Below are 288,358 nucleotides of genomic sequence, written 5' to 3'. Positions count from 1 at the left end.
GCAAGTTTCAGTGATCCAGTCTAACCAGGTTTGCAGCAGAAAAGGATGATTTTGGCAACTGTGCTTTTATGACAGGGTTACAAGTGTGTTCACAGTGCCACGCTCTATGTTTTGCTAGAGCATGGCAAATGAGTGGTTTCTAGCCATTTGCACAGCCAACTGAGTAACAATGCAGCATTTTATCTTATCACACCTGGCAAAAAAAAAACCTTCCTGGCACAATACAGAAACCTTGTTTTGTTGTTTCTTTAGCTGTAGGATAAAATTAAAGAACTTGTGTTTGTGCTATAAGTTTCGTGCTGTGTTGTTTGCTAAAACAATATAGCCTTTTTGGCTAACGAAGAAGTGTTGACAAAATTTCACATGTGACATAAAATATTTCAACAAGAGCAAACTGTGTAACTTTGCAATGTTGACTCCATATGTGCATTTATCATGTGCCAAGATTACAATATGTGTCGGGCATCCTGTTTTTCCACCACATTTCTGCTGTAGCATCTGCAGCAGCTTGTATACAGTGTGTACACACTAAATGGCTGTGAACGCAGAAGAGGTGTGGACACCGGTCTTGTCTCCCCAACTCTTTTGAAAGTGACTCTGACAGTTTGGATAACAGTGCTACCCTGCTTTCCTCACTGCCCACACACATAAAGACACACACACCACCACCGCAGTCGCATTGCCTTCAGATGGCGGGCTTCACCGACACCGAGTGTTGGGGGCCAGCTTATAATTAACTTGCCTGCCAAGTGGTATTATATATCATCAAGGACTCGGCATTGGCCTAGAGGAAGTCCAAAAAAGTGGCAGCGCTATTGTTCACCACATAATAAGGTCAATGCTGTGGCATGGTAAATTACAGTTATTTGTAACATTTAGACAACAAATGAGGTCAGATGTCAACTCTTGCTTCTCACACAGAAGTTTTTTGGCTGGAGGAAAAATCATCAGAGTCCTATTTATAGGCCAGAGCCAGTGAGAGCAGTGGCGTGTCTAGAGAATTTTTGTTGGGGGGGCCAGGTAGGGGCACAGATTTGGAGAAGGGTGGCAGATGTAATTGGCAGATAATGTTAAAAACAATTCTACCAACCGTTAACCATAATTCAATAATCCTATAAACCTAATAACCGAATGCACTTTTAACTCTTATTAGAATGAGATTTTAACCACTACGGTGCAAAGTTTTTAGATACTGCGTTGATAAAGTACAAGAGATACAATCAGTGCTTTGTCAGTGTTTACTCAGCATTCAAGGACATCAATATTTGCATAGTATTTTTACTGACATGTAGTGCACATATGTTTTGGGCAAAAACATTTTTGAATATTAAAATACGAACATTTTTAACATACAATTGGCAAATTAGCCAATGCCTGTTAAAAAAAAGAAGATAATCTTCTCACAAACTGGTGTTTGATTTTGAAATAGGAAAAAAGTGGGGAAACAAATGAAAAGACTAACATTTGAATAAAACCTGAAAGCAAGTAAATACTTTATATGCTGCCTTATGATAAACTTTGGTAATATTGATGTATAAAGAACAACACTGGCTGATGATGAAATACAGTCAGCTGGCATGGTGACACTGCCAGTATTAACCTGCAGGACTGGACTGGGACAAAAAATTGGGCATTTTCACTACAGACCGACCCACCAGGTATTAAAGCCATAAAGCCTTTGAATGAAAACAAACGCTGTTGTGACAGTGATGTACACTGTCTTTTTGGTATATGTATGATTTCTATACATTTTACGTCAGATAAAAACTTTGTTCACAAGATTTAGATAATTATTTAATAAAAGCTAGATATTTTAAATGAGAATAAAAAAGAAAAGTATTTCTTTGTGCCCCCCTCTCCCTGTTAATGCCCTACCTGGCCCCCTGGAAACACTTTGCTAGACCCGCCCCTGCACAGTTACCAGCTGTCAGCTACTTAGAAAAGGATCCTGGTGTTATTTATCTCTCAGAAACAGCTCATAACTTCAACTCATTCATGTCACCTAAAAGGTAAACCTGTTTCTCCATCACAGCTCTGATGGTTCAGTAAGGACGTCTCCTGGTTTCATCCTCATGTTTCCCTCTCACCACATATACAAACCGACATCATGACCAGCAGCTTTACAGCTGTGGCTCCAGCAAACATCAGCTGATACTAGAAATTAATATTAAATAAATTCTAACAACAGCTGATCAAGCTTAAACGTGCTGCTGTTGTTTACCGCGACATCCGCTGGTTTCCTGTTTCTGGCGCAAAGTGGGCGATAAACAAACAAGAGAGAAAAGCCGATCAGCTGATCATTGATCAGTTTCATGATTGAAGTAGCAATAGAAGAGGCAGCTGTAAAGACAGAATAACTCCAGCTTTGTGTCTTTTTCCATCCTAGCTGAAGTACGGGACAAACTGCGTCTCTTCTCAGCTCAATACAAAACGCATAATATTTTCTCTGAATGAGGGACCATTCCATTTTTTAAGGAGCTGTTGGCAACTCTACTAACTAACCGTATGAATAAAATAAAGTTCACTATCAGTAACATCATAGCAACCGAACAGCTGTATAAACTGTCATGCTAGCTCACGCAGTATGAGGTATTGTAACTGACTGTAAAAAGTCAGCACAACGAAAATAAACTGCACCTAAACTTGGTTTATATCTGACCCAGATAGACTGCAGGTCATAACTTCTTACCTGAAGTTCAGTTCACCTGACACTCGGACCGGCGGCCGCCTCGGGTCTCTCCTCCTGCCTCACCTTCCCTCATCCACCTGTTGCCTCTGTGGAAGCTCCGCCATAGCCACCACCAGAGTTATTTTTACACATCGGCCAGCATCTGGCCAATCCACCACCTCTCATAAATAAGTCATCAGCCCACCGTGCAAATGTCCGATGGCTAGTCCAGCTATGTTAACTTGTTAATCTTTCGCCGAAAAAATGTTTTCTGCGGTGCCTTTCGTGCTTGGCTCTCCTACCTTTGCTAACATGATGCGCATAGTGCAGAAGCCGGTGCTGCATTCACTTACCCTCGGATATCTGAGCTTCACTGTGAAACCATAATCGTACATTTGATATTTCATTAAATTTTATTGTTTTAGCTTCGGGGTGGCACCTGGGGCGGCCAGTCTGGATGGGCACGCCATTGACTGAGAGCAGAGTGCAAAATAATGCTCTGTCATATATATATATATATATATATATATAATGGAATATAATGGAATAGTAGGAACTTTTGAACCAAATGATGGCGATTAATGTTGCTGTTTTTGAGCTTGAGCAACTATTTTGCTGGTAATACCTGAAATGAGTAAAGAAAATCAACAGCCTATTTATGCAAGATAGTTCATAATTTTATTGGAGACGTTATATTGGTTGGTCTGATTATTGGAGGGGGTCATAACCCCCCTGGAAATTACACCCCTGGTGGGAATACGAGTGGGGGGAGATATTAAACCAAATCTTTGCAGTTGTTGAAGTTCTACAGATAACACAGGGACACACACACATGCACACCATTGCTACAAAGCAGTAATTACACTGGCTAATACAGCTTCCAGAAAATCTGTACCGATAATAAGCAAGAATGTAATGTAGTTTATGTTTTTTTTTTAAAAAACAGGAAATAATACAAAATCTGTTCTGGAAGCAGAGGAAATTGTGACCTTGGAAGGTTGGCGGTGTTGCAAAATAGTATAAATGGTGTAAAATATGAGGCGAAACGATGTTATCATTGTGAGCGTTTTGTATTTTGATCCTTTTTCCAATACGATTGCATCAGATACTGAAAATCTCAAGTTTCAGGGAGGTCAAGTGCATCTTAATAAATGAAGGAATCTCTGTGTGTGAAGGGCTGCCCGTTGCTTTTCTTGACAGTGGTTCACCTTGTGCTACTTTTATTTTGTGAATTCTGTGCAGCACACTGTAAGTTTGGTTTAGAAAGGCTCTATAGAAAGAAAGTCTATTATTATCATCTACTTCAGACTTTTTTGTGGTGGCACCTCACAAATGATGTTGCACTCGTACGAGACCCCATAGCGTCAGCATTCCAGATATCGCAGTTTATGAATAAAACTCCGCTACCTTTGCTAACATGCCTGGGATACTGCACTAGAAAAACAGGAAACGATAGGCTCTGCACACAACAGTGCAGCTTTCAGGCGTCGGACCTCTAGGTCTCTAATGTGTGTTTGCGCTCTGTGTACCTGACTGCTTGTGTGAACTGCTACTCACTGCCGTATTGATAAAGAAAAAGTTAAATGTTTTGGGAAATAGGCTTATTTATTTTCTTGTAGAGTGTTAAATTAGAGAAAAAATGTCAGAGAACCAGTTACCAGGCAACCAGCAGAGAAGCCAGGAAGGTGCTAGTCATGGCCAATAAATAGCCTTTGTGCAAAATCGCCCCCTTTGCTCACTCATTCCCAAGTCCCTGTATTATAAGCGCTAAACCGTTTTGTCAACTGTGAGCAGTAAATTGGGATTTTGGACATCCAGTAATAATGTTGCATGGTTACTGACAGATACAAGGATGCTCAACGATAGGTTTGCATCCATAATGCATTGCATTGTGGGATTGTAGCAGTAAACTTTTTGGTACCATTTTGCATTAGGATTATTTACAGTGGACACATTTGATATATATCTGTAAAAATACTAAAAGCAGAAAATGTTGAATTAAATAAGTTAGAATATGATAACCAGTGGGCTTCAGAGGTGCTGCTATGCTTTAGATGTATATTTGAGTAAGGAGATTACTTTAAAAAAACGCTTCTCAGTTTTCAGATTATGATTTTTTTATGTTTATATTTTCTGTATCAGCTTGGGTGTCTGACATCCTGCTCACTCTCACTTACAGCAGTGATCATCAGTTCATCCTGCTGTTGCCGACTTAACAACTTTGTTACTAGATTTAGCAACTTCTTCTTTACTGTCTTTTTTTAAAAAACAAACAAAAACAAAAGGACACCTAAAATCTAAATGTATGGACAGCACTGCTCTTGACGTCTTGACCTCCCACCAGAGACACAGCTCTCTTTCTTTTTTTCGGCTGTGGAGCGAACAAAACAACCAGTCAAATTGCGGTGTAGATTCATATCAACTTTCTTTTAATATCGCAAAACAAGGAACTATCTGTTATGCTTTCCCTTAAAGGGCTCAATAGTAGGAAAATAGTTTAACGGGCCTTAATAAATTGATAAAAAAAAATATCACTACTTTACTGCCAGATTTTCCAGAACTACAACTCTCTGGCTGTGGATCAGGAGCAGGTCATTTATCAATCGTAAGGTTGGCGGTTCAACTTCTGGCTGCTCCAGTTTGCATTCCAGTATACATGGGCAAGATACTGAGCCCTAAGTTGATCCCAATGTGTTCATATGTGTGTGAATGACAGATAGAAAGCACTTAGGCCAAGAAAAAAGTGCTTGTGTAAATTTATGTGGATGTATAGTGCTTTGAGTGCTTAAGCAGAGTAGAAAAGCACTGCATAAGAACCCGTCTGTTTACCATAACTTGGCTAAGGACTCTCCAAACATGACATCATTTACTTTTTTTCACAGGGCAAAACTTCCAGGTATAAGTCTGGTAAATCTTCCTAACAGCACACCAACTGAGATTTCTGCAAGTAGGATCAAGACAAGCATGTTCACAGGTAAACTGATAATCTCGTCTAGGTTTAACAACGCCTGAGCTGTACTACTACACAGGGTAGAAGAACAATCTGCCAACGAGTGAAGAGGAGGAGAGTGAAGAGCAGTAGCACCCTAACCCACTTCTGGATACAGGTGAGTACACGTGATAGGCTGAGAAGAGAGTTATCATAGGAAGATTCACACCCAAACAGCCATTAAATTGCCCATTAAGAATTTGAAGTGCAAGCTATGGTGAATTCAAAGGGCCCGGTTTTATAGCATTGCACCGACGATTAGAAGTGGCACCAGATGTGTGGAGGAAATGAAAGACAATAAAGTGGATTTGTGTGATTGGCGTGTAGTTTATGGATTGTATTGGACCTTGTTTTGATATCAGGTGTGTCATTTCATCGTAAGCTGCAGGAAGCCGCAATGAGTTGACTGACAATAAATTTCAGAGATCCTAAGCTGTGCAAAGTTGGTCAGACGGAGACTACAGTTGTCCTCAGTGCCTCCCTTCTGTCTCTCCCCTTGTTCGGTTGGATGGTGTAATAGGGTTGAGGCGATTGATTGATTCCCAGAGACAGATGGCATGTACCCAAGATGGGCATTTCTGCCTCTATCCAATAATGTGGTGATTTTTCCTCCTCTATTGGATTATATTACAATGAGTGTGTTGCGCTTATTATAGCCGAAGTTTGTGTGCGTGTGCGTGTCACATATGAGAATGCTGCTGATACAAGTGCATATGTAGCTATGGGAACGTATGGACTTCAGCCTTTTTCAGCCTTCAGCCTCGATTCCTCGCGGACTCCTTAACTGTTCTGTAGTCGTTCAAAGAAGAACATTAAAGGTAATAGAGATCTAAATTACATCCATCCAATATTACCTTTGCCAATTACAATTACACACCATGGATTAAAATAATCATTTAAGTTGAGGCACTTCTTCAAGTTGAAAAAGTGCCTCAGCAGGTGTCATTCTCATAAAGTGCAGCATTGATTAAAATGGTATATTGTCTCCAGTAGGTCTATGGCCCCACTGCGCCCACATGCTCTCTTTTTTCTCCCTTCTTTTCTTTTTTGTGCAATGGATGGCTGCTTTGTGCTCAAGGGATACAGAATGTGCAACGATCTTTCTATATGTATGAGTTAAACTTTCAGCCTATTGGGAGAAACACGAGTGAATGAGATGCTGCAGATTCAAAGCTTTTCTTTTTCACTCAAATACCTTTGTCTCAGTCATTTTTCCTCCTCCTGTAGCTATTGCCTCACAATTACTCCGCTCTAGAATTACAATAAACTAATTCCTGCCTGGTTCGCATAGACTGTGAATAATGGGAGTGACAAAAAAAAAAAGGGTCGCTCAGAAGCAATAGTAATACAGGCTCTAAGCAATGTTTTGTTAGGCTTGACTAGCTTTTGCAATTATGTTTTCCCTGCATCCTCCCCTGACCATGCATGGCCCCAGAACTGCAGAATTCTGCTTTGCAATACAATCACGACCGAGTCTGATTTAAAGAGACCTTATTTCATTCCATATAGAGAATTTTTATGCAAGCGCAAACGGTTTATGTTTGTTTAAATGAATGTGACTCCACAGATTGCATTGCACAATAAAGCCTGTTAATTCAAGTGTTTGTGCAACGTAAGCCCACATGATGTTCCGTCAAAGGAAATTAGGATTTATGCTAAAGACTTCCAAAACAAAAGATTTTTTTGTCAAACAAAACATAATATTAACATTTGCATATACTGCACGATTCTTATCCTTGATTTCTAACATATTGAATTTCTTTTGATACTTCAAAAAATAAAATAAAATAAAATAAAATAAAGGAACTACATTAGAAATTCACACACTGGCCAACTACAGAGGCTGCTCCTTTCAGGCTAATCTGAGGGGGGACATTATTTGGCTGTAAACTAGCTATGCAACATGTTCTCAGAATAGCCCTTTCTTTTTTCCGCCTTGCTGTAATTACTGCTAATGGTTATTTGAAACGGTGGTACCTTCACAGCAAAAAAAAAAAAAAAAAAAAAAAAGTCACCAAATCTTACTAAACTTATCTCACAGGCACTAATTACCTCAGCTTAATGAGTTACAATCAACAGATCGTGCCTGCAATCTCCCAGTAGCATCCCAGAGCCCGTATGGTTCAGAGTTTGGAGGTGGGGGAGTGCTGTTCCTTAATGAAACCCAGCATGGAGCCCCCCAAAAAACAGAACACAGTGATTAGAAGCTTACACAAACACAGAAAAGGCTGCAAACAGTGATTAGGATGTAATTGTAATCCTGTAAACTAAAGGGGATCTCAAACAGTAGATTCAGTAGAGGAAGGGGTTAATTAAGAACAAGAAAACACAAAAAGGTTTCCCACTGGTCTTAAAAGCATGAGAAATATTTAATATTAATTAATACTCTTTTTAGTTGTTGAGAATAATTGGCATACTCAAATTATACAGATTGCTTTTTGAAAGGGACTCTGCCAAACAAATAACATTTTTTTTCTGTGTGCAATTGCTCAGCTAAGTGACTATTTGCAGGCACATCCTGAATATCAATACATATAAGGAAGAACAAACATCAGTATAAAGAATAGCCTGACCAAATAATGCCATTCGTGTTGCCTCTGATACTCCATCCTTTCCCATTCTATTTTTATAATCCACAGCCGTTCTGGGGTCAGCGGATTCTCTCTGCATGTGGTCACTCTGGTCATTACCAACAGGGCCAGCGCCGGGTTTCTTGACTTCTAATAGCAGAGCCACCCACACCGCAGCCTCACTGGGCAGAGCCCACCTCATCCCCTCTGTCTGTCGAATAGAAAGGCAGGGTCAAACGGGAAGCAGTCGAGCCAATTTTCCCCCCCGGGGCCTTCTAATGATGACAGGGGCTTCCTGCAAGGCTCATTACGAATATCATCTGTGGGAGACTCCGTTAAAAGCATATAAAATACACTGTGTGGATGTACAAGCAGCTGAAGCATGTTCTCACCGGGATTACTGGCCAATTTACAAAGTGTGAACTAGAGCATCTCGTGCATGCTCTGCCCGCTCCTCAACCTCGGTGCTTCGCACGCTTGTTTCAAAAGCTCTGAGCTTTAGAAAGACTGAATCCACTGACATAAGAAATAAATCTTTGCGTTGCATGCAAATCGAATGCTTGAGCGAAGCAGTAAAGTGCCGTGACTTTGGCGATCCTGTCAGCATAACAAGACTGCTGCCCCTGACCCCCAATGGGCCCGTTAGCTTCCCCCGTCCCTCACTGTCTTCCTCACGCACTCCCCCTCTCCTTCTGCTCTTGTCGGCTGAGAGTCAAAGTTCTCCCTTAATCAGCACAATGCTCTCGGTGGCAGGTGTTAGTGAGCTTTTTTTCTGGCATCTTGATCACCCCTCAGGGAGCGAGCTGGCCTGCGACGCTGGGCGCACAGCAGGAGATGTCATCGGGAGGGGAGCCACCCACGGCGGCGACAGAATCAGGCAAATTGCTCTCTCCGCAGCTAGAGGGAAAGGTTAGGGCCACAGGCTTAATCCAAGCGGCGTTTCGGCTCACAGAATTACAGTGGGAGGTTAGCGAGATACATGTAACTCAGCAACACCGGTGTGCATTAATGTGGCTAACAGAGATAACAGCGTGGCTCCGAACACGTGTGAGGAGGGTCAGTGAAGGGTCAGAAAAGCTGTATAGATTTATTCACCAATAAAAATAAAGCTGGTTTTGAATTAGCATTGTGCAATACTTAATATAATCTGTGCCAAATTCGGGATTTACTTATTAACTTGCATTTGATTAAATCCATATTCAAGTGGCTAAAAAGCTGCTACAGTGTTATCGTCAGTGTTACAACTCTTCCAGGAAGTTTAACGACATTCCTTCATTTTTCTCCCATTTGTCTTCCGATCCTGATGCATGCATTTACACGTTTGAATTTTGCTTCATCTTCCGCCTGAATTCAACTTAAGAAGTGCGCTACTAATTGGATGACTTCTTCATAAATATTGTATGTAATGAAAGCTTTAAGACTGTTTTCACCTGAGTAGGTTTGTTAATGACTATTTCCATAAATTAAAGTTGGAAAATTGCATTGCACAAGTGATGTTAATTCCTCAAATATATTCTTAAGTTTTAGCAGTTAATTTGGCCACGCTAGCCACCACTGATTAGAATGGCAGCGTCGGCAAGTTAAGCTCCTGCCAACTAATCAGCCTAACCTGAAAACTTTTTCATATCGGGTTCTTAAAGCATTGCAGTGGCCTACGGATCTAATATATGCTAGTTTATGACCACCTTATGCCAGGTTCAGACTACACAACATCAGCTCAAACCCAATGACATAAGGCTTGGCTTTGGGACAGGAATGAAAATGGGCGTTTTGGATGACAGACCATCGCTTTAACTCTCATAGTGTGTCATCATGGATGAAAACAACACTACATCAGGGGTGACTCATGACATCTTGCATATGTAGCAGATATGAGCTAGTTGACTGCACTGTATCAACAAACAGGAACAAGTTGCAAAGCTGAATTTATTATCTAGACGAAAAGACCAAACAGCAAAATCAGTGCACAAATGGCAGCGGGCCTCTCTTCCCTTCCCGTCTAATTCTTAATGTAAAAAAAAATTTACATAAAAAATTATTCAAGCATTTGAATGGTTTCCCACACTAGCCGTTTCAAACACAAAATGGAAAAGTGTGATAACATTCAAATAGATATGAAGAAATTACATTTGTAAGTTGCTAATTGCTTAAATTTAAATTTCCAAAAAGATAAATCACAGAAAATATATAGTCATAGAAATATATTAATGCATAAATACCAAACAGCATTTAAAAGTATATTTTTTGTGCTGTAAGTAATGAAAAACATTTTATGACCTTTACAATTAGAAATAAAAATGCCGCATTTACACTTATCAGTTTATGGCTTTAGGAGAGGACAGTTACAAAGGAACACGTCTTACCAGCACAGAGTCCATCTAACCCCCACACATGCAATCTGCCCATTTCTACTACTACAACAACACTCCTGATGAATCCTGATGTTACAAAGAATCCCAATATATTTATGAAGATGTTCACTGTTCTGAGCATTGCATTGCTGGGTAAAGGCGACTGGTTTCATATTAATAGATAGAATTTTGGAGTAAGTTAAGAAGTTAGGCAAAAGCACCCATTCTGAATTGAGTTTTTTCCAACAAACTCAAAAGTCACACAGAGATTTTTGCCACTGACTTGAGATGCAGACATTGATTCTGGCATACAGCATGACTCAGCTGCTCAGCTGACACCCTGGTTGGTCTCCCGGTATAGCACGGTGCCAATGCAGAGCCTAGAGCTGCCTAATGCTGCCTGAAATGTAAGAGGCAAAGGTTGGTGCATTTAGGATTTTATGATTCTGTGGTGCAGACTCTGCAGAATACGCATGCACAGTGCAGCAGTTCTGCTTGCAAGGTAAATTGTTGAGCTTTCAGAAGTGGTATAAGGAGAGAGAAGCTGATTTGGTGAGCTGCTCGACAGCGCGCTCTCTTTCCCACAGCTTCTGCTGGAGAGGGCCCCGTCACATTCAGCTATCAAAGTGTATGCGTCAGCAATCTCGGCTTGTCATGAGGGCTTTGGGGAGAGATTGGTTTCTAACGTCCTCTCCTGAAGTATTTCCAACAAGCCATGAGGCGGAAATGCGAGGTGATGCGCTCCTCTGCCCCTCAGAGTGAATGGCCCGCAGTTCTGTCAAAGGGCCTTTCAAAGGAGCCGTTCAGGCCCAGTGGGCAGATTTCTCTCAGGATGTTGTCAATTAAGACAGTGCTGCTGCTTCCATGAGTGTTTGTGTGCACTTTTTGGTCAACTCAAGCTCAGTGCTCATCAGAAGGTGTGCCCACACTAATGACCACACCTTCATGTGTAAGACCGTCCCCCCCCCCTGTCCCCGTCCCCCTGTCCCCGTCCCCCCGTCTCCCCCAGCAAACAATGTGCTGTGACAGAAAAAAGCATAACAAACTAATTTTACCTATGATTGCTCAATTTCATCACATAGCTCAAAAAGTCACAGGCAAAAACACAACAAAATGTCTGCAGTGACAACGACCCTACAACAGATTAATGGAAGATCCATTCCAAAGTTTCTATTTGTTGACGTGTTATTGTGAAACTTGTGGAATATGCGCATATGTGAAACCATTCTGTACACACTGGGGAGCTAATACCTCTGGTCCCCGTGACCGTCTGTGCAAACCTACGCAAGCAGATATGTGAAGGTTGTAATGCATTATAGAGGGTTTGTCCATCCTCCTTAGAACGGTAAATGGCCTGTATTTATATAGCGCTTTACTTGTCCCTAAGGACCCCAAAGCGCTTTACACAACCAGTCATCCACACACACACTGGTGATGGCAAGCTACATTGTAGCCACAGCTGTCCTGGGGCGCACAGACAGAGGCGAGGCTGCCGGACACTGGCGCCACCGGGCCCTCTGGAGTAGGCAACGGGTGAAGTGTCTTGCCCAAGCACACAAAGACCGAGACTGTCAGAGGCGAGGCTCGAACCGGCAACCTTCCGATTACAAGGCGAAGATCTGAAACATGTAAGTGTGGCAAAAATATAAAAAAGAAATCCAGAAGGAGCCATGTACTTTTACTGTTTTACATGCATTCGTTCCAAACTCATTATCCAAACATGCCAGTGTTTAGTAGCTTGAAGTTTGGAAGAGTATTAGCTACTAGTGCAAACGCCTTAAAAATAAACAAGATTGTACCAACATTGAAAAAGTGCAATTGTTCAATGCAACAGTCTAGCACTTTCTAGGAATCAATTCCACAGGTTTCCAACCCATACGGTAAAAAAATATATTTTAAAATACATTTTGAAATATATTTCAAAATATACAAAAAATGGCCAAAAAATATATGTGCTAAAATACATTTTAAAATATATTTATATATTTTAAATGTATTTTAGCACATATATTTTTTGGCCATTTTTTGTATATTTTGAAATGTATTTCAAAATGTATTTTAAAATACATTTTGAAATATGTTTATGTATTTTGAAATGTTTTTTAGCACATATATTTTTTGGCCATTTTTTGTATATTTTGAAATATATTAATAAAATATATTTCAAAATACAATTTAAATTTATTTAAAATCATTCAAAAAAATATAAATTTAACCCTTCATATATTTCTAAGAAAACACATTCACATGTAACATCTGAAAGAAATCTTTATTTGATGTTTAAAACATACATATAGCATATCAATCAAGCAAGGAATATTCATTTTATAAGTTTATTCTCATTACATACTCAAACATTCTAAAAGAAACACACACACATATACATATATGTGTGTGTGTGTGTATATATATATATATATATATACACACACACACACATATATGTGTGTATGTGTATATGTGTGTGTGATTGTATGAACATAAGTCAGCATACTTAAAATGTAATTTCTTTTCCTTTTCCAGCAGTCTCAGTTCCCCCAGCTTTCACGGCAATCCTCAAAGCCCTTCTGGACACGCTGGGAAACCCCTTCCTTACCGCCACTGTAACAAACAAAAGTCACAGTTCTATTACTTTTATCAGAGTTAAAATAAAAATGTGATTTATGTTAGCTGGCTTCATTTAGCAAACAGATATTTCTGTTTATATAGATACAGATATTAATACAGATATATTTTACGCATAATTTTACCTCTTTTTTTTCCTAGATGGGAAGTCTATCCAGTTCACATTACAGTAATGCTAACACCCCTTTTGGTCGTCTCTCCTTACCTTCCAGCATTCATAAATCTGTTGACCTTCTTTGTCTGAGGCCAACCACTACAATGCATCATCACCTATTTGTATTGGTAACTTACTTTACAACCTATTTTAATGGTTGCAAAGTAAGTTACTTGTGCTGTATGCAATTTTAGATACACAGAAAGTCTTCACTTACTATATATGGCTGTCATAGTGTCCTTATCAAGGGCAGTTCTTCACTCTGCACCGATGTCCGTTTTGCTCTGTCCTCCTATAAAAAGCATGAACATTTGAGTGTTTGACTAGTTTTAGATTTCCAAAAATTTGATATTTGTACAACTAAACATTTGAACTACAATATATGCTATTGAGCGATACTTTTATGGGTAATTTTTGGTAAAGAAACTGGTGACAGAGTTGTAGGCTTTTTAAAGTACTATTAGCTAACCATTTGAACTGACTTTCAAAGCTTTACCTTTTAAATTGCTGTGGATCAAAACCTCCAGTGGGAAGGCGGCCATTAGAAGAACACGCACCATTGAACCTGAAAATAACAAAAACAAACAAAAAACAGAACAATATATAAGAGTCCGGTAGGGTAATAAATCTCTTCTGAAGCAATATAGTTCATTTTGGGTGAAAAACAAAACATTCCTCTAAAATATATATACTGACATCAGCAATCAACATCATGATTGTAATTATTTCCTTTTTAGTACATCTACTGCTGTTTGCATGTGTCAAGCACTACGACTGTATCTATGCATATAAATTCACCATATATATCCAGCAAAAATGTTTTGTTATAGTCAAAAGGAAAACAAACAAAGGCATTCAATCAGAGGTGAGAAATTAATTGGGAATATGAATTATAGGTGAACTATTCTTTACCTACTAGCAATCAAGCTTCTTTAACCAAGAAGCTTGAAATATTTGAATGTAAAATAAAATAAATAAATAAATAAATAATAATAAAAATAACATGATGTAATTAAAATGCACAACTTACATTAAGGAAATCTGCATTTGTATCCACAGGCTAAAAGTAAAACAGTAAATGTGTTAGTGATAGTACAGGTATTTGTAAAAAAAAAAAAAAAAAGAGGCAGTAACTGTGACGCTTCTAGTGGGATGCTAAATGCAGAGATTTATATTTACAGTATAATACTGCATGTACGGGTAACTGTGTTGTGAACTGTAACTGAATATTAGAGAATCTCAGAGAAATTAAATGTATTTATTTTTTGAATTTATCAATCATAAAACCGTCTGTTTTGAAGGCCTGTTACGATAGCGACTTTTTGTTGGTCGGTATATTGCCCCATAAACAATTGCGACAAGTTATGTCATTGTCATTTTAAGACCATTTTATGTCTTTGAATGTATAATCATAATATAACACCATAATAATGCAAGATCTACACACTTTCAATTGACAAACCAACATCTAATTCTTAAAGTATTTAGATCATTGAAATTAGGAATCAAAATATTAGATACCTTAAAAACTTGAATAAATAGTAAATTTTCTAACAAATAGAAAACAATGTTATTTAATGTTATTGTTTTGTTATCATTATATTTTATTTTTGTAAATATAATGGCGGATAAATTACATCATCAACAATTATTGAGGTCATGTACATGTATTGTGTGTTAAGTCGATATATCGATTATTGTGATAGGCCTACTGTTTTGGTATCATAACGAGCTTGTCAAACATGCATGACCACTAAACAATGTCTAAGCAGTAGTATTGGTCTGAATGACAACAAACATAACTAGTGTTTTGGAAAATCTGTTAGAAAACAGTTATTTCAATAATTATGATTAGCATGTGACACAGACACCGCATAAAAAACTACAACAACAAATACTTACTTTAGGAGGATGGGGGAGGGCAGCATGAGGTTGAGACTTTGACATCTGTAAAAAACAAATTCATGTATTACAAACAAGTCACTTAAAAATACATTAATGTGGCAGACTGTTCCCTGTTCAGATGCAGTGTATAAGTACAATCAGGGCTGTCACAACAATGGGGTGGGGCCAAGTGGCTGCAACCCTAGGTACAATGTGCAGGTATATATAATTACATATAATATATGTGAATAAAGCAAGAATCTGTTTAGGTTAGTCACTGTGCTGACTGATGCTTGCTAGGTTTATATGATTGCAAACTGCACAAAAACAACAACAGCAACAACATTAATGACAATGACAAACAAAATTACTTACATTTATGTAAATCTCACATTAGGAAGATCTGCATTCGATTTCATGGGCTGAAATAAATAGGCAGAAACATTACTGCTAAAAAAATAAAAAACAAAAACTCTAAAAAGCCTAAAAATGACTTAAAAAGCAAGGAAATGTGGAACATTGTAATTAGCGAACATTAATAAAGCATAACTGTTCTTTGTTTCTAACCTTGGTAAGTACTCTGTAGCCAGAAGGAGAGGTAGGATTTCTGTGAAAGCCAAATTAAATGTGAATAGGCTTTGATAGTTATTGAGAAGGCAGAATAATAAGAAAAGGCAAAAGTACGTCACAATATAATTAATTAAGTTACATATTTTGATTAACAAATTATGGAAGCGTGGAGCTGCCACCCAGGCAAAAGAAAAATAGAGCTGTATCACGTTATGACGTGAAATGTTTATTGTTCTAACATTATGCTTTTCATGTTTGTATAATATAATATCACGTTATTATAATATACATAATTGTCACGTTCGCACAATATTGTACGGACGTGATAATTATGTACATTTTTCGTACAATGTTGTTCAAACATGTTGTTCAAACATGATAGTATATTGTTAGAACGATAAACTTTTCACGTTATAACGTGATATACTTATATTTCTCTTTTGCCTGGGTGGCAGCTCTACGCTTCCGTTCCAAATACACGAGAATAAAGTAATATTATATGGGAAAAGGCACCTGCTAGCTTGATGATGGAGGCTTCTTAGACTGGCCACCCGCCTTGGCTTCTTGTCGCCACTCCACGAAATAAAGGTCCGTTTCCTCCATGCCGGCTAATTATTCATCCTCATTAAAATCTCGTATATGTTCAGTTGGCAGAATTGAGAATTTTACATCTTCCAACCACTTAATTAACGCGAACATAATCGGCTTGTTTCTTCCCGTCTCCTGTATCCGGCCGTTCCTCTCGCTGTCAGATTTCGCGCCTCAGAGACGTCGTTATTTTTCAAAAAAAAAAAAAAAAGAAGAAAGAAAGAAAGAAACAGCAACAACTACTAAAGAGAGTTTTTGCACGTTCATTGCACATTTGTGGGAATGTTTAAATATTTAATTTTTATTAATTACTTTTCATTATATCTTTATTTTTTAAACCACCGTGGCAATGCGCATGCGCATACACTCCTGCACGCAAAGGGCTTTGGAGTTGACGTAATGTCGCAATGCATTGTGGGAGCGCAGCACCATCTTGGCAGGTCACGAATCAAAACAAGATTGCTACGAACCATTCTGAAACGTAGCTCAAAAGAAAATGACGGTATAGAGACAGATTCTGTCCAGATGCAAAGAGACGGTACTTGATTGTTGAAATGTGGACCCGTATGAAATATAGCCGTGGAGTAGAAACCCTGAAGACCAAACCGCTATTGACTTAGCATGATCTACTCTCATACCTTGTCTGTGGAGTCAGAGCATACACGGCGCACCAATTTTGCAATTATAAATCTCTGGAGGCGCACATCCAATTCACCAAGGACTGGGTACAAGATTTGGCTATTTTTAAGCCTCCACGTTGTGAGTACGCCGTCATTCAAGCAAAGGTAAGTCAGCTTGAGTACTGCGAGTAAAATGCGTTTGATTCCCCCCAGCATTCAAATTAGTGCTAGCAAAAATTCATTCGTGAGGGGGAAATTACAGTGAGAACATGTAGAGGCTCTGTTAGAGGGATAACATAGTGAGTTCAGTGCATTGATGTGACATTGTCCTGAAGGATTGAGTTATTCTTTATGGTTAAAGAAATTGCCCTAATTAATTCATATTTATTATAAATAATCCTAATTACACATCTTGCTTCCTTGTTTGTGTCCTGTGTCACTAAAAATACATTCTGTTTTAGTTTTATACATTGATTAATGACCTGCAGAATCTGCTTGTCATATTAGGTGTCCATAGTTGTCACTTAAAGTCGAACTTTATGTTTTCTCCCTCTTGAAAGTGATTACATCCTTGCATTACATACTTTAGGTTCATTTTTTGCTGATAGGTTTCTAAAAAGAAACATGCAGATTTAGAATATAACATGCAGCGTTCTATAGATGGATACATAAAAACACTTTATTTGTTACATTTATGATAAATGGATTTGAAAGTAAATAAAACACATTTGTGTCGGACTTGGCTTATTAAAGTTCTTGTCTTTAAATGAACTTTGTCTGTGTGTGTTTTAGGTCCTGCACTCTTAAAGACTGAATTGCAGCATTGCAGCCACAGGTCATTGTGAGCATCACAGGGAAGGTTGAAGCCGCCCACTGCAGCTGTATGGCTAGAGTCGTGGAGACTTGCAGCCATGTCACTGCTCTTCTGTTTAATGTAGAAGCAACAGTGAGGATCTGTGGCACAAGGACTGTTACAGATGAACCTGCATACTGGGTTTTGCTGGGTAATATGACCAAGATACAGCCAGAGGTTGGCCATAAGATAGACTTCTCCTCTTCAGCTGCCCAAAAAAAAGGTTCTTGATCAAAACATAAACAGACCATTCGTTGTGACAGGTAAAAGAAGCCATCCTCAAAAAAGAAAAGTTCCACCTGCTACTGTGGAGGAGTTGGATCAACTGATGGGACAATATTTTTCCAAGCATAGTTCTGTTCTGAATAACCCATAATGTTTTAATTTAGGGGGCCATGTAAATACTTTGCATTTACTGAATATGTACTTACTAAATACCACTGTTCAAAAGTTGAATAAAGAAACAAAGAAATGTTTGCCTATTTTTAATTAAAAGCACTTTGTCGAACATCACATCAGTTACAATGTAGAAAAAATGTTATGTATAGTTTACAAATGACAAAATGTTCACATAAAATCATGACAGCATTTGTATAATATCACCCACTACTAGCATTCTGTAATTTACTGTCTCTTTTGAAAACTTATCACTACATAAACAGCACAAGACTTAAAAGTATTTAACAAGAGCATTTTTCCCTGGTTTTACTACCACACTGGGGCACATGTTCACCAAAACGCAGCAAACCTTTGCCATCTTATCCAGGAAGGTCACCTTTTTACCCTCACATGGAAGAAGTAATCTGATTGGCATGGTGGTATGTAGCATGTAGTTTGAAGCAGGGATTTCGTAGTGCCCCATGTGTAGTGTTGGAACCCAGTCAGGATTTGTTTCATTCATTTCATAGGCTGGTTTGTTGCAATAATGCCAAATAATTAGCAACTCTATAAATAGAAGGTAGTTCTGCATGTTTGTTCTAAGTTTGTGCTATTGAAAATAAAATTAACAGGCTATAAATAATAATATGAACTTATTTAGAACTTACCTGAATGAAAATACTGGAGCACACCAACAGATATCTGTGGCTGGTAGAGAACTGAATATCAGCTCGTCTCGCAGCTGCTATCCAGGCTAGACGCCTTCTTTTGGTAACATCCAACACATAAGCTCCCTCATGATGTTTCCAGGTGAGGAAACAATGAAAAGAGAGCCTGTTTTCAAGCTTATTCCTTTGTCGGTAGTGCAATCTAACATTACAACCGACCACACAGCAAGCATTTGTTTGGCCTGCTAATATGGCGCCTTGACCAAAAATCCTGGCTACGCCCCATCCCGTAAGATCACGCTCCAGAGCCCTATTAACGTACGGATCTAGAAAGAAGACGCTGCATTTTTAACTCTGAGGGAGATGGAGAATGAGCCTATTTCCAAAACAGTGGAGTGTGTTCCTTTAAGTACTAAATTGTATATATTGTCAAAAACTAAAGTGTACATAGCAGTTGTTGTATCTTGTTTACTGTATCACTGACAGATAATTTCAAAGTCAATGAACGCTACATTATAGTGAGATATTGTGTAATGTGAAATACTGTAAGCAAATGAATAAACAACCTAATTCGTGATAGACCTTTGACTCTGTTTTGTTTGAATCCAACTGTTTTTTGCAGATGTGCATAAAACATGTTACTTTTAGTATTGTTATCATTATCATCATTATTGCACTAAATATATTTTAAATAAAGGATACTTTGATATACATTCTACTGTAAGGTTGGAAATGTATTTTCTTCACCCTAAAATATGTTTTGAAATGTATTTTGGTTTGAAAGAAATATATTTTCAATTTCAAAAATATATTTTTTTGGAGCATCACAAATACAAAATATATTTACCATATATTTGAAATATATTTTGGCCAGGAAAAATGTATTTTTTTACCGTATGGGAAATGGACGAGTGGCTAAGCTGGTCAGTCCCCCAGTCTCTGGCACTTCTGTTATCATCAAGCTAAATACATTTAAGTTCATGGAAACAACTTTTTACAGTGTCTGAAATCAACCCTTCATGATCTGCATCAGTCAAGCAAACACAGCTTGAAAGGATATTTAAGTTAACAGTATTATCGTTGTATCGACACAAGCTAGCATGCTTTCTCACATATAGCGTTAGCCTGTCTGAGGCCTGTTTGAGGTTGGATAAAGGATTTGGATGTGTAGCCTCTCATGTCCTGTTTTTAGGACCAACAAACACTATCACTCATTATTATTTAAAATATAACTCATGCTGCAGTGACATCAATAGCATCCACCCCCTTAGCATCTTTTTAGCATTTTAATTTTCAGAGAGGGCTTGACGGTGCCGGCTGTTTTGAGTTGAACTTGTGCCACAATTTTGGAAAGATAACATCAAAAACAGCAATCTATTTAGTGAATGCCTTAACCACTTATTTATGACAGACGAGGACCAGTCTATTTCCATTTTTTTCCTCATCTGTTGCCTTGTAGCTCTCAAGAAACCTCTGAGATGTAAGTGGTTTTAAAGAAAATGTGGGTCGTGTATTACTGGCCTGAAAAATCTGGAGCTCTATCTTGGGTCTTCCTCTCTCTGCCCTCACTCTTTCCCCTCATCTGCTCTCTCTTTCTAATTAGCTTCTACAGCAAGTGCAGACTGGACAGGGCCTATAATGGAGCCAGATGTTCGAGGAGATTTTACCCCGCAGGGGAATGTTTTGTTTACTACAGGATGAAAACAACTTTCTTGCCCTCACTTTCGTTTTGGGGTTGTTTATGTGCAAAACCCAAATTTCCCTTCTCGCTCTGGTTTACTTTCAGATGCCAAGAATCAGCCCAAACAGACATTTCATTTTGTAGGTTGTTATTTGGTTCATTGGAAAACCTGTCCGACTAAAGTGCTATTTTGTATGTCAAATGTCAAAAAAACGAATTTATCATATTCAGTTGCATTAGCAGCACACGGAGCATAATCCATACCACTGAAATCCATAGTGGTTGCATCAGGAGCAGTCATTCCTTACCTGTTCTGTTTTTCCCTCATCCAACATAGCATGACAGCCATTATCCAGCGCAACACTTATCACCAAAAAATTGACACGTAACCCATTTCTGGGATGATTAATTTAGCTTTGGCTCAGCCTGCCGGAGGATCGGTCTTAATCAGCAGATAGAAAGAAGTGAGAGTGCCTGAGTCTGTACATCAGCCACTGCAGAAAAACAAATGGAGACACTTAGAATCAACTCCATCTGCATGTCAGGCTGATACTTGGAACAGGATTAGGAGGCCGAGTCGATGAGCCCGTAGCAGAGTGTCAGAGCTGGATATGTGATTGGACAGTAATACCCCCACACTCGTCAGTGTCTTGAGATCCGCTGAGGTTGTAATTGGGTAGTGCTCCACAGTCGAACAGCTGATAAGGTTGATTAGTCCAATTGCAATGGAGGGTAGTGTGGAAATTTAGAGGGGAAAAACAGAGACGGGGATGAGGTGTGCAGGGGAAGAACCAAAGTTTATGAAATCCCGCAAAACGATGGCTTAAGTCAATCACTTTCATTCAGTATAACTTGAAACACAGAAATATATATATATATATATATATATATATATATATATATATTAGAGATGGACCGATCCGATATTACGTATCGGTATCGGTCCGATACTGACCTAAATGACTGGATCGGATATCGGAGAAAAATAAAAAATGTAATCCGATCCATTAAATATCACGAAAGCACCTCACAAAACTTGCAACACGCCGTAACTCACCTCAGAACGTTAGCAGTCGGAGCAGTATGCATCATGTGATAGAGCGGCTGTGGCATGCCGGACCTGTCGGTGGTCTGGATAGCATTTGGAGCTTCGCTAGCAACCTGGCATTTCATCTCCAACAAAGTTATCCCCGAGAGAAGTAAAGCAAGTGTGTAAGTCCATCTCTGAATGTTTGTAAAGCATTCCTGCGTTAAGCTTAACGAGCGACTGCCTCTCGCTCTCCGGCTGCTACTTCAATCGTGAAACTGCTTAAATGATCAGCTGATCGGCTTTTCTGTCGCGAGTCCGTCTTTGTTTTTGGCCCACTTTGCACCAGAAAGAGGAAACCAGCGGCTGAACAACAGCAGCACGTTTAAGCTTGATAAGCTGTTGTTAGAATTTATTTAATATTACTTTCTACACCAGGATCTTTTTCTACGTAGCTGACGCTGGTAACTGTGCAGGGGCGGATCTAGCAAAGTTTAGCCAGGGGGGCCGATAGGGCATTAACTGGGAAAAGGGGGCACAAAGACATACTTTTCTTTTTTATTCTCATTTAAAATGTCTAGCTTTTAATAAATAATTATCTGACACACAAAGTTTTAATTTGATGTAAAATGAATAGAAGTCAATTACTGTATATAGTGACTATTAAGTCTAATATATATACCCTAGTAAGCTATAGTACTTTTTCCTTTGGGAAGGTACCATCTGTGCAGTCTGCAATTTTGTTGAAGAAAGATGTTGAATCTATTTAATATTTCTTGAAAAATAATTGATTTCTGTGCATTTTTTTTCACACTGCATCAAATTAAGGTTGATTACGTCGATTAAGCATCATGAGGTGGCGCGTGAGGGGTGGTTCCCTATTTTTTATTTATTTATTTTTGTTGTTGCTGGGAGTTGGAACCCTATTAGTTAGGTTGCTTAATATTTACGCTAAGTACTCTTTAAAATACCAGAATAGGGAGGATGGTGTAGGTCTAAGTTTATTAGATTGATCAGTATTGCTGAACTATGAAATATTTTTTTTGTATACAGGTATAACAGAATAGCTTTAGTGTAGTTGTTGTTTTAAACTTGAGTATGAACTTGCAGACTTGCAAAATGCAGCAAGATATTTTAAAAAACAGTTTTGTTGATTAAAAAACACTATATCGGATTCATATCGGTATCGGCAGATATCCAAATTTATGATATCGGTATCGGTATCGGACATAAAAAAGTGGTATCGTGCCATCTCTAATATATATATATATATATATATATATATATATATATATATATATATATATATATATATATATATGAACACCTCAAAAGTAAGCAATTGGTAGGTCAGTTGACTGCCTCATATATAAAGCGAAAAATGAAAATGACTACCCATAAAGAGAAAAAAAAAGGCAAAAGCCTGGTTGGTTTGAAAAGTAGGTTGAACACATATGTCCTCTAGAAAACTCTCACCCACCTCATTCTGGTCTCCTTGCAAAGAAAGAGAGAGAGAGAGAGAGAGAGAGAGAGAGAGAGAGAGAGAGAGAGTACAATCACATTAGCATGAAGTCAAATCTGCCTTTTGTGAAATGCCAATCCCATTACCACGTTCTCGTTTAGCTCCATCTTCCTAAATAGAGGCTTTTGCATCTTTTACAAGGATGATGTGCAGTAAAAGGTACATTTAGTAAACAGTGAGCCCCTCTGGCTTTCCTCTGGGACTATTCAAGCTAGGTGGCTAATGAAACGGGTCCATAAAAACAGCAGGGAGCTGTGAGAGAGGCCACGTGGAACACAAGCTCACAGTGGCAAGGGGTCTCTCGGGAAGTAGGGAATGAAAGAAAGGACGATCCTTGTCTTGGGTAATAGGCTGTGTCTGAAAGGTCCAGCTGTATTGATTGTTGATGATTATGCTCTTGATTGATATTGAAAAGGTAAAGATCCAAAGCGTTCTTTTAACAGGAAGAAAAAACTGCAGATAAGCATGGGACTTTAAGATTTAACAGGATGAATGCAAACGCAGGTAGAAATGTGAGTTGAAATGCAAAATTCACTGCAGTGCTTTGGGGAAGATTCCAGCTGGAGGGAAGGTGGAAGCTGGAGGGAATTTTCTGCTTTACTTGGTGATTAGTCAGGAATATCTGAAGCCATTAATTTTTTTTCCATCTTGTTATAGTTTGCAATATCTTCTGTAGCACTACACTTGTAATTGGGAGAAAGACGTGTTCTCACCGATGTAACAGGTTAGCCAAGCAAAACTGTAAATGTATCTCGCGCTCCTATCATAGCGTAAAGTTAAAGTTTCCCAAGGTTTTGAAGGACTAACGAGTTCACTGAGTTTCACTAGTAACTTGTGGTTCTTCTTTAATTTGGCGAGTTCATTCTATTACTACAAGACACACACGATGAAACCAGAAATCTCTTCTAATTATTGGTAACACCACGGAAGAACGAGGGGTAACATGTTCAAATGTAATGCATTTGTGACGGCGCGTTTGGTGTGAACCCTCCCGTTAATGAGAAGCTTTACCGTGTCTGAGTCTCGCTAAAGGCTCCTGGTCATTTGTATTAAACTTTGAGGATTTCTTTTTTTTAACGGCAAAGTTTCTGGAGTGTATATCGCTGGGAGGAAACCCAGCAGACCTCAAATTATCCTCCTCCCTTTTCTGGGTCTTTTCATCATTTCAGCTCTCTTGCACACCATTCCTTTACTCTTGGACATTTTACCCACAGTTATATCTGTTCTCGCTTGCACATTATTTTCTTGCTTTCTTCTTCACTCCTCGCTCCGGTCCATGCTTCTGCCAATTTCATGCCAGGCCAGTCCTTGGAGAATCACCAAGGGCATTGGAAACAATCAGACAACTCTTCCCTATTCCCAAAAACAGACCTGAGTTGTTTTTTTGTTTTGTTTTTTCATAATCGACCATTTAGTTTCATCTCTGTCGCAATTAAGAAGCAATACATGGAAATTATTTTTAGACATGGCTCTCGTTTCCTATTTCGCATTTCACAGTTCAAGATTATTTATCTAAACACAGCTCTGTGCAAGTGTGCATTCTGTGGCCCGGAGCTATTTTCCACATGGGCAACCGTGAAGTCATATTGACACTAAGCATATGGTCGGCCCTGTTTTGAGATACACTTGCAGACTCCCAACGTTTCACTTGTCTTAATGAATAATACCACGGTGGATTCCGGCGTCTGGAATCAGTGGAATTTTTCAACAGCACCAACTATGCTTTCATGCATGAATTAACACTGGTGCATTTCCATTTCTACATGGTGCTGGGGAACACAACGGTTTGTAATTTCATTTGCAAAATTATTAGGGAGGGACTAAAGAAGAGACCCATTCTGCTTGTAATAAGTAGCCCATTTTATGTTGATTTCCATTCCAGCTCAGCTGAGCACATCCCTGCACAGTAAAAAGATTGAAGCATTTGAGCAAAATCAATGATATTTTACGGTACTAAACCGCCAATCCTTAGTGATATATCCCTTTGTTATTGAAATGCATTTCTTTCAGAGGACCCTGGCTTCGTATCAAGAGTAGAGCTATTCCTGTGTGCACTGAACGGAAGAAACCTAATACTAAGTGACAGGATGGGAAATGAAAATAATGAGATCTCATAAATATAGTTTGGAAGACAAACCATCCACCGCTGCTCAGACAAAAGGGGATATTTCTGTCCATAGGCCCCGTTTCGGTGACCTCTGTGGTGTAGTATAGCTGGAGGAAAGGGGGCGAGAGTATTAAACACAGAAGCCTATCTGTTTTCCTGTTTGTTTGCAAAGGTCGAATTGAGAAGCAAAGTGCCGTGATTGCTTTCATTCCAAGCGATGCCTTTGAAAAACAGCCTAATAGGAGATGCATAGGAAATATGACATGAGATCACAGCCCGTGTTTTCTGTTCGGGGACCATCAGAAATATTTGACTCTGCCACAACTGCTTGTCGCACAGCCGAGTGGGTCAGAAAACCTCACACTTTGTGGGGGTTTGGGTGGCTCTGCAACATTTTTTTTTCCAATTGCAAACATTTAAAATCCCAATAAACATTTAATTTTAAACCAGAATTCTTAGGAATAATCTCCTCGAAGACAGTTTATCTGAAATTCATACACTCCCCTTCCTGTTCCATGACATATATATATATATATATATATATATATATATATATAAAAACACACCCAGCACGCCCCTGCGGGCGGTTTATCCTTCAAGCTCGGGTCCTCTACCAGAGGCCTGGGAGCTTGAGGGTCCTGCGCAGTATCTTAGCTGTTCCCAGGACTGTGCTCTTCTGGACAGATATCTCCGATGTTATTCCCGGGATCTGCTGGAGCCACTCGCCTAGCTTGGGAGTCACCGCACCTAGTGCTCCGATTACCACGGGGACCACCGTTACCTTCACCCTCCACATCCTCTCGAGCTCTTCTCTGAGCCCTCGGTATTTCTCCAGCTTCTCGTGTTCCTTCTTCCTGATATTGCTGTCATTCGGAACCGCTACATCGATCACTACAGCCGTCTTCTTCTGTTTGTCTACCACTACTATGTCCGGTTGGTTAGCCACCACCATTTTGTCCGTCTGTATCTGGAAGTCCCACAGGATCTTAGCTCGGTCATTCTCCACCACCCTTGGGGGCATCTCCCATTTTGACCTCGGGACTTCCAGATTATACTCGGCACAGATGTTCCTGTACACTATGCCGGCCACTTGGTTATGGCGTTCCATGTATGCCTTGCCTGCTAGCATCTTGCACCCTGCTGTTATGTGCTGGATTGTCTCTGGGGCATCTTTACACAGCCTGCACCTGGGGTCTTGCCTGGTGTGATAGACCCCAGCCTCTATGGATCTTGTGCTCAGAGCTTGTTCTTGTGCTGCCATGATTAGTGCCTCTGTGCTGTCTTTCAGTCCAGCTTTGTCCAGCCACTGGTAGGATTTCTGGATATCAGCCACCTCCTCTATCTGCCGGTGGTACATACCGTGCAGGGGCCTGTCCTTCCATGATGGTTCCTCGTCTCCCTCCTCTTTCTTGGGTTTCTGCTGCCTGAGGTATTCACTGAGCACTCGGTCAGTTGGGGCCATCTTCCCAATGAATTCTTGGATGTTCGTTGTCTCATCCTGGACTGTGGTGCTGACACTCACCAGTCCCTGGCCCCCTTCCTTCCGCTTAGCGTACAGCCTCAGGGTGCTGGACTTGGGGTGAAACCCTCCATGCATGGTAAGGAGCTTTCTTGTCTTGATGTCAGTGGCTTCTATCTCCTCCTTTGGCCAGCCTATTATCCCAGCAGGGTACCTGATCACGGGCAGGGCGTACGTGTTGATGGCCCGGATCTTGTCCTTACCATTCAGCTGACTCCTCAGGACTTGCCTGACCCTCTGCAGGTACTTGGTGGTTGCAGCTTTTCTAGCGGCCTCTTCATGGTTCCCATTCGCCTGCGGGATCCCCAGGTACTTGTAACTGTCCTCTATGTCTGCAATGTTGCCTTCTGGTAGTTCAATCCCCTCAGTTCTGACTACCTTCCCTCTCTTTGTTACCATCCGACTACACTTCTCCAGTCCGAATGACATTCCAATGTCATTGCTGTATAGCCTGGTAGTGTGGATCAGTGAATCGATGTCTCGTTCACTCTTGGCATACAGCTTGATGTCATCCATGTACAGGAGGTGGCTGACAACTGCTTCGTTCCGTAGTCGGTATCCGTAGCCAGTCTTGTTAATGATCTCACTGAGGGGGTTCAGGCCTATGCAGAACAGCAGTGGGGACAGAGCATCTCCTTGGTAGATCCCGCACTTGATGGTGACTTGTGCTATGGGCTTGGAGTTGGCCTCTAGTGTTGTACGCCACATCCCCATTGAGTTCCTGATGAAGGCTCTTAGGGTCCCATTGATCTTGTACAATTCTAGGCATTCCAGTATCCAGCTGTGGGGCATTGAGTCATAGGCCTTCTTGTAATCAATCCAGGCAGTGCACAGGTTGGTCAGTCTGGTCTTGCAGTCTCGGCTGACTGTTCTGTCTACCAGTAGCTGGTGTTTTGCGCCTCTGGTATTCTTGCCAATCCCTTTCTGTGTCCCGCTCATGTATTGACCCATGTGCCTGTTCATCTTAGCCGATATGATGCCTGACAGGAGCTTCCATGTAGTACTGAGGCAGGTTATTGGTCGGTAGTTGGAGGGGACCGGTCCCTTCTTGGGGTCCTTGGGGATCAGGACCGTCCGACCTTCGGTTAGCCATTCCGGGTGTCTCTCGTTAACTAGCAGCTGGTTCATTTGTGCTGCCAGGCGCTCGTGGAGTGCAGTCAGCTTCTTCAGCCAGTAGGCGTGAACCATGTCGAGTCCTGGTGCTGTCCAACTCTTCATACTGGAGACCCTTTCTTGGATATCTGCCACTGTGATGGTTACTGGATATATATATATATATATATATATATATATATATCAGGGGTGCAACGATACACAAAATTCACGGTTCGGTTCGATACTTTGGTGTCATGGTTGGATATTTTTTCAATACAAAAATAAATGTTCATGCCTTTTTAATTTGTCATTGATTTAAATTATAAATATATATTTTAACTCAAAAGTACAGTTTTTAAATTTAATGTTGCTGAAACAACAAAGTAATAAAAATAAATCTATCTGATTGAGGAATCACTCATCTTTGGAAAAGAGAGTTTATTACAGAGAAATGGCTCTTTCCAAAATAAAAGCTATACTATACGCTTCTTCTGGGCTATATTCTCAGCAGCATATTAAACATATCAGGTCCCCATAAGGAGAATCGTGTGCTAACGGCTGTCTAAATGACTCGGGTAAAGTTTGTAGCATGCCTGCTTTGTTTTTGTCAGCTTCCACTTGTCTTTGCACTAGGATGATGTCGGAGTAAATGTGCAGTCATATTCGTTTTGTTCCCACTAGTGCTGTCAACGTAAATCTCGTTGAAATGACCTTAACGCCACAACACGGCAAATCTCCGTTAACGAGCTACCGCCGATCGCCCCGTGCGTGGGGCTGGACGGCCAACACATTAACGAGCTAACTGCGCTAACACACTAGCTCCCACCCATGTAATTGAGCATTGCGTGGCACATCCAACATACTGTTTTACTTTAGTCCATGACGCGCTTACCTTCAGGGTCATACGTCACATAGTTCCAAACGCCAGATCTGAATGAGGGTGGGGGAGGTTCAATTTGCCATGTTGCAAGGAGAGCTTAACTTTTGTCTCGCTAGCTTGCCCTGCGCTCAGTGAATCTGCGTTCGACTCCTCCGCCTAGGCTGCACTGTCGAGCGCAGATCCACTGAGCGCTCAACACAGACAGCATCGTCAGAAGGAAAGTTGATAAAATAAATTAAAAATTTTGTATTGTTTGATACATATGCGTACCGAACCGAAAGCACTGTATCGAACGGTTCAATATCGATATGAGTATTGTTGCACCCCTAATAAATATATATATATATATATATATATATATTGTCCGTAGTGCTGCATTAACATCATCTAGCAGACCTTCTGAAGGAACTTCACGTAATCTTGGTAACCGGCTACGGAGTCAGGACGCCTGACCTGGCGTCCTGACTCCTCCTTGCCGTAGCATTTGTGTTGTACCTCGTCAATCTCTAGCTGTGAGAGCAGTCCCTTCTTTCGAATGTTGGAACACTGAGCTACTAGTTGTTTCGCTGTCATTGTGGATGTTGGGTATCGAAGAATCCATAGGTCCCTCATCCTATTCATGTAGCCCCTTCCGCCGGGGTTACTTGCATAGTAGCATTCCAACAACGCCCTGTTTTCGTCTCTTGCCCACCGATGCCTTCTTGTTCCAGTAGCCCACTTTTCGTCAGGGTGCCCTGGTTCCTCAACACCTGACGCGGACCTTGTTGATCCGGGCGACGTCCGAGCCGGCATGCCTTCATATTTATCTGTCTCGCTCATGTCTGCGGTAGGCTTGCTTAGCATAGGGGGTCTAGCCTTAGGACCCTTACTGGATACAGACGCCCCAGGCAGGAATCGAACTTGCGATCCTCTGTTCCAAAGGCGTGTAGTCTAACCACTACGCTATCCAGTTCTCCACAGAACCAGCAAAGGTGTACTCTCAGTGGCAAGGGAACAATAAGAGAACAGCACCACCAAGGCTGGAGACGGAGCAATACTGGAAGAGCATATGGGAGAAGGATGCAACCCATAACGGCAATGCTCAGTGGCTAGAGGATCTGAGGGCTGACCACAGCGACCTCCCTGAACAGGGTCCAGTAACCATCACAGTGGCAGATATCCAAGAAAGGGTCTCCAGTATGAAGAGTTGGACAGCACCAGGGCCCGACATGGTTCACGCCTACTGGCTGAAGAAGCTGACTGCACTCCACGAGCGTCTGGCAGCACAAATGAACCAGCTGCTAGTTAACGAGAGACACCCGGAATGGCTAACTGAAGGCCGGACGGTCCTGATCCCCAAGGACCCCAAGAAGGGACCGGTCCCCTCCAACTACCGACCAATAACCTGCCTCAGTACTACATGGAAGCTCCTGTCAGGCATCATATCGGCTAAGATGAACAGGCACATGGGTCAATACATGAGCGGGACACAGAAAGGAATTGGCAAGAATACCAGAGGCGCAAAACACCAGCTACTGGTAGACAGAACAATCAGCCGAGACTGCAAGACCAGACTGACCAACCTGTGCACTGCCTGGATTGATTACAAGAAGGCCTATGACTCAATGCCCCACAGCTGGATACTGGAATGCCTAGAATTGTACAAGATCAATGGGACCCTAAGAGCCTTCATCAGGAACTCAATGGGGATGTGGCGTACAACACTAGAGGCCAACTCCAAGCCCATAGCACAAGTCACCATCAAGTGCGGGATCTACCAAGGAGATGCTCTGTCCCCACTGCTGTTCTGCATAGGCCTGAACCCCCTCAGTGAGATCATTAACAAGACTGGCTACGGATACCGACTACAGAACGGAGCAGTTGTCAGCCACCTCCTGTACATGGATGACATCAAGCTGTATGCCAAGAGTGAACGAGACATCGATTCACTGATCCACACTACCAGGCTATACAGCAATGACATTGGAATGTCGTTCGGACTGGAGAAGTGTAGTCGGATGGTAACAAAGAGAGGGAAGGTAGTCAGAACTGAGGGGATTGAACTACCAGAAGGCAACATTGCAGACATAGAGGACAGTTACAAGTACTTGGGGATCCCACAGGCGAATGGGAACCATGAAGAGGCCGCTAGAAAAGCTGCAACCACCAAGTACCTGCAGAGGGTCAGGCAAGTCCTGAGGAGTCAGCTGAATGGTAAGAACAAGATCCGGGCCATCAACACGTACGCCCTGCCCGTGATCAGGTACCCTGCTGGGGTAATAGGCTGGCCAAAGGAGGAGATAGAAGCCACTGACATAAAGACAAGAAAGCTCCTTACCATGCATGGAGGGTTTCACCCCAAATCCAGCACCCTGAGGCTGTACGCTAAGCGGAAGGAAGGGGGCCGGGGACTGGTGAGTGTCAGCACCACAGTCCAGGATGAGACAACGAACATCCAAGAATACATTAGGAAGATGGCCCCAACTGACCGAGTACTCAGTGAATACCTCAGGCAGCAGAAACCCAAGAAAGAGGAGGGAGACGAGGAACCATCATGGAAGGACAGGCCCCTGCACGGTATGTACCACCGGCAGATAGAGGAGGTGGCTGATATCCAGAAATCCTACCAGTGGCTGGACAAAGCTGGACTGAAAGACAGCACAGAGGCACTAATCATGGCAGCACAAGAACAAGCTCTGAGCACAAGATCCATAGAGGCTGGGGTCTATCACACCAGGCAAGACCCCAGGTGCAGGCTGTGTAAAGATGCCCCAGAGACAATCCAGCACATAACAGCAGGGTGCAAGATGCTAGCAGGCAAGGCATACATGGAACGCCATAACCAAGTGGCCGGCATAGTGTACAGGAACATCTGTGCCGAGTATAACCTGGAAGTCCCGAGGTCAAAATGGGAGATGCCCCCAAGGGTGGTGGAGAATGACCGAGCTAAGATCCTGTGGGACTTCCAGATACAGACGGACAAAATGGTGGTGGCTAACCAACCGGACATAGTGGTGGTAGACAAACAGAAGAAGATGGCCGTAGTGATCGATGTAGCGGTTCCGAATGACAGCAATATCAGGAAGAAGGAACACGAGAAGCTGGAGAAATACCAAGGGCTCAGAGAAGAGCTCGAGAGGATGTGGAGGGTGAAGGTAACGGTGGTCCCCGTGGTAATCGGAGCACTAGGTGCGGTGACTCCCAAGCTAGGCGAGTGGCTCCAGCAGATCCCAGGAACAACATCGGAGATCTCTGTCCAGAAGAGCGCAGTCCTGGGAACAGCTAAGATACTGCGCAGGACCCTCAAGCTCCCAGGCCTCTGGTAGAGGACCCGAGCTTGAAGGATAAACCGCCCGCAGGGGCGTGCTGGGTGTTTATATATATATATATATATTAGGGGTGCAACGATACACAAAATTCATGGTTCGGTTCGGTTCGATACTTTGGTGTCACAGTTCGATATTTTTTCGATACAAAAAAAATGTTCATGCCTTTTTAATTTGTCATTTATTAAAATTATAAATATATATTTTAACTCAAAAGTACAGTTTTTAAATTTAACCCTAACCCTTGTGCGTGTTTTTTATTTTGACAGCGAATGTGCACCTGCGGACCACTTATGTGCACCCCTGGTTATATAGCTCGTCATATTGCAGCCACAGAAATTCTTTTGTCCATGAAACCACAAAGCTGCACTTTCTTTTTGCCTTATAGTCTGATTTGTCATAACTTTTCTGTTTTGTGGTAAGCTTTTCTTTGGCTGTCACTTCTTCACCCTGACCTGTCTTATTTGGCTCAGCAGAGCTGAAATATAAATCCTGCTGCTTTTCCACACGCACTCACATAAGCTCAGCGATTCTCTGCGCGATCAACCTCTCACATGTTTAAGCTTGCTGCGTGAGATTTCACTTGTCATGTTTGCGTAGTAAGCTAACGATTGATAAGACGATGTCAGAGGAATTGGTGCACAAATTATCATCACTCACAGATCAGTGCTGTCGCTCTCTATACACAGTTCGCACGATTGCAAAGTGAAAGCAAAAAAACAAGCACAAATTCAAACGCGATTTCAATATGTCACATATTGACAGTGGCTCATCGATGCCAATGACATAATTACCAACGATATTCGAGTAAGGTAAGCGAGTCATGGACTAAAGTAAAACAGTATGTTGGATGTGCCGTGCAATGCTCAATTACATGGGTGGGAGCTAGTGTGTTAGCGCAGTTAGCTCGTTAACGTGTTGGCCGTCTAGCCCCATGCACGGGGCGATCGGCGGTAGCTCGTTAACGGAGATTTGCCGTGTTGTGGCGTTAAGGTCATTTCAACGAGATTAACCTGAAAGCACTAGTGGGAACACAACGAATATGACTGCACATTTACGCCGACATCATCCTAGTGCAAAGACAAAAAGAACTAACTAACTTTAGCCGAGTCATTTAGACAGCTGTTAGCACGTGATTCTCCTTATGCTGCTGAGAATATAGCCCAGAAGAAGCGGATAGTATAGCTTTTATTTTGGAAAGAGACATTTCTCTGTAATAAACTCTCTTTTCCAAAGATGAGTGATTCCTCAATCAGATACAGGGCTTGCAATATCGCTAGCCCGACGTCCTGGGGCTAGCGATTTTTTTCAGTCGGGCTACCAAAATCTATCTCTTCCCTGCCCGTCGGGCTATTGTAGGAAGGAAAAATATATGTCAATGCTTTTGCATTCTTTCAGAAATGTAGCTGGGTAATTATGTCATTGGCATCGGTGAGCCACTGTCAATATGTGACATATTGGAATCGCGTTTGAATTTGCGCTTGTTTTTTTGCTTTCACTTTGCAATCGCGCGAACTGTGTATAGAGAGCGACAGCACTGATCTGTGAGTGATGATAATTTGTGCACCAATTCCTCTGACATCGTCTTATTAATCGTTAGCTTACTATGCAAACATGACAAGTGAAATCTCCCGCAGCAAGCTTAAACATGTGAGAGGTTGATCGCGCAGAGAATCGCTGAGCTTATGTGAGTGCGTGTGTAAAAGCAGGAGGATATATATTTCATTTCTTCTGAGTCAAATAAGACAGGTCAGGGTGAAGAAGTGACAGCCAAAGAAAAGCTTACCACAAAACGGAGAAGTTATGACAAATCAGACTATAAGGCAAGAAGAAAGTGCAGCTTTATGGTTTATATGGACAAAAGAATTTCTGTGGCTGCAATATGATGAGCTGAATAACCAGGGCTGCACATAAGTGGTCCGCAGGTGCGCATTCGCTGTCAAAATAAAAAACGCGCACAAGGGTTAGGGTTAAATTTAAAAACTGTACTTTTGAGTTAAAATATATATTTATAATTTTAATAAATGACAGATTAAAAAGGCATGAACATTTTTTTTGTATCGAAAAAATATCGAACCGTGACACCAAAGTATCGAACCGAACCGAACCGTGAATTTTGTGTATCGTTGCACCCCTAATATATATATATATATATATATATATATATATATATATATATATATATATATATGTATATATGTATATATATATAAGAATGTTCATTCACATTATCGTGCCCCACGGTCCCCAAGTGACTTCTTCGGTCTTTACTTACCTGGAGGATTGAGCATGCATCAAGATGATACACATTGGACTGTTTATCTTACACTCACCACTGACGTAGCCCTTCAGTTCATTTTCTGCCCGAAACAAAGTGTTTCAGTCTCCTTCCCCTGTTTTTGCAGACAACTTTTTTTCTGATCAAAAACAGAAGTTTTCAATGGACACCTTTTTTCTTCTTTTTCCTTATCTTACCTTTTCCTCCTCTTTCCCATGTGTGCATGAATGCCAGGCAGTCCCACTCTTACCAGGTCCACCTGCAGGTTTCACCAGATCATGCAGTTTTTGTAGCAGTAACTCATCAGGGTGATTCTAATTGTACATGTTATTATTCGAGTGCTCAAATAGAGAAGAAAAGCACATACCTTTTACTCTTGTGTACTGTCGTCCCCTTTCCTCCTGTCTCCTCAGTGTGTCAGATTCTCATATTAAGCTTGTCACTGCTTGCTGCAGTTTCCCCCTGGAAGAAGCACCTGCCTGCTCACACTCCACTTCCTGGTCAACTGGGGACTGTCCCAAGGTTTTGCTCATTCATTCTTTCTGTAATAAAACTGTGCAAGCACTATATGTGGTTCCACCAGTATTAGAATTAGTTTGAAAGCTATTCTATATTACAATGTTAGGCTGAGCAAAAGATAGGATATTTGAGATATTGGTGTTCAAATTTTAAATACATTTTTGTAAGGAATCACTCATGTCTTATATGTTCCACTCCACATACTTACAGCCTGTTGCTTCTATCAGTTATGCTGTTAATTTTTCACCAAATTTGGGTAATACATTATAATAATTTAATCTGCCCTTTGTCATGACTTTCAATGTTTAATGACTGTTCTCAAAGTTTCTTTTAGCCAGCCCAGCCAGGGAAATTTGATGATGTCAGTGGATTGTGTTTTCCTTGAACTTGACGACTCATAACTCCAAAACCTGATTAAGGTTGATTAGCAGTTCGTTGAGCTCGTGCTTTTGTGTGCATTTCTGTCATGCATAAATCTTGACAAACGGCCTCTTGGCTCAACATAATATGCATGATGTAGTACACACACTGTTCACAGCTCTGTGGCCTCATAGCTAGCTGAATACCATGCTGCGTCTGACTTTGATCAAATTGAATGTCGAATGACCAGAAAAGCACAATTTGAAATTGCTAACTAACCCTAACACCAAGGAATTCCTCATTAGCTAAACCTATATACGACACATGAAAATAAAGTATCCCCAACACCAGAGACAAAAAAGTTTCCTCATATATTTCTTTTTATATGCATATTCACAAATGAGTGTAACTGCACACAGTGCAAAGGTCAAAGCAGCTGACATTTTCTATTTGATTTCACACACAAACTTCATTTATCAAGTAGGGGGGAAAGGTTTGGAAATGAATTGAACATTTTCTCTATACAACAGTAAATACCAAAGAAACTAATATCAACAGATAATAAGTTAAACAGAATAGCCTGAAATAAATCATATTTTAACTCATTTAATATATTTTTTAAAAAGTGCCTCCACAGTTATTTTGACCTGGGCCAAGGATTTCATCACAGTAAGTGTCTGTACCCTATTTTGAATCACAAATCTGTTTAAATGGCCTGCCTGACATTATTAAATGGATGAATAATTCTTCATTTATGCTTTTAGAGTGACGGAAGACTTTTGTCTATTTGTTTGCGTATATGTATTATAACACTCATTTTTGACGAAAAGCATCAACTATCACACAGTGTCATGTCTGTTTTTACTTACACATGAACGCATATCAGCTATAATATGTTTTATGTGAAAATGAAGAAGTGAAAATGGCAAGAAAATTCTGTAACTGCTGAGAATTATTATATAACCAATAAACCATTAGAATAGAATAGAATAGAATAGAATAGAATTCAACTTTATTGTCATTGCACATGCACAGGTACTGTCACAGATTAGTAGGCAGAGGACTCACTCGCAGGACTCTGAAGTTTAGAGAGAGGGTGAGGGTTTATTTGAAATGTGACACCAAGTGAGAATATATACATATATACAGTGGAACAGATAACACGGGGCTCCAGGGAGTAGGGCGGGGTCCGAAGGGAAGGTCCAAGACGGGGGTACACACACGCTCTTCTTCCACTCGATCCGTAACTCAAAAATGTCCACACTAAGAAGCTCACGCTCACTCACACACATCCACAGAAATCCAGACGGCAGGGAAGACGGGCAGGGAGTCTAGAAGGCCTGTACACAGAGGAAAAAACAAAGTCAGGAGGAAACTCTAGGGGATCAAAGGAACATTTTCATAGGTTACACTACACTGACACTTGGTAATGTGACGATCCAGCGAGGAAGCAGCCTCTCTTGCCATCTTAAGTAGTCTGCCAGGATCAGTGTGAATGAGCCACAGGTGTGTGTTCAGGGTGGGTTCAGAGGCGGGGAACCAAGGTCCAGTTCCGCCCTGGTGGGAGAGGTTAAGACAAACAATACACACACCACGACCTCTCCAGATCTTGAGAACCATGACAGGTACAGGGCAACGAAATGCATTAAATGCTTCATTCACTGCTGTATCGTAAATAAAATCCTCGTAACTACCATCTAAAACTTCAACATTTATTAACATTTAGAACAGAAATCATAAAAATGCCAGTTGTAAGCTTCCAAGTGTGGTACATGTGTTTCACACACTCACTGCAATGGCAGCTCAGGTGCTGTTATAATCTTACGACCCCTACAACCCCTTGTATAACCTCTGTTTTAATCTCAGTTAGCTCTGAGTTAATTTAATCTCAGTCTCAAAAAATGAATCTGATTTGTTTATTTTTAGATGATTTTGTTAATGCACAGGTGTGCATCTCTATCAAGGTGCCCTTTGACCTCTGATTCAAACCTCAGCCTGTCTCTGTGTCAATGTGGGCAAATGTGGCAGGAACACACCTGACAGTAAGGAACTATAATCAAATTTCAAGGTAAAAGATTGACATTTGGGAATTCTCGCCGCTGTCGTTAGTCAAAATGAGTTAAATTTGACCTGAACAGTGCATAAGGGTTCAGTTCTGGCACAAAATTAGAATGCAAAAGACATCAGATCGACTTCCTCTGTAAGTTAACTGCCCAAAGACTTCAGAATGACATCGGCATGCTCACCATATGGTTCTCAAAGGTTTCTGGTCAGTTGAACCTGGCACTGACACCAACGCCAACAATAAATCCATCTTACAATGTAGTTCGTGAAATGTACCTCTGCTAATTAAGAAAGAATGACAGAGCTGGTACGGTGAAGGTTCGAGGGACAAGGAGCAAACATAAAGGTGCAGGTTAAGTGACAGGCCAGATGGCCTGAGTTTCGAACCAAAGTCACTTTAGGTAGTTGCACTCTTTTCACCTTCTTCTGCCTATAATGTACTGCTACTGCTGAATTGGCAAACACAGCAAATTATGGTCAGTAAATTCAAAGCAGTACAATAACTTCACGAGGTCAGTTCTTGTTGGATTAAATGTCTTAAAACAATGAATCTTTATTAGGGTCAGCTATGTTTACAGAGGTTAAAGACACATTTTTCAAGGTGATATTTGGATAGTTGTAATTGATGCTTAGTTTAAAAGATGAGCTGCCTGAACGTATTTCCCATAAAGGACCTCTTATCTATTCATGATGAATGATTTTGAATAATAAAACAGCATACACTAATTTGTACTATATAAATTTGGGGACATTTTTAAAACTTAAAAACCTGAAAACCTCTGACAAGGTAGCAAAGTACAAATACCTCACAATTGCACTTAACTGCACTTCAGTAAATCAAGTGTTCTTTCTCAACTGCTCAGTAGGTCCTTTTTCACATTTGCAAGAAAGAGCTGTCACTTGCAGCTTACTCATTATTGCGATGCGTCACATGACAGGACCAATAACGTCCGTTTTAGAAGATACCGAGCTATTTTTCAGCATGTCTGTTCAATTAGCTAACATTTACTTGATTTGTCGAGTGTCACACATGAATATTAAGCTGATAATCAAACTTAACACCCTGCCAACACCGAAGCCACTGATTATGCCTCATGGTTACTTAGAGTTACTTAGACCAGCCCGGACTGCTTTGTTACATATTTTCCTTCCCTTTTGTTTCCTCTCCCCATGTGTTTTGATTGACAGCTCCAGACTCTCCAGCTCTCGTGAGAAGTAACTCTGACAAAGATGATCAAACACTCGACGTTTTCTCCAATTGATTAAACGAAAAACTTTTTTTCCCTTTTTACTGTTTAAAATTGAATAGCTTGTAGGCAGAGACACCTGTGAATGATAATGTAAGAAAGGTCAATCCAGGCATGTTTGCAAAAACCCCATAATAACACAGCCACTTAAAAAGCAGAAAATGAGGGTGCGCTGTCTTTGTTGTGTGTACTTCACTCTTTTTGAACAAGCCAAGTGCATGTTATTGACTGAAGTTTGCTTTTAAGATGAAATCATTCCAGTGCTCGGTGCAAGCGCTCCAATATTTGCTCGGTGAGAGTGATACATCGAACAAATTCACATATCCGCATGCACTCTCGCGCATGTGGGCCACAGTACAGATGGATATTGATGACAGTGCAATACCAATTGGTGTAATTAATGTCCAGGTTATATTGGAAGGACATGGACAGCGATGTGGGCCATTTATCACCAACGGGCTTGCTCATTCCTGCCCCATTGAGCCGTTGGAGTAGGGAGGCTGAGCAGAATCTTAATTGCAAGCTCAACCCTACACCCACACTCTCAATACCTGAAGACATGGGAACAAGATGGGAAAGTCAAACAGCGAGCCAAGCCTCTCTCCCCTCCTTATTTTTGTCTTCAGTCATCATCACTTCACCTCTGCTCAGTGTGCAACGGGGGAGAGGAGGAGAAGTAGAGAAGCACATGTGTGGCGGAGGGAAAAAGCGCACTTGCGCACACATACAGGCTGCCGGATAAGTGAGTGAAAATGAGGGAGTCTGTCACACACACGCAGCAAGACTCGGAGTAGATTACAGAACTCCTGGGGAAATATTTCTTAGCCCTCAAACTGACAGTGAAAGAGGATTGACCATTTCCAAGCCCCAAAACAAACATTTACACTTCCCCTGCAATACATAGCTTTATATAAAGAGATGGAAGCACAGAGCACATGGAGCCTGAACGCAGTCAAAAGAAAAAAAAAGAAGGAAAAAAGGAAAACAACTTTCTGCCAAATGGAAAATCGACAGGGAGCTCGTGGACTGCATTTACCCCAATTGGTGCGAATGTCAGAGTCATTTTGCAGAAGATGTGCCATTTAAAATGTGTTTCAGCAGGAGAGATCCACGCTGCTTTAAATGCACAGTATCAGCTGCCAGCATCACCTGGCTGTTTCTCAGTTTTTTTGGAAAAAGTCCCAGGAGGTGTTCTACTTAATGCATTTTTTTTCTCTTTTTTTTTGGATGCAGGGGTTAAGGCGGAGGGGCACAGGGCTCGTCGGTGGAGTGCCTAATTGAAAACATAAATGTCAGAGAAGAAGCGAGGCAGAGCATAGTAGGACGGTAGAGGAGCAAGCAAGCTGGGAATACCAACTAGCGCTCATTATCATCGCTGTGTTTTTCACTGTGTTGGGCGAGTGAAAGGAGAAAGGACCTGTGGGGAGGAGACGAGGCAGGAAGGAGAAATGAGGGGAAAGGAACGAGGAAGGAGGAGAGCTGACGCGTTAAAGACGGAAGACTGAAGAGAGTGATGGAAATGGAAAAAGCTGTAAATACAGAGAAGGAGCGCATGGGAAATGACATTAAGCAAAACCAGCTGACAGGTGAACACAGAGGGACCTGCACAGACAGCTATGTGCACAAATAGGTGTGCATGTGACAAAAAAAAAAAGGATCAGGCCAGTTCAGTCTCAGTGAAAGCAAGGAGAACAAATGTACTGATGCACACCCACATCCCTCCTCACTTCATTGTTTTTGCACATCATCACATCTCTCTCTGTTGTTTTATCATTACTTCCCGTCTCTAGTGACTAACTGTCTGCCCGGCCAGCACAGGGTGAAAAATGCAAATATTTCTGCTGCACTCCACTATGAGATGCATAGCAAATAACACACCAGCACACCCCTCTCCAAACCACTGGTGTCAATACAGGGGAGGAGAGAGATATAATGTAATATGATAGACTGCCGACCTTTCTCTGTGATCAGAGGTGTCAATGGGATGACAAATAAGCCACTAAGTTGGGCAGGAATGCTGATGGTGAGCAATTCAGAGGCCCCAGATTTTCCAATCTTCCCTCAATTACTCTAAAACATATTGAATGAAGTTGACTCAAAACACATACATCTACAGCAGCTGTAATGGGTTTACGTGCAGTGACACAGAGGGGAGATGGGGCATCTGCGTCAAACAAATGCACACAACTTCTCAGTTCTTCACACGTCACTGATTACCTTCAGTTTTGTTTTGGTTTTCTTTGATATTTTCACAATTAGTAAGAAGATTTCCTTTAAAAATGTTGCAAAAACCTCAAGAAATTATAGACTCTGTGTGTAACAAGACTCGCTAATCTTAGTGTTTTTGCCAAGAAATGTTTTCTTGAAACTGCAGCCCTTTCTCACCTCCCCAGTTGTCACATACTGACACATTGTGATGTGGTGGGTTGCCTGGTAGCGTTCAACAGGGATCCATCAACATCTGTGGGGGGAAAGTGCTGGTGTCATCGCTCTTGTAGGATGGATAACTATGGTAACCGAGGATGTGTAATCATAATGGTGATTGGTACCGTCACAAATACAGTGGGGCAAAAAAGTATTTAGTCAGCCACCGATTGTGCAAGTTCCCCCACTTAAAATGATGACAGAGGTCAGTAATTTGCACCAGAGGTACACTTCAACTGTGAGAGACAGAATGTGAAAAAAAAATCCATGAATCCACATGGTAGGATTTGTAAAGAATTTATTCGTAAATCAGGGTGGAAAATAAGTATTTGGTCAATAACAAAAATACAACTCAATACTTTGTAACATAACCTTTGTTGGCAATAACAGAGGTCAAACGTTTACTATAGGTCTTTACCAGGTTTGCACACACAGTAGCTGGTATTTTGGCCCATTCCTCCATGCAGATCTTCTCGAGAGCAGTGATGTTTTGGGGCTGTCGCCGAGCAGCACGGACTTTCAACTCCCGCCACAGATTTTCTATGGGGTTGAGGTCTGGAGACTGGCTAGGCCACTCCAGGACTTTCAAATGCTTCTTACGGAGCCACTCCTTTGTTGCCCGGGCGGTGTGTTTTGGATCATTGTCATGTTGGAAGACCCAGCCTCGTTTCATCTTCAAAGTTCTCACTGATGGAAGGAGGTTTTGGCTCAAAATCTCACGATACATGGCCCCATTCATTCTGTCCTTAACACGGATCAGTCGTCCTGTCCCCTTGGCAGAAAAACAGCCCCATAGCATGATGTTTCCACCCCCATGCTTCACAGTAGGTATGGTGTTCTTGGGATGCAACTCAGTATTCTTCTTCCTCCAAACACGACGAGTTGAGTTTATACCAAAAAGTTCTACTTTGGTTTCATCTGACCACATGACATTCTCCCAATCCTCTGCTGTATCATCCATGTGCTCTCTGGCAAACTTCAGACGGGCCTGGACATGCACTGGCTTCAGCAGCGGAACACGTCTGGCACTGCGGGATTTGATTCCCTGCCGTTGTAGTGTGTTACTGATGGTGACCTTTGTTACTTTGGTCCCAGCTCTCTGCAGGTCATTCACCAGGTCCCCCCGTGTGGTTCTGGGATCTTTGCTCACCGTTCTCATGATCATTTTGACCCCACGGGATGAGATCTTGCGTGGAGCCCCAGATCGAGGGAGATTATCAGTGGTCTTGTATGTCTTCCATTTTCTGATGATTGCTCCCACAGTTGATTTTTTCACACCAAGCTGCTTGCCTATTGTAGATTCACTCTTCCCAGTGTGGTGCAGGTCTACAATACTTTTCCTGGTGTCCTTCGAAAGCTCTTTGGTCTTGGCCATGGCGGAGTTTGGAGTCTGACTGTTTGAGGCTGTGGACAGGTGTCTTTTATACAGATGATGAGTTCAAACAGGTGCCATTCATACAGGTAACGAGTGGGGGACAGAAAAGCTTCTTACAGAAGACGTTACAGGTCTGTGAGAGCCAGAGATTTTCCTTGTTTGAGGTGACCAAATACTTATTTTCTACCCTAATTTACGAATAAATTCTTTACAAATCCTACCATGTGGATTCACGGATTTTTTTTTCACATTCTGTCTCTCACAGTTGAAGTGTACCTCTGGTGCAAATTACTGACCTCTGTCATCATTTTAAGTTGGGGAACTTGCACAATCGGTGGCTGACTAAATACTTTTTTGCCCCACTGTATGCTAGGAAATGAGGTTTGGGAAAAATTGGCATTTTAATATGAAAGGTGAAATTCAACCCAAACCATCATGTACCCTTAAATCTTAAACCGAAAAAAACAGCAGCAGAAAAATGAAAACACAAAATATTTTAGCTTTTACATAGGGTTTGTGAATTACTTCTCATTTTTAGAACAACTTTGGAGTTCTGGTTATGACTGATAATGGGTAAATGATACACAATAACAGTAAATGATACTGTTATTGACATATTGCCACTAGCTAGATGCCAATGGTGATATAGGTGTATTTTGGCCAGTGTGACTCTGTGGGCCAGATACTATGTGGTGCATATTTATGTGAGGCTGCAAATGTAAAAATGCATCTATAGGAGGGGAAGTTTTACTGGTGAGCCACAGAAGATATGCTAATGTACAAACAAAGGCATAGTCTATTTAATAAATCAATAATCTATAACAACCAGAATTCATTAAAATGTATGTTTTATGCAATTCAGATCAGTGAGATGCAGGAGAACAGTACTATGTTAGAATTTTTGTGATATTAATCTAACACACTTCACATCTGTCCCATTAATTCCTGCCTTTTGACAGATGTTTCAGTATGATCCAATACTAGAGAGAAGTAAAAAATAAAGACAGAAAGAAAGAAATATGCCACTATTATTAAGGAGATAGTTGAGACTATACTCTGAACATTTAGAGTGAGGACCGAAGAGCTAAAGGAGTCAGCTAAAGCTTTGGTACCGAATTTACAGCTTTACAGTAAAATTTAGTAAAATATAGACATTTCTGCAGGAGGCTTTTGTAAATCAGGTTTGGATGATTCCTTTTAAAAACTTACTGTGTCCCTTCAGTAAATTCTGACAATAGCTTCTTATTTTCAAATCAAGGTTTTGCAGTGGTGCAGATCATTTCCAAAGCATGGCAATTTCCAGAAAGCAGGTTGAAATGTGCAGACAGCAGGAGATGAGAGAAACGCAAAGTTTTCTGTTGCAGATAGACCTCTGTGGACCTCAGGTTTTCTTCACTGGACACTGTGGATTTATTATCATCTACAAAAAAAAAAAAAATTGTGTAGGCTACTTTCTTATTATCCGGCTGATGTGGACAGTAAGGCAGCTGTCTGGTTATCTGCCTCTGAAAGATTTCCTGTATCTTACTGTAGTTATTATTCAATACAATGGATGTGCATGACAATGGACTCCAACTGTAAGTTAAAGGATGCTCCAGACCTTATTGCAAATGTTTTACATCTAAGATAATGTGAATATGAATCAAGATAAGCTTGAAAAGACTAAGATACTGAAAATGCACTAAATGCAATTTAAAGTGGGTTTTATAGCTGCAATTCATGTTGAACTATGTTGATATATAAAACCATGTTGGCCATAATTATTCAGCCCTAGCATCAATTAAAATGTACCAAAGGGAAAGCGACCATTGTTTTCATCTCAAAACATTCTCACCTGCTTGCCTCTATCACTTATATTACTGACATCTAGTGGCTGCTTTCAGTTATTGACTCTGGACACAGGCTTAAGTCTGCTTGAGTTTCTGTTGATTGTCACGGGAGTGTCTGTGTCCCTTTAACAGCAGCCTGGTGAAGCTGTGAGGACAGCATCTTTTTTGGTTGGTTGTGCATGTGCGTTGTGGATAAACCTCTGATCTATTTACTGGAGAAGCTTCTGGCTCTGCTTTCACTGCTTTGAGATGAGTATGGTCTGTGCATTTGTCAAAACAGAGCTAGCATTAGCAAGCAAATGACCACTATTTATCAACTTACCAGATGAGCTTTCTCTTACTAATCAGCTTGGCCAGCGTGTGTAATGTAGAGTAGTTAGAGTGCAGTTTGAAAAGGTTTGTAATAGTACCTTTAAGCAAACCTGACTTAGTCCCTGCCTTTCTGTAAAGGTCACTGAACGTTACTGCGTTAAGTGTTAACTGTCATATTGAGAAAATAAATAATCTTGGTAAGAATATTTTAAATTTTATTTCATGAAAAGATACTGTACATACAGAGATTACCATCATCCAAATCAATAAAGCATGTAAACCTACAAGATGTATCAACAACATAGAAAAGTACACCGTCTACTGCAAACGATTATGAAATACGTATGTTGGAGGCAATGTTCATACTGCAGCTTGTTCACCATGTGTGGGCTGTTCCTATAGCCTAATAGTGCTCTGAATCAGTCATCTAAATTCTGCTCCACACACATCCTGACTGACGATGTGAAACAAGAGGGGAGGAAAAAAAATCAAACTTCTGCTTTTCTTACAGCACAGCAGATGGATAGAGGAGACATCTGCAATGTGCACTGTGTGTACAATACATCTCTCTAACTCCCTCGTTCCCCTTGTGTCTGTACCCCCCCCCCCCCCCCCCCCCCCTGCCCCGCCCCCCAACCCTCTGGCTAAACACGCTCCATTGTATTCCTCATGTTGACTCGCAAGAAAAACTGTCACCAGCACACCAGTCCTGTGCCATCATCTGGCTCTTCAGAGGGGAGTGGTGGTGCTGTGTGCGTCTGCGTGATGTTTGCATGTGTGTTTGTGGGTGGCCTGCCATCCCTCTGTCTCTGTTGAACTGATTGGCATGGCAGCAGAGAGAGCAGACACTAATCTCATGTGCCAGGTTGGAGGCATTGCATGGGCTGCTATCACTTTCACAGATAAACAAGTGTTGCAGAAGTAATGCTGCCACAGTACGTCAGTAGACTCAATAAATGACATCGACCGGGGGTAGACTGAGAGATTTATGCACTTCCTTTACACAGAGGAGGCAGTGGTCTGACAGTGAGGGTCACAAGTTCAATATCCAGAGAGTCACAAGTTCAACAAAAAGTGAAGGGGCCACTTTGTCTTGAGCAAAACTAGGACAAGTTATTGAACATTTCGGCACTCAGTGCCACTACATGACATGATGTGCCTCTTAAGGTGAAAGCCTGAATGCAGAGTTGCAGCAAAAACGAGTTAAACCTAGAGTTTCATTCATGAAAGCTGAAATATAACTGCTGCGTATGTGTACAGTTCTGTGCAAAAGTCTTGAGTGACTCATCATTTCACAAGAGTCAGTGAACTTCTAATGAGCTTGAAAGTCAACATCCTTTATTCTTCAACACAGCCCGAACTCTCTTAGTCAAGCTTTCTTATAATTTCTTTAAGTAGTCTTCAGGAATAGTTCTCTAGGCTTCTTGAAGGAAATTCAAAGCTCTTCTTTGGATATTGGCTGCCTTTTCGTTCTGTTCTCTGCAAAGGTCTCACACTGCTTCAATATTGTTGAAGTCTGAGCTCTGGGGAGGCCAATCCATGACTGATAGAAAAACGCACAATAAAAGACTATCTATAGATATACCTTCACTGCACCGGCAGTGTGTTTGGGATCACCGTGATGAGCTGTTGATGCTCTCCAGATGGTATTACACTGTGAATCAAAATCTTTTCTGTGTTTTTAATTCCATCAATTTTGATAAAGTCTCCAATACCACTGGCTGAAATGCAGCTCCAAGGAATGACAGAGCCTTTACAATTAGCTGTAGACACTGACTGTTAATAAGGGTTTAAACTATGCATTTCAAATCTGGATTTAAAAAAACTACCTGTTGCCACAGAGTTTCAGTCCAGTTCTTTTTTCATTTCCGGCTGCATCTCTCTGGTCCTGTCTCCTGTGTAGATTTTATCCCCTATTCCCTAAGCATATAAGCATATGACTTTCAAATAATGTGAATTTGCTCTACATCGTTTTTTAGCTCTGCCACTTCTATTGTCCCTCACTTATCCAGTTTCCTCAAGTTTTTTTAAGGTCACACTGCACACCATGCAGTTTTTCAGTTAATAGTTCCTCGGGAATCACTTCATTGATGCAAATATACTATTTTGTGCCTGTCAGACTGTATTATCTTTGGAAGAAATTGTGGATTCAGCTAAAGAAATGGGAAGAAATTTAAATGACTTAAGCCAGTGGCTAACCAACCAGTGTCCATTGAAAAATTCTAAAGAATTCAGAAAAAAGCCTGTAGACCTACAGTATTACTCGAGACTGCAAAAAATAGTAAAGTATGGCTCCTTGGAAGCAAAATATAAAGAAATAAGTGACTCAAGACTTTTGCACATTATTATTTAAAATGGTATTTGGTGTTAAAAATGTGCAGACCACAATTTTACCACCAAATACATGCAGTACTACAGCTTACTGCATGAGCAAAGAGGGCACGCTCAAGCAGAGCTGATGTATGAATTTAATATTTTTCAACCGTGGCACTTTAGGGCCAACAACTATATTCAGGAAGTGTAATCTCACTTACTGCATGTACAAGTGAGATTGTATTGCCACCCATGGCTACATCCCCAGTCATTTAGAAAGCATCTGAAGACACTTGTTATTTATCCAGGTGAGTTTAAAGAGTTATTCTGCAGCACAGCTATTGTCAGTTTGAGTCACGGCAGACACTTTGTCAAGCTGAGTCTTTTCCACTTGCAACAATCACACAGCAAAGGAAGTTAAAGGTGTTGCTCAAGGGCACACTGTCAGTAATTGTCGATGGAGAAGTAGATCCCGCTGCTATATAAACAAGCATTTGAAACAGATGATGAAACCTGACGGCATAAATTCTCAACATCCCAGCGGTGACACAGGTGGTTTTATCACACATTTTATCCCATGTGACTCAACAGCACAGAGATGGGAACATCAAATGAGAACAGAAATTGAAGCCCAAATAGTGGAACTGTGTGATTAATACAGAGGATAAGAGCGTGGCTGCTGACATTAGGATGGCATTGTGCACATAAACATCTGTTTTGTTTTGTCAAGACAGCCTGCTCCCAGGGGCTCCTGCTGCTTAGCATCATCAAATCCATGTAGATTTGGAGAGTGCACGTGTGTGTGTGTGTGTGTGTGCATTACTATGAATGTGAGAACAAGTTTGTATGTACATCGCCTATGTGTTTGTTGTGTAGTTAACACATGACACACGCACAAATACAATTTTCTTCTTAAGGAAAAAGGCAGCAAGCAGAGGTTTCACCAAAGGGTCCAGACACACAGCCTCAACGTGGGAAACGCACTGTAACTCCAATCCCCCCACCTCACGCCTCAAAATGCTCTCTTCATCATATTAGGTGTAGCAAAACAGAGAGAGGCAGCAAGTAAACAAAGTGGCTGTAGGGATGCTGCAGTTCACACTCGGGCCGTGGGTGTCTTCAAGTAAAAGACAGGAAGAAAAAAAAGAGGATGCACAATCAGTTTGAGGTGCTTTGCTTTTTTTACGTGACATTAAATTTTGCAGAAGGGTGAATTTAAGTTCACGTCGCATAAAATTAGCGTCTGCAGCGTCATATTTCAAATAATCTCTGGTCTCGCAACCCATACATCAATCAGAAAACAACAAACTGATCAGTAATTGTCACAAAGCAGCGTCTTTTGATACTAAGATTTTTTTTATACAGCGCTTCTGACCTAAATACATCAACAAAAAAGTTGCCTTGTTCTTAGCAATGTATTTATATAAATTTGTAGATGTATGCATGCATAAGTGCCTGAATGATTAGATTTTTTCCCCCCAGAACTTTGGAATTCTTTACCACAGTTATGCAAAAGCACCCATTATAAATGCATATGCAAGAAGCCATAAAAATAAGTTCCATCCTCTTCAAACATAAACTTTATACAGAACTCCAAGGGGTGCTCTAGTATTTCTTTAGGCCTTGGGTTTGAGGATGTTTTGCACCGTGAAGTGTCCCTCAGTTTTAAAGTGATGGTTGGTACTTTACAAAGTGATGTAGATTTTAAGTGTTGAAGGTTTTAAAACAGAGATGTCAGGACCACACCTCTTGAGTGTAGACATTGGGAGTGCCGAGACAGAGAGACACCATTCAGAAATGGGTAGAATGGTTCACAGCGCATGTGTGTCCACATCTCTTTGGGTGGGCTATGTCACAGAATAAGGGCCGGTGTACGGACAAGGTGTGCGGCTCCAAAAATAGAAAATCAATTTGTGTCAGACAAATGGATACATTCATTTATATATGGCCACTGCCACATATAAATGAATATATGAGAAACTGCCTCATAAATAAACTTGCCTCTCTCCAGTGTACTGAAGGTGCAGTGAAGCATTTTGCATAAAGATGACAAACTTGACCAACCACTGACCTCATGAGACACTCATGAGACAGAAAAACAAGACAAGACAAAAAAGAAAAAGAAAAAACAAACTTATTGTCTCCTGAGGCCTTTTGCTGGTAGAAAGACTCAAGGTTTAAGACCAAGAAGGGCTTTGCATTAAGTATTTTGTGTTTTGCTTGCTAGAGTTGAGTTGCAAGGATCCGTGAAAAGTGGAAGGAAGAGGCCACTCTCCCAGGACAATTGGCCCACGGATGTATATGCTTCTACACTCGACCCTCATTATGTGAATTGTATTAGTCTGCATGGGTAGCCAAATCCATTGATCTTGGCAGAAGCTGAAAGTAGCTAATTAATTAGTGCCGTCAGGGGGAAGGAGGAGGGGGTGAGCAGAGAGAATACTTAATGCAAAAATCTTCCACACGGCAAAGACCCATCCGAAAGTCACTCCCATACCACTGGTGGAGATTTCAGGTTGAGGCCTGGCTCTGTACCTTATGTAAATATACCTATAATGAATAATTCATGAGCAAGTGTCAGGGACAGTGTTACTTTGGTATGCAAAAGAGATATGTAAATAGATAGCAGCAGGTTGGACCAGCAGTAGGTTTAAGAGATCACTGAGGGATCAATAGTTGAATGGATTGGAGTGAATTCATTTGCTAATGTATGTACACATGTTCACGTCAAACACTGCATATGTGAGCAGGGATTCAGTGCACCGGTACGGACTGTTTGATGAAAAGAAAGGCAGGAGTTGAAAATGCACAGACTGGTATGAATCTATTTCTGATATGTTTCTAACAAAACCTAAAGGCCGACATCTTCGTAGTTGTAAAAGTTCTTTCTTTATTAATGAGCTAAGACACTTAAAAATAAATGATGCACAGAAACACTAGGTTGGCTTTTCAGAATTAAAGTTCCAAAAAGACCACATGCACAGATTTTCTTTTTAAGTACTGTCTCCTTTGCTGCTGCTGGTCCTTTTATGGATCACCACAGCAGATCATCTTACTCTATCTCATCCTATCTCTTCCATTCTCCTCTGTCGCATTAACCCTCTGTGGTCTTCCTCTTCTCCTAACTGTCCTCCGTCCGTCCTCCCCTCGCTCTCTCATTTTCTACATTCATCAGATCCTCACAGTACTCCTATCTTCTCAATGCTCTCTTCACTCTCCTGTTAGCAAATTTCCATCTATATCATTAATCACTCAAACCATCCCTTTGAGCTCGATCTCTCCTCCTAGTCAGTCCTTTTCCTCTGTGGGTAATGAAAACATCTGTACCTCAAATATATTTGGGTTTATCATCTTTATACCTGTTCAAGTTCATATCTGTACATCCGTGTGATTCATTATTACTAACTTCAGTTCATACCTAGCACATTATGTTCTGGCAGAACAGATCCTTTCCGTCAGAAAGCCTGAAGGAGACGAAAAGGTTGCACATTTTCAGCTGCTATTTGAACTAAAACTCAATACCAGCCAAAGTGTTACGTTTTCTCGTCATGCTGATGATGCAGTGATGAGCTGATTCTTCTCCTAATGCTATTTGTCAGCTAGACTTAGGATTTAATTCAGCATCGCACATACACGTGCTATGTTTACATGCACTGAGCACCGTCTATCCTGCAGATTCATTACAAACCTTACTGGCCTGCTTTAATTGGATGGTCTATTCTGTTGTCCATTATTCTTTTTCAGTGAAAGGCTTTATTTACAGTGTTATTCTTGGTCTGCTTCTGTTTTACTTAGAGAACTAAGTAGAATGAGGCAAACTGTTGACAAAAAAAATCATTCAGATCACTGAAAAGAAGTGTGGGAAGTTACTGTCTTTACTCTCAAGACTTATTTCCTCCATCTGTCCCCGAAGCCCAGACTGAAGAGGAAAAACAGGGATTTAAATACATTGCTTCCTCCACTTGGAATCAGGTGGAAAGTCAACTCAATATAATCGAAATGTGTATGGGAAAATAAGTGCGTATGCAGCCACTCCTCGTTCAGGTGCTGCTTGGACACTTTTTTAAAACTACCTCCTGATTGCATAAATAAATAACAGCTCCAACATATTCCATCAGTCACCATTCAGCAACACCCTGACAAACTCTCGTCACTAGGGAAGTTGCTAAAATGTGCATCTTCCACTTGATTAGATAGTTGCTGCAGGAGTTGCTGAAATTAGTCGCAAAGATACGTACAGTGCTGCACAAACCAGTGGTTGCCAGGAGGTTGCCAACCACTTTTTTATGCCTGTGTGACTGGATCCTATTCAAATTGACAACTCCACAACAGTTACTATAGTAAATGGCTCTAATGGGGAGAGTGATTTATGGTTCTTTTACTGGAAGGTTATTTGGTGTATTGTTGATGTTCACACACAGCTAACTAATAATAATAACAATAAAAGGCATACAGTGTGGTTTATGACTTTTACAAACAGCTCTCTTTCTATGCTTCGCATTTTGACAATCCTTTTACCTACCCAGTCATTTCTTTTAGTTTAACAGTAATGAGAAGTGCAGCAGAGTGACAGAGCTAGCAGGGCACAGTGGGATGGAAATGGCTTGGTGTCTATCAAAGTGTCAAAATGGAATATAGCTGTGCTGCACTCTGGCCTCGAGCCACAGGGTGAGTCAGGCATTCACACTCACATGCAGACAGACATACACACACCTACACTCATACTGTAAGGTCAATAAAATCACTCCTGAGTCAACCGCTATATTCGTGATTTGGCCTCAAAGGGTGACTAAGAGAGACAAAGGAGTTAAACAGACAGACAGACAGCAGAAACACTTAAGACTGGGTTCATTCTTGAGCTAGAAGGCTCTTTAGGCGCATAAGCAGGGCACTCTCACATGTGTGCGCTCTGGCCCTGCACATACAACTGCTCCATTATACATTTGTCCACATGGGAAATAATGAGATCACTAAGATCATTCTCTTAGAAAAAGAAATCCATTGCATTTTCATGGCTGGTGCCCTCTGCATGCTAACAGCACGAGGCAAGAAGAAAATCCAGCTCTCCATCCACGCGCCTCTCTCTTTTTTCCTCTTCCTTTTTCTTTCTCACTCATTCCTTCCCTCTGGCTTCTGTTAATGCAAAAACTAGAGCATGTGAAGGGAATACACAAGAAGCCTGCAGACAGGGAATTGGGGAAAAATAAAAGGAAGAAGAAGGGAAATCAAAACAAAAAGTTAAAGAACAAGAACAGCTGTGGATTTCATGTCACCGGTTTGACGGCAGGTTCAAGTGTTCATATCTTCCGGGGCGCTTTGCTTTTTTGTTAGACTTCAGCAGAGGCTAACTGCGGCGGCAGAAGTGAAGTGTTTTAATTTGAGAGTCTGCAACACTGTGTGCAATGGCAACGCGTAAAATTCTAGACAAGATATGATTCCTGCTGCCAAAGTGTAAGCAGTATGCGTTATCATCGAGGCTAATTTTGCATAATATCTCCCCATGATTCATATGTCAAAGATGATCCTCGTCACAAAGTCTGCCATAAATGAACATTTCTACATAGTGGCCTTTCCCCAGAGTGTGAGTATTGTATGTTTTCATTATTAATGCTCTTTGACTAAAGGTCGAACTCGTGTTCTGGTTTTTCATCCAAACGAAAGTATTTGCTGCCTTCCTGATTTCTTAAGTTTTTTGGGCAGAAGGTTGCATATTTGTTACACTCACATGTTTCAGATTGTGAAACAAATGTTAATATTAGAAAAAGATAACCTGAGTAATTACGAAAAGCTGTTCAATTATTATTATTATTTGATTTATTAAGGGGGGAAAAGCTATCCAAACCACAGATGTGATTTTTCTTTCTTTCTTACTGTTGAAGGTTCAAGGTTCTTTATTCGTCACATGCATAGATATACAAGTGTAACACGCAGTGAAATGAAACGTGACATGGTCCTTGACTTGTGGGGGGGAGAGAACATGGTTGGTTTAATAATAATAATAACAACAGTTATGTATACTTTATTGATCCCCGTGGGGAAATTCCTCTCTGCATTTAACTCATTTACTCAGTGAAGCTGTGGGGAACCACTGGGCACCCGGGAAGCAGTGTGCAGGGACAGTACCTTGCACAGTGGTATCTCAGTGTAGTCGTTTAGTGGATTCGAACCACCGACCTTCCGATCACAGAGTCACCACTCTACCTACTGAGCTATTCCTGTTGTTTGCTGCTTGAGGTTCACTTTGTAACCCTTTCAGGACTGATAGATATCAGTGACTTGTTTCTCAGCAGCTCTAGAGTTTCATTAGATGGTGGCATGATGTGCTGCTTCTAAAGATCTTCTAGTCTACTTTACTTGGTCAGACAGGTTCTATTCAACAGGTCTGCCAGTAAACGGGCCTGTGTGTGGCTGGTAAACTTGACCTTAGAATGACTTCAGAATATATATATATATATATATATATATATATATATCTATATATATATATATATATCTATATATATATAGATATATATATATTAAAAAGCAGTTGTTTTCAAAATCTCACCAACTTCCTATTAAGACTTTGGCTGCAATAAAAAAAACAACAACAAAAAAAACCAAAACGTGTTCATCTTATGTCAAGGCCTAATTTTTAGAGCATAAAGTCTGGATGGAGGGGTTCGGGTGTTGGATACTCAATCAACTAGTCATCTTTTTTTCTCAATCTTTTCCCCCCCATCTATACTTCCATCTATTTGTCATTTCTCTGCCTTCTCCAGCTCTGTCTCCCCGCTCACTTTCTGTTATGTAAGTAGTTCTCATTAATCACTGGGCAGCTCCAACTACTAAGACCTGTATGGATTTTTGTCAAATTGCTTCTGCCACATAAATCTAGCACATATAAATTTGTGTGCATTCAACTAACAACTGATGTGTGATTAATGAGTGTGAGTGCATGTGCCTGTTCCACTGCAGATTTTTATTTTTTTTATTTTTGGCCTCACAACGCGTTGCATCAATACCTCATATCCGTAGAGAGACTTCACATGAATGGCTTTCATGGCTGCAGGTCACTGTGCGGAATGTGTGACAGCAAAGGTCACAGGGAGTCTCGCGGATGATAACTGGAGACCTCAACACACTGGTAAGAACTGGTAGCTCCCCTTACGATAAGGGTTCAGATCGCGCGAACAGGTGTGAAATGTGTGTGTTTAGTTAGTTTGTTTGTTTGCTTGTTTTAATCAATTTAAAATCATGCTTTTTATTTGTTTTTGTTTCTAATGTCTCTGTAAAGCACTTTGAATCACCTTGTCGTTGAATTGTGCTATACAAATAAATTTGCCTTGCCTTGCCTGGTGTCTGTGAAGGTTCTCAGTCATCCAGGTCATCGTAGTCAAAGGAGCTTGCAAAGAAAAGCGTCTGGACTTGGTTTTGAGTTCCCTCCCCAGACGCCTTAACGCCCACTCACATCCTGGGCCATCTGACCTCAGGAATTCGCATGATAAGGTGGGGCCAGGTTTCACAATGCGCTCACCCAAAACCCTGGCTGATTGGGACCCACACCCAGTTTCACACCTTGGCTCAGGCAATCGAGGACCATCAGGGGTCCTTTTGTCCCCTTGTGGGGGGATACTCCCACTAGGTTTAAATCTGGGACTCTCCACCATTTGACCCTAGAACTGAAGAAGCTTCTCGGATGAGAGGTGAAACGTCTTCAAGCAACTTAAAGAAGTCCAGACGCTTTTCTTTGCAAGCTCCTTTGACTCCACACACTGGTATTATATCAGTCATACCTCCTCCCTGTCAGTGTACTTACTGTTTTGTTTTTTTCAATGCTCTGATATCCAGAGCTTCTGTTACCAGGTAACATTTTTCAAGAGCATCGTATATCAGCATCACACAAGAACTGCAGGTGTTATAGTTTATTGGGGATAGCAGTGGGCATACAAAACCCAGGATATGGACATTTGAGTCCAAGATTTAAAACACCACTTCTATTAGTGGTTAGGTTAAGATATTATTTCATAGAAAATGCAATCTTTACAGCATCTGTTTTTCTCCAAGTTTGCTGTTAATGTTTGAGGTAAAAGTGTTAAAGGAGTTTCCAAGATGCTGATAAAAATCAAAATAAGGTCATCTCACTCTGCACCTCTACAGTGCTTCAAGTTCTGCTGGTTTGTTGACATTGCTCCCTGGAAGTCCAGATCCAAACACTTACATGGACTTAAAACTTCTGCAGTAAGCAAATACACTTGTGTGCCAAACTGAGCCAGAGATCATGTTAAGGATCACCCACAGTGCCCAGATCTAAATACAGTGCATCAGGACTCACAGGAATGTGCATCTTGAAATCAAATGTCAACCTCTACTGTAGTTCAGCTACAGCTGAAAAAAAAAACAGTAAGTACACTGACAGGGAGGAGGTATGACTGATATAATACCAGTGTGCGGAGTCAAAGGAGCTTGCAAAGAAAAGCGTCTGGCACCTGAAAAAGGATCTTTCACGGAAGTGAATTGTGGCTTTACGTATTGTGGCACACACACACGGTCTCAGACTGCAGGCTTACTTGTGGTTCCTATAATATTTAAAAGTAGAATGGGAGGCAGAGCCTTCAGCTTTCAGGTCCCTCTTCTGTGGAACCAGCTCCCAGTTTGGGATTGGGAGGCAGACACTCTCTCTGGTTTTAAGATTAAGCTTAAAACTTACATTTTAAATAAAGCTTATAGTTACATCTGGATCAGGTGACCCTGAATCCTTCCTAGGTTACACTGCAATTGGCCAAGGATGCTAGAAACTTCCCATGATGCAATGAATGTTTCTTCTTCTCTCACCTCTTCATGCAGCACTCTGGATTTAATCATTAGTTATTATTAATCTCTGGCTGTCTTCCACAGTGTGTGTTTTGTCATGTCTGCCTCCCATCACCTCCAACTAGTCAGTTCTGACGGCCTCCCATCCCTGAGCATGGTTCTGCTGGAGGTTTCTTCCTGCTAAAGGAGTGTTTTTTCATCCCACTGTCACCAAGTGCTTGCTCAAAGGGTGTCATCTGACTGTTGGGATTGTTCTATGTATTATTGCAGGGTCTTTACCTTCAATATAAAGTGCCCAGAGGCAAATGTTGTGATGCGCTACATAAATAAAATTAAATTGAATTATGGCTTGAACAACATTTGAGGCAATACAAATAAGCCTACCATATTGCACTTTATAGAAATGTATGTGATTGGCCATAAATTTACTCATATTAATACATTTCTTTCAGATAACATTGACTTCAAGCAGATTAAGTGTGCTCACAGGCTGAAGCACTTACCGCGTGTGTGTCCATCTCTGCTGTGAATGCAACAAAATTAACTGTAATGACATCATCCTCAGGGATATGATCGCTAGCAAAATAAACAGCGATAGAATTTATGTGATCACAATTAAATCAAAGTTATTGCAGGAGTTTCCTTATGAACTTGTTTATTGTTCCATCCACAACACATAAAAAAAGTTTGCCCTCAATCCCTCTGCGCATTCATAAAATAAATATGAAACAGAAATCATTTTAACAAAGCCCTAACTGCTATTCCTTAGATGCCATTTCCCGTGGTTGCCCGGGAAAAATAAAATTTTAAGACAATAAAAAAGTCATAAATTGTGGATATCAAATAGCTTCCTCAAAGGTTTATGGTTGAATTCCCCTCGCTGATGTGATTTTAGGTCGTTAATTCACACCAGCGAGCATAAATGGGATTGAAATTTCTATTTAAATGGCATACCTCATGTTTGATGTTGGAGAAGTGATCAATGATTTCATTAATTAGCTTTACATATTTGAGTGTGGGGAATAGTGTCTTTTACCATATATTTTCTCTATTATTCTTTTGCCCTGCAGTATGCTAAGGACGTACCCTTTCTTATCCTCCGGTGCCTGTAGTTTTATCTGCCTGCTGGTTCCACACTATCTGTCCTCATAGGCTGGTTGAACACGACACCGCTGCAGTGTGGACCTTCAATTCAGGCGAATGCCCGATTACTATCGAGGCCTCACCTGCGGCTTGGTGAGGCCTTGTGCTCGCCCAGTGAAGCCTGTCGGAGGTCACTGTATTTCCAGACTTATTCGCAAATTTGTATGCATATGGATGTTTTGTTGTTGCAACGAAAAAATAATCAGGTGCTTGTGAAGCTATTGCAGTGCTCTGCTTTATAATATAATCACAAAGACAGCCTATACTGTACATCCCAATTAGAAAGACTGTAGATTTTTGTTTTGATGTGCTTTAGTTATATGAGCAATATTTTCAATCTTGTGTTTTGGCCTTGTCCTTGGCCCAGGGTAAAGACCCTACAATAATCCATGTGTCTTTGTACAACTTTACAGAAATACAAATATTAAATGCAGTCATCATGGGCATGAAAGTCATGGTATTTTTGATTTCTTGGTACTGTCCTATATCCAGGATATAAGGATTATACTGCAAACATCTTAATAAAACAAATGCAAAAGTTGGACTTTATTTCGGATTTTCTCTAATCTACACAGATTCCTGGCTTTTAAGCTTAGTCCACAGGATCATCAGCTCAAACAACATAAGTACACGTTTTTTGTGATGTGTCAACACTTTGCCAAGGTCTGGAAGAAGACTGAAATGGTCACCCTTAGATGAGAAGAAGTTAGTTAGCATATTCAGGAATCCCAGGATCCGAGAAGGCTCAAGGCCTGCCATGAACTGTAAACTGCTGGAACACCAGTATCATTGTGCACAGTGAAACCAGTTTTAATCGATTCTGGAGGCAGGTTTTATGGTTAGATGAGACAAAGATTGAGCTATTTGGCCACAATTACAAAAGTTATCTTCAGAAGAGTAAAGTTGGAGCTTTCAAGCCTAAGAACACTGTACCAACAGCAAAGCCCGATGGTGGTAGCGTCATGATCTGGGTTGTTTTGCTGCCTCTGATCCTGGTACATTGCACTAAGTGGATAGAATAATTAAATAGATTTACCTCCAATTTCTTGAATTTCACCTGAAATCAACAACTACCCAGCTGTGTCCAAAAATTTGGACACAACAGGACAGTGATCAATACATCCAAACTGGTTTTGGAATGGATGTATCAGACTAACATTAAGCTTCTGGAATGGCCATGAAAATTTATGAACTATGCTTAAAAGCTGGCTTTGTGCCTGGAAACCAATAAACTTAATTGAACTCTACCAATTCTGCCAAGAAGAGTAGTTAAATATCAAGCCAGAATTATGCCAGAATCTTGTTGATGGGCACCAAAAGTGTTGAGTGGCCCATGTACAACTTCCTATTGGATATTTAACCAAGTATTAGGGGGCCTGTACGTATACTTTTGACCCTGTGTGGATTAAGCAGAATAAAATGTCAATAAAAATGGAAGTTGTACAATATACACCCTGGAAAAGAATAGTTTAAACAAATCTTAAAGGCCCCAAATTACTGTAGCATAATGCTTAACATAATGTTTTGACACACTTCTATATTCTGTCCCCTGCTTTGTAGGGATCTGTCCACATGTCATCCATCTTTTCCATCATCTCTGCCATGTCATTTTTGAAATTTGTAAAATGAGCACAGCAAGTAAACAAACACTTGAAATTCACTTACCCCTTTAATATGCTTTGACAATGGAATGCAAGTACTAATTTCTGATTCAAGCAGTGAATGGAGGTAAATGGTAAACGGGCTGGTTCTTATGTAGTGCTTTTCAATTCCAGCTGAGCACTCAAAGCCCTTTATATAACTTGCCTCATTCACCCATTCATACAAGCATTTTCTCTAAGCTTTTCTACATAAGTGATTTCTGTCTAACATTCAAACTCAGATGAATGTATCAGAGAGCAACTTGGGTGGGGTCGGTATCTTAACCAAGGATATTTGGCAAGAAGACTGGAGCAGACAGGGATCAAACCACCACCCTTAAGATTAGTATGTGCCCTCCTGAGCCACAGCCAACCCAAATAATGGTCAGGTTAGGACCGATCTTTTTATGTCAGAATTTGGCTGCTGCTCTGTATTGGTCCATCATGGTGATTGCACCATTAGTTTCAAAGCTTTGCAAGTCAAGACTTTGATAGAACGATTTCAAAGGTAGCAGCTCTAGCGCATGACTTCAGCACTAAAAGTACTAAAAGTTGCAAATCTCAGTTTCTTGTGGATTTCTGATGTAAATTAAGTATCCATTTGGCACTGACACCCAGTAGTAATATTTCCAAGATTTTCATGTTCAAACTACCTACTGGTATCTGTTGGTGTACTGAAAGGCCATGCATATAGGTAGAAGTAAAATAGGACCCGAGGCATCTCTACGATAGATAGATAGATAGATAGATAGATAGATAGATATGCAAATTTAACACCAACGATGAGATAATCTGTTTCACATTTGACTGTATTGCTGCTGTCTCCTGCCATCCAGTGATGTCAGGCATTTTTGCACAATGTCTCTTGTTCTTATTTATAGTATTCATAATATTCAGTCACTGTTTTTATTCATTAAAAATAAATCTCAAAACAATTCATTGGTATGCATTGCCTAAACATTAATTACATTCAGTTTCATTCTAATTTGTATTAATTTCCCCCTGTCTCAACAGAAAAATTAATACTACCCGCTGTTCATCCCATGCAAGGCAATTCAAATTTTCATTTTTTTTTGTCAGAGAGAACAAGAAAATGAGTGAGACAATTTGCATATCAACATGACTGAATCCTAGTATTTCTTAGAAGTGGCATCTTTTGAAGACAAACATGGAGAAAAAGATAATTGTCGCACATAAACAAACATAAACAAACTCCTCGGCTTTGTGGAAGAACTATGTTTTTCTCCTGTCCAATATTTACGACACAACTCTACAGTCATGTTTTCATTGTATGTTCTCTTATGTCTCTATGACAGCTAAAGGGGGGGGGGGGACTTTCTCCATGTTATTGAACACTGCATTGTAGTTCTATATAAAGATGCCATTAGCAGTTTGAGTGTGTAGGAGAGGCTGCAGCAGGCTGTTAATCAGAGCGTAGGGAAAGGATTAGAATGGATCTCTAATTACCTAGACTGTAATCGCCTCATATATCAACCCAGACACAAAGGCAAGATTGGAAACCTATACTAAACTATATATGAATATAATACTATCCATAGTGATGACTAGTTCATGTTAATGAGATAACGTTATGTAATTGATTTCTAAAATATCAGTAATAGTAATCAGTTACAGCTACCGAGAAAAATTAAAATGTGAAACATTACAATAAAGATATATATACAATTATGTAAAATGAAACATTCATTGAATTGCTTTGAAACTGTTTGCACTGCAGACTTTGATTGCAGATTCTATTGTTAGACAAGGACAAAAATGTTTCTCATGGCTGGAAATTCAGCAATATTTTACCTGTGAAAAATGAAAAGGGACCTGACATTATTGTGCAGAAAAAATATCAATGTGAAAATGCTCAATTTCAAAGATGTGAAAAGATGTTAATTTTATCCTATTCAGTCACGTGAACTTTTAAAAGTTCTTTATAAAGCAAAGTATAATTAATTACGAATTGATCAAACATAGAAAGTGTAATTATAATAAGAAGAGTTGCAAAGCTTATTATATTTCCTTTTTTTAAATCGCATTTTTAATACCATATGGAAAAGAATAACAGACAAAGCTTCCAAACTCAATTTGACAAATTAATGTTATTCTTCTTTGGAGGATGCAAATTTACAAGATCGTGTTTAGAATATTTAATAGAGCAATCCTCAAAACTATTTTGTAATCCATTTAAAATGTTCTCATAAATTTAAGCTGCATGAATTTTGTTACAACTGGATCAAATGTGTAATGTAAGTGTTGCAAACAGAGTCAAACTAACAAAGAATCATTACCTTATTCTGCAATGAACTTGATCTCTGTGGAGTTAGTCATGTTAATGTTTTGGATGTCGTGTCGACTAATTTCATTTTTCAGCCACAATAAATACATAAATAAACATTTTGTTTTATATAAAGATAAGTTGTGATAAGTAATTTGCTTACCTCATGGTCAAGACTAAAAATGTAAGTTTAGAAAAGCAAAACAAAACTGTAAGATATTTAGTATAGACAGATTATTAGACACTGCCACTGTTATGTGCAACAGTTTGCTAACACATTAGCAATAGCTACCTTTACAAGGTTACAATTCATCTAGCATTGGACAAAAAATAGTAATTGTAGAATTAGCAATTAAATGATCAAAGTTTTGTAATTTTTTTAAACATACACATTAAAAAAAATGGAATTAAAAACTCTTCAAAGACAGGTGTTGTTTTACCATGTTATATTTTAATTTCTGCAGAGACAAAAATGACAAGCAATTTATTTACACAAACCTGTACAAAAGCAAATTAAATTATGTAAAATATCTCATAAATAGAAGTGGACTTGCGTTCAATACACTGCCATGTTCAGCTAAGCTGCGTGCATAGTGACTCATATTAAACGATGATAAATTTGTTCCTTGATTTCTATATCAACATCCAAGTCGCAGGACAAATAGTAATGGTTAATATTACAAATCTCATTACACATTGTGAATGCTATACGTATAGAACAGAGCACAGACTGAACACATACCTCAGGTAGCAACAAAGAGAATTTCAACATAAATCCCACCTGCTATTGTCCAGATTTTTGTACCACTACCCCAAATAAAAATAGTCTATCACCACTCAAAGATTATATGGTGTTGACTGTGCTTCTGCTTTCATTTCTGCTTCTTTTTCAGACACTTGCTCTACAGAGACTTTGTTTTCATTTTATCTGATCTCGAAATGCAAGGCATCACCTTGCAACACCATAGCGAACCCTGTACCGTGCTTAGTTGTAGGACAGGGTTTCATCATCTGCTGATATGCATACACTGTAAATCTTTCTGTACGAGTGTTGTGTTGCATGGCACATCCTGAGGTGTGTGTTCTGTCAGCCACTCTACCTTGCAGCTTTTTCCCTCCACACTTCCATTCCTAGTAAACCGTCACATTAGCATTTTTATCTCTAGGCTCCCTCAACTCTGAGCAGTCAAATGTCTCCAAGCATTTTTTTTAAATTTCTTTTTCCTGCTCTCTATCCTGCTAAGCTTCTAAAATCAGTCCTAGAGCTTGTTTCATGCACAAAGAAGGTTACTTGACCTCGGATGTCACACATGTACATGAGTGGAACACGACAAAAAAATCCATTATATCGTTATTATTTCTACCAACAAGCAACTTTTGAATGTACCCGCACTCATTCGGTAATGCACTAAGCTAGGAATGGATATTTCAACAAGGTAATTGAACCCAAAGAGCAATAGCCGTTTGACTATTAGACCTACAGGCTCACTGACATTTGACTGGTCGTCCTTCAACAAGCCTTTGACATCATGGGATTTCATCTAAGATATGCAAATGTATTTCAGTCCTTAAATGCCACCCCATCTATTTTTGTGTTGCATGTCAACGTAATTGTTTATGCACCATTCCAAACCAACATTTAATCATACCGATTGGTATAAAAAGGCACAATTGCATATTTGCATTCACTCTAGTTTTTTTTTTTTTTGTATGTTTCTTTTTTTTCCCTTTTTTTTCTTTTTTTTTCACTCTAAATATACAAAGTGGCACCAGGTAAAGAAAAAACACATAGTATACTGATGATCATTTTCACGGCTTTTGACTGTTATTGTGAAACAATATCTGTGAGTTTAAAAAAATCAAATAAAAAAGGAGTATTTTTTAAAAAAAGCAATCAAAAGCTTCAGGTAAAAAGTTGATGAAAAAGAAAACATATGAAAGATATGGGTTTTTGTTGTAGCACGAGGTGAAACAATAATGAAAATTAAGCATGAAAAATGCATGGAGGGGGTAAAATAAATCCACAGCATAGTCCAAATCGATGTACTAAGTTGTCCTACGTAACTCGTGTTTTTAGGTATAACAAAAGCAAAAACGATGAATTTCTGTGTTTACAGGGATAACATTTTTTTTGTACATTTTGTTTTACAGTTTTTTTTCTTCTTCCTTCTCAGTAAGTGAAGTAAGTTCCCATTAAACGTGCAGTAAAAAGTAAGTATTTATGTATACAGTTGATAAGTATAGGAGCACTTTCTTTCAAACAACGAGTAGTACTTACAGACTATAGATTACCGGAAATGCAAGAAAAAGCATCTCCGGTCAAACCAAAGGGGTTTTGCTAACATACAAAAAGTTCCATTGCATCTTTTGCTTTATTACAGTCATGAGATTTTGCACCTCTGTAGCTGCAAAGAAAAAAAAAAGTCACTGGAGACAGGGAGGCACAACATCTCAACATTGTTATGTGTCTGTTTAACTGGTCATAAAGCATCAGCTCTGTGGGTGTAATGGATGTTTTGTTGAGACATCACATTCTTATCGTTCAAACTCAAACCTTCATTTTTAAAAAAAAGAATAGTTCTTCGTGTACTTACAGCAAAGTTCTCTCTGTTTTGTGTCTGCGTGTTATAAAAGAAAAAGAAAAAAGGGAATGCTTCGTATTACTTACGAAGCTTTTGGTTTTAACTGTAACACCAAATTTTTCAGCCTGTAATCCAAAACCCTTCAGGAATCTGCTCATTCAGAAGTTGCGTTTTGATTGTTCTCCATTGAGCTGATTCTTACATTCATGCCCAAAGAGCCTTCGCTGTGTACTAAGGGAAGCGGCATGTACTACTGGTAGAACAGGTCTTAGACAGCCACTTGTGGGTTAATGTCACCTCGAAGGCTTGAGAAGAAGAGAAAGAGAAGTTGATGCTTGTTGGTCACATGTGCATTATGATATTTATTGCTCAGTCCTATCACACAACAACAACAACAACAACAAAAAAGAAAATAACAGTTTTTAGAAAAAGCTGTACTTGCAGCTGTTTTTAGGACCAACTAGGCCATGTGTATGCTTCCCCCCTCCCCCCAGCCTATTATTGGTGTACATCTACAGTGGCCTATACAAACACACTATATACTGCATATCTGGCCCGTACACACATACAGTTTCCATTGAACCTTGACAATTTTAATCTCATGCCACACACTGTGCTTACCCAGGATTTTCAATGAGTCAGTATAGCAGCGCCAGCGGCCTCAGTTAAATGAATCTGCCTTTTCTGTATGTGTGTGTCTGCATGTGTGTGTTTGAGAAAAACAGGGTAAGTATCACAACTTGGTATAAATACTAGCATCCCACTAAGGTGATCCGAAATGTACAATTGTGGACACACATGCTGCTCTAGCCAATGCGGTTGTAGACGATGGCTGTAAGATCTTGCATTTATTAGGAAGGTTCGGGTCTCAATCTCGCCAATCAAAGACAAAGAACGAGAGACTGAGGAAAGGTAGCGAGACAAAAGGGAATGAGAGCGGTTAGCGCTGTTGCTATGAGCTGATGTTTATGTACAACGAGTGACTCCTGTAGAGAGCGTGCACACTGGTAGTTTAGAGTCAGTCACTGAAAGTTTGTCAGTCTATCAGTAGGGTTGTAGTCAAACCATGGGGGTTACTGCAGCAAACTGCATTGGCTCCCATTTCCATCCACGAATTCCCACATCGGGAGAGGAACGAGTATTTAAAGCTTAGTCTTTCCCCTCCTTATAAGATTCGAAAGCGGTTGACTTTTGGTCTGCAACGTTTATCACAAACAGTAAAGATGACAGAATCCGTGGTCCGTGTTACACCATGAGACCATGAATTTGTCCAGTATATTACTTCAGCCACAAAACATCATGTCCAGACACTGTTCTTTGAAATTTAAAAAAAAAGGGCATATCCAGACACACTGTAAAGTCAAAATAGTTTACATGTACAGCTTTGTTTCTAGAAAAAACACAAACAGAAAAAAACGACGTGGGCTCTTTTGTATAGCGTCAACTTCAGGGAATGGGGCCCTTAATGAGAACAGGGGTTAATGCATGCATGCACTGTATATGTAAAATGAGCTGATTACTGTACAGACTGACTGTCAGGCAGCAGACTGTGTCCTAAGAGCCCGACTCGCCAGTAGAACAACCTCAGAGAGAGTTGAATCAGTGCCCTCAGCAGTTCTTCCTCCTCCTCCTTTCGTCCAGTTAATGGCCAGAATTAGCACTTTAAAAAAACGGTGACTATGTTTATATATCCACAGGGATTTTTCATTAAGAAGCTGTCGCAAAAAAGTCTTTGGAGAAAGTGTGGCTAAAAGCTTCTAAAGCTGTAATGGTGGTGGGTAAGCAGCTATGCTTATTGTTGTGTTTGAATGCCACACGTTGTGACACACGAGGAGCTCTTCCAGCTCACAGATACACCTCCCGTCGCGTCAGAGTACCACATGTTGTGGGCTTGTACTCCCCGGTAGGTGCAAGGGGGATCTCCTCGGTGGGGTGGCCCAGCACCTCCTCCCCGGCTCCTGGCGAGCCATAGGGAGGCGAGCCGAAGGCCTCATAGGAGGAGGAGGAGGAGGCCATCTTCTTGTTGAGCAGGTTGCGATTGCGGTCACCCATCATGTGAGCAGCGGTGGGGTCTCCGTTGGCCATGGCGGCCATGGCGAGGGTCTCTTGGCTGCCGGGCTGCTCGGCGCTGCTGCTGCCGCTGCCGTTGCCGCTCATGAAAGTAGAAAGCTTTGGTTGTTGGGGGGTGGTGGTTGACTTGGATGGCCGTCGCTCGGGCGACGTGCGCACAGGCATCCAGCAGGAGTCCGAGTGGCCATACTCGTCACATTCCCGCGTGCACTTGCCAGTCATGGCTACGTCAGGCAAGGGCCGGGAGTCTAGAAGAAGCAGAAGAGAAAACCAAAAGTAAGTGACGCTGCTTGTTTTGCTAAAGTGGGCTATTTAATGATAAAACTAACGATGGTAATGACACACTCTCCTACCACTAAGTGTTTGTTTGTGGTATGTGTTACATGATTGGGCTGTCATGAATTCCTTCATTCGATGCGTGAATCTGTAACTTTTCCCTAATGAGGTCATCAACGCATCTGAATGTTAATGAAGAAGGTAGAAAACAATAGAAACTGGTCACGATGGTTGCCAGGCACCCACTTCCACAGCTAATCTGAGTTCCAATTTTTCATCCCTAGTGAGTCCAATAAGGCTTTTACGGAGAGAGGTTGTTCTCGTTTTCATGCAGAACCCATACCACATGACAGAAAAAAGTAAAACCAAAAAAAAACAGAGAAGACTCCACTGGTACGACAACAGCCCCAAACAAAAAAAAAAAAAAAACTGTGGCGTGAATCAGAGTTGAAATAATGTCATGCTTCAAAACGCGCTTGTGCTGAGAGGGGAAGGGAGGAGAGGGGAAGGGAGGAGAGGGGACCAGTGATGAAGATAGAAGAGAAGAGGTCAGTTTACACTTTCGGTGTGTTTAAAGATACAAAATTAAGCCTGCTCTGTGTGGGAGTGTGCTTGGGTGTGTCTCTAATAATCGTGCGGCTGAGGATTTTTGGGAGAAGAGAGCACCGACAAGAGCCTGTTTTCTTATTTTGGTGATTGGCAGACGGCAATCATGCTCTGATCTAAGTAGCTTAATATCTTTGCGTGGCTCAAGCACTCTGATATCCTCTTAAATTCCGTAATAGGAGTCTTAACAAATTGCCTAGCAGGGCGCTGGCCTCAGATTAACCACGTCTACTGCATTATTGTAGAAAGCAAATTATGTGCTTACAGTGCTAAATCAGGACAACAGGTTGGACAGATATCCTTCTGTCAATAGCTACTGTCAGACTCTGTGAAGTATATTAACCCAAATGCAAAGCAGAGCTAATGAATTGGTTCAATATGAGACCAAAACCGTAAGGAAGGAAGAAAAGGAGGATCCCGAATGCTTAGACGCTACACAGTGCCAAAGGTAACACAAGTGCCGGTGTTATAGAGATGCTGTGTTAATGTCTTTTTATTCATGACCTGATGGAAAGTATGGAAACCCAAAAATCAAGCAAAAGCGTTGGTGAGTGCAAACCAAGCCAAGCATGCCTTTACCTTTAAGAAAAACAACAACAGAAATGAAAAATAAAAGAGTTTGGACCATGGCTTACTTTTAATGCTCTTTTTCTCCTGTAAAAGACAAAAAAAATTTGAAATCAATCGTTATGCCTTTATGTCACGCATTTTATATATATATATATATATTATATGTACTGCAAGAGAAACCTTGAGCAGCCTTCAAACTGTAACTAAAAGACACGCTGACAGCGGCACAAAAAAGTTTTATGCAGAGCAGACACATGACTGAGGACAGAATGCAGCCGAGACAAGGACAGCAAAGAAAGGGGAGACAGATAACACAGAAATGAGGGTCTTCTAAAGTCCTGCTGATTTGGTTTTTGCCTCATCAAACAAATCACTTGTTCCACTATGAAATTTGCCTCACAGCAAAGCATCTGATAGGACTTCAAGAGTGCCATTCCTACGCTCTCGGAAGCTTATCTTTGTTAAAGATCTGTTTGCGGTCTGTTTTCATGTCGGCGTCAACTGTGTAATGCTAGTCAATATATAGACAAAGCCTCAGGGGCGTAAGCACCGCTCGGCAATAAGAAACTCAAATAACCAAATAAAACAAATCTTTGGGTTATTTTTCCACGTCTGAGGGCTCACAATACAAGTATTCGCGCCTAATGACTTGTAAACAGCTAAAGAAATTAGAAGAATGGCGTGGAAAATAAGTGAAATAGATGCGAGCGCAATCACAGTTAATGGCGGCTGATGTGTGATGCAAATGATAACCTTTGCTTCAGATCGGCACCGTGTTTTCTTCCTCCCTCCCTTCCTTCCTTTTCCCTGCCTCACAGCTATCAAGGAGATAAGTGGACACCAAGTACTGATTGTCTCGCTCATTTACACATAGGATTGAGCCATTAAGCTACCCACAATGCACAGCAGCTCTCTCGGGGCCCGTTTCGTGGCCCTGCTCCTGAATGCTCATCCAACTGGATTCTCACCTCACTCACATTCAGGCAAACTACTCCACAAAAAAAACAAAAAAACAGCAGGGCAGGGAAGACCATTCGCTACCTCCAGCTCTCGTGGGTAAGCAGTCAACCTTCAGCAGCACCGTCTCTGCCGCCCTGCGCAGTGAGATGCTGAGGTAGTTAGCCAGTGCTCAGTGTGTTGTGCACACTGTAAGGAGGCTGATTTTCTAGCTATGGTCCATTGACTCTGCAGGCTTGCTAAAAATGAAGACATTTCCGACTGAGCTAATGAATTGGGCTGCTACATCAAAGCAAAAATACTTTTTTTCCCCTTCTTCTTCTCTCTTTCTCCCTTCACGAGCGTGACCTCCCCCAGAGGTTGGACCATCAATATGAAACCATTTAAATCCATCTGTCCTTTAGCTTTGGACAAATAAGTGCGCCGGAGCCGGGTTCAGCTGAGAGTAGTTCCTCCACCTGCTGGCTGAGGCCGTGCTAAATGAAATCTAGCATCACGTTGATTGTTTATCTTACCGAGAAGAGAAAGAAACATTATTCCTTCATTTTCCCACTTATGAGCCCACGCTGGGCCGCTCGATTCCTACTCACTCGAAATCTTAAGGATGTAAATCTGAACAATGAAAGCTGAAAAATAAAATAGTGTAATTATTGCCAGTTTGTTTCAATGGAGAGGACGCGCTGTGCTGCTTTCCATACACACACACGGGGCCCTTTCAAGAGCCAATTCAGAAATGAGGTCGTATAGAATATCTTCAAAGGAAAAGCCCTTGAGCCCACACAGCAGAGTCGCTGGCTTTTTGCTACAATATTCGCAAACGTCCTCCGCACCCACGCTTGCTGACCACCATACGACACAATGCAAGTGGGTCAGATCTGGCGTGTTAAAAAAGCCTACTGCGACACTGAGAGCCAAACAAGGAGGCCTCTCCATCCTGGGTCACATCCCTAGGGCTCAGACCTTTTATTTTATTGTTGTTGCTTTTTTATATGGGGATCCAGAGCTAGAAAACTAGTGTGGATGCCCACTCTCTACATGGCTGGAAGACAAGAACTTTCAGCCGAGTGGAGGCTGGTCTGCTAATAATGGCCACGACTTACATTCGCTCAAAAGGAGGCTTCTGAAGGATGAAGGGAGGAGTGCCGATAATGACTCGGGGATTGACAAGAGCCAGAAGAGGAACAAAAGTGCCGAGATGCCTCAGTACAAGCGACGCTCTGAGATGTCAGTGCCCCATGCTGCGCGCACATTTTTAAGGGGTATAAAAAGAAGACCTCCTTCAGCTGTGCAGGGAAAAAAGAAGCAGGCTGAAAGTGGGCCAGCGGCTGCACCAATCGTCGAGCTGCGGCTTTTCTTTAGTCAGCCACCCCTATCAGCTGACTAGCTTACACTTTGGGTATTTCAAAGAGCCTACGCTGCTTGGGTACAGTAGCGATTTGATGCGGTGTCTTTAGCGCTTGCTAAGATGTTGCAGTGGTAGTAAAAAAAAAAAGAAAAAAAGAGAAAAAAAACAGAGCGCCAGACTGTCCGGGCATTTGCACACACTTTACAGATTAAAATTTGTTCTGTTTTGTTTATGTCAGAGTAGCGTATTGCGTGTTTTCACTACAGCGTGTCAGCGAGTTCATGTGATGGTCACTTTTTTTTCTGCAACAATCTCTGAGGCTTTCTCATTTCTGGCCAGCAGATTCAACGCAAAAAGCCAAAGCAAGGGATGGAGGGAAAATGAGGAAATAAAATAGAGATGATGCGCCTGCACGCATTTTTTTCTTCTTTTTCTCTTTGTATGTGTGTCTACTCTGTGTCTTTGACAGACATTGCACTTGGCTGGATAGCAGATAGGGGTCGGAGCAGAAAAAGGAGGCGAAGGGCATGAGGGAGAAGACGCAGACAGGGATGATGTAGAGAGCGAAGGACAGGCAGAAAGAGAATAAAGGAGAGTGATAGAGAGTGTGTGTTTGTGTGTGTGCTGAGTATAGCAGGGTCGGGGCATGGGAGAAGGAAAAACAGCAGACTGACTGGAGAAGACAGCATGGCTGCCTCTGGGCCGTCACAGGCCAAACATACTGCCAAAGAGAGCAGTTCAGAGGAGAAGAGAGTAGGGGAGACAAGGGGGAGATGAGGAAGAATTGAGGACATTAGCAAAGACAGGAAAGGGGGGGAGATCGCAGGAGGATAAAGAAAGGCCAGAAGAATAAAACAGAATATGTGGTCTAGTGTAAATAGTTCCTGGTATGCCACTCCATGTCTGTTCTAGCAAGCGCACATTAACTCATCAATCCAAAGCCTTAATTTAGCCCGTTTCAAGCTTCGGATTATTCCTCTAAACAATGAGGTCCTGTGTGCAGCCAGATGCAAGGCGCCACTCACCTCTCTTCTAACTCAACCTAATGTGCTTCTGTCTCACTCTCCTTTATTAAGAAGGCAAAAAAGGAAGGCTATGACCTCCCAAATGCCATTTACGCCCGTCCACATGATTTCAATTTCTCGATTAAGACAAGAGATAAGAGAAAGATTTCAGGGCCTTGAAGAAGGTGTCTGTGTGTGAGAGCAGAGTCTAGCCTAGAAACGGACATGTGATTGCCCTGCAGCCCTGGTGAAAGGCCCTCCCTGTATCGACTTTTCTATTTTTGCAATCACGGCGCACAGTGACGACGTACGTTGCCGGGTGTCGTTGGAGCAGCTTTTGGAAACGCTCTGGTGTCTGTGAGGAAAAATGCAAAAAGAAGAAGGGGGGACAAGTGTGAAGGGGTACGAGGAGAGAAGAAAAAGTGGAACAAATGAGCCCGAGTTAGGGATCAAGCATTAAAAAAAACAACAACACCAAAGAGTGCTAGCGTTCCCCCCACAGTTGCTCAGCAGTCTTCTTTCTTGTTTCCCTCTTTCTACTCGTTCGCGCCTCTAATAGGGTCCCGTTTAATTAGCTGAAAACTTGCCGACTAATTATGGCACAGAGCGAGTCTCTCCGTGTTTGGCGGTCTCACTTTTTTTTTTGCAGGGCCCCTGTGGCACTGCCTTGAAGCTGAGAGGTCCTCAGCATCAAAGGCAGATGGGTAGACAGCCCTAGCTGCAGATATAATCCAACCAAAGGTGGGTTAGAGAAGGAGGTTAGGGGGTAAAAGAGAGGAAATGGAGAGCAAAAAAAGAAGGAAAGAAAAAAAGAAAGAGAAGAAAGAGGGAGAAGGGTCTAAAAGGAGAAAATAAGGTGAGGGAGGAAATGTTCCTGGGAGAGAGGCGCAGCGAGAAAAAGGAATAGGTGCTAAATTATTAACGCGGCGACGGCGAGTTCAGACAGAACAATATCCACAGGAAAAAGCGATATTTGTCTTTCTCTTGCTGAGATGTTTGCCAGACAATTAAGGAGGGATGGAAGATAAGCAGCGGCGCAGGGGAAAACGAGAACAAAAAGGGAAGTCCTGGGGAGTAATGACCTTTGAGAACCCGAGACGTGGTGTGCGCCGCCGGCGGCAGCGGCATTAATTGACCGCATTAACATCAACAGCGGATACTTCTTTTTGTTTTTTTTTCTCACCCCTCTCAGTGGCATCTAACCCCCCAGTTAAAATCCTGCAAGTGGGAGGCCGCTTGGATCGAAAGAGCATAAAATAACAAATTTCCCATCCTGTAATTACCATTCTACAAATGACTATTAGTGTTATTAGTAGTGTTATTAGTACTTTTATGCAAATCAGGCACTCTTCCTGAGCCTACTTGACCCACATGTGGCCTTTTTCTTCATAACCGACATCTTTCTGCCTTAGCCGTGCTGCTCGTAGGCCGGTTGGAGGAAAGCTGTTGAATGTGGCAGCAGGTGTATTCTGCAGCTCCCTGTGCCTCTTGAAGTATTTACTACCTGGGAAGAGCAACTAAAGGAATATTCTGGATCACCCTCTGCCTCACCACCACCAAAACCTTGCCTTGAGAGGTGCAAGACAAGCTGGAGGAAAACCTGACAGTAAGAGGGGAGAGAAAACATTCAGACATGAGCATAAAGCTCTGATCAGGTTTCGCAGTGAGCTGTGGCCTCCCTTTTCCTCATTTCCCTAGATACCTAACCTCTGCGGTTAACAGTGTCGTAAACATTTGAAAAGATATGCACACAAAGCCATCGAGAACTTATGGGAGGATCTTTTTTCTGGGTCACCGTATAGACAGGTAGAAGATATCACCGCTTTCATTTCCATTTCATGTTTGCAGCCTGCAGTCTATATGCTAACAAGCACTACAATAACGCCGCAAGTACACAGCAAAAATGCCAGTGTTGATTTTTCAGTGTTAGTAGATTTCAACAGAGTTCCGAGTTAGTTCAACACTTAATCGAGTTAAAATAACACATCGGGAGTTGATTCCTGAAAAGTGTAAGTGTAGATTTTAGTCGTTACTGCATTTTAACACTGTGGGTGTTAAATTAGACCACACCTTCATTTCCTGTGGAGCTTCGCAATCCAGAATCTTCGGTCGCCATTTTTTCTTGCTGATGCGGTAAGTTTTATTCGGTTAAATATTAAGTTTTAGATTGATGTTAGAACAAGTAACATGATAACTAGTAAAAGAAATAGTATTTATATCAAAATACATCATCTTTAAGTGTCATATTTGAATTTTAACTGTTTTTGTTAAGCTGGGCTACTGCTAGCTAGAACTCTGCAAAGTACCAGTTTCTTTCCTAATATTCATTTAGCATAATCTGGCTATTGGCAGACTGTAATGAATATTACATGTTAATATATTTCACAGTTTTTATTAAATGCCTTTTATTTATTTTCGAATTAAACTGCCAAAGCCTTAGGGTCAGTGGTCTCAAACTCGCGGCCCAGAGGCCACTCGTGGCCCAAAGGCCACTTGCGGCCCACGTCAGGTGAGGTGAAGAAGTATAATGCAATTTGGCCCTTAAAGTGATTTTTTTTTGTCATTAGCCAAAAATGATTTAATATAAAGGCAATGAGGGCAGAGTGTTACCGGCCCTCATGGGTAGTGTAGTCCGTGCTGCGGGGAGAACGTGTGGAACTGCCCCTCCCGTTGTGTGTTTGAGCGCGAGAGAGGGAGAAAGTAAGAGCTGTCACCGATGAGAAATGGAAGAAGAGAGCATGTAAATATAATAATAACCACTGCCGCCAAAATGAGTGCCTGGTTGTAAGAAAGCTGTTAAGATTCGACTGTACACTGTGTTCGCTGACAGTAAAGCTACAAGCCCGACAACCCAGCGTATTGGCCAGAGGTGTCATTACCACGGTTCAGAGCCGCGGACCTGGCCGAGGTAACAAGAGAGTACAAACATGTGGAGGGATTGGCTTTGTTAGTTCAGTGAGAGTCAAAAACTAATGTGTACACTTATTTCTGCATTTTTATTTTGTTAAATATGAATAAAATTACAGCAGAAGTGCTGCAAAGTGTCTGACCAGAAAGAGAGGATCATTGTGTTAATTTGGTAGTTCAATTAAAGGCATCGGTTAGTTAAGAGGGAGAGGGGGGGATGCGTTCATATTTGCAGTTTTGTCTTGTTATACAATATTTGAAATTTAAAAACGAACAAACCAAACGCTACATTGTCAGGAATATTTGTGGGGAGGGTTTTTATCGCTTAAAATATATAAAAAATAATAAAATAGAAATATGGTTCCTACTAACCCCTGTGATAGTTGAGAGAATACTGTATTGCAGTCATGTTACACAGCTTGTACTACTTAAAAAATGGATCAAGGATGTTTTTCTTAACAAAATTAATTTTAACTCAGTCTAAAGGGACTAGACATGCTAGATATTTTGCAAAGAAATGGTGTTATATGCTGGACCTTATTTTACTCTTGGCAGGTGGTGATATGCTGGTTCCCGAGAAGAGATGAACTAATCAAAGTCAGCTTTTCAAGACAGCCCCAAGACTCTTCGCAACTTGTGTTCAAATGTGAGGCCGTTGTCAGGTGATAAATGCAAGGAAGAGGCACTCAACTGACATGAAACATGTCAAAGACAACATGAAGGTGACATTTCAACATAGGCAAAAAGTGGTTCAAGAACCTGCCATAGCTTCTACTGTCCTGGACCTTTTCCCAAGATTTCTGGATACACCTGGCTTGGTAAGGCATAAAATAATTTAATGACTGCTTTGTGGTTCCTTTGTTTGTTTTCTTGTTAATGTGTTGTTTCTGTTGTTACACTTTGTGTTTAAGATTGACCAAGACTTCACAATGCTGTTTTTTGGGGAGGAAGTGTCTGGTAAGTTCCTTGCAAAGTGGCCAACATTCTTCAAGCCAAGGATCATCAAAGATTGCAAAAATCTGTCCCAGAGTACAGAATTGGATGAGCTGCTCATTTCTGCACAGCGTTACTCTAACGAGGCTGGTAAGTGTAAGTTAGAAATGGTAGATTTTGCATGCCTTTACAGCATTTGCTTAATTCCCACAACACAATATATCACTCATTTCTGTATGGTATGAAAACAAGCTTACAAACATGTTAAACCTGAAATGACATTTAATGTAGTTTGAACACAAAAAAAGTTACATAATCTTACTATTGTTATGACTCGATATCTACTTCACTTGGTGGCCAGAAGATTTTAAGTCTCTAGAAATGAATTTTTATACCAAGGCGCTGGAAAACTGCCTTATTAGAAAAATTATCAGGTGTCTAAAATGTCATCATGGTATTACATAACGTGGAAAAATGACTGCTGTGGTCCTTTAAATGACAGTAATTGTGATGATCATCACCATTGGGTACATTAGGTATGACAGTGACACTCTTGTTTCTATTGGTATACAATGTACTCACAATTCGAAGTTTTTAACTCCGGATCCGAGCTGGCCGAGTGAGATCTCGAGGGAGAACAAAGGGAAGCGGCGGCGGCCTAGAGGGAAGCGAGCCGGCGTCAGGAACAGGCTGAAAGCTCGTGCACACCGCACACCTCTGCCTAGCATCCTGCTCGCCAACGTCCAGTCACTGGAGAACAAGCTTGACGACCTCAGGGCCAGGATAAAGTTCCAGAGAGACATTCGGGACTGCAATCTCCTCTGCTTCACCGAGACATGGCTGAACCCAGCGGTGCCGGACCACGCCATCCAGCCGGCCGAGTTCTTCTCGGTTCACCGCATGGACAGGACACGGGACTCGGGGAAGTCAAGGGGAGGCGGCGTGTGTTTAATGGTGAACAACAACTGGTGCAACAGTGCGAACGTTGTTCCTCTCACACGCTCCTGCACACCAAATCTGGAACTACTGTCCATCATGTGTCGTCCTTTTTATCTACCTCGGGAATTTACATCGGTCATTGTAAGTGCCGTTTATATTCCACCACAAGCGGACACGGTCACCGCCTTATGCGAGCTGCATGAGGCACTCACACAGCACCAGACACAACACCGGGACGCTGCGCTTATTGTGACGGGGGACTTTAATAGCGCCAACCTCAAACGCGCAGCGCCGAACTTTTATCAACACATCACCTGCCCCACCAGGGGTGAAAGGACACTGGACCACTGCTACACTACGGTCAAGGACGGCTACAAGGCACAATCCCGCCCCCCGTTTGGCAAATCTGATCACGCCGCCATCTTCCTCATGCCAAAATACAAACAAAGGCTGAAACAGGAAGTTCCGGTTCAGAGGAAGGTCGCGCGCTGGACGGATCAATCGGTGGCCGCGTTACAGGACGCACTCGATGACGCAGACTGGGGCATGTTCAGAAACAGCTCCGACGATGACGTCAACGTGTTTACGGAAGCGGTTGTGGGATTCATCGGGAAACTAGCGGATGATACCGTGGAGACAAAGACTATCACAACGTTTCCCAACCAGAAGCCGTGGGTGGATAAAACCATCCGCGACGCTCTGAGATCCCGCACCGCTGCCTACAACACGGGACTCATGACGGGGGACATGGACCCGTACAAAGCCGCGTCATATAACGTGCGGAGGGCGGTGAAAGAGGCGAAGCAGCGCTACGGGAGGAAACTAGAGTCACAACTCCAACAGAGTGACTCTAGGAGCCTGTGGCGGGGACTAAGGACAATAACGGACTATAAAGCACCAACAACCGGTATGACGAACGCGGCCGTGACTCTGGCAGACGAGCTGAACACTTTCTATGCTCGCTTCGAGGCTGCAGCTAAGGTCTCCAACAATGCTAGTGTTAGCGGCGCTAACGGCTGCAGACAGGAAGATACTGCCAGCACCGGAAACGTGCTCGTCATCTCCGAGCATGAAGTAAGGAGAGCCTTCAAGAGAGTGAACACCAGGAAAGCAGCAGGACCAGACGGCATCCCAGGTCGTATCCTAAGAGACTGCGCATACCAGCTAGCTCCTGTGTTCACTGAGATATTCAACATCTCTTTATCTCAGTCGGTGATCCCCACATGCTTCAAAGAGTCCATCATTGTTCCTGTCCCGAAGAAACCCCACCCTGCTTCTCTCAATGACTATCGCCCTGTAGCCCTCACCTCAGTAGTGATGAAGTGCTTTGAACGCCTGGTCAGAGACTTCATCATTTCTTCACTACCAGACACACTGGACCCACTACAGTTCGCTTACCGTCCAAATCGTTCCACAGACGATGCCATCTCTCATCTCCTCCACACATCACTCACTCACTTGGACACTAGAAGGGGGAATTATGTTAAAATGCTCTTCATAGACTACAGCTCTGCATTTAACACCATAATTCCCTCCACACTCACCACCAAGCTGGAGCATCTGGGACTCAGCTCATCTATGTGTCAGTGGATCTCCAACTTCCTAACTGGCAGACCACAGGCAGTAAGGATGGGCGGACATGTCTCAGCCTCCACCACTCTCAGCACTGGAGCCCCCCAGGGGTGTGTTCTGAGCCCCCTGCTGTACTCTTTGTACACATATGACTGTGTGGCCACTACCAGCTCCACCACCATCATCAAGTTTGCTGACGACACCGTCGTGGTGGGCCTGATCTCTGATAACAACGAGACGGCCTACCTGAAGGAGATTAGGAATCTGGAGAACTGGTGCCAGAGGAACAACCTCCTTCTAAACGTCAGTAAGACAAAGGAGCTGATAGTGGACTTCAGCACTAAGCAGGAGAGGAACTACCAGACCCCCGTCATCAACGAGTGCCCAGTGGAGAGAGTGGGCAGCTTCAAATACCTCGGAGTTCACATCACGCAGGACCTGTCATGGTCCTGTCACATCAACACCGTGGTGAAAAAGGCCCGTCAGCGTCTCTACCACCTCAGACGCTTGAGAGACTTCCAACTGCCCTCCAAGGTGCTCAGGAACTTTTACTCGTGCACCATAGAGAGCATCCTGGCGGGAAACATCTTAACCTGGTTCGGGAACAGCACCATGCAGGACAGACGAGCTCTACAGAGGGTTGTGCGGTCAGCTGAGCGCACCATCCGCTCCGAGCTCCCTGACCTGCACTCAATCTACAGCAGGCGGTGCTGGACCAAGGCCAGGAAGATCGTGAAGGACCTCAGCCATCCCAACAACAGACTGTTCTCTCTGTTGAGGTCAGGAAAGCGATTCCGCTCCCTGAAGACCAACACAGAGAGACTGAGGAGGAGCTTCTTCCCGCAGGCGATACGGTCTCTCAATCACACCACCACACAGTACTGACCCACACATATGGTTCTTACACACACACTGGACTTTCTGGACTTTGTTTTTGCACAACACTGGTCACTATATTCTTCATTTCCGGTTAATACTTGTACAGCTGCTGTTATTGTGTATATATTTATTTATATTTAGATTTCTTCATACATTCTTATATAGTTCTATATTGTGTATTTTGTTGTACAGTTATTTTATTTTCAACTTTAATTTATATATTTATCTTTATCTTATTCTTCCCAGTTAAATTTACCCTTCATTCTAATTTGTGTTGTACAGTTATTTCATTTTTAACCTTAATTTATATTTTATTCCTTCCTAGTTAAATTTACCCTTTTTAATTTTTCATATTTATTTCCTATCTTATTCATAGCCTTTTCCTTTTTTGTTCTCTTTAGGTCACGAGCAGTTGTCTAAGCATTTCACTACATATCGTACTGTGTATGACTGTGTACGTGACAAATAAAATTTGAATTTGAATTTGATTTGATCTTAATTTCTATTCTGTAGTTTGGGACTGCGAGGCGGCTGCCATCTTTTGCTGCTTCACTTCACTCCAACATCTAAGGGAAGGACGTCTTCAAAGATTAGCACATCAGATGCTGCTCACCACCTAATGAAATTCATCAAGGTATGCTTTTTAGAATTGTATATTTCTCTTTTGATGAGAACAGATGCAAATTATCAACGGCTGATATTTTAAGATGGCAAGGTGATCCAACCTGCAGCAGATGTATCTATCCCAGACAAGCTTGGTGTTGCAGGACTGACATGTCATTGTTTCTATTAAAACTAAATGTACACATTGAAACAAAAATAATTGTGCGCGCGGAGTGAAACATTTTAATATTGTCATAATTTCAAACAGCAATGCCTCAACATCAGATTATCAATTTTGTTTAATGTGAATCACTTGGTTTCTTTCTCTCCCTCAGGTGGGAGGTAGCACAGAGGCTTTTCTTAAGGCTGGCCCCACTCAGCCATTCGTCCTGTGGGTTGGAGAAAGAAAGAACATCATCCAAAGTTTCTACCCAAAGTTTCTACATTGTCCTAGATCAAAAGGTCATTCCCTGTGTGACACAGATGGGAGATGCAGGTTTTGACAAGGCAAAACTTTTCAAGGCACATTTTTTAATTTGCCGTGTCCTTTGATAAGGCATTGGACAACTTCTACACATTCATCCAGACCATCAAGTGTATGGCATTGATGTTGGCAGCGTGAAGGACAGTCCTCGGGTCAATGAAACAAGAGGAAGTCTTCACTGTATGGTTTAAAGATATCCACTATTCAGCACTTTGACTGGAAATGTTCATCTGTTACATTTGCAAGATACACCACACAAGTTGCTCAGTGTTATTTAGACATTTGAAGTTCCAGCATGGTTTGTACCCAGGAAAGTTTTTACGTTTGACCTGTGGAGAGCCTGGATGTTCATTTATCTTTCACACGTACTCTGGTTACAAGCGGCACTTATTCCGAGCACATGGAGACTGCGTTCACTCTGAGGTCATCAACAATTTTGAGCCTGTACCTAACGATGGAACCTCTGTTTCACAGCCTGTAAATGTGGCTCATCCCATGACAATAACTACACCGGTTCCAGTTGAAAAAAGGCAAATACTGAACATGTGCAGCTCTGTTATTGCTCAAGTACAATCATCAGGAGTTCCTGAAATTACTGTACAGTGTTTAGTTGGTTCATTGGAGGAACTGGTTAATGACATCCATGCACATGCAAAACAATCTGTTGTCGACTGTTTGTCAACTGATACATCAAGAGAAACCTTAGAAAAAGTTGAGGATTGCTTTGATCAGCTTGAAAATCCATTTTCATGTCTTAACACAGAATCTAAAAGGATAAGATATTTTGAGCAAAAATGGAAAATAGTTGAACCCATAGAGCATGTTCTTGGTGTGCATTTTGATGTACGCAAAGATAGAACAACAGGGACATACAGGCAAGTTCCTGTCAATGATAAATTCATGTACGTTCCTATCATGGGATCCCTTTCATCTATGTTTCGAAACAGTGAACTTTGTAGCAGTTTCCAGAAAAAAAAACTAAACATGGAGGGATTGTACAGAGATTTAAATGACGGCTCCTACTTCAAAAATCACAGTTTATTCTCACAACAAGAACATGCTCTCCAGATCCAGCTCTACTATGACGATTTTGAAACTGCTAATCCTTTAGGCTCAAAAAAGGGGGTGCACAAACTTGGTTGTATTTATTTTGTTTTGAGAAATTTGCCACCAGAGTTAAATTCTGTGTTGATGAACATTCATCTTGTAGCCCTTTTTCATTCAGAAGACTTAAAAAAATATGGGTTTGATCCTATCCTAAAGCCACTTGTTGATGATCTAAAGATTTTAGAAACTGAAGGAATGCAAGTGCCCTTTTCAGCCACACCTGTGAGAGGTTCGCTTTTTCAGATTACAGGTGACAACTTGGCTTTACATAGCATTTTTGGTTTTGTTGAATCATTTAGTGCAAACTATTGTTGTAGATTTTGTTTAACTGATAAGACAGAGTTGCAGTCAGTTTTTAGTGAAGATCATGTAGGCTTAACACTGCGTTCCAAAGAACTTCATTACAAACACTGTGGTGCCATTCAACAAAATCCTGCTTTGGCCTCAACATTTGGTGTAAAAAGAAATTGTTTACTCAATTCACTTCGGCTGTTCCATATTTCAGACAACTATGCTGTAGACATAATGCATGATCTACTAGAGGGAGTGGTGCAGTATGAGTTAAAGCTTGTGTTTCAGTACTTGATTAAGACCTCTTTGATATCCTTGAATTCATTGTCACAGAGAATTATAAGCTTTAACTACGGATATGCACAGAGAAGGAACAGGCCAGGTGGGCTAAAACTGGATGACAACAGCAAAGATCTTGGGCTTAATGCTGTGCAGTCATGGTGTCTTTTGCGGAATAGCCCATTGATTTTTGGAGATATCGTTTGCAGAAATGATGGACATTGGAACTTGCTACTTTTGTTAGTTCAAATTGTGAACATTGTTTTTTCACCCATTATAACTCATGGCATGACTTGCTATTTGAAACATCTGATTGCCGATCATCACAAGGCTTTCAAATCTCTCTTTCCAGAACGGAATTTGATTCCAAAGCACCACCTAATGATCCATTACCCACGCTGCATTAGAAAAATTGGGCCACTCATACATATGTGGTGCATGAGATTTGAAGCAAAGCACAAGTTCTTCAAAAGATCTGTAAAGAACTTTAAAAATATCACAAAAACACTAGTAAAAAAACATCAGAATCAATTAGCCTTTCATTTTGAAAATTTTTATTTTAAAAGATTACAGTTCGGCCCCATTAATGAAGTCTTGGCCAGCAGCTTAAAAGGCAGTGAAGCACTGAATAAAATGTTTGATGTTTCTTCTATTGTTTCTACAACTTCCTGGGTCAAAAGTTATGGTACAGAATATCAAGTTGGGATGTATGTTTGTTCTGGTGTTGAAAATGAGATGCCTTTGTTCAGTAAGATTGTCAGTATAATTGTTAGCGATTTCAATGCTTATCTTCTAACTTGTAAGGTCTCAACAGTATATTTCAATGATCACTTAAATGCATTTGTTATTGAGGATGGATTAGATGTCTTTGCACTGATCTCTGTAGATGATCTGGTGTACTATAGACCTTATGATAGGCAATTTTCAAATGGCACTGTATCTGAATACAAAGTATTTTGGAACGTTAATGTCTTGTATTTCTTTGTAATGGGTGGATGTTGGGGGTTAATTGTAGCAGTAGAGATATCAGAGATTAATGGGAGTTTATTGTAATCTGGTGGTATTAATGATTTGACTGACACTAGTGTTAGTGTTAGAAAATTAACACTATTCAGAGTTGAATTTTTTAACACCAGGGCTAGTGTAAAGTACCACCAACACTATTCGGTGTTAATTTTTAACACTTAACACCAGTGTAGAATATTTTTGACACTGGTCAGTGTTACTCAGTGTTAATTTTTAACTCTGTGCAGTGTTAAAATAACACTAGCTCGTTGTTAAAAATATAACACTTTGAAAAGTGTTAATTTAACACTCAAAAGAGTGGACACATATAGACACTTTTCTAGTGTTAAATTTAACACTCACAGTGTCAATTTAACACTGGCGATTTTGCTGTGTAGGCATTATGGGTATGATATGGACTGCTTTTCTCTTTCAGCAGGGTCAATACTCTTTCCGCAATAATGAATGTACTGTGGCTTGCTCCTGAGGTAATTAATTCAGGAGAGATTAACTAACATAATTTCATTCTGGTGACGATCTCTCAGCCAATTATCAAATGCAGCCTCGCGCTCTCCCCCTACCCTCTGCACATGTTCTCCCTCCCTGGGTCTCTGCCTCTCTCGGCCCATTTGAACACTCAGCACTCAAAGCCAAAGACCCCCATAAATAAAGCGTCCCAGCCTGTCACGCTCCCTCATTCATCTTGCGATCATGCAGACTTGTGTGCAAGTGCGCATACGAGCGCAGGCTCTTTGTACAGCAGGTGGTTGTCATGTTTGGCTGGGAGCATATTCGCTCTCTCTCTCAGGTAAAAGCCACATACATAAATGTAGACACAACAAACTGTGTCATCTGTGCACTTCTGACCCAACTATCTATAAGGAGAGCGACTGCAAGATGATGTGGCGAGGAGAGGAGGCGAGTGACTCATCCACGCTCCTAATAAGACTGATGATGCTGGCTTCCTGCCATTTACACACACACACACACACACACACACACACACACACACACACACACTGAAGTCTACTGAAACAACTCAAAAACGCTTCCAAGCTACGCCCAGCACACCCAGAATCTTACAAGAAGGCGATTTTCTCATCGGGCTTCATATTAGCAGTGCAGCAGTTATAATCACCTTTACAAGCTGCTACTCAACACATTCTTATGCGCAGTTTGTTTCCGCTTGAAAAACACCCAATTACGATATATAATAAAGTATTACCACCATTTTGCCCAGCATGCTACTCTGAGCTCACACAGAACACTCTGGAAGCCCCGTGTGAGGATTAGAATTAGCCGCTCTGCTATGGTGAACACATGCAGCACATGCTAGCCACCGATAAAACAACAACTCGGCAGCGCGCTCACACAGGCGCTGGCGGTTTCTTTCCCGCCGTAGCAAACTTCACAGAAGCGTTTCGGGTTATACCTAAAATGAGAAGACTAGCGTGCTACGTCACCTAACAGGGCGGACACAAGAACGCACATCGGTGTACAAAATGGCAAGAGCTCACTAGGCAGCTGCGAGAGTGTTAGCGAGGGTTTAAATAAGTTAAAAATGTGTGTTTTCCTTCAGTTTTTTTTCCTTACTATTCCTATAAATTATCCCCCCTCTCTCTCTCTCTCTCACACACACTCCATCCCAGCCGCCCCTTCTCTCTCTCTCTCTCCAGTCTTTAGAAAAAGAAGTGTCATTGCTTCCCCTCCACTGTTACTCTTATCGCACACTCCCAGACACACTCACACAATAGCCTGTTTTACACCATTAAATGGTTATTTGTCAAAATACAATTTCAATTAAATCCTCCCTAAAATAAAAAAAAGAAGAAGAAAAAAGAAAACTCTATGATTTGTGCTTTTTTTTAGTGACTGTACTATTAAAAAAAACATCTAAGTCATAGGATTTCATGGACGTACTGTAGGTCCACATGGAGAAAGAGCTACACACTATAAGCAGGCTGTTGCTCAGAAGATGGGGACATTTGAGAAAAAAAAAATCTATATAGTTCTCTGATACGGTTTAAAAAGAACACATTTCATGTTCAGCGCACGTTCTTTAAGAGAAAGTACAATATCTTACCACGTGGCGAGGACGCGTGCACGTCAGAATTATTCATCCCGTTTGCTAGAAAGATTCCGTGTGACCCACATATCTCAGATTGTGTTCATGCATTGCGTCATCTTTATTTAAAAAAATAAACGACCCTATTTTAAATAACAAAAGACCGAAAGAAAAAAAAAAGCCCAGATAAGTAATCTCCGCACGAAATGTCTAAAACAAAGGCTCCACTTGTAATAAGTAGTTAGCAGCAGCAGGCGAGCTAGTTAGCTTGTTAGTCAGCCAAATAACACCTACTATCTGCCATTCTTGTCATCCTGTGTGTGGTAATTAGCTCTCAGCTGCTAGCACATTCTAGGCCAGAGTGAGCCGGGCATGGTGAGTCACCACCTTAATGGAAAGCTAGTGGTGGAAATGTGGAGGGTGTAATTATGCTGACCTAAAGGGACAGGCTTTCAGTTTTTCACCATGTAGGCTCATAAACAGGCAAAGTGAGCTCCACTCCGGGGCAGGAAAGGCAAATTATCTGGGGCCTGTGTTTCCCAGAGGGATTTGTTTTCGGTGTTTCAGCAGGTCCTGAAAACATGATGGACTTCTGTGTTCTACCTAAAAAACTCTGAAGGGAAACAGAGCTGACCAGGTTCTGCTGATTTAAGGAGGATTAAAAGTTGGCTTTCTTTCTTTTTTCCTTTTTTTGGAAAGCCGAGCCTATTAGCGAGTGCAATTCTGAGCGGGCGGTGAATACTGTGCACGTTAAACTAATAGCAGATTCAAAATCTACTTTATAACAAAGGTTAGAAAATGATGTGATAATGATCTGATTGGTTGGGACACCTGTTGCTGTGTCCCATGGGATCTCGTTGTATGTCGTTTTGGCTACTTATCCTTTCCCTCTAGTTCGACTTTTATTTTTAAGGATATGTGAATGTAGTAATGCTACAAGACATAGTCTTACACTTTAATGACCTGGGAAACCAAATAAGCGATCAGACAGATTTCGGAGAATTTCCCCCGCAGAACAGGCAGAATACCTACTGGGAAGGTTAAAAAACAAACTGCAACAAATGGCTGTGCAGAGTGCAGCCCCTGATGAAAGTGCTAAAAGGATGTGCCAGTCAGCAAATAGGTTCTCCAGCACCTCTTTAATGTATCCTTGAGTCTGACCAGGGTGCCTCTGCTGTGCAAAACCTCCCGCAGTGTTTGAGTGTTCAAGAATGAAAGCGAAAGCCTCAGTGACAGCATTAAGGCCTCATCCCAGACTATGGCAGACATCCAGTGAAAAGGTCCTAATAAGCCACTTCTGCATACTGCTTATATGTACAAAACATATCCAGATGTACCGTGCACTGACAAAAAGTCACTTATTTCAACAGAAGAGCTCAGTGGGAATGGAGAGCTTTGATTTCTTGAGTGCCTTAAACACTCTCCAGCTACTCTTGCTCGGGCTGAAGCTCACAGCGATACAGCCTGATAACGCCAAGGTGTCCTGGATTATAGACTATCTCGCAGATAGGCCACAGTTTGTTCCCTTCTGGAGCAATATATTGGATTTGCTTCTGCAGTGAGGCACCGTGCTGTCGCCTGCCTTATTCGCAATCTATCTTTTGACTCGAGACTCAACTGTGGGTCAAACCACCTCCAGATTTTCACTGATGATTCCTCCATTATGGAGTGCATCCAGAGAAGAGGAGAGATGGTGGGGTTGGTTGACAGTCTGTATCTGTTGCATGTGAATATCTGTATGATACAAGAGGCAAACAAAGAGTTTTGATCAGAGATGCCAAACATGGCCCGGAGGCCACAATTGGTCCAATAAAGACAGCAATCGAGCCCCATTGAACAGCATTATTGGAAATTTTGGACTTTTAACTGTATTCTTAAAATTTTTAACACCTTATCTTTACTGATAAAGACCTCCCACTTGCCCATTCATGCTACACCAGAGTAATTAGGTGATGCATTTAAAAATAAAATAACACTGTGTAACCACTGCACACTATGCATTGCACACATGGCTACACTTTTTTTGTAATTTTACAGGTTTATTTCTTACAATTTAGGAGTCGAGCTGACAGATTTCTTTCATTAAGTACAGCACATTTTGTTATCTTGTAGAAAACACTGAATCTGCACTACTTTTTCTTATATTAAGATATCTCAAGGATTCCATGTGTAACTAGACTTCTTTAGACGAACAGAGAAGGGGAGTTTCTGGCCCATTTTAGATCAAAGTGGGCTGTATGTGGCCCACGATGTAAAATGAGTTTGACATCACTGGTTAAGATGAATGAGGCACAGTGACACCTGTCGTCAGCACAGCATATGTCTGTGTGATATTTTTCTTTGTGACTTTTTTTCTCATTTGAAATGTAACATATATTACCCCACGCACAGCTGGAAAGCTGCGTGTGCAGTACCTGTGTCTTCTCCCTAGAGGTTTTGCATGTTGGAGCAAATTATTCAGGAGGAAGAAGCAAAGCGTCAATCCAGGCATTTCTATCCGGTGCTTCTGCGTCACCAGCTGAGGGGAGTGTCTGTAACAGTGGCACACCACGTTTTAAACTTTCATCACCACATGTCTTTTCAGCAATAAGTGCCACAGGGAGACAACAAGGTTCTTCTTAGTCATCGCTTAAAAGTTGCTTTCCGTCCCTGCATCTCCAAATCTAGACGTGAATGCATGTGACACGTTAACATTTGGACGCGTCACAGTGGTGAACAAGAAAAGGCTCAGAGCGGAAGTGAAACTTGCTCTGGATTTAAATTACTACCGATGCCCTGCCTTCAACTCGCAAAGCACACCCCTTTTAACTGGCCAGTTTAGCAATATAGAACATAGTGCCACAGCTGGAGCCATACATAGTGTATTATTTAAAGCACCAGGGGCCCAATTTGTCACTCTGGCGGGCTCATCACAGGCGAACATCCTTTATGAAATGCACTTTTCACGCTGCCTGTCAGAGGGATCAAAGCAGCCTTGGCTGTTTCTCCCTCTTCAGATTCTCTGCTCCGATTCCCACTGACAAAATGAGTCAATTTAAACCAAATGGATCCCCTATCAAAATAAAGAGAGTGCATGAGATAGAAAGATAGCAAGAAAGACAATCATTTCACAGGCAGATGAAGTACAGACAGGTGGGCAGCCACTAGTGAACATCTACTGTCTAAATTGTTGGATGTGGGATAGAAACGCTATCATTACAGAAGGACAAAGGCAGTTTTTTCAGCTGAACTGGGTAAATGGTCACATATATTGCACGATAGAAACAGTTTAGCCTCTCAGCTCTTTCTGTGGAAAGCCACATTGCATACACTTACATTAAAACCACTAAGGTAAATAATTAAAATTCAGCGTTCTGGCAGAAAGCCTTGTGAATGTTGAAGACCAGGCACAGCCTCTCTAGGACAACGTGATACACAAATACCAAGAACACACCAAAGGTGCTGGTGTTGACCTGCACTCCAAACTATCCAATCCAAGGCTCTTATCAAGTCAAGGATCGCGAGGTATTCAAATTTACACTGTGTGCAATTTAGATTTAGAATCACCAATTAACCTTACTCCATGTCTTTGGACTGTAGGAAAAAGCCGGAGTACTCAGACAGATACGGGGGGAACACAGAAAGGTCCCACCCTCTGAAACTGCATTTGAACCCAGTCTTCTTGACGTGTAGCATTAGTGCTAACCACCATGCTAACTAATAGCTTAGCAATATCTTAAAAATACATTCTAATATAATGCAACTCTAGCATAAGCTCAGGTAACTGCAGAAAACTTTGACGTTTGAATTCTGCCACTTTTATTAGGAAACAGTTGTAAGTGAGAATAGAATGAATGTTAAATGTAAATGTGAAGCTGACATTTAGTTAAGGACATGGAAAAACAGCCTTTTAGCTACTATTGATAGCATAGCTCATGTTGCTTAAACCAGCCATTTAAAGGGCTTTTACTTAACAGGTGTCCAACTGACAGTCTAAAGCGTCTCTTTCAAATGTTGCAAAGATAAGTGGCTAGTTCAGTGGGCATTTGGTCACGGAGAAAGGTGGGGAGCACTTCAGTGAATACACAGAGCCAGTTAGATTTGAAAGCCCCTAAAAAAAGCAGGAGCAGAGTACTAACTTGACACTGATATGCAATTATTGAGAACTCCTGTTGATACTTTGTGCAAATATTACTGATTGAACCTTAAAGAGCCACTTGAGAACCGCAAATTAATGCCAGAGAGTTCAAAAGCCCCGCGTTCACCTCAGCATTCTGTACTTTAATAGAGTATCATATGAGCCAAAAATAAAGTGACATTAAATGACAGAGTCCATAACATGACTTCACTATGCCTTTTCTCCTCTGCCTTTGAAGCACTGAAAACATGCTTCATTATTCACCCAGCCTGACAGGCCTCTTCTTTTCTTTTTTTTCCCCCTCAACCCCCTTTTCCCCAACCACCATGCCTCCCCACCCCCTTTTTAGCAAAGCTCTCGACCAATTGATTTTTCCTCTTTCCTCTGTCTGTCTTTTTTCCCCGTCCTTGATTCTAATGCTTCTGGGTTGTGGGAAATATTTATTCACATTGATCGACGACAGAGCTGATGGGTCTTTCATGAGCGTCAGAACTCAAACTGTTTTTGTCCCACCGATGTCTCCAAATATCAATCACCAGTGGGAGAAGTGCAGGCTGGACTGCAGATTAGGGCAATAAAGCCCCAGAGGCCAGACTCATTTTCCAACAACTGAATAGAGAACAGAAAAATATACACCAAAACACCAGCCGTCTGACGAGTGATGGAGCGTTTGTGGATTCTGCGATGATTCCTGTGAGCTGTCACTCGTCAGAGACAATGTTTTAGGGGACAAATAGAACTTCTCTAAGAATGATTGAAATACCCGAAGCAAATCCATACAAGTCTGTCCTGAAGGTGCAGAATTGTTTGGGTGCTATGCATGAGGTGGTACTGGGGGCCAGAGGGAGCATTCTGAAGATAATTCCTGCATCTGCGTGGTCTCCATTAAAAATGCAGCGCCAACAGGATATTTTCTGCATCAAATTTTCATACCATCAAGCAGTCTCGACAGCCCTGTCTCACACACACACACACTCTGCTAAAATGATGAAATTCTTAAAGCGTGTGACTCTCTCCCTCCCGCTCTTGATTTTCTTTGAGGGACACAGACCAAGTATTGTTTTATGGTTCATCGACCGTATGCCATGTATTCTTATTCTTACCTTTTCTTCAGCCATGCTTTACGTTGGTGTTTATCGTCTCTCTTGCATGTGCACATAAAAAACTTTGCAAATGTCTTGAGCTGCCCTTCATTTCCTTGTCTTTTGCTAGTAAAATCGGACAAAAGAGTGATTTATTGAAAAAAATACATACATGTAAAGACAATATATGAGGCAAAAACAGAGTCTGTGCTATTCTAACCAGCTTAAAAGTCAATATTTTTTCCACCATCTTTATTCTTCGATACATGCCATAAACAACATCTAAAGTGATGATGACTGTGATGATCCCTGTGTGATCAATAATGCTGAGGTCTTGGTTCTGGGGAGGCCAATGCACGACTGATAGTAGTTTTATGTTTTTCTATCCAGGTATGCTTTTACTGCTTTAGCAGTGTGTTTGGGATCAGTGTTGAAAAATGGTGCCATGGTTTTCGCCAATCAAATGCTTCATCTGTTCATAACCACATGTACCAAAATCTGATTGTATCCATGTTCATAATTCCAGCACAGCTTCTTTGACAGCCACGTGAGCCACATGTCACTGAGACCATTTCTGAGAAAGCTTTAGTAAATATTAGATGGATTAATGTAAGAGCCAGATGCATCTCTAAGCTCCTGTGTCTGGTCTTTCCTGTTTCTTAAGGACACAACTTTCAGATATGTTCATCTACTTTAGGTAGTTTTTTAGGTCTGCTATGCACTTGTCCAGTTGTCTCACATTTCTTAAGGACAGACTGCACACCATGCCAAAATATGCCAAGTTTTCAGCGAATATCTCTTTGGGAACCCCTTTGTCGGTACAAAAAGTACCATTTCATGTCTGTCAAACTGTATTATTCTTTGATTTCTTCACAGATTCAACTAAAGAAATGGGATGTTAGTAATAAGGTGCCTAAATACACAAATTAAAAGATACAATTTAAACCAGTCAGTTGTCTGCAGTCATATGTAGACACAACACTGCTTCATCCCTTGAGTTAAGTGCCCTTTTAAAGCTTGAATTATTCATAGGTTAGTGTGAGTTAGTTTAACAGACATTTTCTGAAAATGGTCACGTACACGGGACTTAAATTGAGTGAAAAAGCAGCCAATGTCTAAAGAGAAACTTTAAAAGACCAAAAAAACTATCGCTTGGGGCTACAAGACTACTACAAGCAACAATTGTAGGAAAGTCTGGCTCCTTGGAAACAAAGCAGAGAAATGAGATGAGGTTGCTCAAGACTTTTGCACATAGCGATAGTACACGCACTCTTCCCCAGTGAGGTTAAATTACTATTTTCACATCATTTGTCGAACCTGTACTAGTATTAAGTGACAGCTTCTAATTCATACGTAGGGAACAATATGTGTGCTACATGTGAAATGAGCCACATATATGTAAATGTAAATAGTCTTAAACCAGTCCAATGACATAATATACAGTAACATCAGCAGCCAAGCTAGTAAACACATTATGTCTAATCCTCATGAATATCACGACCCGTGCTGACTCAACTGCTCCTTTCGTATTTTCATATTCATATTCTGCTGTCACATCCGAGGTAAAAGCACATCATTTCAGCAAAATAAAACTCTGCGAATCCCCGTTTCACCAATTGCTGAACGCAAGGTCATATGTAAATAGGCTTCGCTTGCAGCAAGGTAGACAGAGGCATCACCATCCGTGTCAGCGTCATAAAAAATGGCAAAAGCCTTGTTTGATAAATATGCCTGGCGCACAGTCACACGCATTCCCTTGGCCTAAGCAAATAATATATAAGGAAATAGAGAGCTCTGGAAGTTTCAGCTCTGTGCACGGGCTATGAAGACGTATGTTCGCTTCATCCCCATTATAACCACAACAGATCACATGTTCTCCTGTCATGTGTTGAGACCAGATACGATTTGAGCTCTATTAAAAGCGTTATCATGGAGAATGCAGAAGAGAAAGAAGTTACAGTTGCAGTGGTTGTACCGCGATATTAAACTCATAGTACTCTGGAATTATCACTTTCCATACACATAGATAGATCAGAAAAGGAAGAAAAAAAACCCTTTTGATGACTCCTAACTTAATTCTCACAAAGCTGACAGAGAATTCGCTTTCTATCCAGTTCACTGGATGAAAGATTAGCATTGTCTTTGTCCTGCGATGAAAAGAATTCACTAAGACTAGGACAGAGCAGATGAGGCTGCACTATAGCATATACAATGAGGAAGCAAGTGAGTCATATGAGGTTCTGGAGCCACGAAAGGGCATGCTGTGTTAATACCTGATGAGCGAGGGGGAAAAAAAGTAATAATATGTATTTACTTCCTTTGTTTCCTCTTGAGAATGGAATAGGAGGGCGGCTGTTGAGTTACAGTGGAGTGTGCAGCCAAATTAAGAGACTGGTAGGGAAAGAGTGAGAGATGCAAGTGTGTATGCGAGAGTGAGAGACACACAGACAGAGCGAGAGAGAGAGACTGGTAATATGCTTGGGAATTTAATAAGGCTCAGCGCTCCTCAATAATATCACCCGCTTCACAGAGTCCTCTGGGAAACATGAAATGTGCCGATAAAGGATGATGCCTCCCTCTGACAAACGGGGTGTGCTAAAAGCGCCGTGGAAAAAAAAAAAAGAAAGAACGAAGGAAAAAAAAACTGCCACGTGTCGCCGCAACAGCTAGCGCAGTATGCTAATGCGCCCCAGGCTACACTTTAAAGAATTATTTACTCTCTACTCCTTACGCTGCGATTCTCCAAACTTCCCTTCTTTAAGGTCACACATGCTGCACACTTATTCTGACTCCAGCTGAATATAGTCAGCTTTGTTCACTGTTAGTGGACTTGAGCGGTGGATGCAAGAGAGACCCAACCCGCCCCATCCGCATTTCGAACCTTTCTGTGTAATACAGAGGAAAACTCTGATGTGTAATTTTAATTGTTAAGCTCTGCTTTTGTTTTGTTTAGCAACGCTCTTTTTTTTTGTTTCTTAAAAAGCCTCTAATGGTGGGTCATTCTGTTGATCACAAAAGATATTTTTCAAAAACACGATTAAATGAATACCAGCGCAACATTCATTTGGACTAATGCTGATAATTTATTCACTGTTAATTTCCTTCACTGGCAGTTTATGCCAAAAATGACCACAGCCATTCTGCAGTCAGAAATTCTACCCAAATGTTTGACCATTCTGATGACAAAGTATTTTAAAAAACAGACAAAACTGCCAGGGGGAAAAAGTGAAGCCAAAGCTAATGTGCCTTAAACGTGCAAACTATCAGATGGCGATAGCTGTGGCAATAGCCCTACAGGAAAAAACGTCTCTCTGTCTTGACCACTTTAAACATGGCTCCTACTCAGGCTCACTCGTTCATTTTGGGTGATAATGCATAAAAACTTCACGTCTATTTTCTAAATCTTGGTCATGCAATGTTTGAAAATTAATTATCTGCATAGTCTTTGGCTAATATTTCAGTCACAAGTTGTTAGCCAGTGATTGTACGGTTTCACAGGCACACCCCTTCTCATTATAGCCGTTATTTTTGCATGCAATATCGTGATGGCGGGAACTCTCATCTTGATGTTAAAAAACGGTATGACGTCCATGATTTATAATATGGAGGGAGGGGCTTAGGACAGAGAGGGAAGAGATGTTTTTTTCGTCTGAGTAACTCAGTATGTGAAAAGTGTCCATATACTTTTGACATTACAACGTGCATCTCCTACAGTCGTAGACTGAACAAAAGAAGTGGATACAACCACCATGATCTCACTCATTAGCTTATGGGCTAAATGGCATTTTACTAAATAATGGCCTTATTCTGAAAAAGATCCAAAGCACACTGACCAGGAAGACCGGCATCATCCTGACCTTAAGTGGTATTTCATGCTGGAAGTCCACCGTATGTTTACAGGCAAATAAGCACTGAACTGAGTGGTTTCATTGAGTATTTCAGAATTTCTGCTCAGTGTGACTTTCACAGACTTTCCTCGAGTCACATTTTAGGTGCGACCCTACTCAGGTATGTCAAACTCAGACTGTTCATGTTGACACCAGCACAGCTGAGAAATGTACCCCCACCCCTTCCATGACCTGTCATGTCCTGTCAAACGAACAGAGAAAGACAGCCTCTCGCTCTGTTGATTCCTGTGACATTTACATACCACACTGTCTAGTAGTGTAGGAATCACCCTAAGGCTATACCAGGCCTTAAATTTAGGACAGGCACTTCTTTTTCCCTTTTTTTTTTTTTTTTTTTGCAGTTGCCTTACCCAACCACCACCACCCCGTAGCCCCATCCGCTCTCTTGTCACTACCTCACTGGGACCTGCTCACGCTTGACAAGAAGAACCCCAAACATGTACCTTGCTCCACTGCCGCCAAAACGGCCTGCTGGCTTTCAGACAGGGGGACGCAAAGCGTGAAAGGGGAGAAAAAACATGCCCCATTTCTCTCTTCTTTCTCCCCCTTCCACCTTCCCTCCCTCTGCACAACTGAGCAGACGTTGATGTTCCCATTTTTTTTAAAGCATCTCTGTCTATCAAGGCTCACCTGCTCTTTTGTCTTCCCTAATCTGTTCTCTTACACTTGCTCAATTTCCCCTCCTTTTTTTCCCCTTCTTCCCTTCAATAACTTTCAATATTCCCTCGTTGTCGTCCCTGTAGTCACTCCCGCCCCCCGCCCCCACACCCAACCCTCATTTCTCTCATTATCTGCCTCTGTCTCCGCTCATCGGCCAACAACTCCCAATTGGCAAATTCATGAGATTGATCATTTTTCCATGGTTGGGTGGATTTACTAAAAGGGAACCCCTCTCCCCGCCAATCCTCACCCACCCTCTTCTCCCCACTTCCTGGATTCCTGGATACATGCGAGTTATGTGGCACCCACAAACCCAGCCGGTGAGGCTCTGAAGCCATATCACTTAACATGCACTGGGCTCAACTCCCAGGAGGAGAGCGAGAGAGAGGAGGAGAGTCGGAGAAGAAAGCGGAGTAGATTCTCAGCAGAATACTAATAAAGTGGAGCACTTGAGAAAAAGGAGCGGAGAAAAGACAGCGGCAGCATTCCGGTGCTACGAAATTACCACTTAATTTGATTCAATACTGTAGCATCTCGGATTTGTATTCTTCTTATGTTTACGCGTGCCAATGTGCGTGACCATTTGCGCGAATACCGTGTACGGGTGCATGTAAAAAGTGTGTCCACGGGCATGTGGAGATACGGAGTTATAGAACTCTCCACTTAAGATATTCATACGCCTTTGGGGACTCTGGGCGCTCCATTCTCTCTCTCTCTCTCTCTCTTTTCGCCTTTAATGTCTGCACGCATGCGAGTGTGTGTTCTCACAAATTTATGTGTGCCAGAGTTTGGTCGGCTTCTCTGATGGAGAGCGGGGTTGCATTAGCATGATTAAAAGGACAGTAACAAATGGCTGCTGTCTGAGAGAAGCCATGTGACTATCACAAGAGGATATAGGCCAAGTATATCAAGACACACACACAGATCCACACAGACACCCTGATGATTTGATGTTAGTTCTCGAAGAGATGGTGGGCTGGGAGTTCAGCACACACTCTGTCTCTCACACACACACAGAAATATTCAACAGCGTCTCACATTTTGATATTTTCCTTGATTGCATATGTTGTGTACAGTATTGTGAGACCCGGCGTGTGATGCCAGTGTGTTCAGATTGATCAAATATTAATGCACATGCGGTCTCTGGTGAAGCCTCATTATCACAATTTCTTTTAGGAGAAGAATACAGAATAGAGAGTTTCTTTCATTGCTACAACTGCTGAGTTGCAGGCAAAGGCGCTCTCTAAAAATAGCCCCAAGGTTTCATCACGTGCCGTAACCCACCCACCACCACCATCACCACTACCACCACCTACCCTTTCTATCCTATTTTTCTGGGTTGAAGTGCTGGTGATGGAAAAGTACATTTTCCATACTGGTTCCGCACATTATTATTCACTCGCGGTATTAGATGATTTTTCTTCTTTGCAACTTTTAATCACTTAGCTTGAGAATTATTTTCCTGCTGCCGGGAGGTTCATTTGTGCGGCTTTCAATATCCTTTCTCAAAGTCATCAATTCCTGCGTATCGCTCGGCTAATGCGAACCCGTGGCTCTGCAGCAAAGCCTCGCCGGCCAAGTGAGCTGGCTTCCAGTTCCACTCAGGGAGCTAAGGAAGAAGCTATCACCTTTTTTCATGTTAGCTTAGTGGAAAGAACGTGTTTCTGTCTTTTCCTGTGGCAGCATTCAGCTGGCTTTCATTAATATTGGAGGCAGAGGAAGCGAGGGAGTCAGAGAAAAAAGATTTTGCGGTACATTAGTGGCCAGATTTATTGACGTCTTTGCGCAGAGAATGTGGCAGGTGCTCTTTGGCTACTTTTCTGGGGTGGTTTTTGTGTTGGAGGAAGGGGTGGGGACATGCACACAGCGTTCTGTCAAGGTTGCCGAGACTGTTTTAGAGACTTTATGAATGTTCTCTGTCTTGTCAGGGCACAGTGTGCAGCCTCTCACTGACAGCAAGAACAAAATGATGGAGGATCTGTGCACACGGTTGCCAACAGTTGAAAATCACCTGCTGGACCTGTGGTCAGACCTTGAAAACAGATTAAGACCACTTTTGCGGCCGCTAAGTCCGATTTTAAATCCAGCGAATGCTCGTCTGCCAGCGGCCAGTTTTGGTGCAGAGAAGAAGGCTTCAGCATTGTGCCAGCTCAGCACTTTTACAAAGTTTGTTAAAAACATCACTTTATACAATTAATTTGCCTTTTTTTGAATGAATTCATTAAAAAAAAAGAGTGATGCTGAGATCTAGAACCGATCTCTTGAGAGGATAGTGTGCAAAATCTTTTTTAATCATTCACAAAGTGGTTTTTTTTGTTTTTTTCGCACAACACAACACCTTCTTCTCCTTCATCTTCTTTCAGCTGCTCCCTTTAGGGGTCGTCAAAGCAGATCAACTGCCTCCATCTCACTCTATTCCAAAGCATCCTCCTCAGTCACACCAACCCCCCACATGTCCTCCTTCACTACATCCATAAATCTCCTCTGCGGTCTTCCTCTTCTCCTCCTGCCTGGCAGCTCCACCTTCAGAATCCTTTGCCCAATATATCCACTGTCCCTCCTCTCCACATGTCCTCAGCCACAAGCCGCCCAACCTGAGTGGTCCGTCTGACTCATGCTCATTTCTGTCCATCAATCTTCTCCAACCTGGTCACTCCCAATGAAAATCTCCACATCTTTGCAACCTCGAGCTTGGCCTCCTGTTATTTTTTTTTAACTTACTATCCAAATAAATGGTAGTGGTTAGGTTAGCTAATATCTAACACAGCACTTTTCTACTCTAATTGAGCACTCAGAGCGTTTTACTTAGCATGCATCATTCACCCATTCACACCCATTCAAGCACTTTTTTTCTATGCTCTTTTTATCTAAGTGCTTTCTATCTAACAGTCGCTCTCTGATGGATGCATCGGAGAGCAACTTGGGGATCAGTGTGTTTTTTCAGGGATAGACACCTGCTCTACCTCCTGAGCTACAGCCACCCCAAGTCCAAATATGTCACTTTCTTTGCCTTTTATTCATACCCGCAAACCAGAATACTGCTCCGGCATGCAGCTTATATCTATTTACATTGTTTCACTAGTTAAGAGCAGACATGAAAAATACGAGTCCGTTTCCAGCAGATGAATGCACCATATTCCCTTTCTTTCTCAAGTTTCCTACTCCCTACTACATTTGTTTTGGCCACAGTCATAACCTTTTCACCCCAGATCACTTATCTCTCTCTCTCTCTCTCTCCCACTCAGGCCTGCAGCACACAGTGGGCTCCATCATTCACACGATGGGGACTTGATGTATGGCACGGCTCATCCGTCCAATACCGTTTTACTGTACTTTGCCTAAAGTCTGAGATTAGTCTTCAAATCTGAAGAAGCCGCACTGCTATGCAAGCGCCAGCTGTGGCGTATTAAATGAATGTGAAACCAACACAGTCTATAAAGTGTGAAGAAATAATGACCACTCCGGTTCGTTTCTGCAGGTCAGCCCGGCCGTTTCGGGGGCTGTGTAGGTGTAGTCCTTGAAGTGTCAAAGCTATTTGTCAGTAAATATTCCATGCAACTGCATACCTTGCTGGCCAAGCTCGGAGACAACCTCCCTACTATGATGCCTTTGAAAAAAAAAAAAAAAAGAATAGGGAAAAGGAGACTAAAACCACATTTTCATTGGATTTAGCAGCAAGAGAGCCTCAAAAGAATCAAAGGAATGAGCTTAGGCTATGAAATGCCATCTATTCTTGGATTCTATTTGTCCTATATTTTGGGGAGTTAGTGTGCAGCATAAATAAATATGCTATAGAGTGCTTTCAAATGTTTTTTATTTTTTGTGTCATGTGAAAAACCTCTGTCTATATGCGGGGAGGGGAAGAAAAGAGGCAATGTACACACTGCTACAGTTCATACAATACCAGCCTGGTTATCTCTTTCTTCATTTCCGTCTGTACGCTATAAAGAACACATTGTGTCATCCTTCAAATTGCCTTTTTTTTTTTTTTTTGCGCTGTTTGTGTGTTTGCGTGTGTGGGAGTGCAATGACATACAAATGTGGCAGCCCGATCTTCAACACTATGCAACTATGTACAGGTTTTGGAATTCAAACACAGACGCATCCCGGGTGCTAAATCTCTACCAATCGATTTGAGCTGCGCGTATCACAACACGGCAGGAAATCCGACCAAATATTTAATACACAACAAACATATCAGCCGCTAACAGCTGAGTATGGATTAGGCCATCTTCCTGTAAGTGAGCGCATATTTACTGACACAAACAAGCGAGGGAGCATATTACTGAGATGCGCACTGCTCAGTGCCAGTGTGTGAATGTTAAACTAAACAGTATGGAGGTTCAGAATTGCTGTGGCCTTTGAAAAAACATAAAAAAAAGGAGACATAAACAATTCTTCACGCTCTGCTAAAGATTGCCAGATGCAGAAGTTGTTCGATGGGCTGATCAGCTTTATTTGAACGCAACTGGCGATAAGTGACGTTTCGACTGCTGCGAGCAGACAAACTAGCGGCAGATTTATTCTTTAATGCCGATACATTTTTAAGACAAATATTGACTAGTTGAATACATTTGAATGCTAGTAGACATTAAAAGCTTTGCCATCTGTGCAACGTGCATTCACCAACAGCTGCTGAAGTAATGACACTTCTCTTTATAGTCATTTTTTTTCCCCCCTCAACCTCACACTTGCCGTTGGAAGGCGTTCCGATAGAGCGGCATCCATAAGTGATGAAAAGGAAAAACAAATGGGCCCCGAGTTCATGGATGTAGATGGCTGTTGTTTTTTTATTGATTACTGTCGGCCGAGGAGGCGGTGACATAGAGTCTCCGCTCATCAGGGCAGGTTATCGATTAGCTTTGGGGGGGGGCAGCAGGGTTGCTCGAAGGGTCAAGCGTGCGCGCGAAAAAGAGCTGGAATGTGGCCTGCTGGAAAGCATCGCGGCAAAACCCCTGACACCGGTAATTAATGTGGGAAATACGTCAATTTCTCTTTGGATGAAAATCCGAGAGTCAATGTTGACTTCTGCGCAGTACCAAAATGCAGCGTTGGCCTTCACAAACAAATAAAGCATTTACTATGCTTTGCTTCTTGACCAGTGCTAATACTACCATTAAATGCATTGCTACGCCGCTACACTTTAAATAGCCATCTCTATTTTGCAGAGGCCTTTACTTAGAGGACACCAGTACACTCAGAGGTAGGTGAGACAGATGACATTTTGAAACCCCGCAAGGACTGAATCATTACAAGCACCTCCCCACTGGAAGTGTGGTGGGATCAGCAATATTTCACACTGACAGAAGGACCTGACAGCAGGCGTCCGCGCACAAGCCCGACTCCTCTTCTCTCATTTATTTATATATTTATTTCCGTGCCTCTTTCTTTGCCCCCCACCACCAACCTTACCCCCATTTATTTGGGAGTTGCCAGATTGGATCAAAAGCACATCAAATTCAAAGGTACTCTTTTACTCTATCACAGACGTCTTCAGTTGAGGGGGGGTGGAAAAAAGAAGAAGCAGAGTGTGTGATTAGAAATCTCAGACTCCACAGCTTTTCCTGACATTCCTCTTTATGTTTCTAATCAGCAGCTGAATGTAAATGCATCTTTGGCTCCAGTTGGAACGATAGGAGCAGAATCAGTATGTGTCTGCTTAACACCAAAGTGTTTAAAATGCCCACTGAGTGCTCTGCTATCTTCCCCTCCTCCCCTTCCCTCCCGTCTCTACTCCTTTTTCTTTCCTCTGACTTTGTTGCTGTTGTATATGCAGAAGACACAACATCAGGTCTGTGGTTCAGCTGATCGAACCCATTTGCCGCAGACTCTTGCCTCTGTCCCCTCACCTGTTAGATAACATCTTATCGCACAACAATTCCCTCATTTACATCTTAGAGCGAAGATGAGCTCATTTGATGTGAATACTCCCGTTCTTAATGCATCTTGTTCCTCGTGCTATTTATTTCTATTTGGGCCAAAGCCTTTCTTCCCCCCGTCAGGACCCATGAATAGTGCATCATTCTTGGCTGTGAGCGTTTTAGCAAGAAACACAAGAGGCCTTGGAAGTCTGAGCTTGACTCCAGGGCAAGTCTCTTCTTCTGCACCCCGCCCTCCAACTATGTACGCCTGAGTCTCACCTCTTCCTCACAACACAGGAGTGAAACGAGTTGGAAATAACGGCTCTGTCTTTGGCAGAGCATCTGAACAATCTAGACGTATTAGCTTTGGAAACTACTGACATGGAACGATGTTTGCTGACAGAGACCGCACTAAATCACTTAGGAGGAGTTCTTCTTTTGTCTTGCGTCTTGCCAAGAAAAGGACACTTCAGCCTGGGTGGCCTACATTGCCCTTGGGAATTAAGGACAAGATGAGACCTTTCCAGTGCAGCTTTCTCGTTTGGTGATAGGACACTGAAGCTTGTATGTGTTACAGTGCTGAAATTTATCCAATATTTTACAGGTTAATTTTTTTTCCCTCATGAGCAAATCTTGGCGTAAGAACGGGCAAAAACTGGCAAGACTGCTAGGGAAATATCTGCCAAATGAATAAGTAAATAAACAATTTTTGTTGATTTCTGTTGGTATGAAAACATAAGATTTTTCCAACAATCTCATTTATTTTTTCCAGAGCTCCCACAAATTAAGCTCACCAAAAACTCTCCAAAAAATGATTCCACTATCAGCAACCACGAACAGTGACTAATACCATTTGTTGGGATCAATTAGACTGATTGGCTTAGGCTCTGTCTTGGCCAGCCCAGGGGGTTGGCAGTTGCAGACAAGTTGTCCAATTAAGTGAGCACAAGCACTTGCCAATAATGGGTGAATAATGGGCCTTAAGGGGAGTGTGATTCATCTCCAATGTTAGGCACCAGGGAGGCAGCCATTGAGTGTGTAAAAACCATAGATTTCTCTTTTCAGATTACAATCAATAGCACCCCCATGGCTTTGGCAATGGCCTCAGTGAAGGATTAGACTGTAAAGATGTTGGTATCCTGGGTTGATGCCAATAGTTATTTTCAAACCCACTTTCTCTGTGTACAGTGCACAAATGTCAACGTTTGCTCTTCAGAAAAAGTAGACACAATCATGTTAGTATTTGCATTAAACCCCACATTATGGATTATGGATAATAGATAATAGATCTATTATCTATTATCGACATTAACACATTAACACATATTGTTGAAGGTGTAGTCAGTTGTTTTGGGGTTTATTTAATAGCACAATGATATTACTATGATTAGCTCAAGAAATGCATTCTTATAAACTTAAACTTAATCCATTAAATTATACATAGGAGTGGTGCCGGTTTGTGGAAGTGTGTTTTGTATTTGTGGATAAAGACCAAACACATACATTTTTATCATTAGAGCAAAGGGCCTCTTTCACCAAAGGAGTGAAAATGTAAAGAAAAGAGAGAACGCATGAAATAAAACGTCCTCCTCTTCCCCCTAACGTCAAGCCTGAACTGAAGCCAGGGCTCTAACCCATGTATATGTGCATAAACAGGTTTATTTATTCCAAATATTGTGGCAGTTGCTTATTGTCAGCAGATTAGACATGCGACCCTTTTAGCAAGATAAATGACAATAGTAGCCGATTGTAAGATAACGTTATGCTAGCTCATATTAGGCTTGAAACAAAAGTCACACTTGGCCTTTGATTATATTATCACATTGTCTGAGTGTTTAATCACTTAATGTCTGAGTCCAATAATGTTAGATAAATTTCAAAAAAGTTTCATTAATGCTGGCTAACAGCAGCTAACGCATGCTAACAGCAGCTAACAGCAGCTAACACAGGCTAACGGTGGTTAAGGAAAGACTCAACAACTCAGTTCAGAATTAGTACCACTAGTATCAGACTCGTTTCAGAAAGTTTTGCAGTGCCCTCTAGAGTAAATGGATGTGGACAGCTGAATTAATCAGCGGGCTGACAGCCCACACTCACAAATGAATGGCAACCAGAGTTTTTTTGTCCAACACTGGAGACTGTAGCTAGGATTATGCACTTCAATTGGGAGGCATAATAAAACAGAACTCTGTTCACTGCAATCTGCAATCTATTAACATCTAGTGGTGAGATTTTACACACTGTACCTTTAAGTTGTTAAGTAATATAACTGACAAATAAACATAGCTGCAAATGTATTTATAGATAGAACAAGTGCTTCCCTAAGTGGATGGGAGAACAGTACAAAAGGTGGCAGTCAGCAACTACTTAAGCCACTATAACATTAGCACGCAGAGACTTCAAAGTTGCTGAGAGGAAAAATTACTTTCACTGAAGAGCTTGGAAGCAGTCACTGGTATTTTTTTTCCTATTCCTTTCCCTTTTTTTCCAGATCCATCTATAAGTCTTGAAGAACAGTCAATAAGTAGTTGAAAGGCTTTAATTTCTTCTGACATCACATCCAGTGCCTATCTCCCCTCCCCTCTCTTTCACTCTCTGTATCTCTTTTGTTGATGTGTCTAGCACTGGCAGGTTTCTTAATGTCACATGTAAGCAGCTGTGATTTAATGCATTGGGTGCAGCGTCTGACAGTTGCACGTTTAATCTCCCCCCCTGTCGAACGCTTGTTAGTACCACTACCTGATCATAGGCCCAGAGTGGGAGATGCCACCGCGTGTTACAAAAGGACCATTTGAAATGAGAGCGAAAGACAGAGACGAGCTATAGAAAGGCTGCCATCTTTGATTCCCTCTTTTATCTCCCTTGTTTCCATTTCCTGTATTATATGACTATCCACGATTGAACAACGCCACCTGAGGGAAAGAGCAAGGAGAGAGACAAAGAGAGTTTGCACTTTGCTGACGTAATCTCACCTTTATGGTGTTGCTTACTCACTCATTTCAAATGTAATTCTCCCCCCACCACCACCACCTCTCTCCCCTTCTCGTCTTTCTTTCCCTTCTATTGTATGTCTCTGTTCAACAGGAGAAAGCACACTTGTGATTGCGTGCATGCACACCTGTTCCCCCATGCAAGCGTTCCCTCGCTGATACCAAAGCTGTCAATCGTGATGGTCTGAGAAATATGTGCTTCAGTGCAGCAACAAGCTAGAAAATGTGCAGCTGTACACACTGCCTCTCACCACTGCCTCCATCCTGTCCGCCTGTACCTCCACTGGTCTTTCCTTCTTTGTGTACAACCTTTGTTGGCTGTTGACAGGTTAATTGTTTAGGAGACGCACAGTTAAGATGTCAAACTAACATGCGAATGGGCGACAGAGGTAAGCTGGTGAGATGTTTAGCAGGAGTCCAATTAGAGTGTGTTTGAACAGCATGGTTTTCGTGAGTTTTGGCTTATCAGTTTGTGGGCGGGGCATTATGGGTGCATTATGGGTGGAATGCAATTTATTGCTGCAAAACTCAACGGCCTGAAAAATCACGTCAATACGGCCAAGAGGGGTGAGGATGGTTGAGAAACCAGCACACGGAGCCTGGAGGTTTCACTTAAAGCTCGCTGTGGTGTTACAGAATAGGCTTGTTTTTGAAACGGCAGGTTTTTACTGAAACACCTGCACTGGTCAAATAAGTTGAACATAGAAAAAAAACCAACATCAAATTGGTTCTGATCCATTTCAGATGAATGTACAACATTGGCACCAAGAATGCAATGACTTGATTGCCTACAAACAACAACCAGTTAGCTTTGGGCTGTCAGCAAGGGCTGAGTTAAAACACCTGTCACACACCCCACTGCCAGCCCCTTCCTGGTAGGTAGCTGTGCTGCTCAAGCTGCTAATGATAATGACAGCAATCAAAACATTGGCACTAATGCTGTTAATAGCTATGATAGCACTAATGAGGACACTACCTGGGAGGCTGTTTGCTTAAGCTGTTTTCCTGCTTTGCCCTCTGGGACCAGAGAAGACGGCCTGATATCCTGTTGCAGTATACCCCCCGTGGCCTCCTTGATGTCCTGATACGCCTTCATCTGTGCCGGCTAGCCGCTAATACACGCCGCTAATTACAAACAGGGGAAATGAGGTAATGGCAAGAGAGCCTTGAGGGGTTGGGATGTGCACCCTGACTCTGTTGTCTCTCCCCGATTGCAACCTTTTGCTCCCTATCTTCCCCCTGGAGGTTTACAGCAACTTTCTAAACAGCTATTTTCTTAATCTCAACCTGTCGTGAGGCTTGGCTGAAAACACACAGGACCGCATGTCAGTAGGAAGGAAATAAGCAAGTTGTTATCCTCTCCAGTGCTCAGGGTCTCTGTGTAGCAATTAAAACCTGAAATATTAGTCTGCAAAATGTCGGCATTACTGATCGATGCGGCGGCGGCGGAATGGCAAAAGCACAGGAAAAGCTGGAAAAGAGCTCTTAAGCTTGTCTATGTTGATGAAAGCTATTTTTATACAGTGTTTTTCTGCTCCCTAATGAAAGTGTGAGGGAGGAAAGGGGGTGTGGGATTACAATGTTGAGGGACCACCTTTGTAATGCTAAATCCCATTCTAACTCTGCCAGTACTGATTAGCCATCACAAGCATCCATTTACAAAACAGAGGATTGTGGAGGAATCAGGAATTGGAGGGTTAGGAGGCGGACAAAAGCAACACAAGGCTCTCCCAAATGGCCGACACTGGATAAAACCAAAGCCAGCTTCGCAGAGCCTGCTCGGAAAGAAAAACAGAAAACCGAGGATAATGCTCCCCCTCTCATCTACTGCTTCCACTCGCCACAAGCACAAGGGAGAGAATAACCGCCAGAGCAAGACAGAGCTAAAAAGGAAAATAAATAAATAAATAAAAATGACGAAGAAGAAGAAGGGAAAAAGGGTAGAAATGAGCCCTCCTGCCTTCATTTGGCTCGGATATCTGGCAGTTGCCCTTTAAGAGCGAGAGTCTGCAGGGTCCAATCGGGGACAGGAGCCCAATCCCCTGTTCAGTCATTAAAAACAGTTTCTAGAATGGCATCCATCTGCTGCTCCCCTCATTACTGCTGTGAGTTATGGCGGTAAGGTTCCTAAATATGGTACTGACGAATTGTCATCGTGACCCTTGACTGGGGAAGTGGACACAAGCCGGCTAATGATGCCAGCATGTGGACAGAAGTGAGCCGTTGGGTTTCCAACTTGGAATCTATGCAGGTGGCGCGTCATTAAGCCTAAATGACTTGTCCTTTTAGGGATGGGACTGCCTTCCTGCCGCACCACACCACGGAGAGGCACGTCAGGTGCGATCACCTGCATTATAACCTGCATCAACAATTGAACGTCAATCAGCGTCGTCTGGCCCCCACCCCCCGGACCCGTTTCTTTTCTCCGCTGCCTTTAACACATGGAAAACTCGAGTGTGTGAAATGAGTAATAAAGCGTTACTAAAGAGCTAAGCTGTGACTCAGCAAACAGCACATTCACGAAGGATAAAAGCCTTTTTCCACAGCAGCCATTTTGATTTCACAACCTCGACGTGAAGTTGAGCCTGACGTTATTTTCCCCTCAACAGAGGGAAAATCTCTCTACAGCTCAAAATTTTTTATTTCTTTTTCCCCCCTTCCTGCTTTGCTCTAAAGTGGCCCCTCCCCTCTTCCCCTCTCCATAGCTGCAGTGTTCACTCCCATTAATTACCTGCTTACAGAGGCTTTGCATCCGGCCTGCCAAGGCACAAACAGAAATAGAGCTCGAGACAGAATGAGAGTCGCTCATGCTTCTTGGGTTTGCAAAGAACATCTTTACCACCCTGGACACACACACTCTCTCTCTCTCTCTCTCTCTCTCTCTCTCTCTCACACACACACACACACACACACACACATATATATATACATATATATATATATATGCAAACCGCTCCTCGTTGTTCCCTTCAGACAACTAAGAACACAAACACACACAAAAAAGAAAAAAAAACCATCAGCGCTGCTAACAAACAGCCTTGTATGCATGCTGATGTGAGTCTGAATATGCAAATCCATACAGTAGAACAATACGCGTGGACTTGTATGTTCACTCGCACCCGGCTGTTATTCATCGCTCCAAGAGGAATGAGACACCCTGGTGTTGCGTGTAATTACCTGGAAGAGAGAAATATACAGTACACTAAGGACTAATGAGCTCATTCTCTCATTCTCTCTACATACGCTCTCAAACCCCCCAACACTCCTCTGTTTTCACCAGTCGCCGTCTCTGTTGCTTCCCCATTTCAGATTCCTCTTTGTGCGTCTCACTTCTCCTCCTTCACTCCTAGTTCCTGTTTTCTGCTCTCCTCCTACTTCCATTTCCCTCTCTCTCCTCTCTCTATCCCTGAGGCATATCCCAAGGAGCCTCACTGATCCAGCGGCTGTTTGTTTGGAGAGCAGTTGATAGGGCACTTGGGCACCTTGGGGCACAAAGACGGGATACGGGAAGAGGCATGTGAGGTAACGGGAAAGCAGAGGAGAGCGACTGCGATGCTCGGTTATGTGTGCACACTTGAAGGGAGAATGCTGAAAATGTCGGGAGGTACGATGCATATGCGCGGGATAGGTGGTGGCTTTGTACCCAAAGTTCTGGTGTAGATAGAAACCTCCTGGATCCCTGGTTTTCCCCATGCTCTGCAGCAAAGTCTGCAAAGCCTTACAGTCAACATGATCTACTGTACACCTCTGGAAGTAACTGCTACCAAAGTACCGGCAGACAGAATGTAGGAAAGTGGGGAGGGACGTCATGTAAATCTTATTTTGCTTGATTTGTTATTGTAATTTGCACTATTGATTAAAAAAAAGTAGGCATGTAGTACGTTTTCAAGAAAATCGATTTGGAAAAATCTTACTGTGTAACCCAGCCATTGCCAGACACGTGAAATTGTACTTACATTGTACTTACCCATATCTATCTACATCCTGCTCATTGATTTGCAAAGTTACCAATGATGGGAATAAGAAAACCAACATTCCTCACAGTTGCAAAAATGTCAGTCTAGTGTCATCTGAGAACACCAGCCTGAAGGAAAAATGTGCGAACAGTGTTTATATTACTACTGTATATGTTCAGCCCTAATGTATAGCAATATTAAAAGGCCATTTAGATAGATGGAGGATTACGGTGACTGAGTTTCGTGGTTCTTTTTATTCTGAAACGGTATTTTCCTGCGAGATCAGAGGCTGGAAAAAAGGAAGTGCTGGCTCACAGTGTACTTGGATAGAAAACAGCTAACAGGCTCCATCTAAAAGCTTTTACTTTCACTAAAAGTAGCTCGCAGATGATTGACAAACAACAAAACTCCGTCGGACACGGCGATTTGTCACGTTGCTAAGGAAACGCGAACGCGTACGCACAAATGTGCACTTGTTCTACATGACAGGAGCACAATAAAAGGGACACTCTAATCCCATAAAAGGTGTCTTTGTGGTATATGAAGCCACCGCACTGCAGTCTGCTTCACTTTGCTGGTAATTATCACTGCCTGCCTGGGAGACAGAAGCAGTAATGCTTCATTACAAAGTGCTGGAGAGACACTGAGGACACTGAGAGGAAGAGAACAGACCAGAAGAAGGGAGGGGGGGTAAAAAAAAAAAAAGCAGTGAAGGAGTATCATTTTGTGCCCATTTGTGTCAAAACACAGAAAGGGGAATGGAGTAGAGTTTGAGGAACAGAAGGTGAGGGGGAGATTACTAAATGTTTGAGAAAGGAACTCTTCAGAAAAGAATCCAGTTCAGTCCCACGGCGTCTGCCGCCTGTCAGCGAGGACCAATTGGCAACCGCAAAATGAACCGAATCCAGTTCAGAGAAATGTGCAGTTGACTCTCCGATTCAATTTCATTATTCCACCTTTAATTACTTGCCCAATTTGAGGCTATAGCATGCCTTGATTAAAATGGACACTATTTAATAACCCCAGCCCCCTCTAAAAGGAACGCACCTTGAAGATGGAATAATTAAAGCACCGGTGAGATAAGATTCATATCACCTCTCTCTAACTCACTCCCAGCAAATTGGATGTGCTCTGAAGAGAGTAGAGGGAGCCGGCGAAGGGGGAGAGAGCATCAATGGGTGGTGGTGGAGGTGGAGGTGGAGGTGGTGATGGTCGGGGAGAGACAAGCTGAGCGAATGAGCGAGTGGTGGAAGGATTTGATGGACAAGTAGCAGGGTTGTGAGACAAGACGAGATGATACGTGAGGAGGTGGAGACATGTGGCATACAGATGGTTTTGTGGAAATGGAGAGCAGGTGCTGACTTTAGTGCAGGCCTGAGCGCCGTGAAGAATCAGACAGGCGATGTTTAACGCTGCTGATGCGCCCGTGTTGTGAAGGGTAAACGGGCTCCAGAATGTCGGCGGGGTAGCAAGGCTGACTTTGCATGTGTCCAGTGGTGCCCCCTCCACCCACCCAGGGGAGGGCTATTTAAAGAGCAGCCTCCCTCACTACCTCACCGAGAAATGAGGGGCGCGAGAAGTGGGGCAGGACATTTTCAGCGTCCTCCACGAAAAGCACACACATCCTCATCCCGAGTATGTTCATGCGGCCTCTGAGCCTCTAATTTTTATTGTATTTCTTTTTTTTTTTTTTTTTTTTTTGCACAAACGGAAACTGAACATGTTCCTACTTCACCTTAATCACACCCGGTGGGCCTGTAGGTTGTGGGAGTTTTTGCACTTCCTGTCAGTGCATTTTCAAATTTGTGAAGAGCTTTTCTGCAAAGGAATTCGCATCTAACAGGGAAACCTAGAATCTGAACCTGCTGACAAATGTATTTATGTATTTTTTTCCCCTGATGTAACAGGAATGTTATATCAGCCCACAGCATGTCTGCATGGGCAGAAAGCCTCAGTGCGTTTGTGCGAGGGAGGCTGTATCGCACGCATGTGTGTGAGCTTGCCTGCTACTCTAACAACTACTAACCTGCCTGCCCTCCTGGCCTCACCTAGTGAGAGTGCCATGCCTCGTTAAGCTGGCGAGGATGATAGGGCCTGACATCTATTTACCGTAGCCACGCAAAAACACACACAGACACACACAAATGGCCCATTCTGGCCGACAGCATCACCTCCAGCTATTTTACGACTCTCCCTTTCACTCTTTTGCTTCCATTACCCCCCTCCCACACCCCCATGTCTTTTACCTCCCTCGGTTCTTCCATTTCAGTCTGAATCAGTTAGTGTCATACATGGGTATGAGGTTGAAACAGGAAAAAGGTGGAGTTTTCAGTGCCCTAAAATGTTTATATAAAGGCAGTGTAATATCTACTTGTAAGATGCAATCATGGGAGTAAAAAACAGGGTGTCCAAAGACATTAAATGACTGGTAGCTTCTTGAAGGCAGCAAGAAGAGTCATTTTAAATCACTAAAAAATGTTTAACACTTTGGTTAACAACCAAATTTTAAAATAATTTGATTCAGTCTACTTAGATTTTATTTATAAAGCATCAATTCACAACAATCAGACGACCCCCTAAGAGCAGGCACTTGGCAACAGTGGGAAGAAAAATCTCCCTTTTAAAGGAAGAATCCTCCAGCAGAGCCAGGAAGAGAGAGGGGCCACCAGTTGCTGTGATCAGTTGCGAACGAAAGCCAGAGATTTATTTTAATTAATGATTAAATGCAAAGTGGTGTACTAAGAAATAGTGAGTGAAATGAGTAAGAATAATTCAGGGTCACCTGATCCAGCCCTAACTATAATCTTTATCAAAAAAGAAATTTTTAAGACTAATCCTGACAGCAGAGAGAGTGTCTCCTGAATCCAAACTGGGAGTTGGTTCCACAGAAGAGGGACCTGAAAGCTGAACGCTCTGTCTCCCATTCTACTTTTAAATACCCCAGGAGCCACAAGTAAGGCAACAGTCTGAGAGCGAAGCACTCTGTTAGCATAACATGGTGCTATGAAGTCTTTGTGACAGATTTTCTATGTGAGGAGAAGGATTTTGAATTGAATTCTAACTTTAGTCAGTGACGAGAAGCTAAAATCAGAGAAATGTGCTCTCTCACTACAGCATTAGTCGTTTAAATACAGAGGGGTGACAAATTAAAGGAAATAATTGGTGGGTTCACTTGCTGTATAAGTAAGAATGGGATAATATTACATTAATAATACAGTTAGACCTGATATTAATATGTTAGGTCTCCATCCTCCTCAGCAAAATCCTAAATGAGTGAACTTTTATGTATCCATCCAGTGAAGTTCCAGTTGCTTCTACAAAGCTAAAGCATATAGTAGCTCACTGAATGACATGAGGTTACCTAACACCTTACAAAGATACTTTAATGTTGTGTTTTTTCCCTTTAATTTGACACCAATGTGCCGCATGTGCACAGCATACTAATCATACAATAAAATAATATGAATCTATGTTTTTTTTATTGGATGCATTGCCAAAAGAAATGCCCACATCTTAACTAAAGGCCTCTTTGAATATTGCATGCGGTATTTAGCCTGCTTAAGCATTTTACAAGGGCTTTCAGCATTCTCTCAGAAAGCAATCTAAATGAATGAAGCACTGCGAGAGGCTAATGTAGAAAGATGGCTGGAGAGAGCAAGGGAAATCACAGCTTGCTACCCTGGACTCAAGCAGATCAGCGCTGTCTAGGTCAGCACATTTGAAGTTAAAGCCAGTCTTAAATGGGTCTTCAGACACTCTCAAATAAAGCCGGCAGACAGCGCTGACCTTTACAAACTACCGTCTGCAATGAAGAGCGGGAGTCGGGGTGCAGGGGGAGATCGAGCGCAAAGCGGCCGTGGCTGAAACTCCTAATTGAAACTTTTCAATACTTTTTTTCCCCCCATCCAAGTTGAGCAAAACTCTAGAGAAGGAAAATAAAAAGAGGAGTGGGTTACTGTTTTGACTTGTTCTTTTGCAGTAACATCCCACTGCATTTCCAACTGTTGCAATGTGTTTATATTCAAATCCAGGTTGCTTCAAAAGCAGGGGTGTTATTTGGAGCTCATGTTTTTTTTCTCTTATTTTTCCATCTCACCCGGTACCACGCAATTAAATTTAATGACACGAGCATTTGTCTAAGTCGTTTGAAGCAACTTAGCTTTTTTGCTGGTGAAATAAAATCAGGAGTAAGCCAAGGTCGAAGACCCCGAGATGTCATAAATCTCTGGTAACCGTAATCTAATGACCCCTAGTGTTCACTTGTTAATTCAGTCATTGCAAAGAGGTTGTAATTCAAGTGAGACATGGAGCAGGAGTGAGATATAGGAAGGGATGGGCTGAAGATAGCAACAAAAACCACAAAAATAAAAAAAGAAACTATGCTTGCTGTCAATCAGTGCAGAGAATATTGTGGAAAAACCAGATAGTTTCAAACTTTTTCCTATTGGCTGGAGTGGCCTAAAGGTATAAGTTGCCATTTGCTAGAAAACATCAGATGCATATGGGTGTATGGTTCGGCGCATGAGTTATTTGTTTATGCACGACATGCCTTGGCTGGGAAGCGCGTGTCAAGCGAGCAGGTGGGGGCGGTCACCAATGAAGACAATTAAACACCTCTGAGGCACTCATCCAAAACTTCCCTCTGTCCCCTGCGCTTCTGTATCCTTCCTCCACCTCCCCCTTCCCTCTTCCTCGCTCTGTCTCTGACGGATGATAATTCACTGGAAGCGAGGGGTCACGGCCTGACAGGGAAGGGCATCATCAGCTGTGATAACCATCGCCGGACACAGACAGTCAACAGCAAGTTGGCAGCTGAAAACAACAACAGACGTAAAGGGAACTTTTCAAAGACACACACAGAGGTGCTGCCCCCCGGGTTTTAACCGCAACCTCACACAGACACACACACAAACACGGCGACTCTCTTTGAAGGTGCGTGCACGGGCTTTAACGCCGAATCAGCAGTTTCAGTGAAGGATGGGTACACCGTGCTCTGGTGGGAAGCACACTGCTTACTCATCCTAACTCGACTCTCTTTTCTGCGTGCCGAGACCCAGAGACACACAAAACCGCCGCTCAGCCCCTTGTTGAGGTCAAAAGGGCTCTCAGTTTCTCTCGCATCCTCTCAAATGCTCGCTAATTACAAGGAGATGATGGGTATTATTGTACCCCTCTCTAATTGCTGGAATATTCTAGAAGGACAAAAATACTTCTGTCACTCGCGCAGCCTCAAAGGAGGGATTATAGTCCCAAACTAGAGAGGGGAAAGAAAAAAAAATCGGTGTCACAAATGGGGATCGACTGTCACCCCAGCTAATTATCCCCGTTGAAAAGAGCAAGCTTCATTTCCCGGACTTACGTCGAGGGGAATCATTTGTGGCGACCTCATCCCTGACTTTATGAAAAGAAACATTACATTCATAATATTGCTACCCCCCACCCCCCCGAACCCCCCCACCCAGCTCTCTTCACAGTGGCTCTCATTTTGACGGCTAATTCCGGTGTTTTCATTTCAGAGGCACGAGCTTAATTCTAATGCATATTAGCGCATTACAAGAGGGGGCCGGGGTGGGGTGGGGGGTATCTGCGGTGGCAGCCCACACACACACCCTCACACACACACACACTCACTCACACATCATACTGACACAAGGGGATAAAACATGTAAGCTCTCCCAACCCCACAGTTCCAACCGCAGTCAAAAAAAAGAAAGCGGGAAGAGTCTGCTGAGTGATAGCTTCTGCACAGTTTCCGCATGTTAGTGCTTCTTTAATGCACTGACACCGTTAGCCTCGTGCCCTTAAGTGCTCCATAAGAAGTGCAGCTTGACTAACGCTGCTCTGCACCTCCATCGAAGCTCAGAGGGGAGCGCAGCACACCAAGGTCAGAGCCGGGGCGCTCGTGCGATCGATGCTAACGTGATTAGTGACATGCTAGTGTTCAACCGGGGGGGCCACGTTCGCACCCGGTGGAGGTGCCGGTTACGGGATCTCTTTCCCAACGCACGTGAACACCCGGTAGCAGATGTGCACGCAAGCCGATGTGGAGCTGCCCATGGACCATAATCCATTTAAGACTGTAAACATGGAGGAGGTTGGGTGGAGGGGGGTGGGGTTGGGGAGAGACATTTACTGTCAGACAGCACTTGCCACAGCCGGTATATCATCTTCCTGTCAGCAGTGCACACACACACACACACACACACACACACACACACACACACACACACACACACACACACACACACACACACTCCATTCTGAAATCACAGCAGCTACTCTCAGGAACATTACCTTCGGGCCTCTCTACCTTCTACCAAAACTGTGAGCAGAAGACAATTTTTTTAAAAATGGGCAAGAGCTGTACCTGACTCGATGATTATGAGTAAAGCGAACTGTAAGTAGTTATGCATAAGTCAGTTTTAACCTTGTATCCATTTCTATTAATCAGCCTGTTTAAGTGTATCGAGCTAAAGGTGGACGCAAAGATCGGCAGTAACGGTAACTTTGTTTGCCATGTCTATAGTACTGACGCTTCAGTGTGATCCCGTTGACCTTACACAAGGTGAATGAGGGCACAGTATGGCTGAATGGCAGCCAAGGTTAGAGAATTGTTTAAGAAGAGTTGACATTTAAACACATTACAAGGTTGCCTAAGCCTTTGGCCTCACAGCAGTCAGTCAGTGGCTTTGTGTCCTGCTGCTCTTGCCATGGCGTGTGGGTGACAGTTAAGCCAAGGTTATGTACAATGCATAGGTGGGGAGGGGAAGGGAGATGTGCCACACAGAGAGGAATGCGGTGAGACAACGGAGTGTGCTTTCTTTGTTGCTGTCTATTGGTCGAACACACACACACACACGTATATACACAATGGCACACCACGACACACTCTCCCTATCCCATTATGAAAACACCTCTTCTAACACTCAGCGTTGCTTGCAGACCTCTATACGTCTATTATTATAGAAGGGCTCTCCAGCTACTCCTTTTGATTTTCATTTGTGGCGGCTTCTGAGAGCAGGTGTGATGGTCTTGCTGGCAGAATCCGCCACTCGCGCTCTCACAGGGGACACGCAATTAACCAGCTCGCAAATATTTACACCTATTTAGATCTGTCTGCTCTGGCAGCAGACGATACATCATTAATGACTTTTTTTCCCCCTGTTTGTCAGCTAGAGGACTTTAGGTGAAGCAACGTGAAGCACAAACACCAACCCTTCCACGCTCAAGGTTTCATGCAATACGTTCAGATCGATATCTTCTCCCAGTACAAGCTGCTGGAACGTGGGGTGAGCTGAGCAGCACAAGCCTCTGTGTTCGACCTGTTTCCTAAAGGAAAAGAGGGAGCGTGTAGTCAAGGTTGGCAGGAGATGTGGGGTTTATGGGCACAGAATTTTAAGGTAGGAAGCAAAAACATCGACATCTGAGTTTGCGTGTCATTCTGGATGAGATAGAAAAATAATCACGAGCTCCGTCTTTTTTGAAATGTCTTCTATGAAGATTGCTGTTGTGTTGGTAAAAGTGTAATCTACATCCTGCTGTTAGTTATTGGTGCCTTCCTTGGATCTGCACCCTGCTTATCTGCTTGTTAAATCTGGTGTAATTAGCTATTAGCCCCAACACCTTTTAGTTTCTGAAATAAAACAAACACCAAGGCAGCACTGAGAGTAGCAAAACGTCCAAAGTCTTTCAGTTTCACTAAAAAGTAATCAGTGTAGATGCAGGGCAGGAGAAAAAGAGGACTGAACCGAGTTAAATGTTAATAGTATGTAATTAATGCCAGCTGACACATGAAATGCACAACAGTAGTGCTATACACTTTTCTAACTTATTTATGTAGCATCAAATCACAATAGTTGCATCAAGGCGCTTTATATTGTAAGATAAAGACTCTACAGTAATATAGAAAAAACCTCAACAATCAGATGACCCGTGGGAAGGAAGAACTTCCTTTCAACAGGAAGAAACCTCTAGGCTCAGTCGTTAGTGACCTCCTGGCAACCACAGGTCACTTGTTAAAGAGTACTCCCTGTTCTTTTGACAAGTGGCTGTTCTCTGTTATTGGGCAGGGATAGCTCAGTAGGTAAAGTGGTGGCCCCATGATCGGAAGGTCGGGGGTTCGACTCCACTGAACGGCTACCCTGAGGTACCCCTGAGCAAGGTATCGTCCCTACACACTGCTCCCCGGGCGCTGCACTGGTGGCTGCCCACTGCTTCACTGGGTGAATGGGTTAAATGCAGAGGAACTATTTCCCTATGGGGACTAACACGCACACACACACTCTAGGTGAAAATAATAAAACCTGAACCTTTCATAACTTTTTGGTTGTAAAGGTGAGCGTTCATTTTAAGGTGAACACTCTCTGTTTTCAGTTTGCACTGCACATTTACAAGGTCAGCTACCGCTTGGTGAGTAGTTCGAGAGTGTTTGCAGACAAGACGACTTCTATCTTGCATGCTAGCTATGGTCAAGTGCAGCAATCTGCCACTGACCAAAGTAATCGCCGGGAGGTTTTTCTCTTTGTGATTGATTTCACCTATTTACAGCCAGCAGCCTCCAGCAAGTAGCCGAGGAATACATTATTGCTACAGGGTTACTGATGAGTCTCTAAGCCTGTGAGAGCTAACCCAGAGCTTTATGGAAGTAGATTGACATGATTATTTTTTTTTGTTTGTTTTATTCACGCCTTGTCAAAAAACAAAGGACAAAGCAATGCAGAAGGTCAAAAATTCAACAACCCAGCAGCAGACGCTTGGACTTGGACAGGCACACACACTCACTCATATGCAAATGGCAACCGAACACTCTCATAATAAGAACATGAAACTTTCCTACATTGCTGAACGTCTCGTGGCAACATAACACCACTCACAGACACCGTCAGAGTTATTAGTCTATTATTAGCAGTAGCAGCGGCAGCCGCCTCCTCCCTCCCTGTCGACACAGCGCTGTCATCATAGATGACTGGCTTCTAATTGGATACAGAGGAGGCCACATCCTTGTTTCACATGCTGCGAGTCGCCATTGAATGTCGAGAATCACATTTTCAGTTAAATAAGCCCCAAAATACGAGAAATAACATTTCTTGGGGAGGTGGCAGGCTGATTAGCCAGTGAATCATATTGGGGTTTTTTGCATGAACAGATCATTACAACAAGATGTTTGCGGAGAAGTGGGAAAACGAGGAGGTGGGGGGTGTATTTTGCTGAAATGTGGACAGATCTGAGACAACAAGGAGAGGGGGGAGAAGTTTGTGGAACAAAGAAAGACCCTCTCTTCCATGTCTCTCTGCGCCTCAAATAGTTGGCACCTAGTTTTTGTTTTGTATTTCTGCTCACACAGGATAAAAAGAGGAAAGAAATAGTATGCAAGCACACACACACACACAGCAGCGCTCACACATGTACAGTATACACACACACAGTGGGAAACTGGAGAAAAGAGAGTGAGGCAGCTGTGAAAACATTGCTTCTCGGTATCTGAAGAGACTTGAGAGGAAATATGGTGCAATTTTTTACAGCTTTCAGCCTGTCAGGGTGAGTAAAGCGAGCCCTGTCCAGTGGACCTTTACAGTCCACGCAAACACACACACAGAAATGCACACACAAACACACATCGAGCTCCTAAATCAAAACCCTGGTGTCACTGAGTGGGTAGTAAACATTTGCCTTTTGCTTGATTTGAAACAACTTGTAGATTATTCGTGCGTTCGCGCAATCTTTTTTTTTCTCTCTTCTCAGGCTAGTCCGTGGCCTAATTCTCACTCCAACACAAACAAGTGATTTCACGTTGGAAAACCTTATCACTGCTCTGTTTCGGCACCGGGTAGAAGCTAAACAACATTCTTTTTTTACAATTCTTTCTTTGGGAAGAACAACGCGCACAGATCGCTCGCCTGCATCCACTCCGGTACGTGTACGTTACATTCAGGAACGCAATATATGAGAAACAATTTAGCGGCCGAATGTAATTTATTTCCTTTGTACTTTTATTCTTTTTCTGTAACAAATCAAGAGAGTAGGCATTCGTTTAGAGGGTGCGCACCAATGAAAAACCAGACATTGCATTTCATTAGGGGAAGTGCTCTCTGGCTCTTAAATGCGCATTCTTTGTTTCTCTTTATTATTATTTTTATTTCTTTATTTTTTGCCCTATTCACACAATCAGCACTTCAGATTAAACTGACACAATCTCCTGCCCGAGACACACAATTAATCACGAGGAAGGGTAAGTGTCTGCTCTCCCCGGGTTGCGTAACACCTGAAAGAGAATCCGATGGCGTCTGCTTCACTCCCACAGTCTCTCCCTCTCTCTGCCTCCTGCTCCCTCCTCTCTTCCATCATTACTTTTTGCCAGAGGATAAAGACTTTGCCTTGCAGGCTTCGTATCAAAGCACCCCCCCTCAAAAAAAAAAACACACACACAAAAGGAGGTAGTTGTCTTTATTCTCGCAATCCCTTTCGCACTTTCGCCACTCTGCAAGCCAGCTCTGGCATCTGCCTCCTCCAAAGTCCCCCCCCCCCCCCGCTAGCCCCTCTGATGTTTTAGAAACAAATTGCTTTGTCCTCACGCTGAGTTCAGCCAAAGAACACGAGTGTTGACAGCTATGGTCTTTTTAAGAGGAGAGGGGGGGATTACCGCATGTATGTATTGAGGTGGATTAAGACTTTGACGCTAATGAAAGATCGTGACAGGAGTGGGGTTTTTTGGGGGTGGGGGGTTTGGGAATTGGTCAGCAACTCTTAAGCTCTGATAATGCGTACGAGGCCGAAATGAAATCGCCAAAAGCAGGGATAGTAATAATCATAATAACACAGAGGAGGGGTTAAGGAGGGGAGAAAAAAGCGCAAACAATCAAGAAATGCCCGCAAAATACTATTTTCACTCCCAAACCATCTGTTCTTGGTTATAATCTGCAGCTGCTTTTGATTAAGATTAGAGGCCCGTGATCTATTAAGAGAGGGCAGGAGATTTTAAAAATAAGGATGAGCGATTTAAACAGTGATTTCAGGGGGTTTGGAACAAGGTGAGGTGTTTGCATGGATGCGTGTGTGTGTCCTTGCTTCATCTCCAATCACTCAGGGATTAAGATGATTTATGCTGCCCTGGAGTGACTTCACATTCACAATGTGCAAGGTGATGGAACCATCATTCATCTGTCTCCCTCTTTCCTTCTCGCTGTCAGTAAAAAAAAACTAACTTGTAGAGCTCTTCCTCTTAAAGCTAAACCGTCTACAAAGTGTTGATTCTCATTACCGCCGGTGCTATTTAGGCTAAGTGCATTCGGCGTAAACAGGAGGATTCTGGGTGTCACAAAAAGAGCACTTCGCAGACTTACCGTCGCACTCTTATGAAATAACTCGCAAAGAACAGTTAAAAAAAAAAGAGAGATGCATCACAACCAGTGCACACACGTTCTTGTCAAAAGCCGCCATCTGCATTTCTCACAATGCTATCTGACCGCCGGTTTGCTGCTAGCCTCGAGCAGAGACGTGGATGTTTACAGAGGTTTGGCCGCTCTTCTTGTTCCTTCTTTCTCACTCATCCGATCTCGATGCTATCAGTACATTAAACTGCCGTTGTCAGTTGTTATCAGTCCCTCCTCCACCTACTAGCAAGCTAGGAAGGTGGTTATCATCCATTCTAATCAGTGATAAACAGAGAGCGAGCCAGATTGTGTAGGACACCTTGCGGATGTGTGAATTCTTTGTGGCTGAATGCCACTGCAAGCTAGCAAATTATGGCACTGCAATATGTGCTTCGCATTGAAAGGAGAAAAAAAGGTGTGTTTTAACCAAACACTGTGACCTTTTTCCATTCCTGAACTAAAAGTTTTGCTGCTTATGCCAAGAAAATAGAAGATAAAGTTCAAACGACGCGTCTCAAACTCATGTATCATTGCTGAAAGTTAAATGGATTTACTCTTCAACACCCCTACTACCTCCTAATGTGGACTTTTGTTGCTATTTTCAGACCGGACAGACACCACCCATTCCTCCTGTTCAGCAGAGCAGAACGGCCACATTTCAGTGAGGTGATAACTACCTTTTTCAACACATAACGGACTGACAATAACTGATAATGCCCATTTAATGGGTTGATGACAGCTGAAAAAGGTGCCTGACTCTAACCCCTACGTTTGTTGTGAGTGTCAGACTTTTAGTCTTCCACCTGAGTCCTTCTTTTGTCTCAGGTGACATCACTTGAAAGCAGTTCATCAGATTACACTCGGTTCCCTCCAGGAGCCAGAAAACATCCAAATACTTTTTTGTTTGCAGCCCAGAGGTTCGAACAGAGTTTGATGTGAATTACCCTTTAAATATTTAAAGGCCGTAATGAGCAATAATGTTTACCGTTTGGAGAGTGCTGAGAGAGGGCAAACAGATGAAACGAGACAACTACCCTAAGAGCAGTTCGAGGACGAGTTCCTCGCGGCAGCTGTAACTGGATAATGACAGTAACTTGTTTCCCAGCAGCGTGCGTGAACCCAATCTGTCACTTCCAGGAGATTTTCAAATCCGAGCTGTGCATTTGTGTGTGGGAGGCAGCCTAAACAGCACTACTCTGGATCCCCCAGACCCCTGTGCATACTGTAGCCCGGTGCAAGCAAAAAAGAAAAAAAAAAAAGCACCGGAGTAAGCCGAGCGCATTTTCTCATAATCGTTCAAAACTTCCAAAGCCAGCTAAACACCTACAGCACCTTCCTGCTTACGTATGTACACAGCCTGAGGTCGACATCTCGCCAGCAGCATCTCTCCAACGACTGCTCAAAACACCTCGCAGTGAGTTGCAGGCGATGCAATGTTTGTAGAAGTTTGCAAAAGCTGATCCCTGGGCATAGGCATGTATAAAGAGATTGAATATATATCTATTTTTTGGGAGGTTTTTTGCATCCTCAACATGAGCCTTTATGCACATTTGTGTGCTGTTCAGTATGCACCAACTAGATTTGGATGCTTTGTTTTGTCATTTCATCAGCAGCAAGGGGATCTTTTGTCATCATATCTTCTCGTTTCTTTCTGCTCACTCACTCGTAACACCTGATAAAAGTCGAAGGGCTGTTTGAACCTGCGATAACAGGGAAAAAATTAACACAAAGTAATAAGGAATAAAAGGAAAGACAAACGACTTCGAAAGCAGTTCCTTAAACAGCTCTTTGGCTCTCTGTAGATCACTGCTCGCTAGTTTTCCACCACTTAAACTCAATCCTCCCTGCGCCCTGTGTGCAGGCACTTCTAGTCTTACAAACCTCGGCTAAAGTGATTGCCTGAAGCTTAAGTTTGAACTGCAGAGAAGATAAATGCTATTGTTTTAGCCTTCAAGGTAGCCATTAGTCTGCGGGCGAGACTGCAAACAAAAGGGCAGGAAACAGACAAAGAAACACATACTTTGCCACAAGTGCACAAAAAAAACAAACAAAAAAAAAACAGGTGTGCCCTCATTGCATTTGTTCAAGGAGTTAATCTTTTTGTAAACCCCAGAATGACGGACGGGAGGGAGGGGGGGGGGACAGTCACCAGGCTATATCACTCATCAAATCCACACCACATTTGCCTTCATTGTTTGGCTGAAGGTGTCGGGTTACGTCGCGCTGACTGTGCGTCCCTGCCTATGTGTTTTGGCTCCTGGGCTCTCTTTCCTTTTGTGGTTTTAAAACTGAGGCTTTTGACTGCCACTTTGGCCACTCTAATCATCCCTCACAGGAAGTTGTGCACGCTCAGGACTGTAGTCATCGGAGCCCACGCATAACTGAGCCGCCTGCTTTTGTGAGGTGATTGCGTTGCATTTAGAGGCTTGAAAGGACAGCTGCCACGGTGAATGGCATACAAAGGATGGGGAGAATTCTTCCTTCTTTTTTTTTTTGCTCCTTGTTTTGTGACCTCGGGTTAAGAAATATTCACACACACACACACACACACACACACACACACACACACACACACACACACACACACAAAATGGAAAGAATAACATCCACACCTGGAGGAAGGGCGGGATCTAATATCTGAGCACGCTTCCTTGCCTTTCACGACCAGGTGCGTTCCAAGTCGCAAACAACACGGAGGAGGGAGTGGCGTGCATTGATGGAAACAGGGCCAGGTGAAATTTGTCAAGTCACGGGCTCGAGTTGACGCCGCACTTCAATTACCGGGTGCATATTCATCCCCCAGCATGATGGGAGGGGGGTGGGAAATGGTGCATTGTGCCCCAAAATAATTCCCAAGCTGTCAGCAGAGCCAGGCAATGTTTTGCCTGCTGCGACTCACGACATTTCATTTTAGCTTCGAATCCTCGCATTCCAAGATGGGAGACAAGGTTATAGAGGAAGGAAGTGAACGAGAGAGAGTATTTATGAAGGGAAAACAAATAAGGGCCGGCCTGCTTAGAAATCTTGTTTTGTTAAAGCATCCAAATGCTGTGATTTTTTCTTTTTTGTATATATTTATGCTGTTGTTTGTGACTGCAGATACTATATGTAGGGGAATAAAGTGTTTACACTGTGAGCTAGGAGAGCACTAAAGCCCTTAAATGGGTCAACAATGCATAAGCAAGTAGCGTCACACTAACAAAGGAGAAGCAGACAGAGTGCAAATATTGGCAGCACACACACTTACACACAGGCAGTTTTCTCGTTCTGCACACACACACCTACAAACCATACCATTTTCCCAGCCACGTGAATGCGCTGAATGCGAATGCGTGCCGTTTGTCTTAAGTAGGGTGAGCTCCCGGCCTTCATAAAACATGTATGGTGCTAATGCTGACCGTTCTGCGAATTTCTCGCCAGGGAAACTGCTTTGATGGACTAAATGGACGAGCCTTTGTAAAGAAAAAAAAAACGTCTGTTGGAAAATGCATTAAGTCATTCTCAGCGACTTCTGAGAGAAGCGCGGAAGGATTGTTCAGGGTAAGAAAAATAATGAGCATTCTTCCTCCCTGCGAAATAGAAAAAAGAGGAAGAAAAAAAATCATACATCTGCTTTGAGAGAGGATTTTTCTCTTTTTTTCTTTTCGCTGATACATATATGGCCAAGAGTTATTGTGTCCATGAGCACAGTTCCTATTTAAAAAAAGAAAAAGTGCAGCTGAATGGAAATAAGACGGGAGAAAATAATGAAATTCCTCAGCTACAGCAGCTCAGGAGGATATTGTCCCTCCAGGTGAATGGAGGTGTGCACATCCATGCATACAGCTGTATATAGAGGTACTTGTGATGCTTTCGTGTGTGTGTGTGTCAAAGTGTTTTGTATGCAGCCGTGTCGCTCTTTTCGGAGCGGTGTGTGTCGGTGTTGTGAAGCCCTCCAGCATCACCGATGTCAAAGGTGGCAGCGCGGGCCCGCGCGGAGATCTCCAACGCGAACTGTGCCACAGGCGGGCCGGACTGTCCCACCCTGTAGATCGTGTGTTAGCTTTTCATTTCAGTCCATCCTTCCCTCCCTCGCTTCGCTTTGCTCCCTCCCTCCTCCCTCGCTCTTCCACCATATGAGACACATTAATTGTGTCCTCAAAGAGAGAAGGCGAGAGAGAGAGAGCGGAAGGATAATCCCCCTTCTTCCATTGTTACACGCTTTCATCTATTTTTATGAGGCGAAGAGCAGGGGAGCGGAGGGCTGAGAGGGGAAGAGGGAAGTAAAAATAAGTTCTGGTGGGCCGAGGTAGTCTTGTTGCACCGCTGAGAGCATGATGCATCTCTACTTGGATTCGAGTGCATCTATGCACACACAGACATGCTCGCACTAACAGCAGTTAGAACTGATTTCCTCCACTTTCTTATCCTGCCGTCTTAAGCATTTGTTAACACTTCTTTAAATGCTTAATTGATAATTTATGATTATCTATAATGACTGATAATAAGTAATTATCGCAGTATCTATAGCTGGTATGGTAAGAGTTTAATAGACGATACAGTATAACGTAAGTGTAATGGTGTGATTCTGCACCAATTAAGCCTCTTAAAATGACATAATGTGTTTGCTTTTATTACACATGGCCAAAGTTTCAAATAGTCAGGTGTCTCCACAAATAATGAGACAACAGCTCCATATTGAGGCTGCTGTAAATCCACTGGGTGGTGTCAGTCAGACAACGTATGGCTTGCAGAAGTCTTGAGCCACCCCCTCACGTCTTTATATTTTCCCTCCAAGGGAAAAATATTTCATTTTTTTCTTGCATTATTTTGTTTGTTAAGCCACTTAACACTGACCTATGAATCATTCAAGGATAAAAAAAAGTAACAGACAACTGAGCAAAGAGCCAGTTTTAAATTATATCTTTTAAATTGTGTCTTTAGGAACTTTGTTACTAACAGCATGTTTCTATTTCTTTAGTTGAATCTGTGAAAAATGACAAAGATAACACAGTTTGACAGAAATAAAACAGTATTTTTGCAACAAAAATGTGATTTCCAATGAGCTGTTAGCAGAAAAGTTCACCTTTCTCTTCGTGGCGTGCACTGTGTCCTTAAAATATTTGAGGAAACTGGACAAGTGGAGAACAAAAGAAGTGGCAGGTCTAAAACTAGCAGATGAAGGACCTGAGAGACGCATCTGCCTTTCTGTTCATCCAACTACTATCACTGTAGCCTCACTAGAAATGGTCTCTGTGGAAGGGTGGCTGTGAAGAAGCCATTATTGCCACAGTCCTGCCTGCTCTCGGTGTATGAAAATGATTAAGAAAAGGAAAAAGGGAAAGCATGTCAGATTGCAAAGCAACTAGCCTAAAAATCCACAGCAATAGGTTTGATAACGTGTTGTTACAATGGAGGCCAGGACAGAGTCTATACTCAACTGCAAAACACAGTGGTGGCTCTGTCCTGTTCTGTTGCTACATTAAAGTCAGTTTTGTTGGGGATCTTGTCAGAACCGTTAAAATACTGAACACAGAAATAACCACGAGATTTTGATCCATCGTGCAATTCCTTCTGGAAAGTAACAACGCAGTAAAAGAATCCCTAGATAGAAAAACACACAATGGAACTCAAACATTTGCGCAATATTATATAATGGTCATGTCACGGATAGAGCGCTGGCTGTGAGCGCAGGAGCGCCACTCACCTGCTGGGCTTTGTTTGACAGGCTGCACCAAGACTCAGTAAAAAGTAAATACAGATTCTACACATAAAGCTATTCTAGTAGAGTCCAAGAATAGAAATGCAAAGGTGGAAATGCACATTGCAAGTCCCCTTTAAGGCCCAGGGTTTATTCCTGAACATTTCATCATTTCCACCGTCAAATGACGTTCACTCAGTTGTCACAATGAGAAAATGATGCTTGAGATTTACAATTATTTTGCTTATCAGCAATTTCCAGGCAATACTGACAAAGATGCATAGCTTTAGCATGGGAACGTTTCACAATGCATCTTAAGGTCATACCATCCATACACTCCACACAATACACTGAGGCCATCCTATCACAAAGAAGCACGCACTGATTATTATTAGTTGTTTTTTTTTTATTCAATGCCTGCAGCAAGCAAGCATTTGTTTCCCTGTTTTGACAGTTTTACAGCATTTAGCCGTGCATCTGACTCATCAAACCAGCCCGATTAAAGACAAACACGATGTCAAATTCCTAAATAATGCGACCTAATTGCTATCAATTAGCGGTAGCAGCAGATATTGCTGGCAAAGCTTCCTGACAAAATCCTTTTCCAGAAGGAATGCCAGTCCGCAGCCGTGCCTACTGGAGATGTGGAACAGCAAGCTGCTCTGTAAATAGACACACGTGGGTAAACTCGGACGAGGTAGCGAGACGAGAAGAACGAAAATATGGAAATGTATTTCTTTCTTTTTTTTCCGTATTGCTTTTCACTCCTTTAAATGTGAATGAGCGGCAGAGCTGCGGGTGGCCAAAAAAAGCACAGTGTGACATAAGGTCAAAGGTTAAGCTACTGGCAGGCTGGGTGCCACACATAAATAATGTGTAAGATAAACAGAGGAAGAGCTACAACATGCATGAGTCAGCTCGTGCACAAACACAGAGAGGGGGGAAATACACAATTTGCATTTTCTAGCTTAAAGGTCAAAAACAGTGTCACTGCTTATATTCAGGCTGAAACTATGTCTCTCACAGCATCACAGCCTCACACACACACACACGGAGTCGCAATATCTTACAGCAATTCTGACAAACTTTCTCCAAAATGAGAGCTACATTTTACAGTTCATGTACCGGCTACAAGTAGGTTACATCCCATTCTGGACAGTTTAATTTGTTCCCTGTTCACCTTTTCTTTTTCTTTCTCTGGGCAAAGGTTTGCCTGGTTTTTTGCAATCAGTGCGGCATTCCTTGCATGCAAATGAAATTGAAAGTTTTCAGATGTGTGCAATGTTGAGCAAGAAAGCAAGGAAAAAAAACCTACAGGAGGGCTATTACGCTTGCATTTCTGTCTGCATCTCCTAACCTCAAGATTTGACGGAGCGGGGTGGCAAGGGGCGGTGTTTGCACACAAAATATGTTTGGCAAACACATGAATGAATGCATGAGGAGCCGCGGCTCGGCGTCGGCCTAAAGAACGTGCGAACACCTGAATCCTGTATGTTTGTGGGGTTTTTGGATGAATTCCCTGAAGTGAGAAAAGCAAAAATACATAAAAATAGGACCTTAATGCTTTGTCTTTCTCAGTATTCCTCTCAGATATTGCTTCAGGTGTGAAGCTGGCGTGCTGCAACACACGCACTCCTCTGACCTTACGGTCTCGTCATCGCGTGCTTGAGAATCCGAAAATGCGCAAATAAATAAATGAAAACTTGGCGAGTTAGGATTATTGTCATGCCTTACGGGCAATCCTCCTTCCTCGCTGTGGTCCTCACGCTGGGAAAGACACGGCACCCACTGTGTCCCAGTGCTGCACACCTGATGTTCCAGAGTGCTCGCTCTGCACAACTTCTGCACCTCGGCGCAACCGTGCACGGAATCTTAACAGGATGCTTGGACGCGAGAGAAGAAAGTTAAAAAAAAGAAAAACAAGAAGAAGAGTTAGAGAGGAGGGTAAGATCAGGGCAGGAGGTGAGGAGGGAAACTGAGCAGAAGACGAGAGCGCCCTGAGACAAACGTGGTGGGGGTGGAAGGAGTGGAATGGAGAGTGGAGTGCAGGAAGCTTTTGGGTGGAGGTGGATGTCCGGGAGGTGTTTAATTGTCTTCGTTGAAGACCGCCCCATCCCAGTTTTAATCTCTCTGCTGCAAGACCCGACTCGCCCGCTTTATCAAGTATGTGCATCCGGATCGGAGGAGATGACGAAGAAATGCAACCGACTGCCAACTCTGAGGCGCGAGTATCCTTCCACATTCCTGGCAAAACAATATGGCTGCCTCTCTCAGTTGGGGGGGAGGGGGGGGGGGGGGGGGGGGTCTTATTGGAATCACTTGACTATGACACTTTAAAAACGCATTTGCCACGTTTTCTCTGTGTGTGTGTGTGTGTGTGTGTGTGTGTGTGTGTGTGTGTGTGTGTGTGTGTGTGTGTGTGTGTGTGTGTGTGTGCGTGCGTACACCATACATACAGAGTCGATCTAAAATGGCTCCACTTTTTTCTCTCTTAACCCAAATGGCCATTGTGGTTGTGTAATGCTTCTCTGTGTATCGGTGTTTGTAAGCCAGCTAGAATGGCTTTTGTAATCTCTGTCAGGAGTGGGTGTCAGTCTGCCCCTGGCTTCACAAAACACCACAGCAGCAATTCCATTATCCACACTCAGACAGCCACAGTGTGTGTGTGTGCGTTTAGGTGTGTGTGTGCACGACGTATGTTTTCAGTTTGTGGCAGGTTGCTTTGTAAGTTACATCGCAGGTAGTGATATTAGAACCATACCAACAAATCTTTTCTTTTTCACGTCTTACAACAAATCTCTCTTAATTACATCTTCTTCCACATTTTAATTGATTTAGAGCAGGGATGTCAAACATAAGGCTCAGGGGCCAAAATAGCCCGGCAAGGACTCCACATCGCCCCTATTGAATCCCTTTAGAAAACATGAGAGAAGGCAAAATATTTGTCCTTTTAATGCATTTTCATAGGTTTTACAACTTAATCGTTACTGCTAAAGACCTCCCACATGGCTGTTCAAACACTAAAGTTATAGATAAAAAAATTCAATGATTGAAAATTTCTGTTTTTTCACTACTGTAGAAATGTATATTTTGTACAATGGATACTCAGTAAAATCAATTAACTAACTACAACTTTCAGTTTTATAATTGTAGGACAGTCTGTTAGCTGTCGCTAACAGAACTTTTTCACCACTAAGACTGGTGCTGACAGGTTTCTTTCATCTACAACAATAGCACTTCTTAATCATGTAATAAAATGTCCTGTTGAGATTCCTTTTTTTATGTTAACATATCTCAGGGATTAAACATGTAGTTAAACTTTTTCACACTGACAGAAGGAGGAGTGTCACTGGTTTGGCTCACTTGAGATCAAAGTGGTCTACATCTGGTCCACAATGTAAAATGAGTTTGACATCCCTGATTTAGTGGATTGGTTTGCCTCTGTTTGCCTTTCGCTGTCTCCTGTTTCCCTAAAGAAATTGCAGGCAGGTGAGTTTAATTTAATTTGTTCCCCCCAAAAACGTAAAAATGACATAATTACTTTGCACAATTAAATCTTTAAATCATCTCCCAACTAAATAATCCCATTATTTACCTTTGAGTTGAAATCGCTGCTTCTGTCCACAGAAAACTAACCACATGCTTTTCTTAAACTGCATTTTTTCCACGCTGTAAGCTGGGAGAAAAAAAAAACACTCCGATGTACATCATTAAATTTTCTTCAAATAAACCGTGAAGTCTCCATAATGACTTTAATTGTATAGCACGTTTCAAAACACAGAGTTACAATGTCCTTCACAGTTTGAATAAAAGCCACACCATTAAGCTACACATTCAAACACACACACACAGAGTCACACATTCATTCCAACATACACACTTTCATACGATTTAACAAACTGAGGGAATGATTAAGGGGAATCTAACCTAAAGAAATTAGTTCTCAGGAGCCATTTAAAACAAAGCACACACTCGGCTAACCTGATAGGCCGAGGAAGGCTTTTCCAAAGTTTGGGCGCTACAACCTTATAAACATGACAAGGCTGGAACAGTCAGGAGACCTTGATCAGATGATCTGAGTAACCGGCTGCCGCGACAAGCTGTCAGTAGCTGGATATATATAATGAGGGGTCTGCCCATGTGGCGCTTTATATGTTAATAACAGGATTTTAAAGTGGATTTCATTTGGAGCCAGTGAAGGGAAGCAAAAGTAGGTGTGTTATGTGACCTGCTGCATTCTGCATCAATTGGAGACGGACTATGAAGACTGTGACCTGCGATGATCAAAGCGGGGAGAAAATGAAAATATGAATTAAACAGTTCATCGAAGCCCAGTCGAGCTTAGTGAGACTCAACATTCAGATGAGGGTCAAAGATGATACCAGCAGATGATTTATGTAGCTCCGTGGATGCCAACGGAAGTAAATGAGAGAAAGTTTTGTTTCCGGCACTTTGCTTGAACCAATCCTTCATCGCAAACATAAATGAGCCTTCGCCCGCTCCTTCCTCGGGTTTCTCCAGTTGGTTTTTAAGAGCAGGTATTCCTCGAGCTTAATTCTGTCAGCGTGCTGCGGCACTGAAGTGAAGGCTGCACTGAAGGGGCTTCAAAGTCCAAATGTGCCTGTGTGAGGAGAAAGATGGGATCACGGATGTGACACTTGGGTATGATTTGAATACCTGCCTCCTCCACCTGAGCAGTGATCAATCATCTCTGTCTGTCAACCGCCACTCCCTGCCGGCGACTCCATAACCTCCATCCTTGGCGTTTTCCTTCTGTTTCTCTCTCTCTCTCTATTTTGTTGTCTGTTAATTTTTTTTCCTCGCTATCCCCCCCCCCCCAGTGTTTTTTTTTCTCACATCATCACACCAGGTTCTCTTGTTCTTTCTATCTCTCATGCTGTCCCCTTGCCTGAAGATATCACACACACTCTCAAAAAATAAAAGAAAATAAGGGGCGAGTGGTTAGGGACAGATGGAAATGAATGAGAGACACACGGCACGACTGGAGGCGCGCGCAGAATTTAAACCTTGCTGCAAAATGCACAAGCGCCCGAATAATTTATAGGCTTTTTTAAAGATGTAACAGATTATCATTCCCTTTCATTCCTTTGCTGACTTTAATTTTCGGATTAATGCTGTGGTGTTTTTACGCCGTGACCTTGGGGAATGCACAAGCGGGAGGCGGTGGGGTGAATATATTGTGTAACATGCTGATTGATAGCACGGCTCCCTTCCGCTGAGTGATTTTTTTTCTTTTTTTTTACACTACCAGTTACAGAAACACACACACACACACACAAATCTCGCCACCAAGTTGAGGGAAATCAGACCTAAGACCAGCGCTGCTGCCGCTCGACTCTTGAAATATGAATGGTTTTAATTAAACAAACTCGCTTTGCCATCTGGCCCTACAATTGGGCCTGCCTAATGAACAGCCTCACACACAAACACGCACACTATTAACCAGGCAAAGCGGCATTCCAACGGGTAAAGCTTTGGAAATGGAGAAACAACAACAATGAAGTGATCTAGTGAGGTGCTTCACAGAGCTGGAAAATGACTCAGTGGCTCATTGCGCCGAATGAAGGGTGGATGTGCGTGCGCGCACGCGTCTGTGTGTGTGTGTAAGACGACAAAGAGATGATTTTTGTCTAAAAGTGGGCATTTGAGCGTCTGTCTGTCCGGCGTTTGCTTTGTACTTGGTGATTTTGTTAGCAAAGGCTCAGATGGTGTTTGTTCTCGCTGACTACCTGATTGATAACCGCTGTGATGCGCCACTTGTCTGTCCTACTCTATTGAACCGACTAGCCAATGCTAAATGATGATGTTTGTAATCCAGCGGTGGTACCCCGAGATTTCTCAGCAGGACAGACAGGAGAAAGGTAGTGTTTGGTCTGTGTGTGTGTCTGTGTGTGTGTGCTGTGGGTGATTGTCTGCCAGCCAATGCAGAAAAGAAAACGTGGGAGGCATGCTAACATTAGCAGCCAGTAGGACGTGCTATCACTCTCTTAGAGGCTACAATAAATTTGCGGTGCTCCTCTGCCTCTGCGTTCAGCACAGGCGTCAGCCTCTGTGAGATCTGCACTGTGATGCAGAGGTGAATAAAAAGTTGAGTCAACGATCTCCTGCAGGTACAAGTCAGGTTATACGTTAGTTATACTGCGCATATCACACAAGCATTGTATATTTCTTGAAAACAAAATTCAGGCAGAAAATACAAAGTCTATTAACACTGTCCTGTCCTCTACATTCTCAACGTTCCCAAATGGTCAGGTCAGATAGCTGCACCTCTCTGGGAAAGGTTTCTTCCTCTTAAAAGAGAGTTTTTCCTCCCCACTGTTGCCAAATGCTTGCTCATAGAGGGTCTTCGAATTGTTGGGGTTTCTTTATATTACTGTAGGTTCTTTACCGTGCAACATGAAGCACTTTGAGGCGACTGCTGTTGTGATTTGGTGCTATGTCCACATACAGTAGTATCAGCAGGCCTTGCTAACCCCAGCATAGCCACTGCCAGCTCAGTGTACATAACATGGTTTGAATGCAAAAGGTGAACCTTAAAAGTAAGAGGTTATAGATATATATTAGCAATTTTGTAAAGAAAAAATATATGTATATAATGTGATGTTGTGGATCAAATGCGATACATCCTTGGCAGCGTGACCTACAGCAACAAGCACATCACACTGCATAGCTGCACTGATCTACTGAAAAATGTTATTACATCTTCAGTGCCGGGAGCTGCTCAGATTCTGTCACATTGCTCTCATGAAAGAGCAATGTGGAAGCATGTTATTTTGAAGTGCACTTGAACTAACACGGTAAAAATTGAAAAATCCTCTGCCCCCCTGGCGATGCGGCGATCAATAATAGAGCACGAGTCTTTGACCCGCCGATAACGGCGTACATCTGGAAGGGCTGTTCGACATCCATAACGGCCTAATCGGCTGTTTGACTCCAAATGTTTATGAATATCTGATGAGCGCCGGGGTAAGCTTATGAATAAGTGAGGATGCGAGGGTGCGAGGAGGGGTGGGGGTCCAACTGAGCATCAAAAAAAGACCAAGACTTCATTGAGACGTACCGAGTGGCGTCTCTGAGCGATACGGAGGCCCAAGTATAATGGCAGCAAAATTGAATTATTTTGCGTCCTGAGCAGGTAACTCGCAAGTATGAAATTTCAGTTTTGTTCAGCGGCGTTGGGAGAGGTGCAGCAAAACTTCCTATCGCTTCCTGGCACAGACTTTTTGGATGTCTCTCAGGCTGATCAAGCAGTGTGTGTTTGAGGTCAACAATGTGTTCATATTCCCACGATGAACTCCCTGTTCTGAGTCAGTGTGGGAAGAATCTGTCTTGGATGGAGAGGTTGATTGTTTTTTGTTTTGCTTTTTTTATTTTAAATGTTTTTCTTTTAACGCTCCCCACGGAAAGAAGGAACCCAACAGAAAATAATAAAGTTTGCAACATGACCTTGATGAAGGAGATGAGGAAAAGAAAACACGGTCCCTCAGCACATCTGTGCAGGGTGGAAAGAAAGGAAGGACGGGGAAAAGGAGGCAGGGTGAACACACAATGTGAGTGTGTGTGTGTGTGTGTGGTGGGGGCTACTTGCATGCATGCATTCATGAATGTGAGCAGCTGCGGTGGAGGCCGATTGTTCGTGCGAACATTGATCGACAACGAGTAACCGAGAGCTGGAAAATGCTCCGAATCGAAAAAAGCAGACACTCGCTTTTGTCTGCATTTCACCCTAACACAAAGAGACGGCAATCAAACATGATGGATCGATAACAAGGGGGGAAAAAATACAACAACTCTCAAATCCTCAGTTTCTAAAGTTGTCAAACAGATACTAATGCTTCCAGGGGCAAGGTTGAGATTTGGGCCTACTATAGGACATAGCCGTTGCATTACGCACATAAATGTCTGCAGTTACATAGTTACATGCCGCTAATGATGCCCTTGTCGGCAACAAGCGCCACAGCAAGCCATCTGCTGACTTTTGTTTTCCTTCTTCCTCGTAATGCCCTCATTTTCTAAAAAAAAAAATGGAAAAAAAAGGCATGTTTGGGGGGTGGGGTGGTGGGGGTTAACACTGAGTAAATGCGGTGCTGATGCTTTCTGTGCGAGCTCCTGCCACAACACGAGAAGGGATGCTAATGACCGCAGAGGCTGAAGCAGTTTGCCAATATTTAGCCTAACCTTAGATGATTGCATTTACTTTACACTTAGGTATTTAGCTGATGCCCTCATTCAGAGCGACCTGCCATAAGTGAGCAAGCAGGGACTTGGCGGTGTCCTCAAGGACGCTTTAACTGGAAGCACAGAGATGCTTTTTTTTTTTCCTCCCTCTCTCTCGCTCTCTCTCTCTGGGACTGAATCACAGGACCTAGACCAATTATAGTCTCTCTCAGACCACAAGGCCACCCCGCTGCCTACCAGATTATATCAGCTCATAGCCTCGGAGTACAAACTGTGTAAGAACTCCAATTTGTATAACTGTGCTGCAAAAGAAATGTGAGATGTAGAGGCTGATTTTTTAAACAATATCAAGCCAGCGTTCACAAGCGCTCCCTTTTCTTCCAATCACACATGTGCTGTTGCCTTGCCTTTCTCACACACGCACACACACCAGTTCAGCCGATCTCACTAAAGATAGCAGCAACAGCGGAGAGTGTTGTTTCTCTTAGATGGAGACTGATTCATGAATTGACCTTGACTCTGTTCTCCAGCAAATCTCCTCTGAAGCGTCAGTATGCTTTTCACCAAGCTGAGGAATTAGCGAAAACATGCACATTGAGCTAAGAAGTGAAACTGGTGGGCATATTTGGACCAGTATGAGAGCTCCTTGGGTATCAAACGCTCCATCTTTGGTTTAATGCATTTCCCTATTTGTGCCGTATTTATTCTAAAAGTGGTTTTACTCGACAGGCTCCTTAACCGGATCGCTATCAACTCACCCCCCTTCCTGTAACAGAAACCAAAATGAAACGATCCTTTTAATTTAAAGACTTATTTGGTAATTTAATGGGCACTCGTTGTCGGAAAATTGAGATTTTTAATATCCACGAGGTAGCCTTATCAGCTCACATGCTCACATCAAAGTGTTTCAAATCCCCTTCAATCTGTGTCGGGGCCGAAATTTGAAAAAGCTCACTGTGGACACTCCGGTATAACGGCCTGTTTGATGTGCCCATCTGTCTGATTTGACTAACTTTCTGTTGCTTGTCTCGAGTCAGTGCAAACACCATAACTAGACATCGGCCCTTGAGGTAGAACCAGGTGTTTGTCCAGGCTCCACCTTGTGGATGTAATGGTGCTTGTGTTGACCGCACTGATTTAAAATAAGGTAAGGGCATCATCCGCCTAACAGCTCCATTGTAAAAAAGAGAGGATGTGAATCTTTAAGCCATTTGAATATCCTTATCCTAAGCTGCAGTGGGGAAGCCTCTGCACTTAGGCTTAGCACTCTCAAGACAGCTACTCCTTGTTAAGCATCGCCTCAGACTCCTAGACTATGAATGGGACCATTACCCTCATCTCTCACTGCACACCCAGATACACATACACACACACACACACACACACACACACACACACACACACACACACACACACACACATATATATTTTGGCTTTGGTAGGAAACTAGTTCAGGCTAGCTGTGAGGAGAAGGTTCTGCAAGAGAAGAAGCTTTTACAAAGGATTTTTTTTTTCACTTTGCCACTGCTCCCGTCCACTCTCTCTAGGCTGGAGTCTTTATGCATTACAACACACGGATCATCGGTTCGATCCCTTAATTGAAGCAAAATGAACTCCTTGGTGAGGGCCTCGAGGCCAAACACAAATCACAAATCAGTGCAGCAGCTGCCTGTACAGCTTCTAAACAATTCAGAGTATTAGCCCCCTCCCCGTTACACCTCTTTTACTTTATCTCAAAGAATGCAAGGCGAGCTAGAGAGCGAGATCTTGCTGAACACCTATCCTCCCCTGCAGCTGAGATCTAGCCTGCAAACGGAATTCAGCGGGATTTGTAAAACGGTGCAACAAAGCAACAAACTAGAAGGATAAAGACGGCCCTGAAAGGTGGTTGATCTAAAAGAATTCGTCTGCTACATATTCCCTCTTGTAGCCCCTTTGATCAAATAAGCCTTCTGTTTCTGAAACAGAGACCTCGGTTTTATAATAAATCCCGGACCTCGTTGTTCATACAATGTACACTGAATGAGCTTTAGGCTTCAGCAAAAAATAGTTGCATCACAAGCGCCACACCACATCCATACCCTTGGCACAGAGAAATGTCGAACTGACAACAGAAGCATTTTAGCACAAAAAAAGAAGGAAAGAAAGAAAAAGGGACGCTCGTGTGTTTCTGCACTTTGCTTGTGATGCTTTCTACAGCGTCCCGCTTGGATTTCTCTAGCCAGTTATGTGCATGTGTTGTTCCTGTGTCTTAACGGTTTCTACATCTCCTTTCAGTGTTTGCCCCTACCATTTTCCATGTGCTCTGCCTCACCGACACTGCCATCCGGCGTTGTCCTCTCGTAGCTGTCCTCGGGAAGGGGAAGGGCGCCCAGCCGGGGGCCCGACGAACTCTTGCTGCTCGGTGTCTCCGACTCATCCAGGCCGCTGTCGTAGCAGCTCTGCAGCGATCCCTGCTGGTGAGGATCCTGGGGCTGGCTCACCACCGAGAAGGTCACTCGGCGAAACGGCTACAAGAGAAACCAAACGGCCGAGGGTCACTATTAAAGGGACTTCTTTACTTTTTTTTTTTTTCAACTTTTATTATTGGATGTCAGCTTGGGAGCGGGATCCTTTGGAAATAGAAGGGATTCAAGTCAGGATGGCAGGGACATAGGTTAGGAAAACAAGGGAGGCTAGGATACGTAGACTCAGTGAAGGCCATGGCTAAGGGTATTAGCAGCTACCTTAGCAACCAAACTAGCTCTAATGCCACCCTCAAAAATAAAACTATGATCTCTTCTATCAGAGTAGCCAAGAAAGAACTACTTTGCCTTTCTCTAACCCTGAAAACTTTCAAAAGGACACAGAAGAAGCTGCACAAAGGAGTCTTTCACAAGCACGCTTAGAACTCAAGGGACCAAGGAGACATGGTAGCTAGCTAGATTTGTGTGTTAAATACAGCTAAAATGGAAAGAGGGAGTGGGAGTGGGGGAATGGTGGTGCATCAGCCTCATTCACTTGTTTACTTTCCCACTAAAACGAGGACAAGGTGAACAAGCTTTCAGCTCTCCGGGAGGTCTGATTCGCTGCCAGAGAGCGAAGGCGCAAAAGGCAAAAGACGGGCGCACACAAATAGGCACACCCACTTGACAGCATGCGACTAAGTGCGCACGTACAAAAGGCTTTTCTTGATGAGCTGTGGGTTCACGCTGTCAATATGCGTAGCCCGCTCTAACACATTATTGAACAGTGTCTTGTGTTAAGCAGTAACAGAGCATGCCATTAAAGCCGAGGCCTCTTTCTCACTGTATCAGCCTGATTTTCTTTTTCCACTCTCCGTGTCTCCTAATCCCCTGCCTTAGCGTTGTACAAAGGTAAATGGCAGAGAGGAGAAATGAAAGAAAGAATGAGCGCAGGGCGAAGAACCAAACACCAGGCTTGGTCATTACCAGAATAAATGGCATTACAAATGGCTAATGCCGTTAATTAATTACATGCAAACACTGTCGGAGCTCGCCTCTGGTGCAGCACATCTTCTCTCTTGCACCTCACTGGACCTCATCACCTTCTCATGTTCTCCATCTCTTCCGATTTTACCCCACGTCCCACGCACACACCTCTACACACAGACACATACTCCTCCTTCTGCTCTCCTTGTTTCCTTGTTTCATCATAAGAATATTACACAGGGACAGAGGCCCATTACTCAAAAATGTTCTCTTCTTAAAGCATTCTCCCTCCATTCGTTCCCCATTCGTGTCACCTGATGAAGTACAATCTATTATCAGCCACGGTTGCCTGCACTTTGAAATTTGCACATCATGCGTAACTCATCTAACACTGTCGCTCAGTCTCAGACGCAGATGTGAAAGCATCGCGTCAAACTCCTTCTGTCAACAGATATTTACACGTGGCAGAGATCCATTAACTCAAAAACAAAGTGTTGAAAGGCCAGCTTAAAGGGACAGCTCACTGCAAAGTCAAACATTTTGATCCCAATTGCCTAGTTTTGAAGAAATCAGCTCTAAAAATGTCTCCCTTCTGTTGAGTAGACGCCAATAGCCTTGCGGTCCACAAAAGACAAAAATAAATAAATTGATAAAAATGCTTTAAAAAAAATATACTCAGCACAAATGTCTATTGTCAGGACCAAATTACCCAAAAAAGAAAAGAAAACACACTTGATTTTGCCAAAAATACCAACTGTATCCCACCCCCCAAAAAAGCATCTAGCTTGGTGATATGAGGACGAGCTTGGCTGTGATGTTGGCCAGCTACTTGGTTCTTTTGACTGGTGCATCTAGACGTTAAGTGACATTGCTCCTGAGTTCGGACATCCAAATTCCGATGTATCTGGAGCGTGGCATGAAACATGGACATAGCAAAGGCCATCAGAGGACGATAGCAGTGGTTACATAAACGATAAGATAAGATAAACCTTTATTAGTCTCACACGTGGGAAAAGATTACTGGTCTATTGGAAAATGGCTTTCTAAAATGACCTTTGTACACTCTTTCCTGCTCATGGGCTCAGTCACTCATTTTTAGGTGATATTAGAATAAAAATTAAGTATATTTTGTAAGTTATTCAATAGAACTCGTTAGCGACTCAGACTGTGGATTTACAGTCAGACCCACCATCTCTCGACGCATCTATTGTTTGACAAAGCTCATCTTGAGGAATCTGAGGGAGACTTCAAAAGAACAACTAGCAATGTCACGGTAACTACGTCCATTTTTTTATACTGTCTTTCACTTAGAAACAATTTGCTTTGAAACAAACTCGTAGTCCATTTCGGACATTCCAGGCTTCTGTTATCTAGGTACCGTACTCTTGGATGTACTACCAGTTCATGTCTCAGTCAGTGGTATCCTATCTTCTCATGGTAGTCGCTTCAGTCTCGTGCATATAAGTTGAGAAAAGTCTATCTCGGGTCCCATCCGCCAACAGTCACCAAAGGTTATTTGGCTCAAAGTCAGTTAAGTTGCCAAAAGTTTCTGGTCACCACATCACTTAAGATCAAATATAATTACTTACACTTCATTTATCAGATTTTCTTTCCTTTTTTTTCTTAAGTAACCAGGCCATGATTCTATGACAAGAAACACTTATGCTGAGTTTTTGTAAAATCTACTGTTTTGGGCTCCAACACAGTGAGTGCAATTCACTTCTATTATATTCAAGAGATGTCCAGCATGTCTACAGATAATTTCTTGCAAATTGAGACCGAAACAGCGCAGCACTACAGGTCACGGTCAAAAGCTGTAAACCTGATTTTGAGGTGAACAGTCATGTTTTTTTTTAAGTGGACCTCTCCATCATTTAAACTCTTAAACTTAGTTTAAGAAAGTTCTGCCAGGCACACAGTGTGGCGTATTCTCTTTCTGATAATGAAAATTTCCCACAAGCCACTGGGAAAAAAGAGCTTTTTTTTTTTTGCTGAACGGGTGTGTGTATGTGGGCAAATTTACATATATTTATATATTTCTGCCTGGTTGTCTTTCTATGGCTGGCTGGCTAACACAGCAATCTTGGCAATAAATCATGTTTCCATGTAATTACAATCAACACTCAACAAATGAATTGGTATAAATATTCATGCAAATTTCACTTGGATAGTCAAACATTTGTTGCATAATTAAAACCGGAGCCCAGAAGGAGAACTGCTCTCTATAAGTGTAATAACACTTGAAGAGATGTTAAGATATTAAACCCTGTTTTCTTTTTGGTTTGTTTGTTTGGTTTTATTCTATTTCTTCAAAACACTTGTTTAGTGAGAGGTGTGTGTTAACAAGTCCATTTGAGCTAAAAAAAAAAAAAAAGCACTTTGTCTGGATCAGATTTAGAGCAGTGCCATAGTCCTTGGGAAACACGGTTTTCTAATGATACAAATTAAATGACTGCTGCCTAATGAATAGCAGGCGAGATCGCGGCAAAGAAAAGAAACACTCCAGCCGGTGCACGCCGAGGAAAAATTGAGTTTGTGGGGTGGGGTGGAAAGAAACTGACTGGAAGGGAGAAAAGAAGGAAAAAAAAAGAAAGGAAAATGAACAAATGCATGTTATTCACCTGAATTTCCCCCCTTATTTTCACTGGAGGGAACGCAAGATAGAAAAGAAAAAAAAAACCTAATTTGTTTGCAGACCAGAAATGGAGTTCATGCAGAGATCGCCGGAGGCTTTGGATTAGAATCTGCAGCAACCGCCGCCGTCTGCACAGCAACCTTCGCTCCCTTCATTCTGTGTCTTTTAAATAAATGAATTTTTTTTTTCTTAAAGTGATTCTTTCTCTGTGGTTCCCTTTTTTTTTCTCAACTTCTTTTTGTGTGCCTACATCTAGGTGCGTGCTTCGCTAGTTGCCAGCACAGGAAAATAAATAAATAAATAATTGTCCAGCATGCTGTGTGAAATAACATATGGCTTTCTGGTTGTCACGACCAATTTTTCTCTCTCTCTCTCATTCACAGGGAAGACCGTTTTGGGACTCGACACATGTCCAAACCGCAGGGAAAATTTAACAATTATCTCCTTTGCATACGGACACACACGCGCGCACACACATGCATGCATGCATACACACAGGACTTGGGTTGACAAATGGGATTTTGCTCGAAGATAATGTAATGCATGAGCACGGGCAAGTGAGATTTCACACGGAGAAATAAAAAGTGAGTGAAGCTGCCCTCCTCACTGTCTATCCATGCTGTCATATGGCACAGAGTTGACCTCCTCTCACTAGATATTGGCCATTTTCAGACCTGGAGTGTTTGTTAAGCCTGACTTACTACATGCCCTTTGATGCTGGTCCCTCTACCTCCTACCCTGACCTCCTGCCCTTCTGCTCCACTCAGCTGCCAGTCATTTCAGCAGTGACTGAGCCAGAGACACTGCCACACATGTACACACACATACACGCTCGTAATGAAAATGGCATTTTAAAGGACAGCCATAGGATTAAAATAAAAAAAAACTTAAGCTGTGATTAAGCCACTTCACTTTATTGACTGTCCAATATATGATGGATATTTTGGGGACATTTGAAGACGATTCAATTCAGTTTTTTTATTTAGCACCACATCATAACAACGGTTGCCTCAAGGTGCTTCATATTCAAGGGTAAAGACTCTACAATAATAAAGAGAAAACCCCAACAATTAAACGACCCCCCTGTGAGCAAGCACTTAGCGACAGTGGGAAGGAAAAAAATCCCTTTTAACAGGAAGAAACTTCCAGCTCAGATAGGGGCAGCCATCTGCTGTGACCCGCTGGGGATGAGGGGAGGATTGTACAAAAAGCCATCGTTTTATACGTGAGAAAGTACGCTGTAAAAACCCCATGCTGCTACCTGTCAGAGAGTAGCCAACCTTTTAATATATGGGTTTCATTACAAGTTAACGCTCCTTTGCTCTATTTTTGCCAGATGCCAGGAAGTCTTATAGGGTCCTGACAGCAGAGGGCCTTTAAGGGGTGTGCCTGCAATCTAAATCCAGCTGTGACAGCAACGGATGATTGAGCAAATCCGTCATCCCTCAAAAAAAATGAACAGTGCAAACAAGCCACAGGTTTACTGGGACCTCTGGCTGAAGTTCGGCCCGGGCTATTTCCTGGATGCTAAAGGGAAAACAGATGGGCAGCCTGCGCTCAAACAAACCTAAAGCCAATAAAAACAGACCCGTGCCACTAGTGTCAATAATGTGTGACCTCTTGGATTTGATTTTCATTTCCTCTTCCCCCCCCAAAAACAAAATGCTGAGCCGCTGTCAGCCACACTTTGTGTGAGTCTTACTTCTTCTTTTATCTCTCAGAAAACCTTGAACGATAACCCACTGCTTAAAGTGGAGAGCTCTGCCTTTTCATGAAACCTCAGACCAACAACCCTGGTTGAAAATAGCTGATAAGATCAGTCTAGGTTATACAAGGACTTTAACGTCAATAGGAAGACTTGGCTTTATAATGGAGCCCCTGAATGAAGAAAAGGATGGAAGAACGATGGAAGTGAGTCTAGCTGAAATGCACAGTGTGTATGTGTGTGTGTGTGTGTGTATGTGTGTGTGTAATTTCAGCTGTAAATACCCTTGGCAGATGGCAGTGACCCGCTACCGTGAACCACAGGAAGCAATTGTGGCTGGGTTGGACGTGGGGCGAGGGGAGCAAACATAAACTGCAGGACCAGTGTCTTTTTGCAGTCAACCAAGAGAAAGGATCCAGAGGAGGAAGTTTGAGTAAGGGAGATGGAAGGAAAGATACAGACCCTGCTTAAAAAAAGAAAGGAGAAAAAGAGGCCAGGATAGAGTAAAGAGAAAGGAATGACACACGAGAACATTCGCGATTGCCAAAAGTGCCAATTGGTAATTAAGAACCCATGTTTCATATTTAATGGCAGCCAGACAGTGACCTGTGATACGCCACCTGAGACACAAAGAAAGTGCCAAATAGCCAGGGTACACCAAACAACATACTTACAGAGATCCAAAATTGGCTTAACCCAATTGCGCCTGCTCGCTTTGCAAAGATCAAATGCACGCGGTGTGATTCGAGTACCGCAAATTCCAGAGATCATGAGATGCACTGATGTTGAAGCGTTAAACGAGACAAATGTCCTCAAGGTGAACTGACTGGAAATCAATCGGAATCTGATCAAGAGGGGTTCAGGTTCTATTTGGGTGCAGCTCAGTTGTACTCAGGTACCACGTTACAGAGGAGAATGCTGATGCGTTGCAGCCTCAGCAGTTAAAAGCAAGCGGCGTTAGGCTGAAAGTGGAGGGTCTCTCCGGCCCGTTAGGTCCCCCCTGTGATTGGCCGGTGGGGGGCGGAGGTTTAAAATGATTCGGTTAGGGCTGAGTAAGTTGTGGGAATTTTCACAGAGCAGTTGGCTGCAACTTTTTTTTCTTTTAGGGCAACCACCCGCAGAGTCGAAGGTATCAGGTTCTAGCCTGACTGATAGCTTTGGCCCTGTCAAGCTCCAGCGCTCCTCTTCCCGTTCCTCGTCTTCTTCAGAATTCACTAGTCCATGCACATTCCACCCAGGTCACTCTTTCCCATTAAAAAAGAAAGAAAAAGAGAGACAGGAGGAGGAAGAAAAAAAACTGGGGTACCGTTTCCAAAGAACACCCGAGACTCCAGGAGAAACCAAAGAAAAACAAAGACGAGATAAAAGAGGCTTCTGCGAGTTGAGGGTTTTATTTTTTGCAACGTTATCTTCAGAGTCAACAAAGATGCAAAGAGTGTTGTTGTTTTTCCTCCTCTTCTTCTTTTTCTATTCTGCTGAGTTTTTTTTCTTTTATTTTAACTTTCTTTTCAAGCTTACAAGGGCATCCAGCTTCCACCTTCTAGCCCTAACTGTGCACACAATCTCTTTTTCATAACTACGTGAGTGAGCTGTGGGGTCCTTTAATAAGCATGGGCGCAAAGCTTGATAATAACATTTTTAAACACCTTTTAAAAAAAGTTTTATTACATGAGGTGCAGATATTACGGGCAACATGGCGCACGGTCTCGTTAAGCGTAGATGATGCCATTAGCACTCTCCCGTCGATCTTTGGAATCGTGAGGGTGGTTTTTACTCTTCTGTTTTACCAGCCGGTCACTTTTATGGTCTGACAGAACGCCGATCAATTGACTGTCCTCCGGTGCTCATCTACCGCCGTTCTCTTGAGTCTCACTGACCCTTTATTGCCCTCAATTTTGGCATAACGAAGAGTTGTATAAACATATGCGGTCCAGCAAGACAAAAAAAACCATTCAAGGAAATTCAAAAAGACAGCGGGGAACCCGAAACACGAACTCTCCGATGCCTCTTACTGTTGTATGGTTGGGGTTGTGCCATATAAAGTTGTTGCTAGGCACAGGAAACTCTGCGGGGATCAATTCTCAGAGCTTGTGCTTTGGGAACCACTTTGGATTGAGAAAGAAAAGAAAAAAAAATGAGGAAGTGGGCATTGAAGTTGGGAAAAAAAGATGCAAACGTTGGAAAGAGTTTGAAAAGAAGCGTAGGGAATAAAGAAAGGTTAAAGAATTGAAATGAAAAAAAAAAGATATAAAAACTGGTGATCCTTCCATCCCGAGATCCATTTCCTTTCTTCGTCCACTTTAGTCTTTTCTTTCCTCAGTGGGGTTGGAATGCCTTTGGAAGAGTGCCACTGCTAGCGCTTTGCTATTAGCATGCACCCCATGCACAAAGCCAGAGAGACGGGCCCGGAGGAAGCAAAAAAAAGACAGGAAAAAGATCACACGTGGTTACTTTCTTAAAGTCTGGGCTAAACTTTTAATTGCTCTTCAAGTGGCGGATTAGGCCACTGGTGTAACAGAGATACTATTCTGGTGGGATGGGTTTGAACATCTTCAGAAGCTTAGTCCAACCCCTGACCTGTTCTGAATGCCAAAGAGAAAGTCCTTTTTTTTGGTTTATGGGGTGTTGGAGCAAAATGAATTGTTGTTGGTGGGGACAGTAGAGAAGGGGGGGAGGGTTGGGGTAGATTTGACTGGCAGTGGATTAGCTTTGGGCTGACAAATAACATCCTTTGTAGGATTCAGCTGCTTTTTGGATGCTGAACTCCAAGAACACTATGAAGACGAGCCCAGTGTCATGTAGCAGACCGCATGAGGCAAAAAAAAAGGACATTCAAAGGCATAAATGAAAGCTTCGTAATTCACAAAGGGACGCTTGTCAGTGTCGATGTACTTCCATGTATAGGGTGGTAATTTTTTCCCCCCTTTTTTTGCGGGTTTCAACACCAACATCCGCTACCGTCAACTACGAATTATGTTGCATCCTCTCATTAGGAATGGATGGGATCTTCTCCTGTGTCGTCGTGTTATAGCTGCTGCTGCTGACACAAGTGCTGGCAGACATGGGGAACGAGTGTCAACCAAACCCTGACCCTGGTGTTGCTTACATAGAGTCTGCCTGCAAATCCTGAGATCGCATTTCCTGTATTTTTTACCCCCTCCTTTTCTACTTCAGTGCTCGGTTTATGCGATGACAGCTGAATGGCGTGCCATTCACTGAGTGTGTGCGCGTATCGAGTTGAAATCGCTCCCTGCACATTCAGGTGTGTGCGAGTGTCCCTCTCCTCTGTCTGAGTGTCAGCATTCATGTGTATGTGTCATGTCTTTGGCATCTTCATGTCATTTCTCATGTCACCCCCCTCAGCTAAGGTTCTCAGCTCTGGCATTTGGGGGGGTGGGGGGGGTGGGGGTATCTAGGTGTCGCATGTGGGGATCCATCACAGGCACTGGCAGCGCTGCGTCTGACCAACGGCCTACTCCTGTCAGTTTGTGACAAGCCTGGGGCTGGCGCTAACATTAGCTCGTTGTGACACAGGTCTGGGTGTCAGCAGAAAGCATGACATGGCATCAACAAAGCCCGGAGTCGGCGCAAAGCGGCCAAATGCCTGGAGCCGAGCATTCGCCGCTGAGGATATGAGAGGCGGCAGCTCGCTTGTGTCGCTACCTGTCCCGCACATGCACAGATGGAAGATGTAAAAAGCCTTCAAATGCCATATCTAAAGAAAACGAACGCCACCGCAGAGAGAGGGAGAGGGAAGGAAAAATAAAAAAGGAGCGATATGATCAAAAGGGATAGACAGACTTCGGATAGGGAGGGACAAAGAACGAAAAAGACAGAGATAAGGAGGAGAGAAAGAGACACTGTAGAGCCTTTAATAAGGCTGATAAATGATTCTTTATTTACCATCCTGAGTCACTGATGACAGATAACCTGCATTTAGGGGATCAGGGCTGCCATCCAAACAGGCAAAAAGAGAGAGAAGAGAGATAGATTGAGGGAGGTTAGAGAGCATATCCAGCTTATCCACTAATGAGGCGTTCTATTTGAGTATGATCATGGGGGCATGTATCATTCATGTGGGATAAGTAGCGTGCGTCTCCTTGCGTGTCTGCAGCTCTTGTCTGTTGTCTGCGCCCTCTTGTCATCTTTTAGAAACACCCACACGTCCCACACTTCAATGAAACAGTACCACCAGGTGGCGTGTCTTTGCCTCAATCAAATGAATTCCAACTGTATGTCCTGATCACAATGCACACACACACAGACACACACAGACACACAGAGGCTTCCCTTACAGGTCCCATCCACCACCTGTTCCTGACAACAGAAGCATGGGATGATTACGATCCAAACAATTATGAAAACAATTACTACAAATGAGTAATTAAACCCTAATGTCAGGATAAATAAACTGACGGTGTGAAGGGAGAGGTATGAAGGAGGATGGAAAGAGCCCAGGGCGAGTGAGGGAAGGAATGAATAAAGAGAAGCGGGGTAGGAGAGGAGTCGACAGAGGAGCGAGGAGTCACGGTGTTGCACTCCAGCCGGCGTTACGTAAGGATTATTACCAAAAGCATTCAAAAGACGTTTTTAACACAGCTTCAACAACAATCCTTCCATTCCTGCTCATCATCTCCACTCGGACCCCTTTATCTCCCAACTTCCCCCTTCCCTCGCTCCGCTATCTCCGTCTCTGTCACTCTCGGCGGCTCCCTTCCTGACTCGCTATCTTGGTCGAGATCACGCAAGGTCAAACCTCCCCGACGTTTGATGGATGAAAATGGAATTAAGATGAAAGCACACTTTCAGATAATGAAGATATGCAGTAGGAGATTAGGAGGCTGGGGAGGCTGCCGAGGTGCCGACCAAATTAATATTGAAATTTATGTGTGTTTGGCTCCTGCCCAGACAATCCCCAAGTGTTATTTCCAGTGGGGGTGGGGGGATGAAGTGGAAAACATAACAAAAATTTTAATAGCATTTGGGATGGGGGTGAGGAATAAAGGCGGCGCCGCTTTTCCAGCCGACAGAGTTCATTTTGTCTGACGTAGGAATGCAAAATGAAGTAGCCGTAGCAGTGCACTACACAGCTGTTCAGCAGCGAACGATGGACTGTAAAACAGTAAACGTGCACATTTTGTAGGTCTCTGTGTCTCTCTCAAAAGTAAATATCTCAAACTTATGTGTGGTGTTTAAAGGTAAGACAAATGCCCTGACTCGCTCAGGTGTGCCTGTGTGTGTGCCATTTAAAGCACGTTTGCATACTAACACGGGCCAGTTCAGATATTTGCCTGCACTTTGAAAGGCACATGATCTCTTTTACAAAAAGTGGCAAACGCATCTCACAATCCAATCTGCAGAATCTCAGCCGCTCTAAAGAGCTGAATCAGTCTATGTGTGTTTGAGGAAAATAGGCAAAAAGGGATAAGGCTCCCGCGCCTCAGAAGGCATCAAAGACAGATAGTCTATCAAGACCCCGTATCACTGTCTGATGACGGCGATATGCACACTAATCCGCATGTAAAATAGTCCTTTTCCTCCAAGGCTCTTCTTGGAGTGCACTTAGCAAGCAGCCCCTCTCTGCTCTCCTTTCCTCAATCTTGCCTTCTCTCTGACACTATTCCCAGTGAAAGGAAGAAAAAGAAGATAAAACCAGGGAGATCCACAACATGCTCTTAAGGTCTCATTTTCGTCCAGCCCTATTAGATCTCATTACTCGGTTGTTGACTGGGCAGACTTTTTTTTTTTTTTTTTTTTGGCGGGAGTGGGGAAGCTAATGGGAAATTTGATAATGGCATCAGGTTGTTTTGGTCTCCACTGTCACAGCTTTCCAGCACTCTGCTTGTGGCACTTTGTTAAGGGAACACAGGAGTGTCGAAAAACACAATTAACAGCCCGGCTTGTTTGTTCCCTCTAGTATTTCTCCTTAAATAAGTCAAAAGTAACGCAGGAAAGAAAAAAAATGAAAACACTGGAGGAGGAGTGCAAAAGACATTCATTCAGAACTGACTGACTTTGGCCTTGTTTTTGCCCTCTGTAGCCTGCAAGCTGTTCCCATTCACTGAATAAGAAGTGGTCAGGTTACATAGGACACCACCAACAAAGAAGCTCTCTGTTAAGGCATCAGGCAGAATGTAGAGAATATATATATATATATATATATATATATATATATATATATATATATATATATATATATATATATATATATATATATATATATATAGCCAACCCAAAGGGTACCGAGAAGTCAAGCAGCCATTATTACTCGACACCTGCGTCTGCTCCCGCAGGAGTTCGGTGCCAGCGTAGCATTGCCCCCTTGTGCCTTCGGTCCCCGCCCACTTGTGTGCATGTCTACATGTGTGTTTCACCTGTTTCACCTATCACCTTACGGGCAGCTGGTATCCTAGGAATAAAAGACTCTTCAGCGAGATAGCCAGCAGCGGCGGAGGATGAAGGAATATTGTGGGTGGGAGAGTGTCAGCAGTGCAGATGGAAGGGATCCTGTGTTGAAGTGAAAGCCCTCCTCTCATAATGGTGCAGGTGAAAGCACCTAACTGGAATGCAGAAGCAGGAGCCCCCCCACCTCCACCCTCAAAATTTTTTTAATCAAGACATGGAAAGAAATTAGAAGGCCGGGGGTTTCGAGGGGGAGCAGAAAAACAATGGCTGCCATTGAGGTATCCTGGACTAATAGTGAGGGGATGATGATGAGACTCGCTCGCACATGCATACACACAATATGCAGTGACGGCACCTGTTTTTGCTCGCTAGCTCCACAAAGGAGCTGGTGTTAGAGGTGGCTGGAGCCGTCCAAATATCGATAGCATCGATACCAACGCTGGTATTGGTATTGGACTGATGCAATACAGGCCCTGTATTTACACTACTAGCTGATGTAGGTGGCAGTGATCGTGTGCGGCAGTCTGGGCATCGATTTAAAGCGAGACCAGCGTGACCGCTATCAGTGACGAGCGCCACGCGTCACGTGCAGTGGCAACATCATGGGTCTGTGATGCCAGATCAATACCCATATGTGTGTTTGTGATTGCCATAAATAGGCCTTCCAGCGTCCTTGTGGATTCTCTGTGTCCCTCCTCCTCCATCCTTCCCACCTCTATTTCAATATCTTCCTCCCTCTGCCACCTAGTCACAACAGGGCTGCTTGGGAAAAAGAAAAAAAAAATAAAGCCACAACCCAACATCAAGACTCAAGTCTCCCAAATCGAGGCTGTCACATAAAAAGACAAAACATCCATGTAATTTGAGCTTGTATTACATTGCCATTTTCTCTTTCTTTGATCTAAGAACAATGCCCAGGGTTTTCCTCAGACTGGGCTGTTTCCAAACCCCATCCACTCTGCTGCACCTAGTTATTGCAGAACAGGTTTTCTCCCTATTCAGCGCCTCACAAAAGCAAGAGCCAACCGCTGTAGCACAGCAAAGCCCAGCACCCTACCGCACTAATGACGGCCCTCATCAGGCTGGCTAATTTAACCCCCCTGCGTAAATTGAGAGGTAGAGGTCATGGAGGGAGTTGGATAGAGAACACAACAATAATCTCTCTCTCTTCCTCTCTCTACAAATCTCGTAAAAGATCTGGGAAAAAAAAAAGACACAGAGGCAGCTGTCTGGCCCACATTTCTACACTAACAAGAAAATTGGGTGTGTTTTATTTATCTGCAGTGCAGACTATATTATTATGAATTTGGGGCATTGGAAGGCTAGTTATTTAGAAGGCTACAGTCTCTGTTATCCCCCATGTACTTAGTTTGCCCCCCCACTACCCTTCCTCCACCCATCACTGTGCCTCTGGTCTTTCTCTTCTTCTACTTCTTTTTCTACCTCTACTCCAGAAAGAAAAGCAGGTCAGGCAGAAATGACAACTCAATACATTACAGAATAATACACCACAAAGACGCGTGAGTGGTGGCCCTGCTAGTGGTTAGCATGCAATGCAACTTTACCACCATGAGGCAAATCTGTCTTTGAATGTTATTTCAAGTCCTGGAAAATTGCATATGCTGCCTTTGTATATATAAATATATATTTTTTAATATTGACATGTATTCCCAAGGGAGTGCTTTTGAAGAGGGTTGGGTTTGAGGTGAGTGTCCTTTTCTTTTGGTACTTGACGGTGTAGAAATGGTGCCGCAATGGCTAAAGACAGCAAAGACGGAAAAGAAACATGTGTTCTGCATAAAAACAAGACAATGCTCTTGGTGTTTTTGCAGGAGTCAAGCAGCTTTTTTTTTTTATTTAAACCAACATTTGCTAGGTATCAGCCCATCCAGATGTGATCATCGCCATTAGTGAGTTTGTTTTTTCAGCACCAACAACTTTTCATTTCTCATCCATCTGTCAAGAATATTTCCCGCCATCTCATCCATCACGCTCACTTCCACTCCTTAATTCTCGTGTCTCGCGCTTGGCTTATCTCAGCACTTTGGGGCTGATGCGTAATACTAACAAGGTGGAGAAAGACGAATGGGGTTGTTGGGTTGTAAATCCAGTGATAAGGTGAGCGGTATGTTTCACATTACGCTTTGTCTGCCATGTAAAGACCTTGGAGGAACTTTCGGGTGTCTCAATGCTCACGAGGAAGCACACACACACACATATGAATAAAGGTCCCTGTCATCCTTCTCCCTCTCCACTAATGAGTTCCATTTCATTCCCACATTCCTTTACATGACCCTATCAACCTTAATCGTGTTGAGATGCCACCGTCTCCCTGATATTCTTCACCGTCGCCCCCCCTTTCTCTCCATGCAGCGCTTCCCGGCACAGCTGATCTCCGCCGAGTCCTACAATCTAGTTAATATTTCATCAAGTGGTGGAATCTCACATCTGTAGGTCACGTTCCGGGCCCCGGCAATTAGAAACTCAAACAGCGACCTGGCGTGCTTTTTAAATTCTCTGTCTTCTTTTTCTCCTCACCCTTCTCTGCACCCTTTTTTTTTCAAACAGAATTGACAAGTCGAAATTCATTTCAGCCCTCGCTGCAGTTGGAGAGGACTAAAAGAAGGATGGGAAGAGGATGACATGCAGAGACGGAGCGTGTGAGGTGGATATAGCAAAGAGACCACCAGAATCCACATAAATAAATGAAAATTTCGGTTTTTAAAGTGCCGCGTAGCTAAATGAGAGGCGACCGCGGCCATTTGCTTCGAGAATAGATTCTCTTTGGTGTGGGACAAAATTCCTCATTTAGGAAAGTAAGAATGTGATACCACCATGGCTGCTGGAGGCGCAGTGGACTGTAAAATGACGGTTAATTACGCCACTTAGTCCAGCTGAATATTTGTACAATAGTTGTGCGAGGCTGTGTGTTTTGACAATAAATTTGCAAGCTCTTGCTATTAGTGTGTGTGTCACTGGCATGCACTCTCACCAAAAGACATCTGTTTAGGAGCATTAACTGTGTGCTGTGTAGGTCTTTGGTGCATGCTGGGTTCCGTGGGTTTACCCTAGATACAACATCTGAACTGGATTAACAATGCCTCATTCATTCAAGACCTTTGATTAACCCCGCCCATACCTCACAGTGCTGGGAGGCTTAACAAACAGAATGTCAGAACAAGATAGTGTGGGGAAGGGGGAAGAGGGGGGGGGGGGGGGGTGTTAACGTACAGGAGGTCCTCACCATTCTTCACTGCTCTGCAATTTGAATGCAGGGACCAATATGCGATGCGAGTCACATGCTGTTGTTTTCACTCGGATGCGAGCACGGTGGCTCTGGATAGGATTTAAAAAGATTCCCGAGCCTTTATCTGCTTAAGATACCAAGTGGAGTTTGCATAAACACAGAGAGGAGCTCAGTGTGCTTTTCTAGAGCACTAAACAATGCTCGGTGGCTCTGATGGACACTGATGTGGGTCAGGACTACTGCTGATTTTTTCACTGCTAATAATTAGCAGTGATCACGGAGAGCCAAACCTGCTTTCTGTGCAGTGCACTACACACACACGTGACCTTGTGACCGTCTAAGCCTGGTAGCCTCCTTGGAGCTAATACATATCGATCGGATTGTTAGGGAAGGGAATATGTGGAGGGAGCGAAAAGAAGATATGGACGGACTTTATATTAAAATTTGACCAGATAAAATCACTCTGGCAACCACAGGTCCCTGCTGGGCTAATTTAAGCAGGCAAACAAGAGAGGCAAGGCCCAGCAATCTGGCAAACTAAAAAAAAAACAATGCTCCCGCTGCTACCAGCCAACCAAGGCCATCCCAGAGAGATGGCTGAAATCCACCGAAAAGTTTTTCAGCATTATAGTGTTCGGCAAAAGCCCCAGCGACGCGAGCCAATAAGAGAGCAGAGATGCACACCTTCTCGCGGAAGCGTAGCCAACAAAAGACGAAGCTTTGACGCGTATGATCCGAAGCCGCACGAGACGACAGGAGACACGCCCATCCCACTTGCAGCCCAGATCTGTCCATCAAGCCATGCGCTTATCCAACCTGCAAAACGGCCCCAATCAACACAGAAGCCGAGGGTTGTCAGTCACACATTAGCAGCCAAGTCACCACAAGGCAGAGGAGGAGATGAGGCTGAATGCTTATTAGTGGCTGTGAAATCTTAGCTCCAAAGCTCCTTCTGCATTCACAGACTTCAGTCAGAAAGCACTATTGGTTTTCTGTAAGAGGATTTTTTTCTCTTTTCTTTCTTTCTTTTTTTGGATTTCTGCACAAATTCATACAGGAGTAAAAATGTAGGGTGAAGGACAAAAGCACTATTATGTCCAAAACCTGTTGCTGTAGATGCAAAGGAGGCCTGTCTTTGTTCCACCCAGGTTTACTTTGGTCGCTGGCTGGAAAAAAACAAAAAAAAAACAACATTTGCTTTACATTAAAATTCACAATTAAGGTCAGTGAATAGAGATTGCTCACTCGTACAAGACGCTTATAGGTAGTGCTGTTTCCCTCTCTAATGCCCTTCCCCCATTCTCACTCCCCAGCTGTGCTCTTTTATATGTACATCTCAATTTGATCCTCATTATCCTAAAAAGGTGTTTGGACAGTTTAGAAAGAGAAAAAAAGCCCACGTCTCACTATATGAGCGAAGATCTTTAGAAGAGAAGCCCACATGCACAAATCTTTATACATTAATAAAAGTGTGCATTCGCACACACCAGTACAGTAACACACACACTCCCACACACACTCCCACACAAGTGCCGAAACAACGCAAGCTCACATCTGCGCACTCGCAAAGGGACGGACGTGGCGTTTAAGTGGATGTGACATTAAAACAGGCAGCCTCGTTTGGACAAACGCACACACACACACACTATCTCTCTCTGTCCGCATCAATGTTGAAAAAGCGACGTCTTAACATATTTGTCAAACAGATGCGGCTACTTTACACTCGCCGGAGGACGATGCAATATGCAAAGCTTTATGTGATTATGTTTTCAATGGCGATAACGCAGCAGCTGTCAGTCAGAGCTTGACCGAATTTCAAAACACACTCCCACTCGTGGGCCTAATTAATAGTTGTCATGAGTCACCGTTAGGAGAAATCACTGCTGTAAGAAAGAAAGAGGGACAGACAGAGAGAAGAGAAAATGATAGAAAAAAGAAAAAAGACAGCAGCATTAACTCATACACAGCACCAAACTGTGGTAATACGTCGAATCTTAGACACACACGCATGCATTCACACATTCGCAGAAGTCAGGTTTTTGCAGTAAACTGGTTGGCATAATTAAGACGGCAGGCAAACAAAACGCATCTCTTTAGATTTGTGTCACAGTCGAAGCATATGTGCTTCGGATTGGAGAGACATGCACCCTTTGCTTAGCATGTTTTACCACTTCGTCTGTCCCCCCATTGGCGCGTACCGACCCCGAGGATTGACCATCAATCGCGCACCGGTCCCCGTTCAATCTGCTCATTGTTTGATCTCAGCGAGGCAGAGCCAAGGAATAAACAAGTCTATCACAGAAGGATTTTGCATACAAGAGAAAGGCAAAGAGATACAAAGCAAACAAATAAATGTGCCAGCCCGTATGAGGAATTTCTGGGGCTGCGTAATTAGGCAACATTCATAATACATGACCGGAGGGAGAAAGGGGGAGGAGAGAGACCGAGAGAAAGAGAGATGAAGAGAGAGGAAAGGTGCAGGAGAGCGCTTGAGTGCGGTGGCAACGCTTGATCCGCTGTCGTCGATGAGATGGATGCAGGTGTGCTCGCGCTCACGTCCGGTTGCTTCCATCATGTGGCCGTTCGTGCGTCTCTCCCGCACCCCGCCGTGCGCGCCAGTTTGTTGTTGTTGTTTATTTTCCCCAGGAACAGTGATGGAGGCAGAAGGCCCGTGGCAGGTAGAAAATGGCCCGGGCCTTTTCATTTGACACCGCTGCGCCTTCAAACAAACTACCTGGGGCCCCTGCGCACACCCATAATCCATTCAAGGTAGCAAGCAATTTTCATTATTGACTGGTGAGAAACAGGCAGGAGAGAAAGAGAGACAGAGAGGGAGGGGGGAGAGAGAGTAAGCGAGATGAGATGGAAAACTAAAAGAGAATAGCATGGCTGAAAGGGGTGAGATTGAAAGTAGTAAAAAAAAAGAAGGGGAGAAGTGGAAGAGATAGCAAGGTATTGGCAGGGGGGGGGGGGGGGGGGGGGGGAGGTTCACTAAAAGAGAGAAAATAGATTACAAATAAAGAAGGGTCTCAAGAAAGGGGAAAATGGGAGGAGGAGATCCGAGAAGATAGATGTGATTGAGAGTGATGCGTACGAAGGGGGCAGGAGGAGATGGAGGAGAGTGGAGACGAAGTGGATGCAATTGCAGGAAGTGCTAATGTATGGGGTCGAAATATAGGAAGGTGATGCTTTAACCAGTGCCAGAGATGCTTTGCACCTTGTATCTGAGGACAGGTGAAAGTGATACAAGGTGCAAACTTAAGAGCAGAGGTATTCGGTAGAGGTGGGCCAATCGACCCAAATATAGATAGCATGGACACCAAAGCTGGTATCGGTATCGGATCGATACTAGTATGATAGGATCGATACGTGTGGATCACAGTAAATTGTTTTTAAAAAAGCTAGAGCTCAAACATCTGCTGTGAAAAATGTATGAACCTTTTTGTGTGTGTGTGTTTGTTTTTTTAATGGCATTTCTATTTTATTTAGAGCCAACTGCTTATTTAGAGACAAAGTGCTTTAGAGACAGGCACAAAGTACACGAACAGCTGAAAGGTGTGTGTTTTTGTGTTAGTTAATTATTATAGTAAAAATCACAATGATTTAGTGTTCAGAATTTGCAAACTAATGTTGATTCCTCTCATAAATCACAACCCGCTACTTTGCCCCACATTAGCTGCCTCTACATGATAAAAATGTCGGTATCTGTATTAGCATTGGCTAAAGATAGCAACTATGAAAGGTGAAAGGGGTGGGACCAAGGTTTGACGGTATGCTAATCCAGACCTTGTAAAGACTACCAGGGCTGTCAACAACAGACACATGGTGGTGACCATGAGCTGACGGATGGAGGGAGTAAATTGTGCACATGCGGAAGAGGAACACACACACAGATGCGCACACATCTTCTTCTGTCTTCATCATGCCTTTTCTTGAAAGAAAAAAACAATCCAGACACAGATTTAAAGTCAGGTGAATTTCTGCCGCTGCCTGTCATTTTTATCTAGTTTTACAGTATCACGCTCTAGAGATCTGCCAAGAAAATTGACGGGGCTTTTTTTTTTATTTTTGGGAAAAACTCATTGAAATGCAGCTCAGCAAACCTCTGAAGAAGAAGCTGCGAGCGAGAGAGAGAGGCAGCAGACTGATAGATGGAGGAAGGGAGGGTGTTTTGGGGGTGTTGAGAGTTGTTAACACTTGAAAGAAATCCCCCCTCCTCCTGTTTGTTACATGAAATCACACAGATTTGTACTGTTTAACCCCCTCCGCCTCCTTCCTCCCCAAGTATACTTGCAACTTTTTAAAGCCCACTTCTTCTCCAGACAACATTTAGGAGAAAAAGAAATGGAGACAAAAGAATGTATTTTTATGATCGGAGCTTGAGCTTCGCATTATTCGCTGCAGGCCTTGTGGGCTAAAAGAGGAAAAAAAAATGCTGCCAACAGAGAACATACTTTTCTTTTATATATAGGGAGAAGTTGTAACAAAAGGGAAAAAAAAAGGGGGGGGGGGGGGGGGGGTGGAGGAAGAAAATGAGAGAAATGATTGATATTCCATGACTGTCCTGTTTCAGTCAAGTGACAGAATTTTCTCTCGCTTGCGTCTTTCTCTGTCTCTCTAACAATCCGATCCAGCAGCCAGGAAATGAGCCCAGCTTGTTTTGTTGAAATTTTCTTCCACCCCCCTATTCTAAATAAAAATCACACTTGATTTGTCGCCCTGTCTGAAGTTTTAGTGTTTTATTTATTTTTTAATTTTCTTGGTACAGCAAAAAGGTGCATCGTGTGAGAGTTTGGATGCCTCCTGCCTGAGGGATCACAGCAAGGGTACGGGAGCCCCGTCCCTCGCCGAGAAGGTTAACATCGCTACATGTAGTGTGCACGAGCATCCGGCTGTGCAGTACCGTAGCATCCGTCAGACCTCGACGAATAGTTGGTAATAACTGCCCGATCGCTGCCAGATTCCCACCCCTTGTTTCGCATTCATAGCAGCCACTTCCTGCTTCCAAACCCCTTATGCAGACACCCCACTTCTCTTTTGCCTTATCTTTTCCCTCCTCTCCTTTCAGGCCTCCATCCTTCGCTCTTTGCCTCTCTACCTTACACATGCATCTGCACACATTACACTTTACACATTACACTTACAGGGAATGTGCCTAAGACTGTGAGTGTCTCTCTCTCTCTCCCTCTCCCCCTCTCACTCTTTCTTTCTCTTTATGACCAGGGCTGGGGTCTGAAGTTGCCTCTGTCAGCACAATAAGGTCCTATAATGGATGGTAATCATTCAGCAAGCGTGGCGGCTACAGCTAGCCTGAATGAAAAAAAAAAAAGAAATAAAGCAAGTGAACGAAAGGGAGAGAGAAGGAGAGGAGGGGAGAAAGAGAGAGAGAGCCTGGCTCCTCCACTGCTAATCTCAGCTAATGGCTTCTGCAGAGCCAGGAGAGAGCCATACGCAATAATAATGCAGCAGGGGGGAGAAACTGAGGGACTGGGCGTTTGGGGTGGTCAACTGAGCGTTCAGAAAGTGTGAGAGAGGGGCCAGGGGTGTAAAGAGAGAGTGAGAGAGGGAGATAGAAAGAGAGAAAGGTGGAGGCGGGAAGGGGGGATAAAGGACGAGGGAAAAGGAAAGCAAAGTCAGCTTAAGAGAAGGGTTTAATAGCATCATTATTATGGGGAGGCACCCACTATGGGATTTAGAGCCCAACACACACACACTTTCACTCATATGCACAAGTCACTTTAAAGACTTTCTCTCCCTCTTGACACTCGTTATTAAAAGAATAGTTTGACATTTCTGGGAATAGCCTACTCTTATTCCCTTTACTGGAGGTTGGATGAAAGGACCTATACCGCTCCTCCCACCCTCCGCCCAGTAGCTAAGCTATAGCTGGTTAGCCTAGCATATCTTCGGCTGCATACCCTATTTGATGGTTCAAAGATGCTGTATTAACACTTTAGAGTTTTATAAAGCTCAAGCAAGGTACATGGATTTTGTTATCTTCAGGCAAAGCTAGGCTACCTGTTTTCCCATTTCAAGTCTTTAAGGTAAGCTAAGCTAGCCATCTACTGTCTGTTGCTTAACATATGAAGCTATAAATGAATGCCTGCTTGTTCATACAATAAAGCCTACTGACTGATAGGTAACATTCTCTTAATTTTGTAGTATAGCTAGAGTTTTCAAATGTGTTACTGGACAGGTGGACAAAAAATGATGCTTTACACAAAGACAGCTTAGGAGAGGGAAGGAGCAACCGCCATTTTTACTTAGATCATAGACGTCATGGACATAGCTTCACATTAGAAAAAAAAGAAAGAAGCTAACCTGCAGTCTATCTGAAAGCTACCAGATGGCGATAGGATTTTTGGTCCTATAGAAGTCTATGACAAAATTGATTTCTGTCTTTCTTGCGGCGTTTATGTGCTCTGTCACTCATAGAGTATCATACTGAATAAGAATTTACATTTATTTTGTATGTCTTGGTCATGCTATATTTTGAATTGTAGAATTGTCTGTGGTATGTGTATTTTTAACCACTCAAAGATAACGTCTGCTAATATTTCATAAACTTAAAGTCAAAATTTTGTTGCAAGCACAAATGGGAAGTCAAAGACAAAGAAAAATTCATTTGAAAAATGACCAAAAATATATATATATTTTAATATAGGACAGTAATCAATCATCAGTTATGATAGAGCACATTGGCTAATGTTGCAATGAGCACCATGCTCTGAGGGATTCAGCGTTTGTCTAAAGGGATTAGCTGAAGGGATAAGCAGAATGTTTCCCCTATCTCTTTAGCCTAACTGAGCAGAGAGACAGCAAAATAGTACTTGTTTGTGCCTGGCTCATTTTCAATTTCCAAATATATATTTATCCTTTCATCCGGTTTTCATCATCCGCAAGGTTATGCAAGCAGAGGGACAGGACTACGTGGTCTTAATATATGAAAGGCCTGTACCAAATTACTATCGTCCAGTGCTCAGCACAAGCACAAGGACTGGCTGGGTATTGGAGGAGAGACCAGCGGGCGGATTTCTGTTATTACAACGCCAACAGACACAGATGGCCGTGGCCAGAGCAGGGGATCAAATCCGTTGGACAGCACCCAATGGGTGAGCTATGATCCTACCCGTGGTCACATACTAATGTGACTGTGGGAAATAAGCTTGAGAGAAATAGCAAAGTGTTCAGAGTTCAATTTTGATGGCGACAAATGATGAAAAATCTTAGTACACGAGAATTAAATTACATTTCTTTTGAGAAATAGCTGTCTTTGCTGTCAGTGTCATCTAAAATCGGAGCGGAGCTGCGGGTTTCACTTAGTGGTAATGGGAACATTTATCCATATCAACCTGGTCAGGCATCTTAAATAATTCTCTCAGAGGAATTCACAATAGATGATGTGGTGAGGATTTTATACAATTAGCTTTGCTAGACTGGCCTTGGTTTGAAAAGAAAAAAAAACTGCCTCCAAATCTTCCAGCAAAAATAGGTCAGATTTCAGCATCCAGCACAGGGACAAAGTAGACATCATCTATAGTGTGTGAATAAAAAGCCAAACAGAGAACAAAGAAAAATGAGTGGAAGAAAGGGAAAATGATACTTTTGTGTGAGCGTGCACGCTTGGGGGAGGGGGGGACTGTAAAAAGCGATACAGTGAGGAGATGAGAGTCGGTGAAATGAATAAGATAAAGGAGATTGTAAGTAGATGAAACGAAAGAAGTGGGGGCATGGAAGAAGATGAGCAAAAAGGAGCTTAAGTTCAGAGACTGATGTCTAAATTATTACTGTGTGTCAAAGAGAAAATGGTCACATGCTGAAGATTCGCACAGTGTTGTCGGGCTGTCCACCACTTTGGTCCATAGCGTAAATATAACATCTCAAATTCTATTTGATGGATTGCCATGAAACGTGTTAGTTATTTACTTTCCACCAGAAGCTGTGGTGTGGGTCAGTGCTATTACCCATTCAGGGAGACTCCTTAACATCTACATCTACCATTTACTATAAATAAATCCAGACACTGATGTTCTGCATTTGGTGAATCCTAATGACTTTGGGGATCCCATGATGCATGTAGGTCTAGTACCAACATGAAACTCATATATTTTATTTTTAGACAGCTACTGAAATGGAAGTTCATGGAGGATAAATGTTTTGATCTCAGGGATCTCTTTACTGCAAACCTCAGATTTGTCCTTCATGTTTGTTTTTGATATATTACATTACTTTGTCAATAGGCAGAGAAAGTTAAACTAAGACAGAAATCTTGTCAAACAATATACTTAACTTTTTAACATATTCTCCCTTTTGCTATTTGTGTGCTAGCTTGCTGATGGTTCAAAGCACCATGTGTGAAAGTGCAATGTTGCCTTATAATAAGAAGGGCCTTGGTTCCGATCCACCATATGTAGGGTTTGCATCTTCTTCCCTGTGCATGGGTTCTCTCTGGGCACTGCAGGGTTACATTAACTGGTGAGTCTAAACTGGCTACAGGTGTGAATGGTTGTCTGTGTCTCTGTATTTGCTCTCCGACCTGTTTAGAGGGAACCCCAACAACAGATCCTTCAAGGCCCTTTATACTGTAATGTAGAGACCCTACAATGATAAAGAGAAAACCCCTAAAATCGGACAACCCCTTATGAGCAACCACTTGGTGACAGAGGGAAGGAAAAACTCAATTTTCACAGGAAAAAACTTCTGGTAGAACCAGGTTCAGGGAGGGGCAGCTATCTGCTGCAACTAGTGGGCTGTGAGGTGAGGCAGCCAGGACAAGGGACACACTGTGGCAGAGAGCCTATTGGAATGGCCAAGAAATCTGTGCTCAGCGCTAATTAGCAGCCATCTGTGTCAGTGTAAAGCATCAATACTGTCATGGTCCTGGGTCATTTTGGCCCAGCGTTTTGTGTTTCCTTGAAGTTCATTTTTGTGCTTTGTGTTTATTCTGATTTTGTATTGGTTTAGGGTTGAACCTGTAGTTTGGTGTGTGTATTCAGCCCTACCTGTGTCTGTCCTTGGTGCTCTGTTCATGTCCCCGTGTTGTGTTGTAAATCAGTCTGTGTGTTCCTGCTTTACTTTGAAGGCTCATGTTCTGGATTTCCTATTCTATTTTGAAGGTCTGTGTCTGTTGTCATTGTGTTCAGCTTGTGTCCTCCGGTCCTCATGTGTATTAGGTTCAGCTGTTCTTCCCTCCTGTGTGTGATTACCTGATTACCTTGTGTGTGTATATTTAGTGGGTGTCGGTCTGTGTTCATTGTCGGCTCGTCTGCGTTCTATGGTGTTCCTGTCTCTGCGTCTCTCTGCCCCGCACCCCTTTTGTATGGTCTCAGGTTTGTCATTTAGTTCTCCCAGTTTAGGTTTCTTCAGTTGTTTTGTCATGCCTCACTGCCTGTTTCTGCCATTGTCACTTTGTAAATAAACATCACTCGTATCATCAGTCACTGCTGCATTTTGGGTCCTCCCTTTCCTCCACACCACACGGCTCACTCCGCCAGCCGTGACAGTACGAGCCGACCAAACATGGACCCAGCAGCTTTGTCTGGAGAGAGCGACCTCGCACGCATCCGACGCCTGATGGACTGGGTAACCCACACCACCAACGCAAGGGCACAAGTGGTGGGGTTAAAAGCCATCGAAGCAATCCTGGAAGAAAATCCCTACCTCTGCCAGCTTAAGGGAGTTTCAGGCTTAATTTGCAACCTGCATAAAGCCCGGGGGGTGGTGCGAGCTCGGGAATCCACAGACTTTGTCCAGCAGCAGCGGATTACGGCCGCCCCGGAACAGCCACGTCAGCTTCTCCCGCCGGAGGTTTTGCCCGGCCCGCCGGAGGTTTTGCCCGGGAGGAAGCGACGATCGCGCCGTCGGCGCGTCACCCCACAGCCAGATATTGGAACTTCAGAACTGCCGGCCGTGGTGAGTGAGAAGGACCCTTTTTCTGTCTTGGACTGTGGAACAGTTTATCCAGGGACTTTGTTTGGTGCAGCAGACGACAAGGAGAACGGTGTGTTGCTTGCTCATTCTCCTGCTGAGCTGTCTTTACCTCGTTTAGCTGCACAGCCGCAAGCAACTCGGACTCCGGTATCTCCGCTAGCCCAGTCATTCATGCCGTCTCCGTCTTCACAGACTCCCTCTGTACGGGAGGCTGCGTCCGTGCCTCCCATTTTTGACTCTTTTTCTAGTACGTATTATTTGCAGAGAGACAAACACGTTAAAAATGCAATCGTTCCTCAACAGCTGGCTAGTTTAGAGACTGTTACTTGCTCCAGGGCCTCCCCAGAGGCTGGGTTCCAGCCCCCAGCCGACTCTGGACCCCTGGAGGTTAAGAAGCCAGCTGAGGACTGCACCGGACTGTCGCTGCCTGAGCTGAGTCACTGCTCAGTGCAGCTGCAGTCTGCTTTGTGTTTGCCAGAGGCCCGTGTGCCTGCTGGTTCTGTTGCGTCCCTGCCAGAGGCCCGTGTGCCTGCTGGTTCTGTTGCGTTCCTGCCAGAGGCCCGTGTGCCTGCTGGTTCTGTTCTGTGTGTGCCAGGGGCTCCAGTGCCCACTGGGTCTGAGACTGTTTTTGCTGGGGGGCCCGAGGAGCCCGTCCAGCCTTCTGCCTCGTCAGCTGGGGGGCCCGAGGAGCCCGTCCAGCCATCAGCTGCAGTCTCATCACCAGCTGCAGTCTCATCACCAGCGCCTGTTGCGGCCTCAGAGTCTTCGGCCTCGCCTGGTCCGGTTTCAGCCTCTGCTTTGGCTTCATCCGGTCCAGCCTCTGCATCATCCTCGTCTGGTCCAGCCTCTGCTTCATCCTCGTCTGGTCCAGCCTCTGCTTCATCCTCGTCTGGTCCAGCCTCCGTGTCTTCATCATCATCCTCGCCTGGTCCGGCTCCAGCATCCTCATCATCATCCTCGCCTGGTCCGGCTCCAGCATCCTCATCATCATCCTCGCCTGGTCCGGCTCCAGCATCCTCATCATCATCCTCGCCTGGTCCGGCTCCAGCATCCTCATCATCATCCTCGCCTGGTCCAGCTTCTGCTTCAGCGTCCTCATCAGCTTCGTCTGGTCCAGCCTCCGCTTCGCCTGGGGCTGCAGGGGCCACGCAGCCTTCAGGTCCCCTACTACCACCTTCACATCGTCGGTCATCTGCCAGGCCGCTTGTTGGGCATCTCCGCCACCGTGGACGCCCTCCAGAACGCCCTCCTGAACGCCGCCACTGCCTTCCACGTGGCCGGCCTCCGGACTTGTTTCCACGCCGCTGTTGCCGTCCGCACGGTCAGCCCCCAGAGCTGTTTCCACGCCGCTGTTGCCGTCCGCACGGTCGGTCCCCAGAACTGTTTGCCCGTCGCCGCCGTTGCCGTCCGCACGGTCGGTCCCCAGAACTGTTTGCCCGTCGCCGCCGTTGCCGTGTGCACGGTCGGCCCCCAGAACTGTTTGCCCGTCGCCGCCGTTGCCGTGTGCACGGTCGGCCCCCTGAACTGCCTCCACTCCGCCACCGCTGCCTTCCGCTCGGTCGGCTTTTGGATCTGTGTCAGCCTCCGGGCCGGCCTCCTGAACTGTGTTTTGTCCTTGTGCTCCAGCATGTGTGTTTGTTTTGGACAGGTCACTTGGTTCGCTGGGGCTTGTTTTTGTTCGGTGTTGGTCCCTCCGTCCTGGGCCCCCGCCGCCCGCCCTGGGTTGGTCATCTGTTTTTGTTTTGGGCTGTCTGGAGTCAGCCCTTGGAAGGGGGGTACTGTCATGGTCCTGGGTCATTTTGGCCCAGCGTTTTGTGTTTCCTTGAAGTTCATTTTTGTGCTTTGTGTTTATTCTGATTTTGTATTGGTTTAGGGTTGAACCTGTAGTTTGGTGTGTGTGTATTCAGCCCTACCGGTGTCTGTCCTTGGTGCTCTGTTCATGTCCCCGTGTTGTGTTGTAAATCAGTCTGTGTGTTCCTGCTTTACTTTGAAGGCTCATGTTCTGGATTTCCTATTCTATTTTGAAGGTCTGTGTCTGTTGTCATTGTGTTCAGCTTGTGTCCTCCGGTCCTCATGTGTATTAGGTTCAGCTGTTCTTCCCTCCTGTGTGTGATTACCTGATTACCTTGTGTGTGTGTGTGTGTGTGTGTGTGTGTGTGTGTGTGTGTGTATATTTAGTGGGTGTCGGTCTGTGTTCATTGTCGGCTCGTCTGCGTTCTATGGTGTTCCTTTCTCTGCGTCTCTCTGCCCCGCACCCCTTTTGTATGGTCTCAGGTTTGTCATTTAGTTCTCCCAGTTTAGGTTTCTTCAGTTGTTTTGTCATGCCTCACTGCCTGTTTCTGCCATTGTCACTTTGTAAATAAACATCACTCGTATCATCAGTCACTGCTGCATTTTGGGTCCTCCCTTTCCTCCACACCACACGGCTCACTCCGCCAGCCGTGACAAATACGTGTTATGGATGTACCTTACTAACAAAATTTAACTCAAACTTCTTTTCTGATTATTGTCAATTCCACCTCCAAAGGACTGAGATAGCAGTAATGCTCAAAATTAAGGCTCCGAAATAGGACCTCACAAAGTCGTGAGTGAAGTCCCCCAACTTTTATAATTTGTATAGTTTATGGTCAAGCTGTAGCCATTTAGAGCAGCTAGTGTGACTATAGACTACTAATCTTGCATCCTCATGTTGTTAATATAAAAATTTCTTGCATTCAGTGTGTCTTGCACACATTTTGTGCATGAAATATTTTCCTCTTTATGCTTTAGACCCAGACCATTTATTCTTCTTTGATCTTTTTCTACCCTTGTCTTTGCCTTCATTCCTTTCTTCTTCATAACCCCCTTTTCTCTTCACATTTCATTCCTATGTTTTACCTCTCTCCTCATTTCTTTGTGTCTTCTTCTCTTTTCTTCCCACTCAGCATTTTGGAGTTTCTGAAGGCTGAATGTATGCCTGTTTAAGAGATCAGTGGGGGGGCTGCACTCATCAAGAAAGTGTTGCTGCGTCCCTTCGCCTGATGTGCGTAAGCCTACACGTATAAACAAAGCTAATACTATCAGAGGCATTCGACATCTGTGTCTTGGGTGTGTGCTTGAGTGTGTGGCAGTGTGTCTGGGTATAAAAACACCTCCTTGAACCTTCTTCCACCTGCCGTGACTGACTGGAGGCAGTGTGTTGAATGCTCCCTGCTTCTTTCTTGTTGTTGACATTCAAACAGTGTAGTAGGTTTTGTTGCTAGTGAAGTGCCAGGGGTGGAATCCATCTGGCATTATAAAGAAAATGTGTTGACAAAAGAGTGCATTTCTGAAATACAAGCACAGTCAAGAGCAGGCGCGCGCATTCACGTGGATGTGTGTAGGACTAATACCCACAAAGGAACCATGAATCATGTTTACATCCTTGGTGTGAGACCTTTCATCCATCAGTGCTGTGTGTGTGTGTGTGTGTGTGCGCCTGATAGTCTGCAGTCTCCTAATTTGACCAGAGAATGAGTGAATGTTATCATTTTCCTGCCCTTGACCTGTTCGCGCACTGGAGACAGAAGCACCAGATTGAGGAAAGATTGAATGAGGGGACTGGAGACAAAACTAAATAAACAGGAGAGACGGACAAAAAAGAAGAAGAAGAGTGTAATAGTGGGAAAGATGCTGCTCCGGGCATCAAAAGTACACAACAACTGCAGGGGGAGAATATTATAAATAGTTTTGAAACTTCTTTTTTTCTGTCTACAGAGGCTTTTTCCATCTACGATGGAAAATCTCATTTTCAATAACACAGCATGTTGCAAATATTAGATTTTCTCCAAACCCAGGATGTCGCCATTCTCATCAGAAAGTGTCATCAAAAAAGAGTTATCCTCAGCAGATGGATTAGTTTCAGTTTTCCTCATGCAGACTTTGACCTTTAAGTTGTAAATCGCAGATGGTTATCAAGAGACGAGCTGAAACAGAATGACAGCCGAGTTGAATATGATCCTCCGGCTAAAACTTTCGAGCCCGTCAGAGGAGTCTGAACGCCTAAAAAGTCGGGTGAAACTCGTCCATGTCAAGTTTTTTTTTTTTTTTAATCTCGATCCCCCATCAGTTTTTGACATTATCAGGTTTTCTAATAGGATTTTGGCTGATGCGCGCACGCGAGCGAGCACTCGCTTCTCGCTGCGTTTGATCTGGCTCGCGCCGAGGTGACATCCCGCTGTTGGTAACGAGGCCCGCTCTTGAGCAAGGAGAACCTGAGGTCAAAGAGGCAACTACAATTCCACAGGCTTTCATTTAGTGTTCGGCTAAACCGCCCCACCTGCCTTTGAGCCGAGATTAAAGACCTCAAAAATAGACAGAGAGAGAGAGAGAGTGAAAGAAAGAAGAAGAGGGGGGGGTAGAAAAAAAGTTCAGTAGCAACGAAAAGAAAAAAAAAGAAGAGAAAACCCTCAGTTGTCAAAACTCAATGTCATTGTATCTCAAAAGGGAATTGGTAATTGGCCGGGAGAGTGAGGGAAGAAGGGGACTGGAGACAAGAGGGGACCGGGGCGAAGGTTCTTCAGCTGTGTAGCCCTGCTGAGGTATGCTGCACGCATCATTTGTAGCCCCAGGCAGAGAGAGGCCAGCTCGGCTGCAGAAAGGCCGTGCCTCAACAGCATAGTTCTAAAATGCTATTGATATCAAAGGAGGAATAAAACTCAACAGCATTTTCTATTGTTGTTGGGTGTATAAAAAGACAAAGTGGTCGCCCCCCTACTGTGATGAGGGAAAAAGATGTTGGCGTGAGTCATAAAGAATCAGCACTAGCTGCTCAATGGTTAACCAAATCACTTGCTGGGAACAGGGCAGGGTATCGCATGAATAGAGACAGAAATATTCTGACACAATTCTCTGGTCAAAAGCAAAATGTGCTAGGAGAGGCACTTACTCTTCACAAGCACAATGGTTATTCTCTCTCTTCATTTTTCCTTTTTTTTCCTCTTTTTTTTAGGTGCAAGGGCACCTGTTTGGGGAAATCCTTCTAAACCTCAACAGAACCTCTTATGCAAGACAAAAATCCAGCAACAAAAGACACAGGCTCCTTAAAAAACCTCAAGACTGCTTTGTTGCCCCTTAGAGAAACGGCGATATTGGGATGGCCTTCATTTATCCGTATTCATTCAGCCTGTTCTTAAACTCCTAATGGCATGTGCAGAAATTTACTGAGTTAAGAGTTCAAGGGAGGCCAAGGCGAGCACATCAAAGGGCAGACTGAGGGTAAGCATCACTTCAAAGAGGGGGGGCAGTTGTATGGAAGCAAGTCGGACAATGGCTTAGCAAAGAGGACATTCAAGTAGCCCAATGGTAACCAAGGGTTATTTATATGGCCAGTTTAGACCACAATCCAAAATCAATCCAGAGATTCAGTGATAAAAAACAGAATATGGTCCTAGCAAAGCAACCTCCCTATCCAAGACAAGGCTGGATAAACTATTAAACCTAACATGTAAAAACAGCGTTAACATAAAACTTGCTGTCATCAAGGCCCAAGCTTACACTCATCGAAACAAAACAGCTTGTCATATGAAGCAGTGGACCATTCACGTTTTAGCAGCATAGGCGCACAAGATGAAAGTCACATTTCTACTGTGTCTTCACTCTAAAAATGCCAGATTGTTTGGGTTAAGCCAGTCACTCGCCTGACCTCATTCCTAATACTTCACTGCTAGATTTACCTTCTTTGGTCATTTGGTTATGTTACTAAATCCTGCAAGGTTTATCCAGACGGTCACTGTCCTGCGTGCGACGGTCCAAGAAAAAAAAAAAAAGCAAGAAAAAGCAAACAGAGGATTCCCAGAGATATCTTTGCAGCACGCGGCTTTTAATATTTCAAGGTTGTGAGCATAAGTGCTTGCACACTCTGGGTCAGAGAATTTCACTTCAAAGGAAGGGCTTGTTTAACACTGAATATACTCTGAAACCATCCATATTTTTTCTTGCTCAACTTCTATATTTTCAAAGCCTGTAAACTTAAATTTAACTGTAAGTTGAAGCGAAATGTCAACATAACCATCTCTGAGGACTGATTTTTCTCTGTGCATGGGGTAAAGTGGCATCCTACTATATCGGGCGCACAGGTACGTCGACATAAAGACGCAGCAGCGCCGCTTTCCAGCGAAGATGTTTAAATGATGCGGTCGGTGTGTGTTCCCTTTCTCTCTGGCCCTGCATCCACTGCCTCATCTTTTGTGGCTTTGACATGCTCGTACGTTCTCGGTTCCTTTTTTTCCACAGAGCTATGTCACGATCAATTTACCGCTCGGCACATGATGGCCCCTAGCGCCTCTGAGGATTTGAGGGACTTTGTGTGCAATCCCAGCCTGCCTCGCTTTCTCTCCCACATACAAAACGGGCATTTGTATTCTTATCCCGCTTTGGCCGCTGAGTGAGACTGTGTCCCAGCTTTTGCCTCTCCGATTCCAGGTTATTGTTTGGAAGAGAAATCTCTGAGCAGACATCATCTGGCAGTTGCTATTTCGAGGCGATATCTCAACTCGTTTTCAGCTGCGTGTTACTCTCAACACAACTCCGGCTATTTGCCTGCGCCCACATGCGAGCATGCGTGTCGGTGTGAGCGCAGAAAGGGGAAAAGCAGCGAAGCATTTTGAAAACATCAGGCTCAATCAGCGCTCATTTTGTTCAGGGACCCTGAGAAACTGGGCTCACTGCCTGAGTGAGAAGGAACCATTGACAAGTGTTGTTCGACGCAGCTACAGTATGTTTGTGCACCTGCTTGTTTTTTAATGGGCCCCTGACACCACACAAGGCAAACTTGGCTTGGGACACATGGAAACATAAAGGCACCATTTTCCTCAAGCTCAAGACGTGCCTTTGCTTTCTGCGGAAAACATATCCTGAACAGACTCAGTTTCCAATTTTCTCAAAGAACTTGATCTAAAGTGCTAAATAGTTGGCCTAATATTCCAAAGAAGCAAGAACATCGAAGAAATGTGCAACTCAACAATAGCTCTCAGTGCTATATGTACCACGCCGATCAAGCTAAAATATTTTATCATCATTCTGCTTTCGTTTGCTGGTTAGTGACGCTACCACCAGCAAAGCTATGGTAGCGTGAGTGTGTATTTTGGTTCATGTTAATAATCTGACTGAGACTGAATGTTTTTCATTACTCCATCTCACCATCTCTGCCTTCTCTTTCCAGTCGTCTCAATGAGGTCCCAGATCTGTCTGGCCAGTACCCCGTGCCAGAGACTTTTACAGCGGGCCTTTCTTTACTCATCCTTCTAATTGAATAATGCATTGTAGTATAAAAACAGCTCTCATTAAAAGGCCTTCCGTGGATGAAAATGCTGAGGCTAACACATTTTCCGCATGCAGAGCTAAATTAATGCATTCGGTTACCTCCAGTAATGAAGTGAAAATGAGACTCGACCGACTGACGTACTCGAATTTATGTGTTTGCTAGAAAGAGCCAGGCTGGTGGCACACTCTGACCTAATGGTACTTGGCCAGGTTTGTAGGTCATATAAACACCATTAGGGAAAGATAAAGTTTAATGTGTGTTTGCAGACATATATCCACACACTTTGCTAGTACAGTGTGCACAGTGATACATCATAAATGCAGGATTTACAGCTGTTTGTCTCACATCTTTTAAATTCTTCGTTAAAGACCAATCTATATTAATGTCTAATGGACTATTATAGGATCTGCAAATTATCCTGCATGTTGTAGTAAAAGTTAACATCAGTCACATCAAAGTACATCTTTTCATTGTCTAGTAAACCCAGCAAGTTTTGTTACACATTACTTGATTGTTGTGCGTTGCTGACTTATTTTGTATATTTACTGATTTTATTCTTCGTTATCAGTGAAGTCTTCTGGTTTCCAGTCTTCAATTCTTAGCAAGACCAGGGATTTATGCTTCAGTGAGAAATCAACGGCGTTGACCGCAAACCCCTCTGAAACCCTGAAACCTGATGTGCGCCGCCAAAGAAATCTAACTACATGTCGGGTCATCGCAAACCGCAGCTATTGCGATAGTGCATGTTCATCCTATGCATGGCTAATTTTTTTGCTGCAGTTGCTGAGTACATCACTGATATTATCACCTCAGTATCTCAATAGTATTACTATAAGCACCCACAAATCTCAGCAAATTTCTGGAGGGGGAAACTATTGAAATGGGTTTGAGGGAATGTACAAAGAAGTGGCAACATTTTTTGTAAAAAACTGACCACAACAAAAAGAATTTTATCTGTTCCTATTGGCTGGCACAGCATTGGCTGGCATATCATTCTAGGGTCTTTACCTTACAATACAAGACACCTTGCGGTGACTGCTGTTGTGATTTGGTACTATATAATTAAAACTGAAAATAAAAGTGAATTAAGACATAATGCACCAGAGACAAGCGTAAAAGTTGGCAATGACATCAGCCACTTCCATTGGTTATGCTGTGGGCTCAACAAAGATTCACCACAGAAGTCTGAATCAGGCCTTAAACTCACCCTTTCCTTTACATTTCCTGGTTCTGCAGTCAGACTAAGAAGAGTTGCTAGATTGCAAAACCCTACTTGCTACAGTAGCTTTCCTCCAGTGAGACCTATCTAGGTGCACAGATAGACAGACTGGGGCCCTCTACCAATCTTTAAGCCTTGTGCATCACATCGTGATTAGGCACACGCCACCTTCCTTACTTTCTCCGAGATCGACTAAAAAAAGCTTAACATCGCTCATTTATCAAACCGACACGGGCTGACAGGGAGCAAAAAGAGTTTGTAAACCACTTTTTTTTCCCACCTCCTATTTCAGAAAACACAGAATGACTGTAAATCCCTTGGTATAAATTCAAATTACCCAGCCTCATCCTAGTATGGATATGAGATTTCTTTGGCTAATATTGATATGCAGAATTTTCTCATTATCCCAGGCGAATGAAACAGCTACAAACAACACTCAGGCAACCGTGTCTCATGCGAGGTGCCGGGAAGAAGAAGAAGAAGAAGAGAAAAAAAAAGAAGAAGAAAGAAAAGTTAATGTTTAATTTGCAAAAACAACGCCCTGACTAATGAATTTTCTAAGCTTGTTTCCTTGCTTACAGCTCCTTGTTTGGCGTTGTTTTAATAGAGCATGCTGATTTAGAAAAATGAGGGGCCGCAAGAGCGGGAGTGGAAAGCGAGAAGGAGGAGAAAAAAAAAGGTGTTTCTGCAAGAAAACACCTTATTTGGACTTTTCTGAGGTGATCCAACTACGCACTGCCAAAATGAGATGTTGGATAGTAAGTGTGAGACAAGAAACAGCTTACACGAGGAGTGCGTTGCCAGAGGCATTTTAATGATGCAGAGGGGCTTGAAACGTGAGCAACAGACAGTGCTCCTGTGAGCTTGAGACATGAGATGAATTATTACTGTACACAGAATCCAACATTTCCTTGTAGGATCACATAAATCTCAGAAAACAAAAAAAAAAAAGGAAGAAAGAGGCAGGTAGGCAGGTGTCGTGGTGGTCTCAAAGAAATCGCAGAAGTCCTTTCCCATCTTCTGGAGTATAAATGCGAGGGAAGTACTGTTGCGCTTGTGCATAGAAAGTATTAAAAGTAAAAGCAAGGTAACTATTACACTAAAGGTGGTAATTTGAAGAAAGAGCATATTAAAGTCTTCTCTGTGGAAATCTCTAAGTTGTTTATTGATTTTGTAATGGTCAGATATCAGCACCTCCAAATGGGAAAATCTCTTTGATTTGCTCGGCCTAATCTTCCTTCTCCTAAAATATGCAGCACCATCATTTACCTGTGGCTCATACTTCTCTGACTGTACCGCTTTTGAGGCAACCTTTACAAAGGCTAAGGAAATGTCTTGAATTTTAAAAAAAAATCACTATGATATAAGCACCCTGCCTGTTCCACATCTACATCTTTCAACTCTCTGCCGATCCCTAAGACATTAGAAGTACTGGAGCCCTGACGTGGAATAACCTTGCAGAGTGCTGTGACCTTGTTGCAGTCAGGAAATAAACACTTTTGTAACTACGTGCCACAGCGACGGAAGCGAGGCATACGAAAGAGATGCACGCGAACGGAGACCGAACAGGAAAAACCAGAACAAACCACGTTGATGCCTGAAGAGTAAATGACAGGCAGAAGCTACTGTTACATTCCAACGTGACAGCACAGGATGGACACACCCACTGCAACACAAAAGCAAGCCAAAAAAAACCAAGAAATGACTTCAAGAAAAACCGCAATGTTTTCATGTTAAACTTGGCACGAGATGGCTTTTCTAAGCCATGCGCCCTTTCATCTAAGAATTACTACTAATCCAAACTGCACTACAGTTGTTGCAATACTATTATGGTGCGAATAGAGGCATGTACTAAGATCTAAGTCGCCCGCTTCCTGTTCAGTTAAACCAGGTGAGTTGAAGTTTATGATCTGGGCGTGTAAGTGAAGTAAGGAAATGTGAGGAAAACTTGGCAAAGAGCTTAGACTAGTTAGGGGAACAGTTGGCCTTGGCGACAACTTCTGTCAGCAGGAAAGGAGCCAGGTATTCAACGGTGGTCCTTTGAGGTATTCAACGGAGTGTAGAAATCATTCCAAAACTCTTAGAAAACCTTCTTAACTTTGACACAAGCCGTCACCTACTGTAAATTATCAGATATCTGTGTTTATTTAATTAAAATGAAACAGATTCATTTCCCTCCACGAGCACATGGGAGTCTCTGGAGAATAAGAGGAGTGTGTTCCATCCGGCGTGCCACAATAAATGTAATTACGCTGGGTATTTAATGTTTTCTTCATGTCTTTATCCCCCCACCACCACACACACACACACCTTTTATACTGTTTTAACAAGAGCCTTGTCAGTCTGTAATTAGCGATCACTGAGTGGAATAAAAAAACAAGAAAGACTTGTTTTTGTTGAGCTCCTTGCTTCTTCACATCTTCCCTTTCTCCCCTGAGGGGAAGATGCCTCACACACAATTTGATTCAGAGACGAGTGCCAGAACTCACTCGACTTCAGACAATGTTAACTCTGGGAGACTCACGCCCGTATCCTCGAAACCTGTAAGATTTGCTATTAATACATGTAGACACGGCTGTGGAGAGGATGAGACATTAAATCCTGCGGGTGCTGTTGATGCCTTGGAGTTTCGTTTTGTTCATCCCGAACAGACCAAAAAGACCTGGATAGCTTCTGTAAGTGTTCAAAAGTGCCTTTGTATTTGCACTTTGATACATATCACTCTCTCCGCAGAGGTGACACCAACCCAGGGCTGGAGAAAAAAAATTACTGAGCTTGAAGGAGGAAAACATGATTTCTTTTTTTATAATATTTTCTTAATACACTGAATATTTAAAAATAAAGTCAAATTAAGCCTCAAGGGAGGGAAAACATTATATTTCCACCACTTCTTTTATAAATAAACGCAATTTTCTAGGCTGATCTTTTTTCGAGATGCATAAATATTTCCTTCCTTGTCCATCATTATCTGTAATATAGGCACCCCACAGCTAGCCCCCTTTCTTGCTTTGTGCCTTTGATGTCTTTAGATGATCTCCTCGCTCTGCATACTGTATCAGCACAGCTACACAGATCAGTCACAACATTAAAATCACTGGCAGGTGAGGGGATTAACTTTTTTTTAAGGTAAAGTTTAACTGGGAAACCTTCGGTTCTGGTATTCGGTTGCGCGCTACTTCCACAGGTACCACCCACTCCACTGAAGACTGCGGGGTTTTTGTATTGGATTGGATCCCCAACCCAAAGGCTCTGTTACTGGCCGCCCCGCAACACCACCACATGTCCTGTTTCCGCGCCTCGATAGGTCAGCGACATGAGGGAAATCTACATAATATTAAGGAGATCATTTTAATGCTGATTAATGCTAATTTGCTGGTTCCACTCTACCTGAGCAATCAAAGAGCTTTATACATGCCTCATTCACCCATTAAGTGCTTTCTATCTAACATTCACATATCAGACACACTCCGATGGATGCATCAGAGAGCAATTTGGGATTAGCCCAAGGATATTTGGCACGCAGACTGGAGCAGCCAGGGATTGACCACCGACTTTCAGATTAGTAGATGACCTGCTCTACCTGCTCAGTTACAGCAACTGATAATCCACGTGAAACTACGGTAAGACATACAGCTGGCTCTGCTGGAGAGACGTTTCTGGCCTTTTTTATCACTAATGAAATCCACCGCCTCTCATAAAAATCAACACTACCAGAAAGACTTTTCGAGGCCTTCGCTCTAAAAGGTTAGAAATCTTTCATTGTGGACAAACAAGGCAAAGTAAAAGACCTCAATAATGTGTGAACACAAGCAGCCACAGAGTTTTATGCTTTGTGAGCTCGCACTGAAGTGCTATTTATACATGTAATGGACTGGTTCGCATGGAAGAATTTTTATTTTTTTCTCTGCATCCTATCAGACCGCTGAACCTCTTGGCTCAGCGGTCTGATGGGACTCTGATCAGAGATTGGAACTGCTGCTTGTTTGAGTAGCTTTCTAATACTGAGGCCTTCTGTTTATTCACCATTGATCCCTCTGTCCATTACACCTTGATGGGAGGGCCAGCCGTTGTCAGTAACTGCCATTACAGGAAATCTATATCTAATACTTTTCTTGTTATGAATGCTCATTTAAAAATCTTCAATAACACAGGAGCACTAGCATGGCTAGTTATCATTATATTTTCGGGGATAGGTGATAAGTGATTTTATAGAAGTTGTATATATTACTTTTTCCACCAGCTTTAATTTTGTATTTTTTTTTTTAAATAAAGCCTTCAGGGAAAATCCTGGCCTTGAAATAAAATGTCAGTGTAGTAATACGCATGTACTTACGCTGCTGGTAAATGTAAATTCCAGCTTCATTGCTTTACTCGTGTATGGAGAGAAAAACAAACAAAGCATCTCCCAATAGCTTCGAGGGGTGTAGGGTTTTCACTCCAGTGACACAGGGAACACTGGAAGAAAACAAAATCAGCAAGGGAGCAGGCGCTTTTAAATTGAAATATACATTATAGATGTATAGATAGACTTATAGAGTCACGGGGAGCCCGGGGAACCATTCTGGGGCTGTGATGAAACAATGACCCAGGAGCAGCCAAATTTAGAGACAAACTGGGTCTCCCAGGAAGCATCTCCATTCGGGCTGGAACAGGCGAGAGTGACCCTCATCTCTCTGCTCCTCACCTCCTACTAATTGAATCAGGCTGCCGCCCAGGATAACTCTGTGTGTGTGTGTGTGTGTGTGTGTGTGTGTGTGTGTGTGTGTGTGTGTGTGTGTGTGTGTGTGTGTGTGAGCAAGAGAGAGAGGCACAAGATAGAGAAGCTGTGGAGTTGTGGGTGTTTTTAAAGAGTCTGTAAAACCAGGCCGAAAAATCATTAAAATATATCTTTCTGTGCTGATGCTTCAACCATCCAATATATTTTCACATGTGAAAAGATGTGTTGCGGCGTATCCACAGCTTCCCGAGTAGAAATCAAACTAACCAGGGCCACCAGTCCTTCCACCAAAAGGGCAAATGTGTAACTCCACTTGAAAAAAATATATATATCTATTAAAATCCCTCATGGGCCTTGTCGTGAAAATAAACGCATTATAAATTTGTCAGCTAACCCAACCCCTGAACTCCCTTCTGATACTGGGGCTTTTCTGATGCATGGACTTAATTAAGAAACCGTGAAATAAACATTAAAAATGTATGACTGGAAATTGCCGCAAGTTCCATTTCCCCTTTTCTCTACTCTTTTATAGTCTCGTCCATTGAATATACCAAAACAATGTTTAACAACTGTTCAGAGCATTAATTAAAGTTTTTTTGGTGTGAAAGAGCAATGCCAGGCGACGACACGAAGAAGGGGACGCTCAAGGGGAAAGGCTCTTGTTCCTGTCTCGCTCTCTTTTTCTAATGCTCACTCACCAGCTCCAACAAGCAGCACCCTCATCAGCTTGTGAAATTTAAACATGGCTTTGAGGAGCTTGTGCCTAATAATTAGTCAGTAGTCTGCTTTAAGACTGTTGAGGTAAACAGGGTTTAATTAGGAAGGGTAGAGCAATCTGGGACAGATGTTGTGCAGGAAGAATCACGCTGTGACTGTTTTCGGTCTGAGTTGCAGCGAAGGGGAGGGGGTGAAGAAAAATCTTGCTGTTGCAGATGGGGAGATTAACTAATTGTTTCGTACACATGGGTCTGGAGCTGAGTATGCTGCTGTACTGGTTGGGCTTCTGCTAGTCTCGGCATTGCATTTATGGTTTTCAGTAAAGTTGAGCATATCGATACAAATCATGCTAGTATCGATACAAATGCTGGTATTGGTATCGGATTGATACTAGACTTGATTCTGTCCTCTAAGTTCAGTACACTGAACCCGTTCATCAAGAAAGGAGACACATCGGTGCAGACAACACTCTTCTCATGCAGTCAGACTTCAACATTAATCCAGAGTACATGTAGACTACGTACACAGAGACAAATATATAATATATATTCAAATATATTCAGCCCACTGAACTGGAAATGAAAAAATATACCTCAAAGATGAACTATGAAAAATGTGTGAACCTTACTGTGTTGACGGTTAAATGTTTTAATTATTGCCTATAACACATTTAAAAAACAGAAGTTGCACCTTAGAGACAGGTCTTGAAAAATCTGAAAGATGTAATTATTGTGTAAAGTAAAGAAAAAATCTGTTTTCGTGCTCATTAAAATGTGTTCAGAATGAGCAAATTGATGATGATTAACTTGAGGAATTATGAACACTTCTCTCCTCTACTTAACCTGCCTTTATAAAGTATCAGTATTGCTATCGATATCGGGAATATTAGCCCAGTATTTACTTGGTATCGGCTCGATACTGAAATTTGCAGTATTGCACACAGGTAGTAATCATAACTTACATTTACAGCCCTGCTGCAAAGAAAAAAAGGGTGAGGGGCAGGTAGAATGTACGCTACCTAAAACCTACTGACGGGAGGGCCCCATCAAGGCCGCGAATCACCGCTAAACCACATGAAGCTCTCCTCTTAACAGGCAGTGGCTGAATGAGGATCAACAGCAAACAATGTGGCAGTCACTGCACCATTTTGGGAAAGTAACAAAAGCAAACACACCTAAGGCGGGTTTTATGGATTCTAAGCCTTAAATAACCACGTCCGCTAAGCTGGAAGAACAGAGGGAGGGGGGGGGGCAGGGGCGTGGGGGGGGGGATTGTTGGGGGGGTGTGAGAACGAGAGAAAAGCAAAAACACATAGGAGAGACGGAGGAGGGCATGTTGCTAAGAGAATGGGAGCGTTAAAACAGAGATGATGAGAAACGGAGAGAGAGAGGGGAAAAGGGAGAAGAAGAAAAAGAGGTGAGCTTTGAGGGGCAGATGAGGATGACAGCAAGCTGTGGGAGGGAAGGAGGGAGAAGGAGTGAGAGAGGGAAAGAAAGATAGAAAATCACGCGTTCTTGACAGAAGCAACATGGCAGGATCACACAGCTATTTTTCATTCACACTCCTCTGCATTCGCACATGATTTCAAAAGGTACCCAAGCCCCAAGGAAGCCTTCCAGCAAACACTGTTTGCCAATTTTTCAAACCTGTCACTCCCTTTCGGTGTATCAGCTCGTGCTGTACAAAAGGGGCCTCCTCCTAGTGCTGTCGCAACTGTTGTTGTCATTGTGCCTGTGCACGGCAAACACGTGAGGCGGCGGCGGCGGCGTCCATTTCCTCCCACAATGCATCACTCTCGGATCAAACCTTATTGTGGGAGGGACACAGGGTGCGTGTGTTTTTTTTCAGGGGGGGTGCGGTGGGTTTTTCGCCGCCATTCCATTTGCGTTTTGACAGCACACAATATCCGTGCGGCGTATTTGAGTCAGAGCTGAAAAATCACACAAACGCCTGAAAGTATGAGCGGTATAAATAAGCCACGATGGCTGAGGCAATATATAAGAAACTGTACACATTGCCTAGTCAGTTCCATCAGCTGCAGTTTATGAAGTGGAGCTTGTTTCTTTTTTTTTCTTTTTTTTTTTTTTTACCTGGTTGTCTTCCTCGTCAACCTTTTTATACCTCCTGGATGTTAATAAAAACAGCTGAGCCTCTCACGCAGCCTTGCCTGGAGTGAGATACATGCTAAGCAGGCAAAGCAGATCAGGCCGCTGCTGCAGGTGGAACAGGTAAAATGCAGCTTGTGTTAGCGTTGCTCACGTCTGACAAACATGCACAGACACCTTCTTTGCCCCTCGTTTTATCACGCACTGAGGAACCCGGCGCTCACTGCCCACAGCGCTCATTATGAGCTTTGACACCAAGTCTGCAGAGGCGCAGAGGCCAGTAATCATACAGGAGCCAATGTGTGTTCCTAAAGGCAGCTATAGCTTTTCTAGAACGAGGAGGAGGGATATTATTATTGTAAGAGAATTCTTCAAGTTGCCTCTGCACACTAGCAATGTCTTATGGAGACATTGCTAGTGTGCCTCTGCACACTAGCAATGTCTTATGGAGACTGAAATACAGCACCTCCTTACAGGATTAGATGCGTAAGATGAAATGGTAGTGGAACTGCAAGATTTGACAAAACAAAGGTGAGTGTTTATCATCACCAAGCGTAAAACATGGAGCGAACGTGTTCAAACACTGCAGGTAGTCTTTGGGAGCAATTTCGCAGCAACTTCCCAATCAGGCGCATTCATGTCGTCACACAGGCAAAGTCCCACTTCATTAGGCTGCATGCTTGCCGAGAGTCATTACGGTGAAGAGATACTCTCCAGCTAGATTCACACACACTCACACACAAATACAGACATGCACGCACAGTTGCACAAACACACAACTTCTGGAGTTCACTCCTGTTATTCTTGCTTCTGGTTTTAAGCTGTGGGCTGATGAGCTTCCTGTGTACCTCTTGTTATGATAGGGTGATTTACTGCCTTTCACTCTACGTACACAAACACAACCACATGGACACACACACACGCACACTTAGTCATTCGCTCTAGTCCTTAGGCATTCACTGTATGCATTCACCATTCCTTCTTTTTGATCCTTAACACCAGTTCCTTTAATCTCCCTGAATGAATTCATCATCATTCACTGGATTAATTGCTATTCCGTCGTCATTCTCCTCAGATATGGAATAAAATACAGACAACTTGTTTCATCTCTTGATTCATGACGAGATTGTGTGGAATGTTTAAAAAGCACAAGATTTCAATACGTCCCATCAATAATAGGCTCGACCTTGCGAAGCATTTCTTGTCTCAAAAGGGCTGGAACTGCTGTTGTTTAGCCACATCAAGCATATTTTTTCTCTCTTCTTGTAACTTGTAACAGTGCTTATAACTGAGCCACAAAATTAAGCTCAGGCAATCCCAGTAGGTCAGCTGATCCCAGGGCCAGTCCATATTGGCTGGTGCCTCAGCTATTACCCTTTTAAACATAAAATTATCCAGTCTCACATAAGGCAAACTATTTAAGTTGTTTAAACTTCCCCACAATTGCTGCACAACTGCAAGCTGCCTTGTAACCCTCCTACAAGACCCGAATAAACTCTGGAGACTGTTATTCCTGTTATACGTCTTCAAAGTCCACTTGAGGTCTTCGCCTGAGGTGCATGTGCAGTCGGTTCAGTGTAATGTAAAGCAACCGTGGACGAGTAAGATAGGTATAGCGATGTGTGCACAGACCCTGATGAAATTTACATCAATCGGACCAAAGCGTACCCTAGCGGATAAGTGTAATCTAGGCTTAATGCTGCGTCTGAATGAATCAATGGCACATCTGTTGTCACTGATACCTGCTCTGTTTTTACCGCTGCTCTACCTGGTTCTGTCTTTCCACGTACGCTCATGAAAATGTGAGATGGGTCTTTCCAAGTATGCAAGTTTGCATGTGCAGAGTTCATGAACAGAGCCATACCACCCAGTATAATTTACTGCAGATGGAATTCACGATCATCTTTTGGCTATAGTGGTCCCTCCTAGTATTTCAAATCTCTCTGTAGCAGTTTCATATTATGATTCACACATTTCGAGCAGAAATAGATGTAGGAAATGGTTAACCAGCAAGTAGAGCGCATTTGAGGCTTTGCCAAAATACTGGCCTTGAGTTAAAGAGCAAAGCATTGTGCAACCACTGATGTTCTCTCACTGTCTAATTTGATCTCATGAATCAAGAACTCAAAGTGGGAAGGGCAGTAAATCCCAAAGGTTCCCTAAGGAGATGTGACACAGAGAAGAGATGAGCCCACTGTAGTAAAGCAAACTGCTGCCAATTTAGTGTTCAGGGACCTTCATCTTTGAAATGCTCCCCGCTTGCCCAGATGGCTTTATCAAAACAGTTTAGCGGAACATGACGTTCCCACGCCTCATCCAACTTCGGGCCAAAGCTGTTAAAATACCGTGACTTTTTTTTAAGCAGGACGTTGCCCCTGAGCTCAGCTTTTGGCACTGGTGGGTCTGAATTACCGGGTACAAGCGAGATGAGAGAGCAGTGAAAACCTTTTAAAAAACTCCAGGCATATGGCCACGGGAGAAGTTGCAGTGGGTGGGGGAAGAGTGCGGCGGAGGTATATTGCCATAGTAACAATGGATAGCCCACCAAGGATTCCTGCGCAAACACAGGCATAAGGTTTTAAACAGCGACTGAGGACCCTAGCCAGTGTGCCTTCGTGTTCAAACAAAATCACGCTGGCACGGATAATGCTGGCATTTTTAAACATAAATTACAAGGTCTCCAATTGTCATGTCATGTCCCCAATTCACAGAGAAGAAGAGGCTGCTTCTGCAAAGAAAAGCTTATTCAAAGAGACTTTAAAGTGTAGGCACACACACATGCTCACACCCCGACGTAAATCTTTCAAATGTGCAGAGGAAGGGAAGGGAGGCAGGAACGGTTATGCATGTTAAGCACATTTGCGTAGACATCAAACGATTGCCCGCAATTGGCTTCACGGGGGAGAGTAATCTGCGCTACTCAAACATTTGATGCAGCACCCGCAGAATTCTGATGGTGATTAAACAGAAAGTAACAATCTTCCCTCTAAGTCCAGCTGGGGATCTCCGCGACGCACTTGTAAATGTCACCCGTGTAGGCACTTTGCCACTTGTCGATGTCACTTTGAGCTCCCCTCACGTCACCAGTTCATAAGAGCCCTTCACTGTGTGATAGGCTTCCTTTATACACTTACGCTCACAGCAGTTTGCCTCCTTCCACTGAAGACTGTTATTAATATATCATTACATGCAGATTAAAAGTGATGAATCTGACGTAAAGTGAAGCTTAATAAGCAAATGCTGGGTGAGGAATAAAGTTGAGGCACAAAAAAAAACAAAAAACAGGAAAAACCCAGTCATGTTTAAGCTGCTTTGTTTACCATTATTCTAATAATCTCGCTGCCCCGGACATGTCAGTTTGATTGATTTCCTCGCCTTTCTCCCCAATCCCAGACCTCATCAACCTCGACCCGAATGGCAACAAATGTAACAACATTCCCTTATTTCCCCCCACCCTGACTCTGTGGACCGGCTCCCCCTCAAGGCACTTCTCACCACTGAATCCACTCTGTAATTTAAAATTAGCTTTTGCGTCCCAAGTGTTGCACTGGAACAACTCAAAGAGTAAATGAACCTTGTCAAAGGCCAGTCTTTCAGTCTTGATTACAACCCCCCGTTTGTCTCTCCTCCATAATCGAAGAAAACTGAGCAAAAGCCACAGCTCAGAACACGTTCTTATTATTCAAGCACCTGGGGTCGCCCACTCATCGGCGAACCTAAACAGCAGGCCAGTTGTTTGCCCAGTGCAAAGTTTGAGAGAGAGACTAATGTGTAGTCGCTATCAAGAACTTTGTTGCCGGTAAGAGCGGAGGAGAAATAACTGGGAGGACTCAATCTCCTGAGATTCTGTCAGAAAAATAGTAAAAGGTGAAACCAAAGCAAGATAATAAACAGGCTATAGGGCAAGGTGCCGCAAATCAATACATGAAACCATATTAAATGTCTGGAGCTCCTCAATCCACAGTAGAATTTGTCTGACTAAAGCCAGTCGTCTTTGCTTTATATTGCAGTTTCCAACAGCGCCGGTCGAGGAAGTATATACACACAACGCACAAGGGCTGGTGTCAGACTATATACAGTGCCGTTTATTCTTGAAGGATGATACAGAGCTGTGCAAAAACTTTAACTGCTTTTTAGTCAAGACATCTTTTTCTTTTCTTTTCTTTTTAATCAGCAAAATCTACCACAGAAGCGCTGTATCATCACGAAAGTTATGAACACATATTTGAATCGCAGACCCATTACTCCAATGGTAACTAAGGCGCAACAGATTGTATTTTGATTATTATTGATCTAGTGAAGCCTAGTCATTTCCCAAAAGCCCAAATTAACTTCTTCAGACTGATTTTTCTCATTTTTCTCAAACAAAGTTCTAAAACTAAAAGATATTATTAGAAAAATGCTTTTAGTTCATCTTTTTTTACATGCGCCAAATCACAAAAGTCGGTATGTGAGGTGCTTTATATTGTAAGGTAAAGACGCTACAATAATACAGAGAAAACCCCAACAGATGACCCCTATGAGCAAGCACTTGGCAACAGTGGGAAGGAAAAACTCCGTTTTAACAGGAACATGCAAGATTCTATTCAATACAGTTTCATTTATATAGCGTCAAATCACCACAGTCCCCTCAAAGTGCTTTATAATGTAAGTTAGAGACCCTACGCTGCCACGAGACTGAAACTGTGGTTGTCTGTTATGCTTGATTTTCTGTCCATAACAACTGAATAATTGCTTCAATTCTAAAAAAATAAATAAATAAATACTGATTATGAAATCATACACTACTGATGCCACAGAACAAAAACTGGATTGGTCTCAAATTGCTGTCAATGCTTCTACTTCATGATAACACGAGTACAAAGACGAGATTTTTTTTAAATGCACGTAGGAAGCACTTATTCACATAGCTCTATGCAGCACAGAGAAAGAAGCTATCAGAGGGAACTGTACACCAAGAAAGAGGCAAATTGAAAAATTTGCTTTTTCAAAAAAAAAAAAAGAAGACTAGCTGTACTTCATATTTCAGCTGATTTGGTAGCAGCTACCTCGCGAGGCCGGTCGTAACTCCAGCTGCCCCGTGACCTTCATTCTTCAGCAGGCAGGCAGATTCTTCCAGCCTCTGACAAGATTTATCGGGCCTGGCTAATAGCCTGCTCTCTGCCAGGTAAGGTCCCATCGATACAGGGGCTTCTGCTGCCCCTGCCAGTACTTTGCTAATGAATATTTCAGCTTTTTTTTTTTCTTTCCTCCAAGCATATCTGCAGGACTTAATATACGTGGAACTGCGAACGTTTAAGCTGAAAAGGGTAAATATATACGCGCTGGCGTTGCAATAATTAGCTCAGCCGGGGCGAAGAAGTTCCAAGTCCTTTGCACTTGTGATTGCTGAGAGCCACGAAAAAAGGCACGCTATCAACACCCGGACTGCTGGAGCTTGTTGTGGATTTTTAAAAGGTGTAGATAAAGTATTGCCCCCGCCTTCATTCTCCATCTGCTTCTTTACGCATGTGTGTAGAGAGTATATGTAATAACCAGACACACATACAAATATAATGAACTGCATTCCTTGGGTAAACACAGCTTCGCAGGCACACAAACACACATACACAGGATATTGAAACCCTCTCAGGCATGTCGCTACGCGTGTGCCTGGCGTGCAGGATGATGGAGAGGCTGAACTGCGGAGGCCCCCGTTTGCTCTCTTCTCCAGTCCTCGCAGGATGCATAAACACACACACACACACACACACACGTGCATACTGTACACCCACACACTTTATCACACCCTAACAAATGCACACATGCATCAACACAGTGAGCGAACCCACTGAGTACACATGCACAAACTTTCACACAGGTCCCCCCAGGCTTTGATGGATGGTCGGTGAGTGCTCTGCCTCCTGTTTCATACACATATAATCTCATTTGGGGGCCACATGGTGGGAGCCGCACCAAAACAGGGCTAATAGAAGCAGTCAAGCTGTCCTATTCCTCCCCTACCCAAGTCAAGTCATATCCATTATAGTCTGCTGCTTAGTAAATATGCATGACTGCAGCCTGTTAATAAAAAGGCAAATCCTTTGGAAAGAAAAGAAAAGGAAAAAAAAACAACAACAAAGCCTTTGGATGCATTATTTATCGCGGACAATTCTTACTTTGTCTTATGCAGTCAGGAGGTCTCTGTCCATCTTAATATTTCAACAGATTTTCAACACGAAAAAAGGACTTTTAAAAATGTGGGAAGAAAGACAGAACAGGTGCAAAAACCAAAAAAACAACAAAAAACTGAATCCAGAATGAACGCTCTACTTATTAAATACGGTCCAATTACATCTTTGAACTTGTCAACTTTCCCCCTGTCGACACCATGAGATACATACACACGCACACACACACAGACACGCACACACATTGTCTTACTAAGTCCAGCATCCTTCCTCTGCCCAGCTGGGAGACCGCATGCCAGTTAAAGCCTCTTTTTCTCCACCTGTCAGCTTAATAAACAAGTTCACTTTTGCCCTGAGGAGCTTTACAGTTGCCTGCCGGTGGCAAAGGGTGGCACTTAGGGGTAAATTATGGATGGGCGTGTCTGGCTTTCACGGCTCTTATTCTCATTTTCATGAAGGCCACATGTGACAACATGGCTGATGCTGGATGGGGTTTTAAATCACCACCCCTCCCCGACAGGTGGTTGTGGGAGCAAAGGGAAGCGCCTGTTCATACACTAAAATGAACTGAATCAACACCAAGAGACCAAATGACCTGTGACCTTTCCCCCCCCACATTATTATGTACCTGCCAGACGCTGTTGCAATTTTGATGAGGTGCAATGTCACAGTAAGCTATTGTTCTGCCTATTAGTCTCACAAACAGCCCCTCTTACTTTTTGATCTGTGTTGTGAGCCAACCTGTCAACAGGGAACTTACTGGGGGGGGTGTAGCAGCACAGCAGTAGAGCTAAGTGCTGTTCTCATTTAGCTGAGCTCCGGCCTGTGGAGTCGATACGAGGGGACAGTAACGGGGAAAGCAACGAGGCTAGCATAGCATATCATAAACCTTGGGAGCCTTGTAAAAGTCAATTTACTGTACAAACTCCTCAGAACAATTGCCATGAAAAACAAGTGTGCAATATGGCGAGCGCGCGGTGATTGATAGTGCCACAGGAAAAGCAAATCTGCAAATATGAATCGGCTTTATCCTGGTAAGCCCTATCTAATGTGATCGCTGCCGAGTATGAAATGAAATTCCATTTTCGATGACATCAAATTGAAAGAAGCGGCGAGGAGAAGGTGGCATCCTCGACACTGCCACTTACAATCAGCAGCGTGGAGAGCAATCAAGGTGGCACGCGGCTTAAATTTCTCGTCTTTTTGTTTTTTTCTCGCCTCCCTCACTTCACTCCCCCCATGTTATCGTGACAAAGGTTGCAGGTGAGTCGAAGCTTTTTTGCCCTCCGTGATGGCAAGCGCTGCGATTTTTTATGTGCTCGCTGCCATATGCAAAGAAAAGAGGGAGGTGAAAAAGAAGGGGGAAAGAAATGAAGAAATGCTTTCGTGCTATAAGTAAAGGAGGTGCGGGGAGGAAAAAAAACACACTCAGTATTAAAATATTACGCAGAGTAATATAGCAGGCACTGTAGCAACCAGCCGTTGCAATCTCTCCCTGCCTTTTTCTCTCAGTCGCCACCATTTTCTGCCCATATATCAGGTAAGTCTAATCCTTAGATTAGTAATTGCCTTAGAGCGAGTGCATTCAAATCACCAAACCACATTATACCAGAAAATGCTGCCCGCTGCAGTTTCATGAGTATTACTGAGCTCTCTTACTCCCTCCATTTTCCTTTAGGAACATAAACAACAAAAGCCCGAGCAGCCGTAGATTGAATTAAGCCGTAATAGATCCAAAACAATTTTGATCAAATTAGACACAGTCAGCAGTAGAAAGGACGAGCACTAATAATAATAATGAGGCATTAAACAAACCAGCTCATTGCACATTATCTTATTTCTTACTAAAGACAAGATTTCAAGATTATTCATTTTTCCCACCATTTTTGGCATTCTGTTGGAAATTTCTGTGAAGCTGAAATGTTTTCATTACCAGTTTTGCTAATTTGATAATGGTGCCAGTTGGCCAGAAATGTTTAATCTGGGTCCTAATGATGTGCGTTTGGAAATCCCGTGTCTGGGATCAGAAAATCCAACTTAGTTTTGTGCCAGTTTTTCAAAGCAGCATTAGACCGAAGTGCACGGACGCAAGATTACCAAATCTCGAATAGCAGCACTCTAAAGGCAATTACATATCACAGTGTGGGATGCTAGCTGAGCAAAGAACAGCAGGTAGAACAGCCAGCAGTGAGGGTCGACTCTAAGTGGTTTTAAATGAAAGGACGTAGAGCTGTGCAATAAAGCAATGTATTTAATGCTTCAGTTTCCTTTTTTTTTCTTTTTTATTAAGCAGAACAGTCATCTGACAGAACCAAAAATACACAATCCCCAAATGCATTATGGGTTGTTTTCATAATGTATGTCAAATTCTAAAATAATAATATCCCGCGGTTAAATCTGAACAATCAATTTTCATGATCTGGCTCAGTCGAAATCTGATCCGATTATATCAACCAGCCACATGCCCAGCTATCTGCTTACCTGATTTTGCAACTGTCTGGCTCACATTATAACAAAGCAAAATAAGTGACCTGAATCAACAATTAGATGGAGACTGGGGCATGACTAAACCTGTTAAAGTTCTGACAGACTCAGCAGAACCTTTTAGCAAGTAATTGTCTTACTGAGCTGAATGAGTCACTAGCTCCCACTTATGAGAGTTTGATGCCTGTATATGTGTATTTAGAATACAAAAAACACACGCAGTGGGCTGAAATCAGAGACATGATTACATGATCCTAAATGCAAGCATTAATATAGAGGCTAACTGATCCTTTGTCAGTTTAAATTGGTGCACTTGTGGGTTTTTACAGGTGTTTAGGCAGCTACATTTCCTAAGTTAAAACAAATGATGCCGTAGGCAAAAAGCTACATTTCCATATTGGTTTCCTGAACGTCTTAGAGTCTGAAGGGCAATCGCATCCTATGTTTTGGCTACAACCACCACCCAAGTGACCTCCATTTGCATGGCGATATTGTTTGTCTTATATAAGTGCAGAGGGGCGAGGGTTTGCCCTATGCAAATCAGATGCTTCGCGGCCATATTCAGCTCGTGCAGGAGAGGTGCAGGAGGAACAGCTGGCCGGAGTGCACGAGACGAGCACCGGGGAAGCCGGGTTAAGGGCAGCGTCCAGTTATGCTTGCCGCATCAGCCCCGAGGCAAGATAACCTGGTGTAAGTGGTTGGACGGCGGCTTTGACTGCCCTGAGGGGCTACGCTGCAAGAGCAGAGAATACAAGCTGCTGTGGCTCACTACTGATTAAAAGTGATCCACCTGGGCACGAGCGCCGCTTTGAAGTGTAATGATAAAACAAAAGCTGATGGCTTGTGCTAATTCAGTGACTAAGTGATTTCATTCCTCACAAGGTTGGATGGTATTATTTTTTTGCCGCTGCGCAGAACAGAAGCTACTGCCAAAAGTAATAAAGTTAAGTGTTCTGTTAAGTGAATGCGCTTCTCATCAGCCTTTGGATGGAATGGCTTGGCCGTGCGTATATAAGGAGCAGTTAGACCACGCATAATGTTGTGCGCATATAGCAAAAAAAAAAAAAGAAGAAGAAGAAAATAAAGACAATTACAAATGACATAAGCTGCAATCAATGGAGTGACAGGAAGAGATGAAATGTCAGGTCTGCTGCTGCTCCTGTTCAAACTCAGCAGCAGCTGGGTGACACGCTGGCTTCTCCCTCACAGTTAGCTCAACTTAATGACTCTTTAAATGTCTGTCGGGCTAAAAAGAAAGGTTCGCCTCACTGATAAACTTCCTCAGTTGCCTGGTTACCTGCCCGAGCAGGTTGCCTGTGCGGTTACTGTAAGATTAGGAGAGCGAGAAGGGAGAAAGATGGAACCCGATACCTCCGACATTACAGTCAGTGGTCAGCACTTTTCTCCCTCTCTCGCTGTCCTTCTCTCTGTCTTTCCACCCAACCCCAAGTCCCTTGTGAAACAGTGGGGGCCATTCTCTATACCGCTAACAGGGCCGTCATTCTTGCGCCCGTCTCTATTTCTTCCCACAGATGGATAAAAAAAGCCAGAAAGAAAGGTTTTGTGTGTATGTGTGTGCGTAACAAAACACGTGCACGGTGACAAATGTTCCGAAAGAGAGTTACAAGAAACTAATTGTGGCCAAATGTGAAAAAAGGGTCAATCTGACATTTAAATTAGCTCAGGAACATGAGTTTAGGTCTAAAAATGTATGAAACGTGATAAAAAAAAGCAGCATTCTTTGATCTTATCATTTTCTAACACTTTTTTTGTGCACAACTTGTTCCCATAAGCGAGGCGCACGAGTTTCCTAGAGTGTTTCATTATGTCCTTAGCCTCAGAAGCACTCGCCAGACAACAGAATATTTTTAGATGCAGTGATCTTAAAATCAAGAGCGTGACCGCTTCACTACTTAATCTCATACAGAGGTGGCTGTTTAATGCCATAATTGGAGCACATGAGCACACACCTTCTCTTCAGTTAGCTCTCTTGTGTAGCCATTTAATTATGTCCTTATGACCCAAACTGAATGCATCAACAGTAAGTATTCACTGAGCCCAGAGGGCATAAATGGAAATTTGAACACATGCTATAAGTTGTATATTCAATGATAAACCAGCTATATGACACAGTGATCTTAGATGTTATTGCCCAGTAGAGCACTAAGCACATTTTGTACCATTTTAATGCCATTTGGGTTCCAAAATTAAGCACCTGTGAATCAAAAAATAAAGAAATACATTTTAAAAATGCGCTGCAGATTGTTGTTGTTTTTCCTCCTCCAAGATGCTGGATGGTAAGAAATGCACAGTCCATAAAAGTTAGCGGTGCATTAATGTAGAGAGTAAATAAATAATTATATAAGTGGAGCATAGTGACACACAATACATGCCGCTGCCGCAGCAGCAAATAGAGTGCCCTTTTAATTATGCAGGAGACATCCGAAAACAACAGCACTCCTCACACTCTGGGAAGCAGCTCAGTGAATGCACTATATTAGAGGCTGTTAGAGACAGAGCAGGGAAAGAGAAGGAAGAGAAGTTAAAAGAGGGCTGAAATGATTTGAAGGGGAGAAATACAGAGGGGAAGGAGAGAAGGGCATAGAGAGATGACAGTAAAGATTAAAAAAGAAAGCTCTGTAGGGGGAAAAAGGAGTTGGGCTGTGTGGGCTAAGATGTGGATGAGGCTGGAATAAATAGAGGGAGAGGAAGAGCTACGGGGGGGGGGAGGCGGCACAGGTGGATGCAAGACATGCAAGGGAGTTCTACAAAGGTCCAAGGAAGAGTTAGAGGGGAAGGGGAAGAATATAAGCAAGAACAAAGATATCTAAAGGAGAAGAGGGAAACCAGGAAATAAAAAAGTGCAAGCAAGCGAGCAACACTACCGATTTCAAAAGGAGTAGTGCTGACACAAAGTAAAAGAAAGATCAATAATTCATTAGACTTCCATAGGAAAAAAAAAGGAAAAATACAATGGTGTTCTTTTTCACGAAAACGCAAATAAGCTGGCTTCATTAAGTATTATCTTTGATTCCTCGCTGTTGCTTCACCTAACAGTGCAAAAGCAGCCAGAGAAATATAATGACCGAGTCCATAAAAGCGCACACTTCCTCAACTTTAAAAATCTAATAGCGTCACCTACAAGTTCTGTCTGTGCTGTGAAAGAAAGAAGAGAATTAAAGGTGGGGGGAGAGGGGGGGGGGAAGCAAGGCAAAAGAAAAAGGAAACATGAAAGGGGAAAGACGAGTGGAGGGCGGATACGTGTGGAAGAGAAAGAGCAGCAGGTACAAGACGGCATACATTTATAAACATGGATGAAAAGAAAAGACGGAGGATGTGAAGCTGAAGCACAACATGGGAGTTGATATAAAAGTGTCAGTTTTCACTGCGAGGTCAATGAATTGATGCAGACCTTGAAGCACACCGTGATGTTAATGTGACTCGGGGCCAGATGTTCTTAGTCAAGTAGATTCTCTCAAAGTGACTCAGAGCCCTAACAAAGCCACATTTGTGTTGCATCTACCTTTTCCCTTTTTCTTTTGCCTTTGTTCATTTTTTTTCCTCCCTTGCATGAGAAGAAAAGGTAGCCTTGTCTCAGACAGAGGGCAGGGCAGAGGGGAGTGCAGCCAGCCCCTGCCATGCATGCGCCCCTCTGGGATAAAATAACTGCAAACCAAATCCTTATGTGAGCTGTCTACAGTTTTCTAACACATATTGCCAAGGTTAAGAGTTGTGACACCCATGACGGAAAAGGCAGCTTAACACGCTGAGATAAAAGTCCAAAATAGTCGGACATTTGGTTAAGTTGTAACAGTATCCTTTCCTGAGCTAATCTAAACCCTTTCTCTTTCCTTTCAATATTACATGTGAATGGCACTCCAAACCAAAACAGATCAATACCGCTAACTTGACACACATTAGCACCATAAAGGCAACAAGACTACTGAGACTAGCCCTGTCAGAAAGCATTATGGGAGAGAGAACACTAAGAGGAAAAAGCAGAAGACATTTAAGAGTAGTGGAGGGAGACAAAAGAACACTGAAATGTGTCTTCTTACCTGTTTGTTGTACTTGTTGATAGTTTGACTGCTGTATTCAGAGCAGTGGTCAGATCCAAGGGAAATGTTATCTCCGGTGCCAACAAAGGTATTGGCAGGGGGCAGGTCCTGAACTGCCTGGTGCTTTTTTCCAGCTGTCGGCGACTGCGGGTGAAGCTGCACTGTGGGCAGTGGCGAGCTGGACTTGTAGTGCCGGGCCAGATCTGGGCTTCCCGGCCCTCCGTTGACTGAACGGTAGCGGCCCATGCCAGGGCTGTCGGACAGCTTCTCGTTGACGCCGTCATAGCGCTGCCCGTTGGGTTTCGAGGCCTCTACAGTGACAATGCTGCTGTAGAGCGGCTGTTTGGACTTTTGTTTCTTCTTATCTTTCTTGGGTTTCTTAGATTTGTCATGCTGCTGTGGTGTAAAGAAGTCTTCATGGTCTTTTTTGCCAGCTTCATAACCGTTCTTGTTCTTTGGGCGGCAATAACGGGCCATGACAACAACAAGAATGATGAGGATGACTGTCATGATGCCTGAAACTATTCCAATTACAATACTTAACCGCTGTTTGCTTAGGTCATAGTTGGGGTCGCCGGCGATGTTGGTGTTCAGAGATGTGCTCAGGCTCTTAGCCACCTGGGCCTCCACAGCTGAGGAGTTGGAAAGTGTCTCGTTAACATACACATGAACTAGTGTGGTGGTGCTCTGCGAAGGCTGCCCCTTGTCATTCACCTGAACCACCAGTCTGTGGAGGCCATGATGCTTCTGCTCCAGCTTTGCCATTAGCGAAATCACCCCTCTCTCTGCATCAATCTCAAAAAGTCTGAAGGGGTTACCCCCAATGATGCTGAAGTTCAGGACCGCATTGATGCCAGTATCTGCATCACTAGCTGTGACGGTTCTGACCACAGTTCTGATGTTAGTGGAGGGAGGAAGAAGGGTGTAGGAGCTGTTTATTGGGAAAGTGACGGATGGAGCATTGTCATTTTCATCCATGACAAAGAGTGAAACTGTGGCGGTGGCAGATTTGGGAGGCTCACCTCCATCCACAGCCTTGACGCGGAATGTGTAGGTACCTTTCTGTTCTCGGTCAAAGGACAAGGTGGAAAAAATAGTCCCGGTTTCATTCTCGATAGAGAAAATGTCCTCCTCTTCCTCAATAAAGAGGCCCATTTCTGCATTTTGGTCTTTATCTGCATCGATTACTGTAACCATGCCAACTGGGCTGTTAGGATCAAGGTTCTCTTTGACATAAAAGGTGAAAACATCCTGCATGAACTTTGGCTCATTGTCATTCTTGTCGGCCACAAGGACGACCACTGTTGCAGAACCCTGAAGGGTGTTTATGCCCTTATCTTTGGCTATCACTTTGAATTCGTAGCGCTCTGTTAGCTCTCTATCCAGAATGGTGTTTACTCGGATGTCTCCACTGTCTGCATCAATAGAGAAAATCCCATTTACTGATGAGTCTAGGGAATAGGCTATTTCAGCATTCCTCCCACTATCTGCATCTATGGCTTTCACTGTTGTCACCCTCTCACCTGGTGCATTGTTTTCCGGAAACGAAACCTCTACTACATTCTGGCTGAAGATAGGAGGGTTGTCATTAGTGTCGCCCACTTTGACGAGAAGAGAGTTATTACTCGCCAGACTGGGGCTCCCAGAGTCCACGGCCACTATGACCACATTGTATTCCTGTGTTGCCTCAAAGTCCAGTTGTGCAGACGTGTGGAGAAAATATTTCTTTTTATTCTGCTCGCCCTCCATCTCACTGGCCGGTTTGAGCTGAAAGGGCACATCTCCTACCACTGTGCAAGTCACTATGCCATTTTCCCCCTGGTCACGATCTGACACCTGAACTAAAGCAATGGGTGTGTCCACCACCACATCCTCAGCCACATTGGCTATCCCGTCTTTTAAGAAAATGCGTCCAATTTTCCGAATTTCTATAGCAGGCACGTTGTCGTTCTCATCCTTGATGTTCAGCACCACTGTGGCCTTGTCCATCTTGGGTGGCTGGCCTCGGTCACGGGCCATTACTGTAAACCTCAGTTGGCTCACTTCTTCACGGTCAATGCGGTGCAACACACTCAGCCACCCCGTGCTCTCATCCAACCTCAGCAGTCTCCTTACTGACTCTGTGGCTGCCCCAAACACATATTCTATTTGACCATTAACCCCCACATCTGCGTCAGCCGCTTTGAGCTGGAGTATGGGGGCGCCAGGGGAGCTGTTTTCAGGCAGGTCAGCCTCATACACACTTTTCTCAAACCGAGGGCTGTTGTCATTCACATCAGTTATCATTACTCTAAGAATGGCCTGAGAGGAGCGAGGGGGATCTCCTCCATCCCTAACGCGCAGTGTAAGCTCATAGGAGTCTCTCTGTTCCCTATCAAGGGCCCCCTTAATGATGAGTTGAGGCTGCTTCTCTCCATCAGTAGTGTCAGCAACTTGCAGTTCAAAGACACTGCTCCTGCTCGCTCCCTCCTCAAATCTCCTCTTTCCTGAAAACGAATCCCCAGAAGACCCCAATCGCCTTGAATTCTCCCCATTGTCCTGAATGAGCTCATATCTCTCTATTCCATTTCTGCCAAAATCTCTGTCTGTGGCTGTGGGCAGCAGATAAAGGGTTCCAATGGGTCTGTTTTCCTCCACAGAAAGTGTCAGGACAGGGGAAGGGAAAGACGGGGTGTTATCGTTTATATCTAATATGATGACTTTTCCTTCAAAGAGGTCGACCCAGCTCTGCGCTGGTCCTATCACCGACACTTCAAAATCAATAAAACATTCGTTTTCATCAAATATCATTTGGCACTGCTGCAGTTTTTCACGGTCTATCCGCCTCTCGTTGGTGGAGAGCTCACCTGTAATGTTGTCTATCTTGAAAAAATCGGACCCGGATTCGAGGGTGAACGTCACCTCACCGGACCCGGCGACAATGCCCAGGTCGGTGGCTACGTTCCCTACTCTGACATCTGCTGGTCCCTCCTCAGCTAAACGGTACCGGAGCACTTGCTTGGCAGCGGGCTGATGCACAAGCTGCAAGATGAGCATGCAATAGTACAAATAGTCCACTGCACCAGTAGTCCTCATTGTTCAGCCCAGAGAAGGAAGGGGGAATGGAGAGGAAAAAAATGTCCACTTTAATAATAAGTGAAAAAAAATCACTAATAGAAAGTCCGAATATGGGAAGGAAATATCGCTTTCATTCAGAGCGAAGCCTTCTGGTCTGGGATGCGTGAGACTTCATCCTCCTGGACTTTTCTCCTGCTGCAGTGAAAAAAAATCGGCAAACGCACGGGCTTACCCAGCTCTCCTCTGCTTTCCCTCCTTCGAATGTCTCTCCTTCCTTTCTTTTAGTATTTTCTGTTTGTTTGTTTTAAAGTGATGTAGAGAACAAGCCGGATTCTCCGTGTGCCCCGGACAGTGGCCCCCTCCTCCCAAAATATCTGAATGTCATGCGTGTAAAAAAAAAAAAAAAAAAAAAAAAAGCCGAAACGTTATAGTCCGAGCATCAAATAACCAGAAAGTAGATTCAGTCCAAGCCGCTCCGTTTTACTCACAGTTTGTAGACGCTCCTCTCTCTCGCTCCCGCTCTTTTAATTTTTGGGTGAGGCTCCAGTATTCCTCTGTATTCCTCTGTCCGGTGATATGTCCATATATGTCAGAAGATCATTTAAATGCCCGCTCAGTTCAGACAAGTCATCACCCGGCCGACTGTGTTAACAGCTCGTTAACTGTCTTGAGCTCGGCGATACGAACGTAAGGCAGAAATTACCTGTCCGGCTGTCTTCCTCCAAGTCACTTGCAACTAGCAGAATAGTACTCTCGCTCTATCTCTTTCGCTTCTTTTTTACCAGCTTGCTGCACGAATGTGTAACCTACTGGAAAAAAATCAGGGTAATATTAAAAATAGAAAAAATACATATACAAAATAAAACAAAACAAAGATGGAATGTACATCCGAAGCAGTTATTGGGAAGCGGTTGGTTTAATTTCTCACTTTGTCCAACATATCCCTCCTGTTCCCACACCTGCAGACGCGCCGCGTGTGTTGGCAGCCCCTATCTGCAGCACTGTGAGAGGGATTCACAAATGATATTGCAGTCTCTCTCTTTCCCCCCTCTCTCTCTCCCTCTCTCCACCCCCTCCTCCGTTCGCTTCTCCCCCCCTACTCCAGCAGCGCACGTAAACAGGGTCGGACTTAAAGTCTCGATCGCCAGGTCTAGAGGCCAGCAGGCAATATTAGGAAAAATAATAATAATAATAAAGGGGGAGACATATGAGGAACATGCACTCAGACGTTCGTTTTCATCGGTGTTTTCTCGAGACGTGGCTCGGCACTTTGCGAGGATCTCTCGGATGCTTCGTATTAATCCATTAACATCCTATGTTGTGGCTATGGCGAGAGATCAGATTCAAAACAAAACCAAACAAAACTGTGATTTGAAAATCTTGAAGTACCGCTCTTATACTATTTTCCACCCTGTGCTGCATGAGATTACCCGGAACGCAAATCCAGAGTGCAACTTTTACGCACTGCCAGACCGACACAAGTGATCGATTTCAATGTTACCTACACATGTTACAACTTGCGTGGTAAAACAAAAAAATCAGACAGTGTAAGTTCTCGGGTTTTAACACGACAGCAGCAGCAGGACAGGAGAGACGGGACAGGGCTTCCTGTGTGCGCAGAGCTGTGGTTTCCCTGTGGTTACTTATACGAATGCGTGTGGTCTCCAGTGGCTGTGCTCTCCGACGCGGCAAGCTCCGTGTCTTTCGGCTGCGTGTTGCTCAGTCCGCTCAGCGTCCAGGAATGTGAGAGACCGTGTCTATGAATTCATTTCCACAAAGAGGGAATAAGACCCCCCCAAAAAAAGGAAAATAAATAGATCAGCCCTGCATGGCTATCCAGACGATCACAGCAAAGGGTTTCGTTATTTCGGCCACTGCGCAAACCCCACTTCCCTGTATCAGATTAGTGCGTGTGTGTGTGTGTGTGTGTGCAGTGTGTGAATACTACAGTTGTCATTTAACTGCTTGTGCAGGACACATTTTCTGAGAGACATCCTTGACATGCTCGCGGACGCTCTCTCCAGCAGCATAATTTCATTGCCTGCGAGGTACGTAAATGAGAACATTTTTAAGGTGCTTAAGGTGGATTCGTCTCTGTTTCAGCACGTACGCGTTGTCGTGCTAGGTGCAAAGAAAAAACGTGCTTTAATACGTGTGCGTGTGGATATCCTCAACTTTGAACTGAGGGTCATCATAAGGGAGCATTGCGGCGCTGTGCGCATGTGAAATTATAGATACAGTGGATGAGTGTAATGAGTGAGTGAATGAGTGAGGGGCAGTGGGATGGGAAGAAGGAGGGGGAGAGGACAAGAGGCAGCCAGTCTCAGCAGCTGCATCTTTCGCACACGGCTCTCTGAATTCCAGCAGTGGGTTTATCCTTGCTGACTTGCGCCCTCTATTGTCGAACTAAAATCAAACCCGCTCAAAACACTTCGGACAGCAGCACAGCAGAGAGAGCTCCGTGGTGCAAATGCACTGCGGGCACTTGATCATTCAGATGATTAGTTTCTCTGAAAATCAAAAAAGAGCTTTCTAACTCAGTCACTAACACACACAGCAGTTCTTGACTTATGTATGAAATAAGGGCTGCTTTCTGTATGACTCACAGTGTTTTGACTGTATTAGCGAGACAGATAATTATTAACGTCATCATGTATCCGTGCACTAAACATTGATGGGTCTGTTGGTTATCTGGCCCTGTTTAAGTCAGATGATTACAATACTGGGTTACTTTACCCTGTGATGAGCTGTTTTGGCATGGCACACCCTGGACATGTCACCAGCCCATCACAGGGCTAACACGAAGAGACAGACAACCACACACAGACATGTAAATTGATTGGCATTTATATAGCATTTCGTTTGTCTTTCCAACCACTCAAAGCACTTAAGACCACAAGCCATATTTAACCAGACTTTAAGTATGTTATAGTAGACACATAAAACACTTTATATAACTTTATAAGCCTTAGAACCTGGAGGAAACCCATGAAGGCACATGGAAGACATTCAAACACCACACAGAAAGGCCTAATCCAGAAGCAACAGTGCTAACCACTGCGCCACCATAGGTCCTACTGTATTAATAATCATTTATATTATATTGGATTGCCCAACATAAACACAGAGAGCACTATTCCACCCATGAGCGCCAGCTAATGTTAGCACTATTGTGTTGGTGTTGTTCCTGGATCATCAAAAACAAATGTGGTTCAGGTTCAACATAGCAAGTGACCAATCACATTGTTGTGATGTCATAGTTTTGTAGCTTGGAAACAGCATCATACCAAACCATTACCCCATGATCATAGCTTCAACTATTGCCCTGTAACCCTGATCCTAACTCTTCTCTTTTGGAGGTTTTGAATGGACTTCGGCAGGGTTTTCTTTCCTCACCCTGCAGAACTATGACATCATAAGAATGTGATTGCTCATTTGAAATGTTGAACCTAGATCAACAGTAATTATTATGACAACAGGAACACGGGGGATATCAAATACATCATAAAGTTGACCTATTTACTGCATCTGTGCTGCACTGGAAAAACTGTCGCAATCTTGACCCAGTGACTGTGTGAGAAGAATAAACAAAACACAATCACATTTATACTGATGTCTTCTTTGAAGTCTCACTTTTTATTAACCAGTGTGACTCCACTTGATCAAACAAGAATTGGCAAGAAATAACAGCAGTTACTCTGTGCCCCAAGGCTGTTGGAATATCCAGTTACTAAGTGAAAATGAGCACGTAGGTGATTCAGGGACCATGTTTACCAGCAGAACCCTAGCGATCAAGGCTCAGCATCATCACTGAAAATCATTATCATATCTGTGTGTAACACTGCTCCGGCTCTGGAGTGAATGAGTGGTCTAAAATGACGCAAGGGAAAGCACTCGATGCCGTTACAAAGACCTCATCAGTGAGAGCGAGGTGTTTTGAAAATGAGATGTTCAAAAAAAGTGACTCATACTCCCACGCTATGACTGATCGAGATTAAAATGTGGTATGATCAGAGATGATGCATCACATGATTTGGCCACAGAAAAAAGTATTTTTTAGACTAAATGTTTTCCACGTTAGAATTTTTGAATCAAATGTTGAGTAATGGCTGATTTCCAAATGGTCATAGCTTCAAAAGAAACACATCTTTTTACACATTTCTTCACTTTTACTTATTTTGCTCATTCCCCATGGACAGTCTGGAAGCATTAACGAAATGTGGGAAAAGAAAATGAAAAACCGAGATGATTGCACAGTCTGTCGAATTAATGCTTTTCATTTCATAAACATTATACAAGCTGCCTATGTCCTTACTGGCACATTACAGTGGTTAATGCATATTGTAGTGCTGTGACACTGTGCGCAATAAAATTGCAATTATGTTCGTTGTCAACATGAAATTACATTCCTGTAGTCCGTTGATGAGAGAATGGGAGTATTGAAATCACTGGCTGCATGGCTGAAGCACAAAAATACACCTTAGTGTTAATATAGGTTTGCCGGATTGATTTGACACATTTCACCAATATGGCTTAAATGAAGAGAGACACCTAAATCCTAACCATGTAATAATCGTTCTACAGATTAATTTTTTATAGGTAACAAAAGTGCACATACAGTATATCCATCTTCTTCGCATTTGTTTCCTCCAGTGTCTCGGCAAGTCCTTTCTCTACATTTATCACAGCCTCTGCGCGCTGACAGATGTTGCAGTTCAAAGTAATTACTTGCATATAAAAATGATCACTTGCACGTAAGGTTGCTAAATAGCTAGATTTCAACTCACAGCAGAAGGTCTGCTACTCGGACTTAGTAAATACAGAATAACAATGTCTAAAAGTGCAGATGAAGACATGAAGGCAAAGCTGCAGTGTTGTTTCTGTGCTGTTAGAGGATAATATTTACACTTGAATAGAAGACTTTGAGCAACATGGTGCAAATTTATTCACGCATACAGAATATGTACACAGTTTTGTAAAAAAGCTTGTAGACTGAGAGGCAAGTGATGCTCTGCAAACTGTTGGCCACTTTATGGCTTAGTGACACTAGAGTAAAATTACAAATAGCGGTGACCGCACTGAATTTTTTTTCACATTTAGCGACTGGTTGTAAGTAGCTGAGGATCTCACTTTTGATCACAAAGTGATTGCATGGGTTGCCTGGTGGTGGGCAACCTGTCTGCCAACAAATCTGCAATCACTCTCAGACAGACTGGTGAAGGTTTGTAAATATTTGCCTTCTAATTTATAAACAGGCGGATTACCAAGATGTTGCAATCAGTCTGATTCATTTTTTTTTTTTAGATGAGCACAACTTGTGTGCAACACTTCTCTTTGTAATAAGGGACCTGACTTAACAAGTTGCCAGCTGGTTGTATACTGGTCATATTTCTATATTAAAGTAAGGATGTGCATGATGAGCATGTTTTTTTGCATCATTGTTTGTTATGCTTCAGATCTATGAATGTTAGCTAACATGAATTCCTGTTTAATGTGGCTTTCTGTGTATGTAATATAGGAACATATTTGCAGCAGGCAGCAACAGGTTGGTGATTTTGGCCCATTTATCACAGTTCGTTGTCATATTATCAAAAACACACTGCAATTAACTGCCAACTTGACTCCATTCAAAAGACTGACTGCAACTTATTTCCATTTTTATCACCATCTAGCACCAAAGTCGGTCGCAGACCTGGTCCCCACCTTCAGAGCAACCATTTCAAAGTCACTGACATCACAAGTCCAAATGGTTTAGGCCGGGTTCCTTTCTCCAGCTGCTGTATGACTATAGTATGATACAGTACTTAAAGTGAAAATTTGGAGGTGTTATCTGTAACAAAAAGAAACTTAGATTAACATTCAAAACACTGCGGCAGATCTTTAGCTTACTTTAGGTCAAATTAAAGTAGAAATAGGCATGTTTGTTGCTTTCACTTATTATGAAGTAAATGTTGACATGTAAGCAATCTGGACTAAAAACGTTGGTCACTACATTGGACTTTGCATTGAATCTTAATCTTAGCATCATATTCAGGAACAGCAAAAACCTCAGACTCAATTCTGTTATACAAGAATAGCTTTATCTCTGAAAATCCTAAAAGAACCCTAACTCCACCTGTTTGACCTGTGGCTTTCCAGGCACAGCTATACAAGCATGTCATGCCTCGCAAAATATAATTTAGCAAAAAAAGAAAGCAAAGAAAAGAAAGAAAAAAAAAGAAAATGTATGAATGACAATAATAAAGCAGTGAGGCTTAAAGCAAAGCTTTCATCTTCTTTGCTTTTGCTCTGTTTGCTCTGATTTGAAGTCTAAAATAAATTTGAAAACTTTTCTGACTGGCACTGCATTTGCAATCTGAATGCAGAATGCTGAACTCATACATTCAAACTGCACGATTGCCAGCCCTGCTTTATTGCTCCAAAGTCTTGCTAATTGGCATTCATCCGTGATGCAGTAGATACCACAATGCTAGCAATTTTCCAACAAGACTTCAGGTATTCTTCTCGGCTCACGGTGGAAAGTTTAGATGTCACAAGCAAAACTGGCACCATTATTTCAAGCACGGCTTCGAAATTACAGGTTCAAAAGAAGCGGTGTTTTTTCTTCGTAACGGTTTATGATGGAACTTTACTTTAGCATTGTAACGTCAGATAATTCCCACATTTCATGTGGAAAGCAGGAATACGATCATAATTGTTTGCTTTGAAAGTGTGAAAGTTAGTTTAGAAATGTTAGAAATAATGAGTATAACAGCAACATCACATCTACAATCCAGGATAAGCTGTCACAGTTTAAAAAAAGAAGAAGAAGAAGAAGTTCATTTTCATACGTTATTAGTTATTTCATTCTTTGGAAATGTGCTATGCATAACAACAACTGGACAATTCAGGATGCATGCAACTCCTTAATTGGCTTTCCCATTTCATTTTTTTTTCTTTTGCATATGTGGTTATTTTCATCCAGCCATTAATGCTATGCCATGACAGCTGGATAACTCTACTCTTCATTCCCTAAACAGTCTGAAAAAAATCAGCCTATTTGTCGTCGTTGGAAGGATAATTTCGTGGGCTTTGAATAACATAAAAACGCAGATGCTTAGCTGGCCTGTCTTTGCATTTGATTAATTATGGACTTTGCAAGAAGTGTGGCAGTTAAGAGACGATGACACAATTATATATATTTTCAACCTTTAAGACATTACACAAGCAGTGGCATTAAATAATATAATTAAGGCTTTATATATTAGTGAGGTAATTCCTCTTTTCTGTGTGCACACTTTAGCACAAAAACTCTCTGAGAGGTAGAAACAAAAAGATGCAATCCAGTCTAAATGTGAACAGTGCCTTTTAAATGACAGTCTCCCCTGTCAGGGCTATCTTTTTACAGAAATCACACCCACTCAGTGTCTTATCTGCGTTGTGTCGACACTCCCCGTTGTTAGAGGAATGAGCCTAACCCTTAGCATCCGTGTATGTGCGTGCCCTTATCTTTCTCCCTGCTTTCCCGTGCGTATCCATATGTGTCACTGCTTGTGTGTGGGCATATTTTCTGCGCATATGTGCCTGTTTTTCCTTATACGCCGCTACGTGGATGTGTCAGTCACTGTCCCTTGCCGAGCGCGTGCCGAGCCCCTTCGTCGTGTACTCTGACGGCGTGGCCTCGGGAGAGAAATACAACCATTCGTCAAGAATGTGTAAAAAGTCTGCAGAATGGCGGGCAGGCAGCCAGCTGGGCCACTCTTAGGCAACTCTTTGTAATGCTGCCCGAGAGGTAATATGTCACGGCATCCTCGGCTTTGAACCGCAGAGAGAAACATCAACAAGCGGTGACTCAACAGCACGGAGAAGGAAAAGTCCGGCATGATGGCGGTGTAGCTCAGCAGAGCCTTTTTCTCTCTAACTCCCTCTGGCGAGTTGCTATTTTGAGACTCCCAACGCCTTGTTCTGCCTTCTCCCTCTGGGCTTTGTAAGAACTGTAGAAGAGATCACAATACAATAGAATTGGTTCAGAAAAGTTTCAATACTGCCCAGATAATTCAGCTAGTCACAGGGGGTAACATGGATGGCGCCATGCCTTTTAATGTGAAGAGAAAGCAGCATGCCTACTTCTCGGGTTCCTTCTAAACACATCCATTCAGAACAGCAGTGACTTTCATGAGTTATATTTGCTGCTGGTTTGACACCAGTACTGATACAGCTTGATGGTTTGCATTTTAATCACCGTATCTTACAGTATACTCTGAATTTGTTTGTGTTTTTTTTATTAAATGCGTCAAAAATCTCACTCTAACAGAGCACAGGCTGAAGCCAGTGACATATTAAAGAATTCGCACACCTGAGTCCTGCAAATGAAAGCCATAGCGAAGACGCAAGGCTTTCAGAAGTGATAGAATGAGGATTTTAATTTGGGACACTGGACTATTTTTACATGGACTTTTAAAGAGTAATTAGAATTTCAAGTAGCACATTTGTCACATTCATTCAGACCAGCTAAAATGTTACATTTCAAACTTTCAGAATTAATTTCATTGGTCAAAAATATCAGCAAGCCAGGACTCTTCACTAAATTTGGGGAATGATACAAAAATAGACAGAGCTAAACAAAAATAAACAAGGTTAGATTATTCTTATTACTATAAGTGAATGAGGGTTTGTGCGTTTGTTTCACTTCTATACTTTTCACTTACTTCACTCAGCCCCTAAACTTCCCCTAATTACAGATAAAACAGCCAGACATTGGTCATGCTGTTTATTATTAGTATGTTTTATATTCCAGTAAGTTTTAATTTTCTTATTGCCACATTGCATACTAATACTCACAAGCTTGCTCAGCTGCTTTTCTTTTTAATCATTTGAACATGTACACTGTGCAGATGCCACACACACAGTCTCCATCTGTTTCCCAATTCAAGGGTTTCCTCCTTTAAAAGTACGCAACAGCTCGGCCTATTCAGACCACAAATGTCTAGTAGAAGTTTATTTCTAACTGAAAAAGTAACATCCGTCTGTAGGACTTGGCAGGCAAACGTAACATAAAAAATTATAAACCCACATCACATCTTATGCTACTGCAATAGACTCACTAGTAGCTAACGTCAGCACACCAGCTAGCATTTCAATGAGAAAGATTTGGAGGTTACCGGAGTCGTATTTCTCCTGCTTATGAAGAACATAAAGGGTGCTCCACACAGGACCAGCAGGGGTTGAAGCAATGCGTTCATGGTGCCCATGTAGCTGCAGTGGTGGTTTGGATGGTCGATGGGCATACAAAGTGCAGATATCCTTAGTGTCATGTGTGCTAAATTTCAAATTCAAATTCAAATTTTATTTGTCACGTACACAGTCATACACAGTACGATATGTAGTGAAATGCTTGGACAACTGCTCGTGACCTAAAGAGAACAAAAAAGGAAAAGGCTATGAATAAGAAATAAATATGAAAAATTAAAAAGGGTAAATTTAACTAGGAAGGAATAAAATATAAATTAAGGTTAAAAATGAAATAACTGTACAACACAAATTAGAATGAAGGGTAAATTTAACTGGGAAGAATAAGATAAAGATAAATATATAAATTAAAGTTGAAAATAAAATAACTGTACAACAAAATACACAATACACAATATAGAACTATATAAGAATGTATGAAGAAATCTAAATATAAATAAATATATACACAATAACAGCAGCTGTACAAGTATTAACCGGAAATGAAGAATATAGTGACCAGTGTTGTGCAAAACCAAAGTCCAGAAAGTCCAGTGTGTGTGTAAGAACTGTATGTGTGGGTCAGTACTGTGTGGTGGTGTGATTGAGAGACCGTATCGCCTGCGGGAAGAAGCTCCTCCTCAGTCTCTCTGTGTTGGTCTTCAGGGAGCGGAATCGCTTTCCTGACCTCAGCAGAGAGAACAGTCTGTTGTTGGGATGGCTGAGGTCCTTCACGATCTTCCTGGCCTTGGTCCGGCACCGCCTGCTGTAGATTGAGTGCAGGTCAGGGAGCTCGGAGCGGATGGTGCGCTCAGCTGACCGCACAACCCTCTGTAGAGCTCGTCTGTCCTGCATGGTGCTGTTCCCGAACCAGGTTAAGATGTTTCCCGCCAGGATGCTCTCTATGGTGCACGAGTAAAAGTTCCTGAGCACCTTGGAGGGCAGTTGGAAGTCTCTCAAGCGTCTGAGGTGGTAGAGACGCTGTCGGGCCTTTTTCACCACGGTGTTGATGTGACAGGACCATGACAGGTCCTGCGTGATGTGAACTCCGAGGTATTTGAAGCTGTCCACTCTCTCCACTGGGCACTCGTTGATGACGGGGGTCTGGTAGTTCCTCTCCTGCTTAGTGCTGAAGTCCACTATCAGCTCCTTTGTCTTACTGACGTTTAGAAGGAGGTTGTTCCTCTGGCACCAGTTCTCCAGATTCCTAATCTCCTTCAGGTAGGCCGTCTCGTTGTTATCAGAGATCAGGCCCACCACGACGGTGTCGTCAGCAAACTTGATGATGGTGGTGGAGCTGGTAGTGGCCACAAGGTTGAGGAAGGTCTTTCCTGTTTCTTTTTGGGTCACTGCTGACTTTTGAAAAAGACCATGAACAAAAATAATAAGATCTCATTATGTTGAGATAGTAAACTGGTAATTACGTATCATCTAAAATGATGCTACATTTCAAAGAAGTAGTTTCAAATACAGAAATATCAATAATTTCTATCATAAAACCTTTTCTATCGAAAAACTTCTTAACATCTGCCGGGTCCACTGGCATGCTTTCTTTGGGTTAGGTTGCATTTAAACCACATGCTAAACACACACGTTTACAGAAAATTCAAATTGTAGCATTTAATAAGTTCTTGTTTGAGAGGCTTTTCCATTTGGATGTGTGAAATAGGCAAAAATGGTAAATACTTTGATATTAAACCAGCATACAACTCTTAACTTAATGTCAAAAAAAGTATTTTTGCTTGGAAAATGAGACATAGGTACAGTGATTTAATGGAATGTGAAAAAAATACATGGAGATACAGAATATAAGACAACAATTCTAACGAGCTTGAAAGTCAATATTTGGTTTCACCAGCTTTATTCTTCAACACATCCTGAACTCTCTGAAGCAGCTTTCGTCCAGTTTCTTTCAGTAGTGTTTAGGAATAGTTCTCTGTAAAAATTATCCCACACTGCTTCAACAATGTTGATGTCCGCGCTCTGGGGAGGCCAAACCGTAACTGATAGTACACCACTGTGTGTTTTTCTATCCAGATATGCTTTTCTGCATTGGCAGTGTGTTTGGGATCATTGTCATGCCAAGCTCAGGTTCTGGTATTGAATGGTGGATCAAAATCTGCTGGTACTTTTCTGTTTTTATAATTCTGTGTTGTACAGATGGCTGCAGACGCTCACTGTTGTCCCTCTCTCCTGACCTCCTCTGTACATACTGATGACGATTTAAGCCTAACTTTGATATTCGGATTCATCACTCCATCAGACCTGGTTCACTGATTTCATATTTTGCATAGTTTGGCATACCTCGGTCTTTTCTCCCTGTTTCTTTTCCTGGCTTTTTGACAGCCAGCCTTCCACTGAGACCATTTCTGATGAGGTGTCAGTGAACACTAGATGGATCAAGTGAAGGGCCACATGCATCTCTCAGGTCCTATATCAGGTTTTTACTGGATTTCTTTTATTATTTCATTAGGAGGTGACTTTTGGATGCTGTTCATCTCTGTAGATTGTTTTATTTAAGGCTGACACTTATTCTTTCATCTTTACTTATTTTTTAATCATTCAGTTCCTCAAATATTTTAAGGACACATTGCACACCACACTGAGATATACCAAGTGTTATTAGCTAATAAAAATTTTAAAATGTGTTTATTTCCAAATATTTAAATGTTTGACTCAGCCTTCAAAGAACTGAGCAATTACAAGCACTGGCACCATATCATGACAGTCAGTACAAGGGGCATATACATTGTGTAGACATTGTTCACCCCCACCCAGACACTCAGACACCCAGTCACAACTTAATCACTGACACCAGTGGGGACACACTGCTTTTCAGACTTCAAAAGGAGGACCTCTTAAACCATCTATTCAGAGGCTCATTTTCAATGGGACAAGGGTTGCTGTGGCTGTCATGAATAGGCTGATTTGGAGGAAATTTGGTCCGAGGCTACTTATATTGTGCTAATTCCGGTGTCAACACTCCGTACTCCTCCCTTCAACCCGCCGAACATCAATGAGCTCGACACTTGTCACAGAGAAAAAGCTTGAAAATCTGACACTTAAAAGGGAAGTTAGGCACAATAACTCCTCTAATTCAGCAGCCCCGCGACCTACCCTCCCGAAAGAAGAAAAAAAAAAGAGGAAAAATATGAGCCGGAGCATGCAACAGTAGCCACATTATTAGGATCTGGTGAGGGGATAATAAGGATGGATTACCCCTCCTTCTCCTGTGACCTAAAAATTGCAGAGCATACTAAATCTCGCCCCTGTGTCAGTGGCTGCCTGTTATTTGCATGCATTAAAGTGAAAATAGCGCTCTGTTTTCTGACACTCATTTTGTGTCAGTGGAGATAGTCACAGATTGTCCCTCCAACCCCCTCCTCTCACACCCCCCCGCACACACACTCTCGCGCCCTCTCTCAACTTCAGCAGCCGTGTGGAAAGCATTATGTGTGAAGGGTAGTCATTTCCAATGCATAGTTACTTCTTGAGTGCCGCCGCTGTGTTTATATGTATGTGCAAGCGTGTGCGTGTCTGTTTGCCTGTCTGTCTGATCCGCCCATGTGTTTATCTGTTTATGAACAGCGATGGAGTGTTTGTGTGCACTGTCCCACTGTTTCAGCAGAAAATGAGAAGACACCTGGTCGGCGATTCGGAGCTGGCTGTCAAAAAACGGGAAAGAAAGTGCGGTGGAAGGAGAAGGAAAAAAAAGAGAAAAGAGAAAAAAAACCCAGGCAGCCCCGAGATATATCTATTTTGGCTCCCTGCTTCCCTCAAGCTGCCGGTAGGAGACTTCAAAATGGCTCCACTCCCTGCCACAGAGTGGGCTCTGCCCTGTCAAAATGTCTTTGAATGGAAAACACAGGCTGAAAAGTTTCCTCCTTTCCTCTCTCTTCCCCGTTGTTTTTTTCCTCTCTTGCTCCCTTGTTCTCTCTTCCTCCACTTCCCTACCCCCCTTCTGTCCATCCTTCAGCGCGCACAGAAAGGGCATCTCATCTTCTCCAGTGGAGCTCCCATTGAATGCTGCCTTTTCTCTCTTTCTGTGTGTCTCTCTCTTTCCCTCTCGCTGGAACACTGCCAGAGCTCTCTGTCTCAGTGAGGTATCTGCCAGTCACTCCGAAGTCCATTCTTCACTAAAACATGATGTCTATCTCCTGGGTCCTGTCTGTGAGACGGTGCAGGTCTTGGTACCTTTGTCAGAAGCGATTATGATCTGTGTAAGCTGACGGAATTGCAAATAAAATCAAAGTGGATAAAGTTAATGAGTTCAGGTCATTTAACAGCCGACATAGCGGAGATTTAGAACTAAGCTTAACGGCCAAAAGCGTGCTGACACCTAGACATCGTGCTCTTCATTGTGATTTAATACGTTGCTGTTACAGTCTCCATTCTACTGGAAGGGGCTTCTGGAATATCTTCAAAAACTGGCTGTTTGTTTCTGTTGTGCCACAGGAGTCTTAGTGGAGAGCTGTACATCATAATTTCAGGTTAACTCTGGATGATGTTAGCATTGCCCGGTGTTGCGGTAAAAGGATTTGGCCTGCACAGATCCCTTAGCACAACACTGGCCAACCACACAAAGAATTTAAATTTAAATTTAATAAGGCACAGTAACAGAAATATATTCCCTCAAAATAAAAGTAATCAACATGAAAACCATTACTTCAGAATCACGCTGTTTCTGAGGTAGTGGTTTTGAGCCAGAGTTAAAAGCCTGGAAACAAAGAAACGCAAACATAGGTGGACATTTTTCTACTTATTATATATTACAAGGTGGCTTTAGAGAGTATGGGGTCACTGCAATGTCACGACACATAAACAGGAAAAATGTTCAACTATATTGTCATTAAAAATTTAATTTTACATGTAGCACATCTATCCTTTAAGAGGCCAATGAGCATTCATTTTATGCTATGGATACTAAATTTCTCTGGGTATATTCGGCCCCCGAGGCACCTTACATTTAAGGCTGATCTAATACTTTGCCTAAGACAATGATAAAACCCATTCTGCCTCTGCTTTTCCCATTATTTCAGGTGGCTTCATCACCTGTGGCCAGAAGGAACTACCTAATGGCCATTTTCATTTGATAATTGGTTATCTTGACATTTCAAACTGGCTCCATAATTTGTTCATTCCTATTGTGAGTGGCTCATTAATTAGAGTGTGCCTGTGTTTAGCTCATCATTTCCAAAAAGGATTTGAGGTCATTGCCGAATTACATGGTTGGCATTCTTTGGACATGTTCATTAAAAAGAGCAGCTTTGCCTAACTGGCCTAACATAAGAACTTTAGAACATGTTGTAGCTCTAACCCAGAGGACTAGCCCCAGAAAGCAAATTAACATCGTTAACGAGTTATTTGTCGTCGTATCTACACGTGTGCATCTGGTTCTCCTGTTGCTGTGCGACATGGTCTTCAGGACAAAGTGGATGATATGTGCTCTGACAGTAGTGAGAAAAACAGAGATCCATGTTCACTGAGTTAACTCCAAGGGAAAAGAAGTAAATGTCCTTGTGAAAGTCTTCAGATGAGTGATACCTCAGACTAAGCCTTCAATCTCTCCACAATGCTCATCTCAGTAGTAATTCATTCTGCATCCTCAGAAATGGAAAATATTGATTTTCAATGAATAACACCCCAAACCAGCATGCAGCCCTGCCCTAAGATTTCAGGTAAAGTAAAAAATAGTCTGGACTCCTCTTAAAGAAACATAATGAAACAGACACATGCAAGTAAGCAGCCAGTATAGGTATTGTTTTTGCAACTGATTAGGATATAAATTCTGTCTCCATTTAAAGTAAAAACTGAGAAATCAACATGAGAAATCACTGTAGTGACCATATTACCATATGACTGTTCCCACCACTAACACATGACCCTACTCTGTGTTCACTGCATCATTCCATGTTTGCACTGATCACCACCTGCACTCATGTATATATATCTATCTACTTAGCACTTTTCATTTGTATTTTTATGTTTATTTAAGCCTTATCTGACAGTATGATTGCACTCAGTACCGCAGCAATTTCCTAATGTTGTAAACCTGCTCAACATTTGGCAATAAAACCCTTTCGGATTCTGATTATTATCATCTTTACGGTAGTGAGTTTTATGACACACAGTTGTCAATACCAACGTGTTACTTGTCGATTTATTTCCAAAGTCACACAGGCCTAAAGACGAGTTGGTAACCCACTGGTGGTCGCCAGTGGGTGGTTACTAGTTGTTGCTGGGTGAAATCAATTGCAAAGGAAGTACTACAGCAAAACCTTCCTTGTGATTGCTTTGCCTGCTAGCAGGTTGTTGCAGTTGCCTGCAAGATGCCAACTTGTCTGCAATCACTTGCCAATTAACCTACAGACGGTAGTGAAACTTGAAAAAGTGCAACACAGATTGGAAAAGGAAAATGTTTGCCTTCAAAGTAAAAGTTGTCTGATGAAAGAAACACATTTACTCTGAAGGTCAATAGTGTCCATTTCTGGACTGCATCTCAAAGTTTCACTAGTAGTTAGTTAATGTTTGCAAACAAGTTGGTGCCTTTCAATCAAAACACAGGTGACTGCACTAATTCGCTACCGTAGCAACCAAAGCAGAAGTTTCAGTGTATGACCATAAATCCCTTTATGGCCAATTTAATGTAATAATAACAAGCAACCTCCAGAAACTTCTTTGCTAACCGGTTGGGGGAATTTGTATTTTTACCTTAGTGTTCAGTGGTTGGTTCCTCTGTGTGACTGGGGCTTTTTCATTTTACATCAACTGCTAACAATTACTTGCAACCAGCTGGTCAACACTAATTTTCCCTTGTAATCGGTGGTTACTCAGCTGATTACCAGCCACTTTCGGCCGGTGTAACGTCATATTGTCCTCTTTTCAGTTAAACATACACAGTGAAAGAGAGGAGAGACTCTCACACTGTCCAAATGTTACGACACATAAACACAAATGAAGTGAATAACAGTTTAAGTCCTTGTCTCTTTTTTTAATTGTTTGATTTTGTAGAGCAGAATGCCTGACACTACATTTTAATGTAAAGCGTGAGAGGTTAGTTTCTGAGTCTCTTTACAAATGCGCTCTCAAAGGCAACCACAGAAAAAGGAGCTCAGGTTTCAACACACACAGAGGAAGTAAGAGTTCATCTCTGTCTACATTACTCCACTACATCTTTACAAATGTGGACGTGATAAATGTAAAAACAACCTTCGCAGTTTGATCTGATTACTGATTTTCGCTTATTATCTCTAATTATCAATTTCATTTTTCTCTATCGTTCGCAGTTATTGTTAAGCTCACGTCTGCACAGAAATATCCTCGTTTAGCGCTGCAGTTATGCGGTGGAGCCATATTTGGCTCCATTGATAGGAATCCATTATGTGGCTGTATCAATGACAGTGATTCGCGGGGATTAATGTCATCATCAGGACTGATCAATAGATTATCCTAGATTAATTCTTCAGATCCAAGCTGCCTCCTGAATTTCTCATTTACATGCACTCTGACATGGCCCTGAAAGCACTGATTTCCAAGCTTTAATTAATCTCAAACGTTCACTTAACACCTGTTTATCCACAAGCAGAACACCGCACTTGGTCAGAAAAAAGGCTCCTACTGCAGGATAAAAGGTACCCGTCTTTGAAACATTTTGGAGGATAAAAGGCCCCGGCTTTACTGATGTGATTAGAACTAAAAGTTTAATGCTTTAAATCTGCTTCACGATTTCTTTTTGAAAGCACACCGAGACGACAGCGGGATCAAAGAACGTTGTTAATTTCTGTAGGTCTTTGTGCATCGGTTACAGCCAGCACAACTATCATACCATTTAGCATTAATACAACTTGACCATCTCTTAAAGAGTCCCTGAACTCTGTTTCCAAAATAGCAGGACTTTATAAAATGATCAAAAAACTCAAATCCATCTTCTTCCTTTTATCACAATAATCCTTCTAGAGTTACTACTGTTACTGTTGCCCAACATAACCGTTAATATGCTACTTACGAGTGCTGTGAGTCACATACCAACAACTGTGGAATAAAATACAAAAAGGGTTTTTCTCTGATCATTTTCTAAATGTTTGCCACCTGCATAGGAAAGTGTATCCTCTTTTAGTTTCAAGGGGACCTATTATGCTCGTTTCCATGTTTTTATTCTGGGACTCCGCTAGAGTAGCTTGAGTGGCATGACTCACACTTCAAAAAAGGAAATTATTTGTTTTATACTGGTCCTTGATGCAGCTTCTCAGTGAATCCTTTGCTTTAAATAAGCCTTCATCTTAAGGTATCCCTTCCCAAAATCTCACTTCAGACTGGCAGCCCCTCGTCTGGCTTCTGTCAATAGGACCTGGTACTTGTGAGCCCGGCTTTTTGTTCTTGCCACAATGGAGGTCCCAAAAACAAACTGTAAATTAAATAAATATAATGTTTTGTTCTTGTCTTCAACTCTTTCTGTGGCTGAGATGACCATATAGAAAAACTGAGTATATGGATAAGTTAGAAGCCTGAGGCTTTGGCTAAGATGGAAAACTCACTGTCTGAAACTTTGATCATATTTGGTTCGAAATCACAAAAACAACAGTTGCCTAAAGGCGCTGTATATTGTAAAGTAAAGACCATACAATAATGCAGAGAAAAACCCCAACAGTCAGACAATCAGACAAACCCCCCCACGAGCAAGTACTTGGTGACAGTGGGGAAAAAAACCTCCTTTTTAAGAGGAAGAAACAAGATGAGTTAAGAACTGTTAAGCAGCGCAATATCACTGAAAGTGTAAAAGATGGATGTAGCTAGATGTAGCACCCGCTGTTCCTGTTTTGAAGTCTTGAGATGAGCGTTTCTACTGTTGCCATCTTGGTTGCAAAAAAGTGGTTGTTACAGCTAACTCATGCTGATAATATAATATATGATGATATAATCTGACGAATGAAATAGAGCTTGATATGAACATTTTTTATCAACAAATGCGAAAAAACATTTAAAACCTTAAAATCTATGACAGTGGAAATCTACATACTGCACTATCACATATACTAAATGTTTGGCTTAGTTAACAGTTCAAACCCTGATGCTGAAAATGTGAATATTTTTATTCAAAATGACCTGTTCGTATTAATGAACATACCAATGTAAATATCCCAGAGTTAGCCAAAAGGCTACTTTTCATGTGTAGTCCCTGGCAGGTCAGACAAAAACAATAAATAAGAAATTTAACACACCATCAAACAGTGCAAAACAATCTAATACAGGCATAGAAATACATAAAATTACAACATAGAATGTCACAGTACATTAAAATGCAACAAGACTAAAGATAACACATGTTAACATGAATTGAGAATCTGTGTTTCATAATATTTATCTGCATTGCGGAGCACACGGCCTTTGTAAAGCATTTCTCCACACTAAGACTGTAGTGTTATAAAGATCCCAGGCATGATCCCTTTAAATAGCTACCCAGGGTATGTGTTTGTCTCTCTTTGTGTGATCTTTCACTCTCTGTGAGCCAGGCAGTGTCTCATTTTATACCCGCTCAAATCACTCAACTGGTCCCCGGTCACCACATCACCCCACCCCAGCCTCTGCAGTCTTTCTTATCTGGCCCCTCTCCCCTGGCCTTTGATACACCCCTTTAACATCCACCGGTTCCCCACAAGTGCAATCTGTTGTCCACTGGTATTGATCAGGCACACAGGGTTTTGATTAGCACACTTGGCTGGATAATGGGAGCTTCACTGCATGATTGTACTCCACCATTCCCCGTGTCTTGTTCCTCTATTGGTCAGGGAGTAGTTCACTTCATTGGAGTCAGTGATTGGATGCACCGTGGACCCCCTATCCAGTGTCTGTGGTAAAAGTCAAGTGGAGAAAACACCGGACTCGTGGATCTGAGTCTTTTTGTGTTGGTTTCCTCACATGAAGGCTGGTTAAATGCAGGCAGCAATGAGGAAAGGAGTACTCTCCTCTTCGAGTAGGCCTAAAGTCTTAACGCTGGACATACATATAAATGAAAGAAATACAGTGATCGCATTAGTCAAAAAAGGCTGAGGCTTTCACGTTCAATAGAGAATATCACAGACACTTCAGTGAAGAAAAGCCCGTAGACAAAAGAATGGTCGTGAGGGGAGATGTGAGGTCGATACGGATGTTCGGTCAAGAAGGACGTCCAACTTTTTCTCATTTGTGGGAGACTGAAGGAAACAAGGGCAAGCTGTTGGCTAGTCAGGCATTCTGACATTGTAGCCTAAGAGTCAGCCACCCATTGGCCTATTCACTGGTCTGCCAATTAGGTCTTAGCTGTTAAGGTTTAATACCTACATTTAAGGCTACTATTGTGTGCCAGCTAATGCTATTTCAGGCTTTCACTCACTTTGGGAGCTTTCATTAAATCCAAAAGAATGCTGGGGCTATTCACACAGTGGCTCAAGTTAAAAGGGCTGCCTTTTCATATTTCCTTAACTCTCAGACCCCTGCGTATCCCCATATCTCCATACTAAGGCAAAGACACAATCCTTCAAGTAAATTCAGCAGTAAGGGCAAAACATTTTGACTCTTGCTGTTTTTCATTTGACTTTTCTGATTTCCGCCCGTCATGTGTTTTACTGGGTCAGGATTCTCTCATTCTTTTAAAGTTTGCATCTCGGAGAAGTCTCACTCGTGGTCTTCATGTGATTCTCTGACTTTCTTTCTTAGAAGTCAGAGGAGGGTATGGATGGCGATCCCAGTTTCAACTGAGTGGTTTCCACAAACGTTTCACGGTCATCTGACTCCATATTTCCACTCTATGTTCCGGGCTGAATCATTGTAAACAGTACCCCTATTGAGAGTGAAACTTATCAAACAGAAAGGAAGGGGACGGGTGTGAGCGCATTCCTTTAGTTGTGTTCATTAGCTGCACACTCGCTGCGATGCATGCTGGGAGATGTTGGCTGAGCTTGGCCGATCACTCGAGCACTGAGCGCGTCAACAGATGTAGCTTAGCCTTTCCAAACAGAGGGGATCTGACGCGCTCAAACTTGGCCACGAGTCTGGGGAGTTGTTGATGGAGTCGGAGGAAGAGAAGAGGACGAAGAAAGAGAGGAGGGCATGCAGTGAGAAAAACACAGCGCTGGAGGGTGCGAAGAAGAGGAAGGCTGTAAGATAAAGAGAGACAAACACAAAGGGGTTGGGGTGGGAGGTGGTAGGAGAGTTGTTCCCCTGAGGGATCACTCTTGGTGTCTCACTCCACTGGTCCTTCTAATGTGTGACGCTCAGGAGATTGACAGACTGTGTAAAACTCAGCCCACAGGAGAAAACAACAACAACACAAGTCAGACACATGAAAACGGCAACTCTACTGGGCTCTGCTGAGAAGAGACTGCTGCGGAGGAGAGTAGCACGGACAGCAGTACTGGTTAATGTAACCTCTGGACATCATGGGAATGTTTGCTATGCATTAGAGCTCTTTTCCCCCCCTGTCACCAAACTTTACACTTACATGGTTGCATGAATTTGAATGTGGAAATTACTTGACACCTCCCCCCCCCTTACTATTTTAAAGTGTCCCCGTGAGGAAACATTGGTGCCAAGATGTTTGATAAAGTCCCAGAAAACTACTTTCTTTCCATCTCTTTTCTACAGTTGGTGAATGCTGTAAATTGCAAGTTGTCATGTTTAACCATGAGGTGGACCTTGATGCCAGACTCAGGCAGCAGTTTTACTGAATTTCTTTCAGTTCTCAGGAAGCAGGTAAGTGGTGCAGGAAGGACTTTTCTCTACTGGAACATGCCTAGAGATTCTTCCAGAGAAGCGAGGTCAACTCAAAGGGAGTTTAATGAGATTTTATAATATTTGGAATCAGAGTCTGTCATCTTACTTGTCGACATCTTGAGCAGGAGATTCAGAGTAGCTGCTGGCAGGGATTCCAGGGAGTGGAGAGAGATGTGGAAGCGGTTGGGCAGGCAGGTGTATTGAGGTAAGTTATCTCTTTTTTGGTGCAGTGTCCAGCTGGAGGGTTCCAGTAAGGAAATTGAGAAGTATCCTTTAAATTATTCAAAGTAACAGGAATCCGGGAAGACAGAGGTAACATAGAAGTTTCTGGCAGGCAAACAAACAGCAAATGGGAAAGCAGGGTTACAGGACAAAAAGCACAAGAACAGATATGACATATGAGCAATGTTCCCTCTAAGCTGCGCGCTTGCGCAATTGCGCACTGCTGGCACGGTCTCTGCGCACAGAAAATCTGCGTTGAGCACAAAAAAAAAAAAATCTAACCTGAATTTAAAAAAAATCTAACCTAAACCAAATAATCTAACCTGAATTAAAATGAATACTTTAACAATTCTGTTTTGCAGTGTTAGTCAGTGACTGACTGGCTGTTCCCGTATGGGATTACAACGATGCCACCGTATCCCATAGTCCAGCCAATAATGCGATTCACGTTCGTATACACGCAGATAATCAACGTTGTTGACAGGCTATGACAGCGTCCTTATGTGCCGACACCGGTGTTTTAGTTACCAAAGCAGCATGGCTGATATGGAGTGAAGCCACGTTAATGACAACGTGTACAACCATTGGAGATGTGAGCAGAACAGACGGAACAATTAAGTGTGTGGACTTTACACCAGTTTTTAAATTGTGTTGATAGGCCACGTACAACCAGGGTTATGATAAAAATATGCAATGCTTGGTTTTCTTCCTGAATACTATCGTTGTTTATATTTACTGCCCGAAGAAACGGTAAAAACGGCGTTTTACAAGGAAAACGCTGGAAAGCACTCCACCTGTGAGCAAAACCAAAACCCCACCCTTTCCTATTGGTGGAAAAATGTACCATGTCGACCAATCAAAAAATGATGTGGCAACATGGCATTTAATTTTAGGAGTGACAGCGGTGTTTTGAGATGTGAGAGATTTGCAACGTTTAGTGCAAATCTTGTGTACTTAGTGTGTAGTGTAGTCAGTAGTTTTGTTGTGTGTGTCAGAACAATGAGGCGACTGCTGAATGTTACAGGTGTTACAGCAGTGATACATCTCCTGTTGTCAGGCCTGCAGGTATCAGGCTGTTGTTCTCCTTTATCTCATAGTGGACAGAAATTATTTTTTGGAGTGGCACAAATAATTTGTGTGGCATCAGATTTGATGCAGAACAGCTGATTGTTCTGTAAATAGTTTGAAATCTTTATTTAAACAATGGCTGCATTTTTAGGTAAACAGCTGCAAATAAACTTCGTTGTTTGCACAACTCAGTTACTTTTTTGAAGAAGTAACTATATAATTAATTGCCCAACATTGGTCATTACATGCTGTATTTTGCAGACAGAGAGTTACAGGACTCTCTCCCAGACCACAGACTCATTGTCAGGTTTCAGTTAACGGACTCAGGCGCAGACCGGGACTCCTTACAGGATTTACAGATTTATTTCACACAACGACACCAGGTGATGCTATTTACAAAGTGCTGGAGGGAGGGGAGGGGGGTCCAGGGTTCCGGGGTATGTGAGGGAAAAGACGGGGATCTGACGTCCTCCAAAGGCTCTCTCTCTTCACTCCCTACACTGGGGAAACACCAACCACACACTCGTCCACGGGATGACAGGCAGGCAGGGAAAGGTCCGGGATAGATCTGTACACAGAGATAATAGTTAGAGGCGAACAGACGGAACGAACTCATAGATCCTTATTTGCAATCTACTGAGCGACTGACGCTGATAACTCAACGATCCAGCGACGAGTGACACAGTGCTGCTGTCTTAAATCGGCCTTGTGATTATCCCGATCGGCAGCAGGTGCGTGGGCCAGGGGCGGGAGCCCGTAATGAGCATCGCCCCGGCAGGAGAGAGAGCAAGAGAGAGAGAGAGAGAGAGAGAGAGAAAGAGAGAAAACATGTTGCCTAATACAGAATCAGCTGGTGAGGCACAGGGACCATGACAGTACCCCCCCCTCAACGGGAGCCCCCCGGCGACCCACCAGGCTTATCCGGATGCAGACGATGGAACGCCCGCAGCATGCGCCGGTCCAGGATGGCCGCCCGAGGGACCCAGGACCGCTCCTCCAAGCCATAGCCCTCCCAATCCACCAGGTACTGGAAGCCACGCCCCCGCCGCCGAGAATCCATGATACGGGTGATCGAGTAAGCCGGCAGACCGTCCACGAGCCGGGGGGGAGGAGGGGGCCTGGAAGGCGGGCACAGAGGACTGGACCGGAGAGGTTTAACCTGAGACACATGGAAAACATCGTGTATCTTCATGTTGCGAGGCAGCTTGAGCTTAACGGACACAGGGTTAACCAAAGCCGAGATCTCGAACGGGCCGATATAGGCAGGAGAGAGCTTCCTGGATTCCGCCCGGATGGGAACGAAGCGTGTGGAAAGCCATACCTTCTGCCCAACAGTATAGGCGGGAGCGGAGGACCGGCGGCGGTCAGCGAAGCGTTTGTTGCGGTCCTTGGTGCGTAACAACGCAGCCCGGGTGGCCTTCCACACCCGACGACACCTACGCAGATGCGCCCGGACGGATGGCACAGAGTGTTCGCCTTCGATGGAGGGAAAAAGAGGTGGCTGGAACCCCAGAGAAGCCTCGAAAGGGGACCGGCCCGTGGCGGAGGAGGTCATGCTGTTGTGGGCGTACTCGATCCAGGGCAGTTCCTCGCTCCAGACGGCCTGGTTGGAAGAGACGACGCAGCGCAGGGCCGCCTCCAACTCCTGGTTCGCCCGTTCGGACTGGCCATTGCTCTGCGGATGATAACCAGAGGAGAGACTGACCTTAGATCCCAATGAGGTGCAGAACTCCCTCCACACACGGGACGTGAATTGAGGACCCCGGTCAGACACGATGTCATCTGGAATGCCGTGCAGGCGAAAGACATGGGTGGTGAGCAGGCGAGCAGTCTCCAATGCTGTAGGCAGCTTGGGCAGAGCAACAAAGTGAGCCGCCTTAGAAAAGCGGTCAACGATCGTGAGTATGGCCGTATTACCTGCAGATGGCGGGAGGCCGGTCACAAAATCCAGAGAAATATGGGACCATGGTCTGGTAGGCGTGGGTAAGGGATGAAGCGGACCCGAGGGTGGCTGGTTTGGGGTCTTGTTTCGAGCGCAGGTTGCACACGCGGAGACGTATTCCTTGGCGTCCCGGCTCAGGGTGGGCCACCAAAAGTAGCGCTGCAGGAAAGCAATTGTGCGGTGTATTCCTGGGTGACAGGAGAAACGGGCTGTGTGTGCCCACTGTAACACCTGAGACCTGACAGGTTGGGGAACGAACAGGCGCCCCGCAGGACCGCCTCCTGGATCCGGTTCGGCTCTCTGAGCCTCGCGAATGGCCGACTCGATCTCCCAGGAGACAGCCCCCACCACACAGGTGGCCGGGAGGATGGGAGCAGGGTCCGCCGGGTCTTCGGAGGTGGAGAACTGTCGAGACAGGGCGTCCGGCTTGACGTTGCGGGATCCTGGCCTGTAAGTGATTGAAAAGTGGAACCGCGTAAAAAACAGAGCCCACCTTGCTTGTCTGGCGTTAAGCCTCTTTGCGGTTTGCAGATATGCCAGATTCCTATGGTCTGTCCAAACGATGAACGGTTGGGCAGTGCCCTCCAGCCAGTGCCTCCATTCCTCCAAGGCGAGCTTGATGGCAAGAAGTTCCCGATCGCCAATGTCGTAGTTGCGTTCTGCGGGGGTGAGACGACGGGAGAAAAAGGCACACGGGTGGAGCTTACCATCCCTCTGTTGTGAGAGGACCGCTCCTACTCCCGTGTCGGATGCGTCCACCTCCACCACAAACTGCAGGGTCAGGTCGGGCTGGACCAGAATGGGTGCTGAGGCGAATCGCTCTTTCAGCTCCAGGAAGGCTGATTGGGCAGCATCGTTCCACTGAAAAGGAACCTTGGGAGAGGTCAATTGCGTTAAAGGCAGAGCTACCTTGCTATAGTCCCGGATGAACCTCCTATAGAAGTTGGCGAAGCCGAGGAACCGCTGCAGCTGCCGTCGGTTGGGGGGTTCAGGCCACTCCACCACGGCTTCCACCTTAGCTGGGTCAGGACGTAGGTCTCCCTGCTCGATGACGTAGCCTAAGAAGGCAACTGTGGACACGTGGAAGACACATTTCTCACCTTTTACGAACAACCGATTTTCCAGCAGGCGTTGCAGGACCTGTCTGACGTGGGTCTCATGCTCTGACAGTGATTTGGAGAAGATCAGGATGTCGTCGAGGTAGACGAAGACGAACCTGTCAATGAAATCCCTCAAGACATCATTAACGAGTGCTTGAAAAACTGTAGGGGCATTAGAGAGGCCGAATGGCATAACCAAGTATTCAAAGTGTCCAAGGTGAGTATTGAAGGCGGTCTTCCACTCGTCGCCCTCTCGGATCCGAACTAAGTGATATGCGCTCCTCAAGTCCAATTTGCTGAAAACTGTCGCCCCCTGGAGCAGCTCAAAAGCAGAGGTCAGAAGTGGGAGTGGATATTTGTTTTTGATGGTTATGTTATTTAATCCACGGTAGTCGATGCACGGGCGGAGAGACTTGTCTTTCTTCTCGACGAAGAAAAACCCTGCTGCTACGGGCGATGAGGATGCGCGGATCAAGCCGGCGGCGAGGGACTCTGAGATGTACGACTCCATAACCTCTCGCTCCGGTAGAGAGATGCTGTAGAGACGGCTAGTAGGCAATGGCGCGCCAGGGAGTAAGTCGATAGCGCAATCGTACGGTCGGTGAGGAGGCAACGACTGGGCCCGGTCCTTGCGAAACACTTCGGCGAGATCATGATAAACAGGGGGTACTCCGGACAAATCGGAGGGCGCGGTCGACTTGGCGAGGGAGGCTGGTGTGTGAGGCGGTGAGGCGGATTTAAGGCAGGTCATATGGCATTCCTCTCCCCACCCCGTAATGCGTCCCGTAAGCCAATTAATGCACGGGTTGTGTTGACGAAGCCAGGGGTGCCCGAGAACGAGCGGCGTCCGAGTGGCCTTAAACACAAAAAAACATATTTCCTCAGTATGGTTGCCAGACAGAGTAAGAATAACGGGCTCAGTGACGTGAGTAATGTCAGGTAGGCGCTGGCCGGACAAAGCAGTGACACGCAAAGTGTGGGGAAGAGGTTCCTGCCCTAGCTGAAGGCGGTCTGCTAGCTCAGAGTCGATAAAATTCTGTTCCGCCCCTGAATCTATCAAAACGGAGAGAACATGACCTTTGGCGTTGACCGTGAGCTGGGCAGACAGCATTAACCGTGGAGGAGATTTGTCTTGGCTGAGACCGCCCACCAGCACTCCTACCGTCACTGGTGGGCGCGACCTTTTGCTCGAGATGGGCAAGAGGCGACCACATGTCCCTTGTGGCCGCAATAGAGGCACTCACCGGCAGAGATACGGCGCTGGCGTTCCGCGGCGGAGAGATGCGAGCCTCCAATCTGCATGGGTTGCTCTCCTCCGTCTGCGCTCTCTGCCTGCCGGGAAGAGCTGGGCTCCGAGGTGGAGCCAGCCCTCCACTGCCCCGTGGCCTCCTGGGAATTGTAGTGCCGTGGCAGACGACGAGCTCGCAGCCGGTCATCCACCTTAATACATAAAGCCATTAACTCGGTAAGAGAGTCGGGGAGATCTCGCATAATGAGTTCATCTTTCACCTCCTCACGAACATTATTGAGCAGTGCACTCCGTAAGGCCTCCGGGCCCCAGCCTGTCTCTTCAGCCAAAATCCAAAAATCAATAGAATAGTCAGACATGCTCCGCTTCCCTTGTTTGTAGTTCAGCAGACGAAGCGCGGCGACTTCAGCGCCTGAGCCCTTATTGAACACAGTCTGGAATTTAGACAGGAAATCAGCATAGGCAATCCCAGGATCCGAGCTAAGCACGACCTGAGCCCACTTTAAAGCCCGGTCCCGCAGCAACTGGACAAAAAAGGTTATTTTGGCACCGTCGTTGTTATGGAAGCGCCGCTGCTCACGGAACACAAGAGTACATTGAGCCAGAAAACCAGCACACTTGTCCGACTCACCCGTAAAAGGTTCCGGCGTGGGCAGGGGTCCGTCCGAGGGTGGCAGAGGTGCCGGAGGTGTGCTCGCAGCGGCAGGCGCAGGCTCCTGGGGGGCGGGAGCCGCCGGCCGGGGATCACTCTCCAGAGGTGTTAAGCGAGCGACCGCCTGCGTAAGCGCCGCCATTTCGTGGTGGAGCCGCTCGAGCATTTGCTCGTGTCGAGCCAGAGCAGCTCCCTGAGCGATGAGTGCCTGAGCGACAGGGTCCTGAGCGGCTGGGTCCCGACCTGCTGAGTCCATGATGGCTGGATCGTTCTGTCAGGTTTCAGTTAACGGACTCAGGCGCAGACCGGGACTCCTTACAGGATTTACAGATTTATTTCACACAACGACACCAGGTGATGCTATTTACAAAGTGCTGGAGGGAGGGGAGGGGGGTCCAGGGTTCCGGGGTATGTGAGGGAAAAGACGGGGATCTGACGTCCTCCAAAGGCTCTCTCTCTTCACTCCCTACACTGGGGAAACACCAACCACACACTCGTCCACGGGATGACAGGCAGGCAGGGAAAGGTCCGGGATAGATCTGTACACAGAGATAATAGTTAGAGGCGAACAGACGGAACGAACTCATAGATCCTTATTTGCAATCTACTGAGCGACTGACGCTGATAACTCAACGATCCAGCGACGAGTGACACAGTGCTGCTGTCTTAAATCGGCCTTGTGATTATCCCGATCGGCAGCAGGTGCGTGGGCCAGGGGCGGGAGCCCGTAATGAGCATCGCCCCGGCAGGAGAGAGAGCAAGAGAGAGAGAGAGAGAGAGAGAGAGAGAGAGAGAGAGAGAGAGAGAGAGAGAGAAAGAGAGAAAACATGTTGCCTAATACAGAATCAGCTGGTGAGGCACAGGGACCATGACACTCATAATACAAGTCACAGCTTTATAAAAAATAAAAAGAAAGTTGTGTTTTCAAAATTGGAGTTCCAGTTATTTTTACTTCCAATAGTGTTAACATCCTACACAGGTCATGAACAAGATTTTTATTAATTTTCATTGTAAGTGGGCTAAAGCAGTTAATTAAAAGTAGTCTAACATAAATGTAAATGCTGTAATTTGATTATTTTAATAAACCATGTAACTTAGATGGATTCGATGCTGGCGTGACCACAGTGCACACGTCTGCTGTTGCTCACAGTGGTCCAAGGGATCGCTCAGGGAGTTTGTGTGTTCGCTCAGACACATGAAAAATTAGAGGGAACACTGGATATGAGTCATGTGAGGGCTAATTACCTCCATAATGGCAACAACGATCTGGTGGAGAGAGTAGCGGCACAAGCTGGTCCTAAAACACCATGAGACGGTGAGATAATGGAGAAAAGGTGCCCGGGGAAAAAGTCCAAGAAAGCAACACTCTGCTCACGGGCAGACCAGCGAGGAAACGGCGGCCCACAACTCCACCTGAAGGAGAGAGAGAGAAAGAGAGGAGAGAAACCCTGGCATGCCAGGACCAAAAACACGTGCTTATGTAGGGTCATTTTTCTTTTTTTCCCTTCTTTTTAAAAAAAATGTTTTTGACAATCTGACACGCAACACAGGTCTCTAGCCAGAGCCAAACCACAGACATTGCAATTTATGGTGTTAAGGCACAGCAGCAGCCTCACTACACGAGATATCTGTTCCTGAGATTTCGGCTGATATTAACACTACTTCCATTTGGAGCTGTGTTGCCTGCTGTGTGAGTAAAGCCTCAATGCCTACTGTTGGAAGTGTCTGTCTGATGCTCTTCAACTGACTTAGGGAAATTACTATAAGAAGAGCATTTTTGGTGTTACCTACAAAAAAACCGACCAACAACAGTAATATGAAAAAACAGGTGAACACAGTACAAAATAATATAAATGTAACAGGTTATTTTTTAGTTAACACTGCAATAAAGAAAACACAGGAAAGGACAATCTAACTTTTCAACTCCCAGCTTTAGGCCCTTTCCGCCAGTGCTCTCCATTAGGCATATCGAGTGTAAGTTACAGTACAAGCTTTATAATATATTAGCGCTTTAAATCAGAGGACTCATTCACCTGATTTACTTTAAATGCAGACTCTCTGTCAACTCAGTTAGCCATAGGCACTTCTTTCTTCCTCCCAAACAGGAGAAACAGCTTCCTAGCAGTGAGAGGTTCACAACATGAGAGAAGCTGTTGAGCTGCCTACAGTTTCCTAAATGTCTCATACAGACATAAAGTATTTAAAATTGGGTCTAATTCTAACAGTTCTAATTATTCCTACTCCAAATTATGGAAACTTGAGACATAAATTATGTCTCAAATCTGCTTCTGTTGTGTCCCAACTGGTCCAAGAGATTTGTGCTTCCTCCTTCTTGAACAAGGGATCTTTGACATTTGGCAAATTTGTTAACCACTACCCTACAGAGCCACTCACAACACCGTGGAGCCACTGTGAAATTAACCTAAAATATTCTGAATAATTTCAGTCTTTTAATCAATTGATTGATTTGGAGATTTAAAGATTTGCTGTAATGGGTCATAGAGTATCATGTTATAAAATATTACATTTTTTTCTGTAGTTTTCTTTGTTTATTGTCACAAAATAAAATAGTACCCCTATATATAAGTTTGTCCTGGATTGTCCTCCCGCTCCAGCTCCAAACAAGCAGGTAACACTGCGGTGACGACCAAACAGTAGACAATGAAGCTAATGTTGACAGTAATAGCAAACAAAATTTGGCAAAGACCTATAATAGATTTTGCTTCATAAATATAAGAATCCTCTGGTCTATGTGTCGTATTATCCCACTCAGATAAAAGAATAATTGAATCTATACTTTTAAAAATGATTTAGCAATAAAGAGTATAACCTGGAGGAGATAAAGCAGCCATGGGAGAAATTGGTAATTGGTAATTGGTAATTGGTAATTTATTTCAACATGTGAACAATATACAAGTACATTTAGAAAAGAAATGAGAGAAAAAAAATATACTATACAAATTACATACAAAAAAACATTCTGATTAATTTACATGTTGAAAGGGAGTGGGAAGAAGTATACACTTATTTAATCCCACCCCTGTCCCATAAATTATCAGTGAATATTTAGTCAGCTTCCTTACTGATATAGCCTTAATAGGATTTACAGAGAAACATATTTTGAAAACAGTTCTTACAAATTCATTGACTTCTTGTAATGTGGTTTATTCTTTAGTTCATTCTGTTGCCCCAAGCTGTTATGGGTTCGTTACTGACCCCGATTCTGGAGAAATAAAAACACCTACCTGCTGCTGAAGGTGACGAAATCTGCACTCATACTCTTTTTTTTTTCTTCTACTGCCAGCAACACACCTATACCAATTTTATAAAATAATTAAAAATAAATTAAAAATAAAATAAAACAGATAATCTGCACAAATGTGACGCTTATTGCTTATACTTATTTGGAAGTGTTTTTTTAATTAGTATGTTTATGACTGAAGCATCTGTTGCCCCCATTCAGGGGTGACTCAGTGGTTACCTCAAGTACTATTGTGGTGAAAGGTATTATATTTAGAAAAACCTCTCTCTTGCTAATGCACCAATGCAGAATCACACAGAGCATTTTCCTTGGAACAATTGTAAATCAATATCGGATGCTATTTTAGTTTTGGAACTGCAGCCTGCTCTTATTTCCAGGGCATGAAATATAACCAATAGCAGTCATGGTCCATGACATCTTTATGGCAATAGTGAGACAGGTCCATCACTCCCAATCCTTTCCTTATTTATGGATGAGCATACTTTTTAAACGTGCACGGTTAACCCAAAGGACAAAACCTCCTCTCTGCCAACCTAGCTGAAAAAGTTCTTACTCCATAGCAACCCCTCTAATGTAATGCGGATAATTATCTCAAGGTAAACAATACTGGTCGGTGCATCAACTGCCAACAGACATTTTTGTGTATTTTTGAGACAGCAGCAGAATCAGACAGAACGGCAGGTTTTAACGCCCTGGGACGAGAGCATAATATTGTTTAAACATTCGGTTAAACGAAGCCTTTACACGGCTTAATTAGAAAAAAGAAGTCTTCACCACTGACACTGTACACACAAAGCAAGCGCCCCTAACGTCTCACTATCTCGTCCACGAAACTGAGGAGACAGAAAGAAACCGGGATAACATGGGGCCATACATTTTCCTATCTTCCTGCTTGCACACCTCACATGATAAAGCTGCGTATCACCCAGCGTGATCCTCCCACCCTGAAGTGGAAGAATGCCATGTAGGTCTCCACAATCCAACATGCCCACATCCTCTCCATCATGTCTTTGGCACATGAACATATAATTGACTGCAAAACGCGGACCATTTCTTTCACATGTATCTCTCAGCTTGACCTTCAGCGGTGATGGAGTGAAAACAGTCGAATGAAGATGAATGGTAAGAACCAGTGTGCCATGGGCGTGACTGGCTGGTTTAGTATATGTCTGTGATCTGCTAATCCAGGGGTAGGCAACCTTCCTGATGGCGAGTGCCATTTAAAATTTCCTCAGAAGTCAGTGTGCCATATGATTGCATTCGCAATAAATGTAATAACGCTCTATATTAACAGTTACACACTATATAGAGCCACTTTATAGAATTATATTTGTCTGCAGATGTTGGCAGCTATCAGCGAATAGTTATCAGCTATTTTGAAACAAAAAAAGACACTTTTTATCCATAACAGCAAATGGACTGTTCAACAGATAATACAAATGCTATTTATGGTCTCCTCACAACAATGATAAGAAAAATAAACTGAGCCAATATGGCATGTTTGTTAATACAGAAATACACATGTGTTAATGTGATCTCTGGTCAGACTCAGGTCTCCGAGTGTCCAGCATTCAGACGGCTACCTGAGGACACATGTGAGAGAAAATCTGCTCACACAGATATGTAGAGCCAAATACTGTCAATAAGGCCTCTGCAATGTTCTGAAGACAGTTAAACTTGTCAGGTAGTGATGTCCAGCAGGTGAAAATGCAGCTCCATGAACACGCACAGCTATGGATTCCAGCTGCTTCGATGTTGCATTAACTGGCATTAACTCAGCCAGTTAATGCGAGAGAAATCTAGCTGCTCATTAAAGCTTTCTGGTTTGTTCAGAAAATAAAATATTGGTCCATACACCTGAAAGTCCTGAAAACGCATTGTGTCTTGAGTCTACGGATGTATCCGTGTATTTCCGTGGTGCTGATGCTGTGCTGAGCGGACAGCTCCTGAAGCTTTTGAAGTGTCGGAATATGGAAAGCTAACAACGACCCTCTCACCAGCAGGCTAAGTTATTTTTAGCCAATTACAAGTTGAATCTGGTAGTTGCGGTTATTAGCTAAGATACCGTCATTAAGAAGCGGCACAACTAATGTGTCTATGCGAGCTGATTTGCAATGTGCACCGCTGGCGCGGCCATTTATTTTTTGATGCACCTTCTTAGATTAATTCACTGCGCGTCGTGCCCAGGGCTGGACTGGGACAAAAAAACAGCCCAGGCATTTTGACTAAAGACCGGCCCACCAGGTATTAAAGCCATAAAGCCTTTGAATGAAAACAGATGCTGTTGTGACAGTGATGTACAGTCTTGTTGGTATATGTATGATTTCTATACATTTTATGTCAGATAAAAACTTTGGTTGTAAGATTCAGATAATTATTTAATAACAGCCAGACATTTTAAAGAATAAGAAAGTATTTCTTTGTGCCCACCTTTCCCTATTAATGCCCTACATGGCCCCCCTGGCAAAACTTTGCTAGACCCGCCCCTGCACAGTTACCAGCTGTCAGCTGCTTAGAAAAGGATCCTGGGGTTATTTGTCTCTCAGAAACAGTTCATAACTTCCCTTCAACTCATCCATGTCACCTAAAAGGTAAACCTGTTTCTCCATCACCTGTTCAGCTCTGATGATTCAGTAAGGACATCTCCTGGTTTCATCTTCATGTTTCCCTCTCACCAGATATACAAACCGACATCATGACCAGCAGCTTTTACAGCTGTGGCTCCAGCAAACATCAGCTGATACTTGAAATTAGGGCTGGGCTATATCATACCGTTCATGGTAATACCGGTGTAATTTTGGGCAACGATAGGAAAATGAAATATCGCGATAGAATATGGGTAAAACGCGCATTCGCAGTGTCTATGTTTACATACGCACATGGCGGTGACGCAGACTGAGAACACCGAAAGCGGATTGTTAAATGAAACGGATGAACTAGAATTGGTTTGTAAAAATGCTGCAACTTCAGTGGTGTGGAACTGGTTTAGCTTTTGTCCGTTAGATACACAACAAAGCCCTATTTTTGGTAGCGCATGCTAGCGAGCCGTCGTTATTACCGTGTTGTTTGGAAAATACGGCACACTTAAAATCAATCCTTTGATTTTTCTGAAAATCGACAGTGCCCCTTATAATCCCGTGTGCCTTATGTATGAATTCTGGTTGTGTTTACTAACCTAGAAATGATTTTATGTCGTACACGGCGCTGGAAAATGTTTCAGTACGACTTTGCTAAGCTATGAACCCGCACCGCTTGATGGATTGTCAGAGCATTACGGCTATCGTAGGTAGGTACCTCGCGGAGTGATACGTACTGTGCTTCAACATAATATTACCGTATTGTGTGTGTATAACCTCTGTCTAAGTTTTGTGGATATTATACATGGTTATGCTGAAGATATGTCGGCCAATTTCCACTGGAAATGCCTTTTGGTTAAACTGTCAGCAAGGAATTTGCATTTGCACTGTTACATTTTAATATAACTTTAATGCACATAAAAACAGCTGCTTGTTTAAGTGAAAATACATTGATGGTTTTTTTTGCACTAATAAAGTTGTGGAGTTATAAAGTATTTTGTCTAGTGTCAATTATATCGTCAGTTATATCGTTATCGCAAATTTTTAAATGTATATCGTGATAAATATTTTTGGTCATATCGCCCTGCTCTACTTGAAATTAATATTAAATAAATTTTAACAACAGCTGCTCAAGCTTAAATGTGCTGCTGTTTAGCGCGACATCTGGCGGTTTCCTCTTTCTGGCACAAAGTGGGCGATAAACAAACAAGAAAAGCCGATCAGCTGATCATTGATCAGTTTCATGATTAATGTAGCAACAGGAGAGGCAGCGGGAGAGAATGAGAGAAGAAGAGGCAGCTGCGCAGCGTAAAGACAGAATAAATGTCTTTTTCCATCCTAGACAAACTGCGTCCCTTCTCAGCTCAACACGAAACGCGTAATATTTTCTCTGAATGCGGGACGATTCCGTTTGTACAGGACGGTTGGCAACTCTACTAACTAACCTTATGAATAAAATAAAGTTCACTATCAGTAACATCATAGCACCCACCCAGCTGTACAGAAACTCCGCCATACTAGCTAATACGCAGTACGAGTTATTGTAACTGACTGTAAAACGTCAGCATAACGAAAATAAACTCCACCTAAACTTGGTTTATATCTGACCCAGATAGACTGCAGGTCATAAATTCTTACCTGAAGTTCAGTTCACCGCCTCGGGTCTCTCCTCCTCCTGCCTCCCCTCTCCCTCATCCACCTGCTGGCCTCCACCACTTGTTAATTTTACTGAATCTGTGGAAGCTCGGCCATAGCCACCACCAAACAACTGAGTTATTTTTACACACTGGCCAGCATCTGGCCAATCCACCACCTTTCATTGTTTATACCGTTACAAAAAAACCCCCATCATCGGCCCACTGCGCAAATGACCGGTATGCCCGATGGTCAGTCCAGCTATGGTCGCGCCATCAGTTAACCCGTTGGCACGCATGCCTAGGGTTGCTGACCCCTGTGCTAATCCTTACTTGGGATTCATCATTTTCATTCTCTGGCATTTTAATCAAAGTTATATGGGCTGAATTTGTCACACACAAGCACAAATGCATATGTTTTGCATATTTATTATTAGTAGATTTTAAAAAATACACTGTGAAAAGCGAAATATATTAATTAGTTAATTATTCATTCTTATAAATGCATTTTTCTACAATATCTAATATTCCTATGCCATCAGTTTTGGAATATTAAAATAGATATTTTATTCAAACTGACATCTGTAGAATTTTTAAAAACAAATCTTGTATATATTTTGAATTAATGATAACCAGTGTAAACATAATAAGACTTTAAATGAAATTCATTCATAAAACTCAATTATGAACAGAATACAGAGATTTGAAGAAACGCAAAGAACGAACGTGTCCTCAAAAGAGTCCCGATCACAGCACCATAAAGTCAGTCTGAGATTACAAGATTTATTTTCAGTGCACTTTGACTGAAATGAGGTTTTTACATTTTTTCAAAGAAAAATACAAAAGCCATCATTTTAGATGGCATCCTTTCTGCTTTACTTGCAGAAGCCTTTTGCACATACTTTTATATATCCTTCTACATTCCTCCACTTTATATTGAAATACCTTCTGAGGTATCAAATACCTTTCTTGTAGTTTTATACGGATCACAGCCTAAGGGAAGGCCCCGTAAAATTTGTTGTACTTGAGCCTGTCGTAATCAGCAGCTGCCACTGTGTTCGTGCATTTGCATGCCCGTGCTGAAACCATGATGGCTGCCATATGGGAGCCATAAGTCCATTAGCGCATAAACAGTCTGCAAGTCTTACTTGGATAGGACACAGAACCAGACACCACCACCACACACACACTCACACACATGTAGAAATAGCTGAAAGTGCTTAAAAAACTTTTAGAGCTTTGTGATGCTGGTTAAAGGTTACGCTAAGCTGAAAGTTTATCTGTGACAAATTTGTGATTAACCATCAAATGAGGCTTTATTACAGAGAGACACTGCAATAGATCATTGTAACGGGTCACTTCACCCACATTACAAAATGACAAGTTTTTCTGCCTTGTCATGTTTTATCAAGAAGATAGTTCAACTCTGGAGTTTTAAAAACAGAGTTTGTAGTATTTTGTCCTCTGTCACTACAGCATTAGACTTCAAATGAGTGAAATTTCATTTGTTTCTTCAAGCGGCTTTTCAAGAAGGTAATTAGGTAAGCATAGACACATGAAGGGTGAGCCATTTACTTGTAAGTTAGACAGATTTTGTGGCACTAGCACAAAACTGCATAAATACATTTATGCAGTCACACAGATGAGTCAATGGCCCTCTGCAAACTCTGGTTGCTAGGGAAAACTTCCTTGACTGGTGAAGGTTTCTGGCTGTTGCTCGTTGAAATCGGTTGCAAAGAGGGTGCTGTGTCACGAGTAAAAGTTGTGCTTTGATGTTGCAACCAACCCTATTTTTAAAGACAACTTTTTCCACTGTTTTGGAGATACTTGATATCGTCCAGCAACATGCTAATAACCACAACAATCATACAGTACATTTCCATTGCACCTCTTTGCTTGCGGCTGCTAGCAACCTCCGGAAAGCGTTAGGATCTTGGGGTTGGGGTATACTCATTTTTTTCTCCTAACAGTTGGTTGCCAGATGGTCACCAAGCAGTCTCAGGCCTTAGATGTAATTGAAGGTTGCATCCATCCATTTCCTGCTTCCGCTTATTCAATTCAGGGTCACGGGAGGCCTGGAGCCTACCCCAGCTGCCATAGGTACAGTCTGGACAGGTTGGCAATCTGTCCCATGGCTATCACTTAGAGATAGATAACTGTTCATGCTCATATTCACACCTACGGTCATTTTAGAATCACCAGTTAACCAAATTAATCTTTGGACTGTGGGAGGAGGTTGGAGAGAGAGAACCCAAGCAGACACAGGGAGGAAATTTAAACACCACACAGAAAGGCTCCAGGCTGAACTCAAACCCAGGACTTTGTTCCTGATTGAATGTTGTGAATGGAATTATCTGACACAGGTTTTTGGTGCACTCTGTCCAAAGACTTTGTGCTTCACTGTTTTAGTTTGTCCCTGGAACTAATTAGGAGGTATTTGTGTCTCTGAAATGCGGTTTATGAATGTAGCTTGATAACCAGTATGGATGACATCATGGCGGCTAAGTCCATCTTTCACACAGAGTTTGTGGTAAGCATATAAAGGCTCTGTCTATGACACATACTCCCACATGACAATTCTACAGTATATATATGTCTCATCACCACATTTCCACAGAGACAGTCATCTCGTGTGTGTGTGTGTGTGTGGTTGTCTGTTCACATATGTGTGACACATCTGCCAACAGGGATCGTTTGCTTGGTCCGATGTAATAAGGCCACCTTGAAATCCTGTGAGTGTTTGTGCTGTGTCCGCTCAGTTCCCACTCATGACACCCACACAAGGACGTGCGATTCAACCGCATGTAGCTTGACTTTTTCGGTGTCATATAACACACTGTGGCCGACCGCAGCTGTTGTCAAGCTGGACGGTGAACAAAGCTTGTGCTGTTTCATCGTCACTCACGACGCTCAGCGAGTGAATCGAGAGCGCCGGGGTCGAGTATTTCTATCTCTATTAGTTTGCTGCATTTGTTGATAGCACTGCATCGCGGCTGAATGTATGCCTGTCTGAGGAGTTAAGCCTGCCTGAATGCTGGAGAGCAGGCCAATTACATGGCCTGGATTAAATGGCAAATCCCAGCTATAATGAGATGCTATAATGGCCGCGGGGTATCCTAGCAACCGGCAGCACTCAGGTGGTTGTTTGTGCATAGTACGTAGCGCGGAAGATTGTTGTTGTTTTCGTTGTTTGTTATTGTGAGGCAAGTGCAGATACATAAATAGAGAAAATGGAGGGGGCGTAAAAATGTGTGTTGGGGACACAAAAGAAGGGCTAGCAAGGGAGATGAATAGAAAGAAGTAAAGGAAAAAAATAGGAGAAAGCAAGAACAATACTGTGAAGTGGGTGAACTGACAGGCATGTGAAAAGGGATAGAGAGGAAAGGGAGACATGAAGGAAAGATGCAGTGCGAGTAAGAGAGAGAGAGGGAAAAAGAGCAAGACAGACAGAAATAAGAGAGACAGAGGAGAAAACAATAAGGGCTCTAGAAGGAATTAGGCAGCTTAGAGGGCATTATGTCAGTGTACATAGGATTTAGTGTATAAGTCTGGATTATGGCCTTTTGCTTTGATAGAAAATGCCACCTTATAGGCAATGGAGCTGTGTTTTGTTCTTCGGATAGATATCAAAGAGGACATCCTGCTGCTTTTTTGGAATGCACGGTCAGAAGGTGGGCACTCAATCCCTTTCGCTGGGGAATTCAGATGGGATTTGTAACACCAACCACTCCGTTTCTTACTGTGTGCGGCCAAATGGCCACGGTGCACAATGACGGGCAAAGCGGTGGGACAGACACTAATACAAATAATTAGGCACATATGCACAATAAGCTAGGTAGCTCGCTTTAAAATGTATTCCACCGTGCTGCTCAGTTTCCCTTCATTTTAGATTACAACATTTTGAGCCGTAAAAAGAAACCGCAGACATGAGAAAGTGAACAATTAGAAAGCTGAGGGGCTGTGTTTTCCCTTTTTGCATTCACATTTCCTTTTGTCACATTTCTCTCTGATTTTTCTCGCTTTCCAAGAAGAAATATTATCCTCCATTTAACACACAGTGTGAATTTACCATTTCCCTGACAAGTAGCACGCTCATACATTTTCATGTTTACGTTATGCCCAGAGATGCTGTATCAAAAAATGTGTGCACACAGACATTCGAGCAGCTACACGCGCACACCGGTCGATCCATAAGAAAAAATTGTTTCGTCAATACACACCTACACATGTGTACACCCAAGAACCGCTACTATCCGCGTTCCAACCTGCACGTTTATTGTTAGCCGCATGAAGGATGTGATTGGTCTGAAACCCTACACAGTCCTCCTACACAGTAATGTGCTGTTTTGCACCATGAAGCTCTTTTTCAGGTGCCTCAATAAATAGGGCTATTGTGTGGAGTGCATTACCCAAAGGTTTTACTCCCATCTCAGTCTGGGGCTCGTCTCCTATTTGGTCCACTTTTCGCTGTTGAAGTCAAATCAAATCACTTTTTATTGTCACATCACATGTGCAGGCACACTGGCACAGCACATGCGAGTGAAATTCTTGTGTGCGAGCCCCACAAGCAACAGAGATGTGCAAACACAACAACACAAACGAGCAAAATACAAGAATGGCCAACCTGAAACTAATAAATATATGTACAATATATAATAGTGTATGCATTTCTGGATGTGTATACTAAATATTTTCCTACGTGTGTGTGTGTGTGTGTGTGTGTGTGTGTGTGTGTGTGTGTGTGTGTATACACATTTTTACAAATTAAATAGTAAAAAAATAAAATAAAATAATAATAATAATAATAATAATAATAATAATAATAAAATATATGAAATATACAGAGTTGAATATGTGCAAAACAAGTGGCATTTATATACAGTGTGGAGTGCATAATGTTGAAGTTCCAGTAGTGAAGCTGAGGTGTCTATGACGTGTTCAGCAGTCTGATGGCCTGATGGAAAAAGCTGTCTCTCAGTCTGCTGGTACGGGACCGGATGCTGCAGAACCTCCTTCCTGATGGAAGCAGTCTGAACAGTTTATGGCTGGGGTGACTGGAGTCCTTGATGATCCTCCCCGCTTTCCTCAGGCAGCGCTTCCTGTAGATGTCTTGGAGGGAGGGAAGCTCACCTCCAATTATCCGTTCAGAGCACCGCACTACTCGCTGGAGAGCTTTGCAGTTGTAGGCGGTGCTGTTGCCATACCAGGTGGTGATGCATCCAGTGAGGATGCTCTCAATGGCACAGCGATAGAAGGTCCTGAGGATGCGGGGGCTCATGCCGAATCTTTTCAGTCTCCTGAGAAAGAAGAGGCGCTGCTGCGCCTTCTTCACTGTTTTGTTTGTGTGTACTGACCACGTAAGATCCTCAGCCAGGTGTACGCCAAGGAACCGGAAGCTGCTCACTCTCTCCACAGCAGCGCCGTTGATGGTGATGGGGGTGTGTACTTCTCTGCACCTCCGGAAGTCCACTATCAACTCCTTTGTCTTTGCGACGTTGAGGGTGAGATGGTTGTCTTGACACCAGTGGGTCAGGGCGCTGACCTCCTCCCTGTAAGCCGTCTCATCACCGTTGGTGATAAGACCCACCACTGTAGTGTCGTCCGCAAACTTCACAATGATGTTGGAGCTGTTAGTGGCTGTGCAGTCGTAGGTGTAGAGTGAGTACAGGAGAGGGCTCAGTACACACCCCTGTGGAGCACCAGTGTTCAGTGTGATGGGGGATGAGGTGATGCTGCCCAGTCTGACCACCTGGCGTCTGTCAGACAGGAAGCTAAGGATCCAGCTGCAGAGGGAGCTGCTCAGTCCTAGATCCTGCAGTTTCCTGTCCAGCTTCGAGGGAACGATGGTATTGAATGCTGAGCTGTAATCTACAAACAGCATCCTCACATACGTGTCTCTCTTCTCCAGGTGTGACAGGGCAGTGTGTAGTGTCAGGGCTATGGCATCATCAGTGGACCTGTTGTGGCGGTATGCAAACTGTAGAGGGTCCAGTGAGTCGGGTAGTGCAGAGCAGATGAAGTCCCTGACCAGCTTCTCGAAGCATTTGCTTACGATGGGGGTCAGGGCTACAGGTCGCCAGTCGTTCAATGAGGAGATGGTGGAGGATTTGGGTACAGGGACGATGGTGGCCATTTTGAAGCAGGCTGGGACTACAGACAGAGAGAGGGAAAGGTTGAAGATGTGCGTGAACACTCCAGCCAGCTGAGCCGCGCATGACCTGAGGACGCGGCCGGGAATCCCGTCCGGATTCGAAAGGATTACGGGGTTAGGGTTGTGGTAGAAATCAGTATAAAACACTGCAGGAGCAAAGTAGTGTTTATTTCTCTTTCCTTTTTGTAAAATGGGTTACAAAGTTCTAGCAAAGAAATGATTAATAGCACAAAACAGGAATGAATAAAGCAGCCAAAAACTAATTAAAAACCATACTCAAGCTTTTGCATGTTTTAGCACATTAACTTCTAACTATGCACACTGTGCTGCTGCCATCTATTTTCATAGCACACTGCATTAATCTGATGGCATCTGTATGAGTCAGCTGCATGTCTGAATGAGCAGTCTGGACAACAATTGTACAAAAATTGAGAAAGCAGACTTTTTTATTTTATTTTTTAGGTCAAACCTTGTAGCATTTATTTATGATGAGTGGTTTGCACAACCTTTACCTTCATCCATTCTACCTATGACTTTACAGTATATTTCTCATTCACTTATTGACACACACACTAGTACTGTGTGATACTGTATTTACTTGGTATCGAGCTGAAACCAAGTAATCTTGATGTAGACTTGACATGGACAAAATAATATTTTAACTCATCAAACTTGCATGCTGCCATTACTTTAAAAGATTTGACTGTGATGCATTTTCTCTACATCCATTAGGCATCTACATCCATGAGCTTATATGTGGAAATTTCATTATGTGAAAGCTCCCTCTGCAGGAGGGGGAGATACAGGAGAGGTGGAGGAAGATCTCAGCCTGGGTGTTTATTGTCTTATGTAGTCTGGAAGATGAGTGGATGGTGGGGTGGGTGCAGTTTTCTCTGTGGTGGGGTTGGGTGGACTGTCCCGGGCTCTGTGGGGCCGGGCGGCGCTGCTGCACTGGGCCCGGTCTGGATGGGCCTGGGCCCCCTTTCCCTGGCGGGTCGCGGAGTATGGGGGTGCCTACTGGGGTCAGCGGGGGAGCTGGCCCCAGGGAGGGGTCACTTGCCCCTCCCTTCCTTCCCTCCCCATCTCCAGCTGCCTCCCTCTTCCCGCTCCACCACAACCACCCACACATGCAGGGCCTTGGAGTAGGGGTATGTCACCAGGGTGCAGAGGAGGCTACCCCCCCCCTCTGTCCCCTTCTGGCTGCCTCTGCCTCAATTTTATCCCACAACTTAGACATTCACATTACTCACACTCTCATTACACATACATATAGGATCTTGGGGGTGGGCACGATACACGGAGTCCAAAGTACCATCAGGGTGTACACCCCACCCCTGGCATCGTTGCCCACCTCTCAATTTTAAATACACTTAGACATTGAGGGCTAGCAGGAGGGACCATGCGCTTACCTGCTGCTCTCTGGCAGGTAGCTCCATGCCCTCCTGGGTTTTAAATGCACCTTAGAACACACATGCATCAACATTACAATGAGCGGGTGGAGGGAGGTTTGGAGTCTTCTCTCACCCCCGTTCTCTGCGACCTGCTGGAGCAGGGGGGCTAGGAGGAGGAGTTGGCCGTCCGACTGCGGTCTGGGAAAAGGGAAACACCACCTGGGTCTGGGTGCAGTCCCCCCCTCCAGGGGCGGGGGCACCTAGACCCGGTTTGTAGAGTACGCTTGGGGAGTGTGATCGTGTGTACAACGTCTCTTTATGTCTGTCTCCACGTTGGTTGAGTGTGGAGTAAGTGCATATGAGAGCATGAGGGTGGGAATGGATGTTTGTATCTGTGTGTGCCTGTATGTCTGTGTCTATATGTCAGGTTGGGTGTCAGGCGCCACCTCTCTGGGGACATCTCAGGCCCTCCAAGGTTTGGAGGCCTATCTCCCCCTACCACCACTTCCCCTGCCAGTGGCGGACTCCCTCAGACATCGGTGCGTTGGTGGTTCTTTGTGTCCGGGGATGGGCGTCCAGGTACACACCGGCTCACTCCTTGGCGGCCGCTTATCGGGGCCTGGAGCCTGGGGCTCGCTCGGGCCACTTCGGAGGTGGGGTGCACTCAGGCGCAGCTGGCTGCCGGCGGAGCTCACGGGCGCGTCACTGCAACTCCCCCTGGCTTCTGCTCCGCGGCTGCTGAGTGAGCCCTCATCTGGGACTCTCCTCAGCTCTTTCCGGGACAGTGGCGCAGCTGCCCCTCTGTTGGTCTTCCTTGGTCTCTTGTGTTCTGGGGGCCTCTGGATGTCTGGAGTTTTGATCTCCTCCACACCTGCTTCACGCCCTGGAGGACGGGGCTGTGGCCCCCCCACACCCTCTAGCAGATTATTACATGAAGGAACCTTTTAAAAAAACAAAAAACAAGCGCGTCCATGCTCACAGGTGTACACACGGGTGATCACACCCACAAACTACACCCTTTTTGGCTCCTACCTCAAAGCACACTGTGTTCTGTTGATCTTATGTGCTGCACAATAATGTTTAACATTTAGTATTTACTGTCATATTCCCATATATCATTGTGATGTTGTTTATTCTATTACTCTTGTTCTCTTCTGCTTGCTTTCTTTTTTCTTTCTCAGCAGGTGATCCAGGTGATTGATATATGCATTTTTTTTTCTCTGCCCGTTCTGTTGGTTTTTGTATTTTGCCCTTCTCCCCCGTCCCTCTTCTCAGCTGTTTCTCTTTCCCTCTTTCTTTCTCCCCTTCTTTCCCCCAGTCAAGTCTGTCCCGTATTCAGTAAGTGAAAATAAAATATTAAAAAAAAAAAAAAAAAAAAAAAAAAATGATGTAAATGGCCTGTAAATGGCCTGTATTTATATAGCGCTTTACTAGTCCCTAAGGACCCCAAAGCGCTTTACATATCCAGTCATCCACCCATTCACATACACATTCACACACTGTGAACATTAATGATGTGAATTTCTCATCTGCTTCAGCGTAGAGCGTTTTCAGAGATGATCTTCTGCATACTTTGGGTGTAACGAGTGGTCATTTGACTTATTGTTGTTTTCCTATCAGCTTGAACCAGTCTTTCCATTCCTCTTTAACCTCAGGGACAATTAACAGAACAATATTTAACATTTCTAAAAGCATTTTTTGCTCAGAGAACTGCTGCTCACTGGATATTTCGCTTCTTTTTTCTCTGTAAAGGTTTACTAGTGTAAATCCCAGCAGCTGCACCAATCATAACACATTCAAAAATCACTTAACTCACCTTTTTCTCCCTTTCAGAAAAAAAAAAGAAAAAAAAAATATATATATGTGGAAAGGGGTCTGAGTAAATATCACTTGCTGCAGGACTGTGCAGGACACGCACACAGATCCCGTGTAAGTGTGAATGATTAGAGAGGGCTAAATGTACAAAACAATGGCAATGCTTTAAAAAGCCTTTTGCTCTTAAGGCAAAAAAAGTGGAGGTGCGATGGCTTTCTCCATCTCGGTATATATGAAGCCGCACGGAGCATTTCAGTAAGCGTGATCTACGTTTGAATGGCAGAATGCCTGCACTTTAACAGCCCGATGAAGCCAGCAATGTTATGTATCCCACGTCTGAAAAGTGCCTAAAAAGGGATTAGAGCTGCTTAAAAGATTTAGCTAGCTAATTCTGTGAAAATAATTTCCATGGCCTAACACTTCAGAAAACTGTTTTTCTTGTTACTTTACCACTACAACTGCCAAAGGGGTCATTTGACCTCTTGGTGTTTTCAATATCATATTACTCTGCTAAAATACAGATACATTTTTATGAGATGTGCAAATCATTGCATTCTGTTTTTATTTGCATTTTACACAGCATCAGAGCTAAGTTTGCAAATATTTAGCAAAACTAATGAACCTCCTAAACCTTTATCTTAAAAAAAGACAGAAAAATGTGCTCATTGACATAAATGATTCACTGGTCATTTAAAACTGTCATTATTACAATCTTTGTTTCGGTTGTACTGCTGTGGTTTGGTCATTGCAGCGCTTGTTTTTCTGTATACTGTACTACTCAGTTTCCCCTCGTTTCAGTCGGTTTATGCTTTTCAGGGCAGATGAAATTCATGTACAGGAATGGCTAAACATCTCCTTGTTTCCCTTGAATAGCTAACCTCAGTTTGCCACTTCTTTATTTTTATCTCAGTTCTTTTTGCCACTCGGAAGAGAGTAGGAGCAAGGAAGTTGAAACTGTCTGAACTCCCTAAACGAAATGAAAGTTATAAGGGTGATGTTACCCTGAACAAGTCACCCCATCATGGCATGACTCACATTTACACAGCCCCTGAAGGCACAAGAGCTCTGATGTCTCCCTCTCTGTGTTTCTGTCTGTGCCTCACTCTGTCTTTCTCAGCACTGTATCTCGATGTCAAATAGAGTCAGTGCCCACACCACAGGCCTGAGGGAACAGAGAGACAAGTCTGCATGAGTCTCTTCTCTTCATCTTTCCCTTGACTTTTCTCCCCCTTTTTCACGAATACAATGGGCAAACATCCACATTTTAGATAGTTATTTTCAATAATTAATTCCTTTCCTGCCAAGAGAAACCGTCAGAAAAGAAATATATATATCGACTGAAAATATTCAAGATAGAGAAAACAGACTTTTAATGAAACCACTTTTCTCCCATGATGGGCATTTATACCCATTCTTTGCTATTCATTTCTATGAAGCACAGCATGCTACACGTTCACCATTGTTAACTACTGCTCGCTTGTTTATTAATGTGCATTACAATCGACACTGGCAGCACTATTTTCGGATATGATGAACACAGATTGTTTAATCAATATGAATGGTTTTCAGAAGCTATCTTTGGGCTTTTTTTTTTTTTTACCCCGGGAAATCAAAGCGTGAATGACAGCGAATAGAAGAGAAACGTGGAAGATTTGTTTGGAAACAAAGGAGGCTGGGAGTAAGGAGAGGGAAGGGCAAGAAAAATAGATGAGGGGACAATTAGGAACAGCAAGTGTTAGAAGCGGTCCAAACACGGATTGAGAGCGGCAAAGGAGTGAGAAAGAAAGAGTCTAAGAGTCTCTTATGATTTATACGGTTATTATCTTTTGCACTTGTGGGTGTGAATTGAGCCTGTCATGCATGCACCCTGCCAGGTCTCCTCTCCTTGTGGTTGGGGAACAGGGCCAGTCCCTGGGGCCCAAAGTTTGGCATTAGCATTCAGTACGGTAATGGGCCCCCATTTGCTGCTTGTCACCATAAGATAGGTGGCTTCGTCCTCGCCAGAGTCCCTCCAGCTGAGTGGGGTCCCGTGTTCCTGTTGTGCTCAATGACCCCTCTCACTCTGTCTGTCGATTTCCTCTCCCTCTTTCTTGGCCGCGCTCTCTCTGCTCTCCTTATTTCATCAGCTTTTCTGTCTTCGAGCAGAACGGCACTAGGAAAAAAAAAGAATCAGCAGACTACAGAAGCCACATCCCATCTGAAAAGGTTCATCTAGTTATTTTTTTACCATTAAGCAGACAATTCTTCTCCAAATGAATGAAGGCTGAAAGCTGTCGAAGTCTGGTCACCCCACCCCCTCCTTCCTCCGTCTAATCTCTCCTGGTCCGATGAGTGCAGTTATTTTCTGGTTTCATGTGGTCGTATTAGGGTTCATGATAGAACAGATGCCGGTGTGTACGCAGGCTAATGAGGTAGCAGAGTAGGGTTCAGAGTTCACCCCTACTCTCCACCGTGGAGACCTGAGTTTGTTTGGAGCAGTGCCCTCAGTGCTGCGTTGCCCTGAGCAGAGGAGACAGAAGATCAGTAAGGTCTTGATCGTACTACAGCGGAGAATATTAATTGGAATTTAGCGGTGAAACATTTTTTTTTCTCCTGATGCTGTGATAGATTTAAGAGGTAAAATGGGGGTTTGAGTACGGCCTGGAAATGCTTACTACAAAAATAACGCGCACGCATCGCTAATGGATGCATCGCTTTGCCTTTCGTCAACAACAAAGGCAGGGAGTTGTTTCTTCATCCTTTTTTAACATATTGAGAATTAAGAGCAAATTTCATTATGTGAAATCCAGCGAACATTGGGAGATCAATGAATCATCAATTTTGCATGGCTGTTCATTAGAGCGCGCTCCGTAATGGCTCGCCAGCTGTTCTGTGAAAGCCAGATCCCTCATAGATGGCGGAGTCAGTGCATTTTCTGACGTGTCGCTTTCACTTTTTTCAAATTAGGGCCTCGCTTGTTCAAATACACTCATCATCCATAACAATGAAACTTACACAACAGTGTGGAAGTACGTCTATCGGGAGGGGGAGTTTAGCGATACAGGGCCTTTGGTGGAGGTGTACGGTGGTAGTATGACAGCAAGAATGGCAGTGGATCCATCGTGTCCTCTGGGTTGCAGTTTGGGCTGCTGTAGATGACATTTGGATGCATTCTGTAAATATTTGATCTGATGGGGACCTTGAGAGTTTGAAGATCAGCGCATCACCTTGACCTCAAGTTGTTCTCAAGCAGGTAGGGAGGCACTGTCTGCTGATTAAGGCCGCTGCCGTTATGAAGTGCTAAGCTGGTGGAAGGATGGGGGAATGGGGTTGTTAACAATCTTTAGGTGGGTGCTACTTGTCAAGCCAAATTTCCTAGTAGAGCCTTGCATAGTAATGATCAACATTAAACACCCGACACATTGCGTGGTTTTAAAGTTGTGTCCAATCAGAAAAGTGCAGACGAACACCGTCACAAGTTCTTTTCTGTCATCTGTTTGCTTACGCACATTCTCTTTTCGCAACTTGTGACTGCAAGTGGGTCACGCAGGAGAAAAGAGATGGAAACATCAAAGGTTATGGGGCATTGTGATGGCCGACATTACCGAGTTTAAAGATTAGCTGCTGATTGATGCACTGGCTGCTTTGTGAAGGTGAGAGGAGCTACTGCCTGAGATCCGTCGGAGCGTAATACCAGGCGACAGCCAGCCTGGTGTTTGTAGCGCAAGCCAAGAGGGATTATGGGTAGTAGGCTTTAATATCTGATTTTAATTAGCAGTTTAACACAGTGATCACGCCTCATTAGGGAACTGGGGATGCTGAGAATGTGCATGAGTATGCCGGAGAGTACCAAGAAAGAGGAGAGTAGAGGAAAGAATATAAATGCTTAAATGGCAGGTTTGTTTGTTGAGAAGGAGTTCAGACAAACTTCCATCGGCTAATAATGGAATGTGACATTGTTTTCACAATAATATACCAACTTCACCGGACGATACAAAAACTGCTGTGATTCGCACTATAATCCCAGCACCATATATTTGATCATTTACTGCTCCACCGTCCTCGGCAGGCCGCCAGGATTCATCTGTTTGTGGGGGTATTCCCCCCCAGCTTTGCCCCAGTGTGTCACTTAAGGATTTAGGGTGAGTGTATCAAATCTGTGAATAGTTCTCTCTAGCAGAGGATAAAAAGATTAAGGCATTTTAACCCCTGGGAAACCAATGCCCTTTTACTCTCTTCATCCAGGAATTAGTCTGGCTCCTCCAATTGTGTCCATTTCCTGGTGTTGATAGTGCAGCGAGGTGGTGGGACACTCAGCAGAGCAGCCAGCGGGCTTGGCTCTGTACCAGAATGCTCAACGGCTGCATGAAAGCAGGGCCCTCAGTCTCGGTAATCTTACAATGGAGGGGTTGAAAAGCTCCAGCGGTCAGCTGGTAACACACCACTGCTCTTTTTCTCTCCTCCCAGTGCTCCTTTTCTTCATCCCCGTCGCACTCGTCGACTCACTCCAAGTCCCCCCTTCTCTGTGTCTCTCCCCCGTTCCTATCGCCGTTCCCGCCGTGCCACTGGTTGTCTATATATAGTGAGATGCATTCAATCCACTTTCAATCCCCTGGGCTTAGTTCAGGGGCTACGCTCATTTTGTCGGAGGCAGTTTTGACCACCTCTCTAGCCCCTCGTATTGCTCTCTACCTTTCTTCCTCACATTTCACTGGATTTGAAAGGGAGCAATATAATGTGCTCTCTCTCTCTCTCTCTCTCTCTATATATATATATATATATATATATATATATATATATATATATATATATATATATATATATATATATATATGGTGACAGAGTGTTTTCAGTATGTGCAGAAGTGCAGTAAAACAAAAGGCAGCAAAATAATGCACAATCTCGCCTAATTCCTTTGCTTTGTATATGCGTGTGTGTGTTTTGATCATCTAGAACGAATGCCTAAATTCACGCAAGATGTTCATGAAAATCCCTCGTAATGCTACTTAAACAAAGCAAGCGGAAAGCTTTTGCTCTGCACTTAATAAGCATTAGCAAATTGTACAGGCGTTGCGACTGTGTAAAGGAGAAACATTAAAGTATACTTTAAGAACGCAATGTAAGAGTAAAACATGCTAATACTCCAAAGAGTCCATTAAGCCAGGGGATACATGGGAATTAGGGCCAAGATTATAGAGAAAATAGTTTGTCTGCGTATGAACTCAAAGTAATGACTGGCGACAAGAGGATAAGATCCATTGCACCAGATGTTGCTCATCTCTCATAACATGTTTGTGTCACTCAGACTCTCTCCCTAATGCCTTCATCTGATACCCACATATCCGTTGTTCTGCCTCTTTAAAGGCCCTCTGGTGTCTTCCAGATATAGACCAGCTTTATCACAATGATCATTTGGATGGGTGTGATGGATATCTGTCTACTCTGGTCTCACGCAGAGATCCGAGTCCCAAATGAAATGAGCCGTGATATTTCATTCCCCCATTTTGTGAATCAAACTGAAATTGATTAGAGGGTACACGTAGAAGTATTTTCCACGTGGATGTTCCTCCACCCACGATCCCACCGTTACGTTTGTGAGGAAATTTCCCTTTTTTTCCCCCTGCGTCGTCCCGTCCTCGAAGGCAGCTCGTTTGGGAGTGAGTTTCTTCAAATCAAAAGTGCGAGTCCTTCCAACTTTCACTGCTGGCCTGCAGATCCTAAGTCAAGAGGTGCTGAGAGTCTGACTGTCTTTTCTTTGCCTCATTGAGCTTGCCTTTTAACACCACCATAATTAGTTTTTACCCAGCCTCCAACCCTGGGTGTCTGGTTTTGTGGGCTGTGTCTCTCGAAGAATCGAACCTGTCTGGCAAACAGAAACAAAGTGCCCTGCGCAACTCCACTCGTTTGTACGCCTCCCTGCCAGATTGCTTATTGAACAGCGGGCATGACAGCTTAAGGGGCTGGAGGGGGCCGGAGAGGTAGCCGGGCAGATTCACATCGAGCACAATGTTGCAGGACACCTCTAATTTTTTCATCATTTAAGTTGCCCTGTAATTAATCTGCCTGTACATTTAATTAAAAAGAAAAGTTAAGGGTGTAATCGAAAGCAATGCCTGCCTTGTGAGCCGACCCGGAGAACAATGTGAGTGGTAATGCATTGTGGCAGCAGGGATACATCACGTTAGTTAATCTGAAGTTGACCTCGGAGCAGCTTGAAGAAAGGGAGAAAACAGACACTATACCGCGGCAGATCTCTGAGCGGCACAGACAGACCCGCTGTTTATTTCATCTAAATTATTTGAAAAGCAGAATGAATGTGACAGTTCAGATTGGTTACTGCACTCCCATTAATAGCCTTTCTGGTGCTTTGCTTAATTGTTTTTCCCTCTATTCCTGCACACAATCACATGACAAACATGCTACCAATTCATTAAAGGCCTAAAAGCTCGTTTGTTTTTGCGTCAAAATCCAACATCTCGGGGTAAAGATGACTCACAGCGGCTCGCGCTCCGCGATTAGAAGAGGACAGATGCACTATGCTGCACAGATCACTTCTTTCTCGGGCCGCGTTATTTCTCGCCCTCCAACACAAACGAATAATGGAAGAAGGGCAGAGCGATGCGCAGTCAGCTCGATTGCTAATGGCGTGTCATGCTTGATTCTGGCATGCCGCATTACTCCGCCAGACAACATCTGTGACATGTGTGCGCAAGGAAGGGGAAACAAAGCAATTTTAGATTTCATTTGAGCCCAGTCAGTCAGTGATGGTCCAGTGACAATGTTCTGTGCTGGGTGGGGAGGGGGAAAAAGTGCTGTGGGTAAATGAGAGTGAAATAACAACAAGTGGCAGGCAACACAAATAACACAGGACTGATTTTACTGTGTTGGTTAGCCAAAGCTTGGCTGGTGATATGTCACACACTGTGGCATGTATTTTATGAGTGTTTATGGTGCGGATTTAAATACTCTATACATGTGTAAATACTGTTTTGTTTTGTTTTTGTTATCTGATAAAATAGAAGTGGTTTCTGGAAAGACATTAACTATTTGTTTAATCTTTTATCTAAGTGATGGCAGCATTATATTTTAACTAACAATAAGGTTCTCTGGCTAAACGACCATATTGATTTTTGATTTGTTCCTACAGCCTAAAACAATGGGAACTTCAGGACATGTTGAGGAGGTTATTTAGCCATTTAAATCAGCTGTATTGGATCAAGCACATATCTAAAACCTGCAGGACACCGGCCCTCAAGGCCTGGAGTTGCCCACCCCTGGGTTAAACCAACATTACATGGTTATCTTCAGGCATAAAAACAGCTCAGTGAGGGTAAGGAAAGGTCATTGTTTGGGTTACAACATACTCTTTAACTATATTAAACACATTTTATCATCATGTCTTTGCCAAACTGGCCAGTTCTTTAGGCACACATCAACTTGATGAATGTAGACATGTAGACATCGTTAAGACGACCTAAAAACTGAGTTCAACCTCAGTTTTTACATTAAGGAAAAAAATGTGATTTAAGTGACATCATTGAGGAGAATGACCAGACTGCTTCGAGCTGATAGGAAGGGAACAGCAACTCAAATACAACCAAAGTGTGCAGAAGAGCATCTCTGAATGCAAGCAGATGCAGTGCAGCAGCAGCTACAAACAGGCTCACCAAACCTGGAAAACCGAAAACTGGAAAACGTGGCTTTGTCTGATGAGTCTGCTGCGGCATTTTGTTAGTAGGGTCAGAATTATGGTGTAAATGAAAGCTTTGATTTTTCCTGTCTTTGGGCCGCTTAGTACCAACTGAGCATTGTTTAAACACCGCTATATGCCACCACAACATTTAGCATTAAAGCCATTTTTGACGTGTCCATCCTTTTATGACCACAGTGTTCCAGTCTTCTTATGGCTGCTCCCCACAGGATAACACACTATGTCACAAACCTCAAATAATCTCAAACCGTTTTCTTGAACATGAAATTGCACTCAAATGACCTCCCCTGTTACCAGATCTCAAACCCATAATGCATCGTTTGGATGCAGTGGTTTCACATTTTGGATGTGCAGCCGACAAATCTGCAGCAACTGTCACGTCAGTATGAACCAAAACTTTGGAGGATTGCGTCCATACTGCACTGAATTCTGTTTCAGTGTCAGGTCATCTTTCTACATTTAAAGATGTCTGAAACATTATTGAAAAGATAATAAATTAAATGCTCAACAGCAGTTATCATCATTAGCCAACACCGAATCGTGGCTCTCATCTTGACTTTCGATGTGCATCCGTTAACTAAGGGGCCAGTTTTCCAAACTACTCTATTTGCAGTAGATTTGCAGTGTTTTGTTGTGCTGTATTTTTAAACCCATCTCCTGTATATCATTAAACAAAAGATTATTTGAGTGTAAAGGGCTGTAAAAAAAACCCCAAAAAAGTAGGCCAATTTGTTTTCCATTTCCCCCGAATTACTAGTTAAACTTTGTTTCTTCCATTGCAGGATTATGACCCATTCCAACATGGAGAGTTGGTGTGGCAGTGCTCTTACATCTTATTATCTCCTGTGATTGTTAGAAATTTATCAAATGCCCAGAGAATACCTCAGTGTTGCAGCTATGAAAGACTTCACTTCTTGGGTTCCTCAGATGGCCCCTGGAGAGGTGATCTGTGACCTTAAGTTCTAGGTGCTCTTTGTTGAGTGACAACAAACACCTGTCCTTTGTCTCAATCTATTGAGCTATGTAGGTTGAGCCTATTTAGGTGGCCTCTTCCTCAGGTCATGTTCTTGTCCTCTCAACCTCTTTTCTTCTCATCAGTCGCACAGGAACTAACCTTGTAATCTGTCTTTTGTTAATGAACAGACTTTATTTCCTTAGCTTGCGATCTTTTAAGACAGGTGTAACATGAGTTAATATGTCCTGATGTGAAAAAAATCCATAAAGTAATGAGCATAACCCTATGCCCCCTCAAACTGATAAGCCTTTCTTAACTCCAACTTTTTTTTTTTTTTGCACCCATAGTGAACTGAAAACAACTTAGTGTTTTTTTTTTTTAAGTTTTTAAAAAAAAAAAAAAAAAAAAAAAAAAAAAAAGAAAACAACTTAGTGTACCTGGAAGGAATCATGGCAACAGGTGAAAATTGATAGCTGCGCTCCAAAATCCAATTCAGATGACGAGCCAATGAAAGCTCAATGAATTAGCACCCAGAAAAATCAAATAAAACAATCCCGGGCATTCTAATGGCCTGGCAATTACTGTAACTCCCACATTCATACAAACAGCCCCAGCACAAGCCATGAGTCATTAAGATCAATTTTAAAGGCTGAGCACTTGCGCAGAGGTGGGGTTAGGGAAGGCTTTGTTTACCTGCACTTCCCTTGCAAGGCTGTTAAGAGGATTGACTGGGAAATTAGAATGTTTGCAGAAGTGCTGCTTCAGCCACAGAAAATAAAGCAAGACAAACAAATATGTCATTTTGTTGTCCTTTGCTTATGCACAACTTGATTGGTACGTAAGTATGATTCAAAAGGCACGCAGCAAGGAAGATCGTCGTCTGCCTGCCTGCTGCAGATGTGTTTGCCTCGCTGTTAGAAAGGATCCTTGACATGTTTTATGCATATACACATTTATGTTCTGTGTATGTGTCAAAGGCCTTTCAGTGTTCTTTATCATGCCCTCCATCCTGACACCACTCTCCTCTGTAGAGAAATATTGTGTCTTTATTTACCATTGTTTAATCAAGATGGTGGGCAGGTCGAGTTTAATTAACCCGGGCTGGCGATAAATGTAAATGCCAAATGTCTGCCAGTGCTACAGCATAAAGCTTTTACGATGCAGAGCCCTTTTCTCTGAGGGGTATAAAGCAGCTTCGCGCTGACCCGTTAATTCTGGAGTAGCCCAAGGTTGGTAATGAATACTGTTATGAGACAAGGAAAGCAGCTGGAATTTTACATATATGAGGGATATAATTCTTAGTTACATTTCACAAATAAGATCTTACAACACAGTTCTAATTTGGCTCAGTCAAAGGAATCGTTATAGACAGACAGAGGTTGCATTTAAATTCACTCTTGAATATGATAAGAGGAGATTGTTGCTAGGAGTTAAACAATAAGGCCGGATACATCAGGATTTGACAAGGCAAATATTTAGGGACAAGGCAGTTGTAATGAAATCTTTAAGTATAAGAGTTTAGTAGACCATATAATTCAAGTTAACACTTGCCACTGTTCTGCATAAACTTAGGTTGTGATTAACATTAATACAGACATCAAGAAATGCACAAAATTTTAAGCTAGTATGCTACCGTATTGTTTGACCTGTTCATGATGTTAGCAAAGTTAGCATATGGAGAGAAGCACAAAAACAAAATACAAATAAAAACTGGGTCTTTTTAGCCCATTGTTGTGTGGTTGTTAGAAATGATTAAAGTCATTTTGGCCTGTTTAAAGGTAGCTGCCAGGCAATGTGATAATGCTAAATGCTAATGATGCTAAAACAAAAGGTAATTTCAGGCTATTCCTACGCAACATGGTGATGTCACAACATCTGGTACACATAAGAACCTTCAGATACCTAAAATGTTCCTGTGTGCCAAGTTTGGTTGGCACACAGGTCCAGGAGGAGTGTGCAGACAAAGAAACAAACACAAAGACAGAAATTTTGTGTAGTACAGGAAGGTTTTGGAAGTGGTGTTTGGGTTGTTATTAAAAAAACAATAATGTATCATTTGTTACTATTTTTTTTTTAAGTAATCTAGTAATAATTACCGCACATGTTTGGTGTTTGTTTTCTTCCTATCTGCCCATCATGCAGACAAGTGAAGAACTTTTGTAACACAAGTAACAACTTAACTGTAACTGCAATGTGATAACGCAATTCAGTGCACTGTTGAGTTACAGTAGATTACGGCATTACCAAAGAAATGTAATAGTGTTATAGTGTGTTGCATAGATTAAATTTATTTGAACTTGACTTTAAAAGTTAGTCCTGGACTAACTTAAAATAGTCACTATGCTAACCAATCTTCAAAACAGATAAGGAATTAAACTGCTCTATCTATTCTCTGTTGAAAATCTCCATTGACACTGTAGAATTGATTTCATGTGTATTTAAACCCTGTACTACAAATAATTTTTATATATCAAAATCATGTCAAATAAGATAAATATCTGACAAATGCTATTTGTCACATGAAGGAGTCCTAAACTTCCAGTATATTTTTTTCTTCATGTCCTCTTGTTATGTCCACTGCTGTCATACTCCATCAGCCAAAAACTGACTGGCTGTGTAGTTACAGTACTCGGAGCCCGCTATCAGTGAAAAGTGCCAGATGTGTTTCACAGTGTGATCAACCCACAAGACATGTCTGGGCTGCAAGACTGATGTTTATCACAGCTGGCAGTTTGTGGCTGTAACACTGACAGGGTTAGGGGTTCATTTCCCACTAACACCAGCATCCAGTATACTGTAAGGTACTTTAGTCAACAAAGAGGGAGCGAGAGAGCGACAGACAGAGAGAAAGAGAGAGAGAGAGCAGCACAGCATTTAGTGATCCCCTTTGTTCATTTCCACAGGCTTTTTAGAAATTTTAAATTTATTTTGACAATCTGACCATCATTTTTCTGGTGCACAATAGGTGTGCCGTATATCTATGAAAATTTTTTTCTACCTAATTACACAGATCATTAATAATTATTAGGCTAATAATTTTCATCCTGTGCCATCTGCCTGCTTTACAATGAAAATAAAGCAATGCATCAGAAAGAGCGTCAAAAATACACGTCCTTGTCTCTTTCAGTTTCTGTTTCTCTTGATGTAGTAGCCTTAGTTTTTTTTTTTATCTAGATAACATATATAAGAAATATGTCTCATTTATTTCAGGTGGTTTACGCTACAAACTTACTCTGTGGCATGAGATGGCACTGGGTTATGTAGCTGTGGGAAACTGGGGTCGTGGTTGACTTGCTTTCCAACGCAGCCATGAACACGCACGTTAGCCAAATCTCTTGTTCACTTCATCGCTTGCTCATATATTCGCTCCACCCCTCGCACACTTACTGAGTCCCACCCAGACTTCTAAGTACATGGAGCGGCATGGTGCGAAAGCAGAAGAAAATTGTAGATTCCCACTGTTCTCATCATGCAAGCCCTCACATATCTTGAACCCCTGCGAGGAGCCTCAGCTCTGGCAGTCCCCCCGTGATTCCAGCAGACAATACTGACTAACCCTGACAATCGCATTTGGAGATGCTGGCACTTCCCAGGTGGGCGAGGGGGGTGTCCAAAGTACACACAAAGTTGGATCTGAGCTTTTGCAGTAAAGTTAAAAATAAAAAATGAGAAAATTAAAAAAAAATGCACAAATGTGAAGGAGAAAAACACGTCTTTAGTGCTGCATTCACTGGGAGTGATAGAGCTCATTTCCCCATGCGCCCTTTGACAGAGGCTTGATGAATTCCTTTTTTTTTTGACACTGGTATAATCCATTAACATCTGACTGGTTCATTTCTGTAATTGAATATCATTTCTACTTCACTTTTGAAAACCATGAAGTGGGCTGCAAAACAAACACTTGAAAAATGCTGTGAGGGGTTCAAGATGTTCGGCATAACAGGAACAATTAATTAGTGGAAAGGTGTCATCGATTCCATTCTGCACTCGACGGGTATTGTGTTTTATTCATTATGTTAAAAGAAATGTCTAATGCATGCTGGACACAAATGTTTGCAAAGGAAAGGGGAAAAAAACCTGTAAAAGTTTATCTATTATTCATGTAATCACTTTTAGCATAAGCACTATTTACTTGCTTTGAATGTGTTGTTTAAGTATTTCACTTAAGAGCCCATTAAAACTAATCTGTAATTTGCAATGTGAAACCTTGTCACAACAAAAGCGTAAAAAATGTTTTAAAAAAATCCCGCAAAGGGTGTAAATAGGTGAGAATGTTTGGTTTAAGTATCACGCTGTTTCATATTTTATCACTGCATCCTCTCAGCTGCCTCTTTTAAAGCAGCTTAACGACTCTTGGGGCTATTTTCACACCCACACACGCTGCTGTACCTAAAATCAGTTTGGGGACTTTCAGGCAGTTAACTTACCTGAGGCTATTGGAGCTATTTTTACTTGCCAAGTGCTTGCAACTGCGAGACAGTCTCATCTCCAGTTTTTCTTTTCCGGATGCCTCGCTGGCGCTGCTATTTGATCAAGGCTTTGTCCGTCAGATTTTATTGGTTTATACTGATGCAATGGGAATGAATGAGAAACAGGCCTGTGAAAAGGTCAGGAGTCAAATGATAAAATATGAATATCTCTCTCCTCTGTTTGCTAGAATGATATTACGTGATATTTGGAATGTTTTTTGAATAATTCATGGATGACTGGTGCCAGTCAAGTAGATGGTCCCCATAACAGCTTACTGTCAAAATGTTAAGTTCTTCAAGCAAAACAACCATCTGAAAAGCACACACTTTCTGTTACTGCTGAGTATTAATGTGGTAATGGCCGGGTAATAAAGAAGAAATGAGGAGATAACAACATGGAGATTGGAAGTTGTTATCACTTAATTCCCATATTTAAACAGTAATAACTGCAGAAAGGTGGTTAATAAACTGTAAAAGTGTCAGCAACATCATCATAATAAGGTAATACTAGCCTATACTTCACCACATTAAGACAGTTTTACATTATCATGATGGTAATAGTAGGATGTGGATTGGAGTGTGTTTACAGAGCAACCACCTTGAAATTTCCTGTCAATAAATATTTTGTGAATTGTGATTTAAAGAGTTTGACCATCATTTAGTTGCACACATTTACTTCCCAGTGCTGTAATGTGAAATAACCTTAATACCCATGCAAGATTCACAATTATTTAAGATATTTGCTTTTAGCAAATACAGATGTTTCTTTGTCTTATTCTAGGTCATTTAACATTAATATGACATTTAGGAGAAAAGTGCAGTTTTGCATTCTGCAGCACCGATTATTGGTTATTACACAGAGATTACCACACGTATTCCTGGGTAATCACATCACATGCAAACTATACTTGTTAATTAGAAGTTGCCAACATGGAATTAGATAAGAAAGGCAGTTTTGCACTTTCCAGCCCTAATTACCCTGAAACTACCACAGGTGTTTCCAGGCAATAAGCCACAGCTTTAAACATAATATTTATACTTTCACTCTCAAAGAAGAATGTTGGATCCATGAGGTAGCTTTAACTGCAGCATTTTAATATCATAGTACTACTTTAATATTTAAGTACATATCATACCATTTATGATGTAGCACTTATCATTGTTATTACTGGGTAATTATATGGTAATAACTTGCTATTTTGCTATTACCTTCTATCTTATTACACCACTATTACTACATAACTACTGAGCTGTATTAAAAAGTGCAACTAGTTTAGGATTAAACAGGCAACTGTGAAGACTAACATCAGAGTGCAGTTATTTAAATCTGTTTACTGGCTATTTTTTTCAGTCATGTCATGTCAGGTCACAGGAGGGTGGGTGGGTGGGGGGGGGGGGGGGGGGGGGGGAGCCTCTTTTTTTTCCCTCTGAAAGCATTCTCCACACCCGTAACAAAATTGATCCGTCTGCATCCTGCAGCATTTCTAGAGTAAATGCACACTTTATTCTCTTTCCACTCAGGGAAATTAAACCAAGAAGGCTATGCTTGATGTGCACCCACACATCTAAGAGCATATCTTAAAAAAAAACTCTGATCTGAGGCAACCTGCTGGCTACATAAGCAGTTCATGAATCTGGATTGAGACATAGACAGCATGTGTTTAAAAACACCAGGGCGGCAAGAGAATGTGTGCTATTTTGTGGGATAAAGAGATTTGTCATTGTTGTCATTTGCAGTTCACTCTTTCTGTCCTGCTGCCTTTTCTACCTGTCTCTCCTCTCCTTACCCTTAGATTAGATAAACATTTCCAACACTCCCTTCCAGAGCTCCTAGACGTCTCTTTACAAATGCATAAGTGTATCTGTCCCTCTATTTTCCAAATGAGACAAGACCACTTCGACTAGCTTGAGGGGTCAATCTCATGGGGATCTGATTGGGCCATAATTGAATTTGAGGGGTCAGATCAAACGCACAATTCTTACCCTGTTCTGCTACGATAACCTCTCGAGAAAGGAGCAAGAGAAATACAAAGGCGAACTCCGTCGGGAGCAGGAGAGATTAAATCTAGTAGGTTTGGCGTGGGGGCCATTTACTGTATGTGTTTGAGTCGTATTTTTCCCTTCACGCGGAGAAGATTGTGTTAGATGCAATTGATAGCGTGCATAATGGAGAAAAAATAAAGTCGAGATCTTAACTTTCATGTAGGAGCTTTTGGTTAGACATGAGAGGGAGATTCCAAATGGTGTTGTAGGGGCGAAGCATGTCAAATCAATTTCTTTCTTCCTTCATTAAACCTGAAAACTCCAAGCATATTAGCAGGCAGACCTACGTGCTGATGCCTTTAAAGCCAAGGATGTGACGGTTACCTAGTGACCGTCACCAGGTTGAGAGGAGCGCAAAGACGTATATAATCAGGGATCATCTCAGCAATAGGCTGGGCAGATGTGTCTTCATAACCCGGTGCTCCTTCTAAAGCCATCAAATTTGATTTCGTTGAGTTTCGCAGCTCTCATTACCAATTCCAGTCGGTGATCCACCTTTCATGTCCTTGTCTGCATCCGTGAGTAATTCAATGTTTATCAAATGTAGTTTGTTTCAAGGTCCAGTCAGGTTTCTAATTAAACAAGTCTCTGTTTGACTATGTTTGCATTGACGATTGGTAGCAGCCAGCCTTCGAGTATCACAATGTGCTGTTAATTCTGTTACAGGCTGGGATATATTCATTGGCCCTCAATGCTCACATTTTTTAACCAGAACCTTAGTTCTGCTTTCATATTGAATAGCTTATGTATGGTACTATTGTCTTATACCTCTCAAAAGCCTCCCCTCCTGCATTAATGGACACTTGCAAGTTTAAAAGCATTTCAATCAATGAGACTGAGTCTTCTAATGGGGCCTCCTTTCAGGAAGGAGAGCTGGAATATATGTTTTCATTACACGGGCCAGATTGCAGTGTTCACTCAGCGTACTCAGCCCTGTATTGAAATGAGAGGTGTGCAGCGTGATTACCGGAGAGAGTAAAAAGCTTTTGAGAGATAGAAGATAGTGAAGATAGATACATATGCTATTTTTTTTCTCCCTTCAGCATCCCTTCTTTCATTCACATTTTAATAGAGAAGGGAAGAACGTGATAAAGGAAGCGGGCGACGCCAAGTAGACGATGATATGCAGATGATGTCACTCCAGACGACGGCTAGATTGAATTAATGATGATGTGATTTTGAAATGCAGCAGTTTTTATCTCGAGTATTGCATTTGTCTACATTTCAAATTGTAATTGATACAGAGTACAGACAACGGGTGAGTGAAAGTGTTTACAAGAAAAATTACGTGTGAAGGAAGCAAAAGTTGGGTGACAGCAGCAGTGACCAAGTGTCAGGGGTAGCAGCCTGCAAACAGCGCAAAAATGGCACAATAATGCCATGAAATATGACTTGTATTTATAACAGTGAACAGCCATTGTTAAAACTGGAATTACTTTTGATTGGTTAAAAATAATTTGAATGAATTTGCCCTAATAAATCGCTGATTTAATGTATGATCCACTCTGCAGGCTAAATTATTCCAATAATACACAGCCACAAAGTTGGAAGAAATCTTATGACTTCCATCTGTTTTCAAACATCAAACTATGCTTTGGTTTAACAGTCATATGTTGAGTATCTGGTCTATTTTGGAGAAAAAGTTAATGTAAAACGTTAAGGCATGCCAATAGTCTGATTCTTTTTTTAAACCAGGAAATGAAACTCCGAGTCTTTTACGCCAGAGTGTCTGGGACACATGTAAGATTAACCTTGCACCGGGACCGTCTTACTTTTAGCTCACAACAGTGCAAACCTCTGAGCTGATTTTGGTCTTGTTCCAAGATCGTCATTACAACTGACTGTCATAGTTTAGAAGCATGTGGACAAAAGCAGATGAATATAAGTGAAACATAGAAGATTCATCCAAAAGAGTGGAGTTCATATGATTTAAAACCTTAAAAGACAAGGTATAATCAAAAAGTTCTTAGATTCAGCACAGAACTTAAAGAAATGTTAATAAAAAGATCTCTCCAGCTTCCAGTGTGAGTGATATTTTTAAATTGTTCAGTCCGTTCCCATTTCACGAGTGCATCTGCGATGCATGCTGGATCTCCTCCGGTGCATCAAAACATTGACCCTTGAACTTGATTTTCATTTTGTGGAATTGAAGGAACTCACATGTAGCCAAATCCGAGGAGTGGCGCAGGTGGTGAGCAATAATTATGTTGCTGAGGCCAAGTGTTTTCAATGCTCTGTGTGGTGGCACACAATGGCACCTTGGCATGCGCCGGTTTCGGCTGTTTCTGCTGAATGTTTTCCCTTAGATGCCTGAGATTGTTACAGTAGAACTGTGCTTTGAGAGTCTCGCTCTGACGGATGAATTCAACATGCACAACCTTGTGAATCTCGGGGAGGAAGAGAGGGGGGGAAAATAAGGCAAGCTCGCTCTCAGTCCAGCTCTTGTTTGGAAACTTTTCAATTCAAAACTGCCGTTTGATCTCTGCTTCGTAGCCGGAGACACTTCTCTTGTGGCCAGTCTTTATCATCTACAGGAAAGTTAGGGATTTTGTAAGAGGAGCTGACCTTTGCTGCCTGTGCAGGTTTGAAGACCATAGTGAAATCACAAAAGTGCAAGTGCAAGAGGTCATAATGAAAAATATAAGAAATTTAAAATGGGAGTTTCTTCTTCTTTTTTTTTTTTTGCCTGTCCCCGTACTGTCATTGAGTAACGTAACAGAATAGTTTTTTTTTTCTTTTTTGCCCGTCCCGTTTGGCTCTTTTGCCATCAGAATTGTTGTCTAAAGGCAAAGAAAGATGCCCAACGGATTTACTTTACCAAATTGACCATCCCAGCCTTGCCGTAATGGTCCATTTGATTCACCTTTTATTGTTTATTTTATTTTCACTTACTGAATACGGGACAGACTTGACTGGGGGAAAGAAGGGGAGAAAGAAAGAGGGAAAGAGAAACAGCTGAGAAGAGGGATGGGGGAGAAGGGCAAAAGACAAAAACCAACAGAACGGGCAGAGAAAAAAAATGCATATATCAATCACCTGGATCACCTGCTGAGAAAGAAAAAAGAAAACAAGCAGAAGAGAACAAGAGTAATAGAATAAACAACATCACAATGATATATGGGAATATGACAGTAAATACTAAATATTAAACATTATTGTGCAGCACATAAGATCAACAGAACACAGTGTGCTTTGAGGTAGGAGCCAAAAAGGGTGTAGTTTGTGGGTGTGATCACCCGTGTGTACACCTGTGAGCATGGACGCACTTGTTTTTTGTTTTTTAACCCTTGTGTGGTGTTCGTATTTTTGTTACTCAGCCAGTGTTCATGGGTCTGGTGGACCCGCTAGAGTTTTGGCTTTCCAAATTAACACTATCAAACAATTTTATGTTAAATTACTCAACAGATGTTTACTTCATCCCAATTACAAGACATATGAACAGCAAACATGGTTAATTTTTTCCCTTTACCTTTGTTAGATCACATTTATGAATTAATGTGCTTCTCGTTTTTCTTTTATATAAAATGTTATAAATAAATCAGTTATAATCAAGTGGAGTGAGTGGAAAGACACAACACATTTACACGTGAAAAAATAATTAATTGTTTAATTTTTCTTTTGAAAAAAACTGAACACGGGTCTCACAGACCCGAACACCATACAAGGGTTAAAAGGTTCCTTCATGTAATAATCTGCTAGAGGGTGTGGGGGGGCCACAGCCCCGTCCTTCAGGGCATGAAGCAGGTATGGAGGAGATCAAAACTCCAGACATCCAGAGGCCCCCAGAACACAAGAGACCAAGGAAGACCAACAGAGGGGCAGCCGCGCCACTGTCCCAGAAAGAGCTGAGGAGAGCCCCAGATGAGGGCTCACCCAGCAGCCGCGGAGCAGAAGCCAGGGGGAGTTGCAGTGACGCGCCCGTGAGCTCCGCCGGCAGCCAGCCGCGCCTGAGTGACCGAGCCCCAGGCCGAGAGGCCGGGGGCACCCCACCTCCGAAGTGGCCCGAGCGAGCCCCAGGCTCCAGGCCCCGATAAGCGGCCGCCAAGGAGTGAGCCGGTGTGTACCTGGACGCCCACCCCCGGACACAAAGAACCACCAACGCACCGATGTCCGAGGGGGACCGCCACTGGCAGGGGAAGTGGTGGTAGGGGGAGATAGGCCTCCATACCTTGGAGGGCCTGAGATGTCCCCAGAGAGGTGGCGCCTGACACCCAACCTGACATATAGACACAGACATACAGGCACACACAGATACAAACATCCATTCCCACCCTCATGCTCTCATATGCACTTACTCCACACTCAACCAACTTGGAGACAGACATAAAGAGACGTTGTACACACGATCACACTCCCCAAGCGTACTCTACAAACCGGGTCTAGGTGCCCTTGCCCCTGGAGGGGGGAACTGCACCCAGACCCAGGTGGTGTTACCCTTTTCCCTGCGGTGGGGGGAGGCAGACCGCCCCGACTCCGCAGCAGCAGGAAGGCCCCACACTCCAGACCGCAGTCAGACGGCCAACTCCTCCTCCTAGCCCCCCCGCTCCAGCAGGTCGCAGAGAATGGGGGTGAGAGAAGACTCCAAACCTCCCTCCACCCGCTCATTGTAGTGTTGATGCATGTGTGTTCTAAGGTGCATTTAAAACCCAGGAGGGCTTGGAGCTACCTGCCAGAGAGCAGCAGGTAAGCGCATGGTCCCTCCTGCTAGCCCTCAATGTCTACGTGTATTTAAAATTGAGAGGTGGGCAACGATGCCAGGGGTGGGGTGTACACCCTGATGGTACTTTGGACTCCGTGTATCGTGCCCACCCCCAAGATCCTATATGTATGTGTAATGAGAGTGTGAGTAATGTGAATGTCTAAGTTGTGGGATAAAATTGAGGCAGAGGCAGCCAGAAGGGGACAGAGGGGGGGTAGCCTCCTCTGCACCCTGGTGACATACCCCTACACCAAGGCCCTGCATGTGTGGGTGGTTGTGGTGGAGCGGGAAGAGGGAGGCAGCTGGAGATGGGGAGGCAAGGAAGGGAGGGGCAAGTGACCCTTCCCTGGGGCCAGCTCCCCCGCTGACCCCAGTAGGCACCCCCATACTCCGTGACCCGCCAGGGAAAGGGGGCCCAGGCCCATCCAGACCGGGGCCCAGCGCAGCAGCGCCTCCCGGCCCCACAGAGCCCGGGACAGTCCTCCCAACCCCACCACAGAGAAAACTGCACCCACCCCACCATCCACTCATCTTCCAGACTACATAAGACAATAAACACCCAGGCTGAGATCTTCCTCCACCTCTCCTGTATCTCCCCCTCCTGCAGAGGGAGCTCCTGAAGAGAGGAAAGCTCCTGCAAGATGTGACAATCTCCCCCACCAGTTGAAGAGCCCCCCAGGGGGCTCGATGCACTGGCGGCACCCCGCTCCAGGGCTGGGCCCCCATGCACCCACCCGCCCACAACCCCGGCAACACACCAACCAGGACCCAAGTCCCCGAGGCCCGGTCCGGGTCCCAGCCCAGAGACGGAGCGCCCCCAGAACCTCACGCCCATCCCGGACCCACCTAGGGGCAGCCAGGCTACCAGGTCAGTAACCGACGTCCGTCAGCACAGACCCTCCCCTAGCCCCGCTGCACACAGCCGCGAGGAAACAGTCACCTGAGAGCCAACAGAGCCCCTAACCGGACATGACCGCTACCCCGGTTTGAGCCCCCCAAGGAAGATGCCTCCGGGGAACCCCCCGACGCCCTAAGCCTGTCCCTACCCCCACACCAATCACAACAGTGAAGGCGGGACCAAACTATGACCCCCCACCCCCACTAGGTGATGGAGCTGATCAAAGGAGCCCAGAGCAATTGATATGATGTGGTGGCAGAGGCTGTATCAAGACTAATGTAATCTAATAGATAATTTCTATATTGGTTAGAATTAAGATTATTTTTATTTTTCCAGTTCATGAGGACTGTTTTCTTGGCTATGCATAGGGCAGTGAAAACCATATGGGCAATATTCTTTTCTGAAGTGACATTATCTAAACTGCCCAACAAACACACTAAGGGGGAAGTTGGAATGTTACATTTCAGACACTTCGATAAGTCTTCACATATCTCGCGCCAAAACTTCTGAACTGGTGGACAGAACCAAAGAGCGTGGATATAATTGTCCGGTGAATTGGTTTGGCAGTGTGAGCAGTTGTTGGTAGACGTAAAGCCCATCTTGAACATCCGATGACCTGTATAGTGCACTCTATGTAATATTTTGTATTGAATTAATTGAAGACTGGGATTTCTAATTAGATTAAAGGTTTTTAAGCAAATCTGAGACCAGAAGTTTAGGTCTAAGTTAACTGATAAATCCGCTTCCCATTTTGCAATAGGAAGTGATATTGATTCATCTGTTTTAGAAAGCATTCTGTATATTTTGGATAGTAATTTGGGGGTTTTAAGAGTAAGAAATTGAACCACACTTGGTGGTGTTTGTAGTTCAACTTGACCCGGTTTAAATTTCTTTTTTACTATGGATTTAATTTGTTGATATTCTAAAAATCTTTTCTTGTTGATCCCATATTGTGTAACTAGTCTGTCAAATGAAATAAATTCTGTTCCTTCTAGTATATGTTCTAAATATTTGATTCCTTTACCACTCCAATCTGAAAAGTTTATCATATTATTGTTTTGTAATATGTCAGGGTTGTTCCAGATAGGTGTACGTTTGCATGGGATTAATGAAGACGCTGTCAATTTTAGAAACTCCCACCATGCTGTCAGAGAAGCACTGATGTTGATGCTTTTAAAGCATTCATGTCGTTGGATGTTTGAGCTGATAAATGGTAGGTCTGAGATCTCTAGATTATTGCAAAGTGCTTGTTCTACATCTAGCCAAGGTTCATCTAAGAGGGTATGTTTTAGCCATCCTGAGATAAACTGAAGCCTGTTGGCTAAGAAGTAGTGCTGAAAGTTAGGCAGTTCTAGTCCTCCTTTATCCTTGGTCTTTTGTAGTGTTTTTAAGCTTATACGTGGGGGTTTATTTTTCCAAAGGAATTTGGACATATATGAATCTAGAGATCTGAACCAATCTTGTGGCGGTTTAGTTGGGATCATTGAGAATAAATAATTTATTTTTGGTAAGACCATCATTTTTATAGCGGCAACCCTTCCCATGAGTGATATGGGTAGACATTTCCATCTAGCCAGATCATCTTCTACCTTCTTTAAAAGTGGGATATGGTTTAATTTAGTTAGATCTGCAAGCTTGGGAGAAACATTAATACCTAAATATTTTATATTTCCCGATTGTAGTGGTGTAGAAGAGGAATTATGGAGGGAGCAATTAATTGGTAGAACTGTAGATTTTGACCAGTTAATTGAGTAATCTGATATTCTTGCAAAAGAGTTTATCAATTCAATCACCCCAGAGATATTGGTTTGTGAATTTTGGAGAAAGAGTAACACATCATCCGCATAAAGGCTGATTTTATGTTCCACGTTCTTGCATTTTATGCCCTTAATTACTGAATTCTGTCTAATTGCTGCTGCTAGTGGTTCAATAAAAATTGCAAACAGTGAGAGTGGGCATCCCTGCCTGGTGCCCCTCAAGAGACAGAAGCTGGAGGATGTCTGGTCATTTGTTCTAACACAAGCTGTTGGGGAATTATATAATATTTTTAACCAGTTTATGAAAGAGGATCCAAAGCCAAATTTGTGTAAAGCTGCAAATAGAAATTTCCAGTTAACTCTGTCAAATGCTTTTTCTGCGTCTAAAGAGAATATTGTAGTTTCTAGGTTTTTACTGTATGAGTAGTCTATCAAATTAAGTAATCTACGTGTATTTGTTGATGAGTGCCTACCTTTTATGAAACCAGTTTGGTCAGGATGAATTAAGAGGGGGGTTATTTTCTCCAGTCTCTTTGAGAGAGCTTTGCAGATTATTTTAAGGTCTACGTTTATAAGGGATATTGGACGATAGCTTGAGGGATATACAGGGTCTTTGCCTGGTTTTAGCAGGAGATAAATGTTTGCAGAATTCATATTTGATGGAAGTCTGCCCTTTTCTTTAATTTCCAACAACGTTCTGTAGAAAACTGGTGCTAGAATCGACCAGAATTCTTTGTAGAATTCTGCAGGAAAGCCGTCTGGACCTGGAGCCTTATTATTGTGCATACTTATCAAGGCTTCTTGGAGTTCACCTGGTGTCAGTGGTGAATCCAGTGCCATTGCTTGAGTGTCCAATAATTTTGGAAGAGTTATGTTGTCCAAAAACTGATCAATTTCTTTTTTAGATGGGTTTATTTGTGGTGAATACAACGTTTTATAGAAATCCCTGAAAATGTTGTTTATTTGTATCGGATCATATATTGTGTTCCCAGATGAATCTTGAACAGCACATATAGTTGTTTTTTCTTTATTTATTTTTAGCTGGTTTGCTAGAAATTGACCGGATTTATTACCATGTTCATAATTTTGTAGGCGTAGTCTTTGTACTAAGAATTTTGTTTTTTTATCAATTATCTCATTTAATTCTAGTTTTGTTTTGCGTATTTTGTTCAATGTTTCCTGATCTTGGTGGGACGCGTAGGCTTCTTCTAGTGATTTGATGTTTTTTTCTAATTCATGAATATTTTTGTTTTCTTTTTTCTTTTTATGTGATGAGAAAGAAATTATTTTACCTCTCATCACAGCTTTCCCTGCTTCCCATAGAACAGAAGCTGATGTTTCAGGAGTGTCATTATAGTCCAAATATGAAGTCCACTCTTTTTTAAAATATTTAATAAAGTCTTCATCTTTACGTAGTGATATATTAAATCTCCAGTTTTTTCTTGGCGTAGTATTATTCTTGTGCATTAGTGTTAAAGATACAGGACCATGATCGCTGACAACTATAGGATGAATCTCAGTGTCTGAAATGTCGTTCAGCAGTGAGCTGCTGACCAAAAAATAATCCAGACGAGAGTAGGAGTGATGGACATGTGAGAAAAAAGTATATTCCTTACTGGTGGGGTGAAGGGAGCGCCATGCATCGCAAAGACCAAAGTCGCTCATATACTGTTTGATTATATTTGTGGACTGCCAATTACGCTGAGTTCCCGCTGTATTGAGCCTATCCATGTCTTCATTTAGTCCAAGGTTGAGGTCACCTCCAAGAACAAGTGTGCCATCTAAGTGTTCAGAGAGTGCACTGAAAAAACCGTGAAAGAATGAGGGATCATCAACATTTGGACCATATACACTTGCAATACATAGCTTTTTATCAAGTATAGATAGTTTAATGATTAAGAATCTGCCCTCTGGATCTATAACTGTATCGAGTACTGTGAAATTAATATTTTTATGTATTAAAATTGCTACTCCCCTTTGTCTAGAATTATAACAAGCTGAGAACACATTAGGAGTTTCTTCTTCTGAAACTTTAAAAATATGGGATTACTTCATTGGAGTGCTTCAGTATCATTTTCTTTTTGCTAGTTTCTAATGGCTCACACTTACAGCAACCCCCTTGTGACTTGAAAAATTGATTGTTTGATTGCAATTATTATTTTTTTTGACAACATTTGACAGCTGACTGCAAGCTGGCAACAGCTGACTGTTTTCAATCCCAAGCAATTGTGCAGGTTGCCCGGTTCACTTTAAAGTAGCTGACAAAAATCCTTTAAGCTACGGCGGTCTTTTCCTGTTTGATATTTTAAACTGTGCCCTCTCTATTTTTGGTAATTCCACGCCGGTGGAAACCCAAACAAAAGACACATTAAGAGGCTCTAATGCCTGTGTCTCAATCTCGCGGCCAATGCCATCCCTACTTGCGGCCCGCATAATGACATGAAGAAATATTTTTTTAAATTATTATTCAAAAAATTATTTAATATGAAGGCAATAGGCAGAGTGCTACAGGCATAGTCACCGGCCAGAATTGTCATTGAATTGTCACTGACCAGAAACGTGAGATGGAAGCATGTAAATATAATAATAACCGCTGCAGCCAAAAAGAGTGCCTGACGAGCCCAGTTGTAAGTAAGCTACCTTACCTTATCTTCAGTAATAGTAATAAATCACACAGCAATAGTCCATTCATGTAGTTGTAAAAAGCATGATAATATATTAAGCAATCCAAAGTATTCAGAATACGTTACTCTCATTGAGTAACGTAACAGAATAGGTTACATTTTGGGGCATGTACTCTGTATTCTGTTGTGGAATACATTTTAAAAGTAACTTACCCAACACTGGAAATCTATGGGGTTGAGGCTGTTAACTGTGAATTTCTGTGTATTTGAATGGATTTATTCACAATGCCTAATGTTGTTATCCTAAACCGACTGCACTTAACTGCCAACTTGACTCCAATCAATCCCAGACTGATTGGAAGCTGACTCCATCTTTTTGCTGTTTTATTGCTTGCTTGGTGCACCAAAGTCGCTCTGCAGACGGCAACTGCCTGTAAATAGTCGCAATAGGATCACCTGTTTTTAGCGCATGCTTGGCACACAGTTGTGCCATTTTCTCCAACCACTATTTTCATGCTAGGGAAAACAGAAGTCCTTAGAGACTCAGCTGTCCTGCTGGTTCATGTTTATGAACACACACAATATTCTTCCACACCTGTGGTACCCACTGTGTGTGTGGAATCCTTTAGTAATACCTTTACTATTTCTCAGTGTATCATATCTTGGATTTTTAGCAAAGGTAGTGTGGTTGGTTAGAGAAAAAAAAAAAAATTATATATATATATATATATATATATATATATATATATATATATATATATATATATATATATATATATATATATACACAGGGAGTGCAGAATTATTAGGCAAGTTGTATTTTTGAGGAATAATGTTATTATTGAACAACAACCATGTTCTCAATGAACCCAACTCATTAATATCAAAGCTGAATGTTTTTGGAAGTAGTTTTTAGTTTGAGCTATTTTAGGGGGATATCTGTGTGTGCAGGTGACTATTACTGTGCATAATTATTAGGCAACTTAACAAAAAACAAATATATACCCATTTCAATTATTTATTTTTACCAGTGAAACCAATATAACATCTCCATATTCACAAATATACATTTCTGACATTCAAAAACAAAACAAAAACAAATCAGCGACCAATATAGCCACCTTTCTTTGCAAGGACACTCAAAAGCCTGCCATCCATGGATTCTGTCAGTGTTTTGATCTGTTCACCATCAACATTGCGTGCAGCAGCAACCACAGCCTCCCAGACACTGTTCAGAGAGGTGTACTGTTTTCCCTCCTTGTAAATCTCACATTTGATGATGGACCACAGGTTCTCAATGGGGTTCAGATCAGGTGAACAAGGTGGCCATGTCATTAGTTTTTCTTCTTTTATACCCTTTCTTGCCAGCCACGCTGTGGAGTACTTGGACGTGTGTGATGGAGCATTGTCCTGCATGAAAATCATGTTTTTCTTGAAGGATGCAGACTTCTTCCTGTACCACTGCTTGAAGAAGGTGTCTTCCAGAAACTGGCAGTAGGACTGGGAGTTGAGCTTGACTCCATCCTCAACCCGAAAAGGCCCCACAAGCTCATCTTTGATGATACCAGGCCAAACCAGTACTCCACCTCCACCTTGCTGGCGTCTGAGTCGGACTGGAGCTCTCTGCCCTTTACCAATCCAGCCACGGGCCCATCCATCTGGCCCATCAAGACTCACTCTCATTTCATCAGTCCATAAAACCTTAGAAAAACCAGTCTTGAGATATTTCTTGGCCCAGTCTTGACGTTTCAGCTTGTGTGTCTTGTTCAGTGGTGGTCGTCTTTCAGCCTTTCTTACCTTGGCCGTGTCTCTGAGTATTGCACACCTTGTGCTTTTGGGCACTCCAGTGATGTTGCAGCTCTGAAATATGGCCAAACTGGTGGCAAGTGGCATCTTGGCAGCTGCACGCTTGACTTTTCTCAGTTCATGGGCAGTTATTTTGCGCCTTGGTTTTTCCACACGCTTCTTGCGACCCTGTTGACTATTTTGAATGAAACGCTTGATTGTTCGATGATCACGCTTCAGAAGCTTTGCAATTTTGAGACTGCTGCATCCCTCTGCAAGATATCTCACTATTTTTGACTTTTCTGAGCCTGTCAAGTCCTTCTTTTGACCCATTTTGCCAAAGGAAAGGACGCTGCCTAATAATTATGCACACCTGATATAGGGTGTTGATGTCATTAGACCACACCCCTTCTCATTACAGAGATGCACATCACCTAATATGCTTAATTGGTAGTAGGCTTTCGAGCCTATACAGCTTGGAGTAAGACAACATGCATGAAGAGGATGATGTGGACAAAATACTCATTTGCCTAATAATTCTGCACTCCCTGTATGTATATATATATATACCTCTAAACTGTAATTTTTCAGGTTGTCTACAAAAACATTTCATTTCAAATGTTTGAAATGCATATGAAGTTCAAAGCTAACTAACTAAAAAAGTCCTTGAACATTTACTCTGTGATAGTGAATCTACTAGAAATCGCATCTCCATTTAATTGAACAAATCATACTGGAAAATACGAGCATTTTAAATGCTGGCGTGCACAAGCAAAGCGGCACGAGAACATAATTAAAGCGCACGGAGGAAGAAACAGTAGTGAGTTTCAAAGAAAACTACTTTTCAGTGCTCACAAATCACAGAGCCAGCATTCGACGTCCTGCCTGTAGATTCAACAACAAAGTAAGATAAGAAGCGCGAGCCAAAAGCATTGCTCCGTAGGGGATCGCGAGCAGGCACGGCAGCCATCACATTCTTTGACGAGAATAGAATAGGTGTTGTTTAATTACTGGGGTTTTAAGGTGGTGTGAGAGCAGAGTGTGAATATAGTATAAATAATTTTTGATAACAAAATGTTCAAGAATGACAGCAGAATTCCTGCTGCCTCACTTATGCCACTCTGAGAGCGTGTGGAGGTGTGGCGTCAATGTGCGTGCATGTGTGAAGTGACTCCTTTCAGTCTCATCCACAGCTTTCTCGCTGTCACTTTGTTTCCAGTTTCAAGGGAAAAAAACAAAAAATCGCTATCAAAACGATTCAATATGTGTTAATGACCCCCCCCTCCAGTTTTTTTTTACATTACAATATGAAAATATCTCCATCACGTATAATTATAAGTGGGTGAAGTTTCAATTTCCCAACTTCCAGCAAATATAATTAATCAAACTAATTTGTGACACATTTAATAAACTTGATATTGCCTTTGGTAATGAATTGCACTTGAGCAAAAAATTAATTACTCTTCCCTATTGTGGCGTGCAAATACGGAAATAATTTAATTAGGTCTTGGGACCCGTTGCCAAGCTATTGTATAAGTGTGTTAGTTTGGGTGGTGGCAGTTGTGGAAGGTAAAATTAACCAATGTATTCATGTTTTGTGGACATAATCCCTTTTTTGGCTCTCTTTTGTGCTCTAAACGCACACAGGTTTTCTGAGCACTGTAAAGACTAAATGCAGCTAAAACTATATTTAAAAAAAGGCTGTTTTGATCTCCAAACATATCTACTGTTAGTAAGTTCTATCTCATATGTAGGTCAAATTAGTGTAAATATACAGTGCACAAAGATGTAACTGCTATGCTTTTTATTGCCTCACACGTCGGTCTATTCATGGATTTAAGGAGTGGCCATTTTGGGGAAAAATCGGTAGCAGATTGAAATCTTTGCCAGTTGTCGATGACTTTTCTCATAGTAAAAACTGTTATTAGAAGAATATCAGGGATCCTTTTGAATATCATCCATCCATCATTTTCTTTCGCTTATCCGGGGCCGGGTCACAGGGCCAGCAGCCCAAGCAGAGAAGCCCAGACCTCCCTCTCCCCAGCTACCTCCTCCAGCTTATCCGGGGGAACACCAAGGCGCTCCCAGGCCAGCCGAGAGATATAATCTCTCTAGATGCCCAAACCACCTAAACTGGCTCCTTTCGATGTGGAGGAGCAGCAGCTCTACTCTGAGCCCCTCCCGAATGGCCGAACTTCTCACCCTCTCTCTAAGGGAGAGGCCAGCCACCCTTCGGAGGAAGCTCCTTTCCGCCACTTGTATTCACGATCTCGTTCTTTCGGTCACTACCCACAGCTCGTGACCATAGGTGAGGATAAGGGCGAAGATTGACCGGTAAATTGAGAGCTTCGCTTTTACACTCAGCTCTCTCTTCAGCAAAACAGACCAGTACAGCGTCCGCATCGCTGCAGCCACTGCACCAATCCGTCTTTCGATCTCCCGCTCCCTTCTCCCATCACTCGTGAACAAGGCCCCGAGATACTTAAACTCCTCCGCTTGGGGCAGGGTCTCGTCCCTGACCCGGAGTGGGCACTCCACGCTTTCATTTTCCTTAAAGAGAAAACACCACACCATTTCTACCATGAGTTTAAGTAGGGGAAGCTCCACTTGTTACTCCATAAGAAAAGATTCTAATCACTGGAACCTGTTATTCAAATTTTAGAAATTCAGAGCTCTGATACATGCAGGGAGGTACTTCCTTCTAATACTCAAACATGAATTTTTTTCTCGTTGAAATGGGTCAAATTCCCTCGAATGTGCGATATATTTGGCTATTTCAGTCATTTAATGCTTTCTTTTTTTCTATGCTCATCAAATATATTTGGTAGCTTCTTTTGTCAAAGTTTCAATGTTTATGCCTCTTAAATGCATCTATTTGACTTTTTTACTTCAGTAATTGTAGTATTTTAACCAATAATATAAAATATGATCAGAATCTTACTGGAATCATTGGAGATTTACAAACTCCTACCTGGCTTGTATTCTGTTGTATCACCAAGAAACACAGATCGTCAGTTTTTAATGGTATTCATCTGTAATCAAGTCTGTATTCAAAGGTCTGGTGAATGTGTACCTATTACGACTTTAATTCCTGAAATGTGATATTCACATGCACACATTTGCATATTTTACCTTGATGTGGTATAGATATGCAAGCTGCGAGGCCCGTCATTCATCATCTAATGGAAAGGAGTGTTTGATATGTAGACTACAGCCTTACTGAATTTCTCTGCAGGCGTTGCAGTCAGTGTGTCCTCACGGAAACTTGTTTCACTCCCTCACAACCGATACAAACTTTCACCTGTAACTTCGAGGCACTGGTGAGGTCTAAGTGCGATTTTCTATTGCCAGACTTTTATTCTGACTTTGAAACGTGATCTTTTTTTAGAAACACCAGTAAGTTCAGTGTTTTTTATTGAGTCTGAAATAAATTTTCAGTCTAAAATGAATTTTATAATAGGAGTTTCTTCAAGAGAATTAAACTTTTTTTCAAAAATGAGGTTACAGAGTATTTACAATTGTTTCTATGGTCAAATAAAAGAAAATGATAATGAGTTCCACCATTAAAAATATATATATAAATAAAATAAAATCATATTGGCATGTTAGCAGCCTTTTTTTCCCCTGTTTTTCCATTAATATAAAAAAAAATTCAGCAGACACTCAACCAACAGCAGAATATTGCTGCTGGTGAATTTATGGATTTTTGTTTTTAACTGAATGGCAACAAAGGTGGGGAGTCAGCAAAAGTCTGGCATTTATGATCTGTCATCTATTTCTTTGTCTTCCACTGAAGATACAGCTCTGTTTTATGGTACTTTTACATCATCTGGTATACAGCTGGGAATTAATCTCTTACAAGTCTCATTCCATGGACAAACACGGACGAGAACGGGAATGCAATTTGTCTCTGTGTATATGTGTGTGGTGTGTGAGAGAGAGTGGGGCACGCGGAGGATTGGAATGAGACTGGGGATGTTTGTCCACGTGTGAGTTTGAGTGTGTTTGTGAATACATGTGGTGTGTATGTTTTGTGGACGCTACAGTAAAACCCCACCAAGCTTCACACTGAGCCCAGTTGGGGTTGTATTATACCTCACCAGCTAACTAGCACCCCCTACTGCAATGCCACTGCAGCTTAGTGACATGTTGATTTCACAGCTCTTCGGGCCTATGTGGATGCATGATATGTGTGTGTGTGTGTGTGTGTGTGTGTGTGTGTGTGTCTACGTACATGAGATCCTGCTGGATGGATGGTGAGCCCGACACCCTGCGGTGGTGCAGACATGGTTACTGAGCTGGTTGTCCCATGTAAACAGCTTTCAATTGAAGCCTTTAAGCACTACTTCTCTCTGCCCCCCCCCCCCCCCCCCCCCCTTTTTTTTTGATTTTCCTCTCAGCATTCAGCCTGTTTTTTACATTCAGTTATCTTTCTTCTCTTGGAATCAGTGACTTTGTGTGGAATCACATGCGCACATTAAAGCACACCCCACTTGCTGACAAATACACTATTGCACATCATTCGGTGCATTTTAGCAGATTGATCGAGTTGTTGAGGTCAATATTGTCCCGAGCGGTAAATCACGTGAGTGTGTGAGGGTGTGTGTGTGCGCGAGTGAGTGTGTGTGTGTATGCGTGTTTTATGGCTAATGAGGGAGGGCTGGTGCACTGCCCAGGGGGCCCTTCCAGGAGCTCTACTCCAACTCAGACAGTGGGATGATTAATGGAATGTAAATGTTGATGGATTATTGAACAGGGAAATGATAAAGTTGGCCCTCCCTCACGTAAAAACTAGGAGTCGATCAGCTTGCGCGTGTATGGGTGCGAGTGCGAAAGTGCGCGAGGGTGTTTATGGGGCGAACCTAATAGCCCGAGGTTTAAAAGCCACGACCCTTTAACCTGCTTTCAAACTGAAAACCAAGGCTGGTAAAAGCCAAGCCCCAGAGTCGAATCAATACAGTTTTTTAAGTGGGTCATCAATAGTCTGAGAAATAAAAAAAAATTGCACTGATATGATGTAATTAAATCCTGAATTGGATAATCAGACTAAATTACAATTCTTTGTGCTCGTTCTCTTCTCCTCGTCGTTTCTGATGTAAATTCACTTATAGACTCGTATCAAGTCAAAAACGGAGTGAGTGGAAAAAACCTCTGCTCTTTGTCTTATTCAATGGCTCCACATTTAGTCAGCTCAAGTAATTAATTTCCAGCAGAAGGGAGGCACTCATGGACTCGATGCTAAATGAGGAAAAATTATATGCTGGATAATGCGTGGCCTCATGAATAGAGAGATACCCAGCAAATAGGAGGGGAAAACTCAGTCAAGATGAAACATATCTCGTATCAAACAGTTTATGTTGTGATTAATTTATTCCTCGTGTCGGTGAGGTTTGTAAATTTGTGCGCCTGTCTAGCAGCACGCTAATGCGCAAACATGCTGTGAGGAAGCCCTGGTGGATTTATCAACTCTAATAAGAGAGACTTGAGAGGGAATAAAGGGTAGAAGCAGGAGACAGACAGTTTAAACTTAAATGTGATTAGATTGGAAATCTTCCATCAAGATGCAAAGCGATTGAGTGTCTTTGTGTATCAAAGGGGGAAACGCTGGAATATACCACAAAAATTAAGGAATAAACAGAGCAAGGCCCCTATAACTTGTTTCCTTGACTTTGAACCTCACACCTCTGTATCTCACCATCTTATCTCCTCTTGGATGCTTAAAGTTCAGCTCAGCGGATTTGAATCAACAGACAAACTTCAGGCGGGTGGTGGTGGTGGGGGAAAGAGGATTAGTCGATTGTTGCTCTCGCCACACATGAGCTGAATACAAGAAGCCCATGCAGGGCAGCCCGGGTGCTCTTTTTTTAAGCAGACCTCCCCTATAGGAACACACAAACACACACCATACCAAATGAAGCTCCTCTAAAGGCCACTTGCATAACTCTTCAGTGAAGAATGACCTTTTATTTTTTACTGGTACGACACCAAGCCAAAGACAAAGACTGAACAGTGTAATAAGTTCCACGGCTTACAGAGCCTGCTCTGAAGATTTATTTATAGTAGAGCATGTTTCTGTCTCCTTCTGACAGAATGGAGCAACTCCCCTTTCAGGATTCATTTTACATTTGTAGTTAAGTGGTAAAATCGATGTTTAGAAATCATTCTTGACCAAAAAGCCTTAGTTGTATCCATGTTTGGGTGCAGACAGTGGTAGAAGAAGTATTTTATAACTGCGTAAAAATACTTCTTGACGTGTAAAGATCAGATAAAAAGGTTTAGGGAAGGCAGAAACTACGAGAGGTGGGTGGATCGATCCAAATATCGATAGTATGGATACCAGTGCTGTCTTAGTTTTGGGTTGATACTAGCGCGATAGAATCAAAACTTTGTTTCTGTCCTCAGAGTTCTGCATGTAGCTCACTGAACTGTGGTGAAGTATCTTTTCTGTACATAAAAAAATAAACCTCAAACATACACTGTGCAAAATGTCTAAACCTTTTTGTGTTGACTGTCACATCTATTTTATTTATAGCCTATAACGGAGATGCTGACCCAAAGTGCTTTACAGAGAGACGAATTTAGATTCCAGGTCTCCAACAGACCCAGCTTCAAAATAAATGAAAAGCTGAAAGGTGTGTTTTGTTGTGTTAACTAATTATTGTGAAAATCACAGTGATTTAGTGGTCATTAAAATGTTTTTTAGAATTTGCAAACTGATGACCTTTCATCTCATAAAAACACGTGGGTATGAAAGTGCTGAGGGGAGGTGGGGGTAATGATTAATATGGTGAAGCGTGCCTGTTTTCCTGGGCGTCCGACTGCTTTTCTGTTTACATATCTACCACTTTCCCACATACTGACATCATTTCTCCAGACCAATTATCTTCTAGCCTGGCTTCTTTGAGCCAATAAGCCTCCATTTTGCATGGTTTAAATCTGTGCTCGCCACCATTCTCCCTTTCCGAATCTCTTTTGTGCAACCCCCCTCCTCCTCATCTGCACCTCAGACACCTGAGCCAGAGCTCTATTCAAGCCTCGGCCTTCATCTTCACCATCACCACCGTCTAGAATCCAGGGGGGTCGTGTCCTAAATCTTATCACCACTGGGATTCCGGACTCCAATGATGGGTCTCTAATCGCCAAACACATTAATTTCTTTATCTCAATAAATCATGTTGCATTCTTCCAAGTGATCTGTCCTTATTGAAATAAATCATGACTCCCCTACATAAGTTTCCTCTATAGGTTAAAAGTATCAGTATCGATACTGGTATTGGCAATACTGGCCCTGTATTTACTTGGTATCAGATTGATGCCAAAATCTGCAGTATCGCACAGCACGACAATCGCTCAGTTTAAAACGGCTGTATTTTTTATGGTAACAGACAATTTTAAAATACATGATTGAATATAGGGTTTTATATACAGAACTTACAGTGTTCACCAGTGCTCAATGTGGCCCCATCCGGATGCTCGGCATATGTCTGCTCTTTCTGATAGTACTTGTTTGCATCATTACCGGTAAACATCTGTGGAATTAAAGCTCTTGTGGTTATTACTGCATTAATGGTTGGTTAGCAAGATTTCCAATCAAATACTTTTGGAGTAATATATTACGATACATACAAGATCCTTTTAGGAGCTTGAAAATAAGGTCACTGGACTTCTTTAAGTTGTTTGGAGACATTTCACCTCTCATCCAAGGGGCTACTTCAAAAAGCCTCTCGTATGAGAGATCAAACATCTTCAACAAACTTAAAGAAGACCAGTTGCTTTCTTTTCTAAGACTACTATGACCTGGATGACTGAGGCCTTACACAGACATCATATAAAATGACTTATTGTATATTTGCATGTCTGTGTAAGTGGTAAATTTTGCCTCCGGAACTCATAAAGCAAATGTAGGGGCATGAAATGAAGTAGCTGAATGGTACAAGGACCTTGAATTGTACAGTGCTTTGCTCATGTTTCAGCTGTAAAATGGACAAAAACAGAATATACACACTGTAAGTTACAAAATGCTCATGAAAGTGGCTAGATTAAAAAGGACATGTATATTTTTCTGCAGATAGAGTAACTTCAGCATGCTGTGCAACCCTCGAAACACTCTCTTGCCAGTCTGTGGCAGATGCTGCAGTCTCATCCTGCCTGCCTGCATGGTGACAGGCTCGGGCTCTCTGGCTAACAAGCCAGTTGTGGGAAAGCACAGTTGTGGCATGAAAGCCTCCCTATTGCTGTGCCATTACCCAGCTCCCGGCAGGGTTGAGGGAGATCATCATTTTCACATAACAAACCGTAGATTATTATTTTGCAGACAGTTTCCTCAAGTGGAAAATTAGCTTCCGCCAACCAGGCGTCTTTTCGCCCCCATTCACCAGCCACAATTTACCACGCAAAGAAAAACTGCGTAAATGAAACTAATCGCAGGAAAAGCGATCCCTACCTTCTGTTGGCAGAAGCCATCAACCAGCTCTGAGATGGGATGCTTATATAGCTGAGCCCCTGAGAGGTGGGGGAGCGTACAGAAAGAGGCAATAAATTGTTGTTTGTGGTCCAATTTACCAGTATTTGTGTCCAGATCATTTGGATGCACAAATGATTGCATTCATTACAGGAATGTCTTTTGTTATGCTTGGATATAGCAGCTGGTGTTACATATAATTAGCTGCACAATCTGGTGTCGTTCACAAATGGTATTTTCCGTCGGATGTGATGGCATGCGCTACATATGAAACACCAAATGAAGTATACTGACGTGAACTCACCTTGATTGCCTTAAACGGTCAAAGTGCTTCGTCTTCATCGAGTCTCCTCACGGGGAGATGTTCGGCCACGGATACGTTCCCTGTGGCCGAGTCAAAGTGCTCAATCATTTTCAGAAACTGTTAAAAGATAGGCGAAATTAACCTTCAGCTCAAACTGAGCGATCGATTTATTAGCCTGTCCATTTAGTGGACAAATCATTTCTTTTCACTAAATGATGGATGCATGAGGGATGTGTCAGAGTGTGTATGTGTGCATGTGTGTGTGAGACAAAAGAACAAAACATGACAGGTTGAGCAGTTAGCTCATGCTTGAATATCAGGAGAATGAGGCTCGTGCTGCTGTAAGTGGAGAATATCTCAAAAAGGGCAAAATTTGATCAATGATCTCTGCCATCAATAGGAAATAGCTGAATTAGCTGCTACAGCAACAGAAACCTCAGTATATGGATATAGTGAAATAATAGCAGGCGTAACAAACAGTAAAGTGACTAGTACTTATATAGCACCTTTCTAACGAATAGTAATTTCTAGTAAATTTGAAGGTTGGTGGTTCGATTGCTGGCTGCTCCAGATTTCATGCCTCGACCAAGATTTGTAACCCTGAGTTTCTTCTGATGTGTTCATCAAAGTTTGAATGTTAGATAGAAAGCACTCAGGCACGGGGAAAAAGTGCTTATATGAATGGATGGCATATTGTATAAAGACACTGAATGCTCAAGTGGAGTAGAAAAGTGCTATGTAAGAATCCATTAACCAAGTACCAAGACTCTATCCGTTGAACACAGGCTTACGTCATAGTATGTGTGATGTAAAGTCTCCTCTACATAAGCATGGTCACTGAAAAAAGAAATGTAAAAAATGCCCATTATCAGCTCAGTAGAGGAGGCGATTTCATAGGTGAGTAAAAGGGGCTCAGAGGTGGATTATGGGAGCTGTTTACTTGTCTTTTTAAAAAAAAAAAAAAAAAAAGACTTGTAATTGTAATTGCTTCTAAGCAAATGCCGTAGTGGATGCTAATCTGTCCCACAATATATAATGTTAGCTAGAGAGCAATGTCACTTAGAAACACATGATATCACGATCAGGTCTTTAAATGATGACGCGATAAACCCAAACTACTCTGCATTAATTAAGGCTGTTGTATTTTTTAACATGTTTTAATGCTTTGTATCTTGTTCTATTTAATCTGAACAAGCCCCTAAAACAGTCAGAGATCACTGTCGGCCTCTCTCGGTTTTTATAACCGCTGTTCATTTTAAAGCTCAGTTTTTAAAACCTTATGATGTAACTACAGCCCAGCCCATGCAGCAGTATATTGATGACTAACCTCGTATTGTGGATGAATTATCTCAGTTGTTCTCCTGGCTGAAGTTTGGTCCGTTTACATCATCCTGCCATGCGATTGCATTTGTCCCTAACCATCAGGAACCCTCACATTGACTTTTATTGAGTGAAAAAAAGTTAGCGTTCATCCTCCAGCTTCACAGTGCTAATGTGTTTATATTATGCTAACCATAGCTGTGTAGCTAGCCACCACGTAGAACATCATTAAATACCATCTAGTCCAACTTCAGTAGCCCTACAGACGTCACTACTATTTAGTTTTCTGTCTTCATTTAAGTTAGAAGTGATAGCAGAGCTATACGTTTTAATTTTTTTGAGAAATCCCTCAGTCAAAACATGGTATATTATGTTTAGCTGGAAACTAGCTGCAGGCCCTCCAAGGTTTGGAGGCCTATCTCCACCCACCACCACTTCCCCTGCCGGTGGCGGACTCCCTCAGGTGTCGGTGTGTTGGTGGTTCTTTGTGTCTGGGGGTGGGCGTCCGGGTACACACCGGCTCACTCCTTGGCGGCCGCTTGTCGGGGCCTGGGGCCTGGGGCTCGCTCGGGCCCCTTTGGAGGTGGGGTGCCCCCGGCCTCTCGGCCTAGGGCTCGGTCACTCAGGCGCAGCTGGGGGCCGGCGGAGCTCACGGGCGCGTCACTGCAACCCCCCCTGGCTTCTGCTCCGCGGCTGCTGAGTGAGCCCTCATCTGGGACTCTCCTCAGCTCTTACTGGAACAGTGGCGCGGCTGCCCCTCTGTTGGTCTTCCATGGTCTCTTGTGTTCTGGGGGCCTCTGGATGTCTGGAGTTTTGATCTCCTCCATACCCGCTTCACACCCTGGAGGACGGGGCTGTGGCCCCCCCACACTCCCTAGCAGATCATTACATGGAGAAACCTTTGGAATGCAAGCATGCTGATCCACACAGGTATGCACACATGGGTATTCACAGACGCGGACTAAAGCTTTCTTGGCTGCTGCCTCAAAGCACACTGTGCGCTGTCTATCTTGCGTGCTGCACAATATCGTTTATTACTTAGTAAATACTGATATCTATGACTAGCTAGTTTATTGTGATGGTGCTTTGTTTTCTCTATTATTATGTTGCTCTTTGTTGTTTGCTGTCTCCTCTGTTTGTTTTTTTTTCTCCATACAGGTGACCCAGGAGTTTTTTTTTTGTTTTTTTTTTTTTTGTCTCTCTTCCCCCCCCTTCTCACCGTCTCTTCTCCCCTTGGGTTTTCTTTCTTTCTCTCCCCCTCTCTCTCTCATTCATTCCCCCTGTCCTATTTATTAAAAAAAAAAAAAAAAAAAAAATGACAAAGGATGAACTGAAGCTCTGCCATCACGTAATGTCGCATACTGCTGTTTCTGATGTCATTTAAAAAAAAAAAAAAAAAAAAAAAAAAAAAAAAAGAAACACATGATATCACGATCAGGTCTTTAAATGATGACGCGATAAACCCAAACTACTCTGCATTAATTAAGGCTGTTGTATTTTTTAACATGTTTTAATGCTTTGTATCTTGTTCTATTTAATCTGAACAAGCCCCTAAAACAGTCAGAGATCACTGTCGGCCTCTCTCGGTTTTTATAACCGCTGTTCATTTTAAAGCTCAGTTTTTAAAACCTTATGATGTAACTACAGCCCAGCCCATGCAGCAGTATATTGATGACTAACCTCGTATTGTGGATGAATTATCTCAGTTGTTCTCCTGGCTGAAGTTTGGTCCGTTTACATCATCCTGCCATGCGATTGCATTTGTCCCTAACCATCAGGAACCCTCACATTGACTTTTATTGAGTGAAAAAAAGTTAGCGTTCATCCTCCAGCTTCACAGTGCTAATGTGTTTATATTATGCTAACCATAGCTGTGTAGCTAGCCACCACGTAGAACATCATTAAATACCATCTAGTCCAACTTCAGTAGCCCTACAGACGTCACTACTATTTAGTTTTCTGTCTTCATTTAAGTTAGAAGTGATAGCAGAGCTATACGTTTTAATTTTTTTGAGAAATCCCTCAGTCAAAACATGGTATATTATGTTTAGCTGGAAACTAGCAAGCTAACTTCATGCTAACGTCTAACTCTGTTAAATTTAATAAATTCTGTTTTCATCGATGCCTGGATGTTAAACTTAATTATTACACCTGGTAGAGCAGCCACACTGATCATTTTATAAAAGATTAAACAATTTAGACAGTTTTTAACTCTAAGTGTTGCCACAGTGTTTGTTTGACTTTGGTACCTGAAGCGGAGGTTGGACCCGCAAACGGCTAGTGACGTCTGACTTAAAGACCGGATAGTCATAAATGTTTAGTGGAAAACAGGAGAGCAAAAAGTTTTAGCTGTACTTTGTGTTTGTGTTTGTGTTTCCTCTTTGCATCACATTGGCTATGGGTGCCACTTGTCAAGTGGTCACTTGCTTATTGCTAGTGCCGCACCAGATTACCCAGCATTTAAGACATGCCGCAATCTGCAAGTGGGTGGTTATACTCAGCCAGTCTTCTAAGCTGTTGCTCCTTCCTTAAAACCTCAAGCTTTCCCAAAGGCAAGCCTACGATTTACAGAAATGTTTGAACTCACCCACCCTCTACTATGTATGTTTTTTTTAGATAGACTGCAAGGGAGCTACATGGTGTGCTTTTACTCTTTAATAATACTTGTCTGCACACTGACATTTTCCTGTTGTTTTACTTAGCCTTAAATCTATAGCAGTTGACTCCATAATCTGCTAGGCTATATTACACCATTCCAGTCAAAGTATGATTTTTCTTTCCTCCATTCACAAAGACTATATGGTTGCTTGACCTCTGTGTAATTCATCTGTTTTTTGTCCTTTGTGCAATTCACAACAAATTCAATTGTATGTGGTGATTGCTTTCATTGATTCTTACATCCCCCCACCCACCTCGTCCCATGAGTCCGGCATGTATTCTGCATCACCTTATTCCCCTTCACACACCTCACTGCTCTCTAATAATGTGACCCTTTTGCGAGAAACAAGAGGTTACCCATGTGGCCTGTTGGGATTAGACCAATTTAAGATATTCACAGTGGTGGGGCTAACGTATCATTATGCCTTAAACCTCTGGACAAGCCACACGCTAATTAATTGAATCATAGCAGTAGATGGGTAGAGCCAGAGGCTACAGATGGAGGGAAGTAGGCCTTGTGGAGAACGATGGAAAAACGTGCAATAGAATAGAGGTCGGGAATGAACTCATAATGGGATTGTGGCTTAAGGCAACCTCTTTTCTAGGCAACAGATCTTTGGTGCATGCAATTATACTGGTTGGGGGTGGGTCTTGGCAGTATTTTTCTATCTAACATGCTGATAGTCTTATATTGATGATGCATGTGTAGCAGCAGGAGCGCTGAAATAAAAGCACTGCAAGTTACTAAGTTAAGATTTATTTAAGTGTGCAGATGGAATAAAATCCAAAGGAGTTACAAAGCTGGCACCATGGGACCCAAAAGACACGGAATGGATCAGTGTCTTGGTATGTGGGCATAACTTTTTCGATGGACATAGATGGTACAGTGAGTGTCATGCCTGTGTTTTTGTTTTTACCTAGGTGGGCTGACAGAAGGCACAGGAAGTGGGATGTGGGGGTGGGTGGAATAACTGTGGCGTGGCTGAGTAGCTTGATAAATGATTGGTTTGTCTTGGTGAGATTATTTCATTCTTCTTCCAAATTGGATAGCATGCAGATATTAGAATGAATGCTGTTGAGCCTCAAGCATAACAATGATGCCCAATGATGTATGTTTGCAAGCTACATTTGAATAGAGCAGGAGCCAGAAAGAGATGGAGATGTAGATGGGGGTTGGGAAGGTAGGATTAAGGTGTGGTTGAAAGAAGAGAAACAAAAGCAGGCAAGATGTGGAAACATCCACGACACACTGATAGGTCCACACGCGCCTGTTCGCAACCCTCCCTTCGCGCTCTCGCCTTCATGCAGAGCTCCAGTTGGTATTCAGTTCATGAGGTAGAACAAGGGAAGGAGGTTCACTCGTCTCTCTTCCTACTCTTTTTCTCTCTCTCTCACTTGCTCTCTGGCTCTCCTTCATTGTGCCGATGATAGATGAAAATCTCAGACCGCTGGAAATTGAACATTGCGTCCAGCCAACCATTCATATCGTGGACCCTTTCCCCCGCTGCTATCATCGACATCACATGGCGTAGTCTTCGGCTGACAAGCTTGGGGTTTAATGGAACAGTTTGAAACGCTCAAGTGTTGACAATAGTGCATTGGATGGGGCAGAGTGGGGGGTGGGGTGAAACCTCTGCTGTAGCGCTGACAAAAATGATGTTGCACGGATACGGATGGACGGTCGACAGTCAATCAGCTTCTTGGAAATGGTCAGATTTTGACCATTTATCGATTTAGCATGGGAAGATTGCCTCTGGGCATTTGTAATAAAATGAACAGCAAATTAAGTTTATTGCTTGCAGAAGTTTTTTTTTTGCATTCTAAATGCTAAACTATAGCCTGAACCTCCCTCACAAAGTATAAAGCAGAAAAAAAGCCTCTACCAACTCTCCTGCATGCCTTTCTCTCTGCCTCCTTCTTTCCCTCTCCTCTCCTCTCCCTCTTTTTTCTTTATCTTTCTCTGGGTGATGTCTCCAGTTCAAAGCGCACGCCGCACATGGACAGGGACTTAATCTGCCGAGCATGCAACAAAGGCGACCTTGAGGGGAGATTTGATTGAGGTGTTCAAAACCCGGGTGAAAAAGAGGATTGATAGAATCAAGCAAGTGAGATTACTTCACATTCTGTACCACACCCACCCCGCTGACCTGGGGATAGTGTTGCAAATGAAGAGCCAACAGAAGTTTGGGTGGGTGGGAGGGGGAGTTAGCTGGATGAGAATAATGAGAGAGAAGATGGAGAGCAAAGAGAAAGAGAATGAAGGCTACGAGAGGAACGGGAGGGACAGGAGATGGCGAGAGCTGGGAGACGGTGGTGCAGACGAAAAGAGAAAGGGGAGAATCTCGCCTTTCTACTTTAACTTCTGTTAGAGTTGCATGATCAAACTTAAGGAGCGTGCATAGACGGTGAATATTGATGCCAGAGTTCTACTTTGTATCGGGGCTTTTTGTGCCGTACAAGTTTTTGATTAGTTCGCCAATCCCTGCGCTTCACTTGTGTATATATGCAAAGGAAAAGAAAAAAAGAAAAGCTAAATAAATAAATAATCATCCCCGGCTGTCTGAAATGAATGGCAAATATTTTAGAGGAAGATGTCTGAATCTGCAGAGACATGCAACTAAGAACCTTGCGTATTTGTTTGCTCATAGCTTCCTCTCCTCAAGAGGGCAAAATTGCTGCTGCCTATTGATTCCTCTTGTCTGGCTTTGGAGCTATGCTAAGTGGAACACAGCTTATTTGATACATACTCCTTGTGTTGTTACATAAATGCTCCTTTGTGTGCATTTCCTCTTTTCATCTTCTCCTGCTTTTTTTCTCCTTTTTAAAAAAAAAAAAAAAAAGGCAGTCGGGACGCTCTCGGCACTACAGTCTCAGCTGCATTCATCAGTTACGAGAGCCTCGCAATTATTCCCCCTTCTTCAGTCAAGAAAAGTCAACCTGCCAGTGCCGGTACACAGATGAATGACTGTTGTCTCCTCCGCTGGATTATTAGCCAGGAGATGTGTGTACACCGACGCCTCTGTCTCGCTCTCCTCCTTTCAATATGTTCCTCTTTGTGTTTCTCGGCAGGAAAACAAAATGCTGTCACGAGGGAAGGGAGAAGGCGGCCGACTAGAGTGCAAAGCCTGATGAGAGGCTTGATCATGACAAGCATGAGGGATCTGATATAGGTGCCCCCTATAAGGCTTTACTGAAGCTGCTAGATAAGACAAAGGAAAAGTACTTTACCACTTTTCACCCCAAGGTTGGAGCAGGTGTGGGGCTGGCGTGGGGGCATCATGTCACACGGGGTTTGTTGTTTGTTACGATCAGGCAAAATGCAGAGGTTTATTAGAGGAATTCAAATTCAAATTCAAATTCAAATTTTATTTGTCACGTACACAGTCATACACAGTACGATATGTAGTGAAATGCTTGGACAACTGCTCGTGACCTAAAGAAAACAAAAAAGGAAAAGGCTATGAATAAGATAGGAAATAAATATGAAAAATTAAAAAGGGTAAATTTAACTAGGAAGGAATAGAATATAAATTAAGGTTAAAAATGAAATAACTGTACAACACAAATTAGAATGAAGGGTAAATTTAACTGGGAAGAATAAGATAAAGATAAATATATAAATTAAAGTTGAAAATAAAATAACTGTACAACAAAATACACAATACACAATATAGAACTAGATAAGAATGTATGAAGAAATCTAAATATAAATAAATATATACACAATAACAGCAGCTGTACAAGTATTAACCGGAAATGAAGAATATAGTGACCAGTGTTGTGCAAAACCAAAGTCCAGAAAGTCCAGTGTGTGTGTAAGAACCATATGTGTGGGTCAGTACTGTGTGGTGGTGTGATTGAGAGACCGTATCGCCTGCGGGAAGAAGCTCCTCCTCAGTCTCTCTGTGTTGGTCTTCAGGGAGCGGAATCGCTTTCCTGACCTCAACAGAGAGAACAGTCTGTTGTTGGGATGGCTGAGGTCCTTCACGATCTTCCTGGCCTTGGTCCAGCACCGCCTGCTGTAGATTGAGTGCAGGTCAGGGAGCTCGGAGCGGATGGTGCGCTCAGCTGACCGCACAACCCTCTGTAGAGCTCGTCTGTCCTGCATGGTGCTGTTCCCGAACCAGGTTAAGATGTTTCCCGCCAGGATGCTCTCTATGGTGCACGAGTAAAAGTTCCTGAGCACCTTGGAGGGCAGTTGGAAGTCTCTCAAGCGTCTGAGGTGGTAGAGACGCTGTCGGGCCTTTTTCACCACGGTGTTGATGTGACAGGACCATGACAGGTCCTGCGTGATGTGAACTCCGAGGTATTTGAAGCTGTCCACTCTCTCCACTGGGCACTCGTTGATGACGGGGGTCTGGTAGTTCCTCTCCTGCTTAGTGCTGAAGTCCACTATCAGCTCCTTTGTCTTACTGACGTTTAGAAGGAGGTTGTTCCTCTGGCACCAGTTCTCCAGATTCCTAATCTCCTTCAGGTAGGCCGTCTCGTTGTTATCAGAGATCAGGCCCACCACGACGGTGTCGTCAGCAAACTTGATGATGGTGGTGGAGCTGGTAGTGGCCACGCAGTCATATGTGTACAAAGAGTACAGCAGGGGGCTCAGAACACACCCCTGGGGGGCTCCAGTGCTGAGAGTGGTGGAGGCTGAGACATGTCCGCCCATCCTTACTGCCTGTGGTCTGCCAGTTAGGAAGTTGGAGATCCACTGACACATAGATGAGCTGAGTCCCAGATGCTCCAGCTTGGTGGTGAGTGTGGAGGGAATTATGGTGTTAAATGCAGAGCTGTAGTCTATGAAGAGCATTTTAACATAATTCCCCCTTCTAGTGTCCAAGTGAGTGAGTGATGTGTGGAGGAGATGAGAGATGGCATCGTCTGTGGAACGATTTGGACGGTAAGCGAACTGTAGTGGGTCCAGTGTGTCTGGACCCACTGATAAAACCACACGTTTGTTACGACGAAAGCTTTTCAGAGCGCCATGTATCGCTCAGTATAAGTAAATATTCCCATAGTTTCTCCACAGTGACCTGTCAATACCACCTACTGTCCATAATTGAAGGGGAGGGTGCGTGCTTGTCCTCGTCTAATTCCGATTAGCAATCTTTTTGCTCTCTGCCCGTGCTCTGCAGACCGTTAAGCGGTCAGCAAGGAGAAAGTCCAGGCTGGTGGGCCCCATTAATTTTGGTTAGCGTCTTGTCTTATGGCCTCACAATGTCCACAGCCGGCAATAAAGGCCAGAGACCTGTTATTTAAGAAGGAAAGGTGAAAAGGAAAGCAGGAGAAAATTGGATGGGGCTTAGCTCAGCTTTATATGAATACCCACTGTCATCTGGAGAGAGAGGGTATCTTTCACTTCTCAGGGGATGTATTCGAGATCATGGAGGGAAACAGCAAACCTGACGGGGAACAAGTGGATGATTGTATGTGTTCGATGAATGAAAAAAAAAGCAGAAGATTGCAGCGTGCGCGCAGGGAGTGAGTGGGAGATCATACTGTAGAGAATAATGCAATAAAAAATAAATAAATCGAGACAAGGCAGAATGTCCTACTGGAAATAAGTGGCTAAAATGTGACACTTTGTTTACTCCTCAAAGCAACGCTGTCGTGAGGAATTTACATGACTGTACACAATGCGCGCAAATCCGCGAGCAACTTCCATCTGAAGGCAGCACACAGCCTCTGGAAGATGATTGCGAGATATTGCGCCCGATGTGCTTCACGCTATCTGTCACGCTCCAATCTTCTATCCTGTTCTTCACCCGGGCTGCAAGACACTATATCTCTTCATTCCTTTTATCTGCTATTCAGGAGATGAATCCCAGCAACGATCATTCCACATGCACTCAAATGACACTGAAACACAAAACTGACAGGCACGCCGACTCGAACATAGATTCTCCTTTCGCCATCTCCTGCTTGCCGCGCGACCACCACCACCCCCCAACCCCTCTTTCCTTGGAAATGTGCAGCAATTCCAGATCCGATTGTCACATCAGTTTCTACCGGTCAAGGGAAAAAGAATAAAGAAAAGCAGTGAAAATGATGATTTCTCCCTCCTCAAGTTGGGGCCTGTCGTATGCAATCTGCTTCGACATTCCACCTCATCAGCTTCTCTATTTAACAATTTTGCGCGGAGAGGAACATAAAAAAAAGGCCTGCAGGCTGGCGAGAATATGGTGGCAGGTGCCTATTCAATCACTGAATATTAATGGTGGCAAGAGAGAGACAGAGGCAGAGAGAAAGAGAGAGAGAGAGAGAGGCCTAGGTGCAGACAAGCATATCTGCTGCACTTAAAACGCACATAGGCATTAATTGTCATCCGATTTTCGTAGTTTGTGACACCCGCTCATTCCTCACGCTAACCGCTTGTGACACTACGCCCACAGCCGCGAAACGGGGAAAAAAGGGAAATATAAAGACATGCAGACGTATAGATGGGGGTGGAGGGTGGGGTGGGACCTTGTCGGCAAACATCACAAAAGGGAGCGACAGAACGAATGTAAATGGGCAAAAAGAAGGCATGACTCATCTGACGGCTGCCACAGGATCATTTTTGATTGCATCTTCTCACTTTAAAGACACGTTCGACACTGGGTCAGTGATCAGAGGATGAGCCCGGCTATTTGATCTGGCATTGTGGCTACCAGCTTGTCGGAGAGAAAACAGGCGCGACTCAGAAACAGGAGATGCCTTTCTTTTTGTCTCTATGTGTGTCGAAGACGTCACATGAGTTGAAATTATTGCACAAGTGAGCAGTCGGGGATGGCTTGGTTACATATTTTCAATTTAAGTCAAATCTTTGTATGCTGCGCCATATATTTAACCATCTATCAACCTTTGTTAAGTTCTTTTGTCTTGGATACTGGCTTTAGTCACGCTCTTCTTTCTACCTTAACTAGAATTCGCAAGTTCTCAAGCCAAGAAAATAGATCAAAATAAGCTAAATCTGGCTGCTTTCAACGATGTGTACCTTTTGGTTTACTTTGGTAATTAAAATCTCACTTCCCGCTGTCTTTTAGCGTCTAAAAACATGACGTGTTGCTTCAGTGTTTTTTGGAATCGAGGTTTAGCTAATGCAACGGGGAGGAAAGGCTGATTCAAAATAGACCACGCAGAGTAGGTTTTTGCCTCATTTTAAGCGAGACTGTGTTTGTATCCTGCTTCATTAGGATGAATGAGCAGTGTGCAGTTGCACTGTGGGTGAAGGGCCTCTTGTTAGTGATTGAGATCGAGGTGCTAGCGAGGCGGTGGGCGTCAACGAGAGTGCGGTTCCAGGGAGATGATACAGCGTTGTTTGTATAACATCCTAAATTAAGGCTGGAAGTCGAGCTGGGCGCAAAATAATCCTAAAGAAATGTGGGAAAATGTTTTATATTTTTAATGATGAGGAATGAAAAGGCAGTTATATACATTATATACAGCACGTGCAAAGCCAGTTTGTTCACACCTGTGATGTGTCAAATTACACAGAAGGGATCTCTGCAATGTCATAGCCCAGTGTTCACCTTGTTCCTAATGAGCACTTGTAGACATTGGTGCTGTCATTTTTCAAATGCAAATTACCTGCTTTCAGACTCAGAGGTGCGCGTTTCAGCTCTGTCATCTTGAAAGGCAGGACAGAACGTTTGAGTCATTTGAGTTCACTGCAATTTATTTGTCTTTGACAGTGACACTTGTGCTGGAAGCAAATAAGTTTACAGCCCATGTCATCTTAATACAAGACCCCGAAATCAATAATAACTCTCAGGCTGAACAAGCTGCTAATGTATAATGTCAATGTACAAAAAAATAATAATATTAGAAAAAACTTCATCTATTTTGAGTGTTTTGCACTCTTTTTTGACAAACAAAGGCGAGGTGTGTGATTTTAAACACTGCAAATGTGAAAGGAAAGTGTAGCCATTAAGTTTTTAGGCCACATACAGTTGTTTAACTCATTAACTCATAATTTTTGGTCATGTTAACTATAATTAATTGCTAATTTTCCTCTACATAAAAACTGAATGGTGCGTGATTTTATTGCTTTTTTAATGTTTTGTATTAAAGCTTATGCATTATCTGGGGAGTGATCACTTTACGTGGCGGTCAGATAGCTAGTTGTGTCCTCTAGCTATCTGAAAGGTTTCATCTTGGGCCTCAGTCAGACAGGTGTGAGCCCTGAAGCCTGGACAGCAAACCTGATGGGCGAGTAGTATTTCCTGTTATCAATCTATGAAGTCTGCTGCCTAGTGCATACATAATTGGTGCATGCATATAGTGTAAATTCTCTGTGGATGAGTCCACACACTCACAAATACTAGGCAAACATGTGAATGGTCACTGTCCAATGGTGAAATTTAAGTTACAGGGACAACAATAGGTGTCCATTGCACCTCTTTGTGACCAAATTCACGAAAACAATTGCCAGCAATCCCCAGCGAGCAGTCACCGACCCATCATCGAATGTTCTCTTTTCTGTAGTGACCAAAGGTTACCAGTGTGGCAATCACCAGCCTCTAGGCCTGCGTGACTGGGACTTTAGCAACTGATTTCAAATTGACTGCCAGCAACCTCCAGCAACCAATTGCAACCAGCTGGGGATTACATTTTTTGCCTCAGGAATGGTGGCCGTGGGCAGTATGGTGGTGAGGTGGTTAGCTCCACCCTGGAAGTTTTCTGTGTGGAGTTTGCATGTTCTCCCTGTGTCTTTGTGGATTTTCACCGGGTACTCTGGCATCCTCCCACAGACCAAAGACATGCAGTTATTGGAGTTAGGCTAAGTGGTGATTAACGTTGCCTACAGGTATGTATATGAGTGTAAATGGTTGCGACCCCAACCCTGATGCAGATAAGTGGAAGTGAATAGATGGATGTTCTGATGGTCACCAGACTGTCCCTGTTGGTTATTTTTGATGTTTGTTTTTTTAATGTATTATCTTAATTATTCATTCTACTTATCTTATAAGTAACATGGCTCATAACGATGTTCATCCTAGTGCCTACAAGTGACTCACACAGGCAGTCTATGGAGTGGTTAGCGAGCATTTTCTGATAAGGATTCCATGCTTTTGCACAGTGCTTGGTAGCCCTCAAATCAATGGATGATGTCACGGTGGCAATGTCCATCTTTTATACATAGTCTATCTCAGTTACCATGTGGGAGCTACACACTGCTGCATAACAGTTTGCTGCATTGTGATACATAAACATTCTCAGAAAGAAACATACATTTTCTGAATCCACAGCATCCAGTGCTCGGGGCTATTTGTCAGATTTCATGGGTTCCTAATGAATTAAATATCATCCATCACAACCAACTACATGCTCCTCTTGGTCCCACCCATCCAAGTAAGCGTTGTCTCTCCCCAGACAAACACATTCACCTCTTTCCAATCTTTACCTTCATCTGTCAGAGATACCGAGGCTTCACCCTCCTCCCTTCTGCCACCACCTGATTCACGCACACACAGGCGCAGCCACACAAACATGCCTATGCACACACATGCACACATACAGGTACACACAGAGTCACTGTCTAAATGGCTAACCCATGCTTATTTGATTTGTCACAGTTCTAAGCACATGTGCACACACACACACACATACACACACCTTTCTGACTGTGTGAGTGACAAGCGTGGCAATACCAAACCATTCTTCATCGCTGCCATCAAGGAGGAGGAAAAATAACTTTCCTAAACTAGCCCAACACGGGTACAAAGAAAGAGATTAATCAGCTAAAGAAAGGGGGTTAGGAAGAGGAATGAATATCACAAACCCTTGACAAGTTCATAAATCTGAAGTAAAGATGGAGAGCAGGTAGCAAATAAGATGCCATTCAGGATCCGGTGTGTGTTTGTGTGTGAGACACAGTCCACAGATCTATTGAGCTACTAAGCTTATTAACCGTAAGTTACAGTTTTAATTAGCGTAGATGCTAGCATAACTAAAGGCTCTAAAGAGTTTTTTGGGTTTTTTTTGCAACTTTGTGATCTTGTGCAGATGAGTGGCTCCTTTACAGAGCAAGGTTAAATAAAAAGAAGTGGTAGGTAACTGAGCAGGTAAGTGTCCTCAGGTTTGCAGTCTTGGCTTAAGCTGAAATAAAACAGAAAATATTCTGTATCCTATAGGAAATGCCTTTAAATAAACATTCCCACATCTGAATAGATCAACAGTTCTACAAAGAAATGCAACATGTTTTACAGAGGCAAATTTGCCTTTTTTTGTTTCTTAGCATTGCGTTCCACAAAGATGAATAATAAATGTCTAAAGTGCCAATCAAAGCCATTCGTTTTTAACCTGCGGAGGAAGGTTGAAAATCACCAAGCTTGTATCTTCCCTCGCACTGCCCCCCTGCTGGCTTACCTGTCAGTCAACACGCGCAGTGTCCCAAACCTGCAGAATCTTAGACGCTAAAGGACGTTTCTGTAATCCCCCCCCCCCTCCAAAATGTCTTATTTAAGTTTAAAGAAAAAAAGAACAATATTAATAATACATGTGTAAATCACTTGAGGACATGATTTTTTTTTTTTAACATTGTTAACAACATGCACCTGCTGTTGGACTGTTTTCAGCATGAATTGTGACGTTTGTTGGTCTAAATATACAGAAATGTCCATTTAAGCAATATCTTTGGCCATACTGGGTTCACAGTTTTGCAGGTGTTATTTCATAGGTGGTGAAAAAAAAGTGCTACATATTTATTTTTAGACATATTTTAAACCGTGCCGTGCATTCAGCACTAGAATAGGTTGTGATATGAGAAGCCAAGTAGTTTTGTATTAAAGCTGCAGTACTAAACAAGAGTAAACATATTTTTGAGACTGTACAACCTGAGGACAGTGCGTGTGGTATACCAATTGTGCAGAGTGGTTTGGATTATTGATACAATGCCTGAGTTCTTCCAGCACTCGCTGTGGTGTCCTTTACACTCAATTTTGTTCGTGCATTTCTCCCCAATTTTCACTGGGAATTCAATATCTAATGTCACAGCAGGTAGGCAGTTGTATGCATGGGGTACAGTTAATGGGAATCGGGAAATACAGTGCAGCATGTGGGGTGCTTCTTAAGCTGCTTTTTTTCTTAAAACGTCGATTTTAACATTAGAAAAAGATCACATTGTTTCAATTGGTCCCTTCATATATCCATTGCCTGCAGCATGATTTAATAATAATTTAAATCTACTGGATTTTTTAATGCTTTTAAAAAAATTGTATTTGTTCCGATATCCCCGGTAACTCTTACTGCTTTTCAGGCAATATAACAATTGACTAAGTTGGATTTTTGAATCACTGCGATGTGATAACTCAGTTTGAAGCCCTGCTGCTCCTGTGTTTGCAGCTGGCTGCTTTTTAACAGTCGCGTCCTTAAATAGAGCTGTTATTTAACAAATTCAATCCTGCACAAGTTAATGGGCTGAGATGGATAGCGGTGTAGCAAGTGAAGTAAATGGAAAGATGGCAGATTTCTTTTTTTTTTTTTTTCTGAGTGTATGAGAAGTCAGGTTTTGCATCAGGACTCACATGAGAACAAGCCTCTTGACCTGCAGCGCTCCCAGTTGACAGGACAGGCAATGGAATTGATATCAAAACTCTGATGGTGTTAAACTGTTGACTGTTTACCATCTACAGGATGTGGTGGTTTTTTAAAATCACATGCTGTTGGTCTAACTCCGCGTTGTGTTATGTGACAGATAAAAGACCTCCGGACCTCCTACTGATGGCCATAGGCACAATGATTGTGGTGAAGCCGCATACCTGCAAACAATGTTGGAAATTCTTTTTTTGTCTATTTTTAGTCTGGAGAAAATACAAGCTGAACGTTTTCTCTAAACCACCTGCTGTAACCTGTCCTTTTTGTTTTTGTCTTTGAAAGCAGCGCTTAGGATTAGTTCAGGACAGACCTCAAAGAAACATCAAGGTAGAGTTTTTTTTTAATGTATTTTAAAGCCAAACTTCAACAACCTGTTTTACATTTAGGCTACCATGAGATAGACACGCTACTTTGCTGTAGACACTCACTGCTGTACCTCTCTTCTGACCTACATATTGATGAATCTGGATTCATCCCCCATCAGACCTGTTTTTCAGCCTTATCTTGTGTAATCTAAGTCCTACATTACGTTTCCTTCCTTAATAATTGCTCCTTGAGGATCAATTCTGGTGATTATTGGGTGTTAAGTGTCTTAACAAACAAAAGAACATCCATCTATAAACGGTCAGGTGAAGGACTGGAGTGAAAAAAAGTGAAAAAGACGCCAATGTACAAAGTAAAACTTTGAAAAACCAGTATGCTAGAATTGAGCATACCAGTATAATTTCCTAGATGTGACCAGTACAAAGGCAGTTAAATCTTATTTTAGAAAGTTTGACCTTATTTTACCTTGATGACGAGATCAGAGGTCCACATCTCATCTCCATTGTTGTCAATACAAACAACAGCAGCAAGAAATATAGTTTTAATTATTAGCTGTATTTATTATTATTATTATTATTATTATTATTATTATTATTATTATTATTATCAGCTCAATCTCTTGACCTTGAGGGAAAGATCAGCGTGCTTTCTATATGTTGACAACATACACCACACTGGTAAGAGTCATAGTTAAGGCTTTGTGTCAATTATTGACCAATAAGCCATTAAGTTGGAATTGTTAATGGCTAACAGTTAAGTTAGCAACTTTGCAGCTGCTGCACCCCAACAAAGTTTGATCAGAAGTCATTCAAAACTTTCGAGCTGCCCATCATTTTTTTTGCTTTAATCAGCCCTGTGCTGCCTTTTTGCATTGTCCCATTAAACTTGCAGTTTGGGAGGCTTTTCATTGGTTTCCATTTAGATTTAAGCTCCATCAACCAGACTGTTGTCAGACGACGCTGTCATTTTGAACCTATAGCTATGTAATCCATCAGTGAGCGCTGTGGTGTCAGTGGCTGTTTGAAGATTTGATTTCTTTGTTCCTCTGAGGCAACACCTTTGACAGCCAACTTGTTTTGGGGTTTTTCTGGTCTTTTTTTTTTTTTGAGATTACACTTGAAACAATGTGCTCAGCAGGAACATTAGACTTGGTTTGGGGATTGACACCTGTGCTTCAGATGAACTGGTGGGTATTGCTCAGACACATCTTCATATCAGCAGCTTATGACCTTTCTAAATGCCAAAGCGAGGGGCCTTTGTTTGGATCAGAGCGACAACGCCAAGGCCCACGCATTACATAAAGAAGAATGTAATGAGTCGCAGGAAACCCTCGTGTCTTTGTTAGCCAACCTCTGGGTCTCCAAAGCTTCGCGTTTAGCTTCCCTGTGTTAAAAATTATTATTCTGTGGTGACCGGCTAAAATAATGCATAATCTGTTAAGCAAGTAAGGAGCGCGAAAGCAAGCAACGGTATTCGTTCTATCTGCATGACTGTACTTAATCACCCACAAGTGAAATAAATGGCTTTATTAAAATTCATGTGAAGTATTATGCCGCTAAATAGCTCGTCCTAATCTCTTTGCTGTGTTTTTTTCCCCTTTTTTTCATCCATCTTCTTCACTTTGACTCTCGTGCTGTCTGTTATCATCGCTTCTTCTTCTTTACATCTGTTTTCCTATTTCGCCACCGCAGTACTATTCATTTTCGACATTTGATTACCTCTGTCTTTCTCCCACATTCCCTCCTTTCTGACACTGGACGCTCACGCTCACTTGCGGAGGCTTTCCGCACCTTCTGATTCTTTTCTTTACTCTTGTTTCCTCGACCGCACCTCTCCCTCTCTCTTCCTTTCTTTTCATAGTCCCATCTCTGTCGTCCTCTGTGTGCGCGTGTGTGTGTGTGTCTGCCTGTGTATGTGGAGGCTCATTGCCATGCCTAGGAGCAGGTGTGAGGTCCAGGGAGAGAGGTTTGGATAGACGAAGCACTCTCTGACAGAACAGGAACAGGATCAGTTGAGGAGAATTAACCCAGCAGGCCTCTCTTCTTCCCCTCCCTCCTTCTCTCTCTGTCTGTTTCTCTCTTTCACTCCTTCTTTCTCCATCTGTTAGGACAAAGCTTCCAGACAGTGGCTCATGCACAAGGTGCGAGCGAAAAGACAGTGGTGCTGCTTCACGAAGAGAATCAATTCTAGCATCTAAATCTCACTTTACTCATTTTTCACGTTTGTTCTTATCTTTTTCGCTCTGTTTTTCTTTAATATTCACAGAGCAGTGGAACAAAAAACCAAACATTTGTGGGAGAAAAACATTCAAAGCATAGAAATATACAACCAGCCTTCCGAAGTGGCTACATCAGGGGTGGGTAATCTCAGTCCACGAGGGCCGGTGTCCCTGCAGGTTTTAGATCTCACCTTGGGTCAACACACCTGAATCACATGATTAGTTCGTTAGTCCGTCCCTACGGAGAACTTCAGGACGTGTTGAGGAGCTAATTTAGCCATTTAAATCAGCTGTGTTGGTTCGAGGACACATCTAAAACCTGCAGGGACACCGGCCCTCGTGGACTGAGATTGCCCACCCCTGGGCTACATCCTGCTTTGTCCATCAGCATACCGGGAACGTTAGAAAGATGTATATCTTAAACTAATAGAGTCAAATGAAAATGTCAAATCAATAGAAAGCGGGCTGTTTT

The 288,358-nt window shown here is 42.9% G+C and overlaps 1 protein-coding gene and 1 long non-coding RNA gene across 2 annotated transcripts; one reads left to right on the top strand and one right to left on the bottom strand.

Annotated features, from left to right (window-relative positions):
• Nucleotides 1-65,062: 65,062 nt before the first annotated feature.
• Nucleotides 65,063-190,111, bottom strand: pcdh7b (protocadherin 7b). The gene is made up of 3 exons (XM_085350344.1): nt 187,037-190,111; nt 133,246-133,441; nt 65,063-65,535 (listed from the first exon to the last, which is right to left on the bottom strand). Exons 1-3 carry the CDS (start codon nt 190,109-190,111, stop codon nt 65,063-65,065), a joined length of 3,744 nt encoding a protein of 1,247 aa, XP_085206470.1.
• On the top strand, nt 71,959-74,022 carry LOC146636515 (uncharacterized). Its single transcript, XR_014905479.1, has 3 exons — nt 71,959-72,178; nt 73,508-73,770; nt 73,864-74,022. It is a non-coding gene; the product is annotated as an uncharacterized LOC146636515 (long non-coding RNA).
• Nucleotides 190,112-288,358: the final 98,247 nt, after the last annotated feature.

This window comes from Diplotaxodon limnothrissa, linkage group LG3 (genome assembly GCF_057381915.1).
Source record: "Diplotaxodon limnothrissa isolate DT_005_m linkage group LG3, D_limnothrissa_male_GT1.1, whole genome shotgun sequence".
NCBI lineage: Eukaryota > Metazoa > Chordata > Actinopteri > Cichliformes > Cichlidae > Diplotaxodon > Diplotaxodon limnothrissa.
Note: the sequence above shows the minus strand (reverse complement) of the source record. Positions and strands in the feature narration are given on the sequence as shown.

Bases quoted from the DNA above. Each gene is read 5' to 3' on its own strand.
- pcdh7b (XM_085350344.1), bottom strand. From the start codon at position 190,111: ATGAGGACTACTGGTGCAGTGGACTATTTGTACTATTGCATGCTCATC. The intron at 133,442-187,036 runs GTAAGAAGACAC...TTTCTCTTGTAG, and splicing joins TCAACAAGTACAACAAACAG to CCGTTTCGCCGAGTGACCTT. The intron at 65,536-133,245 runs GTGAGGCAGAGC...TGCTTCTTCTAG, and splicing joins AACGCCGGATGGCAGTGTCG to ACTCCCGGCCCTTGCCTGAC.